This window comes from Oncorhynchus gorbuscha, linkage group LG01 (assembly GCF_021184085.1).
Source record: "Oncorhynchus gorbuscha isolate QuinsamMale2020 ecotype Even-year linkage group LG01, OgorEven_v1.0, whole genome shotgun sequence".
Classification (NCBI taxonomy): domain Eukaryota; kingdom Metazoa; phylum Chordata; class Actinopteri; order Salmoniformes; family Salmonidae; genus Oncorhynchus; species Oncorhynchus gorbuscha.
The window spans coordinates 37036043-37324400 of record NC_060173.1 but is presented as its reverse complement, the minus strand read 5'-3'; the positions used below and the strand labels follow the sequence as shown (position 1 = coordinate 37324400).

The window sequence follows — 288358 nt, the reverse complement described above, 5'->3', positions numbered from 1 at the left end:
GCTTTGACTATGCAAAGTTGAATGTACTACCTAGATAGCAGTTTTGCATGAAAAAAAATGCATCATGTAATGACACTGTATGCCTAGCCTATGTTATTAAAACGAGGCAAGTTAATTGTTCTGTAGGCCTATGTGTAACAGGTTGAAGTGTCAAGGAAGCAAATAGTGGACAGTCTTTTGTTTGTCTTTGAAGGAATATGTTCTTTCAGCTTAGGATAAGAGTATTTGAAGAGTATTATGAAGATGATTTATTTGTGTCTTTAGAAATATAGTAACATACAGTATCCTGGAAAATAACATTTATCCTCTGTTATTTCCCCAATGATGCATAGTAGGAGTTTGTCTGATGTTAGCTGAAATAAAAGTTATGCACACAAGTGTTGAGAAATGAGGAACAAGGAAGTGGGTGGATATTTTAAAAACCTTGTCTTCTAAATGTTAGGAATACTTTTGCTTTGCTCTAGTTATCTCAGAGAGCTGCATGTCTCTGCACAAAACAAACACTATTAAGACATTTTCAATTCAGAAGTCAATTGTATATGATCACTTAAACATCCAAATACTACTAGATGACTGCTGAAACAATTCAACCCAGTTTTATGTGCATACTATCTTATTCATCTGGTGGCTATTTGGGTACTACATGTGATAAACCTCACCTAGCAGTTGCTTTGCAAATCGTGCTGGTGGAACAACGAGCCAGAGAAGAATAGCTTCAAATGTCAAGGCTGCTTTTGGAGTAAATGAATAAGACAAGCCAGTCTTGGACTGTCATTAGAAACTAATCAGACCTGTTTAAACTAGGTGGTAGATAGTCAGGTGCTGTAATGATCAGTGAGTCAGTCCGCCAGAGAACGAATGTATGGTAATGTAAACACACAAATGACAGTGAATGGAGGAGAGGGACAGACAGACTGTGTCATAAGGTATTCATTATTATTTCACAAATATCACATTTTGTTTAGTCTTTTATAATTGTAAATCTCACAGATTGTGTTTGCCAGAGTGTGTCACTGTATTTCTATCTGGCAATTGTAACGAATGGACAGAATACAGTGAATAAGGAATAAGGATATGGGTGACTTCATTGTTATACACTTGTAAATAATGTGTAATAACATGGTATTGGGGAGCCACTTGCTTTGAAATATATCTTTAGCTTATTTCTCTAATATATACTGAACAAAAATATAAATACAACATGCAGCAATTTCAAAGAAGTTACTGAGTTACAGTTCATATAAAGCAGTCAATTGAGATACATTCATTAGGCCCTAATCTATGCCGTTCACACGATTGGGCAGGAGTGCAGCCATGGGCCCACCCACTCGGCAGCCTGGCCCAGCAAATTTTTCCCCACAAAAGGGCTTTATTACAGACAGAAAGATTCTCAGCACCCCCCCCCCCTCCCCCAGATGATTCCTGCCGGTGAGGAAGCCTGATAATATAATAATATAATATAATAATAATATATAATAATATGATGGGGAGGTCCTGGACTGGCGTGGTTACACGTGGTCTGCAATTGTGAAGCCGGTTGGACATAATGCCACATTTTCTAAAACAACGTTGGAGGCAGCTTATGGCAGAGAAATGGACATTAAATTCTCTGGCAACAGCTTTGGTGGACATTCCTACAGTCAGCATGCGCTCCCTCAAAATTTGAGGCATCTGTGGCATTGTGTTGTGTGACTAAACTGCACAATTTAAAGTGGCTTTTTATTGTCCCCGGCACAAGGTGGGGGATATTCCACACCTGTCAGGTGGATGGATTATCTTGACAAAGGAGAATTGCTCACTAACAGGGATGTGAACAAATTTGTGCAGCAAATTTAAGATAAATAAGCTTTTTGTGCTGTATGGAAAATGTAGGCGATTTTTCTTTTCAGCTCATGAATTATGGGACCAACACGCGTTTATATTTTTGTTCAGTGTAATTTCCTTGGTTATGAAGGAGTTGTTATACAGCAACACTAACTAAATCATGTTGTCTCGCTATAGCAGGGAGGGCCAAATTTTCTGAGCAAAATAAATAAATAAATTGTATTTTTTTTAAATGTTCATTGCTGGCCATAAAAGACTGAAAACACTAGGGAATCAGCTCCAAGTGATTCTAATTTTGGAAGTCTGTGCCCAAGTATTCCCACGCATAATAGAGAGATACATGTGATCGTATACAAATGTAAGCAAGGTTTGAAATTAGAATGTTTTAGTCAAGTATTATATCTGTTTGTGCTTCTTGCCGTCAATTTACAGTCTACAAATTAGATGTAATTATGTTCCGGCCCCCTGACCACTCAATAAAAAATCGGCCTGCAGCTGAATCTAATTGATGATCCCTGCTCTATAAGGTTAAATGTCCATTAATAATATGAACGACATATGGGAGACAAGGACGATGTTCAAGTAGCAATGTTTTCCATAGGTGAGATTTTAGTTTCATTTCCAGAAGGAGACTAGCCGAAAGGTTGATACTGGTTCCTACCGAAGTCGTTTAACCATTGAGAATTGCACTCATTTTGCATATAGGATACGAGAGTGAATATGTGATTTGAATAGAGCATTAGAAGTGTTGAAATTATATGGAGTCCTGCTATACAGGACTTCACATGGCTGAGAGACATGAATTTCCTTTCCACCACAGACCTGTCCATTGGGGATCTACGTATGCCCCTCACTGAAGAGGTCAAGTACTGTATCCTGGGAATCTCTGCAGCCCTCTTCCTGATTGCTCTGAGCATTCTGGTGTGGCAATTATACCGATACCGCTCATATGCTCCAAGGAAACCTCGTAAAGACAGTACCCTACACAGGGAAGTGGGATATTTCTTTAGACCAGAGGAAAGAGTGCCTCCTACTGCCCCTCCAACACCACTTCCAGCAGCATCTGGTCTCCCATCCAGGAACTGACCAGGACCAACCCTGCTTAGCTTCAGAAGCAAACCAGCAGTGGTATGCAGGGTGGTATGCTGCTGGCACAGTGTTCTCTCAATGTTGCCTACCATAGTCAGTTTTCACACATTGTAATATACAGTGAGAGTTAGAGTTCACAAACTAGGGTTAGTCATTGTGAATTAGATTGGGACTGTAGCGTTTTTGTCAAATAACCCTACAGCCTACAACAACAAATGAATTCAATGCATTTACATCTCAAAAACTCACTCTTAAACACACTGAAACAGATATTAGGACCATATCTGTTCCCCAGGTGGAGAAGCTCCATGAAGAGGCGCGGAGGTTGAGCAATTGCCTGTCCATGGGCATCCATGTGGAGTTGCTCAGCCTGGAGGACCAGCAGGAAGAGGTGGTGGTGCAGGGCTCCCTGCTTTTGTCCCTCTACTATGACCAGCTGCAGTCCAGACTGGTGGTCACCCTTCTGGAAGCCTGGGGTCTGCCGGTGAAGGACTTAAGTCGCAGTGTGGACCCCTTTGTGAGGGTCCGGCTGCTATGGGCCGGGCAGGAGAAGGAGAAAGAGGAGCAGTCCTCCGCTGCAGTGTGTGCTCCATGAGTGGAAATCCCATATGGTGAAGGACAGCAGCAGCCCAACATTTGGGGACCAGTTCTCCTGCTCTCTGGAGGAGGAGGATGTCCCTCACATCATCATCAGGTTTGAGGTACAGAACTGAGAGAATTATTTTTATGACATTGACAAGCTAATTAGATCAGATTACAACATATTTTTCTCTTTTCCACAGGTTAAAGAATTTTATAAATTATCCAGGCATAGGATCCTGGGAGAGGTCAGAGTTCATCTGTGCGATATGGAAATCTCATACCCTCTTGAAGTCATCAAGGACCTACAGGCACCACAGAAGGTGGGTGATACAGTCTATCTGGATTTATGTGTAAAAAATTATATCAATCCTGTCTGTGAACTGTCTTGACTTCAGTAATGCATTATTATAATTTCCAGGACCTGGTTGGAGAGGTGCTTCTCTTTATGAAGTATCTCCAGAGGCTAGAGGTTGGTCTGCTGAAAATCAGGGCACCACCTCAGCCAAGTAAAAAAAATCAAGGTAAATGCCACTTTTCTTGTGTGATAAACTCATTATTGAGCTGAAGTTGCATACTGTTGCATTGTAGATGAAGGTTCTGTTGACTGTTCACAGCACTGTATGGCAAGATCAGTGTCCTCTGCAACCAGTTCAAGCTGCGGCACCAGAAGTCCACTGTGAAGACCTGGAGGGAAGTGACCGTCTTCAACGAAGTCATGATGTTCACATTGCCAGACCTACAGATCAGGGAGTGCTGCATTGTGGTCTCTGTGTACGAGATCCCTGCAGCCAAGAAGTCATCCAAACGCCTGGTTGGCCAGGTCACCTTTGGAAAGGGAAAGAGCTCAGAGGATGAACACTGGAGTTTGATGATGCGATCAATTCGTCAGCCAATAGCAAAGTGGCATCAGCTCTTAATCTGAGGCTAGCCAGGCCAGACTACCTACTTTGACTATGTTCTTGTGATGCACAGCATATTGGAACTGTGTGAAGGATCAGCATTACAGGGGATTTACACTGACATTTAGTTTTTCAAGCTATTTCTCACAACTGATATCACCTATCTATGAAATATAGACTACTATATTGAAACTGTGTGGATAAATAATACACCTGATCACCTGTGAATAATAGAAGTATTACCAGTAGGCTAAGTATTTAACGTTGCGCTGCACCCCCCCTCCTCTTTTTTATGAACACTAGAGGGCACACTTTCTTACTCAGTAGTTCATTTCTTGAAGAAATCTATAGGCAAAGAGGTTGAGTAAAAACATTCACATATTTATACAATCTCGGCTCTGAAGTCGGACTCCCACGAGCAGTTTAGGCACTTTCAAGGTACTTCAATTTCTTCTAGAAAATTGGTGCAGACAGTGGCGTCATGCCCATAGGGGGCATTTTGTTTTTTTAAGATGTTAAATTCATTTCTAAACTAAATTTCAAGCCCACATTTTATCATAATTATTTATAAAAAGATCTGTCAGCTGTATTTTGTGGAGGGAACATACTGACTGGACCAGGCAAAGAATAGCCCCCATCCCCATTCTCCCTGGTAAGTGGTTCCTTCCAAGGTGCACGGAGCAAAAAGATGCCTAGGCAGGATGCTAGATAATGCTAGATAGACGTCAATTCAACGTCTATTCCACGTTGATTCAATGTTATTTCATTGAAATGACGTTGAAACAACGTTGATTCCCCCAGTGTGTGCCCAGTGGAGAGAGTAGTGACACACGTTTGATTTGATTTTATCTGCCAGTGATGGGCAGGAAGTATGTTTGTAAATTAATTTGTTCAAGCTATGAAACCTATGCTTCTTACGGAGCCTTCATGATGAATAAATAAAACAAAACTGTTTTGTTTCTCTGTAATACTAGCCACCTAACAATTTGATGAAGTTGGCTTTAGATATCCAGCTAGATAGGTTCCCAATCTCCCAACGTCATAACTAGCTACCAAGCAATTTCAAGCTATCAGTCAAGTTAGAGTAGCTTGTCTAACTATCTTAGTTCAGATAAACAATGCAGAAAAAAATATAAAAAAATTACATTAGAATTAGGCATGTTTGACGTGTTAGAAAAATGCAAAATTCTCAGGTGTTTGAAAAATGCAAGAACAGAAGGATTGTCTGAGTTCAGACCGCAACGCCAAAACATGTGCTTCCCCAATCACAAAATGAAACTACCAAATTCTCTCCCAACACTGTGAGCTGTTGATGTGAGATTCGTGGTCAACTTGCATCTCACCCTCTCAAGGCCATTCCCAGGCGGTGCCCACCCATTTTCCAGGCCAATGTGCTGTTAGTTCTTGCTAGCTGCCACCCCCCTACCTACTACCTCCTAATGTGAACAAGCAGAGGCCTGAGAAAATAAACTTAGAGACCTTGAGATGGAAGGGACCTTCTGCCGTGCCTTTAGAGGGGCTGCAGTCTACAGGCAATTACTGTCCAGTGTCCACACTCGTAATGATGTACAGCTCTCAGGGGTAATGCAGGTGGGTGACCTGCCACAGTGGGAGGATTCTGTCCATTCTACTAAGGGTTTTGCACAGCACAATATACACACAGCCATAAGGCTTTTTAAAACCTCTTAAATGTAACTAAATGTAATTGTAAGTGTAATCTACGTAATCCCCAAAATTAATTATTTATCATGAGAGGGACATAAACAATAACTAAACAACTAGTAAGCTGCATACTCCAAGAAAGGTTAAAATTATTATTTATAAATTGCTGAGATTTAGTCACTTTTGAGGACACAAGCTCAAGTACATAGTACAAATATGAGGAAAATATGAAAAGGAGGGCCGAACATGCCCATTCACATTGACGGGGCTGTAGTGGAGCGGGTCAAGAGTTTCAAGATCCTTGGTGTCCACATCATCTACAAACTATCATGGTCCAAACATACCAAGACAGTCGTGGAGAGGGCACAACAACACATTCTCCCCCTCAGGAGACTGAAAAGATTTGGCATGGGTCCCCAGATCCTCAAAAAGTTCCACAGCTTCACCATCGAGAGCATCCTGACCGGCTGTATCACCGCCTGGTATGGCAACTGCTCGGCATCCCCCCTTTAATTTTACACTGCAGCTACTTGTGTTTATTATGCATAGTCACTTTACACCTACCTACATTGGGGAGAACACTTCAACTGTGATACGGAATCTAAAACAAAAATACAGAAAATCACGTTTAGATTTTTTTGTAATTAATTTGCATTTTATTGCAGGACATAAGTATTTGATACATCAGAAAAACAGAACTTAATATTTGGTACAGAAACCTTTGTTTGCAATTACAGAGATCATACGTTTCCTGTAGTTCTTGACCAGGTTTGCACACACACTACAGCAGGGATTTTGGCCCACTCCTCCATACAGACCTTCTCCAGATCCTTCAGATTTCAGGGCTGTCGCTGGGCAATATGGACTTTCAGCTCTCTACAAAGATTTTCTATTGGGTTCAGGTCTGGAGACTGGCTAGGCCACTCCAGGACCTTGAGATGCTTCTTACGGAGCCACTCCTTAGTTGCCCTGGCTGTGTGTTTTGGGTCATTGTCATGCTGGAAGACCCAGCCACGACCCATCTTCAATGCTCTTACTGAGGGAAGGAGGTTGTTGGCCAAGATCTCGCGATACATGGCCCCATCCATCCTCCCCTCAATACGGTGCAGTTGTCCTGTCCCCTTTGCAGAAAAGCATCCCCAAATAATGATGTTTCCACCTCCATGCTTCACAGTTGGGATGGGGTTGTACTCATCCTTCTACTTCCTCCAAACACGGCGAGTGGAGTTTAGACCAAAAAGCTCTATTTTTGTCTCATCAGACCACATGACCTTCTCCCATTCCTCCTCTGGATCATCCAGATGGTAATTGGCAAACTTCAGATGGGCCTGGACATGCGCTGGCTTCAGCAGGGGGACCTTGCGTACGCTGCAGGATTTTAATCCATGACGGCGTAGTGTGTTACTAATGGTTTTCTTTGAGACTGGGTTCCCAGCTCTCTTCAGGTCATTCACCAGGTCCTGCTGTGTAGTTCACGAGGTGAGATCTTGCATGGAGCCCCAGACCGAGGGTGATTGACCGTCGTCATCTTGAACTTCTTCCATTTTCTAATAATTGCAGCAACAGTTGTTGCCTTCTCACCAAGCTGCTTGCCTATTGTCCTGTAGCCCATCCCAGCCTTGTGCAGGTCTACAATTTAACCCTGATGTCCTTACACAGCTCTCTGGTCTTGGCCATTGTGGAGAGTCTGTTTGATTGAGTGTTTGGACAGGTGTCTTTTATACAGGTAACGAGTTCAAACAGGTGTAGTTGATACAGGTAATGAGTGGAGAACAGGATGGCTTCTTAAAGAAAAACGAACAGGTATGTGAGAGCCAAAATTCTTACTAGTTGGCAGGTCATCAATCATGCAAGAAAATGCAAATGAATTACTTAAAAATCATACAATGTGATTTTCTGGATTTTTGTTTTAGATTCCGTCTCTCACAGTTGAAGTGTACCTATGATAAAAATGACAGACCTCTACATGCTTTGTAAGTTGGAAAACCTGCAAAATCGGCAGCGTATCAAATACTTGTTCTCCCCACTGTACATGTACAAATGACCTTGACTAAATTGTACCCCCGCACATTGACTCGGTACTGGTACCCCGTATATATAGCCTCTGTATTGTTAATTTAGTGTGTTACTTTTTATTTAATTTTTTACTTTAGTTTGTTTAGTAAATATTTTCTTAACTCTATTTCTTGAACTGCATTGTTGGTTAAGCGCTTGTAAGTAAGCATTTCACCGTAAGGTCTACACTACACCTGTTGTATTCGGCACATGTGACAAATACAATTGGATTTGACTTGATTTGTATATATAATGTTTTATATGATGTATTTCCTATTCAACAAAACTGCATGAATAGGAGCAGCAGGGTATGCAGGGTAGCCTAGTGGTTAGAGCGTTGGACTAGTAACTGGAAGGTTGCAAGTTCAAACCCCCGAGCTGACAAAGTACAAATCTGTCAAGGCAGTTAACCCACTGTTCCTAGGCTGTCATTGAAAATAAGAATTTGTTCTTAACTGACTTGCCTAGTTAAATAAAGGTCAAATGAGTAAGGCTTGAAAGGACTTACATTTTTTATAATACAACTATAAGATTTCACCTTCCTTGTAACTGTAGAACACATATTTGCATATTTAGTGTTAGAGAAAATGTGCATATTTTCTTAAGGTCTCTCTTGATCAAAACGTCTGCCCCCATCTCTGTGATTGTCTCACAGAGCTCTAGCTTAGCTTCCTGAACTCATTTCTCTATGACAAACAGAAAGTGTTATTTGCTTTAAATCTATGAATGAGGTTATTCTATAAATCAATCTCTGAATGTGCTTCACCAACAAAACCACTCTCTCCTACTGCTGATTCCAAACATATGTGTTATTCATCCCATCTTCCAGTGGTGTCAGATTTCACATCCTGCTTCATTCAGTCAGTAGCGACACTCCTGTGTCCATTAGAATAAGGGCTACTGCTCTATGCAAGCCATTTCAATCAACGGTGTCCACAGATCGGTCGGAACTGTTACCAGAACCATGCAGGTCCCCTAAACAGGGGACTTTAAATCAAATAGGTTTTATGTGGACCTGCAGCTCTACATTTCATAGTTCCCTTCTCTAGGAACAATGAAAAGTTACTCTCATTATAATGTTGATTGATTCAGACTGTGCAGCGATACAGAATATCTGTCTCAAAATAGTAAACATAATAGTATAAACATAATTATGTTATGTCATTGTCATCAGCTGCTCTGACATTTTGTTAATTGCTCCGCGTGAAATTAGAAGTAAATATTTAGTCACTGCTGTTAACCGCTTTCCTTGTTGGATTGCCAACACTGTGAATACAGTTGAGGACTTCGCTTCACCTGTGGCCTCCTCTTTCATGTTCAATAGAAATGTATTTTTTCTTTATACTGAACAAAAATATAAACTCTCATGTTTCATGAGCTGAAATAAAATATCCCAGCAATGTCCCATACACACAAAAAATATATTTCTCACAAATTCTGTGCACAAATTTGTTTACATCCCCTAAAAATACTATTTATTTATTTATTTTGCTCAGAAAATGTGGCCCTCCCTCCTATAGCGAGACAACATTCTTTAGTTAGTGTTGCTGTATAACAACTCCGTCATAACCAAGAAAATTACACTGAACAAAAATATAAACCCATGTTGGTCCCATAATTCATGAGCTGAAAAGAAAAATACCCTACATTTTCCATATGCACTTATTTATCTTAAATTTGCTGCACAAGTTTCTTCACATCCCTGTTAGTGAGCGTTTTTCCTTTGCCAAGATAATCCATCCACCTGACAGGTGTGGCATATCAGGAAGCTGATTAAACAGCATGATCATTACACATGTTGTACTGTTACACACCTTGTACTGGGGACAATAAAAGGTCACTCTATAATGTGTAGTTTTGTCACACAACACAATGCCACAAATGTCTCAAGTTTTGAGGGAGCATGCATTTGGCATGATGACTGCAGGAATGTCCACCAGAGATGTTGCCAGAGAATTTAATGCTAATTTCTCTACCATAAGCTTCCTCCAATGTCGTTTTAGAGAATTTGGCATTATGTCCAACCAAATTTGGCAATACCTCCAACCGGCCTCACAACCGCCCAAGACCTCAACATCCAGCTTCTTCACCTGCGGGATCATCTGAGACCAGTCACCCAGACAGTTGATCAAATCAAATCAAATGTTATTTGTAACATGTGCCAAATACAATAGGTATTTTACTGTAAAAAATAACAATAACGAGGCTATATACAGGGGGTACATGTACAGAGTCAATGTGCGGAGTAAAGGTTAGTTGGGGTAATTAATTAAGGGAATATGTACGTGATTGACCTGATTGTTGCATGTTACATTTATATTTTTGGTCAGTGTAGAATAACAAAAAAAAACAATAAAAACAATGATAAATAAATGTCATGACGGGATGTAATTTAAAGTTGAAGAATGTACTTTTCCTCCAGTGCACAGGCTAATAGTCAGAGATGGTATATTTTATTTTAAAGCTTGGCTTTGAAACGTGAGTGTGGAGTGTCGTGGTTGGAAACAAAAACAATGCAGTGTTATTTCTGAGCTACTGCAAGCTACAGCAGAACATGATATACGGGACTTTACAGGACTCCGGATTTACAGGACTCTTGAGGATATCTGTCAGGCACCACTGAGGATTTCATAACATAACCATATGTCTGAGAGAAGCATGTACATTCCATATGGTTTACACTTGATGTACAGACAGTACAGACAGTGCATGTTCTTACTGTATGTCAATTGTCTCTTATATCCCCCCTCTGGAGGGGCCTTGTTGTTGAGTTACATCAGGGATACACAGAAAAAGGCTGGGTGGAACTACATTTTCTTCCTGAGTTTTAGAGTTAAACTGCTTGATTTTAGCATGTAGTATCATCCATTCTTAGTTTTCGGACAATGTTTCAATTGAAGATAAAATAACAAACATAAGATTCAACAGAGGTAGGGTATGAGCTTTACTATGTTGAGAGACAACAAAAATATACTCAAATATCTACTTTTAGTGTGGCATTATTGGAGTTGTGTGAAGTTGGTGTTGTGGCCTTCTGCCTGTCAGCCCTCCCTGCTGAAAAATGGACTCATTCCATTCTGCTTCTCCCACATTGTCCCTTGGGGAGAGGTTCTCCCTGGCAGAAAGGAGAAACTTCTAGACTATACCAAACCCTAATCAATGCTTTGTAGACAACAGATGGAACTACATTTGAAATTGTTCCTTACAGGTCATTTTCAACAATGCAGAGTTAAAGAGAAGATCATAAAATATATAAAAGAAATAGAAATAGTGACACAAGGAATAAATACACAGTGAATAACTAATACAAATAATCAGTAAAAGATAACATGGCTGTTTACAGGTAGTACCAGTACAGAGTCGATGTGCAGGGGTATGAGGTAGCTATGTACAGTACATATAGGTACGAGTAAAGTGACTTGGCAACAGGATCGTTAATAGACAGTAGCATATTGTGACGGCCCTGAATTTTTCTGAACGTCTCAGTGCAGCTCCTTCCAATCGGGCGCTTTCCCTTTAATTCCCAATTAAATAGCCAGCATCAGCTGTGCAAAAGTAGGGTTGTGATGGAGACGTGAATGAGGATGTGTTCAACCCTCAGTTCCGAAGCTTCTCTATTCCGTTCGTTTTGTAGCCTAAGAGAGTTTACCCAGGATCGGATCCACTCTTTGCGTCCGTGGACTACACCTCTCCGTTCTTCGTGGCCTTTCTCCGCTGGAGATCTATTGGCGGATTGGATTGTCTGACTGACCGACTGACTACAACCTTTTTGTATACGGTGTTTAATTTGTTTTGATGTGAGGTATACTGTGATGATTTATGTAGTTAGTTGTAGTTGAGGACGTAGTAAGAGTATATACGCTTTAAGTTCTGTGGTAAAATAATTGTTATATTGATGGTATGTTTAATAATGTGTTTACGCTACACTGAATGAACGGACAAACATTGCGTGACAAAAGTCACTTGAGTTCACTGAACTCCTTTACCGGGCAGGACTCTTTTTAGGCCTGAGGTACAGGACATTTCTGGAGGAACCAGAACTCATTGTGTTATATTATATGTGTGTGTAATCATTGATGTTGTTAATACAACCCACGCAAAATAATATAGTTGTTTTTGAAGTTCTTTCTAATGTTTTAAGGGTTTATGAAAAGTTTATTTCCATCCTGACTTTTACATAAGACCTTTGTATTGGTGTAGACTTGACGGACCAGATGAGACTCATTCCCACCCAAACTAAAAGGAGAAACCAATGTTTTCTCTGGTAGGCACAACCTACCTGGCACCCCTATAAATAATAACCTCAAGTCAAAACCGTTACAATATGTGGTGTCAGCATGCATGTGTGTGCTTGTAAAGGGAGGTACCTAGTCAATTGCTCAAATGAATTCAACCGAAACCTGTCTTCTGCATTTAACTCAACCGCTCTGAATCAGAGCATTGCAGAGGGCTACCTTAAATGACATCCACGTCATCAGCACCCAGGGAGCAGTTGTTGTTGGGAGTTAACTGCCTTGCTCAAGAGCAGAACAGCATCATTTTTTTTGGGGGGGGGGGCTTCCTCTGATACTGTTTGGTATAGAGGTCCTGGATGGCAGGGAGCTCGGCCCCATTGTACTGAGCAGTATTCACTACCCTCTGTAGCGCCTTATGGTCGGATGCCAAGCAGTTGCCATACCAAGCAGTGATGCAGCCAGTCAAGATGCTCTCAATGGTGCAGCTGTGTGTAGAGGGTCAGCGTGGCGGATGAGTTGTTGCCTACCCTCAACACCTGGGGCCGGTCCATCAGGAAGCACCTGGCAGACATACCTCAGACAGACCAGTTATTCTAAGGGCTACACATCACACACCAGTCCCTTATTCTCACTGCGTTGTTCTGTCTTATCTCTTGTTTATCCTCCCTGTTGAACACTTTCCAAATCCCACACATTACCCTCTTTGAGGCAGAGTTAGATACGAGCCATAGAACCATCTCCACCACAATAAAAGCTGTCTTTGTCAAGGACAGGTCTCTGGCTCACTTCTGTGCCTTGTATTCTCCCTGATGAGTATTTTCTGATACTGCAGCACAGCACTTGCCCTTAAGACGTCCCTCCAACTGTATAGAAGAACTTACAATTGGCCAGAGATACATGTCTAATTAGCCTGGCAGAAAAGACAGAGAAAAAGGCATTTGAAGAGCACCAGATGTAACACAAAGAAACTCATTGGTAACATACTCTGTAAAGTACATCAGATAAACTTGATGAAATATAGATTGGAGCAAAAATGTATTCATAAATACACTGCAATTCCTCAGGCCAGGAGTATGAACCTTCATCTGTTTACACTTAAAGTAATAGGCTCTGCCTTTCTTTGAAGTTTCTAGAGACCCTGTGTCTATCGTGAAACTACACCCATTTAAATGATAACACAAACATGTTTTTAGCTGAGGAATGTGATTCTGTGCTCATCCCTGCATGTGGCCAGTAGTCACACCATGATGGGGTCAACAAGAAAAGACAAGGCCAGATCAGATGTGGTGCTGGCATGTTAGCGAAGGTCAACAGGCAGGGGTTGTATTTTAAAACAACAAGGACCACCTGGAGCAAATGTTTTTTTTATTCTGCTCCCAGCTGAAGATTAGAGCCATTCTCCCACCGATATTCTGGCAGCTCTGTGAAATGTTTCCTTTGTAACGTTAGTTTGAACTGGTTGAACGTAAGATCAAGGTCTTTATCAGTGTCATTAATCAAACCTCTGTGTCCTGGAGAATATAATACCTTTAACCCCATTTGTCACCTCAGAGAGATCAATGTGCAAAAAAAGCCAAAGAAGGGGAGAGGAGATGGTGACATGACCACAACAAACCACAGTTACATAATCGCCGAGGACAACGTGGCATATGCCATAAACTGATGAACGCAACAAGATGAAAGATGTGTCATTGGAAGTGAATGTACAACTGCTTTTGTAGAAGGAAGGCAAGGTTTCGAGGAATTACATAACATGTGACTGTCAGCCCATTCTGAGTCATCTTAGCCAGTCATCCAATGGAACTCTAATTGTTCATACACTTATCATTGATCCAGCACTTTGTCTACTTATTATCATACATCATTGACCATGATGGTGCTGGCCACACACAACGCAGAACAACTGTTATGATAGGAACTACAGTATTTCTTATGTTATCTCTCCTTCTTTGTCTTTTTTTTGACAGAGATGAAACAATGTGATTGGCGCAAATCTATGGTACAATGTCACAGTGAATCATATTTCCCCCTCAGTTATACAGACTGATTTGCAAGAATACACGTTTTATTTCTTTATCTTTATTGTAGTACTTGTGCAAAGCAGTAGAAGGTACAGTAAATGTATATAATGAACTTGCCATAGTGGTACATCTTCAAATTACTTGACCCTTGCTATTTACAAGGGAAGAATTTATAAGGTACATATTTTCTTATTTTAGTGTATATCTGCATAGCTATCTTTATAGGTAAGCCAGGCTAAACGTTTGCACTCACAAAATAGAGTAGTTGGGAACCTTTCACAGCATATACAAATTGGACATTCAGTTCAATTATCCATAAGATTACAATATTCATAATCAACAATATTCAGTGTAATGTAGAGGAGCTCCTTCTTCCCTCATGTTTGGATAATCAATCACATGTTATTTGATCTCTGTATTGAATGGCAAAACATGAAATACAGCAAGGATATACTCAGAAAACTGTATGTGACACTGTCAATTACAATTCCATTTGAATACATTTGGATCAATTCTTATTTTATTATCTCAAACTAATAATATAATGAAAGAGAGGTGTAATGTACATACAAATATACACAACATATACCGAAAATGGAATGTAGTTGATCACACAATAATGATATAGCAGGTGTTGAGAAAACAGGAGTGAGATGTGTTTCAACAAGGAAAGAGACAACTTTCTTATTAAGAAAAATACATATTCCATTTAAGGAAAACAATTAAAACGTTATCTTTAAAAATGCAACTGGTCAGGAAAGTGCCACTCATCTCGCTCCCAGGCTAATAGCGTATGAGCATTGGGAAGAAGTGTCTGGTGAATGAGATTGAAGTGCCACTGACATTGTAGCCTACGCAACAATGTAATTTCAAAGTGAAGGCTCATATTTGTTTCAATATTATATTAACCAGATTAAATAAACATGTTTACATAAAACAAATAGAATGATGAAATACAGAATATAAATTCATATTAAAACAGCACTAATTGTCACAGTTTGGTTATGACTTTTTCACCAAAAAAAAGTAAAGTAAATATTTCCAGTCCCCAAACACATTCTAAATATATCATTATACATATTAAAGACCTCTACATGAGGATTTTTTTACAACTTATTTACAGTTCTTCTCACAACTTCATCTGCAACTGTTTACTCCAGCTGAATAGCACAGTAAGCATCTCTATTGTTGGTCTGTTTGAGTTAAAGCTGAGAGCGTTCCTGTTTGCCATTTCCTTACTTATCCAATGTACTATCTGTGATTATATTCAATCAATCAATCAAATGTATTTATAAAGCCCTTCTTACATCAGCTAATGTCACCAGGTGCTGTACAGAAACCCAGCCTAAAACCCCAAACAGCAAGCAATGCAGGTTTAGAAGGACCTGCATTTTCATAATGAATATATCTGTTTGAATACCAATACCATTTCAATGACCTATTCAGAGCTGATATTCTTACTCTACACAATCCCCAGCTATTGTAAGTACAGAGTAGGGTAGTGAGGTAGTGTAGGGTAGTGATTACTACACTCTTAGAACAAAAGGTGCTATCTAGAACCTTAAAAGGGGTTTTCAGCTGTCCGCATAGGAGAACTCTTTGAAGAACCGTTTTTTCGAAGAGTACACTGTGTTTTCAGGTCACATTTATCAGATTATATTTACAGTACTGCAGGTGGGGAATGAATGCTGTTAGCCAGAGACTCACCCATCTAATTGGTGGCTCCAAATATTTCCATATGCAAGTCATCTTAGAGGAAATATTTTTGATAACGAATGAAGGAAAACTGACATGTATAGCATGGATGCAAAAAAAACTAACAATCAATTGAAACTGAGAGTTTCGTTATTTGACGTATGTTTTGAACCTTGCTCTTATGTCACAGAAAATGTACTATTGCCGTTGGGTCACAGATAAGAGATTACTGGGTTTTCAATAAGCAAGGAGTTTTAAGGCTCATTGAGACTTCTGTTCTTTTGAGCTACGCCATAACATTTCCAAACAGGAATGGACTTCCTGCAGATGTAACTTACACCTCCGTTCAGAATGAAGATTTGTATCCCTGACTTAATCTTCCTGATGTTCTTTGAAGAAAAGACAGGCCAAGAACAATCTTGACCCTGTGAGCGTGTGTTATAAAGGAGCGTAGTATTGTGCAAACACTGAGCAGCGATGCATGGGGCACCAAACCAGATATTCATGGTTTCACTTTGGTCCATGCGATACCAACTATAGCGAGCGTTTCATTCCCAAAGCACAGGTTCGCCATTAAAGCATGGTCCTATACCCTGATTGCCTGTCTGCATTATTTTCAATTAAGCGCTGTTAATCCATTCATCCTCCACCTCCTTGTTACAGTATGTGGTCCCTCGCTTAGACCCCCAAGCTCCGTTTCTGCTCAAAGTATGCATCAAACCTGGCCATGGCATACTCCTGTGGACAGACAAAGGAAAGAAAAATATTGGAACATTTGCACAGAATGGATTTCAGACAATGGATAAAGAGAGAGAGAAAAGGAATCCAACTGAAAATCCGCCTCGCACAGTACGTGTGTCAGTTATATATATTTCAGCAAAGAAAGGAAATATAACAGAGATAATCTTTACCAGGTTGACCATGGAAAATATTTGTGTATAGTTCAGAGTAGTCTTTGACACCAAACATAGCAAGGAACACACTGACAGTGCTTTCTGATTGTCTGGGTATACATTGTATGCTTCCATGTGCTGTCTTATGCAACATGCACTTCTCATTTATTTTGTTTGAGGGAGAATGGCTGTGTTTTTGTATATCACACATATAAATGTGTAAAACAAAGGCATGGCAACCAGATAATGGACACTCACCATGTACCCAAACTCAATGGTGGAGATTCTCGCCTGGATCATCGACCACAGACCCCAGAAGAAGTGCGAAGCCAGAGCAAACCTGTGTAATTACCAACAGACAAATGTTTCAATAAAACTGTGGACGAGCACAATGGCAGTATGGTCCATTAAACATACATATGGGTGAACTGAGAAAACCTTTGGTCCATAGCAACTGCCACATGGAAATGTGCTATTTCATCACTACTGGACTGATTGCAGAGTTTTATTTCCCAGGGAGCATTTTACAGTAACCAAGAGGCCCAGTCTGAGGGGTTTATTATTATTATGATTTACTGCTGCTCTCTCAACAGGAGGCCATTCTAAGTACTAAACCACAGGTGTCCTCAGAGTTGTAAAAAAAAACAGTAAGTCAACTTGTCCTCATGTGTCATGATGACTCATATGGTGTGTCAGAGACACGTGAGCAATTTCAACCCTCATTCACATTCCAGCAAAAAGCCTTGGCCACTTCAACGTGGTGCTCACCTGTTGGCTTCCACAAACAGCTCCTCTTTGAGTTTCATCTGGTCTTCAGCGCTCTGATTCACAAATCCCTGCTCAGTCTCTGACAGGTAGCTTCCAATGAAATGTAGCTGAAAAGAGGAACATCAATGTTATTGGCTGTCTTTTGCCTAGAGAGCCACTCATTCAGATTCAGAGGACAAAAAGTCTTCATACGGTCATCCTTACTCACCTGTTGGGCTTTAGTGGGATAATTATTTGAGTTGACATGGAAAAATGGGAACTTGTCATTTGTATAGTCATACATCCATTCACAGAAGTGGTTTCCTATGTCAAATCCCCTGAAAACACAATATGGAGAGAAAAAACATTAACAATGATATCACATTTGCCAGGTCTGCAGTCCTGTCAGTTACACCTGATATTTGATAAGCGTATTTTCAATGTTGCAGAACTGAACATTCTTGCAATGTACATTGCATTGCCACATGGATTGAGGATTATGATTGTTTGGGCTCTTTTCCTTGTATGCCCAAATGAAAACTAGGGCTGCAGTAAAATGTTACCATAGCAAAAGGAAGAGAAATATGAGATTTCTCACAAAGGGAACGAAAATGGGTTGTTCTTTGTGAAGGAAATCACAGCTGCTGCTGTGGAAACCAGACAAGAGGAACAACTTGGAGGATAAACTCTTTCCTAACATTTCTCTACCCCTGGCTGCGGCATTATGGGTTAGTGCTGAAAACCTGTACAGTTCAAACCCTTTCAAGCGAGCCACACCTGCTGCTAAGGAAACCAACTGGGAAGAAAACAGTGGGAAAACAAACAAGATGTGAGTTTGACATGGGCCTCCTAGGACTGTTCTCATTGTGTACAGAAGTCCATGTGACAACCATTTTTTTTGGTATGAATTTTTCTGAACCGTCTCAGTGCTTCTCCTTCCAATAGGGCGATTTCCCTTTAATTCCCAATTAAATAGTTATTATCCTTCCAATAGGGCGCTTTCCCTTTAATTCCCAATTAAATAGCCAGCATCAACTGCGCAAAGGTGGGGTTGTGATGGAGACGACGTAAATGAAGATGTGGTCAACCCTAAGTTCCGAAGCGTCTCTATTCCGTGTGTTTTGTAGCCTAATGGAGTTTTACCCAGGATCGGATCCACTCTTTGCGTCCGTGGACTACACCGCTCAGCGGATTGGATTGTCTGACTGACCGACTACAACCTTTTTGTACACGGTATTTCATTTGTTTTGATGTGATGTATACTGTGATTTATATAGTTCGTTGTAGTTGAGGACTTAGTAAGAGTTGATACGCTTTAAAGATCTGTGGTAAAATAATTGTTATGTTGATTGTATGGTTAATACTGGGTTTACGCTACACTTGAATGAACTGACAAACATTACGTGACAAAGGTCACTTGAGTTCCCTGAACTCCTTTACCGGGCTGGACTCTTTTTAGGCCCGAGGTACAGGACATTTCTGGAGGAACCAGAACTCATTGTGTTATTTTTTTAAATCTCTGAAACTGGAAACACTTATCTCCCTCACTAGCTTTAAGCACCAACTGTCAGAGCAGATTACTGCACCTGTACATAGCCCACCTATAATTTAGCCCAAACAACTACCTCTTTCCCTACTGTATTTATTTTATTTATTTTGCTCCTTTGCACCCCATTATTTTTTGTCTCTACTTTGCACATTCTTCCACTGCAAATCTACCATTCCAGTGTTTTACTTGCTATATTGTATTTACTTTGCCAACATGGCCTTTTTTATCTCACCTCATTTGCTCACATCGTATATAGACTTGTTTATACTGTATTATTGACTGTATCTTTGTTTTACTCCATGTGTAACTCTGTCGTTTTATGTGTCGAACTGCTTTGCTTTATCTTGGCCATGTCGCAATTGTATTAGAACTTGTTCTCAACTTGCCTACCTGGTTAAATAAAGGTGAAATATTATTATGTGTGTAATCATTTGTTGGTAATACAACCCACACAAAATACAGTTGTTTTTGAAGTTCTTTCTAATGTTTTAAGGGTTTATGAAAAGTTTATTTCCATCCTGACTTTTACATAAGTCCGTTTGTATTGGTGTAGACTTGACGGACCAGATGGGACTCATTCCCTTCCAAACCAAAAGGAGAAACCAATGTTTTCTCTGGTAGGCACAACCTACCTGGCACCCCTATAAATAATAACCTCAAGTCAAAACTGTTACAAGCTTCCTAATGGTGCCCTGTTCTACCCTACCATAGAGAACATTGGTTTCTCCTTTTGGTTTGGGAGGGAATGAGTCCCATCTGGTCCGTCAAGAAGGTGAAACCTGATCCGTCTTGAGAGTGACGAGCACATGTGGTGACGTACAATGACTACGAGGGAGCCTGAGGGTCAGGACAGTGGGGGTGGGATGTTTTGACAGAACTAACTAGGCCAATAACAGTGAAGGTCCTTTCTGAGAAATAGGGCACTCAAGCATTCCATGTTTTGCAAAAAAGGCTGTGGTACAGGAAAACCTACAGTAAGAGATTGTGTGGAAGTTCTGGATGGCTTAGTTAGATTCTGAAATAAAACTCAGTAACCCAGATGAAGACAGCTTGCTGCTGAAAAATTGGAGATTTTAAATGAATCTGTGGCTACATTCTTGTCTTTAAACCATGACAAATACAAAATACCAGGGTAAATTCCTTCCATCAATAGCTGTGTTGCAGCAGACATTACATTAGAGTTCCTATGAATATTTCATGAGGCAGAAGCTGTGAATGATAAATGTGAAGGAATATGGTTGGAGAACAGTCAGGGGAGCTTTGGGAATCCACTGTTAGATTCTGTGCATAAAGCTAGCTGGATGATTAGATTGAACAGGTTGTCTGGCTCTGCTCCACCAGCCCAGTCTGCTTGATTCCAGAGATTCAGACACACTCAGAAGGGTGAAAGAATGTCACAATGGATCGGCCATGATTTACCATCTGCCGAGACAGTGTCACCTTGGATAGACACAGCCCTCCCACATCGTACAGTGTGGTCAATGTTTCCTGGCTCTTAGACACCCAAAATGTTGTACATTCACTACAATTTGTGACCAAAGTAGTTGAATCGGTTGAAAAGGAGATGATTACAGTATACACTGACTAGTGCCCTGAGCATGAACACACCTGTAGTTGTAGCTGCTGTATTCAAAGTCAATCAGCATGAGCTTCTGTCTGTCAGTGCCTTCACAACCACTGAGGAGAAGGATATTTCCTAAAGGATGAGTGAATAATTATTACACCACCCACACATACACACAGTAAAACACATTAGCAAGGGATTTCAACGATTTTCTTCACTAGCTTTATACAAACTGCAATACTATGCCTAACAGTGGCCTAGCACAGTTTAACGGGATCTCCGTAAGTTTGGAGCAAGGGCAAAACCCCTCAAAAACATGGGGCATAGAGAAAAATGTGCAGTTTTATAGCTAATTTCATGCTATTCTACACATTTTGCCATGAGGCTGAGAGAAAATTCAGAAGCTTTAAAGCTCATTTCCTGTCATAGGATTGGCCCCCCTGTGGGTGTGTGTGCTATGCCAGTGTACACACTCCTGTGTACACACTTCCCATCCGAAACAGATCAGAACAGTTAGTGCATATATTATGACAAAATTTAGTTGGTTTTGGTCTTTGGCCAGGTTTTTTTAGGCTGTTTGTCCACACAACATTTTATCTCGAGGCAAGCCGAAAATCTACACCCCTTCGTCAGTCATTGGTCAACAGTAGGGATTCTTCAATAAGGTGTTTGTTGCCATTCAACGATAGACAACTTGTTTTCATATACATTTTTTTCACCTGAGAAATACTTCACCAAACATCTTATTTAAATGTAAAATTCTGTGACTAAGATCTCCTCTGCAAAAATGTACAAATGTATGACAGATTTCTTGAGTTATCTTTGATTCCTTCTGACTATTTTCAGGAAGTGTATACTGGCTACAGAGTCACAATATGGACAAACAGTACTATTGTCGCGTTTTCCTTGTTTTTTTAAGCGACAGTCTTTTAAGGGAGTATGCAAGCACACTCGTTCGGTTCGCCTAGCCGGGTTCGGCAAGGTGCCAGCCAAACCGAAGCATGCAGAATCCTTCAGACCCCTTACCTTCTTGACAGTCATTGTGGCAGAAAACCACAGGGGAATGACTGGAGTCCAGCAAAGACCTACAGAGACAAACAAGCCATATTTAAGCAGGTAAAAAGCAGGAGATATAAGTCTCCTAATTCACTGTTTACCCCCAAAAACAGGATGCAAAATGCCAGAACATATTTCAACCATATTTTAATATAATTATTGGTTTATTGTTGTTGACTGGATTCCACACCAATTTAGTGGAAAACACCATATGACTAGTACATAACTGAATTACTGCATATACATGTAATAATGTCCGTTCATGTGTGCTTAGTGTAAATACTGTTGTGTACGTTATGCAGGGACCAGGGTGGATGTGATGTGGGCCTTACTTGAGATTCTCCATCTCCTGGGGCAGGTTACAGCTCATCAGACGGGCAAACTTGAGCAAGTGGGACTCCCTGGTGAAGGTGAGTCTCATCACCTGGTTCAGGTACCTGTGGATGGGGGAAAACATCAGGACAGTCAGGGTACTGTATGTATGGGAACACTGGGATACAAGCTGTTGTAGAGTTTATAGATAAGACGGATATCACTATTTTATCACAGCGATGCACTTCGATGCACAGCACTCGTACAAATCACACATTATTTTGCTGACAAGCAACCTTTCGCTTGTGATTTACCTGAAACTATCCTCAGACCACGACGAAGGTCACTCTGATAAGTGAATCCCTTTAACAACTTAAATGCCTTAAGTGTAAGCAAAGAAGACATTCATAGAACACAGAGGGGGCAATTATTTTTGACCAAGACTGTTATTGCTGTGTAGTTTTACTCTACAAAGACCATAGGAAAACATAATTTGTCTCTCTGTTATCCTCAAACCAGGTGACTAGAGAATCAACCAACAAAAGCAAACTAGCTAACCATTTTGTAAGAGGAGATATTTGTGACAGCTAATGTTTGTTTGGAGTGTGAGGTCAAGTTAGGCAACGAGGGTTTACAGTTTCTAATAAGAGACCAACTCACTTGTCAATAGTTCCAAACAGCCATTTGGGCTCCTTGTTGAAAGGCATCCTCATACCATGGAACTTGGCCATCTTCTCAGCTATTTCAGCAGATATGCTAGGCATGCTCAGCTCATCCGTGTCCAGTTTACGACTCTATTAACACAAAGAGGTCAAGGAAGTAAGGTCTACAAGTCTTAGCTGAATACAGGTTATCTTCATTCCCCTCACGCTGACAGCTTTATGTGCTACAATAAGCAGAAACACCATTACCAATAGACTGCTGACAGTGTTGTCATAAAGAATGGTGGGTATAACCAGTTCCAATGCCCTTAGGCCCTCTAATTTGCTCACTGTCAACCTGACAGTTTAAGATCTTATCAAAGAGGAAGATGTTTAAAGGCCACACGCTTGACCTCTGTGGATTCTTGGTCTCTGAGTACTAGTGAATAACTCAAATGTTTCATTTTTACTGCTATTCTCAAAAATGATTAATAATATACCGGCCATTTCAATAACCCTGTGTGGATCTTCATGCACCATTGACCTGAGAAGAGGAAGAAGGTAGGTCACAGGCTATACATTACCAGTCAAAAGTTTGGACACACCTACTCATTCAAGGGTTTTTCTTTATTTTTACTATTTTCTAAGTTGTAGAATAATAGTGAAGACATGAACACTATGAAATAACACAGATGGAATCATGTAGTAACCAAAAAAGTGTTAAACAAATCAAAACGAATCAAAACTTCTTCCCAAGTAGCCAACCTTTGCCTTGATGACAGCTTTGCACACTCTTGGCATTATCTCAACCAGCTTCACCTAGAATGCTTTTCCAAGAGTCTTGAAGGAATTCCCACATATGCAGAGCACTTGTTGGCTGCTTTTCCTTCACTTTGCGGTCCAACTCATCCCAAACCATCTCAATTGGGTTGAGGTCGGGGGGATTGTGGAGGCCAGGTCATCTGATGCAGCACTCCATCAGTCTCCTTGGTCAAATAGCCCTTACACAGCCTGAAGGTGTGTTTTGGGTCATTGTCCTGTTGAAATTATCCAATTATAGTCCCACTAAGCGCAAACCAGATGGGATGGCGCATGGCTACAGAATATGGTGGTAGCCATGCTGGTAAAGTGTGCCTTGAATTCTAAATAAATCACAGATAGTGTCACCATCAAAGCACCCCCACACCATCACACCTCTTCCTCCATGCTTCACAGTAGGAACCACACATGCGGAGATCATCCTTTCACATACTCTGTGTCTCACAAAGACACAGCGGTTGGTCACTGAGTTAATGAAACAATTTGTCATGTTTTGTCTTAGATTGTCTTGTCATTATGCTTTCCCTTCTGTTCGTTTCCCCCTGCTGGTCTTATTAGGTTCGTTCCCTTTTTTTTATCCCTCTCTCTCCCCCTCCCTCTCTCTCCTCTCTCTATCGTTCCGTTCCTGCTCCCAGCTGTTCCTATTCCCCTAATCATCATTTAGTCTTCCCACACCTGTTCCTTATCTTTTCCCCTGATTAGAGTCCCTATTTCTTCCCTTGTTTTCCGTTCCTGTCCTGTCGGATCCTTATCTATTGTTCACCGTGCTGTGTCTATGTATTGCCCTGTCGTGTCGTGTTTCCCTCAGATGCTGCGTGGTGAGCAGGTGTCTGAGTCTGCTACGTTCAAGTGCCTTCCCGAGGCAACCTGCAGTTCTTGATCAAGTCTCCTGTTTGTTCTCGTCATTACGAGTAGTATTATGCCTTTTGTTTGTAAAGTAACTTTACTGGATTAAATACTCTGTTTTCGCCAAGTCGCTTTTGGGTCCTCATTCACCTGCATAACAGAAGGATCCGACCAAGGAATGGACCCAGCGACTACAGATGCTCGTAACACTGCCGTCGAGATCCAAGGAGCCATGCTCGGCAGACACGAGCAGGAATTGTCTGCTGCTCGCCATGCCGTGGAGAACCTGGCCGCTCAGGTTTCCGACCTCTCTGGACAGTTCCAGAGTCTTCGTCTCGTGCCACCTGTTACTTCCTGGCCTGCCGAGCCTCCGGAACCTAGGGTTAATAACCCACCTTGCTACTCCGGGCAGCCCACGGAGTGCCGCTCCTTTCTCACCCAGTGTGATATTGTGTTCTCTCTCCAACCCAACACATACTCTAGCGAGAGAGCTCGGGTTGCTTACGTCATTTCACTCCTTACTGGCCGGGCTCGAGAGTGGGGCACAGCTATCTGGGAGGCAAGGGCTGATTGTTCTAACAATTACCAGAACTTTAAAGAGGAGATGATTCGGGTTTTTGACCGTTCAGTTTTTGGTAGGGAGGCTTCTAGGGCCCTGGCTTCCCTATGCCAAGGTGATCGATCCATAACGGATTACTCTATAGAGTTTCGCACTCTTGCTGCCTCTAGTGACTGGAACGAGCCGGCGCTGCTCGCTCGTTTTCTGGAGGGACTCCACGCAGTGGTCAAAGATGAGATTCTCTCTCGGGAGGTTCCTTCCAGTGTGGACTCTTTGATTGCTCTCGCCATCCGCATAGAATGACGGGTAGATCTTCGTCACCAAGCTCGTGGAAGAGAGCTCGCGTCAACGGTGTTTCCCTGCTCCGCATCGCAACCATCTCCCTCCTCTGGCTCAGAGACTGAGCCCATGCAGCTGGGAGGTATTCGCATCTCGACCAAGGAGAGGGAACGGAGGATCACCAACCGCCTGTGCCTCTATTGCGGATTTGATGGACATTTTGTCAATTCATGTCCAGTAAAAGGCCAGAGCTCATCAGTAAGCGGAGGGCTACTGGTGAGCGCTACTACTCAGGTCTCTTCATCTAGATCCTGTACTACTATGTCGGTCCATCTACGCTGGACCGGTTCGGGTGCTACATGCAGTGCCTTGATTGACTCTGGGGCTGAGGGTTGTTTCATGGACGAAGCATGGGCTCGGAAACATGACATTCCTTTCAGACAGTTAGACAAGCCTACGCCCATGTTTGCCTTACATTTACATTTACATTTAAGTCATTTAGCAGACGCTCTTAGTCATCTTCCCAGTATCAGATTTGAGACACTACCTTTAACTCTCACAGTATCTGGTAACCACAGTGAGACTATTTCTTTTTTGATTTTTCGTTCACCTTTTACACCTGTTGTTTTGGGTCATCCCTGGCTAGTATGTCATAATCCCTCTATTAATTGGTCTAGTAATTCTATCCTATCCTGGAACGTTTCTTGTCATGTGAAGTGTTTAATGTCTGCCATCCCTCCCATTTCTTCTGTCCCCACTTCTCAGGAGGAACCTGGCGATTTGACAGGAGTGCCGGAGGAATATCATGATCTGCGCACGGTCTTCAGTCGGTCCCGAGCCAACTCCCTTCCTCCTCACCGGTCGTATGATTGTAGTATTGATCTCCTTCCGGGGACCACTCCTCCTCGGGGTAGACTATACTCTCTGTCGGCTCCCGAACGTAAGGCTCTCGAGGATTATTTATCTGTGTCTCTTGACGCCGGTACCATAGTGCCTTCTTCCTCTCCGGCCGGGCGGGGTTCTTTTTGTTAAGAAGAAGGACGGTACTCTGCGCCCCTGCGTGGATTATCGAGGGCTGAATGACATAACGGTTAAGAATCGTTATCCGCTTCCCCTTATGTCATCAGCCTTCGAGATTCTGCAGGGAGCCAGGTGCTTTACTAAGTTGGACCTTCGTAACGCTTACCATCTCGTGCGCATCAGAGAGGGGGGACGAGTGGAAAACGGCGTTTAACACTCCGTTAGGGCATTTTGAGTACCGGGTTCTGCCGTTTGGTCTCGCCAATGCGCCAGCTGTTTTTCAGGCATTAGTTAATGATGTTCTGAGAGACATGCTGAACATCTTTGTTTTTGTCTATCTTGACGATATCCTGATTTTTTCACCGTCACTCGAGATTCATGTTCAGCACGTTCGACGTGTTCTACAGCGCCTTTTAGAGAATTGTCTCTACGTAAAGGCTGAGAAGTGCTCTTTTCATGTCTCCTCCGTTACTTTTCTCGGTTCCGTTATTTCCGCTGAAGGCATTCAGATGGATTCCGCTAAGGTCCAAGCTGTCAGTGATTGGCCCGTTCCAAGGTCACGTGTCGAGTTGCAGCGCTTTTTAGGTTTCGCTAATTTCTATCGGCGTTTCATTCGTAATTTCGGTCAATTTGCTGCCCCTCTCACAGCTCTTACTTCTGTCAAGACGTGTTTTAAGTGGTCCGGTTCCGCCCAGGAGCTTTTGATCTTCTAAAAGAACGTTTTACGTCCGCTCCTATCCTCGTTACTCCTGACGTCACTAGACAATTCATTGTCGAGGTTGACGCTTCAGAGGTAGGCGTGGGAGCCATTCTATCCCAGCGCTTCCAGTCTGACGATAAGGTTCATCCTTGCGCTTATTTTTCTCATCGCCTGTCGCCATCTGAGCGCAACTATGATGTGGGTAACCGTGAACTGCTCGCCATCCGCTTAGCCCTAGGCGAATGGCGACAGTGGTTGGAGGGGGCGACCGTTCCTTTGTCGTTTGGACAGACCATAAGAACCTTGAGTACATCCGTTCTGCCAAACGACTTAATGCCCGTCAAGCTCGTTGGGCGTTGTTTTTCGCTCGTTTCGAGTTTGTGATTTCTTACCGTCCGGGTAGCAAAAACACCAAGCCTGATGCCTTATCCCGTCTGTTTAGTTCTTCTGTGGCTTCTACTGATCCCGAGGGGATTCTTCCTTATGGGCGTGTTGTCGGGTTGACAGTCTGGGGAATTGAAAGACAGGTTAAGCAAGCACTCACGCACACTGCGTCGCCGCGCGCTTGTCCTAGTAACCTCCTTTTCGTTCCTGTTTCCACTCGTCTGGCTGTTCTTCAGTGGGCTCACTCTGCCAAGTTAGCTGGTCATCCCGGTGTTCGAGGCACTCTTGCGTCTATTCGCCAGCGCTTTTGGTGGCCGACTCAGGAGCGTGACACGCGCCGTTTCGTGGCTGCTTGTTCGGACTGCGCGCAGACTAAGTCGGGTAACTCTCCTCCTGCCGGTCGTCTCAGACCGCTCCCCATTCCTTCTCGACCATGGTCTCACATCGCCCTAGACTTCATTACCGGTCTGCCTTTGTCTGCGGGGAAGACTGTGATTCTTACGGTTGTCGATAGGTTCTCTAAGGCGGCACATTTCATTCCCCTCGCTAAACTTCCTTCCCCTAAGGAGACGGCACAAATCATTATCGAGAATGTGTTCAGAATTCATGGCCTCCCGTTAGACGCCGTTTCAGACAGAGGCCCGCAATTCACGTCACAGTTTTGGAGGGAGTTCTGTCGTTTGATTGGTGCGTCCGTCAGTCTCTCTTCCGGGTTTCATCCCCAGTCTAACGGTCAAGCAGAGAGGGCCAATCAGACGATTGGTCGCATACTACGCAGCCTTTCTTTCAGAAACCCTGCGTCTTGGACAGAACAGCTCCCTGGGCAGAATACGCTCACAACTCGCTTCCTTCGTCTGCTACCGGGTTATCTCCGTTTCAGAGTAGTCTGGGTTACCAGCCTCCTCTGTTCTCATCCCAGCTTGCCGAGTCCAGCGTTCCCTCCGCTCAAGCGTTTGTCCAACGTTGTGAGCGCACCTGGAGGAGGGTGAGGTCTGCACTTTGCCGTTACAGGGCACAGACTGTGAGAGCCGCCAATAAACGCAGGATTAAGAGTCCAAGGTATTGTTGCGGCCAGAGAGTGTGGCTTTCCACTCGCAACCTTCCTCTTACGACAGCTTCTCGTAAGTTGACTCCGCGGTTCATTGGTCCGTTCCGTGTCTCCCAGGTCGTCAATCCTGTCGCTGTGCGACTGCTTCTTCCGCGACATCTTCGTCGCGTCCATCCTGTCTTCCATGTCTCCTGTGTCAAGCCCTTTCTTCGCACCCCCGTTCGTCTTCCCTCCCCCTCCCGTCCTTGTCGAGAGCGCACCTATTTACAAGGTACGTAAGATCATGGACATGCGTTCTCGGGGACGGGGTCACCAATACTTAGTGGATTGGGAGGGTTACGGTCCTGAGGAGAGGAGTTGGGTTCCGTCTCGGGACGTGCTGGACCGTTCACTTATTGATGATTTCCTCCGTTGCCGCCAGGATTCCTCCTCGAGTGCGCCAGGAGGCGCTCGGTGAGTGGGGGTACTGTCATGTTTTGTCTTAGATTGTCTTGTCATTATGCTTTCCCTTCTGTTCGTTTCCCCTGCTGGTCTTATTAGGTTCGTTCCCTTTTTCTATCCCTCTCTCTCCCCCTCCCTCTCTCTCCTCTCTCTATCGTTCCGTTCCTGCTCCCAGCTGTTCCTATTCCCCTAATCATCATTTAGTCTTCCCACACCTGTTCTTATCTTTTCCCTGATTAGAGTCCCTATTTCTTCCCTTGTTTTCCGTTCCTGTCCTGTCGGATCCTTATCTATTGTTCACCGTGCTGTGTCTATGTATTGCCCTGTCGTGTCGTGTTTCCCTCAGATGCTGCGTGGTGAGCAGGTGTCTGATCTGCTACGTTCAAGTGCCTTCCCGAGGCAACCTGCAGTTCTTGATCAAGTCTCCTGTTTGTTCTTTACGAGTAGTATTATGCCTTTTGTTTGTAAAGTAACTTTACTGTAACTTTTTCTCCTTTCCTGTCGGATCCATCTATTGTTCCTCGTTCCCTATGTATAAGATTATGGACATGCGTTCTGGGGGCGGGGTCACCAATACCTAGTGGATTGGGAGGGTTACGGTCCTGAGGAGAGGAGTTGGGTTCCGTCTCGGGACGTGCTGGACCGTTCGCTCATCGATGATTTCCTCCGTTGCTTCCTCCTCGAGTGCGCCAGGAGGCCTGAGTGGGGGGTACTGTCATGTTTGTCATTTATTGTCATGTCTTGTCCCTGTGCTCCCCATGCTATTCGTTTCCCTCTGCTGGTCTTGTTTGGTTCTATCCCTCTCTCTCCCCTCCCTCTCTCACTCTCTCGCTCTTCTTCTCTCTGTCGTCCCGTTCCTGCTCCCAGCTGTTCCTATTCCCTAATCATCATTTAGTCTTCCCACACCTGTTCCCGATCCTTTCCCTGATTAGAGTCCCTATTTATTCCTTTATGATCCGTTCCTGTCCCGTCGGTTCCTTGTATTGTATTCACCATGCTGTGATTGCGTTTCGCCCTGTCCTGTCGTGTTTTTGCCGTGATTGTGTATCACCCTGTCCTGTCGTGTTTTGTGCCTTCATCAGATGCTGCGTGTGAGCAGGTGTCTCAGTCGACTTGCGCCTTGCAGTCTGTGGCCGCTTCTCCAGTTGTTTTCCCCTCTACAAATCTAGAGGATTTCTGTTATTCCGTTTTGGACTTTAATAAACTCTGTTTCTGTTAAGTCGCGTTTGGGTCCTCTTTCACCTGCATGACAGAACCACACATTCGGATATCATCCTTTCACATACTCTGTGTCTCACAAAGACACAGCGGTTGGTCACTGAGTTAATGAAACAATTAACATCCCATCATGCTTAGGGTCATGTATAAAATGCCCAGTTGCCCATTATTTACGGTACCATGGCTAGAAGAAGAAATCTCAGTGACTCTCAAATGAGCATAGGGAATTTACAGGGTGTGAGTGTGCTCGCGGGTTTGTGTTTATTTTATTTAGGCAGTTACCTGTACATCATACAAGCAAAACCCGTGATTCAGATAGAACATGACTATTCTGATGGTCTATACCGATTTAAATTCAAACTGTCTAGCCTAGGCGTGGGTTGAATTTAGCAAGAGAACTCTCGCTATGGGAGAATGCCTGGGCAACGTGGGCGTGTATTAAATTGACCAATAATTAAATTCAACGTCAAGCTATTTTTGCCACTTTAAGTAGGGAATATATTTAGCATGGTTCATGTATTCCCTTTTCTATCAATTAAACACACATCATTGAACAAAACACACACAGACACATGCAAAGATCCAGACACCTATACGCACGCATGCACACAAGCAAGCATGCAATCACATAGTCATTAATGATTTTTTCAATGATTATCACTCCACATAGAGTAACTTACTGGGACAAACTGCTCCAGTCTGCCCTGAGGGAAGATGCCAAAGAGTTTGGGCCCAAGCTCCCGCTCAGCCAGAATGGCAAACATCACACTCTCCAGCACCATGGCCTCAGCACCCTGCAGACACAGAGAACAGGAATTAGCATGCACACAAACAGATAGCTGAATGAGAGAAGGTTGTGGTTGTTGACTTCTCCTATTAAACCTTGTGATTGTCAATCACTGCTGCCTTGCACAATCAACCCCGTCCTTAGAAATTATGAGGTTAAATGACTTAGTCATTGGTTAATGCTTTCATGGCAACCGGACGTGAGGACAATTAATAGGATGAGCTGGATGACTGCAGCCAAACTGTGGTCCATTGTTAGCTGAAACTGTCCGCAACTACCACCATCAGGTGGGGGTCAGTTGGACAGACACTCATTCAATTCCATAGGATTAAATGAGGAACATCTTAGACAGAGGAAGCTGATGATGAGCACATGACCTTGCGGCTGTCTGGAAGAGATGGGAGTATTTCTTTTCCAGGGATCTAGCATTCACAATTGATAAATCAACTATACACAGATCCAGATCTTTGAGGCATGTTAACTGTAAAATGTAAAATGGCTACCTCAATTAAACAAATTACAATCCCAACTCTGTCAGTGAATTGGCAGGTATTTTAATCCGTCATGGTGGTAGGTTTAAAAGCAGATTTGGACCAGACGGGAGAATTGAGTTGCGTTCCACATGATGAGAATGATAAAACAAGGGGCCAATTGTACTGACAGAGGCAGAGCCTGCCAACAGCATCAATCGGTAATTGTGGCTGCTTAACCGAAGAAGACACCTGGGCTTTTCTACTGGGGAGGAAAAATGGTGTCAGGAGCAATTATCTGAGGCCAGAGCTCGGATATAGCTAGCATTCAAAAGATAGGCCCACAAAAAAATATGTTAACTTACAAATACATCTATGTTAGCACTTCTAAATACAGGGTCCTTGTTACGGGGTAGTTATTAATGAAAGTACATAAAAAAAATATTACTAATAACTATTTCCAATGTTACACTGTACAGTAGCAACTCTAATAATAACCCATAGCACTGGGTGCAATCCAAATGGTGCCCTTATCTAGGTCTAGTGTAACCTGCTATGAGCTGGCAGTGACCTGTGGACTCTGACAGTTGGCCAAGGAATGTGCTAAGTGGTGCACTTCAAAGTGGCTTGGCGCTTCCTGTCGGAAACCAGATAGGAGGAAAACAGATCATAGTAGTGCATTGCTTATGACCTGTTGTATGTACTGTGGACCGACCTCATATGACTATAGACATGGGAAAAACATTATTAGTCAATAATCAATGACAGCATGGGGGTATTCTATAGTCCTCATCTAAGATAGCTTTCCCTCTAGTCAAAAGAGAGATATTGTGATCATCTGTAGGGACAGTATATCCACTGTGTGGATGTCTTGCCTTAAAAGGGGTGAGACCCATCAACCATAGACAATATACGTATATGAAACCATAATGGCCCTTGGTTTGGCAGACCTAAAAAAAAAACTAAGCCAAACTCTGCAAGTATTCGTATACATTGGCACATTTACAGATGGGCTCTGTAGTGCGGATAAATGACAAATGCAAATCTGCTCAACGTATTATCTCTGTTATAATGATCATCCTGACACACATCGTGGCCTTGCAGCCTGTATGTAGGTCTATGTGTTCAGTGCATTTCTATGTCCAGAAAGTCCCTCTAAAAGTGGGTCAGCAGCCAGCCTCAGTTTTCCAATTACTTTTATTTAACCTATTTCTATGACCTACTGGTCAACGGCAACCTAACAGGTTGTCAAATTAAACTGGCTAAGTAGCCTACTTTTCAGGTTAATAATCAGCAATGCTATCTACTGGTCTGTTGACATTGTTGTGAAATTGTTCATCATTCCATTCCGCCAACCTTCCTCATAATTGAAAAAAATTAAAAGTGAATTTTTGAATGGCTATCACTTCCTTTGTTGCAACTCAATATATGATTTGTAAATTGAAAAACTTGATTACATTTATTCTGTGAAACAGGAAGGAAAACAATGAAGTGTTCCTTTTAGCAGGATGCCATAGTCCACTGTGGCCTGTCCTATTGTTAACACTACTATCCTGAGAAATGGAAGGAAATCACACTTCCTCAAAAACACTACTGAGGTCCATGTTTCATAATGTTGACAAAATAATGTATTTGGAAAATCATGTCACTTTTCTAGCCTTAGATTTGTTTCCCTGTAGCTCTGACCTGGATATCTGTGCATGTGGATAACAAGACAGATAGCAATAATGAACTCAATCAGTAGTAACCATAGCCATGGGTAATGATACCTCTATTGACTGAAAATAAGATTGATCATATTCCACCACCTTAACAAAAATCATTGTTGACAAATGTGTGAATGAACTCCTTAGTTTCACAACGCTCTCACCTTCTGTAATATAAATGAAGCATGAATAGTTTCAATGCTAATTTGAAAATTCAGCTAAAAACACATTAACAGTAGGTTCAATGTCACAGTACCATCCCCTGAATATCACTTCCCCTCCTTCTACCCCCTGTGTACCATGGCTGCGGTCACATGACCAAGGCACAGCAGCTGTGGGGATTTTCCAGTTGAAGCTCCAGTTATGAGCAATGTTCCCTCATTCCTGTGCTCAAGCAGAATAAATATCAAACCACCAAGAGAAGCACAAGATTGAACCTCACTCAACTTTCTAGAGTTTTCCCCGTTAGTTAACACTATCAACGTTTCCCTTTATTGTGGAAATTGTGATCGAATCAACGCAATATTCGCCACTTTCAATGTAACATACCGAAACTAAACTAACTATGCAAGACTTAGTATGCAAGACTTAGTATGCAAAACTAACTATGCAAGAATTTTGTAGAATTCTGTTACTACCCATACTATCTACACAGACCGGTGCGACATAACCAATCAGAGCTGCAGTAGGTCTATATGCAAATAGACCATTGCCATATATGGTCCTATGACATTTACTTTGAACTGGACTATTTACAGCATGAGCGGTCCTGAGTAGATAAACTTGTTTTGGGATTAAAGAGAGGTGCATGTACCCACTTGTGCACATTTTGTTAATATCCTTTGGTAGTTAGTGAGTTATTAGTCCAGTTATAGATCATTTGTAGTCAGCTATAGGGGAGTGATTGCTACATGTCTAGCCATCTTTGAAAAGCAAGTCAGTTAAAGAGCTTTTATTGTCTTAAAGGGGCAGTGTTGTATGTTCACACAGGCTTGAATATGCTAAGTAGCCAATAGGCAGAGGGTAGCATCATTTGTCTGACTCTCTGTAATAATGGTTTGGGCCTACAATATGATCAAATAGCCACAGTAGCCTGCTTGGCCACTGTTAAAACTGTGACTTAAAGTGGGTACAGCCTCTGTGTTCACAGTAAACGCGCACTGGAGGTTGCACAGAATTTTCACAACGTTCAAATTTGCCCTCAGCAGATCTCAAATTTGCTCAGTGCTGAAAAAATGTTGAGGGAACATTGGTTATGTGTGGTGTGTTCACTATTACTGGAATTAGTCATCATATAAAGGTGAGAGTCTATGGTAGAGCATGGCGCTTGTAACGCCAGGGTAGTGGGTTCGATCCCCGGGACCACCCATACGTAGAATGTATGCACACATGACTGTAAGTCGCTTTGGATAAAAGCGTCTGCTAAATGGCATATATTATTATTATTATTATTAAGTATGCCACGTTGTTCTCAAACTGTATTTTGAAAACCTAATTGCCAATCTTGTTGTCAATTTGAACTTATTTCAAGACAATATAGGGCAAAGGCCATAAACATGCAAATGAAGGCTAAGGAGCGGTGAGGTTTACGAGGGGACAGACTGGCTAGCCAAGCTAGGATTAGCCTCTATAGGATCAAACTCTATGTGACTCTCATGCAAAAGATAGTAATTGCAGATTTACGCAATGACATCATGAATATTAATGTTTACCCTCTTTTTATCTTGCTATCATCAACTGACTAACAGGGTCACCTCAATCCAAAGAGATGACTCAACAGTGCTATTCTTTTACACCATTTTACACCATCCAGTTGGGAGAAAGGACTGGGATTGACATTTTTCAAAGTGATCACTAAGTCCATTGGCAATTACTAAAACCTTTGATGCTAAACTATACAGACTAATTTGATCACAAACTCCAGAAAATGTATACAAAAACATAGTATCGAGGCCAGAACAATGACACATGCTGTGGGGTTATTTTCACAATCAGATAGCAAATCTAACTAATAGTCTGGTTAAATCACCTTTGCCATTAGTTACTTACTTGAAAGAGATTTTCTTTGTTTGACTGTCTGGGCTCCCCCTTATTACAGGACATCTATCAATGAAAGAAAAAGCAAGAAACTAACCATGAGTACATGTATTTTCTCAAAAGACACATCATGCTACATAGCATTCTCACAGAGTACAGTATAGTCCCCAAGTCTGATGGCCAAAGAGGCAATAGGAAAGCTCTCAGTGCCTTTAACAACCTCCTTGTTGAGAAAGTAAAGTTGTAGAAACAGAAACAAGCTCTCGCTCTCTCTCTCTCTGAAAGGCATCTATTATCTTCTGATCAAGGCAGCTGGCACTGACTGTATGCTTTGGTTTAAAATGCAGATATTGACATTGTTGTCCTATCTATGAACTAGCACTTTTAATATTTTCTCCTCTGAGGACACTCGGTTACTCCACGAATTTCTGAGTAATTAATTAAATGAGGTATTTGATAAGACAGCAGTGTATTTTATCTGTGCATGTGCTAGCTCCAGCTTAGCGAGCCTCCCTCTGTAGTTCAGAACAACTGAATGTATACGTGCGTCGTAGAAATCATTTTCACATATAAACTTTACATGTCCGAACTCAGAATCAAATATTCTTCCCCAAAATAACTGTCGCTGTGGAAGAAGGTTGATTTTGATTGCCAATGTTCTGTATTTATCCGAGTGCCACCAGGTTGCCTGATTTCACGTGTCCATGTAAACAGGATTATTAGGGAAATCGTTCTTTTGCACAGCATGTAAACGGTTTAATCGAACTATGATATTAATCTGACTATCCACAATAATCACATTATTGTGTGCATGTAACCATGTAACCACTCATACGCCGGATTGGCGCGCATTCAACAAATCTGATCTAACAAAGTGGATATTTGTCAAATCTGTCATGATTGATGTGTAACAGGCCCACGATGTGGGAACTAAAGTCTGATTTGGATATTTGTCTCGTTTTGCTGCATAACATTTAGAAGTGGTCTCTTTACAGGTTTAGAAGAAGTGACTGCTAAATGCTAACTCTCTTTCGTATAAGCTGGTATCATAGCTAGCATACATAATTTGGTGGTGGTAGTCAGTCATTTTTAACTGTAATGAAGTTGACATTAACATGTATTGGGGTTGAAATCCATACAAGCATTATACTATTCAACATAGTGTGAAATAGACATATAAACAATAGCCTAAATGTAGGCTAATTTTGCTGGATGAGGAGATTCGGGGCTCTTTCCCCCATGCATTTCCATGGCATTTTCATTGTTTTGGTAAAGTTCAATTGATCTCTTTACCACATGTATTATCAATTAAAAAAACTCAAACTACTTGAGTCTATAATGAATAGATATTAATATTCCATTCTATTCGATTCTTACAATAGTCGTGGATGCTTTACATCTCCTGGCTTATTGTAAATGTTTAATTAATGGGCCCTCCAGTTCCAAATCGTGTATTACTTCTTACTAGAAATGTGGCATGTCTCTTTTATTTTCTATTTCATAGTGTTACTTCAATCATTTATCACTGAACTGTTTTAGAGCAGAGTAGTTGCTTTTGTCATCCCCATCCAACTACATGAACATCCAGTTCTTTGTCAGCTTGACTGAATCTTGACCTGGATTTTCTGGTCATCTAAATTTAGTCAGGAGGTTAACTTGGGGTTGCCCTAACTAGCCTACCATCATGTGACCTATGAGTAATGTAGTGTGGACCAACTGACACATCATCAGGAACTATATCATCCTGTGTCCTTTGGCTGTAGCTCATGATGCACACACTAAACTAAAATATATCACTGGTTGTTATCATTATCATTATCATCACGAGTTGGTAGAGTAGCCTAGTGGTTAGAGTGTTGGACTAGTAACCAAAAGGTTGCAAGTTCAAATCCCCGAGCTGACAAGACACAAATCTGTTGTTCTGCCCCAGAACAGGCAGTTACTGTTCCTAGGCCGTCATTGAAAATAAGAATTTGTTCTTAACTGACTTGCCTAGTTGAATAAAGTTTTATTTTATTTTATTTTAAATACAGCGCAACACCTTACATATTAATTGCTATCAGGTGAGCTCCTATTGATTTACACCTGGAGTTCTCCTTTGTATCACTATGGTATTTAACAACTTACTTCCAATATGAAAATAAAAGGATAGGAGAGGTAAAAAAAAACATTCCCCCCATATCTTCACAAGTGCATCACTTCACAAGCTGACTTCCATAACAATGTGGGTGAACATTGTTGAGGACAATACTGAGACTTCAGGGATCGCATACTGTACCGTGTATGGTATGGTGGAATCACCTGGAAACAAGTGTGCTCAAGGCACGCTCCTTTTGGAAGGCCTACGGCAAAAAACATACGCATGTACAGCCATGGTGGTACATCACACCACAACAACAGAAACACACACACACACACACACACAGACACAGCTTGAGCCACCATAGACCATGCCATCATGTGGGTATTTACCCCAAAGGACCTTTCAAAGATGTTTGAGGAAGAAGATACATCTCCTTTCCCTTCTGTCCAACCCCAAATTCCAGCAGCAAAGCAAAGACCCCTTCAGCCTGTTCAGAACCTCTCAGGGAATACATGTAAGCTATGTATTTTCCTAAACTTTTATATTATCACATTCTATTATATTCTAAAGCATGACCAGAAAATCTGAGTAAATCAAATTGTACTTTCAAGGGTCCAAGAGTGGACCTTTTCGGTAGGCTACGCATTTAGCCTAAAGAACATTGATTACATTTTCAGATTGAGAACCAGGACGTTTTTAATTAAACTGAAGAGAAAAAAAGGTAAGATGTGACTGACTCACTCAACATTGAATTGTCTGTTGTCATACACACCTGTAGAATAGCTCCATACAGGCGCAAGAGGACGTTGCGGGGTTCATCACCTACACTGGTTTGGATGTCGGGTAGGGCGCAGAGGAAGAGCTTGTTGCTGAGGCCACCCCTGTCACAACGTCACAAAAAAACTAATGAAGCTCATAAAAGCCTCACATTTCCCTATCTCCAGCGTGTACACATTAGACCAATGGCTGTGGCGACTTAAATTACGGTTTTATTCTAGGATAGAAAGCCCATAAATAAGAAGTGATGCTTTGAAAACAAACACACACAATACAATCCCATATAGGCAAAGCTACCATTTTAATTTGAAATAACATTAGGTGTAACCCAGTATCGAATTCTCTGCTTACTAACCCCATCATGACCATTAATTTAAATTACAGGGCGAGAAAATGTGGCCTATATGCAGTTGCAAACGCAGCAACTGTTTATCTGTGTAGTAGAGGCTGTATGACAAATAAATAGCGATAAATAATGGTGAATGTCCTCAAAGAACACATCTACCTTATTATGCTGATTTGAAAATCCTCTTCTGCCACCGTTTTCCACGCACCGTGGAGAAAATCTTTGCACCATAAATACGCCTTGCGCTTCGTGTCCTGGTCGGGCTCATCCGGCCGGATGATTTCCTTGCATTCATCCTCAGTGTCTGGCTGGACCTCAAGTGCGTTTTCAGTGACCAACAAACCCAAGGCCATAGAAGGGGAGGATGACACCCCGTTGATAAATTTAGTCTTCATTTGGTCTTAAAATGAATACTAAATAGCGAACAGTTATGAATTAATTAGATTAAAGTAAATTTATAATTACGCAGTCTTGCGTTGAGGAAGAAAAATATACGATTTGCTTTCAAGCAATGTATCTTTAATCCCCAGCAAAACAATAACACGCGTCCGTTTTATTCAGACAGCAGAATAAACAGGTTCGTTCCGTGGCAAGAAATGAAGACTGAAGAGAGACTTGCTGGTTGAGTCAGGCAATAGGTTGAAATCGAGGGGATTTGCATCTACACGTCATACTACCGCACTCATTCTCTCCTCTCATTGGTTGGCACGGGCACGTCCTTTCACGAGCAAACAAAGCCAACCCAGCACCATTTCCCATGCACAATGAAAGCCTCCTTGTAGTTATTTCGCAAATGATAGATAGCAAACCATTGTCCTCTTGCTATTGCTTTTATCCGTGAAAAACAATTATTCTGTTTGCCAGAGTGGTGGGCAGACAACTGACTTTATGCCATGCCATGAATTATGCTTTTGTTATTCAAGATCGAATTCAACAAGACTTTCTAAAAAACAGTTTACACCTCAACGGGAGACTTCTGGGAATTTCATATTTTCACAATGCATTTCCTACAAATGTTGTGACTATGTAATGTTTGTGCTGATCTGTGTGCACAAAAGGGTCAATTAATATGGCAAAAGCTGAGGTCAAGTCTGTGTACCCAAGTAGTGTAGACTTCAAATGCTATTTGTCCCATTACCCATTCTCAAGTATCAACTCTCACTAAAAAACACTACATATTATTTGAAGACACCCCCTACAGTTTACAAATAATGTAGGGCAGCCAAATCTGTTTGGCCTTCTTGCCAGGTCATCCTCGCAAAATAGGTTTTTAATCTCAATGGGTCTTACCTGGCTAAATAAAGGTTAAATTTAAAAAACATATCCTATATTTCAGGGAATTCACATGATCTTCATGGGGGCAGCAATTAAGAATGGAAACTAAGGTTCCAGAAAGTTCCTCGATTTGACCACGTCTCCTTAAAGAGCAGCGAAGTGCATCAGGTCAGGAAGACATTACATTTGGAAGTAAACTTTAATTTGAGTACTCAAACTGTAAAATAAAAACAAGATTTTGTGATTTGCATAATAAACTACATTCACCAGAAATAAGCACAAGTTTACTATTGTTTTTCTTTTCCAAAGTAGATGAATGTTAAGAAAAACAAAGTTATAGAAAACACAGCCATGTTTTATCAAACTCAGCTGTAATTCTCAACATTAAGCAAGCAACTCAAAAAGGTAGCTTAATCAAGACTACAGGCAGTAGCCTACATATGACAGAACACAGTATTAGTGACAGGTCCAAAGTTGTACAACATACTTTAAATCAACCTAGTATAAAAATATACAGTACCAGTCAAAAGTTTGGAAAAGTTTTCTACATTGTAGAATAATAGTGAAGACATCAAAACTAGGAAATAACACACATGGAACTATGTAGTAACAACAAAAAGTGTTCATTCAAAATTAGATTCTACAAAGTAGCCACCCTTTGCCTTGATGACAGCTTTGCACATGATTGGCATTCTCTCAACCAGCTTCACATAGAATGATTTTCCAAAAGTCTTGGAGTTCCCACATATGCTGACACAGCCTGGAGTTTTGTTGGGTCATTGTCCTGTTGAAAATCAAATTATAGTCCTACTAAGCGCAAACCAGATGGGATGGCGTATCATTGCAGAATGCTGTAGTAGCCATGCTGATTAAGTGTGCCTTGAACTCTAAATAAATCACTGACAGTGTCCCCAGCAAAGAACCCCCACGCCATCACACCTCCTCCATGCTTCACGGTGGGAACCACACATGCAGAGATCATCCCTTCACAAACTCTGCGTCTCACAAAGACACAGCGGTTGGAATTCAAATTTCAAATTTGGACACATCAGACCAAAGGAAAGATTTCCACCGGTTTAATGTCCATTGCTCATGTTTCTTGGTCCAAGCAAGTCCCTTCTTATTATTGGTGTTCTTTAGTAATGGTTTCTTTGCAGCAATTTGACCATGAAAGCCTGATTCATGCAGTCTCCTCTGAACAGTTGATGTTGAGATGTGTCTGTTACTTGAACTCTGTGAAGCATTTATTTGAGCCGCTAAAAATAAAATAAAGAAAAACCCTGGAATGAGTAGGTGTGTCCAAACTTGACTGGTCCAGTATATAAAGAGCAATTTAAAAAGTTGAGACATACACCACACCATTCAGACACAGCAGACAAAGTAATTCAGGTGAACTGATGATCAAATGGTGAACAAAATAACAGAGTGAGAAAAGTGTTTGAATATCTACACCACCAAAGCCAGACCAAGTAAGTTCTGAGTTTGTGATTGCTAAATAAAGACAGAGAAATTATACAGTTCGAGAATTGAGTGAAATGAATAGAAAAATAAAAATGTGATCAAAAAATAAAATAACATCCAAAACAACCACATCTGCACAAACTAAAAAGTTAACAAAGAGAATCATTATGCAAGCACCAACACATTTTGATTAAGGAATGAGTGATTACAACGGGACTAAAACATCAGAGACCAGCTCCCAGGAATCACTGGAAGTCAAACATTTTCACATACCTCCAGCAAGAAACAAGAATTCTGTTCCTTTTAAAGGCTCTCAAAACAATATATACAATGCATATTATTTTATATGCATGTATACACTGCCATGTTGACAAAAGCACATTTTGTTTGCGGTGTGTTCCCTAAAGGTTCCATTCTTGCGATGTCAGTGGAGCAACATTTAGCATGTTTACCAACACAAACTAGAAAATGCTTTAAATATAATTAACAATTGTACAAAATAAAGCTGAAGATAGAAAAATAATTGCCTACACATTGTATGCCATGTAAAATGTACACATTCTACAATATGAATAACGAACCAAGTTCCACCATGTACAAAAATAGTTAACATTTTACAACAGCATGTGATTGTACTTTTATTGACTTAACAAATGAAGACCCATAGAGCTCATTGATTGACTGTTCGTGACTGATTTTCACGTCTCCTTGATGCGATATCAATATCTATAGAGTCTTTACCAACAATGAGCCGGAGGCGTTTTGTTGGTGGAAGTGGAATAAAATCATCGTCAAACTCTTCATGGTCAGATGCATCTTCATCCTCTTCTTCTGAAGAGGACGAGTCTTCCTCTGTGTCATCGTGCATTCCAAATGTTGCTACTGTGGGCCCAAAGACCTCCCCTGCCTCTCTCTCTACTATACCTGTGAAGGGCCCACGACCATGGCAATACTGGCTGAGCCTCCTGCTGTCCCACTCATGCTGCAGGTGAATCTTCAGTTTGGAAGAATGAATGTGTTCCACAGGACTGAAGCCATGTTTGGAGGAATGGATGTGTTCCACAGGACTGAAGTCATGTCTGGAGGAGCGAATGTGTTCCACAGGACTGAGGCCATGTTTGGAGGAATGGATGTGTTCCACAGGACTGAAGCCATGTTTGGAGGAATGGATGTGTTCCACAGGACTGAAGCCATGTTTGGAGGAGCAGATGTGTTCCACAGGACTGAGGCCATGTTTGGAGGAATGGATGTGTTCCACAGGACTGAAGCCATGTTTGGAGGAATGGATGTGTTCCACAGGACCGAGGCCATGTTTGGAGGAATGGATGTGTTCCACAGGACCGAGGCCATGTTTGGAGGAATGGATGTGGTCCACAGGACTGAAAGTCCCATTACTCCATCTGGCTGCATAAGAGCTCCTCTTGGTCTTTGCATGGTGATGGCTCTTCCCAAATTTCATGCTGGCCTTTGTGGAGCCGGAGGACTTGACAGGGTCAGGCTCACCAGGCTCAATCCTACTGCTGCCGCTGTCCCTTCGTCTCCGTAGGGTTAATTTGGGAATGCCTGAGCTGTTGTTGGCTAGGATCAGCTGGGAATCATAGCGCGTAATCTGCTGTTTCTTCTTCCCCTTGCCAAGGTGGAGAAGCTTGTCTCCCTTAGACAGATTGTTGTAGTACTCACGACCATCAGGCAGGCATTGCAACTCTTTCCTGCATTCAGCTATGTCTGGGGTACGGGCTGCATGGTGCAGGCCTGGAACCTCCTTCTGGAGAAGGGATGCTGGTCTGAAAGAGTGCTGCTCCTCCTGATTTATCATTTGCCTCTGTCTGGGACAGGTCTCACTTGGACACTTGATATCCAGGCTTGGGCTGATTATCCAGTGACCATCTGTGACATACTCTCTGAGGTCTGTAGGCTTGGTCTTACTAACCACACCACAGTTTGGTTCAAGTTTAATGTTGTCAGGCCCCTGTGTGCCAACTGATGCTCTGGTTGAACTGCGAGTTCTGTGAGTGCAAGCTAAACCATCAGGGCACCTACTACCATCTTTCATTGGGTTCTGAATGTGTTCCTTCACAGTGTAGTGCACAAGACAACCCCTTGTTCCCACCACTTGCATGGGTCCTTGCTTATCCATCGCACTCTTTCGCGAGACCCTGTTACTGACTAATTCTGTGGTGTCCTTAAGGCACAAACCCATAGCTTCCACCTCAATGGGGAACCTGTGAGCAGTTACCTGACACCTTCTTCCTAGCTTGTGCAAAGGCTTTCCGGACTTTGAGTTTCGTTTCTCTTGCACGTTGGAGTTCTTTGAGTGTCTTTGATTGAATGATGAGGTAGGCATAGGCATTTTGGACAGAGTTTGCCTGCTTAGGGCTTGTGCTTCACTGAGCCTGGTCACACTGGAGCAGGCTGTCCTCCCTACTGCTAAGATGTGGACCGGAAAAATAAGAAATAAAAGCAGAACAGTCATCAGAAAGTTGGACAAACATTACTAAACCTAATGACAATCATTGCAAAATTGCAATGTATTAGAATATTATTATGTAGCATGTTATAGTTCTTAATGCAAGTATGTGTGTCCGGTAAATCTTATAATTGACCAATAGCAGCTATACATCCTCAACCCAGGGATTGACCCTAAGGTCTGAAAATCACTTGCCCATCGGGGAAATCAGGACTCTGGAATATTTTTTAGTTGCCCGAAGATTATGATCACTTGCCTGAAAATGTAAATGAGCTTTTTACATGCAGAAATATCATATATACCCTGCCTTTCTCCTACACATAGCGGAGGAACCAGAAAGATCACCATTAGAAATCATCGTATTTTGTTTATCAGTAACCAGGTCCTGAATTTCCTGGGGCAACCACAGAGTAAACACAACTTGCCTAACAGCCATAAAAGCCAAAAATGGTCCATCTTCCACTTAAACAATGGGGAGAAACCAAAAGCTCAGTTTAAGGCCACTGGAATTCTTTGCATTTTGGTTGTTTTCAGTTTTATTGTTGAAATCACCTGCTCAATGGGGCGACCACAGAGCAGGCTCAACTTGCATGACTGGTTCAGTTCACTCGCCCTAGCCTAGACAATATGCCACCCTTAATGCCAATCCCTGCTCAACCTCAAAAGGTGCACTTACATGAATGTGTGTCATGATTTTCCTGAGAGTCTGGATCCATATTAGAGCCGTCCAACTGACTGTCAGAGCACTTGCTGTCTTCTAATTTCTTAAGTCGATGGAGCCGTTTGTCTGTCTCTCTCAGGCCATACATGCTGTTGATAATAGGAGTGGCCGTAGACTGCCCAGTCTTCGGTTTGAAAGCACCAGCACTGCGCCTGAAGGGACCAGAAGATGTGAAATAGCAAAATCCTAGCCAATGTAGGACTCATTATTATACATATACAGTTACTACAAGTTTGATATTAAATCAATAAATTGTACCTTTCACATGTGTAACATTCACAGAGTTCATTATTTTCCCCAAAGAAGCCATCTCCATAGTAACAGGAGATTTCTTCCCCAGGTTCAATATCCCTCAGAACCTTGACACATGCTGTATCTCGCCCAGTGGAAACAAACTGTAATAACACATACATAAACATTTGTTAGCCATTTGTACAATTCACTTCATTTCACACAATACTTTTGATTTGCAGGCATTGGTATTACTTGCCTTGCAATTTGGCCTGCAATCTGGAAAACAAACATATGTTTAGTCTCTTAATATAGGTATTTGAATTCTATCATAAGTGTGTTGAATGAGGCAGACAGTTATTGTCAAGTGCATGGGGATGTATACCATGGTTGATGAAGGCTGCAGGTCCCAGCCACAGTTGAGCGCAGTTCTTGCGGGTGGAGTACATCACACTGAAGTCATTTTCACCATGTCGCAGTAAAATGCTTTCCTCATGCTGTGATAGCTCAGCAATGCAGCCCACCAGGTATTCCATCTTATCATTAGTTTTCCTTGGGAAAATATGAATGAGGGATATTTGAGATTGTAAAATGACTATATACACAGTGCAACATTTTCTTTAAACAAAATGTATCCTACTAAAATTATTATATCCTTACCACTCTTTTGTTGCTACAATTTTGGCTCCATTCTGCTCAGAGGAATAACGATTGCAGGGAAGTATTTCAAACCCACTGTTAGTTGCAAACATTCGTAGGTAAACAAAAACCTGCCAAAACACACAAAATAATAGTTTCCACATATTTTTGTTTCGATGATGGTTCATGCTTTTTGCGCAACAACAGATATTTCTAGATAACTTACATGCTCTTTGAAGAGTTTGCCCTGAGCCTTAGTCTTGTGGTGAAAGTGGGGTCTTGACCAGTCCCCAGCAGTCAAGGCATGGAAGGCCTTCTCGAGGTTATCATGTTTTTTAAAGCACTCTAGCACCTCCTTCAAATGTCCTTGTCGGTCCTTGATGGGTCGAAACCTAAGCACACCATCAGTCCATTTTTTAACCACTTTCCAAACCATTCTCAATACAAATGTACAAATATGCAGCTGGTGCATCGAGTCATAGCCTATCGTGATAGGCAAGTTTGTCTGAGGCATACGAGTAAACCGCCTCCCCAGATGTTGTGAAACTTTGGCTGCTGACTTATGCACAAGCTATTATGACAAATGTGGACAATTGTGAGCCAGAAAGAGACAAACCTGCTATTCATCTTATGGGTCTGGAAGCCGAGGTAGGGGTCCAGAATAAGACTTGTAGTCAAGTCATCATTCTCACAGAGTTCCTTTGGAGTCATACCTGACGACGGGGTATGACGTCTCTCTGCCTCAAGGGTAGAACTGATGACACCTGAGGTGAAAAATAAATGATTGAGCCACCCCCCCCCCAAAAAAATGTACAATTCAAAAAATCTGCCAATAGTCCAGTGTAATTTATTAATGAAGCTGAAAGGGGTAATTTATGGTGAGCATTGCCAGAGAACAGCACTTACGTTGACTACATCTCCTACTTCTTAAGGAGCCCTTGCTCTGTCGCAGGGACCTGGCCGAGGTTATGGATCGATCACTGGAGAATCTGCTGCAATGCCGCCTGCCATTCAACACCATGTTCTTGGATTCCCCCATCTACCTCATTACGCCAGATCCAGCAGCATTACCCTAGTCTGTGCTTGAAGATCTGCAGTAAGGATGAGGGGAGGTTAGGAGGCCAGGGTGGTTGAATCTTATCTTGATACTGACAGGGATCGAGTACTATGCATTCTGGACCTAGACAAAGAAACAACATGGTTTGAGAGTAAAGACTTGAAGGCAATGAACTTCAAAGATCAAATAGGGGCTGCTTATGTTACTGTCAAGTTAGAAATAGCTCTAAGATATGCAATGACTGACATGACAAGCGGAAAACTGATGATGCACTTCCAAATTTCAACGTTTCGTACGTGTGTGTTTTTAGTCCATATATTTTGTTGTAATGTTGGAGTCACTCAAATATCTCATAAATACACATTACACATGGAGAAAGAAAATGTGCTTTAAGACGGCAAAAAATTACCTGCACTACATGACATGTGTAGAATTGCAGGGAATAAGCTTTAAACCTGCAACATTTGCTCTCCGCCAACAAGAGGGGTGTGAACAATCAGTCATGAACAGTGTTTATGCCCATAGAAATAGACGTGATGCGCACAAGGGGGGTGCGGGATGTTCCCCAATTCAGGAAGGGAGGCCTGAGTGAAAACGTATGGGAACACCTGCTCCATACCATCAGTTGAAAACCTAAGACAAGTTTCACATGTTATGGTCACATACGCAGGATACAGCAGCTGTAAACAGTACAGTGAAATGCTTAACTGTAAGCCCCTTGAGTTATCGATAGTTACTCCTGAAGGGGAAACTGCAAGCGCATCAACTAAGCAGAAAGTGGGGCCTAACAAAGACAATGAAAACAGATGGTAGCTAATGGTTTATCAAAGGCTGACACCTTGTGGTTGCATGTCAACTTTCACGAGTTTCCATATCATATTATTTCATCTGGTCTATTTATTAATTTCGTCTTTCTCGACAGGCAACTTTACACCTGCACACATCGGGTCATCATCGCCAGTGTAACGTGGCACAACAATCAACTCAACTAGCTAATGCAAGATCCCAGTCGAATTAAAAATCTAGGCTAACGTTAGCATGCTAACACCACATGCCTCAGGACTGATGCAGATGCTATGCGCGTCCTAGTTACCAAGTTAGCTGGGGCTTCATGCTGGCTACATGTACTTATTAGTACATACTCTGCTTTTGAAAATATATGCTTCCCACTTCGCTAACGTTAGCTATATACATGAAAGCTAGCGAATGCTAAAGCTTGGGGCAAGACATCACAACGAACAATGCCACAACTAGCTAGCTAACGTTATTCCATCGAAACAAAGGCCATGAAATCTCCGTAAAAAAAGTGTCGCTGATGAGACACACTGTCCAAAATACTCACTTTGTTATTCCTGCGTTTGTACTACTATGTGATCCATCATGCACGACGAGATCTGAACAAATATAAATTGCTACCTTTAGTTAAAACGTCAATCAGAGGAAACAAACATTTACATTTCAAGATGGCGGTCAGGGGAAGATGGGAATAAAGATGTCTGGACATACAATTGGCAGTGTTTGATGTTACGGCAGTTTCATAGATTAATCCATGAGTACATGAAGTTTAATAACTGTTGTATTAGCTAACTAAATTGTAAAAATAATAATAACACCACATTAGCCGACGCTTTATAAATTGAAGTAGCCTGCGCACTGCTTACTCAAACTTGAAACACATGAACATTTGAGAAAACCTTGGTGCGCGATTTGATGACGTTGTCAACAATAACGCCGTATCACCGGTCACTGCTAGAATGGATACGATTTTGTAAACGTGACGTAACAGTCCCGTTTGTGCCAATCGAGTTGCATCAGGTATAGTATTTTACTTGTCTACAAGAAGACAGTCTGAACCATTATAAACAGGAGACAAGGACCACATTTGTTGTAAAAAAAAATATATAAAAATGATAAACCGTCTGCACAGAAGGGTGAGCGATATGAATCTAGGTCGTTAGTAAACTAGATAGCAAGCTAGCAAACTCAGTTGACTAGTAACGTTAGTTAGATTTATTTTATTTATTTATTTCACCTTTATTTAACCAGGTAGGCAAGTTGAGAACAAGTTCTCATTTACAATTGCGACCTGGCCAAGATAAAGCAAAGCAGTTCGACACATACAATAACACAGAGTTACACATGGAGTAAAACAAACAGTCAATAATAATACTGTAGAAACAAGTCTATATACGATGTGAGCAAATGAGATAAGGAGGTAAAGGCAAAAAAAGGCCATGGTGGCAAAGTAAATACAATATAGCAAGTAAAACGCTGGAATGGTAGATTTGCAGTGGAAGAATGTGCTAAGTAGAAATAAAAATAATGGGGTGCAAAGGAGCAAAATAAATACATAAAATCAAATAAATACAGTAGGGAAAGAGGTAGTTGTTTGGGCTAAATAATAGATGGGCTATGTACAGGTGCAGTAATCTGTGAGCTGCTCTGATAGCTGGTGCTTAAAGCTAGTGAGGGAGATAAGTGTTTCCAGTTTCAGATATTTTTGTAGTTCGTTCCAGTCATTGGCAGCAGAGAACTGGAAGGAGAGGTGGCTAAAGAAATAATTGGTTTTAGGGGTGACCAGAGAGATATACCTGCTGGAGCGTGTGCTACAGGTGGGAGATGGTATGGTGACCAGCGAGCTGAGATAAGGGGGGACTTTACCCAGCAGGGTCTTGTAGATGAGAGTAGAGAGACGTGTGTTTATTAACATTAATTGATGTTAGATTATCCATCAAACTGACTATAGAGATTAACTGCCATTCTAACTTGTGTCATTTGTTTAACTTCTCAGATCTCACATCATGAAAAAACTTGCATTGGGAACTAAAATATGTTCCCCATGACGGAACCCCCTTCCTGGTGGTCGGGAGGAAAACCTACGCCTGCCACCAGGGCGAGGATAGACATGCAAGTGATAAGAAGAGGGAAGCAGAAATGGTAAATTGGCTAATGTTTATAAAGATGCACAATAAATGTGATTATGATTGACTGATATTGGGAGGAGGCGATGTCGGTTAGGAAGGTAGAGTTTGAGAAGGGTATGTGTTAGAAAGGGAAAACAGAAGATAACCACAAGATGCAGGACTCCTTGTTCCCCCAATATCTAAGAAAACAGATGGATACAGAGCTCCTCTTTTATGTTGAGAGAATCATACTTGGTTTCAGTCGTGTAAGTTAAAGTAAGTAACTTGTAGCTAAGCCTTGGTCAAATAATCCTTGTCTGAGCATGAATGACCCATATGGGCAGAAGCCTATTTCCTGTTTCTGACATGTAAGGCAGCTTTAGGTACAAGTAGCCTATACCCCCTGGACAGGACGCTAGTTCCCTAATTCATTAATGCTGAGAACCAAACAGAGAGGCATCAGGTCCGAAGGTACTGGACTGATGAACCATCCTTGCTGTCTCTACTTGAATGACTCTCAACTGGGATTCCATACCACTGACTCTATTACATGCGCTGAGTCCCTGGCTTTTTGTACTCAGTTTTTATTTGCCATTTGGCCATGGTCAGCTTGTGTCATCTGGTGTACTGTACTGTCTTTATCGGATGTATCTAAGCATGCTCCCACTAACCCCCTTCTTTTGTCCTTTTCTACATCTAATAACTCCCGGAAGTGTCTGGACTGTGCCTACCTGAAGCCTACCTGGACTGTGGCTGAGGACCCTGGGCATGCCTACCCATAGCCCCTCCCCACACTCCCTAGCATGCTTGTACCTAAGCTAAATACTGAGTATTCCATCTCACCCTCTTCCTCTCCTCTTCTGTCCTCTCCTCCCCTAAGCCCAGTCCTGGGCACAAACTATTTTATATTGAATTTATATTGAGCATGCTTTTTTTGTCCAGGACTAGGTGTAATCTGAGTCTGGGAAACCAGCCCATAGTCTAGACAATGAGATTATTCCAGAATACTATCAAAATAAAGATTGTTTTCTATGGTACATTTAACATTTCCATTCTACAATATGGCCTTTTACAAATAAAACTCTCTCAAAATCCTATTGTATTTTTTTAACCTTTATTTAACTAGGCAAGTCAGTTAAGAACAAATTCTTATTTTTAATGACAGCCTAGGAACAGTGGGTTAACTGCCTTTTCAGGGGCAGAACTACAGATTTGTACCTTGTCAGCTTGGGGGTTTGAACTCGCAACCTTCCTGTTACTAGTCCAACACTCTCACCACTAGGCTACGCTGCCGCCCTGGTATGGTTTGTCTCAGAACAGGAGGCCGGGTAGAAAAGCACAAAACCAAGAGGCTGAGAACAAGGTAAAACAAGGTAAGGATAATATATAAAAAATGAACTTCAGTGGGAGTTAACACACACATCTAAATATACATAACACATACAAACATACAAAACACCACTCTACATATAGCAGATAAAACACATCTAGGACTACACACTAACCAATCAAACAAGGGTTAGGGTTGTATCAACCATTATCATAATACTTACACCTATGCAAAAATCTCCATAAGTGCATAGGGGGTAGTTCTAACATATCCATCCTCACACAATTTGTTACTTTTCAGGAGAGAGAAAGGCGAGAACATTTAGGGGAGAGGAGTGGTGAGTCAAAAGAGGGGAGGGAAGAGAATAGGGGTGGATAGGGTAGGACTTTATATTAGGAGAGTGAGGGTTCCACTCTTTTAAAGACTTCCAGTTATTTGTCGTTTTTAAAGGGGGGGAAATAAAAATGAAACTAAGCAGCCAATGACTTTACTAGCTTTTTTTCTATCTCGTGGAAGCAGGTAGCCTAGTGGTTAGAGTGTTGGGCCAGTAACCGAAAGGTTGTTAGATTGAATCCCTGAAATGACAAGGTAAAAATCTGTTGTTCCGCTATAATGCAGTTAACCTACTCTTCCCCGCTAGGTCAATCATTGTAATAATCATTTGTTCTTAACTGACTTGCCTAATTAAATTTAAAAGTCACATTGATAACATTATACTTATTGCTATTCCATTACTTCAGTTCCATTGCTATAGTTTCTGTAGTCTGGTGGCCAGTTAGTATATGAAAATAAATAACTCGTAGAGCTGGGACACCACGTGGGTGCAATAATTGTGAACAAAAACAGCACTACTCAGAACCTCCATACACGGATCTCTAGCAGTTGTCCTCTTAAGTTCTATGAGGGCAACATTACTAGCTGATAGCAAAATTCATGTTTGTATTTACATCATGTAATGCTCAGTAGAATGATATTTATTGCCGAATTGTAGCTAGCTTTTCCCCAGTGGTTCCGCTAGCCAGCAAGTGCGGATGGAAATCAAGTCCAGTCTGCTGTAGAACTCGACGCTGTGTGAGACGCAGTCTCGTAGTGAACGGGACTATGACATAACTTTTACAAAATTGGTATCCCTTTTAACCCTGACCCAACTCATCCACAGTTTTCTATCAGCTAACTACTGTGTTTGACTGTTATCCAATTGGTCTTATAATTAGACATTTGATATCAGCACCCTATGTCATTTAATATAATTAACTAGCTACCGAGAACAACTACCAAGGTTGCTCTTTAACGTTAGCTAAGTCTCTTTTTGCATTCCATTTCAAGCTGGCTAGCTAAGTTACATGATTAAATGACGCTAGTAAACATGCGGTACAAAACACCAGTTGTTAGCTAGCTATATAACGTTAGATTTCGAGGAGGTAAAAACTTATTTGTTCCATTCTTTCATTGCCACATTGATGACAACCTCAGGCATTTATGTTGGTATTTTTCTCAAGCTAGCTAGCTAACTTACTACCTTTATACAAAATCTCGTGCTGCCGGTTAGCTAGGTTGTACTATTTCACAAACGCTGGAATAGGACTTTTATTTCATGAACACAGTAACCAGACACTTCTACAGATCATCAAGGACATCAACCACCCGAGCCACTGCCTGTTCACACCGCTACCATCCAGAAGGCGAGGTCAGTACAGGTGCATCAAAGCTGGGACCTAGAGATTGAAAAACAGCTTCTATCTCAAGGCCATCAGACTGATAAACATCAATCACTAACTCAGAGAGGCTGCTGCCTACATTGAGACCCAATCACTGGACACTTTAATAAATGGTTCACTCGTCACTCTACACAATGCCACTCTAAATAATGCCACTTTAATAATGTTTACATATCTTACATTACTCATATCACATGTATATACTGTATTTTATACCATCTATTGCACCTTGCCTATGCCGCTCGGCCATCGCTCTTCAATATACTTACATATACATATTCTCATTCACCCCTTTTAGATTTGTATGTATTAGGTAGTTGTTGGGGAATTGTTAGATATTACTGCACTGTCGGAACTAGAAGCACAAGCATTTCACTACACTTGCTACACTTGACAAGTGCAATTCTGTGCTTGTATGCTTCAGTTGGAGTTGCCTTGTGCGATCAGGGAAGTTTTGGAGGGTGGCAGACTTTTCTCACCATGGAGTGCTCAACCTTGGACAGGAAGGACTGCTGGTGTCCAACAGAGAGTTTTGAGCTTTGGAAGGCATGGTTTCACCACTACACCCACCACCTCATATCCTGTGGTGCAAGCCTACTCACCCTAAAAGCCAGCTTTGACCTGGGGGACCAGTGCAACAAGTGGGGGGAGCTTCTCTCTGACCTTCTAAAAAATGTCCACTGCAGGGATCTCCGCCAACTGGAATTGAACTAGGCATTCACACTACTGGAGCCACTGGACCTGCGGGTTGGCTCCATTTCCCACCACAACAACATTACCAAGATCACGATGGACCAGTTCACTAACTTTCAGGTACTACTGGGCAAACTGTCCCACAGCTGCCCTCGGATCACCTAGATGCGCCTGCATTTTGACTGGTCTGAGACATCAGTGTCACTCCTCACTCAGTTCCAGCACCTCCGTGTCCTTGAACTCAAGTACTTTTGGGTCTTCAAAGGGCACTTTGCAGATCCTGACCAAGTCACTGCCCAACCTTAAGTCCCTGACATTGCATATCGTACATGCTGGAGTCCATATCTCTAGAGTTCCTGGATGTATCACCTAGTCATGGTCTAGTCTTCTCAAGTCTTAATCTGCCAGCATTACGGGAGCTAAGGGCCAAAAATATTGCCCGTGGCATTACTTTACGTCAAACCAGGCTTAGGATACAGAGCAGGTGGCGTATGTACCAGGTACTAAGAGAGGGGACCACCAAGCTACAGGCCCTCAACAATGAGTGACTGCTTCCTGATTGGAGAGAGCAGAGTTCCAGAGAACTATCATCTATCCTCCAGCAGTCCTGTTATTGCCTCCAACACCTGGACAGTTGGCTCTGGTAAACGAAATGCTCAGGCTCCAATCCAATGTTAGCTGGAACATTTTAGCTCATTCCCTCACCATTCCATTGCACAAAATTATTGTGCATTTGATTTTTGATACTTATTTAAAATCCTTATTTAACCTGTCTCCTCCCCTTCCATCTACATTGATTGAAGTGCATTTAACAAGTGACCTCAATAAGGGATCATGGCTTTCACCTGGATTCACCTGCTCATTCTATGTCAAGGAAGGAACAGGTGTCCTTAATGTTTTGTATACTCTGTGTATTTTATTTCACCTTTATTTAACCAGGTAGGCTAGTTGACAACAAGTTCTCATTTGCAACTGCGACCTGGCCAAGATAAAGCAAAGCAGTGTGACACAGACAACAACACAGAGTTACACATGGAGTAAAAGATAAACAAGCAAATAACATAAACAAGTCAATGACACAGTAGAGAAAATAACGTCTATATACAGTGTGTGCAAAAGGCATGAGGAGGTAGGCAATAAATAGGCCATAGGAGCGAATAATTACAATTTAGCAGTTTAACACTGGAGTGATAAATGAGCAGATGATGATGTGCAAGTAGAGATACTGTGTGCAAAAGAGCAGAAAAGTAAATGAAATAAAAACAGTATGGGGATGAGGTAGGTAGATTGGGTGGGCTATTTACAGATGGACTATGTACAACTGCAGTGATCAGTTAGCTGCTCAGATAGTTGATGTTTAAAGTTGGTGAGGGAAATAAAAGTCTCCAACTTCAGCGGTTTTAGCAATTCGTTCCAGTCATTGGCAGCAGAGAACTGGAAGGAAAGGTGGCCAAATTAGGTGTTGGCATTGGGGATGATCAGTGAGATATACCTGCTGGAACGTGTGCTAAGGGTGGGTGTTGTTATCGTGACCAGTGAACTGGGATAAGGTGGAGCTTTACTTAGCATAGACTTATAGATGACCTGGAGCCAGTGGGTCTGACGACTAGAGCATACAGGTCGCAGTGGTGGGTGGTATAAGGTGATTTGGTAACAAAACGGATGGCACCGTGATAGACTGCATCCAGTTTGCTGAGTAGAGTGTTGGAAGCTATTTTGTAAATGACATCGCCGAAGTTGAGGATTGGTAGGATAGTCAGTTTTACGAGGGTAAGTTTGGCTGTGTGAGTGAAGGAGGCTTTGTTGCGAAATAGAAAGCCAATTGACTTTGGATTGGAGATGTTTAATATGAGTCTGGAAGGAGAGATTACAGTCTAGCCAGACACCTAGGTATTTATAGTAGTCCACATATTCTAGGTCGGAACCGTCCAGGGTGGTGATGCTAGTCGGGCGGGCAGGTGCGGGCATCGAACGGTTGAAAAGCATGCATTTGGTTTTACTAGCGTTTAAGAGCAGTTGGAGGCCACGGAAGGAGTGTTGTATGGCATTGAAGCTTGTTTGGAGGTTAATGAGCACAGTGTCCAACATTTACATTTACATTTAAGTCATTTAGCAGACGCTCTTATCCAGAGCGACTTACAAATTGGTGCATTCACCTTATGACATCCAGTGGAACAGCCACTTTACAATAGTGCATCTAAATCTTTTAAGGGGGGGGGTGAGAAGGATTACTTTATCCTATCCTAGGTATTCCTTAAAGAGGTGGGGTTTCAGGTGTCTCCGGAAGGTGGTGATTGACTCCAACGAAGGGCCAGAAGTATACAGAATGGTCTGTGTAGAGGTGGATCAGGGAATCGCCCGCAGCAAGAGCGACATCATTGATATATACAGAGAAAAGAGTCGGCCCGAGAATTGAACCCTGTGGTACCCCCATAGAGACTGCCAGAGGTCCGGACAACATGCTCTCCGATTTGACACACTGAACTCTGTCTGCAAAGTAGTTGGTGAACCAGGTGAGGCAGTCGCCAGAAAAACCAAGGCTATTGAGTCTGCCGATAAGAATACCGTGATTGACAGTCGAAAGCCTTGGCCAGGTCGGTTGGTTAGTTGAAAGTGAGCCTTTCCTGTCATGGGAAATAAAATACCTAATGGCAACATTTCTCACAGCTTAACATAAGACACCTTGTTCACAGTAAGACAACACTGAATAAGGGGGTGTACAAATACAGTATTTGAACTTTTAAAATGCAGAATGCAAAGAATATATTATCTATCTATTTTTGTAGAATCTTGGTTTACCACTCAAATAGATTTCCTACAGTGTAATTCTATTTGTCACAGACCTAATTTCCCATAATGTTTTGTTTTCTTCAATTTTTTTCTCTTGAGGTAAAAAAATTTGTGGTGAAGGGGAGGGGTATTCCAAATAATAATATGCTAAAATCCCTTCCCCCATAACTCACCCTCCTTGCGCAAACGCATGCTCCTAATTTTCCCTGAATACATAGTAATCCAGTGCTGGTGGGACACTCCGACGTTGTTTGGAAGACTGGTAGGGAACTCTTGAGGACTTAGAGGGCTGCAGCTCTTGCTGCTGTCCCACACAGCTGGTTCTATCATTACTTATAACCGTGAGGATCAACATGCTTTTTTTCTTGCTCTTAAATGCCATTTTTCTTTTGAGAGGAGCTTACACGTTATAAAGTATCACTTTTTGTACCCAGCACTTATTGAGAGGCTTGGGATGGTTGGGTGACAAAGCGGTCCCTTTTGAGGTTCACCTAACACAGGATTGGTGGTATGAGAGGATAACCAATGCCAGATGTGTGGAAGAACAATCTGACTGATTTTATTTAAATGAACATCGACCTCCTTCAGTATTACTCTTTGCTTGCAATGGCAAGTTAATGCTTAATCTATGAGCAATAACTGGTTAGAACATGCCCATAGCCGTGTGCATGTTTATGGGAGGTCAGATGGAGACAGAGCCAATTAAAAGCAGCTCAGTTCTGTTTCAAGTTCAGTTCTGAGTTTCAAGCTTTACCAACACAACAGGAGGCGGGAGGCTCTTCCAGAAGGACTGGACATGGCCATAGGAATATATATCTCAAAGGTTCTGGCCATAGCCACAGTGGTAATGACCGTCTCATCTATAGGAGGAATAATTACAATGATGATTGTGTATGAGACCGAAAGAATCAAGATAAATCCTACACCACCACCAACACCTAATGCCACTATTCTGTATCCAACTGGACCACCACCCAACCTGAGACTCCCTGGAAACCTCATTCCAGAGAGATATGAACTCGTCCTACAGCCTCGCCTCTACACCTTTATAAACAACGCTACCAACCAATCTCTCATCTTCACTGGAAACTCCACTGTGTATTTTAGATGTGTGGAGAAAACCAAAACTATCTTCCTTCACAGTAAACAGAATGTGACTGATGTAACAGTGAAAGATCTTGACAATAAAAAGACCATCAACGTTAAGAACACCATACTGTATAATAATGAAAGCAACTTCTTAGAGATTCGACTGGAAGGTGTTTTGGAGGAAGATGGGAACTACAGTCTCTTTACTGCATTTGAGGGAGAGCTCCTTGATGATCTGGCTGGTTTTTACATGAGTTCATACAAAAAAGAACCAAGCACAAAGGATGACACTAAAACGTAAGTGTTTTTTTTTGATAACTGCTGAAAAATGAAAAATATCAATTATTTGTCAGACAAATATGAAAAGAATGCTGTGAGATGGAAAATAAATTAGACTTTTATATGAAAACCCATTTACAGGTTGGTCGGGAATGAAACTATTGTCGACCTTGACGAAAGGTAAGACTTGTACAAATCTGATTAATATATGTTTACATCAATTATATTACATAACTGGATTGATCACCAACCGCCACCCTAAACAGTGCTCTGGTTGGATAGAACTTTCAGTATGATAAAGGCATGATCATATGGGCAATTTACAGGTATTAGTTGTCCAGCGACTCTGATTATAAGAGAAGCACACTTAACTCCTGAACCTGTAAAATGTCCAGACCTTTTGACCCACTGTGTCATTAGATCCAGACCTCTTTTGGCGAAGGCTGTTCTATGGTTACATCTAGGAGTCTATAGTATGAAAGATTATTCTGTTTCTGTCTCTTAAGTCCTGACAGGTTAGGTAAGGCAGCTTACTCTTTTAATATGCAGTGCTTCCTCAATGAATTAATGGTTCTGAAACCACTTGGTCTTTACACCTTGACACACATTAATATGTGATCATTACCATGATGTAAATCAGCGACCTGCTAGTTTACAGATCACAGTGCTTGAACAGAGAGCGGACACAAAGTTTCTCATGATTTGTATTCTATTGTACTCTCGTTTCTCTAAAAAACATGGCTAGTCTATAAACTAGCAGGTCACTGATTTACAGCATGGTAACGATCAAATATTATTGTGTGTGAAGGTGTCATGTTTTCTAAGGTAATACAAAATGTCCCTAGAAATGGGAATATATTTCCTTATTTCTTGACATATCAAATCACCCAGCAGTTGTTAGTCCTGTCTCGTATTTACAGTATATGCTCCGTAAAAAGAACCCCTGAGAGAATGTTGCACATTTTTCCTCTGTTCACTTCAGCAACAGCTTTGCTTCTCATTCCTTGAATAGATCAGGACAGTCATTTGACACAAATTGTTACTTCCTCATGGCTTTACAATTACAGTACTGTATCACGATAAATGTCATGTATCACAGTTCATACTGTAGACAGTTTGTACTGTAGACATTGGAAGCTTGTATACTTTAATAACTGAAAAGCTAATCGAATCAAAATGAACTAACAAGCAACTATTTTCTGTTTTGTATTGCTGTTGTTCAATTCTAGTTGTAATATTGATCCTATTTTTCAACAAATACTTTCCACACAGATTCATTGCTACTAGCCAAATGCAGCCAACAGATGCCAGGAAAGTATTTCCTTGTTTCGATGAGCCAGCCATGAAGGCTGAATTTAAAGTCACTATCATTCATAGGTTTGGTACGCACGCACTAGCAAATGAGAAAGCCACAGGTGAGAAGCACATTTCATTCTATTGTCATACAAGGCCAAAAGGTGTAGGCTATACTGTATATTCAATAATATAGACACAAACACTTATGACTTGTCAATAAATTAATAATTTTATATGCATGACTTTGTAAACTATAACAAGGTTTCCATCCAACCTTATGAACCTTATTATGAAAAATCCCACGACAGGCCTGATGGAAACAGCACAGTTTTCTGTACACTTTACAAACGTTGACAAAACTAAATACGTTAGACAAGATGGGATCTTTTTGTGCCGTTAAAATGTATTATGCGAGAAATAGTGGTGGAAAGCTATTATCCGCAAATGTTGATATAATAACCATCCTATCGAAGTAAACTTGGGAGTCATGCCTTGTGTGGTCCTCCCACTACGACTCCACAGTTTATTACGCTACAGATGAAATAACTTATGAACTTCACAGGGTGGTGAAAGTGCACAGTGATATTGATGCTCCTTTCTAATTCTGGTAACATATTGATCGACTACCATTTGACAAATAAAAACGTTTTGCTCTTGTCCATAATAATCCCATCGTGTAGACTAGCCTACCAGCACAGCCTACCCGCACTGCTCGAGCGCATGTTCCAGAGTAGGCACATTTGCTATTTAACACAACAGTTTTTGTGACATAAATAACGCTATCGTTAGACTTTTTAAAATGCGTTGGAGACACATTGAACTTTAGATTTTTCTTCGGCACATGAAAACTAAAGCGGAAAAGTACAGTTTGTGTGTGCTATGTCATCACTGAGTATCTTTTATCCGCAACAAGTCCATTTGGTGGAAACTCCACTGGTGGGAAATGTGCGTTTTGGAACGCTGATTGATATTCCCATGAAAATGTGTCACCTACTGTAGCTATAAATTCACAAATTATGAGGCTAATGCATGCATATACTGTTCCTATTCTTTTTGCTTACATTGAGTAAGCTATTTGCTGTAGATTGTGTCAAAAAAAGTTTTTTTCTTTCTTACTTTCACAGTAATCAATACATATTTTTAAAATTACTTTTAGGTACAACCCTTGTGGATATTGATGGAGAGAACTGGGAAGTCACTCGCTTTCAAACAACTAAGAAAATGTCAACATACCTCTTAGCTTTCACAGTATCTGATTTTGATTCCATAGTTTCTAAACATGAAAGAGTTGACATTAAGGTATGTATAGTTGCTGAATCATAGCTGTAATAGTGTATTATATGATATCAACAAAATGACTTGTATTTTGTAACATAGGTATAACAAGGACCATGTGAAAAGGTTTGTATATTTCAATGGCCATGTCAAAGAAAGTTGATACTGTAGTAAATGAAAAATGAATGGCAATTCCAGCTAGATTTCAGGCAAACCCCCATACTATTTGTACGTATTCAGTTTAGACTACACTGTTGATTTTCATGGTAGAAATGTGTTTACTCTCCATATCATATTGATATGATACTAAAACTCACTTTTTTATTCTCTGTTCGGTTTGTTAAAGACATATGCTAGACCGGAGGCCATAAAAGCTGGACATGCAAAATATGCTGCAGATATCACTGGAAATATACTGGCGTTCTATGAGAGTAAAGAAGTATTTGGCATGATTTATCCTTTGAGCAAGCTAGGTATGTGCACTATTGCACCATAACAATCTAAGATAAGCACTATTCAACAATTCATTTTGATCAAATCCATCTAATCAATTGAATTCTTTACTCCATAAATTACCTGTCTAAAACATTGTAAGAAGAACACTGATCATTTTGTGAAATTCAATTAAATCATCAGCTGAAATGTATTCAAACAGCATACGGTTATGTACAACTAATGCAATATAAAATAACCTCTTTCATATCTACTTTAGATCAGATTGCTCTACCAGACTTCAGTGCAGGTGCCATGGAGAATTGGGGCTTGGTAACATATCGTGAGACAGCTCTGCTATATGAGGAAGGGGTGTCTTCCACATCAGACAAAGAGTGGATTGCTACAGTTATTGCACATGAGCTTGCCCATCAGGTATGAAAACTCATAATTACTGTATGTCAAAATGTTGTAAAAGATGTATAATGTAAAGTTAACTACAATTCATTAAAACATGATATTGTAATGTAGTGGCATTTACTGTAACACCACTTATATATTTTTGTTCAGTGGTTTGGAAACCTGGTGACAATGAAATGGTGGAATGACCTGTGGCTGAATGAGGGATTTGCAACATATATATCCTATATGGGAGTGGATCACATTGAGCCAAAATGGAACATAGTATGTCCCCATCAACATTTAATAATATGACTTCCCATTCTCAGTATATTTGTTCTGCATCTATTGCATAAGATTGCAAATTGTGGTCACACTGAAGATGTTTCAAATGTTTTGTTTTTCCAGAAAGATCTGATTGTTCTAAATGACATCCAGACTGTATTTCAAGTGGATTCGTTGGCCTCATCCCATCCTCTAAGCTCTAATGAGGACGATGTTCAAACTCCTAGTGACATCACCGAGCTTTTTGATTCCATCACCTACAGGAAGGTCTGGATGCGACCAAGCCCAATGGGGGAAGAGAGACAATATCAAAAAAATATTTTTTAACATTGTACAGGAATGTTCTATATAGTGACGCAATGAGTTCATGTACTCTATGAATATGAATATATCTTTCCACTCTTCAGGGGGCAGCTGTGCTGAGAATGCTTTCAAATTATCTGAAGGATAAGGTGTTTATGGATGGTCTAAAAGTAAGTCAAAATATGTCTCTGTCCATTAAAGATGTAGAATGACTTATTGTCAGTGTGTGGAACATCTATGTGGTATATTTGTTTTTTTGCAATTATGCATATGGATGTATCAAAACTAATGGGAACCTTTTGTGGCTCAATAATCAATTACATTTTTGTATCCAATTCTTAAGAGTGTGTGTAAATAATATTGCTTCAAATTGTTTCAGAAATACCTTCAGGCTTTCCAGTATAGTAATGCTGTACACAAGGACCTGTGGGAATATTTACAGAAGGTAAAATATGATACAGTAGTTTTACCAGGGCTATTAACACAAAACTCATATGTATTTCTGTGCTTTCAAGCATGTAAAAAGTATAGAATACTTTAGCGGTATGAATACATGGTCTAAAATGCTAATGACATGAACGTTCTAGGCAGTGGACAACGACGGCAGCCACATTAAAGTTGCTGAAGTCATGGCAACTTGGACAATGCAGATGGGCTACCCAGTCATCACCATCAACACCACCACTGGGGACGTTTCTCAAGAACATTTCCTCCTAATTCAACCATCGGACTACAAGTAAGGCCAAGAAACACCACAGAGAGAGTGAAAACAAATGGAAGAGGTTTCCTGAATCAACGACCATCTCCTCCATGTAGAATTAGATGCTTAGTTTATGTTGCGTAAAGTTTATGTTGCGTAACTTGAAAAATGGTATCTTAAATTGTATTTTTTTTTAAATCAACATATGTCAAACACCTGTTTCTAATACATGCAAAATGACACTGCCTTAACATTCAGTTATGACATGTTTATGACAATATTATGACGCTGTTCTCATGTATATTTCAAATAAGACGTTACTATATTATAATCCTTTAAATTGGATTACATTGTAATGAATTAGGCCTACATTGAAGCATTTTATTCGCATATGTAAATATTAATGGCTGTAGGTCATAATATTATGCCATTGATTTTTTATGAATTTATCTCTTTCATTAGTTATACATGGCATGTCCCAATCAAAGTGATGAAGGAAGGTTTAGCTCCCACAGCATTACCTACACAAGTACTGACTGTTCCTAAAGGTAAGGAATATTACATTGAATTAACTTAGGTACACTATGTACAATTGTTTATGTATGTCTTAGTATCACCTAATTGAATAACATTTTCCCCAGGGTAATTGAGAGATCTGATCGGATGAGCTATGTTATGTGCAGTAATTCTCCATTATTATAGATAGACTGAACATGGAAAATATCCTTCTGTATACCAGGGTTGTGGGTCTCGAGACCACATATTGAGTGTATCGGTCTTGTCTTGGTTTTTAACTCGGTCTTGACTCGGTCTCGAACAGCGAGGACTCGTTATTTCTTCCCGAGACCAGCAGAGTAGAAATCGCATAATTTTCAGCTCCCATTCAGTCAACGGATTAAAACGCTTCCACAGGTCAAATATCCACACTCCTGTCATGATACATTAATATCTTGTCGCCTATTGGAACCTGGTTGGTGGGACATCCCAAGGATTCTGTTATAACACGGACCGAATTTCTTTGCTGCGCTAATACAGGTTGGCATTTGTTGGGATGACTCATGTACTGGAGGAAGGTCTGCAGGGTAGTCAATAGCTGGCACAGTCATACAATCTGATTTGAAACCTAACCACACTGATAACATTATGCCTAACACTGATCTTGAATAAAGACCAAAAATCACATTTTTGTTTTCATTAATTTTTAGTATATAAAGACAATTTTTTACTTTGCCACTGGCCAATCTAGTGGAAATCGTTTAGCTCTGCCTTCAGGACAAGATTCATCCCAATAAACGTCGCCTGCGCAGCTAGTAGGGAAGTATGGGATAACTATTAGTAAGGGCCAGTAGCGATTTTAGCATGTACAGTCTTGGCCAAAAGTTTTGAGAATGACACATATATTAATTTTCACAAAGTTTGTTGCTTCAGTTTCTTTAGATATTTTTGTCAGATGTTACTATGGAATACTGAAGTACAATTTCAAGCATTTCATAAGTGTCAAAGGCTTTTATTGACAATTACATGAAGTTGATGCAAAGAGTCAATACTTGCAGTGTTGATCCTTCTTTTTCAAGACCTCTGCAACCCGCCCTGGCATGCTGTCAATTAACTTCTGGGCTACATCCTGACTGATGGCAGCCCATTCTTGCATAATCAATGCTTGGAGTTTGTCAGAATTTGTGGGTTTTTGTTTGTCCACCTGCCTCTTGAGGATTGAACACAAGTTCTCAATAGGATTAAGGTCTGGGGAGTTTCCTAGCCATGGACCCAAAATATCAATGTTTTGTTCTCCGAGTCACTTAGTTATCACTTTTGCCTTATGGCAAGGAGCTCCATCATGCTGAAAAATGCATTGTTAGTCACCAAACTTTTCCTGGATGGTTGAGAGAAGTTGCTCTCGGAGGATGTGTTGGTACCATTCTTTATTCATGGCTGTGTTCTTAGGCAAAATTGTGAGTGAGCCCACTCCCTTGACGGAGAAGCAACCCCACACATGAATGTTCTCAGGATGCTTTACTGTTGGCATGACACAGGACTGATGGTAGCGCTCACAACAAGCTTTTTTTCCGGATGCCCCCAACAACCGGAAAGGGGATTCATCAGAGAAAATAACTTTACCCCAGTCCTCAGCAGTCCCTGTACCTTTTGCAGAATATCAGTCTGTCCCTGATGTTTTTCCTGGAGAGAAGTGGTTTCTTTGCTGCCCTTCTTGACACCAGGCCATCCTCCAAAAGTCTTCACCTCACTGTGCATGCAGATGCACTCACACCTGTCCGCTGCCATTACTGAACAAGCTCTGTACTGGTGATGCCCCGATCCTGCAGCTGAATCAACTTTCGGAGACGGTCCTGGCGCTTGCTGGACTTTCTTGGGCGCCCTGAAGCCTTCTTCACAACAATTGAACCACTCTCCTTGAAGTTCTTGATGATCCGATAAATGGTTGATTTAGGTGCAATCGTACTGGCAGCAATATCCTTGCCTGTGAAGCCCTTTTTGTGCAAAGCAATGATGACGGCATGTGTATCCTTACAGGTAACCATGGTTGACAGAGGAAGAACAATTTTTCCAAGCACCACCATCCTTTTGAAGCTTCCAGTCTATTATTCAAACTCAATCAGCATGACAGAGTGATCTCCAGCCTTATCCTCGTCAACACTCACACCTGTGTTAACGAGAGAATCACTGACAAGATGTCAGCTGGTCCTTTTGTGGCAGAGCTGAAATGCAGTGGAAATGTTTTTTGGGGATTCAGTTCATTTGCAATGCAAAGAGGGACTTTGCAATTAATTGCAATTCATCTGATCACTCTTCATAACATTCTGGAGTATATGCAAATTGCCATTTATACAAACTGAGGCAGCAGACTTTGTGAAAATTAATATTTGTGTCATTGTCACAACATTTGGCCACGAATGTACATCTTGGTGGGGCAAAAAAGAAATGTTGATGCATGCCAGAAAAGCCCTAAACAATACATTAATTGCACTATAATGGTGACAAACGGTGCTCACAGACTGATAGGGCCTACATAAAGCTGTCCCAACAGCAGTCCCAACATCTTACCACTGCTACACCTGGCTATCAGCAGAGCCTTGTCTGGCAGCGAAACAGTTAATTCAGCCTCATTTACTGCCTTTAAAAAAACAGCTGATATGGCTGACTTGGTTAAACAAATGTGGTTTCTAATGACAATTGAGCTGTACAAACTATGGCGCAAGGGGATGAGAAGCGGATAAGAGGGCAATCCGTATTTTAGATTAAAATATTAATGAGTGAGCTAGGACTGACGTAGTTAATATAACGATTTGTTTAGCACTTTTGAAATGTACAGAGACAGAATTCAGAACATGAGCCGTTCTTATTATATATATTATTATTATTATTATTATTCTTACAGTGCTCTCCCTGTACACCAAGTCAGAACCGTTGGATAAATAAAGGGGACATATAAGCAGACAATGAAAGCTCTTACAATATTCGATGATTGCATTTCTCTAAACAGGTTATAGGCTGGCTACATGTGCACTACCAAGTCAGAACAGTAGGTGAAATTAAGAGGGGTAAATAGACCAAATTATTAGGGTGAGGCACATGGGCTACTGACATCCTACTACACAGCATACACGTAGTATTGCTTTTTTAGTTACCGTATACATATCTCCCTGGCATATTACATAATTTATGTCGCAGCATACAATACATTTTTGTACTCGCGTTGTAGTACTATGCTCACTTGAAGGTAGGTGGTCTGGCAGTCCTTCATGGCCAATTCTTGTCATCAAAGTCTGGCATTCTCTAGATTTATGGGGCTTTCAAAACAACTGGGAACTCTGAAAAAAACATGGTCAAATCATGATGACGTCATTGATCTTCAGGTCGTAGCTATAGAAAAAGGCCGGATTTACAATTCAGAGTTGGATGACTGTGTAACGTCGTTCGTCTGTTGTTTGAAGAGAGTCAGACCGAAATGCAGCGTGTAGGTTATTCATGACTTTAATGAAGAATGTCGCGGTACATGAAGTAACTGATAATACGAAAACAACAAACGAGTGAAACTAATTACAGCCTATCTGGTGACTACTACACAGAGACAGGTACAAACACCCACAAAATACAACGCGAACTCAGGCTGCCTAAATACGGTTCCCAATCAGAGACAACGATAAGCAGCTGACTCCAATTGAGAATCGCCTCAGGCAGCCAAGCCTAACTAGACACACCCCTAATTACATTTACATTTAAGTCATTTAGCAGACGCTCTTATCCAGAGCCCTAATCATACACAATCCCAATTACTACAAACCCCAATACGAAAACACAACATATAAACCCATGTCACACCCTGGCTTACCCAAACATATACCAAAAACACAAAATATAATGACTAGGGCATGACAGAACCCCCCCCTCCTAAGGTGCGGACTCTGGGACGCACCTCAAGAGCATAGGGAGGGTCCGGGTGGGCATCTGTCCATGGTGGCGGTTCTGGCTCGGGACGTGGACCCCACTCCATCAATGTCCTATTTCCTCTCCTTCGCGTCCTGGGATAATCCACTTTCTCCGCCGACCATGGCCTAATAGTCCTCACCCTGATCCCCACATAACTGAGGGGCAGCTCGGGACCGAGGGGCAGCTCGGGACCGAGGGGCAGCTCGGGACCGAGGGGCAGCTCGGGACAGAGGGGCAGCTCGGGACAGAGGGGCAGCCCGGGACAGAGGGGCAGCTCGGGACAGAAGCAGCCTGGTACTGAGAAGAAGACTAGTACTGAGAGGAAGCTCAGTACTGAGAGGAAGCTCAGTACTGAGAGGAAGCTCAGTACTGAGAGGAAGCTCAGTACTGAGAGGAAGCTCAGTACTGAGAGGAAGCTCAGTACTGAGAGGAAGCTCAGTACTGAGAGGAAGCTCAGGCAGGTAGTAGGCTCCGGTAAATCCTGGCTGGCTGGTGGAACTGGAAGATTCAGGTTGTCTGGCCGATCTAGAAGATCTTGGCAGACTGGCACTTCTGGCGGATCCTGGCAGACTGGCACTTCTGGCGGATCCTGGCAGACTGGGAGCACTGGGCAGACTGGGAGCACTGGGCAGACTGGGAGCACTGGGCAGACTGGGAGTACTGGCGGCACTGGGCAGACTGGAGACTCCGGCAGCGCAGGAGAGGAGAAAGGCTCTGGCTGCGCTAAACAGGCGGGAGACTCCAACAGCGCAGGAGAGGAGAAAAGCGCTGGCTGCGCTGAACAGGCGAGGCGCACTGGAGGCCTGGTGCGTGGTGCTGGAACTGGTGGTACTGGCGCGAGGACACGCACAGGAAGCCTGGTGCGGGGAGCTGCTACCGGAGGACTGGTGTGTAGAGGTGGCTCTGGATAGACCGGACCGTGCAGGCGCACTGGAGCTCTTGAGCACCGAGCCTGCCCAAGCTTACCTGGCTCGATGCCCACTCTAGCCCGGCCAATAGGAAGGGCTGGTATGTGTCGCAGCTGGCTCTGCACCCGCACTGGAAACACCGTGCGCTCCATAGCATAACACGGTGCCTGCCCGGTCTCTCTAGCCCAACGGTGAGCACAGGGAGTATGCGCAGGTCTCCTACCTGGCATAACTATTCTCCCCTCTAGCCCCCCCCCAATAAAGTTTTTGGGGTGACTTTCCGGTTTCCAACTGCGTCGCCGTGCTGCTTCCTCATACCTGCGCCTCTCCGCTTTAGCTGCTTCTATTTCCTCCTTGGGACGGCGATATTCTCCCGGCTGCGCCCAGGGTCCTTTACCGTCTAATTCCTCCTCCCATGTCCAAATCTCCAAATGGTGCAGTCTCTCCCACTGCAACTGTTCTTCACGATTAACAGGGAGAGTAGGCTCAGGTCTGACTCCTGACTCAGCCACTCTCTCTCTGCGCTTTCCCCCGTTACTTTCCGTTTTCGCTCTGTATAGCCGTGCTTTCCTTTTCGAATCCATACGTCTATAGCCCTCCTCGCATTGCTGTAGGGAATCCAAGGCGGGCTCCTGCACTCGCTCTGGGTCGGCCGCCCACCTGTCGATTTCTTCCCACGTAGTATACTCCATGCTTCTGCTGTCCATAACGTCCTCCTTCAGATCCTGCCAGTTCACACGCTGCTCGGTCTGTGAGTGGTGGTGGGTGTTTCTGTAACGTTGTTTGTCTGTTGTTTGAAGAGAGTCAGACCGAAATGCAGCGTGTAGGTTATTCATGACTTTAATGAAGAATGTCGCGGTACATGAAGTAACTGATAATACGAAAACAACAAACGAGTGAAACTAATTACAGCCTATCTGGTGACTACTACACAGAGACAGGTACAAACACCCACAAAATACAACGCGAACTCAGGCTGCCTAAATACGGTTCCCAATCAGAGACAACGATAAGCAGCTGACTCCAATTGAGAATCGCCTCAGGCAGCCAAGCCTAACTAGACACACCCCTAATCATACACAATCCCAATTACTACAAACCCCAATACGAAAACACAACATATAAACCCATGTCACACCCTGGCTTACCTAAACATATACCAAAAACACAAAATATAATGACCAGGGCGTGACGGACTGTTCAAAATGTATTTTCCCTGTCGTTTATTCCTGACTTCCCAGTTGTCTTGAACTCACTGAAGTCAAGTTTCCGCAGTTCTGAGTTAACAGTTGTTTTGAGCGTGGCACAAATCATGCTTCATTGACAGCATGGCCAATGTTGAATGTTTACCATTTTAAACTTGGAAAAGAGACCCAGATTTGGGACCACACAGCCACTGTCACTGATTCCTTCCAAACAACTCATTGTTGAATTTGCAATTTCCAACTTGTTGTGTAATATTTATGTGCAATGGCTGATGAGCACCGATACGTTTTATCTATCATTTCTCTTAATTATTTATCTTCATATGACAAGGATTGAAAGGATTTGCCAGTAGATTGTCGACTTGATTCACGATGATGACTGCTAGCTAAGATTTTGAAAGTATGATTTTGACATGATCAGTCCAATCAAAGGTACTGTAGACATAATGTGATTTGACATAATTTTATCTGTGTCCAATGACCTCAAGCCATCTTGGATGGGCACTAGCTATACCCTTAGACTTGGTGGTGACGTAGTGTTCCAATGAGTGACAGAACACTGAGCCAATCACGGCGCAATGCTCCATATTTTCTGTTGGCTTGCTCCACCATCACAGAAAGCACTGAAAGAGGCTGAAACACCTGCATTTTGGAGCTGCCTTACTCAAGAAAGCAAAAAAGAAACCATGTTTGTATGCAGCTTTATTAACTCAATTATATATATTTTACATTGTTTGCAAACTGATATGTGACACATATTAATGCCAAAACAACACGCAAAACAGGCAAGCCCCCTCAAAAAAAATATATATATATTTTATATATACATATTTTTTTGTGCTAAAAATCTGGGTCTGATTGACAGGTAAGGGCAGAACGAAGAAGTTGTTACATATTTAGTATTTTTATCTATTATTTAGAGACCTGTTTGGGTTAGTGATCATTTGTAGAGTGGCTCTCTATTTTCCCTCTGCTTGCACTTTTTCACCATTCTAAATGTCAAAATTATCCATATGTTCTTCTGAAATATGAACACAGAAACACTAGGAATTCGGACTCTTATTATGGAGGTGATTTGAAACAATTGCAATCATGTCCTTAAATTGGACTCTCATTCATTTGGTCTCGGTCTTGTCTCGGCCCCCTCGCATCGGTCTTGACTCTGTCTCAGGCACCACGCCTCGGTCTTGACTCGGTCTCGGCCCCCACGCCTTGGTCTTGACTCAGTCTCGGCCACCTTGCCTCGGTCTTGATTCGGTCTCCACCCCCTCGCCTCAGTCTTGAATTGGTCTCCCTTTAGGTGGCCTCAAACACAACACTGCTGTATACTGTATGATAACAGCAAACCCAACTAATTAAATGGTGCTAGTCAGTAGTTCTGTCAATAAAAACCTAATTGAGGCAAAATGTAACTTTCATGTTCTGTATTTGCTCAACAGAGCGGAAGTCAGCATTCAAGTCTGAAGATGGCAAGTGGGTGCTTGCCAACATAAACTGTATGGGATATTTCAGAGTCAACTATGATCCAGCAAATTGGGATAGACTGCTCTCTCAGCTGGAAACTAATATTCATGTAAGTCTTCCTCATTTGTGTGGAACAGTATTGTTCATACAGTCCTAGTCAGACACAAAACAGCACATTATTGCAGGTGCTTAGAAGGCTACACTTGTGTACAATCATGAACTGTCCTTGACAGAATAAACAATGTAGCATTTTCTAAGGAGACTAGGTGATATTTTGTTATGGTAAGAAATATTTGGAGAGAATGTGCTGGACAAGGTTTTTGTATGTACATTCTTGTGAGTACATTGAAGAATGCCGGACACCTGGCATGCATCTGCTATTTGAAACCCCTTGTCACAGAACATGGAGCATGACCCTTAATAAGTCAAATAAGATGATATGCTAGCTCCCTTGTGTAGTTTACTTTAATAATTATAATTTATTTGATTTATTCACAGGAAATTCCACTCATCAACCGGGGACAGCTTATTGATGATGCATTCAACCTGGCAAGGTAGTCTCATCTAAGACTGATAAGTTCATGGTTTTCCTTCAAAATGTATATTCTGGTACACATGTCTTACACATTATAGGGATTGCATTTTAATGGTTTGAAATCTTATGGAAATCCTGCTTTCATGATGCAATTAATATCCTCTTTTGACTGCTAAGGTCTTCTTACAGTTGAAGTCAGAAGCTTTTCACAATTCCTGACATTTAATCATAGTAAAAATTCCCTGTTTTAGGTCAGTTAGGATCACCACTTTATTTTAAGAATGTGAAATGTCAGAATAATAGTAAAGAGAATGATTTATTTCAGCTTTTATTTCTTTCATCACATTCCCAGTGGGTCAGAAGTTTATATACACTCAATTATCCTTCCACAAGCTTCCCACAATAAGTTGGGTGAATTCTGGCCCATTCCTAGTGACAGAGCTGGTTTAACTGAGTCAGATTTGTAGGCCTCCTTGCTCGCACACACTTTTTCAGTCCTGCCCACACATTTTCTATGGGATTTAGGTCAAGGCTTTGTGATGGCCACTCCAATACCTTGACTTTGTTGTCCTTAAGCCATTTTGCCACAACTTTGGAAGTATGCTTGGGGTCATTGTCCATTTGGAAGACCCATTTGCGACCAAGCTTTAACTTCCTGACTGATGTCTTGAGATTTTGCTACAATATATCCACATAATTTTCCTCCCTCCTCATGATGCCATCTATTTTGTGAAGTGCACCAGTCCTTCCTGCAGCAAAGCACCCCCACAACATCATGCGTGCTTCACGGTTGGGATTATGTTCTTTGGCTTGCAAGCCTTCCCCTTTATCCTCCAAACATAATGATGGTCATTATAGCCAAACAGTTCTACTTTTGTTTCATCAGACCAGAGGACATTTCTCCAAAAAGCACTATCTTTGTCCCCATGTGCAGTTGCAAACCGTAGTCTGTATTTTTTATGGTGGTTTTTGAGCAGTGGCTTCTTCCTTGCTGAGCGGCTTTTCAGGTTATGTCGATATCGGACTCGATTTACTGTGGATAAAGATACTTTTGTACCTGGTTCCTCCAGCATCTTCACAAGGTCCTTAACTGTTGTTGTGGGATTGATTTGCACTTTTCGCACCAAAGTACGTTCATCTCTAGGAGACAGAATGCGTCTCCTTCCTGAGCGGTATGACGGCTGCGTGGTCCCATGGTGTTTATACTTGGGTACTATTGTTTGTACAGATGAACGTGGTACCTTAAGGCGTTTGGAAATTTCTCCCAAGGATGAACCAGACTTGTGGAGGTCTACAATATTTTGGGATGATTTCTTTTGATTTTTCCATAATGTCAAGCAAAGAGGCACTGACTTTGAAGGTAGGCCTTGAAATTCATCCCCAGGTGCACCTCCAATTGACTCAAATGATGTCAATTAGCCTGTCAGAAGTTTCTAAAGCCATAACATAATTTTCTGGAATTTTCCAAGCTGTTTAAATGCACGGTCAACTTAGTGTATGTAAACTTCTGACCCACTGGAATTGTGATACAGTGAATTATAAGTGAAATAATCTGTCTGTTAACAATTTTTGGAAAATTACTTGTGTCGTGCACAAAGTAGATGTCCTAACCGACTTGCCAAAACTATAGTTTGTTAACAAAAAATGTGTGGAGTGGTTGAAAAATGAGTTTTAATGACTCCAACCTAAGTGTATGTAAACTTCCGACTTCAACTGTAATGATATATTAAATGTTTATCTAGGGCCAAACATATTAATGTGACACTGGCTCTGAGAATTACCAAGTACCTCCGGAATGACACAGAGTACATACCATGGGAATCAGCACTGAGAAACCTGGACTATTTCATTCTCATGTTTGATCGCTCTGAGGTCTATGGCCCAATGCAGGTCAGTACTCAAATACAGATACTGTACATTAAAGCGCCCTGTTATCATAGGAAACTGTATTACTACACAGTTGAGTGACAAATAAGAGTGTAATAATATTTTTTCTATGCTATTCCCAGGCATACATGCGAAAGCAAGTTGGTGGCCTTTATCAACATTTTGAAAATGTCACTATAGTCCCCGAGGATCCTTCTGAACAGTGAGATTGTTTCGTCTCCCATAATCATCTGATATTTCCTCTCTGTAAGTATGTTATTAACATGTTATTATTTGTTCGCAGGTACAACCAGATTAACGCCATCTCAGTCGCATGCAGCAATGACATTGAAGACTGCCAAAAAATGGCAAAAAAGCTCTTTGACAACTGGATGACAAACAAAACCAGCAATCCGTAAGGAATTGAGTTTCATCAAACCAACATAGCCAGATGCACTTAGCTCTGTATTCCACAGTTGAATGGGGTAGTAATATCATTCATAAAACATAACACATTTATAACCTGTAATATGCGTGATATTGATTCAATAACAGAATACCAGAATGTTATATGCAATATTTTCCTTTTAACTTTAATGAACAGATATAGTTTCTCTACGATTATCCCCTCTGTCACAGCATACAACCCAACCTGAAGGCCACCATCTACTGCCAAGCTATAGCTGCTGGGGGAGAGAAGGAATGGGAATTTGCTTGGGGCAAGTTCCAGAATGCCACCATAGCATCGGAGAAAGACAAATTAAGATTTGCCCTCTCGTGCACCAGGAAGATCTGGCTCCTGAACAGGTTAGATTGTTTCCCTCTGTACCACCCTCTTCTGGGACATTAACTTTAGTTACTGTGCAACCATTTAACAGACATTTCCTTCTTATCTTGCAGATACCTTGAGTACACTTTGAACCCTGACAAGATAAGAAAAATGGATGCCATTTCTACCATCAACTACATAGCCAGGAATGTGGCAGGGCAAGCAATAGCCTGGAATTTTGTCCGCGCCCACTGGAACTACATCAGCTTGGAGTATGTTTGTTTCTGTTAAGTACTGTACATAGGGTTAATGTTACGACAAACAAGCCAGAGAACCAAGTTCCTTTCCAACTGAAATAATGGACTCATGATCTACTAGCAATTATACAGCTTAGATTTTTTTGTATGGTGTCTCATAAAAATCACCTAAATAAACCTCAAGCAATATACCAATAAGGAAGGCGTAGACCGATCAACCATGTCTGGTACTAAGGTCTCCTTGCTCAATCAGAGGAAATCACCTAAGCTACAATTTATCATCCATTTGTTTGGAGTTGCCAGGCAGTTATCTAAATTGGCTTCTATCAAACTGCTTGCTGAGCAAACATGCTCATCTTACCTCTGCCCTCCGCCCTCTTCCTCAGGTACGGAGGAGGGATCATGTCATTTGGCCGCCTGATTGAGGGAGTGACGCAGAGATTTTCCACGGACTTTGAGCTCCAAGAGGTGAGCTTCTCCCTATTGGTAACAGGCAGGCCTACAACAATATCTGAGTCACAAACCTCTCCTCCTTTGCCTCGATGACTAAATAGAATGTGGTGATTCAGCTGCAATGTCTGGGGATGAGAGACTAGGTTCAGCTGGTGGGAGTTGAATTTTGAGTAATCACTCTAATTACTGGTTTCCGCCCTAATTCTAACTTTTTCCTTATTGTTATTGTGCAGCTGAGGCAGTTCCAGAGCGACTATAATGAAGAGGAATTGGGTTCTGCGAGCAGGGCCCTAGAGCAAGCCATTGAGAGAACCCAGGCCAACATTAAATGGGTGAAGGAAAACAAGCAGACTGTTCTGGAGTGGTTTAGAAAAGAATCAAGTGAGAGCAGCTGAACTGAGCTGATGGGATGAATAACAGATTTTATTTCATTCTAATTACATACGAAAACAGGTTCCATATAATCAACATGCAATAATATTCTAAAATAAATATGTATATTTCAATGTTTGAAAGGAATTACGTCACTTTTAATTCAACAGGAAATTCTGTTTTATTTCAACAAGTAACAAATCCACCATGTATTTTTGAGACTTTCCAATATTGTTTACACTGACAAAGTACTTTCTCAGGTTCATTGAGAACTACAATTATTCTGTTAAGACTATCAAACAACACGCAACTATAGCAATAATATATTTGTAAAAGTATTATGTACCAAAGTATTGCATATTGCATCTTGCCATTTTCCTTTTTTAAATGTAAATGTTTGGGCTATCATGTTTGGAGGCGTGAGGAATATTCAACAATAAATATATACATAATTGTATCTAAGTGCATTATTTGTTAGTAAAGGGCTCAGAAAAACAGAGACATTTAGTTTATTTGTTACATGTTGTAAGGGTTTTCTTCTGGTGAAAGAGAGGCGGACCAAAATGCAGCGTGGTGGTTATTCATGTTTTTAATAAAGACGACTATACATGAACAGACTATATAAAACAAGAAAAGTGAAAACCTAAACAGACCTATCTGGTGCAAACACAGAGACAGGAACAATCACCCACAAAACCCAATACAAAACAGGCTACCTAAATACGGTTCCCAATCAGAGACAATGACTAACACCTGCCTCTGAGAACCATATCAGGCCAAACAGAAAGAGACAAACCAGACACAAAACATAGAATGCCCACCCAGCTCACGTCCTGACCAACACTAAGTCGCTCTGGATAAGAGCGTCTGCTAAATGACTTAAATGTAAATGTAAAACAAGGAAAACACATACGAACGATGGACAGAACGTGACAGAACCCCCCAACCCCCCCCAAGGTGCGGACTCCGAACGCACGACCTAGCGACCCTCGCCGCTAACCTTGGCCTAGGAAACCTAACAACGGGCCCCACTGGACTGAGGTAGCTCGGGACCGAGGGGAAGCTCGGGACCGAGGGGAAGCTCGGGACCGAGGGGAAGCTCGGGACCGAGGGGAAGCTCAGGAGTGAGAGGAAGCTCAGGCAGGTTGATGGATCTACCAGATCCTGGCTGGCTGGTGGATCCGGCAGATCCTGGCTGACTGGCGGATCCTGGCTGACTAGCGGATCTGGCAGATCCTGGCTGACTGGCACTTCTGGCGGATCCTGGCACACTGGCGGATCCTGGCACACTGCCGGATCCTGGCTGAATGGCGGATCTAACTGATCCTGGCCGACAGGTAGCTCAGACGGCGCTGGGCAGACGGGTAGCTCAGACGGCGCTGGGCAGACGGGTAGCTCAGACGGCGCTGGGCAGACGGGTAGCTCAGACGGCGCTGGGCAGACGGGTAGCTCAGACGGCGCTGGGCAGACGGGTAGCTCAGACGGCGCTGGGCAGACGGGTAGCTCAGACGGCGCTGGGCAGACGGGTAGCACTGGCGGCGCTGGGCAGACGGGTAGCTCAGGCGGCGCTGGGCAGACTGGAGAAAAAGGCTCTGGCGGCGCTGGGCAGCCTGGCGGCACTGGCAGCGCTGGGCAGACGGGTAGCTCAGACAGCGCTGGAGAGGAAGGCTCTGGCAGTGCTGGACTGAGGGGCTCTGGCGCCTCAGACTCCGGCAGCAGCGCCGGACAGGCGGGAGACTCCGGCAGCAGCGCCGGACAGGCGGGAGACTCCGGCAGCAGCGCCGGACAGGCGGGAGACTCCGGCAGCAGCGCCGGACAGGCGGGAGACTCCGGCAGCAGCGCCGGACAGGCGGGAGACTCCGGCAGCAGCGCCGGACAGGCGGGAGACTCCGGCAGCAGCGCCGGACAGGCGGGAGACTCCGGCAGCAGCGCCGGACAGGCGGGAGACTCCGGCAGCACTGGACAGGCGAGGCGCACTGTAGGCCTGATGCGTGGTACTGGCACTGGTGGTACTGGGCCGAGGACACGCACAGGAAGCCTGCTGCGGGGAGCTGCCACCGGAGGACTGGTTTGTGGAGGTGGCACTGGATGGACCGGACCATGAAGGCGTACTGGAGATCTTGAGAGCAGTCTTCACCAGACCCCTAGCACGCACCTCAGGATGAGTATGGAGAGCTGACCCAGGTGCCATTAAATCCCTGACACGCTCCATCGGGCGAATGTCATGCCTCATGCACCAAACCAGCAACTCCCTCATATCTCTCTCCTCCAATTTCCCCATTAACTCCTTCACAGTCTCTGCTTCGCTCACCTCCAACACCAGCTCTGGTTCTGAGCTCCTCCTTGGCTCCTCACGATAAACGGGGGGAGTTGGCTCAGGTCTGACTCCTGACTCTGCCACACTCACCCTGTGCCCCCCCCAATAAATTTTTGGGGCTGATTCTCGGGCTTCCGTCCGCGCCGCCGTGCTTGCTTCGCCAACCTCATTCTCCTGTAACCTTCCGCACACTGCTCCATCGAATCCCAGGCGGGCTCCGGCACTCTCCCTGGGTCGACCGCCCACCTTTCTATTTCCTCCCAAGTAGTATAGTCAATATTCTCCAAGTAGTGCAGCCCCTCTCACTGCTGCTGCTGCTGCTCGTTACCACGCCGCTTGGTCCGGTTGTGGTGGGTGATTCTGTAAGGGTTTTCTTCTGGTGAAAGAGAGGCGGACCAAAATGCAGCGTGGTGGTTATTCATGTTTTTAATAAAGACGACTATACATGAACAGACTATATAAAACAAGAAAAGTGAAAACCTAAACAGTCCTATCTGGTGCAAACACAGAGACAGGAACAATCACCCATAAAACCCAACACAAAACAGGCTACTTAAATATGGTTCCCAATCAGAGACAATGACTAACACCTGCCTCTGATTGAGAACCATATCAGGCCAAACATAGAAATAGACAAACCAAACACACAACATAGAATGCCCACCCAGCTCACGTCCTGACCAACACTAAAACAAGGAAAACACACACGAACGATGGACAGAACGTGACACATGTACACAAGTAATGTATTCATTCATGCTGGTAACCCAAACAGTTTTTGAATATTTTATTTTGAGAATGCATGATTTAAAATCACCTACTGTAGCCTACATCTATTTGGCAACTCCATACATTTGCACACACTAATAATCTGATTAGCAGACAATTACAATTCTACTAATAAAAGTTATAACTCTGCTCTTGCATGACCAATCTTACCCAATTGATGGTTTACATTTTGGATGACACACATGAGTAGAACAACCCCATCATATAAATTGACATATTTGTTTTATTACAAGGTTAATATGTGCAGTACATATCATTTGTACCCTTCTACAAACAAGGATACATTTTCAGTAGAGAGAAAGTAGAGAAGTAAAGCATGTATGATGTTTACTAAAGACAGGTTCAAAGCAATACATGTACACCCCTGTACCGAAGATACACTGCAATAGCCAGATTTGTCAACTTCTTCTAGAGAACTCTATATTACAAAAGGAGTTCTGAATAAAACATGAAATGACCCTCTTCCTCTTTAGTGTGCATATCCTGCACAAGCAATGTTAAGAGGGTGGAACCGTGGAGTACAAACCATCACAGGAATAAGGAGGTTTTACTGTGCAATTCCATTCATCTCCTCATTCATCCTAAAAATTGAAACACAGTGATAGAGGTTTTAAAATTGAAATGGGGGTGTCATATAATATATACAGTACAGAGAAAATGCTATAATGTATGTAGATAATTTAATTAGACTGTAGATCATTTTTGACATGTTCTTCAAAAATGAGCAAGGGGAAAAAAATCGTGCCTCAGGAATCTCCCACTCCTCTTACCCATTCCTCCTCATCTGCTCCTTCGCCATGGCCTTCAGACTTCGTTGCACTGCTGGAATCGGATTTGTTGGACATTATTTTGTCTGTCCACGATGCTCCTGCCTCTTTGTCTCCGGCAAAATTGCATTTGGTCACTGTGCCTCCATCGACTTTGGCCAAGGAAACTGAAAGAGCAGACCAAAACTAAGTACATAATGCTCACCCTGTCTAGAGCTACAATCAAACTGGGAGTGGAACTCCGGTTTAGGCAAATTTTCAAGGGATTGCTGAACATCAAACTTACAAATAAATGGGCCATCGCCTTTGGTTTTCAGTCTAATGTCCTGGCCTGTTTCTAGTTCAGTCTTGCTCATCTCTCCCTCTGGGTACCAGAACGCATAGGTCCCACTTAGACAGTGTTTCCCTGTCACTTTCACCAGATCCTCCTTGGTCACTAGGTTTTCCAGCTGGACCTCAGTGAGACAATCAGTCTCTCCTTTAGCCTCCACCTCTGCACGGTAGAAACAAACAAACACACCAGTTCAGATAGCACCACTAGAGTTGTTTTTACAAAGAATATAGTATGGTGGTAAATGAATGTTTTTACATAATTTTGAGAGTCCTTGAACAAGCTTTGACAAGTAAATGTAAAGTGTTACCAATAAGGTATCATCTGTGAATCATCTGACCTTAGACTGTAGACCTATTCACAATATTGTATGAAGTGGATAAGAATACTCACTGAATGATGACATGAGATAACCAGTGTTGACCTTTTTGGTATCACTGAAGTTTGGTTCAATTTCCATTCCTTTAGCATCAAATTTCCTTTGGTGGATTCGACTAGGTTTGATGTATAGGACATAGAAACGGTCCTGCCAATACAGCACAACATATGGCAATCTAGATAGTTTAAATTAGGAGTCCTAGAAAACCAAGTAGGCCTAGTTCCTCATGGGGTCATCACTGATATGATATAATATAAATAAAATAAATACAATATAAATCAAATGTAAATAAAATAGCCTAATAACAATCAAATAGCCTAATCATATTTTATTGAAGAGGTTATTCTATGATGTCAGTTTACCTTCTGATTGTTGACGTCAGTGATAACATGGCGTGAGACATCAACCAACTTTCCCTCTAATATGACACCTAGACCACTGTGGGAGAAAAGGATTGTAGGCTCCAGTATACCATTTTTCAGGACTGTAGTTTAGCCTATATGCACGAGTTCTTCATTCCCTCTCTATATCTCTCACTCACTCACTCACTCACTCACTCACTCACTCACTCACTCACTCACTCACTCACTCACACACACACACACACACACACACACACACACACACACACACACACACACTCTCACAGAGCCATCTACTAATAAAACATTAGGCATATTTAAGTATTATAGTGTAGCTCTATGCAGTATTATAGTTTATCTTTATGCAGAATTACAGATTCTCTGCAGGCAGCGTAATAGCTTTGATCTGCATCACGGCATCATACCTCTGATATGAGGAGGGGGCCCACGCGTGCTCAATCTTTTCATTGTGAACAGGTTTATTCTGCAAGGACGTATTGTTATAAATTCGGCTCATTTTTTACTCTAGAGAAAGCAACAACCACACCGTTTTGATACTCGAAAAACCGAAGCAAAACTATCCCGTGACTTCCTGATTCTACGTCAAATGAGGAAAAAGTGTCGTTGTGCTCGTTTTGAAAGTCGGTGTGTCCCGAAATTATGTAAACGTCATACCACTGGAATTGACGACCAACAGCACGGAGTAAAACAGGTGAGTAAAACATCAATCAGATCAGAAAAAACAGGAATATACATGTTTGATACTGAAATTAAATGATACTGTTTGGTATTGGAACATTGGCTCTGATTCCAATAGGCTGACCCATAACAGTCTACGGTGATGTGAATGGGCAGGAGAGGAGGCTGGTTGGATGAGCTATAGGAGGAAGGGCTTATTGTAATGGCTGGAATGGAATTAATGAAACGGAGTCAAACGTGGTTTCCATATGTTTGATACCTTTCCATTTACAATGAGTCCGTCCTCCCATAGCTCATCTGATGGGCAGCAGCCTACTCCCTCTCCTAGGTCCAGGACTCTTCACCACTAATGCTTTCTTACGCAGTAGGTATAGAGTTGTTCTGCTAAGCATTCTGCATGTGCCCCCTGTGTATTTTTATTTATTTATCATGTATCCTATTTTTGAAAATGTTTACCAGTGTGTGTATTAATGTTGCCCTGCCATACCCCATATGTTTAAAGTAACTGCCCAGTGTTTCCAGATTTCTAATAAATATGACTTAAATACAACATGAGTGAAATATTTTTTCTTCCAAAAACATATTTATTAAGTATGTTAAAAAACAGATTTTTTTGTGTTGGAACCCCAGCAACAGAATAGGGTGGGGGCGTATACCAGTCATTAAAAATATGAATGCAAGTAGTCCGCTGATTGGCTAGCTCACTCTCCTCTAGGCCGCTGATTTGCCAGCTCCTCCTCCCTCCTCAGGGAGATGACATATTTTTCTATGAGGAAATAGCAACCATTTTTGAAATGGTCTGTTTGAGGTTGGGGTTTTAAAGTGGTTTTCCTCCTATTTATGCTTTGGCCACCAATACGAATATAGGATGAGTCAACAACATTATTTGGATAGTAGTTAACAGAATATGAACTTTTAAAAGTGAGATTTTCACTGGGCAGTTACTTTAACACCCAATTATAGTCTAAGATGGAAGGAGAGAATGATTACAAAGCAGTAAACACATTGCAACAGACACCCATGTAACCACAGTGATGATGTTACCACTTTATTAAGCAGAATATGAAACTGATTTGTAATTATTTGCACTTTAGGTCCCAAATTTTTTAACATTTTTAACATTTTGAACATCCATTATTTCTAGCCTTAGTCAGCACCTTATAGTTGCTCAAAATAACAACTGACACAAATGCCCTTCTATGTTCTGCGACAAATGACATAAAAAAACATAACTTGAAGTCTTCTGAGGACCATGATCCATCTGTGGTCTGAGGTTTAATTTCATGTCCCCGTCTGTTTGGAATTAGCACTCCCCTCAGCCCCGTCTAGCTTCTCTCTTTTACTTCTGTGATGATCACAGCCAAACCATCAGAAAACCAATAATCAAGAGACATCTTGAGGGAAGGGTTAGGAAAGAGGCAGATAGTACAGTTATAAATATACATTCCTCAGACAATGTGAGTAGGCTAAATCAGATGTAATATATTTGATTACACATTGATTTCCCTAACAAAAGGATACGTTCGCTTATTTTCCTCCTACATATTATAAATTGTCTTAGTTACAATATCCAATGGTTGCTAAATTTGTTGTGATGGATTCTAAAAGTCACTTGAGGTTGAGACCAAAGCTAAAACAAGGTCATAAACAGTCCCTCCTAACTACTACTCTGTAACCATAATGAAATAGAAAATAAAATGACCTCACCTGATGATATGATTATTTATAGTTTCTCTTCTCCTTGTTCAATGTTGTTGGACATTGCTCCTCACTTGAGCCTACAAAAACAATCCCACTTTACAAAGATGTACTCACATGTAAAATGTATGAAAATAGCATTAAAATAAAACAGCTCTAAAATCCTGACATCGTATAATCAAACGTAAACCCTATTTACAAGTGAAGTGCTTTCAAAATGTGCTTTCTTGTCTTACAATTCAGACCATGTTATGATGTTTACAGTGATATGACTGTCTCTCATTATCACACAACTTTTGCATTGGTACACCCTGATCCAAACCTAAGGAGGGCCTCACTGTTTGTGCTTCGGTTGAGCTGTATGTTGAGCCATATGTTCCGTCTCTGGCCCCAGCCCCCAGGGCCTTCCACCTCATAGAGCCGGTCCCTTTGGTCCTGGTGCATCTGCAGATACTTGCTGCACACTGGAGAGAGAGGTGGAGACATACCATGTACATTTCAGTAAATGACTGGAGGGGATGTTGGAGATCTACAATGGATGGTCACTGGAATAGAGACTTGACTTAAATGGGGCAACTTTGATGTTGTCCTGAATTGTCCATAAGGCATAATTACTTTAGTAACATTCCTTTGTATCGCTGTAAATTGTGCTCATAAACATGACATTATAATGTTTAAAAGGTACATTTCTTGAACATTCCTGCTGCAAATTTCTAATTTTAAAAACCTAATTACCTTATTAACATTTTGGAGTCCAGACATACAGTATAGTATGGGTATCGCGGTTACATTTCATCTGAAAGTGTTGCCCAATTATTTTTTAAGAAGACAAGGTGGCTAGCATTATTTCAAATGTAGTGTCATCTAAAAGTGTTGGTCTATGTCTAAAGATTAGGTTACATACATTATGATTCAGTAAATCATATCCTGGAAGATAAAGTACAGCTAGTGTGAAGCCCCACCCCACCCCACCCTCTCCTGGCTCATAGATCTCTGACTAGGTAAACAGTCCTTCATAACACACCATAAATTGTTGTGCGTCCAACCAAGTGATAGCGTGTGCCATCTCCAAATTGACTGGAAGCACCTCATATTATCTGACTTTGTCCTTATATAAATTCAGCAATCTTTACATGGATGACTACAACAGTTACAACCAGCATTGACGTAATTAACCTTTGAATTTCTAATACTGACTGACCCACCTTTAATCATGCTTGGGGATATGGGACAGCTGATTCCAATCACTTCCTCGTTGGGGAGGGATTTACAGAAGTCTGCCAGGATTTGCAGTGCCAGACCACTCCTCCTCCACTGAGTCCTCACAAACACAGTGTCTAGTACAGAAAGCTGATAGCTTCGACGAGTGAATCCATCACACAGACTTCCTGAAAGAGCCAATAATACATGATGTTGCTTTGACCAAATGATCAAAAACATATGCAACCCCCAAAAGAAAATAAATTCCTCCCTGCACTGTTTAGCTTTTATAAATTATTTACTTGAAAACAGGAATGGGATGATTGAATGTGACACTCCTTTAATTCTGACTCACCCAAATTGAACATGTACACATACAAATACAGAGCCTATTGTCTAAACCGAGCGCATACATATTTTTTATTTTGGGGGGTTGATTTTCTGCCTGTGCAGCCTTACTATTTTGTTGCAATGCACTGTGTTGACCTAGCAACCCTCCCTGTTCTAAATATAAATTGAGTGCAGATGAGAATATTTTTGTAAGACACTATTTTTGTCAACTGGCAGAAAATAAGAAACTAATACAATGCCTTACCTTTCTTTTTGATGGTGTAGAATCCAACTGCCTCCCCATTATGCCATAGAATTTTGCCAAATTCCCTCATTGGGTGAGGTGAGAAGTACATCTCTTCCCCTGAAGGCCTCTCCAAAACTCCAAAAATGATTTGACTAAGCAGGAAAAGTATCACTCTCTCCATAACAGACTGCACCTGTGAATGACCTACACATCTAAGCCTTATCCTAAATACATTGACAAAAGCCACATTCACTGGTTTAAAACCTAATTGGATGTTTTTGTGGGACTTGTAATTTAAATCAAATTATATCAAAAGGTATGGAAGGACCTTTGCATGTTATTACATGTAATAATAGACACTTTAGATGTAATAACCATGTACAAAATATTTAATTTAGTGCATATTTAATTTATATGTGCCTACTCCAGCGTCTGCTAAATGGCATATATTATTATTTATTATTATTACTCCCACTCAAAATGAAGGTAATGGGAAGTCATGGTCTAGGCCTATATTTAGAGGGATGCCCTTTACTCTCTTACCATGGAGGACACACGTGCAAATGTAAAGAACGTACCATCACAAGACCAGATCTGGATTTGGTAGATGTCTTCAAAACATCATTTAAAGACCACCACTTTCCATGCAGGTTCAGGGCCACCACTGTGAAAACATAATATTCTTTGTAACATTATACGGTAGCCTATATAACATCAACCAAACACAGCGGATCTAAAAGGCAACCTTTCTCTGTAGGGTATCAACCTTGAGTTCCATCTGCAGGCATGTGCAGAGTCAGCAGAGTGCAAGGTGGATCGCCATCACCGAACAGCTGGAGTCTGCCCACGTTGTCATGTGTCACCTCCACCCGAGGAAGGGGTTCAGTTTGGCAGGTGACAGATTTGTCACCAACATTGGATGTTTTTGTAAGACCCTTACAAAAAAGATTGCAGTTTAAAAAGTGCAGTCCACTGTTATTTTGGATGCAGTATTTGCAGTGTACTGCAGTTATACTGCACTCTGGCTGTAATCTTTTTTTAAAAATTATTATTATGGGGAGATGCTCATCTGTAGCCTACAGAAGCATTATGTTTTATTTGGAGTGAGTGTAACCAGAAACTCGTCATTAAAAAAACATACCTTTGAGCCATTTGAGGGTAGAAACCAACGCTCTCCTTCATAGGTGTTTGACGCCAGGGAGGTCAATATGTTTTCAGAGGTTGAACTCAGTGCCCTGTAATCTAGATCTGGGAGGTCAATTGGATATATTTCCTTGATTTCCCCTTGGGCAAAAGTAAAACATAAAATTAAACTTTAATTCTAGAAAGGTCTAAACGTAACTTGAAACATTGTCTAGCGTCTATGACTGCTTGCAAATGAACTCTGAATTTTACAACGCTTGGAATACGACCGTGTAACGTGTTTGACTGTCAGCAACATCTTAAGAGTATAAAAAAACGTATAAATCGTCTACTGAACATTCTATCCATTTGTGCCACATAATGGTCTTACGTTACTCTTTTACCTGTCGTTTGTGTTTGCGAGGTCCGATTGGATTCCATCTTGAAAATTATGTCAACTGGACGACGACGAATGTTATGCAACACTACCACCTTGTGACGACAGGGAAAACTTACATCAAAACATTGTGTTTTAGAGGCACTTCAAGTTAGTCATAGGAAGCTGCATCGCTGGAGTGACTTAAGAGAAGTGTGAGAGAAGTGTGGGGGTGGGGAGCAATGGGTTTACGAAATGGGAGGATCAAGAGCAATTCCAATTGGCAAACCGGAAGGAGGGGAGAAGATGGCGGAAGTGGATGCTGAGTTCGAATCAAGCACCACGTTGAACAGAGTTGGTGAAGACGAATGTTTTGAATGGACAACAGTAGTATCGAAAACTGGAACAAAAAGGAAATTGTCTAACATTGGAATGGAGAATATGTGTATGAATCTTGTTGGGATGCATTTGTTGAGTAAGGATGCATGTGTGGGAAATCCGTTTGAGGTGTTGAAAATGGTGATGTTTGCGCAGAGTGACCAAAAGTCTGTCAGAGTGACCAAGAGTGGTCTTATTTGATTACAGTTTTTTGCGATTGCTTACACACTTGTTGCAGAATTTGGCTCATTGTGTCAAAAACTCTACACACAAGCCAAATAAGACACAACACTTGGATATAAACCTCTCACTTCTATGTCAAAATGAAACTCTGCAATTAAAACCTAAATCCTTTCAAAATGGCATTTTTTGCCACAAAATGATACACACATGCACCATTTAAATAACTCTTTCAAAGCAGCAACACACTGATGCACTTTACACAAACACTGTTGTCTTTAGTACTTTGTACACCTTTTTAATGTTCTCATATAGGCTTATGTGAAAGATTGTTCCAGTGCAGCACATCTACTCACATTTCAATGAACACAAAATAGAAAGTCTTCAGAAAAAAAATGTAGACAGCTTATTTTTTTGCCATTGCAGGTTTTTACAACAACAAATAAACAAAGTAGAATTACAGTACAGTAATCAATACAATATGTTACTGTAAACTCACAGGAAAAAAAATAATTACAGTACAATTAGTGCAATGGTAAACAAAAAATAGTATTGTAAGGGATGGGATGGATGGTTTATTTACATTTTTACATTTAAGTCATTTAGCAGACGCTCTTATCCAGAGCGACTTACAAATTGGTGCATTCACCTTATGACATCAGTGGAACAGTCACTTTACAATAGTGCATCTAAATCTTAAGGGGGGGGGGGGGGTGAGAGGGATTACTTATCCTATCCTAGGTATTCCTTAATGAGGTGGGGTTTCAGGTGTCTCCGGAAGGTGGTGATTGACTCCGCTGTCTTGGCGTTGTGAGGGAGTTTGTTCCACCATTGGGGGGGCCAGAGCAGCGAACAGTTTTGACTGGGCTGAACGGGAGCTGTACTTCCTCAGTGGTAGGGAGGCGAGCAGGCCAGAGGTGGATGAACGCAGTGCCCTTGTTTGGGTGTAGGGCCTGATCAGAGCCTGGAGGTACTGAGGTGCCGTTCCCCTCACAGCTCCGTAGGCAAGCACCATGGTCTTGTAGCGGATGCAAGCTTCAACTGGAAGCCAGTGGAGAGAACGGAGGAGCGGGGTGACGTGAGAGAACTTGGGAAGGTTGAACACCAGACGGGCTGCGGCGTTCTGGATGAGTTGAAGGGTTTAATGGCACAGGCAGGGAGCCCAGCCAACAGCGAGTTGCAGTAATCCAGACGGGAGATGACAAGTGCCTGGATTAGGACCTGCGCCGCTTCCTGTGTGAGGCAGGGTCGTACTCTGCGGATGTTGTAGAGCATGAACCTACAGGAACGGGCCACCGCCTTGATGTTGGTTGAGAACGACAGGGTGTTGTCCAGGATCACGCCAAGGTTCTTGGCGCTCTGGGAGGAGGACACAATGGAGTTGTCAACCGTGATGGCGAGATCATGGAACGGGCAGTCCTTCCCCGGGAGGAAGAGCAGCTCCGTCTTGCCGAGGTTCAGCTTGAGGTGGTGATCCGTCATCCACACTGATATGTCTGCCAGACATGCAGAGATGCGATTCGCCACCTGGTCATCAGAAGGGGGAAAGGAGAAGATTAATTGTGTGTCGTCTGCATAGCAATGATAGGAGAGACCATGTGAGGTTATGACAGAGCCAAGTGACTTGGTGTATAGCGAGAATAGGAGAGGGCCAAGAACAGAGCCCTGGGGGACACCAGTGGTGAGAGCGCGTGGTGAGGAGACAGATTCTCGCCACGCCACCTGGTAGGAGCGACCTGTCAGGTAGGACGCAATCCAAGCGTGGGCCGCGCCGGAGATGCCCAACTCGGAGAGGGTGGAGAGGAGGATCTGATGGTTCACAGTATCGAAGGCAGCCGATAGATCTAGAAGGATGAGAGCAGAGGAGAGAGAGTTAGCTTTAGCAGTGCAGAGCGCATCCGTGATACAGAGGAGAGCAGTCTCAGTTGAATGACTAGTCTTGAAACCTGACTGATTTGGATCAAGAAGGTCATTCAGAGAGAGATAGCGGGAGAGCTGGCCAAGGACGGCACGTTCAAGAGTTTTGGAGAGAAAAGAAAGAAGGGATACTGGTCTGTAATTGTTGACATCGGAGGGATCGAGTGTAGGTTTTTTCAGAAGGGGTGCAACTCTCGCTCTCTTGAAGACGGAAGGGACGTAGCCAGCGGTCAGGGATGAGTTGATGAGCGAGGTGAGGTAAGGGAGAAGGTCTCCGGAAATGGTCTGGAGAAGAGAGGAGGGGATAGGGTCAAGCGGGCAGGTTGTTGGGCGGCTGGCCGTCACAAGACGCGAGATTTCATCTGGAGAGAGAGGGGAGAAAGAGGTCAGAGCACAGGGTAGGGCAGTGTGAGCAGAACCAGCGGTGTCGTTTGACTTAGCAAACGAGGATCGGATGTCGTCGACCTTCTTTTCAAAATGGTTGACGAAGTCATCTGCAGAGAGGGAGGAGGGGGAGGGGGAGGAGGATTCAGGAGGGAGGAGAAGGTGGCAAAGAGCTTCCTAGGGTTAGAGGCAGATGCTTGGAATTTAGCGTGGTAGAAAGTGGCTTTAGCAGCAGAGACAGAGGAGGGAAATGTAGAGAGGAGGGAGTGAAAGGATGCCAGGTCCGCAGGGAGGCGAGTTTTCCTCCATTTCCGCTCGGCTGCCCGGAGCCCTGTTCTGTGAGCTCGCAATGAGTCATCGAGCCACGGAGCGGGAGGGGAGGACCGAGCCGGCCTGGAGGATAGGGGACATAGAGAGTCTAAGGATGCAGAGAGGGAGGAGAGGAGGGTTGAGGAGGCAGAATCAGGAGATAGGTTGGAGAAGGTTTGAGCGGAGGGAAGAGATGATAGGATGGAAGAGGAGAGAGTAGCGGGGGAGAGAGAGCGAAGGTTGGGACGGCGCGATACCATCCGAGTAGGGGCAGTGTGGGAGGTGTTGGATGAGAGCGAGAGGGAAAAGGATACAAGGTAGTGGTCGGAGACTTGGAGGGGAGTTGCAATGAGATTAGTGGAAGAACAGCATCTAGTAAAGATGAGGTCGAGCGTATTGCCTGCCTTGTGAGTAGGGGGGGAAGGTGAGAGGGTGAGGTCAAAAGAGGAGAGGAGTGGAAAGAAGGAGGCAGAGAGGAAAGAGTCAAAGGTAGACGTGGGGAGGTTAAAGTCGCCCAGAACTGTGAGAGGTGAGCCGTCCTCAGGAAAGGAGCTTATCAAGGCATCAAGCTCATTGATGAACTCTCCGAGGGAACCTGGAGGGCGATAAATGGTAAGGATGTTAAGCTTGAAAGGGCTGGTAACTGTGACAGCATGGAATTCAAAGGAGGCGATAGACAGATGGGTAAGGGGAGAAAGAGAGAATGACCACTTGGGAGAGATGGATCCCACCTTCTGTTAGGGTCTGGCCACATCACCTCATCGAAATCACAAGCAATGTCCCCCCTGGCTAGGCAACGGGGAAAATATCGCCTTGCGTGCCATATCCAACACTGGACTGACCCCACCTCAATGTCTCCACATGCCTATTCAATTGCTTGCAGGCGGGCATGTGGTTGGCGGTCATACACTTTCTAACGCCAAGCCGAAAATAATTCCTCAAACAGATTGAGAAATGGGGAGTAAGGAGGCAAGTATACAACTGTGAAGTTATTGTGGTTGGTGAACCAGTCCCTGACCAGAGCAGCCCAGTGGAAATTAACATTATCCCAGATGACAACAAACCTGGGCTGCTCTGGTCTGTGCTGTACAACTGTGAAGTTATTGTGGTTAGTGAACCAGTCCCTGACCAGAGCATCCCGGTGGAAATTAACATTATCCCAGATGACAACAAACCTGGGCTGCTCTGGTCCGTCCTGTACAACTGCATTATGTAGTGCATCCAGAAATATGATTATGTGTGCAGTATTGTATGGACCGAGGGTGGCATGGTGATGGAGAACTCCTTGCAGACTAATTTCCCCCGCGCTCCCCAGGGATATTCATAACAGCTCTTTGTTCTATAACGTTTCGGCCCCAATGCCTGGTTTTTAGCTAGATTGAATCCAGCTTCATCAATGAAATAAACTAATGAGGCTGTGCAGCTGCATCAAAGTCCAGGACTCTCTGCAACAGGAAATGCATACACTGTACAGTGAATATGGTGTAACTCAAAACACAGGACTACAATGTCTACATTTTCACACAAGGATGGGGGTAGGGGTGGGGGGTTGGGTCAGGCACATTCAGTCAAAACTACAAGCTACAGGCAAGGCAGGTGCCTCCACAGACAACACACCCTCCACTGCCTAGGTCAGATACTGCTTTGTCTGAATGTATCTATGCAGTGCCAATAGGACAAAATCTACTGCCATTACTGTATTACAGTATAGTACAATGACACTTACATGCACATAGTCATAGTGAGGGTCTTTGACTCTAATACTGTTCCTCACAAATGGAACCCTGGACAGCTGCTCCATCGTAAATTGGTGTTGACGCAAGATGCGGCAGATCGTCGACATACTGACACGGTTGATATTATTGAATGTTGTGTGATCTGCGATAATTTGCTCTCATAGTTGATGTAGGCGGATGGTGTTGTTTGCAAACACTAGATTGACAATGGCCAGTTCCTGTTCATGGTGAACAGACATTGCCTTCCACCCTCAGGAGGTTGTCTGGCAGTTCTGTAGAAAATGAAAGAACATGTCATTGGTTAGGTTCTTTTTTAACATACTGCACTGTCATACTGTACACAGTAACATCAAACAGTATTACATGTACTTCATAGCACTATACCTATTTTTTTTTGTTCACTGAGGAGCATAGACCTAATATTGTAGGACTACATTGTATTGTACTGTGATGCAGAATGATGTGCAACAATTCCATAGGTACAGTCTAGTGTAGAAAGTTGAAGACATACCTGTTTTCCAGTCTAAATGTCCGTATTATGGATGCTACCGTGGTTGGGCTGGACTCTCTGCCCAACCTCCCTCATTGTCAGGCCATGATTTATGACATGGTCCACCAAATTGGCCCTAATGTCTTCAGAAATATGTCTCTGTCTATTGCTTGGTCCCCTTCTTTGTTCTTGTCCTGCTCCTCTCTCTCTTCATCTATCTCTTCCTCTTGCTCTCGCTCTCATTGCCTCCTTGTTTGCAAAGTTCTCACAAAAGAGGTGATCTTACCTGAGGTCTACTTGTAGTGGTAAGGCTCAGAGTAATTTGTGTTCAATTACTGTAGAAGTGTTTTCATGTGTGTGTGTGTGTGTGTGTGTGTGTGTGTGTGTGTGTGTGTGTGTGTGTGTGTGTGTGTGTGTGTGTGTGTGTGTGTGTGTGTGTGTGTGTGTGTGTGTGTGTGTGTGTGTGTGTGTGTGTGTGTGTGTGTGTGTGTGTGTGTGTGTGTGTGTGTGTGTTGCCAATTTCAGGTATGTTTTGCATTTTGAAAAGAAGTGTTTTCTCAATGATTGCAAGAGATTTCGTTCTTGAACGATGTGTCCAATGTAAGAAACAGTGTGTAGTGTTTTGCAGAAGTGTGTGTAGTGTTTTGCAGAAGTGTGTGTAGAATTGCAAACGAAGTGCAAAACAGAAAATGTGTTTGTACTTTAGGTGCCTTTGATTACGAAATAGTTACAAAAGTTAAGGTTTTGATGCTTTTGTTTAAGCATTCACTTTCAGTGTGTAAGAAATCGGCCAAAACTGTCATTGTATTTCTGTTTTGTGTTTTGAACTTTGGGGTAGAGCACCCTTCAAAGGAGTCATCTCAGGGGTGACAACATTTGTTCAAGTTGAATACCTGAAGAGAATTCCTGGTGTGGTTGGTGCCCAGCGTCTGAACACTGCAGTGGTTTGGGGACAAAAGCTCTTACAACGTAGCCTACCTTACATAACTAAGCTTCACATGAGTATGCAGTCGCTCTTTATAAAAATATAACAGCACAGACATACTTTCTTAATTTTTTTTCCATTCATCCAGAGTGAAGTATTGTAAAGGATTTGGCCTTGTTTCAAGTGTGTGCAGAAGGACAGACGGAAGGAAGGACAGTCTCCAACGTCAACGATTTTTGCAATTCGTTCCAGTCACAGGCAGCAGAGAACTGGAAGGAAAGGCGGCCAAATGAGGTGTGGCTTTAGGGATGATCAGTGAGATACACCTGCTGGAGCACGTGCTACGGGTGGGAGTTGCCCTCGTGACCAGGGAACTGAGATAAGGCGGAGCTTTACCTAGCATGGACTTGTAGATGACCTGGAGCCAGTGGGTCTGGCGACGAATATGTAGCGAGGGCCAGCCGACTAGAGCATACAGGTCGCAGTGGTGGGTGGTATAAGGTGCTTTAGTAACAAAACGGATGGCACTGTGATAAACTGCATCCAGTTTGCTGAGTAGAGTATTGGAAGCTATTTTGTAGATGACATCGCCGAAGTCGAGGATCGGTAAGATAGTCAGTTTTACTAGGGTAAGTTTGGCGGCGTGAGTGAAGGAGGCTTTGTTGTGAAATAGAAAGCTGACTCTAGATTTGATTTTAGATTGGAGATGTTTGATATGAGTCTGGAAGGAGAGTTTACAGTCTAGCCAGACACCTAGGTACTTATAGATGTCCACATATTCTAGGTTGGAACCATCCAGGGTGGTGATGCTAGTCGGGCGTGCGGGTGCAGGCAGCGAACAGTTGAAAAGCATGCATTTGGTTGTACTAGCGTTTAAGAGCAGTTGGAGGCCACGGAAGGAGTGTTGTATGGCATTGAAGCTCGATTGGAGGTTAATGATCACAGTGTCCAAGGAAGGGCCAGAAGTACACAGAATGGTGTCGTCTGCATAGAGGTGGATCAGGGAATCGCCCGCAGCAAGAGCAACATCATTGATATATACAGAGAAAAGAGTCGGCTCGAGAATTGAACCCTGTGGCACCCCCATAGAGACTGCCAGAGGACCGGACAACATGCCCTCCGATTTGACACACTGAACTCTGTCTGCAAAGTAGTTGGTGAACCAGGCAAGGCAGTCATTCGAAAAACCGAGGCTACTGAGTCTGCCGATAAGAATATGGTGATTGACAGAGTCGAAAGCCTTGGCCAGGTCGATGAAGATGGCTACACAGTACTGTCTTTTATCGATGGCGGTTATGATATCGTTTAGTACCTTGAGCGTGGCTGAGGTGCACCCGTGACTGGCTCGGAAACCAGATTGCACAGCGGAGAAGGTACGGTGGGATTCGAGATGGTCAGTGATCTGTTTGTTGACTTGGCTTTCGAAGACCTTAGATAGGCAGGGCAGGATGGATATAGGTCTGTAACAGTTTGGGTCCAGGGTGTCTCCCCCCTTTGAAGAGGGGGATGACCGCGGCAGCTTTCCAATCCTTGGGGATCTCAGACGATATGGAAGAGAGGTTGAACAGGCTGGTAATAGGGGTTGCGATAATGGCGGCGGATAGTTTCAGAAATAGAGGATCCAGATTGTCTAGCCCAAATGATTTGTACGGGTCCAGGTTTTGCAGCTCTTTCAGAACATCTGCTATCTGGATTTGGGTAAAGGAGAAGCTGGGGCGGCTTGGGCGAGTAGCTGCGGGGGGGGGGGGTGGAGCTGTTGGCCGAGGTTGGAGTAGCCAGGAGGAAGGCATAGCCAGACGTTTGTTTTGTCTTTGTTTTTTTTCACACCTGGTTTCATTTGCGTTCATTTCTGTGTGTATAATTGTAACCTGTTGCCTGCCTAATTTTGTGTGGGATTAGTCGTTTATTGTGAGGTGCTCGGTTAAGTATAACCGTTATTTGTTTTCCCGGGTTTTGAAGTATATGAGTCTCGGAACTTTGTTTGTTCCTCCATGCGTTTGTACGGGTTTTCTGTTGTCGAGGGCGTTCTACCTTTTGATTGTGTTGGTGTACTTTCTTATTAAAACACGCTTCTCAGACATCCCTGCTCTCCTGCGCCTGACTCCCACACCTACATTACATTACATTTAAGTCATTTAGCAGACGCTCTTATCCAGAGCGACTTACAAATTGGTGCATTCACCTTATGACATCCAGTGGAACAGCCACTTTACAATAGTGCATCTAAATATTTTAAGGGGGGGGAGGGGGGGGTGAGAAGGATCACTTTATCCTATCCTAAGTATTCCTTAAAGAGGTGGGGTTTCAGGTGTCTCCGGAAGGTGGTGATTGACTCCGCTGTCCTGGCGTCGTGAGGGAGTTTGTTCCACCATTGAGGAGCTAGAGCAGCGAACAGTTTTGACTGGGCTGAGCGGGAACTGTACTTCCTCAGTGGTAGGGAGGCGAGCAGGCCAGAGGTGGATGAACGCAGTGCCCTTATTTGGGTGTAGGGCCTGATCAGAGCCTGGTGGTACTGAGGTGCCGTTCCCCTCACAGCTCCGTAGGCAAGCACCATGGTCTTGTAGCGGATGCGAGCTTCAACTGGAAGCCAGTGGAGAGAGCGGAGGAGCGGGGTGACGTGAGAGAACTTGGGAAGGTTGAACACTAGATGGGCTGCGGCGTTCTGGATGAGTTGTAGGGGTTTAATGGCACAGGCAGGGAGCCCAGCCAACAGCGAGTTGCAGTAATCCAGACGGGAGATGACAAGTGCCTGGATTAGGACCTGCGTCGCTTCCTGTGTGAGGCAGGGTCGTACTCTGCGGATGTTGTAGAGCATGAACCTACAGGAACGGGCCACCACCTTGATGTTAGTTGAGAACGACAGGGTGTTGTCCAGGATCACGCCAAGGTTCTTAGCGCTCTGGGAGGAGGACACAATGGAGTTGTCAACCGTGATGGCGAGATCATGGAACGGGCAGTCCTTCCCCGGGAGGAAGAGCAGCTCCGTCTTGCCGAAGTTCAGCTTGAGGTGGTGATCCGTCATCCACACTGATATGTCTGCCAGACATGCAGAGATGCGATTCGCCACCTGGTCATCAGAAGGGGGAAAGGAGAAGATTAATTGTGTGTCGTCTGCATAGCAATGATAGGACAGACCATGTGAGGTTATGACAGAGCCAAGTGACTTGGTGTATAGCGAGAATAGGAGAGGGCCTAGAACAGAGCCCTGGGGGACACCAGTGGTGAGAGCGCGTGGTGAGGAGACAGATTCTCGCCACGCCACCTGGTAGGAGCGACCTGTCAGGTAGGACGCAATCCAAGCGTGGGCCGCGCCGGAGATGCCCAACTCGGAGAGGGTGGAGAGGAGGATCTGATGGTTCACAGTATCGAAGGCAGCCGATAGGTCTAGAAGGATGAGAGCAGAGGAGAGCGAGTTAGCTTTAGCGGTGCAGAGCGCCTCCTTGATATAGAGGAGAGCAGTCTCAGTTGAATGACTAGTCTTGAAACCTGACTGATTTGGATCAAGAAGGTCATTCTGAGAGAGATAGCGGGAGAGCTGACCAAGGACGGCACGTTCAAGAGTTTTGGAGAGAAAAGAAAGAAGGGATACTGGTCTGTAGTTGTTGACATCGGAGGGATCGAGTGTAGGTTTTTTCAGAAGGGGTGCAACTCTCGCTCTCTTGAAGACGGAAGGGACGTAGCCAGCGGTCAGGGATAAGTTGATGAGCGAGGTGAGGTAAGGGAGAAGGTCTCCGGAAATGGTCTGGAGAAGAGAGGAGGGGATAGGGTCGAGCGGGCAGGTTGTTGGGCGGCCGGCCGTCACAAGACGCGAGATTTCATCTGGAGAGAGAGGGGAGAAAGAGGTCAGAGCACAGGGTAGGGCAGTGTGAGCAGAACCAGCGGTGTCGTTTGACTTAGCAAACGAGGATCGGATGTCGTCGACCTTCTTTTCAAAATGGTTGACGAAGTCATCTGCAGAGAGGGAGGAGGGGGGGGAGGGGAGGAGGATTCAGGAGGGAGGAGAAGGTGGCAAAGAGATTCCTACCTACCACCTAGACGCACGCTGTCACAAGACCTGTATGCTCTGGTCGGCTGGCCCTCGCTACAATTTCATCGTCAGGTCATCTATAAGTCTATGCTAGGTAAAGCTCCGCCTTATCTCAGCTCACTGGTCACGATAACAACACCCACCCGTAACACGCTCTCCAGCAGGAATATCTCACTGGTCATCCCCAAAGCCAACACCTCCTTTGGCCGCCTTTCCTTCCAGTTCTCTGCTGCCAGTGACTGGAACGAATTGCAAAAATCGCTGAAGCTGGAGACTTATATTCCCCTCACGAACTGCAAATATCAGCTATCTGAGCAGCTAACCGATCACTGCAGCTGTACATAGTCCATCTGTAAATAGCCCACCCAATCTACCTACCTCATCCCCATATTGTTTTTATTTACATTTCTGCTCTTTTGCACACCAGTATCTCTACTTGCACATCATCATCTGCTCATTTATCACTTCAGTGTTAATCTGCTAAATTGTAATTACTTCGCTACTATGGCGTATTTATTGCCTACCTCCTCACACCATTTGCACACACTGTATATAGACTTTCTTTTTTTATATTGTGTTATTAACTGTACGCTTGTTTATTCCATGTGTAACTGTGTTGTTGTTTGTGTCGCACTGCTATCCTTTATCTTGGCCAGGTCATATAAAGGTGAAAATAAGTTAATATATAATTATATTTATATATATATATAATTTTATATATATATATAATAAAAAATACATGCTAGAACACGTCAATAGGCTTTCACTAGCTCGTGCTTGGCTCTGCCCACTTCTTTGCTTGTTCTGCCCACTAGGACTAATATGCTCCCATTGGAAACGACAGGCTGTGGTCTATCTTGGGTTTGTTATAAAAATCTTTAATACCACTGGGAGAAAAGACCTTGATGGCTGTATAGATTGTAAGTCGCTCTGGATAAGAGCGTCTGCTAAATAGAGCATGGCGCTTGTAACGCCAGGGTAGTGGGTTCGATCCCCGGGACCACCCATACGTAGAATGTATGCACACATGACTGTAAGTCGCTTTGGATAAAAGCGTCTGCTAAATGGCATATATTATTATTATATTAAATGACTTAAATGTAAATGTAAATGAAGTGCAAGTTATACTGAAAAAATATATAAATGCAACATGCAACAATTTCAAAGACTTACTGAGTTACAGTTCATATAAGGAAATCAGTAAATTTAAATGAATTCTTTAGAGTTTTTCCAGACAGTTTTTTCCAGACAGAAATACTCCTCAGCCCCCCCCCCCCCCCCCCCCACACACACACACACAAACACTCTCCCTCAAAACTAAAGACATCTAAAGGATTTGTGTTCTGTAACAAAAGAGCACATTTTAAAGTGGCCTTTTATTGTCCTCAGCACAAAGTACACCTGTGTAAAGATCAGGCTGTTTAAGAGAAATAAGTTTTTAGTGTATATGGAACATTCCTGAGATCTTATATTTCAGCCAACACAGAAAGGAAACCGCTGCACACTGCTGCTCTTGCTCCCAGGTGATTTTATTTAGAACCAGGTTTTGACTCTTAGGTCTTCATCAGGCACACAATGGTCGAAATGTTGTTATAAATAAAATCACCTGGGATCATGAGCAGCAGTGTGCAGCGTTTTCCTTTTTGTTTTCCATGAGTTTGCCTACGACTCCAGGATCTGCGGAAAATACCTGGATATGTTCTTCAGCTTTTATCTTTTGTTTCAGCTCATGAAACAAGGGACCAAACACTTTACATGTTGTGTTTATATTTTTGTTTTGTATATATCACGACCCCTTCTGCAAGCCTTCTAGCTACAAAACCAAGAGACTATGTGTGTGTGTGGGCACACATGGAGTCACACAGATTGAATGCTGTGCAGCATAGAGGTAAAAGGCACATACCTACATTCATCACACCAGATCATATAATAACATATGAACATTAGCTATGATTTCCAGCAAGGGGGTGGGGGATTATTGTTTTAAGCAGCGACTGTGTGTTTAGAAAGACAATTGTTGCTAATTTGGTTCAGTTCAATGTTGACTAATGTCTAGGCTGCTTATTTTAAATGTAAGTAATTTAGCAGACACACTTATCCGGAGTGACTTACAGTAGGGAGTGCATACATTTTTCTGCTGGTCCCCATTGGAATTAAACCCACAATCCTTGTGTTACAAGCACAACACTCTATCAACTGAGCTACATGGTATGCCATGAGGATGGCACCATCAAGTCTGGGGGTGTCTCAGTTCACACACTTGTACACTCTACTGGACGTCCCATTCAGGTAACATACACATAAAACACATTTCAAATATTGTAAATGGACCTCTCTCTCTCTCTCTCTCTCTCTTCTCTCTCTCACACACACACACAAACACACATTTCAAATATTGTATATGGATCTCTCCCACACACACACACACACACACACACACACACACACACACACACACACACACACACACACACACACACACACACACACACACACACACACACACACACACACACACACACACACACACACACACACACACACACACACACACACACACACACACACACACACAGCAACAGAGGACCGTAGAGGAGAATACTGTGAGGATTTAGTGTAAGATGTCACATTAAGATGATATTCAAACCCTAAAGAGAAATGGTGTTTTGATCATTGTTCCACTTCACCTTTCACAAATGTTTAGAATGATAAAGAACAGAGAATAAAACCGGATTATTTTCAACTGCTTCGGGACTCCTGGTTATACAACACATGACCACACCATCAGACCAGGCTAAACATTGATGTGATTTTGACTTCCTGTATCATTACTTGTACTCCATGTCAAATCTGTGTTTCAGGATTGTTTAGCTTAACTGAATAGGCGATATTAAGTTTATTTCGCAGGGACAATCTAAAACAAGTCTCAGAATGTGAGTAGTAACGCTTTGAACCGGATATGTCCTTGACATACAGCTCACCAAATCATGATTTATATAATACTTATACACTACTGTTCAAAAGTTTGTGGTCACTTAGAAATATCCTTGTTTTTGAAAGAAAATCATTTTTCTGTCCATTGAAATGACATCAAATTGATCAGAAATATAGTGTAGACATTGTTAATGTTGTAAATGACTATTGTAGCTAGTTTTTAAACCACTCCACAAATGTCCTGTTAACAAACTATAGTTTTGGCAAGTCGGTTAGGACATCTACTTTGTGCATGACACAGGTAATTTTTCCAACAATTGTTAACAGACAGATTATTTCACTTATAATTCACTGTATCACAATTCCAGTGGGTCAGAAGTTTACATACACTAAGTTGCCTGTCCCTTTAAACAGCGTGGAAAATTCCAGAAATTATGTCATGGCTTTTGAAGCTTCAGATAGGCTAATTGACATTGTTTGAGTCAATTGGAGGTGCAACTGTGGATATATTTCAAGGCCTACCTTCAAACTCAGGAAGGAGACGTGTTCTGTCTACTAGAGATAAAAGTACTTTGGTGCGAAAAGTGCAAATCAATCCCAGAACAACAGCTAAGGACCATGTGAAGATACTGGAGGAAACAGGTACAAAAGTATCTACATCCAGTGTAAAACGAGTCGATATCGACATAACCTGAAAGGCCACTCAGCAAGGAAGAAGCCACTGCTCCAAAACCACCATAAAAGAAGCCAGACAACGGTTTGCCACTGGACATGGGAAAAAATATCGTATTTTTTGGAGAAATGTCCTCTGGTCTGATGAAACAAAAATAGAACTGTTTGGCCTTAATGACCATTGTTATGTTTGGAGGAAAAATGGGAGGCTTGCAAGCCGAAGAACACTATCCTAACTGTGAAGCACAGGGGTGGCAGCATCATGTTGTGGGTGTGCTTTGCTGCAGGAGGGACTGGTGCACTTTACAAAATAAATGGCATCATGAGGAGGGGAAATTATGTGGATATATTGAAGCAACATCACAAGACATCAGTCAGGAAGTTAAAGCTTGGTCGCAAAGGGGCCTTCCAAATGGACAATGACCCCAAGCATACTTCCAAAGTTGTGGCAAAATGGCTTAAGGACATCAAAGTCAAGGTGTTGGAGTGGCCATCACAAAGCCCTGACCTCATTTACATTTACAAACATTTCTAAAAAGGCTGTAACGTAACAAAATGTGGAAAAAGTCAAAGGGTCTGAATACTTTCCGAATGCACTGTATTTCTATTTCTGAAATATGAACTGTTTGTTTTAATGCAGAGCCTGACTTGTTTTCTCTTTCTTTCATGCTGTAGTTTTATTTGTCACTGTTTTTGGTCAGTCAATATTGTGTAACTTGCTCATTAACAATTATTGTCCTGTGAATGCACTGAACTGAGGAGTGTCAGTTCTATTCAGTGTAAGCGAAAGATCTAAGAAGCTATCTGTGTTGATGAGTTGTACTCTAACCTGTTTAAAACTAGCAAACCTTTATCCTTCAATATCCTTGTTTTTTATATCTGCCTCCCGACAGTTTCCCTTAAATGGGCATACAAGCATTTCGCTACACGCTCAATAACATCTGCCAAATATGTGTATGTGACCAATACAATTTGATTTGATTTAGAACCCATGACTGAATAGATGTTACAACCAGGTCTTCAGAGCATCACCCTAAGTGTAGTGGAGGTGGTTTAGTGAACCATGCACTAACCTTGTCTAAGACCTGAAGCTAATTTGTAGGCTTTATCTCAGGGGGCTTACAGTCTTGTGGCAATATACCTGGCACTAGTTCCTAAGCACAAATCAGACACAGTGGTATATTGAGGAATGGGCAACTCCAAACCAACCCAACTGATCTCTAAAGTCACAAATCACAAGGGCACATTATGCAGCTCATCATCAAACTGTGAGGAGACCGCAATGAAGGTCACTGTAGCTTTAATGCTCTTGCTGTGCGGTCTTGTCACCATAATTGATGGGGACACATCCTGTGCTGGGTGTCCTATTTTATAAAGAGCCATTGTTCATTATTTCTTGCAGTGTTTAAAAAGGCATAAGACCCCCCAGGTCTTAAACACCATGAGGAACAAGCAGCACTACAACAGGCCAGCCAAGCATCCTCATTGATAGGTAAAATGTGTCCCACTGGCATTTCATGTGTACATTTGATTCTAGTCAGGTTTTGGTCCCCATTTGGAAGCCATTGGAACTGAGCCAGATTGTAAATATCACCACCGGAGTTGAATGTACTTTTGCATTCTCTTTATGTAGTTTTGCATGTCATAGCTTAGCTAAAGGTTGGTTATAAGTTTGAATAGTTCAGTCCATTTCTAAAAACATTGCATACATGTAAATTGTGTCTTTGATGGCCATTTCTCCAGTAAGTGTTATGATAAGGTATTCTTTTCCCATGCCTTTGACTGTGGTCCCATGACACAGAATGGAATTTAAGTCATGTCTGGTTCACCAGTCATGTCTGTCCTTTTCTTTATTCTGTCTCTTTCACCATTACACAAAACCGCAAGCTTCCCACAGAGAAATAGAATACATTTCTGGAATTCCACTTGCAGGGAAAAGCCGCAGTCTAGTGAGTAAATCTGTTTTTCCACTGCTATGGGTTTCTCATTATCGTGGACTCAATGAAGGTGTTTTGGCAGCAGAGCTATTATACTGGAGGGTGGCAGAGACATAACCTATACCTAGTCTTTGCTTTCCCTGTGACACACATACAAACGCACACACGCACACACACAATTGTGTATGTTACAAATCCAATAAATAACTCAGACATACTGTATGTCAATAGGATTAGAATATCATATTGCAAATGACCATCTCCGCATCCCTGTGAGGGAAGTCTGCCTCTGTTGTGTTGTTCAGGTTATTCCAATTCTGTAAACATTTCCCCTTGATGAAGTTTGTTTAACATTATATTCAATAAATGACTTGAAATATGCACCTATACTTCTAAATGTACATAGTTAGGCATAGTGTTTAAGCATCACAAATACATTATGATTTTAGGAATATCACTTTTTGTCTCACACACAATCATCACTTTCTAAAATTCATTTTCTCCTGCGTGAGTGCTGTGAAGAACAAACAGCCACTCATTAGCATGTGTGATCCTCTGGTGGTAAACACACTTATTTCCACTTGAGTGCTAGGGCAGAAGGAAAGCAAACGAGTGGCGATCAAGGTAGGTGGGCCCTGCCGCCACTCTTTATGAGTAACTGTTTATGATGATTTAACAAATGCAAGTGGACAGGCAGGCCATTCACTGGAGACCAGGGACATTGTGTTGGTAGTACAGTGTGCAATTATGCAAGGATGACTCAGCATATCTGCAGTCTGGGTGGCCAGAAATTCTCTGCTTGTTTTTTTGTCATATTCATTTAAATCAGTGAAAGGATTTACCTCTTTGAGACAATTTTATTTTCTGATAGAATGGTTCTGCTGACCATTAAACATGCTGCAGATAAAGTATTTTTGTTGGCAGCCATTACAACAAGAACTATTGCATTTGACCTTTAATTAATGACCTTGGATTCATTTCTACCTGATTTTAGAATATTATTGCTGCCTTCTCTAAATCAAGTGATAGGGCCACACTACAAAGCTTCCATGCACCTTTTCCCAGGTATCAGTTAGGATTAAAAGAACAAGGCGAGAGTAGCCTACACTTGTGAATGACTGACCATTTGGTCTATTGGCTTGCAGTAAGATTTGAAATACAACAGGGTGTCAGACAAAGCACACTCTGAAGAAGCTGTAACAGAGCAACACACTCAAGAGTTTCATGCCCTTGTATAAAGGTGCATTGTCCAATGCTCCATGATGCGTCAATACTATCTTTGAAGCAACAGAGGGCGCCAGTTACAAAATTGTGCTTGTATATGTTCTTGATAGTGTTGTATAGAAGACGTCTGGACAGATGGCAAAACAATATCGAAAGGAATGGTTTGCAAATGTTTATATGAGCAATAGTTGATAGAAAAATCAGTGGTGCTGGTATAGGGGTACAGGAGTGCCAGTAAAAATGTATTTTATTCTCTATCTCGTGTCTTGCCTTATTCTTTTCCCTTAGGTTTAGAGGCATCATTAATTCTATCCATTTAAATATAAACACAGTGATCATCAGTGCCCTCAAAAAATAGTTGGTGCATGATGCCACTGATTAGGTCTAGTTGTTTATAAAATATAAGTTTGAAATTGAGGTAAACATAAATAAAATGCACACTGTCGGTCAAAGTTATTATGACAGACACTTTCTCATAAGAATTCCTTGATTAAAGAAAAAAATAGCAGGCCACACATCAAAGCGTTTTTGGCATTCCTATGTCATGTTTCACATACGATGCTGTAAACGAGGCAAACAAGCCATAATGCCATCTTCTGTAGATTTAGATTATTTTGTCAGAAGTTTGTTTTGTTTTTCATTTTACTGTAAGATTAACATAAATAGGCCTACCTACTTTTCTCAGTTTTAACAATTTCAGACTTAGACTGTTTTCACATTCACGACAGCAAAGGGACATTTTCGAGAGGTTCTCGAGAGAAATCGATTCTCGAGAGAATAAATATTGTTGTCTAAACTTGCGAAATTATCACATCTCTAGCGCTACCTCCGGAGGTCTCGCACAAAACTCGCTCGACAGTTGCCCCCTCGGAGCAGGGCAGTGTAAACAGAATTTTCTTGTTGAGCTCAACACTCCTACAGTATAAACTGTAATAGTAGAGCTATTCTTGACTGAAATCTAAAGCAGTCACAACTATTTACACAAATTACACTAAGTATCAATAATTGATTCTTCATTTTGGCAACATGAAATTGATTTTGGCTATACTTACAAACATTTGTAAGTAACAAAATATGGAACATAATTCTCCACATAATTTATTTTGTCATGGTTGAACAAATATGCTTATATAATTTTTTTTACAAATGATTTGTAAGTAACAAAATATGCAGCAAAATTCAATATGTTAAGATGCAAAATTCAGATTTAACTTATTTTATTATTTGAGGCCCGCCCATTGAGCGCTATCTATGTAAAACAAGCCAGAGACAGGCTACGGACGAATGAAGGCTAATATTGAGTCCAATCCGTGCATTTCAATAAAATTCTGTGGCGGATTTTACTATTTTCTTTGGGCAATGGTGTGTCACAGGCAAAGTAGCCTATGTGCGCATAAAAAAATTCGGAACTAGGTATGGTTTGAGATAAACCATTTGGAAAATACGTTCCCATCCATTTAGCCTACAACCAAAATATTCCGACAAAAAAATAAATCAAACAGGAACTGCGGAAATATACTAATATATAGGCTAGGGCGCTAAACTATTTATATTCTCTGTGTAAATCTATACCAGTAGGCCTAATCTAATATAACAAATTGTGTTGCATTCTAAGAAAGAACAATTCATCAGACAATACAATGTTGCACTGTGATTGTGAAACAGCAACAAAAATATTTTGTGCTTGCTAAATGTTCATCCCGGAAAGAGGGATTAGGCCTGCCTGTTTTGATACAGCCAAACATCAAGAGGGGCTGGATTCTAACATTTCTAGATTTCATATGACGTTTAGGCTACTTATATAATATTCTATTCCCAGGAAACAACAAATAAACGATATTTCCTTCCAGATATTGTGCTTCTTACTACTACACAAAATAATATATGGAATATATAGATAAACCTATGTGCAGAATAATGCCTTTTTCTTTTTACATTTGCTTCCACTAATGAGACCAAATAGCTTAATTTACATTACTTTACATTAAGGTTGGCTATGGTTATAAATGGTTTACATGTAGATTATAAGCTCTTAATTATTTGTTTAGATAGTTTATAAATGTAATAAACAGTTATAACACATTAGTTGAAACTGTGTGTTTGTTTTGGCACTTGCCCATGATTGCACTGGTAATAACAGATGCAGTAATAATTAATAATAGTGTAGTCTGGTCATATGCCTATATAAACACATGTAACCAATGCGTTACTGTTTATTACAGATGTAGGCTATTAACTGTAGCCTATATAAAGGGAGCTATACATAACAGTGTACAAATCTACTGGAAACCTTTGTCATTTTTACATTTTTACATTTTTTTGAATGAATTAAGTGGAAAGTGATCTCAACATTGCTTATCCATGTCAGAGGCTAGGCCTACTCCATTCCAGCTTTTCTCCATTACTTGCCTTATGCTTAGCGCTGTGTTTCTATGTGAGCTGACCTGACTCTTGTTTACAGCAGTGATTCTACGGACTAGACCGAGAACGAGGGCAAGTGATAGGATAGCTGCTTACTGGAGCTGTAGGAGAAAACGAAAAAATACACATCATCAACCATACACGGCTCACAGGACATAACGGAAGCTTGAGTTTGGTGCAAGTATACCATACTCCACTCCAACGGAAGCCCGATAGTCTACTCTCGCGTGGCATAACTATTTTTTTTCAGCTGCAAAGGAGCCGACTGACTGCGTTAACCTTGAAGACAGAAAGCGCAGGAGGGAGAAAAAGGGGGTGCGATTGGTGAAACCATTTATGTTCTGGCGGATATTTTGGATTGCGTCTTGTTGGGAGGGTTTATTGACCCGAGTTACGTTTTCATTCATTTCCCATCTCAGCCTCCACCCTAGACTCTATTGTTAATGTCCATCACTCAGACGGAAATTAATGACAGAAGATCGGAAGACTCTTCCGTCTACAAGTGAATCTCGTTCGATTGCCAGTCATAAAAGCTCGTGCACACCATTACTGATGTTTCAAGAGATGGAGACTGAGGATGCGGATTACTGTCATATGTCGAGTAAAATCAGTGGCACGGATGTCTGTTTTGCCAGCCACCCTTGAATCATTCTGTCTTTGGCAAGAATAACGAATTGTTTTAATTTATTTCATCTTATATATATATTTTTTTAAAATAATATCCCTATACACAAAACCCTGAGACTTGGAACAAGAGTAGCCTATCCTCTAAACACGAATTTGTATCGACCTGTCAAACAGTGCATTTTACTTTTTGTGATCTTGGTGGCATCATCTCGATTTTCCACTTTTTTGGAATTAAGTTATTTGCTTTTTAGTGAGGTTAATAATTGATCAGGAATGAGATCTGGGACAGAGAGGAATAATTCGACCTTGTTTTGGGGTCTGATGCTGTCTGTCTCCGCTATCTGCCTGTTGTCCGCAAATGGAAAAAGTAAGTGTCATTGTGATGTCCTAATCAACATAATACTGTAGCTATTCTTTGGCGTGTTTCTTTGGTTTTATCCTCATTCATGCGAGCTGTTACAATGCTTCAACATTTGGCCGTCAATGGCATCTGCTGTTACAATGTTTATCGTTTGAGATTGTAGCTATTTGATCTGTTATTATTAACGTTACTTAGTTACAGCTGTATTGTTGGTCTGACTACAGTCAGTATCAGTAGGCTATCATTTTTGGTCCATATCATAGGCCTATATGCTACATGTTATTGTAGGCTTCATAGCCAGGCTCACATGAGTTCAGAGATTAAGCACATTTGGAGTAAATAGCCAAAGCAAATGGATGATTAAAACAAATCTTAGCTATTGAAAATTGCTGAACATATGGTACATCGCATAATGTAAACATATCACCTTAGTCATTGGAATTGTTAGATTTCCACAGTAGCTTACAAACAAATTATGTTTTTAATTTAGGATAAATCTTAGGCTCATATAGCATATTGTAGGCTATGAGTGAATTACACCCGTAACAATGAGTCTTTACAACTATGCTTTTCCGCAAACGAACGAGGATGAATTCATGGATGAAGGTTACTACTTCAACCATGTGGCCATTTTGCATTCGTAGTGGTGGTGGCAAAGCACGGTTTCGAGTCGAACCAATTTCATGCTGCGCATGCACATCCACAAGCATAGTAGCCTAGAGGAAAATACTGTCATATATAGGCCTAATTTTCGCTTTTGGTCTTTGATGTACTGACAACAAATACAGAAAACTATTGTTATTATTGTCTTATAATAGTATATAGGACTTGGTGTCACATTCAGGAGGAAACCTAGTATTTTATTAATTTTTCATTTCACCGTTATTTAACCAGGTAGGCTAGTTGAGAACAAGTTCTCATTTGCAATCAAAGTAGTAGGCTATTTCACCAGAATTAGTTTAAAATATATAATGGTAAAGTTTAGTCTCTTACCCACTTCTATGTATTTAAATAAAGGTATAGGCCTCAATCTCTTTACCACAGGTCTGTGCGACCTGTTAAAAGTGGTGTGATATTCAGAAACAGCGCCAAGGTCGTTGGATACCCGCGTAGGCTAAACAATTGTTTATGCCATGAGTAAGCAAGGAATTGGTGGAATACACACGAAATGCAGATAACCTGTTCAGGACAATCACATTTACAACGGAGCTGCTATTCAGTCCTCTCTCTATTTACAATACTTCTCATCCACATACAAATTCTATGTTAAAGAAATTAATAATTATATTTAAATAACATGTAAGTAGTTCCCACAAGTGCAGCACAATGACTTTGAAGGATTGAGCAGCTTGTAAAGAAATAGGTTATTTTCCATGACATAAAACAGTGCACTGGAAGTGAGCTCAGATCTCCCAATGTTTTGGTCATCCTCTGCTTTGAGGACTGTTTATCTACATTCCCCATCCATCTTGCAATCCTTTCTCACAACAGTTCCTGTAGCCTGTCATAGAATCTCCTAATTGTGCTGATTGGTGTAAATAGTGTGCTTCATCATGTTTTGAGTAGTCTCTATGAAGAGGAAATGGCTTGTTAGTTGGTGGAGAAGACAACTGTGGCAGGACAAGAAGGGGCAGGTCTTTTTGAATAGTGAATAAAGTGGTCATGATGTTTCGAAGCAAGCTCCTTTGTCAATATGTCTCTTGAAGTTGGACCTATGTTAAGGTTTGCACAGTATACAATTCTCCAGTCTTATTCATGTACACCTGTAAAGACAGTTGAAGGTATATGACCTAAATAGAACAAAAATGTTTTATCCAGTCATGTGTTATCTGAATGGGAAAACTTGAATGAGCCTCAGTGAGTTTAGGAATACTTTTCCCCCTCTGAATAGAGTATGGCCAGTTTGTTACCATTAAATACAATTTCATTTGTCACGTCCTTCATAAACAACAGGGGTAGACTAACAGTGAAACCCTTACTTACTGGCCCTTCCCAACAATGCAGAGAGAAGAATAGAAACATAATATAAAGATAATAACTTGAGGAATAAATATATTAGGAATATTTACTGTAACGTCTCACTTTGATGTTGTTTAAGTTTGACTGCTGTTAAGCTGCTTAGTGGAATCTCTAAGGCTAAACACCATGTGGTGGAGCAAAGGGACCCAACAGTGACGAAACCATGTCTCCTACAAAATCGATAGATTAATAAGACGCTTCACAAACAAACCTTCTGAATTGCTCAATAAAGGGGTGTCGTTTGTTTATTGGTGAAACAATTACTTAGACAGAGATTGTACTTAAACACAGTCTTTATTATGAGCTACTGTCAGCCAGTTGTTATTTATTTGTTTGTCAGGTGCTGATTGTTTTTGATTGAGGCCTATATCTATAGCACTTTGGTGGTTGCATTTACATTATAAGTGGTTATGGGTATTCATCAGATATTACATTTGCACTTGGAGACTTTATGAGGGGTTTTTATCTATGTGATTGATTTCTGGTTGATTTCGTATACTTACTAGCTAATGTGTTTGTGTAGCCCTGTGGATGTCATTGATACGAATGGCTGTGTGCTGTGCTAGGACTGAGGAGAGGAAGGGAAGGGGATATGGAATAATGGAGATGATTTTCACATGGAAAGACAACAGGGAATGACCTCAATTAGCATGAAAAAATGAGGAGAACTCAATTGAGTGCTATTGACCAGTGTCGTCAGGCCAGCGTCCTTACCACTGTGAATCACAGAGTGGGGCATTTCTCAACACCCTGCTGAGCCCGGCAAGGTCCCACCGCCTCAGTAGGGAAGCCCATGAAAATATTTTATTCTTGAACTGTGTCTTGACACACAGCATGCTAATGACACCTCTCGGTCCACTGACACTGACCTCCAAGCCATGTGGTGAGTTTCTCAACATATAACTCACTATCATGTGTAGGGACTGGAAACAAGCCCAGAACTTTCAGGTCAGACCAATACAGCCCAGACAACAGTAAACAAGTGATAATAATCATGTTTGTTTACCATTTCACTTCAGCAACAAATCCTGTTTATATTAATTTAATGGTTAAACGTTTTTTTGTACTCTGAATTATTGTTGATGCCAGCCCATCTGTTTTCCCAATAAACAGTGTACAGAATATACACTATATATATACAAAAGTATGTGGACACCACTTCAAATGAGTGGATTCAGCTATTTCAGCCACACCCGTTGCTGACAGGTGTATAAAATCGAGCACACAGCTATGCAATCTACATAGACAAACATTGGCAGTAGAATGGTGTTACTGAAGAGCTCAGTGACTTTCAACGTGGCACCGTCATAGGATGCCACCTTTCCAACAAGTCAGTTCATCAAATTTCTGCTCTGCTAGAGCTGCTCCGGTCAACTTTAAGTGCTGCTATTGTGAAGTGGAAATGTATAGGAGCAACAACGGTTCAGCCGCGAAGTGGTAGCAAACACAAGCTCAAAAACAAGACCGCAGAGTGTTGAAGTGCATAGAGGATAAAAATAATCTGTCCTCGGTTGCAACACTCACCACTAAGTTCCAAACTGCCTCTGGAAGCAACTTCAGCACAAGAACTGTTCATCAGGGAGATTCATGAAATGTGTTTCCATGGCCAAGCAGCCGCACACAAGCCTAAGATCACCATGTGCAATGCCGAGGGTCGGCTGGAGTGGTGTAAAGCTCGCCGCCATAGGACTCTGGAGCAATGGAAACGCGTTGTCTGGAGTCAAGAATCACGCTTCACCAGCTGGCAGTCCAATGGACAAATCTGGGTTTGGTGGATGCAAGGAGAACGCTACATGCCCCAATGCATAGTGCTAACTGTAAAACTTGGTGGAGGAGGAATAATGGTCTGGGGTTGTCTTTCATGGTTCGTGCTAGTCTCCTTAGTTCCAGTGAAGGGAAATCTTAACACCACAGCATACAATGACACTCTAGACTATTCTGTGCTTCCAACTTTGTGGCAACAGTTTGGGGAAGGTCCTTTCCTGTTTCAGCATAACAATTCCCCCTTACACAAAGCGAGGTTCATACAGAAATGGTTTGTTATGTTTGGTGTAGAAGAACTTGACTGGCCGGTGCAGAGCCCTGACCTCAACCTCATCGAACACCTTTGAGATGAATAGGAAAGCTAACTGCGAGCCAGGCCTAATCACCCAACATCAGTGCCCAACTTCACTAATGCTCTTGTGCCTGAATGGAAGCAAGTCCCCGTAGAAATATTCCAACATCTAATGGAAAGCGTTTCCAGAAGAGTGGAGGCTGTTATAGCAGCAAAGGGGGGGGGCATCTCTTTATTCATGCCCATGAATGAGATGTTCGATGAGCAGGTGTTCACATACTTTTGGCCATGTAGTGTACATGAGAATGATATTGCTCAGAAGTTTTAAAAGTTCTGCTAAATTTAATCAAGGACTATATTTTATGTATAGAATTTACAATTATTCTGGGCATTGCAAATGAATGGTCATGCTCCATTAGGGCTTGTATACTTTTTACCCTGTGCATTTTAATAATCTGTCCCTGCTAATAAAATGTAATTAAGCGCCCTTTTAACTCCCACCACAGTAAACTTTCCATGCCATTGCTTCCAAGTATACAGCAAACAAGGCTCAATGATACATCGAGAGAGAGAGGGAGAGAGAGAGAGAGGGGGAGGGAGAGAGAGAGAGAGAGAGAGAGAGAGAGAGAGAGAGAGAGAGAGAGAGAGAGAGAGAGAGAGAGAGAGAGAGAGAGAGAGAGAGAGAGAGAGAGAGAGAGAGAGAGAGAGAGAGAGAGAGAGAGAGAGAGAGAGAGAGAGAGAGAGGGTGAGAGAGAGAGAGAGAGAAGAGAGAGAGGAGAAAGTTGGTGTTTGGAAATAGAATGTGCAAAAATACACCCGCTAGGGTAACAGACATGGTTTTGTTGATTGGAAGAGTGGAGAGTTTGTGAACTGTTTTATTGGTCTTTGCTGTTCACACGGGCGGTCTCTGGACAGCCTGGCCTGGCAGCAGACACATGCTCCTATCGAACCCCAGCCCCAGCCACACTTTGACACACACTATTTGAGGTACTCCTTTTGGCGAGCATGACTCATAACTTTACTCCACTAACCGCTTGTTGGAGCTCAAGTAAAGGTTTGTGTGGGATTCAGGGCTAAAATTACAATTCAGAATAATGATGCTATTCTCACCTGTAGGGACTATTGGACTTAAACGAAGACAGATCTCACTGTGTGTGTATTGTTAGACTCAGCATCCACTGTTTGTTCATGTCCTGTGACTCCTGCCCCTTGTTTAACGCAGACTCCCTGGCATTGCTAATGCATAGTTACGACTGGATCCATTCTTCCTGGAAAGCAGAATGGCAGTAGCTGTCACCAAGGTTACACAGAAAGGGGGGGATGTGTAGATGTTTCTCTGCATTTAACATCCACGTTCCCTCTCTGTCTTAGGTTGAGGGGTACAGAGGACTGCGGTGCTGTGGCCTTTGTGACTGCGACTGGGACTAGTGACTCAGACATTAATTAGATTTATGTGTATATTGATGTGTATTGATGTGTATACAGGGCTCATCTGTAAAAAAGAGACTGGTCTCAGCATGACTCCTGGTCAAAATAAAGGTTAAATAAAAAATGAAATGCACCCTCTCTCTCTCATGGGTGAGGCAGTAAGACTCCTCGGTCTCTCGCTCTGTGCCTCTGCCCACCCCCTAGCTCTGGATCCGCTAAGGGGGCAGTGATGCCGGCATATCGTTACTCAACCCCATGAGGGAGTCAGTGCAGTGGGCATGCCTGTGTGTGTGTGTGCCTTGTGCGCTGTTCTGCTCTCGCACTGCAGTACAGCGCAGCGTGGCAGGCAGCCTGTCTCACTGGCATGCCCCTGTGCAGGCAGGGATGGGAAAGTGTGTCACTGTGCTAGTTTGTGAGAGTGCAGTCAAATGCTGTCCTATGGCTTCTCCAGGCCGCAAGCTGAGGTTTACAATGCTTAATTAAACACTTATTTCAAATTTGCGCATATGCAATCTCTGGCCAGCCGCATACAACATCATGTGCTGTGGCCCGTGGCTTTAATAGCCCGTGGAGTATTGTACAATTTGCAAGATGATTGCAAATATTATCTCTTCTAATAGATTGCACAGACTATATCAGTGACAGGCTGCAGATCAAGAGACTGGGCAGATGCATATTGAAATGGGGACTTTCATCATTTGCATTATTGTTCTGGGGGGAACCTCCTCTCTTTGGTAATATGCAGATCTTTGATGTGTAATACTTGATATGATGAAACCATATAAATACGCTGTAGATGCTGTAAAAGGGGTGGGGATCTAATGTTTAAGCTGTACCTCAATAGCTCAACTGTTAATCTAAACTAAACGTGGTATTGGAACTGATTGTGCAAACCTATTAAATGTCACTCTAAACTATATTTAAAAGACTGCAGGTATGTGTGTGTTTACCCGTTCTCTGCCATGCTGCGATGGAACCGGGGGAGAGGGTTTGGAGTGCATGTGTAGGGGGTGACAGTGTTGTGTTACCAGTTTGGGTCTGATGTCTGAGCCTTTTGAAGTGAAGTCCATGCAGGGGAAGTGGCCCACCAGACCACTAGTCAGATGACTTCCAGCATGTGGGGGATTAAGTGAAGTTGAGGTGGCAGATGTGAGGTACTGGGATGGAGGGAGGGACCAGGTCCACTGCCTTTGCACTGCCCATCAGATGCTCACATTTGTCTGCATATCTGAGCACATTTTCTTGGGAAAGTGTAATGTGTTCTGATGGACATGAATTTGTGGGCGATTCAATTCAATAAAGTCCAGCCCCAGAGCTTGTCTCCATCAGATTACTCCCCATAACAACCTTGCTGGGGATTACAGTGGGAAGACCTGAAAAATATACAGTTGTTCGCTTTCCGAGAATGGTCTCATACTAGACTGTTAAATGGTTTCAGTAACCTTTGATAAAGAATTCAACATACTGATCTGTCCCATAGGGACTGACATCCTCTCCTGTTATGCGGCACAGCTTAACCTGTCAGTCAAAGTTCAATTAAAGCAAAATGTGCATTTTTAGTCTGTTAAAAGATCACGGCTGATATATTGTAATAGTCAAGTTGTTTACTTCCCTTGGATTTTTACAGACTAAAAATGCACTGGCTCTTTTACGGAGTCACGTGTTTGTGTGTGTGGGCATGCTTGTGCGTGTGTGTATGACTGTGTGTGGGATGACATTTATATGGAAGGTCAGGGCAAGGTTATCAGTCATGAACATGAGCCGCTGGATCCCATTACGCGCTGGAGATATGTGTGTTTACTCAGCAGTGTGAACAGGGACAGGGAGAAGCACATTATTCTATGTGTGCTTATCCCATTGTGAGGACAGTGGTTACTGCTAGATACAGCCGTTACACAACAATAGGAAATGACTGCTGTCAGGGCTGGAATTGTATTAATTCCCCCATAATGTCTGTTTAAATGAATTCTTATGCAAGTATGAAGACAAATCATATTTTGTGCAAATGGACCAGGCTTGTCAGGATGCACAGATCTGAAAGTCTTACGCCCCTTCGTTGGTGATTGGTCAACTGTAGGGATTATTCAGTGAAGTCTTAGTTGTCATTCAGCTCATTTTCATGCACATTTTCTAAAATGAGAAATACTGTAAAATTGCGCGACGAATATGTACTCAGCAAAAACGTCTATATTAATGACAGAGTTATCTTAGATTCTGACTTTTTGAGGAAGTGTATACTGGCTATGGCGTCTCAAAATGGACAAACAGTACTATTGCTGCTTTTCTCTTGTTCTTCAAGTGAAGGTCTTTTAAGGGAGTATGCAAGCACACTAATTCGGTTCACCTAGCTGAGTTCGGCTAGGCGCCAGCCGAACTGAAGCATGCTGACGTCTTTAACAAGGTAGTGATAAAGCAGTGAGTTGGGATTCGTTATTTCTTTCTTACCTTCTTAATTTCCATCTTTTCTCTCTCCCTCTCTCTCTCTCTCTCTCTCTGTTGGTTTCAGAACAGAGATGTTGCGACATGTTCAGGTGTAGGAGTGTCACAGGTTTAGTTGTAGTATTAGACAATCTGTTCATCATTTCAGGGAGTGTGGTCTCTTTGGTAATTGTCTCTATAGCTTCCAAAAATACTTGTAATTAATTTCATCTTCTCCTTTTATCGCTGACGGGTTCACACGGCCTCAGATAGACTTGTCTGGCAGAATCCCTATCTCCTCCATTGCCACAATATCCCCCACTGCCCCTCCTCTTGTCTCTTCCCCACCAGACTCCCACTGATTGTATTAATGCCTCCAACAGGAAGTGAGGCCTAGAGTTTCTCTTTACTAACAAACAAATTAGTCTTTGTGTTTGAGTTGCTGTACCCTTCCCCCCCTCTGGCTGTTCAAGGAGCAGAGGAAAAATTCTCAATGAAACAAAGAGGACATGCAGCTGAATGGCTCACAAGTGGAGCCCCAGGGCATTTGTGTCGATAGGAGAAAGCAAATGCTATTTTCTACCCAAGTAATCATTTGCGTTCTAAATTTAGAAAAGTGCATCACACTGACAGGAGCAAATAAAGGCAATTCATCCCGATAAACAATGTGCTCACTATTTTTGGCAGAATAGATTGAAGATTTTTTTATTTTATTACTGAAGTGGAATCTCATTTAGGATACTTCTAGATTTAAAAAAAAGTAAATGTTTGGCCTATGGTGCAGGATGGGTTTTATGGATGTCATTCATATGAATGTATAGATGCTATATTTATTCTTCCATTTAATTCAAATCTAAGTATCAGTAGATTAAATGATAAGTGGGAGCTTTTCTTATGGTCATTGTTGTGAGGTTAGATACAGCTTTGTGGAAATTAGCAGAAACCTATAGAGGTCGACCGATTAATCAGAATGGCCGATTAATTAGGGCCGTTTCCATAACAATCGGTAATCGGCATTTTTGGACACCGATCATGGCCGATTACATTGCACTCCCCGAGGAGACTGTGTGGCAGGCTGACTACTTGTTATGCGAGTGCAGCAAGGAGCCAAGGTAAGGTGCTAGCTAGCATTAAACATATCTTGTAAAAAACAATCAATCTTGACATAATCACTAGTTAACTACACATGGTTGATGATATTACTAGTTTATGTAGCTTGTCCTGCGTTGCATATAATCGATGTGATGCCTGTTAATTTATCATTGAATCACAGCCTACTTTGCCAAACGGGTGATTTAACAAGCGCATTCGTGAAAAAAGCACTGTCGTTGCACCAATGTGTACCTAACCATAAATATCCACGCCTTTATTAAAATTAATACACAAGCATATATTTTTTTACCTGCATATTTAGTTCATATTGCCTGCTAACAGGAATTTCTTTCAACTAGGGAAACTGTGTCACTTCTCTTGCGTTCTGTGCAACAGAGTCAGGGTATATGTAGCAGTTTGGGCCGCCTGGCTCGTTCCGAACTGTGTGAAGACTATTTCTTCCTAACAAAGACAGCCAACTTTGCCAAACGGGGGATGATTTAACAAAAGCGCATTTGCGAAAAAAGCACAATCGTTGCACAAATGTACCTAACCATAAACATCAATGCCTTTCTTAAAATCAATACACAGAAGTATATATTTTTAAACCTGCATATTTAATTCAATAAATTCATGTTAGCAGGCAATATTAAACTAGGGAAATTGTGTCACTTCTCTTGCGTTCATTGCACGCAGAGTCAGGGTATATGCAACAGTTTGGGCCGCCTGGCTCATTGCAAACTAATTTGCCAGTATTTTACGTAATTATGACATAACATTGAAGCTTGTGCAATGTAACAGCAATATTTAGACTTATGGATGCCACCCATTAGATAAAATATGGAATGTTTCCGTATTTAACTGATAGAATAAACATTTTGTTTTTAAAATGATAGTTTCCGAATTTGACCATATTAATGACCTACGGCTCGTATTTCTGTGTGTTATTATATTATAACTAAGTCTATGATTTGATAGAGCAGTCTGAGTGAGCGGTGGTAGGCAGCAGCAGGCTCGTAAGCATTCATTCAAACAGCACTTTACTGCATTTGCCAGCAGCTCTTCGCAATGCTTCAAGCATTGTTTATGACTTCCAGCCTATCAACTCCTGAGATTAGGCTGGCAATACTAAAGTATTTATTAGAACATCCAATAGTCAAAGGTATATGAAATACAAATGGCATAGAGAGAAATAGTCCTATAATAACTACCACCTAAAACATCTTACCTGGGAGTATTGAAGACTCATGTTAAAAGGAACCACCAGCTTTCATGTTCTGAGCAAGGAACTTAAATGTTAGCTCTCTTACATGGCACATAGTGCACTTTTACTTTCTCCAACACTTTGTTTTTGCATTATTTAAACCAAATTGAACAAATGTGTTCATTGTTCATTCAGTATTGTTATAATTGTCATTATTACAAATATATATATAAAAATATGGCGAATTAATCGGTATTGGCTTTTTTTGGTCCTCCAATAATGGATATCAGTATCGGCGTTGAAAAATCATAATCGGTCGACCTCTAGAAATCTTAGCATCAGGTAAATGGTGTGTTGACATGGATCAGGGCCGGGCGGTTTGATGCACGACAGTTGGTCTCGCTGCACAGGCCCCGTGACGCTCATTGAGAGGGTGTCCTAAGCCTCTGGTAGAACGGAACAGGTTCAGCCAAAGGAGCTCATATGACAAGACATTTCTTCAACGGATCGTTTCACCTTCCAAGTAGCATTTGAAACCTCTTGGCTACCTGTCGGGTTTTCTATGTTTATTTGGTGTGGTGTTTTCTCTATGTTTGTTTTGCCTTTATCACACTGTACTGTCTTGACCAGTACCTGCCTTGACATATAGACAGGGACACGGAGTTGGTAAGGAGCGTAACAGGTCTCCCTCCCACTGGGAGATTGCGTATGGTGATACTGTTTGTTTGGGTTTGTCTTTGAACTACAGTCCTGAGAATCTCATACATTTTATATGTTTTGTCATGGCTACAATTGCAGCTCTGCTCCCCTGGTGTAAAATGGACTGTTAGAATCATTATTGTCATCATTATATATCAATAGACCCAGAGGAGATGGTTTACTCCAAGTGTTACAGTGAAAGGATTGTCTTGGATTTATAGGGTGACAGGCGACAGGCATTACAGGTGTGATGTTTTGTTTACATTTGGGCAGTATATTTAGAGTCCTACATGAAGCACTTATATAAACAACGGCTGGGTTTTACATGGTCTGTTATCGTAGCTGTCTTTCAGTGATGATATCCTATTAGCTATACTTGTATCCATTCCTGATTGGTGTAATTGACAGACACAATTGAAAGCAGAGATGATTGATAATAGGTGTTTGTGTGTGTGTAACAGAGAGAGAGACAGAGGAGGCTTCAGGGACTGTGGCTTTGTGTGTTGTTTTCTGTGTGTTGAGCTGAGAGGGATGGGATGTTTTTTAAACCGAGGTGTTATCCAGGTAAAGGAGCGGAACATTAGGATTCCAGGTCATAATAAGATATATGTCAAGAGAGTGTCTCAAAATATTGACCCTTGTCTTTGAGAGAGAACTTCCTAAGTCTGCTCAGTATGAGGAGCACACTCACCTCAGATGACCCTGACTGTTTGTCTCTCATTTGTCTCAAAAAGAATGCCTCTGCCACAGACCTTGTTGTCACGTTGGACCATCATTACAGACCAATAGTTACAACCATGAAACAAAAGCAACAATAAGCTTTTGTACATGAACAGAACAAAGCATGGCCTAAATAGTATAACATAACACAAGAAGTCCTGTTCTAAGTCCTGTTGTACTATCAAGTCCATATATTTTCAGAAATGATCTCAAGAAGATTAGATTCAGCCCTTTTAATGGGTGTTGTGCTTGTTATTGTGGTGCCCCTCATTTGTTTCTTACCATTTCTGGGACTGGCTGACAGTACGTACGCCTTTAAGCCAGGTCAGCCCCTGAAAAGAAACATTGACTTGAAATGAGATTTGCATGGTAGACATGGTAAACAGATGAATACAATGAATAGGTATGCAGACAAATAAATGCATATATAATATTATTAAAGGTTACATTTTATTTAGGCACATTGAATAAGGGACACAAATACTGTGTTTTAAAATGATTAACTATGATGTGTAATAATGTGTGATTTTTCTTTCCCTTTCTCTCTCCTCCAGTCTGTGGTCTAAGTATCGACATCCGTAATGACATCAGTGAGTTCAAGAGTCTGGAGAACTGCACGGTGGTGGAGGGCTACCTGCAGATCCTCCTCATCGGAGAAAAGACCAACAACCTCAACCAGGAGCTCTTCCGCTCCCTCAGCTTCCCCAAGCTGACCGTCATCACCGACTACCTGCTGCTGTTCCGCGTGTCCGGCCTGGACAGCCTCAGCACGCTCTTCCCCAATCTCAACGTCATCCGCGGACGCAACCTCTTCTACAACTACGCCCTGGTGATCTTCGAGATGACCAGTCTGAAGGACATTGGCCTGTACAACCTGAGGAACATCACACGAGGGGCCATCCGGATCGAGAAGAACCCGGAGCTCTGCTACCTGGACTCTGTGGACTGGTCTCTCATCATGGACGCAGAGTTCAACAACTTCATCGCGGGGAACAAGCAGTCCAAGGAGTGTGGTGACGTGTGTCCAGGCATCATGGAGGACAACGCTCAGTGCATCAAGACCAGCTTTAACGGCAACTTTAACTCTCGCTGCTGGACATCCAACCACTGCCAGAAAGGTAAGGAGCTCTGAACTTTTCTCTTCACAGTCTGGGCAGCAGAGACCCAGTCACATCAGCACAGAGGACAGCCTGTCCACAGAGCTCCCGTTTACTTGTTTTTTTGTTGTTTACTCCTGCAGAATTCTGTATTTGTTTGTGTTGGTTTTTTAAGGTTTTAAGCAGAGTTGGGACCAAGTCACTATTATTCAAGTCACAAGCAAGTCTCAATTCACACGGTCTGAGTATCAAGTTGAGTCTCAAGAAAAACAGTCAACAAAGTCAATAAAAATTTAATCTATACATGCAATGACAAATCTTTGTCTATTTGAGGCTACCAGACACACATTTTCATTATTGTGTCTACAACACATTTTGATTATGTAATAATTCATTTGAACAAAAATTCCAAATGCAATCTTCATAAGTAAATTATACATTTCAAGCGATTTTGATGTACCAAAAGACCATTAGGCCTATGCTAGTCGTTGTTGCATGATGCCCCATAGCTGGTGAACTTGCAAAGTAAACGGTTATTAACAACCAATTCTTGGACCTGCATATTTATTTATGGCAATCCTTTTTCCTACAATTTGAGTTTTGCACTGCAGTCGATCGGAAATCAACAATCTGTTCGCTAGCACCTGACCTGTGTTGATTGACAGTTTGCTGGTCCAATCAGAGGGCCGAGTGTGCTTTTCACTAGCCATTCTATTGCACGTTTCTTTTACAAGTACGATGCTGCGTCTACTGTCTAAGGCTGCATAGAGAGTCATCCACAGAAACTCTGTGCCACATAATTGGTGACAATATGTTACAAAACCTGTCGTGTGACTTGAGTCCCCACCTCTGGTTTTAAGGTAGATTGTTTCTCAAATAACTGGGGTATTTGGCAGTGTTTGTCTATCCAACTTGTGATGCAACCATTTGCAGAGGTGTTTTTGATCTAGGTAGCTAGGTGGGTTCCAGTCTCGCAGACATTCTCAAAATGTGAATTCCCCAGTGAACAAATCCCACGAATCAATGTTGTTTTTCTTTCATATTCGTCAGGGAGCAGGATTGTCCCCCCGCCCAGTAAAAACATTTCCTGTCTGTTTGTTATGGAGGTCTTTTCTTTAGATCAACCTATTTGCTGACAGAACTAAGGATGTGTGCATAATACATTTTCTGCTATTAAATACATTCTCAGTTGAGGTTACTGTTGCTCTGCCAAAAAGCGAGGCAGTGAGTCTTCATGTCTGGACCATATCAGGTCAATATTTACGAAATCTTATCTGGTGTGATTCATGAGTTATGACACAATACACTACAGCATAAGTATTTAAAGTCTATGAAGAAGGAAGGATATGGTTTTATTGTAGCCTCTTTATAGTTAAATTTTTAAAGGACCAATGCAGCCATTTTTTACTTCAATATCAAGTCATTTCTGGGTAACAATGAAGTACCATACTGTGACTGTTTTCAGTCAAAATGGTAAAAAAGAAACAAAAATATATTATTCGCAAGAACAATTCCTCAAGCAATAATTTTGCTGGGACTGTCTGGTAGTGGTCTGAGTGGGGAGGGAAAAACAGAGAACTAGCTGTTATTGGCAGAGAGGTTTGGAACTCTCTTTCTTATCAGTCTATTAACTCATTTACTGCCCGATGACATACTCCATCCCACAAAATCTGGCTGGAAATTCAAAGGTATTTTCATACAGCTCTATAATGGGCATTATCATATTTTTTTCACAATTTCACAGTATTATTCCAACCTCATAGTGTGGAAATATATATTTAAAAAGCAAGAAATCATGTTTTTGTCTACACTGGGACTTTAATTGTATACATGTCTATTACTCACAGATATAGAGTGCGAATTAAACTGTCAATCAGCAGTAGAAACAATAACAAAGTGAGCTCCCCACCCCTGTTTCTGTAAAAAGCTGAGGGATGGGGCTGGAGAAATGGAACCCCTCTGAAATTCATAATATCAAAATGATAGTTTAAACCATGTTTTAAGGCAATATAGTGTTTGTTTACATTTACTTTGTTTACAAACATTGGAATGAAAGCTGAACTAAGCTCATGAGCATTTCCATGTAATATTTTTCAAGAATCAATTGGTACATTTAATTAATTAAAGTCAAAAAATGGATGACGCAACCTCAGATTGCCCCTTTAAGTTAATAAATAAAATTCATGTCAACAATTGACTTATTTAGGACTGGAAGTTAAGGGCAAGGGATAGTGGGAAAAGTTGTTTTGGTCTTGTTGTTTAGTTGTCTTCCTTAGGCATTGTGGTTGGCGTTGTTGTTGTGGATGTGTGGCTGACAGAGTGACATCAGTGCCACGGTATTGGCCAACCAGGCTCCCACCGTAGTGTATTTGTCTGTTTTGTCTAGACGATTACACACTGCAGAGCTTGAGTTGGAATGGCCGCCTGTTTAAAACCTCAAGTGTCTCACTGTGTGGACAGTTTTTCACTGGCCCAAATCAAAGGAATTCAGATGCATATTTACCCTGCAAAGGAGATTACTGTAGGTCGACCTTGACTTCAAGGAGCTTTGGGGGAAAACACTTCTCCTAGCCTTCTACTTGCCTGTCTGCTCCCCTTTCCTCTCAACATGAAATAATAATGGGAAAATGTCCTCCCAGCCATGGCCTTTTGAAGACCTGTTTACAGCTCCCATGGATAACTGGTACTTCTAAACATCTTCCCTTCAGACCCAGAAAACAAATAGAGGAAATCAACCTCTAAATAGTGACTTCATTAGTGGCCATTTATGTTTCAAGGAATGGACTTTATTGTTGCGATATTTGTTATTTGGATGCAGTATTAAATGAATGAGGCTGTTTATAGTATTTGTTGTAAGGGTCTCTGGTGTATCTAACTGTATGTTGCAGTATAGACAGTCTGGACTGGCTTAAGTGACCTGTGTGGAATTAACTTCATTGATGTACAAATATTTGCTTGTCTGATGTTTATCTGTTTATCTGATTAATCTGATGTTGTTTGGAACCAATGTTAAGGGTCAACATTTTTGTTTTTCCTAAGATTTGTTATGGTAAGGAGACAAAGAGCATTTTTGATTTGCTCCCGCAGATCCATTCTCCCACCTTAAAGCCGAGCAGATGTCAGGGTAAATACTCTGACTTGAGGTCTCAACTCTGCAAATAAAGTCAAACAGAGATTGTGATATCAGGATAAAATGGCTCATTTAGAGGGTGTGTGATTGTGGCTTAGTGGTAGTACAGCTAGATTTGTAGGCTCAGTTCTCACCCATACAATGTTCAAGGCTCTGAGTCTAGCAGAGATGAGACTTTCTCTGGCCCTCACTGAAGGGCAGATACTCCACTTGTCTCCACCCCTCTGCATAATTGCCTTGTTTTTCTCCAGTACAGATGTTTCTTCAAGGGCATGCTGTGCAGCGGTTTCCTACTCAATCCGGACCAATCCTCTACTCTGAATGCATCTCTTTAATTACAGTACATCACTAGGAGATGCTGTTTGCTAGTAGGACTACTTTAGCCTCTGGGGAAGTTTCTTTGGAGAGCTATTGTTTGTTAGGTCAAACAGGCATTACTCTATACTTGCCTTGCCTGCTTGTATGAACTCGCTGTGTACAGTTTTAAGCAACACCAATCTACTAAATGTTTAATTAGAAAGGAACAGATTGCCTCAGAAATGGATATGAAAATGGCAAGGTATGACTTTCGAGGTTAATTCCTGGCTCTATGTTCCTGTCTGGCTGGGCGTGGGTAGGGTAGGATAGTGTTACCTGGCTGATATTAGGCTCTTTGTCTGGAAAGAGGCAGACCCAGGCCATGGAGATTTAAGGGGGTAGTGGGTTCTCTTTAGTAGCGGGCCATGGCATGTGGAGAGGCGCTAACGGATGGCTTATGTGAGAAGGGGGTCTGAGGGGAAAATGTCACAGAAATGTCAAGTGTACAAGCACAACGGCAGGCTCTCACTAACACCCCAGAGGAGGCACAGCCCAGCTCCCTCCTCCTCATCTGTTACTCCTTTCCCGCTTTCCTTCCCTCCCTCAAGTTTGGTCGTTTTTTTATTGCACTTCTTCATAGTTTGACTAGTTTTTCCCCCTCTCTCTTCTGCCAGCTTTATCAGAGACTGTTAAAAGCTTTAGCTGTGAGATATCTCCTGACTGTTTACACACTGTGCTCATTCTCTCAACACTCCAGCCACCATTTGAGTTGTTTGGCTGGCCGTGGCCCCTGTGACATTGCGTGTTGTTGGCGTGTGATTTTGGGTCTTGTGACCTGCTCTCTGGCCTGCTTCGAATGTGGCCCTCTGGTCACTCTGTTCCAGGCGGTTATGTCTTCCTCCCCCAGAGGAGAAGTGAGCAAAGCCAGCCAACGGGAGAGAGAGAGGCTGGTTGATAAGCAGCACCCAGGCTGTCCTGACCAACCCTGTTCTGTTAGTGCAGATCACACCACCATACAGCTCGTCTGACCTCATATAGCTAACATTTCCCATTAATGTGTTTAAATATTTACTTACAATATGCTCAGCTTGAATGACACTCTGGAGTCTGGTTTCTTAACCACACTGCCCTTTACTTACATTCCCCAGATAACACCGTGTTGGCTTGTATCTTTTACTTTGCTTCAAGTGTTACTTTGCACTGCTCTGGGGGCTCTGCCCTGAACTATGTTCATGGTTTAGAGCAGGGGGAGCAGATTTGGAGGAAGCCATTGTGATGAAAGCTTTTAAATTAAATGTTTAGTTTGTGAGATTCGATACATTAAATCTACAGCAGAGCTAGAGTGCGTATTGGACAGGAATGGGGAAAAGGGGCTGGTGACTGTCTCTTTAAGGGAGTATATAAGGTAGAAATTCCTGCTGGCTTAGTCATTGCAGCTTTGAGAGGATAAAGATGGGAAACACACAGAACTCCCTGTATGTACAGAGGCCATGTGGTATGGTAGAGAAAGAATGTTTGTGAAAAACCAAGAGATCACTGAATGGAAGATGATGATGTGGGTGGTAGAGACAGGCCCTGGGAATGTGTGTGTGTGCGTTAGGTGGGCTATGTCATATGATCGGTTGTCTTGTTTTTGTTTAACCAACGTAATCCCAGACACTTGCCTCGACATGCAGGGAAGGCTTTACATTTTTAAAGGCTTCTCTCAGGCTTATCAAAGGGCCGTGGTGAGGGACAGGAAGGGCTCCCGTTCCAACAGTCTGGCCTTTTCTCCAAGAGCCCTGTACTTTCCTGGGGGTATGGTAGTGCTGCTGGTGACTCACTTCCTGGATCCATCTCCCTGTGCCAGGCATGCCTGCCCAGCTCTGCCCAGGCAGTGTTCCACTGTGAAGACAGAGCCACGCCACTCTGTTTATCAGCCTCACATATCGTACCATCCCCCCCTTTCGCTACTCCCTCCTCCCCCACAGTAAAGATGGCATAATCAGATCCCTCATCTTCTCCTCCACTCTCCTCAGCCCTGCGGCGCTCTCAATGGGTCACTACAACTCCCCTTGAGAGGGAAAAAGCCATGGGAAACTGGACTTGCACAACACTAGCTAGCTAGCATAACCACAGTGTTTATTTATTATTTATTTTTTTATGATTATTTAGGGAATATTGATTCCTTGTGTTGCTACTCTATGGTGCCATTGATTGAAACGACATTAGAGATGGATGACAAGCCCTTTCATGGTAGGCCTGGGTGCAACCCCATCCCTATCTTTGTGCTTTCAGACTGTGATGTATTTTAAAGAGTGGTCGGTGGACAGAGGCCTTCCATGAACATACGTTTTGTATAGTGCTTAATAAGCTTTAATACCTATGCAGGTACAAGAACAAATCATTGTTGTCCTATAGTTTTTGTGTGTCTGTGTGTGTCTGTGTGTGTCTGTGTGTGTCTGTGAGTACATTCCATGCAGTTCTTCTCCCCTCTCTCTCCTCTCCTGGCCTCTGACACATTTACTCCCATTAGGTGACATTCATAAATGTCATTCTTGAGAAATGTGAGCAGGAGATTTTAATATGTTTAGCTGTTATAGAGATGCTCTTCATTCGGCCCCAATAATCAGTGCCCTTGCAACGCAAGGGGATAAAACGGTTTGGTTACAAATAGTTTTTCTGTTCAATTGGTTTTGTAAGTTTCCTTTGGACAGTATGATTGATCAGACAGTTTGTTTTTAGTTTTCCCCTAAAGCAAATGTTTAATGTATTATCTGCTTCAGTGCGTTGCTAGTTTGTAGTGCAATGCATGGCAAGCCACTTACATGCTTGCTTGTGTCAACAACACATATACTACTATGCAAAGCATTTGAAATAGTAGTGTCTTTCAAATAGTAAATTTGTTTTGGTTATCTGTTGTGTATTTGTAAAATTTGAATACCCGTTATGAAAATACTGTCTTCAATGCCTCTCTATAATGATTTATAAGGCCGGACTGTGTAGCAATGCTGCCACCAAAGATACTTCTATAATGATTTATAAGGCTGGACTGTGTAGCAATATAGCCACCACAGATACTTCTATAATGATTTATAAGGCTGGACTGTGTAGCAATATAGCCACCACAGATACTTCTATAATGATTTATAAGGCTGGACTGTGTAGCAATGCTGCCACCACAGATACTTCTATAATGATTTAAAAGGCTGGACTGTGTAGCAATGCTGCCACCAAAGATACTTCTATAATGATTTATAAGGCTGGACTGTGTAGCAATATAGCCACCAAAGATACTTCTATAATGATTTATAAGGCTGGACTGTGTAGCAATATAGCCACCACAGATACTTCTATAATGATTTATAAGGCTGGACTGTGTAGCAATGCTGCCACCACAGATAGATTTAAAAGGCTGGACTGTGTACCACAGATACTTCTATAATGATTTATAAGGCTGGACTGTGTAGCAATGCTGCCACCACAGATACTTCTATAATGATTTAAAAGGCTGGACTGTGTAGCAATGCTGCCACCACAGATACTTCTATAATGATTTAAAAGGCTGGACTGTGTAGCAATGCTGCCACCACAGATACTTCTATAATGATTTAAAAGGCTGGACTGTGTAGCAATGCTGCCACTCCACAGAGACGGATAGAGACACACGCAAATGTGAGCGATCGCACACACACACATACACACACACACACACACACACACACACACACACACACACACACACACACACACACACACACACACACACACACACACACACACACACACACACACACATAGGCATTCCATGCCCTCACATTTGCCTTTATCCGTGCCCAGTGTGCCTGTTGTGTGTGTGCGTGTGTGTGTGTGTGTGTGTGTGTGTGTGTGTGTGTGTGTGTGTGTGTGTGTGTGTGTGTGTGTGTGTGTGTGTGTGTGTGTGTGTGTGTGTGTGTGTGTGTGTGTGTGTGCATGCACGTGGTGACTGGTGCCGGTGTGTGCGAGCCACTCATTGCCTGTGCTGATGGGCTGCTTGCTGCCTTCTGGCCACTCTGTGCGGAAGCTGTGACTCATCCGGCACTCTTAACACTCATTCATAAATCTGTGTGAATACTATAACTTCCTCTCTCAGCGCCGTGGGGCCTCCGCTCTGTGATAGATTCCACTCAGTCCCAGTGTAATGGCAGGAAGGACGAGGCCTATCTCCTCTCCGCCTGTTAGCACTGCTACTCGCTAGCTGCTCCCCACTGAGGTGAGAGGAGTAGCCACTCTGCTCTGCTCCACGCTGCTTGGGCTGCCTGCCTGAGCTCTGTGCCCGCTGCAGCCACTGCTCACTACTGGGCAGGCTTGGCATTGCCAGGGGGGATAATGCGCCATGCCCGCAAGTAAGCTCTCAGAGCACAAGTTAATTCCACAACGGGGGAAAAAAAATCTCCTGCCGACAAATCTCTCCTGCAGAAGTGAGGATGTGTGCGGTATTGGTGGATATATTTGACACACCACAGAGGAAGAATATTGTTCTGCCATGGGTGAACAGCTAGTTTCAGGGGCAACGGGATCAGATCCGCTTCTCTGCTGGCTTCTTCTCCTTCTCCCTGTATGGCGTGTGTTTATTTCTATATTTTCTGTTCATGTGTGATGCCCCCTCACATTGAATAAATGTGTACCGCTGAAGGCAGAAGCTTATGACATACACACTGAGGGGAAAGTGTGTGGATGTGGCACGTGTGATGACTGAGGTGAGGAGGGTGGGTCTTGAGATGCTCAGTGGAGCTACGCGGAGATGCTCAGTTGAGCTACCCAAGTCCCCTTGGGTAGTGAGGAGAGACCAGCTGACCGGTCGAAGAAGGATGCCCCCAGAGATGTCTCAGTTTCGGAACATTGTTTGATCACTGTCTGTCCTTTCTAATGTCTTTTCTACTTTCACATATTATTTTAGCTCGTGTTTTTGTTACTCTTTACAGCTGATATGCGATATGAAAAGGTAATACAAATCACTGCTGCTGATAACAAAGTGTGTCCAATGTCACCATGAGTTCCTATCATGAGGAAATATGGTAAAGGGAATTAGCTAAACAGTGTAAACATGATGTACATGTTAGGAGTGTGGAGCAATGGAAATCAGATGTCAAGGCTAATGCTCTTTATAGCTTTAGCTGGTCTTTGTCTAGAGAAAAAAAGACTTACATTTATGACTGTTCTCTTTTGGAATGAAGTGGGTAGGAACTTCTTTGAAATGACAGAGGTTAGCATAACAACACGCTTTGTGTTACTTCTTAAGAGCTAAAGAAAAGCCACATGTAGGATTTTGTGTGTGTGTGTGTGTGTGTGTGTGTGTGTGTGTGTGTGTGTGTGTGTGTGTGTGTGTGTGTGTGTGTGTGTGTGTGTGTGTGTGTGTGTGTGTGTGTGTGTGTGTGTGTGTGTGTGTGTGTGTGTGTGTGTGTGTGTGTGTACAGGCTGCAACATGCCAGTCTGTTCTTATGCACTGAGGAGATAAAAGGGTGTCATAAAATTACAAAGGAAATCTTATGGACTTACTCAGCTAATTGAAATGCCTCTGACAACCCCACTTCCCCTTTAACCCTTTACTGAGCTTATTCAGTCAATGTGAAGAGAGAACAGAGTGCCTTATTGATATAGACCTGTGAGGTCTAGCTGCTGTCTATCCTAGCGTTGTAAGTCATGTCTGCATTTGTCTGTGATTGAAGAGTGACCTTGACCTCATCCGGGAGGACAAGGAGGATGCTTCCCATTCCTCTGTCTCCTGGTCTGTTTGGGTTTCATACCCAAGCCCTAGAGCAGTTGTCAGGACGCTGGGTAATGTGAACAGGTGTATGGGGCTCCTCTGGTCTGCTGTTGCTGCTGGCCTTCTCCTCTCCTCTCAGCCTGTCCATCTCTCCTGCTCCTGGCAGGACTGCTGCTCCTTGGCCACACCAACTGGCCTTTCACCAGTTGGCGCTCTGTTAGCATCAGGGTGGCCAAGGATGAAATATGGGGTCTTATGGCGCATTTCCACTGAGGATTTACCCCAGTGTTTCACCCAAAAGGCTCAGACTTTTGTCTTTGCTGCTATGTGGGCCAGCACCCGTGTCTCATTGTGCCATGGCTCCGGCAGACCTGTTCCAACTTGGAGCCAAGGCAAGGCCCTGGGTACTTTTCAGCTGGCATTAACATAACAATGGCTAACTGTGAACGTTAAAACCATCTCACAAAGCAACAGTCTTGAATGATGCAAAGCATGTTGATTCTGCTCGCAACAAGTATTTCGTGTCACTCTCCTGTGTTAACATAATAACACCAGAGCCGACATGACACAAAACACTGGTGTGGGGGTCAGTCTACGCTGCTCCAGTTCAGAGAACTACGGAGGTGTCCAAGTCCTCACATTGACTAAAGAAGAGTTAGACAATGCTGCAGCCTGTTTCAATATCGTTTCAGTCTGATCTTGTGTGAGAAATGCACTTTAATCTTGGAGGATCTTATGTTATTTGATATGTCTTCATATCAGTGGTGGATTTAGGTGCCATGCCCTCATTCCTATCCTTATCCCTGTCCTTATCTGTGCACTGACCTCACCCCTGTTCTGTCCTCATCCCTGTCCTGTCCTGTCCTCATCCCTACCCTGTCCTATTCCGTGTCCTTATCCCTGTCCTGTCCTTATCCCTACCCTGCCCTCATCCCTGCCCCGTTCTAATCCCTGTCCTGTCCTAATCCCTGTCCTGTCCTTATCCCTGTCTGCAGTACTATAGTAAGGTCTGGGAGCTGAGGAGGTTCAGCACAGCTGCTCTCTTGTTTCATCAGCGGACGGACAGCGGGCCGCTACTGTGTTAAATATAGACAGAGTCTCCAGAGCAGCACCAACAGCAGCTCTATCTCAGTCTGTTAGGCGGGGAGTGGAGGGAGAAGAGGCCACGTCACCTGGGAGACCTCACTATCCGCATTCATCCAGCCGGCTAATCTGACTCAGGACCCACAGGGCACTCATTTAGTGTTCCTTACTATCATTTTACAGTTGGAGATTTTTTTCATGTTACATTTTCTATATCCTACAAAACTTCTCCCAAGGTAACCCCTGGCATCATTACAAGTATATTGTGGGAAAACAGTCCTTAAATTACATGATATATATATTTTCTGTACCTTTATTTCACCAAGCAAGTTAGTTCAAAACAAATTCTTATTTACAATGACGGCCTACCCCTGCCAAACCCGGACGACGCTGGGCCAATTGTGCACCACCCTATGGGACTCCCAATCACGGTCGGATGTGATGCCGCCTGGATTCAAACCAGGGACTGCAGTGACACCTCTTGCACTGAGATGCAGTGCCTTAGGCCGCTGCACCATTATGGAGACAGACACTGTTCATGCCACGTGTGCCCATCTTTTCCCCAATCCTAGAGGAAGTTGCTTATTGGGTATCTGTGCAGATGTCTTACTGAACTGCCCAAACACTGTCTGGCTGGTCTCCCTATCTCATATGTTTGGGTTCTGGCTGATTCCATGTCCCACTCCTCTGTCCTCCCCCTTTCCCCCAGTCCGCTCCTCTGGTGTGGTCGTCTGGCTCCCATAACCAGGCCCAGTGCTGATAGAGCAGAGTAGAGTGGAGCGGTGGGGTGAGGTGCATTAGTCTTCCTTTCATCTGCCCATCCTCTTGTGTCTGATGAGAGCACGTTTGTTGATAAGTGTCTAGCAAGCCTTTGAAGTCCCAGCCTCCGTTACTCTCTCCCCAACCCCCCACCCTCTCCCATTAGTACATCAATTACTGAGACATGACCAGCCGAGCCAGGCTTGTTTGCACTTGAGTGTGCTTTAAGGTCCACCTCTCTCTGGTCTTCTGAAAAACATGACAGGCGCTAGTCCACAGCGCTCATGTAAACACCTCCGATTCTTATGAATGTTTTATTAGTCCACATTACTTACACTCATTTACTCAAAGCTGCCTCTTGTTGCTAAACAATTTCTTTTTAATTCTGATTATTTTTAGGTTTTATTTTGATACACTTGCCTGGGTCCTTTTGATATAATGGTAACATTGAGTGGACAAACATATCAATTATTGTTGATACATGAGTTACAGATGTAGGATCATAATTTTACCTGTATTGTCGCAGCAAAATAATCCTGCAGCAACAGGATCTGAACGTTTATTCCATAATTTTGCTTGATCAGTGGCAAGGCCATTAGCTGGCCAATATTATGCGACATGAAAAGTGTAATACTGTCAATATAACTGTGTGCTAGTGTGGGTTTTCAGTGAATTTATGTAGATTCTCAGCAACAAAAGAGTGATCAAATGAAGATCCTACATCTGTACAATGGTATTTTCTATCATGATATGAGGCATCATATCTCTGCTGTGTGGTCCATCTCCCACCTCTTCACTGCAGCCAGGAGTTGTTTTCATGTACTGCAGTATGCATTGTTCCTTGGCCAGGCATGTACTAACTTGTTAAAAAGCTTGTTTTTTTTACATTCCACCCCCTTAACTGTGTGATATATGGGTTGTCTTGCCGTTTTGCCGTCCAACTGTGTGTGGTAATGATACTGATGTTCCTGTTGAGGAAAGTCCCCGGAAACACAGGCTGGTAGTTTTAGCTGGTACAGTTGTTTAACTGACCTGTCTGTCTTCCAAGCCAAACTACTGCTCTATCTGTCTACCCAACCAAACTACTGCTCTATCTATCTATCTATCTATCTATCTATCTATCTATCTATCTATCTATCTATCTATCTATCTATCTATCTATCTATCTATCTATCTATCTATCTATCTAACCAAACTACTGCTCTATCTGTCTACCCAACCAAACTACTGCTCTATCTGTCTACCCAACCAAACTACTGCTCTATCTGTCTACCCAACCAAACTACTGCTCTATCTGTCTACCCAACCAAACTACTGCTCTATCTATCTATCTATCTATCTATCTATCTATCTATCTATCTATCTATCTATCTATCTATCTATCTATCTATCTATCTATCTATCTATCTATCTATCTATCTATCTATCTATCTATCTATCTATCTATCTATCTATCTATCTATCTAACCAAACTACTGCTCTATCTGTCTATCTAACCAAACTACTGCTCTATCTGTCTACCCAACCAAACTACTGCTCTATCTGTCTACCCAACCAAACTACTGCTCTATCTGTCTACCCAACCAAACTACTGCTCTATCTATCTACCCAACCAAACTAGTGCTCTATCTATCTACCCAACCAAACTACTGCTCTATCTGTCTACCCAACCAAACTACATTTTGGTAATTTAGCAGACACTCTTATCCAGAGTGATTTACCAAGTGCCTTGCTCAATGGAACATGACAGATTTTTCACCTAGTCTGCTCAGGGATTCGAACCAGCGACCTTTCAGATACTTGCTCAACACTCTTATGCGCTAGGCTACCTGCCACCCAAACTACTGCTCTATCTGTCCATGTATCTGCTGTTGATACTGGCACTGAGGATAGTTTAAATGTTTCTGAAGAATTTCCAAAAATGGGGAAAAGATGTGTTACGTAAGGTTGCTTTATACAATTATTTTTTCTGGAACAACATTGTGTTCTCTTTTGCCTGGTTCAGTTCAGAGCTCACAGAAAGTTTGTCTGTTACCAGCTTGAGAGTGGCTGTCTGTGATTAACTTTAGGCCTACATGCTAGATGCGTGTGTTTAGACAAATGCCATTAAATGTCAAAGCCCAACTCCAGATGTGTGTCCTCTAGACATAGAGCTAGTTGGGGTTGGGGGGCGTGGTGTGATAGGAAGTGTGTGGGTTGTGTGTGTGTGTGGGTGTGTGTGTGTGCAACACAAAGTGGCATTTGTTCAAGGGGATTGCAACGTTGAGTCTCTGATGTTTCTCACTCAGCGTACCCAAGTCAGTCATTCGTCTGCACTGTGGAATGCCGTTTCCTTTGGGTCATATTTATACGTGTGGAGTTTTCTTCTCTTTCCCTCCATGGCATTTTTCAAATGACTGGCTAATTTTGTTTACATCAGAGTCATCAAGGGAACGTGATTAGTGCCCCCAGCACCGAAGAGCGTCTGCGTTGTGCCACACAAATGGCCAATTGTAGTGGATGTTGATTGTATTAGATTAAGCACTTAGTTGACCCCCCTCTCCCATGTGCTGTCATCTGTTCTCCTTCACTGCGGATTCATTCACTGTGCTGCCATTGCTCTGCTCAGTGTCTAATACATGGGCAGAACATTTAATCCAATATGTGCTTAACTGTGGTCTGTCCCACAGGGACTGTGAACATCACTGGGCAGTGTGAAATAAAGAGACCATGCAGTATAGATGGGCCACACACACTCAGGTTGATCTGAAGTAAACCAGAAACCAGGCCGTCTGTCAGTCTACTTGCTTTTGTTTGCTAACCACTGGCTGACAAGACGCCTGATTAAATAAGACTGATATGAGAGGACAGTGTGTTTTATTGGCTGGCAGTGAGAGGATTATATGACATATCTTCTAGGGTTGGGAATTGCCAACGACCTCACGATACGATATCATCACTATACTTTGGTGCCTATACGATATGTATTGCAATTCTCACAACTAGCGCTAGCTAATGCTACCTGACAAAAACACACATATTTTTATTGATATAATATCGTAAAGAAATGATATTGCGATATATAACTGTATTGATTTTTTCCGCCATCAGTTGTATCTGTATTGTTGACCTTGTATAGCATTGTGTGCTGGAGATCCTGGTGGTCCTTTACTTCATCTGGTGTGCAGCACAGGGAATGTTGATGTAACGTGATCTTGTGACAGCCAGGCAGACAGGGGCTGGCTGGAGCCTGGCTAGGGGCTTAACAGTGGAGAGACGATGTCTCCCTGCCTGACATTTTCCCTCCACTTTGCTGTCACAGCGGGAGACAGTGGTGACCTTAGCACAGTGTCACGGGGTTCCTCAGCACAGCACTGGCTGAGCGGGCAGAGGAGAGGCAGGTGCAACAGGTGCTAAGGTTCACATGTTTCCCAGCCTGGACTGAGGACTGTGGCCCTATAGCTGCTGATGTAATGCTTGCTGAATCTCATTTCCTGTCTCTCTCCTCCCACTCCTCTGACCAACAGAGAAGCTAGGAATGAGTCTGGAAGGATTTTTCTGTGTGTTTTTGACGTTGTGCTCAGATGGCTGAGTTGGTGTTGGTTATCCTCAGTACAGAGTAGCATGGAGAGTTCAGGCCTGAACCCAAGCAGTGATGTGTGAGTGTCTGAGTGTCTTTGTCTGTGTGTGAGAGTTCATCTACACTCTAGAGAGCACAGCTAAGATGGAAAGATACTAAGACATCATTTCCCCCCCCTGCATTTTTTTAATCCCTTTCTTGGACTATCTTGGATTGTAGAAACATTGTAATCCATGTTGGATTCCTAGTGTGTCAGATGTGAGGTAGGCTACTGTAGGAAGGAGAAGGTTCAGTCAGCCAGGATGAGTCAGATGGTGAGGCATTATGTTGGCATGACTGTCTGGTACATAGTCAGACATGCTGGACTCTGTCCCGCTCCCTTAGTTAGTCAGTGTTGCCATTGGTATTATTTTAGCCTGCTATCCCTCAGGAGACCTCATGATCATAAAAAGACTGAGCCGCCCTCTTGCCTAACTGAGTGGTTATGCTATCGGAGAGACATGGAATGCTTTTGAACTTTTTACACTGTTGGATACACTGGCCATGCTTTAATTAACTGAGAGCATTAAGTGTTGGTGTAATTGTGTAAGTATACAGGGCTAAGTAAAGGAAGTATTTCAGACCACCAAGGATGCTTTTGCCACCAACTTTTTGCTGTCTTCTTATTATATCTGAAAAGTATCGCCGGTAACAAATCCTGTGCTTTTATTTCCCCCAACCAACCTATTCGTGACTGCGGTAATTTACTGAGGGGTTGGCGACCCGCTTTTCATCTTACCGGTCTTTGGCACGCATTAAATCATGAACATTATATTGTTGTCCGACATCAAACCTGTCCTTGTCAATCACAAAGCTTCACGGAAATGCTTTTAAGGCATTTATTCTCTCCATTGAAACATATGTAGTTCTGTCCTTGAGTATTTCTTGTCTAATGTCACAGAAATGCTTTGGCATTTAGCTTGGGGGAATGTACACTGCCATTTCAACTTTTCTGAACTTTATATTTAGCAAATAAATGATGGTAAATAAATGATGGTAAATAAATGATGGTAAATAAATGATGGTAAATAAATGATGGTAAATAAATGATGGTAAATAAATGATGGTAAATAAATGATGGTAAATAAATGATGGTAAATAAATGATGGTAAATAAATGATGGTATATAAATGATGGTAAATAAATGATGGTAAATAAATGATGGTAAATAAATGATGGTAAATAAATGATGGTAAATAAATGATGGTAAATAAATGATGGTAAATAAGTGCTTAAGTTTGTAACTTAAACTACAAATTGCTAGGAGGCTACCTGTCTTCAGCCAAAGTAACCGTTGGGGAGTTTGAAAGGAGAGAAAGCACGCGGTGTGATCGCATCCAACATGGATGACAACTTTTTGAAATCATCCTTGAGAGGTTCATCTAGGTCAGTTTTTTACATTTCCTTACATGATCGCAAAGAGCAGTTTCTATAGTAAAACAGTTTTATATTCTGTTATTCCAAGATATGAATTCTTACTATATAATACACTACTGTTGAAAAGTTTGGGGTCAGTTAGAAATTTATTTGTTTTTGAAAGAGAAGCACATTTTTTTTGTACATTAAAAAATAACATCAAATTGATCATAAATATAGTGTAGACATCAACTATTCAGAGGAGACTGCGTGAATCAGGCCTTCATGGTCGAATTGCTGCAAAGAAACTACAACTAAAGGACACCAATAAGAAGAAGAGACTTACTTGGGCCAAGAAACACGAGCAATGGACATTAGACCGGTGGAAATGTGTCAATATTTGAGATTTTTGCTTCCAACCAAAGTCTTTGTGAGACGCAGAGTAGGTGAAGGGATGATCTCCACATGTGTGGTTCCCACTGTGAAGCATGGAGGAGGAGGTGTGATGGTGATTTGATGGTGGCACTGTCTGTGATTTATTTTGAATTCAAGGCACACTTAACCAGCATGGCTGCCACAGCGTTCTGCAGCGATACGCCATCCCATCTGGTTAGCGCTTACTGGGACTATCATTTGTTTTTCAACAGGGCAATGACCCAACGCACCTGCAGGATGTGTAAAGACTATTTGACAAAGAAGGAGAGTGATGGAATGCTGCATCAGATTACCTGGCCACCACAATCACCTGACCTCAACCCAATTGAGATGGTTTGGGTTGAGTTGGACTGCAGAGTGAAGGAAAAGCAGCCAACAAGTGCTCAGCATATTTGGGAACTCTTTCAAGACTTTTGGAAAAGCATTCCAGGTGAAGCTGGTTGAGAGAATTCCAAGAGAGTGCAAAGGTGTCATCAAGGCAAAGGGTGGCTTTTAAGAATCTAAAATCCAAAATATATTTTGATTTGTTTAACATTTTTTGGTAACTACATTATTCCATGTGTTATTTCATCGTTTTGATGTCTTCACTATTATTGTACAATGTAGAAAATATCCCTTGAATGAGTAGGTGTGTCAACTTTTGACTGGCACTGTAGAAGGCATGACACCGCAGCAGCTTGGGTCAAATAGCAAAGTTACATGCATCAACAAACAAAAAAATATACACTAAACCCATCTGTTAAATCATTTTTGCGGGGATATGTCAATTTAACAAGCCAGGCAAGTAAAAGGGACTTTCTAGACAATGTTTTAATTAGTTGTTAGCTTGTTAGTTAGCTTGTTAGTTAGCTATCTAGCTGGCTATCCAGCTCATATATTACCAGAAAATATCTGTGTTTAACTGTAGCAAACTTTTTATTCACCGTAACAGGAAAATTAACACATTACAAGGTAATTATTTACAAATGCTTTACAAGTATGGCAAGCTGCTAGCTTACTATTGTGACTGTGAAAAAATAAAAGCATTGGAAAGTAGTGGTGGAGAGTCGACTCCAAAATAATAGATTCCTCAACTCTTTGCCTGTCGACTCATGATGTCGCCTTTCTGACTGTCAATCGTCGGTTCGACTCCTAAGATTCAGTATTTTGCAACAGAGGAGACTGAGTAGTTGCTGTAAGCTACTTTCGAGAAAACATTTTCTCACATCTTTCACACCAAAGAAAGAGCGAGCTAGCGAGGGAAAGAGGGGATGGGCACAGCATCTTGCAATGCTGTACATATCTCACAATTTCTGGGCTTGCAATGTCTCAAAAGTTCACTAAAGTAGAGGCTATCAATGAGTAGGCTAATGTAAACTATTCTACACGCAACAGACCGAAGACGGAACACACTCTCACTTAATCTTTCATAGCAAAGTGAAAGAGCAGGCGAGCCAGCAAGGTAGAGAGAAAGGGCAGGCAGACAGATAGACGGTCAGAACTGTACGCATAGGCTATGTCTTGTATACATTGCCAATAGCTTATTTAATGAAGCAATGGCTGTTGATGTCCTAGGCAATAGATCACAAAGCATGGCATTCCTACAGTGCCTTGCGAAAGTATTCGGCCCCCTTGAACTTTGCGACCTTTTGCCACATTTCAGGCTTCAAACATAAAGATATAAAACTGTATTTTTTTGTGAAGAATCAACAACAAGTGGGACACAATCATGAAGTGGAATGACATTTATTGGCTATTTCAAACTTTTTTAACAAATCAAAAACTGAAAAATTGGGCGTGCAAAATTATTCAGCCCCTTTACTTTCAGTGCCGCAAACTCTCTCCAGAAGTTCAGTGAGGATCTCTGAATGATCCAATGTTGACCTAAATGACTAATGATGATAAATACAATCCACCTGTGTGTAATCAAGTCTCCGTATAAATGCACCTGCACTGTGATAGTCTCAGAGGTCCGTTAAAAGCGCAGAGAGCATCATGAAGAACAAGGAACACACCAGGCAGGTACGATCTATATCCTGGTTGCAGTTGCAAATGAGAACTTGTTCTCAACTAGCCTACCTGGTTAAATAAAGGTGTTCTCAACTAGCCTACCTGGTTAAATAAAGGTGTTCCCAACTAGCCTACCTGGTTAAATAAAGGCGAAATAAAAATAAACACATCTCAAGTGCAAATGCTGTTCAGGGCTTTTTTAGTAGGAGGGATGTCTACCATGGATCTCTAAAGTAATGATTATGATCACAATTCCTCAATTGAAATATTATGGGAACACCTATAGATTTTGCAGCCAAGCAAGCATGAGTTATCAGTGTTGTATCCTATTATTGTCTAGACATGACGCTGAACTATCTTCACCCCTAGAATAGAAACCTCCACTCCAGGCTTCAATCATAAGAATCAATTGAATGAAAAAATATTAAGAATTACAGGGGGCAGTTTGGAAAAATGAATCCTGTGTGAATCGTCCTCTGGAATAACGCATATGCTTGGATAATAATTACATGACTAACGTCTCTATCAATACTAGTCCCGTCCGAATAGGGGCATACAACACATCAAAGAATAGGCTTATCAGCGTGGAGAGTGCCCCATATCATCCCATGGGAATCTGTCAAGGCTGCACACAGCTGAATTATCTCTGGAATAATCTACTTCCTACACATCTTCTATATTCAAACTAAATAGGCCTTTTATAAGTTGATAAGCAAATGGGCAGCATCATGCTCATGCCAATCCTATCCTAGTAGGACTGTGATAATGGAGTGGTGTTTCAGCGTGTTTTAGGAGTCGAGCAGGAGTCGGTGTCTACTCCCAAAATCCTGGAGTTGTTTACCCCTAGTGGAAAGTCTGAATTTAAACAGAGGAATATAGAACAAGCTGCTGTCACATCAGGTTACCGTGACAACGGTCACAACAACCGGGTCAAAGTTTAATGTCTCTTGCTCCTTGACGGATAAAGCAATGGCTATATAAAAGGTGAATGCCGGTAATAAATAGGTTAAAATTGGGCTGTTTGAAAGGGGGCCATATAAACATTGCCAAATTGTTTTTATAGGCAACATACCAAGAATCCTTTTGTGAAAGGAGTACAAGACTTGATTTTGAGCTCTCTTAGAATTCAGTATTTCCTAGTTGGTTTTACTTCAAGCTAGGCAATTGTCATGTAATGTTCTCCCCTTAAATGTGTGGTAGTTTTAAGATTTGTATTAGGATCTTTTCTTTGTTTTGGAGTAGATTTGTATTGGTAGTGTAAAGAGTCATGCTCCATACAGAGTGAGTGAACTGCTCTGAATCCAATGCTGTGGGGGAGCACAACCTCTCTCTGTCTCCGTTCTTTACCAAGCTTGATACTTTAAAAGTATTTTAAGTGATCTCCGCTTCCTTGTTTCTCTTCAAGCTGCGCAACAGCACACTAGCCCATTGTGATTTTGCATTGAAGTGTATGTAAATATCGAAGGGGGTTGCCATTTCTTAGCGTGTAAGTACGTGCTCTGGAGAACGCACTCTCCATGCTGCCATGGAGACAGACACCTCTGTGCACTGCGCGTCACTTTGTGCCTGCGGGTGTTAGAAAGTGCTGCACACAAGCATATGTTTAAACTCTTGGCTCAAAACAGGCCAGCGCAGTGGGAGGAAGCAGCCTCTTGGAGCACACCAAAGAAAGGCAGCGCAGCGGCCTCTTTTCAAGTGGACGGCGGAGACGCGGCCTGTGATTTATGGAGTGAGTGTGAGCTGGGCGGGTCACGTCCTGCCGGAGAGCTTGGCTACTGGGGAGGTGGACGGACGGGAAAAACTCTGAATGGAGGGAGGGAACGAGGACGGGAGAGAAAGAGAAAGAAGGAGAGGGGGGATAGAGAGAGGAGAGAGAGAGAGAGAGAGAGAGAGAAGGAGGAAGTCCATCTCCCCACTGCACTCATAGGTCTGTGGGCTGGATCACACACAACACTGACATCTCTGTAAGGCGAGGTCTAGATCAAACAAGTCTGTCACCCCCTGGTCCCACTGCTGATTCTCAGGGTTGATATATGGGCAGCTGAAATGGCAAAGTAAGCTTTCCTCTTACTAATCACCAACTAAGGCAGCTGAGAAACTCACAGGAGATAGAAATGAACATCAGAAAGAACATAACACTTTTGATAAAATAACTTTGATTGATAAAATAACTTTCTTTAAAAGTACATCAAGTGTTTATTTCCAAAATGCTATATCCACCAAGTTTTTTTTTCTCCATCAGAAATGATGGCACACCATGTGAGTGTGTGAAGTATTTTTTAACCTTTATTTAACTAAGCAAGTCAGTTAGGAACAAATTCTTATTTTCAATGACGGCCTAGGAACAGTGGGTTAACTGCCTGTTCAGGGGCAGAATAACAGATTTGTACCTTGTCGGCTCAGGGGTTTGAACTTGCAACATTCTGGTTCCTAGTCCAACGAGCTAACCACTAGGCTACCCTGCCGCTCCAAATTACTGTTCTCAGATTTTTTATTCTTAGATTTTAGACCTGCAATACACCCGTTTCAATGTCAACAGTGCAGAGGTGACTCCGGAATGCTAGCGTTCTAGACAGAGTTGCAAAGAAAAATTAATATCTCAGACTGGCCAATAAAAAGAAAAAATTAAGATGGTCAAAAGAACTCAAACACTGGACAGAGGAACTCTGCCTAGAAGTCGCCTCTTCACTGTTGACGTTGAGACTGGTGTTTTGCGGGTACTAGTTGAGGACTTGTGAGGCGTCTGTTTCTCAAACTAGACACTCTAATGTGCGTGTCTTCTTGCTCAGTTGTGCACCGGGGCCTCCCACTTCTCTTTCTATTCTGGATAGAGCCAGTTTGCACTGTTCTGTGAAGAGAGTAGTACAAAGCGTTGTACAAGATCTTTAGTTTCTTGTCAATTTCTCACATGGAATAGCCTTAATTTCTCAGAGAAATAATAGGCTGACGAGTTTCAGAAGAAAGTTATTTGTTTCTGGCCATTTTGAGCCTGTAATCGAACCCACAAATGCTGATGCTCCAGATACTCAACTAGTCTAAAGAAGGCCAGTTTTATTGCTTCTTTAATTAGAACAACATTTTTCAGTTGTGATAACATAATTGCAAAGGGGTTTTCTAATGATCAATTAGCCTTTTAAAATTTGGATTAGCTAACACAACGTGCCATTGGAACACAGGAGTGATGATTGCTAATAATGGGCCTCTATGTAGATATTCCTTTAAAAAATCTACTGTTTCCAGCAGATAACAACGTCTACATTGTATTTCTGATCAATTTGATGTTATTTTAATAGACAAAAAACATTGCTTTTCTTTCAAAACCAAGGACATTTCTAAGTGACCTCAAACTTTTGAACGGTAGTGTAGATTTTAAACAAGTAAATGACTGTCATTAAACAACGCCATGCCATGATTAGATAGTAACAAAACACACCAATCTCTTTCATAATTTCTTTAAAGAATAAAAGCATTGGCTATTTTTGTGGATTACAGCTGTGAGCCATAGCTTGGAAACTGGGTGTAAGTGTAAAAGAAAAGCAGCTCTGTCTCCTCACTGTTTGCTGTCTGTAATTGTAACGATTGCATTGTGCTGAGAAGAAGTGCATCTGTCTGTGACATTTTCTCTTAGTATTTTTTTGTGTGTAAACTGACACACCCATTCCAGAAATGTTTTGTGGTTTTACTGAGTTTAACTTCTCCAAGTAATTACATCCCCTTTGACTGGGGGAAGATTAGGGTTATCATAGATTGATTCAGATATTGGCAATAGGCCACGGTGGGGATGGTTATAGTGTGGCATTCTCTAGCAGCACTCAATGGAGGAGGTCTCGTCTGTCTCCTTTTGTGGTGGTGGGGGTAGGGGGTATGAAAAAACAACAGATGACAGCTCTTGGGTCTGTCGCTTGTTCCTTGCCTCTTGGCAGTGAACTTGATCAGTGAAGAAAAATACACGCTCTCCCTTTACAATGAGGCCCTTTGTCTCTGGTCGCCATCAGAACCGTCAACCATTTTGGAAATAGTTTCCAGCTTATTAAAACGGTTCCAGACCGTGACTGTTGAACCAGTGAGTTTCCATTTAATTGCTTGGCATCCATCTCTCTCTTGGGCTGCGGGAATCCATCTCCCTCTTGTGCTGCGGGCATCCATGTCCCTCTTGGGCTGCAGGCATCCATCTCCCTCTTGGGCTGCGGGCATCCATATCCCTCTTGGGCTGCGGGCATCCATCTCCCTCTTGGGCTGCGGGCATCCATCTCCCTCTTGGGCTGCGGGCATCCATCTCCCTCTTGGGCTGCGGGCATCCATCTCCCTCTTGGGCTGCGGGCATCCATCTCCCTCTTGGGCTGCGGGCATCCATCTCCCTCTCGGGCTGCGGGCATCCATCTCCCTCTTGGGCTGCTGGCATCCATCTCCCTCTTGGGCTGCTGGCATCCATCTCCCTCTTGGGCTGCGGGCATCCATCTCCCTCTTGGGCTGCGGGCATCCATCTCCCTCTTGGGCTGCGGGCATCCTTTGAGATTAACCTCTTGCTCCTACCTGGCACGCAGGCGTCCCATCTAGAGCTCTGGAAATGCAAATGCGCTACGCTAAATGCTAATAGTATTAGTTAAAACTCAAACGTTCATTAAAATACACATGCAGGGTATTGAATTAAAGCTACACTCGTTGTGAATCCAGGCAACAAGTCAGATTTTTAAAATGCTTTTCGGGCGAAAGCATGAGAAGCTATTATCTGATAGCATATAACACTCCAAAAGACCCGCAGGGGACGTAAACAAAATAATTAGCATAGTCGTCGCTACACAAACCGCACAAATAAAATATAAAACATTCATTACCTTTGACCATCTTCTTTGTTGGCACTCCTAGATGTCCCATAATCACTATTGGGTCTTTTTTCCGATTAAATCGGTCCATATATAGCCTAGATATCGATCTATGAAGACTGTGTGATAAACGGAAAAAAATTGCGTTTCATAACGTAACGTCATTTTTAAAAATTCAAAAAGTCGACGATAAACTTTCACAAAACACTTTGAAATACTTTTGTAATGCAACTTTTGGTATTATTAAACGTTAATAAGTGATCAAATTGATCACGAGGCGAAGTATACTCTTTAGCTGTCCGTCTGGAAAAAATGTCCGTGTAACTCTCAACCAAAATATCCGGTCGGAGACCGGAGGGAATCGATTCCCTTGATTCGGTTTGACCAAGAATCAAAGCTGAATCAAATGACACGACTCTAGACATCGTGTGGAAGCTGTAGGCACTGAAACCTCGGCCTCATGTAATTCGGTTCACTTTGAACAATTCCTGGAAGTGGCGCAAGGATATTTATTTCCATTTTCAGTGATCAGATTTTCTTGCACTTTTCGATGAAACGCACGTTCTGTTATAGTCACAGCCATGATTTAACCAGTTTTATAAACGTCTGAGTGTTTTCTATCCACACATACTAATCATATGCATATACTATATTCCTGGCCTGAGTAGCAGGGCACTGAAATGTTGCGCGATTTTTAACAGAATGTTCGAAAAAGTAGAGGGTCGACTGAAGAGGTTAAAGGCATTCTCATTCGGATTAAGTTCCTGAGAATGGTGGTGTCACCTCACTGCTATGAGCAGGAGGAAGGAGAGATGGATGGATGGGTGACTGGACTACCCCATCAGAGGGAAGACAAATCCTCACTTCAATCCCGTCTGCATGACCCTTTCTTTCGGTTGCCATTTGTCCAGTTTGTCATCAGTCTTCATGAGTCATCAAAGGCCTCAGCCTAACTTTGAGTGTTGTAAGCTAAAGCTAGGCTATGTTCCTCAGCAGACTGAAGCCCCTCTTTTTACTAATGGCCTCGTACAACTGAGGATTAATGGGCTGTTTGCTTAGTTTGGAGTCTGTCTAAGAATCATCAACACTGGGAGAATGCACTTATTCTGGACTTATTCTGCTCCACGCAGTTTTACACTTTGCTCTCCCATTGGAGGAGAAGAGACACAAGGCGCCAGATGACCTCACATTGGCTTCTTAAAATGGACAATGGAATAGAGAAGTCATTCTATTGTAGTCTTGTTACGTTGGTTGGCATTTGGCAAAGTAGCACCATGGCCTTTTTATTTGATCTGAATATTGCATTTTACTGCTTCTATCATTATTGAATTGGTTCCAAGATGTAAATGAGCCTATTGTTGTGTAATCCAAGGCTAGTCCGTGTTCATCTGGGCAGCCCGGTTGCTCTTTGCTCTCCCTCCGCTCTTTCTCTCCCAGCCAGTGTGTGACTTGAGGCTGAAGGGCTATAAATCTGCTAATTGAGTTTTCGAGAGTATGCCGCTCTGTTAAACCCATGGAAGCAAATGTCTCAACCAGGAATAAACAAGCGAGCACACAGACATTATTGAAAAGAAAAGCCTCTCCGGGATTTCATTTTGTCCTGGCTCTCCTGGCATTTTGTCCATGGGGAGGGAAGTACACAGTGCCTTGTAGGGACACTGGGTAATAATGTCCTGTCAACCACACTGTGAGGTGCTGTTATGACATGTACAGTGCATTCAGAAAGTATTTAGACCCCTTCACTTTTTCCACATTTTGTTACTTTACAGTTTTATTCTATAATGGATTAAATTAAAGATTTCCCTCATCAATCTACACACCCCATAATGACAAAGCCAAAACTGAGTTTTAGAAAACAGAAATACCTTATTTACATTTGTTATGAGACTCAGTGCATCCTGTTTCCATTGGTCATCTTTGAGGTGTTTCTACAACTTGATTTGAATCCACCTGTGGTAAATTCAATTGATTAGACATGATTTGGAAAGGCTCACACCTGTCTATATAAAGGTCCCACGGTTGACGGTGCATGTCAGAGCAAAAACCAAGCCATGAGGTTGAAAGAATTGTCCGCAGAGCTCCGAGACAGGATTGTGTCGAGGCACAGATCTGCAGCATATAAGATCCCCAAGAACACAGTGACCTCCATCATTATTAAATGGAAGAAGTTTGGAACTACCAAGACTCTTCCTAGAGCTGACCGCCTGTTCAAACTGAGCAATCGGGGGAAAAGGGCCTTTGTCAGGGAGGTGACCAAGAACCCAATGGTCACTCTGACAGAGCTCCAGAGTTCCTCAGTGGAGATGGGAGAACTTTCCAGAAGGACAGCCATCTCTGAAGCACTCCACTAATCAGGCCTTCATGGTAGAGTGGCCAAGGCACATGACAGCCCACTTGGAGTTTGCCAAAAGGCACCTAAAGACTCTCAGACCATGAGAAACAAGATTCTCTGGTCTGATGAAACCAAAATTTAACTCTTTGGTTTGAATGTCAAGCTTCACATCTGGAGGAAAACTGGCACCATCCCTACGGTGAAGCATGGTGGTGGCAGCATAGGGTGAAGGTTCACCTTCCAAAAGGACAACAACCCTAAGTACAGAGCCAAGACAACGCAGGAGTGGCTTTGGGACATGTCTCTGAATCTCTTTGAGTGGCCCAGCCAGAACCTGCACTTGAACCTGATCGAACTTCTCTGGAGAGACCTAAAAATAGCTATGCAGCGACACTCCCCATCCAACCTGACAGAGCTTGAGAGGATCTGCAGAGAAGAATGGGAGAATCTCCCCAAATACATGTGTGCCAAGCTTGTAGCGTCATACCCAAGAAGACTCAAAGCTGTAATCGCTGTCAAAGGTGTTTCAACAAAGTACTGAGTAAAAGGTCTGAATACTTTTGTAAATGTGATATTTCAGATTATTATTTTTAATACATTTGCAAATATTTCTTAACCTGTTTTTGCTTATGGCTTATTGTGTGTAGATGATGAGGGAGAAAAACAATTTAATCAATTTTAGAATAAGGCTGGAACGTAACACAATTTGGATAAAGTCAAGGGGTCTGAATACTTTCCGAAGGCACTGCATGGTGACTGAAAATCAAACAGCTACTCATAAAGGTTACTGTGAAACCAAACGGTCTATGTTTCTTGGAACGAACACTGGCCTGGAGAATGTGATACGAGCCACGGTGGGGCATTCTTACCTAACCCAGCACCCTGTTGGTGGAGCCTTGATCCCCTCAGAGAGACTCACCTCAGGACTCAGGTGACCCATGGCTGGCCTCCCTGGTGGGCATTCTTACCTAACCCAGCACCCTGTTGGTGGAGCCTTGATCCCCTCAGAGAGACTCACCTCAGGACTCAGGTGACCCATGGCTGGCCTCCCTGGTGGGCATTCCTGCTACATTTGAGGGATTCCTCGTGCTGGGCTGTAGATAAGGAGAGGAGACAGACAGTGGCCTCTGGGCCGGAGAGAGATAGCAATGAGAGATGAGGCTCTTCAAACCAAAGTCAAGCAACAGTCAGATTCTTGGTTAAGATAAGTGTGTGGTGTTAGCTGGTATGGACTCGGGCTCTCAGAGTGCCCCTACTTGATTGGCATGGCTTTGTTATTATTCATCGCCGGGTGATGTCATGTCTAGCTTATGAGAGTTTGTCTCTCTTGTTATTTTAAGTTGCAGCTTTACATAACAGCACAATAGGAGGACGGAGACCGCTAGCTCCTCACTGTTATTGCTTTTGTAGGCCACTGCTAGGGGTGCTCATTACATTGTCTTACCCTCGCAAAGAAAATAATTGACGAAATGTTTATTGTTTTCTCATTACTTGTCTTGTCTGATGACCTCTGGGGCTGCTCTATCTGGACCAAAAGCTGTTAGCCTCTCTCTTCACCTAGTCCACCTCTCCTCCTCTTCATCTCCTCTTTGTCCTCGATTTATTCTTTATCTACTCTTCCCATCCCCTCATCCTCCTCATCTTCCAACTGCTCTCCCTGGCCTGCTCATCTTTAGTAGAACAGCTGCTGAGCAGGGTAGAGCTGGGAGACCTCTCCTCACCCCGTGGGCACTGCTGGCCTGCTTACCCAGGATAAAAAGCCCTGATCTGGACAGGATTACGTAAAGGCTACTTTTACTCTCTCATGTCGTGGCTGATGCAGTTGTTGTTACTTTTCTATTGTTACAGAGGACACAGTGTGTGTGTGACTCTTTATGTAGTTACCAAGGCAAAAATAGGACACAACCTCTGTCCTCCCAAGACCCCGTTCCTCAATTCACCCTCAGTCCAGACAGACAGTTCTGTCACAGCTGGCACTTTTGTGTTCATCGTTTCCTACCCTTCTTTCAGTGAATCATTACAATTAAACAATGTAAGCCGGCACAAAACATCTTAAGGATTGGCGTTCCGTCAACGGGACAGTTGTAAAAAAAATGTTTTATTTATTTTTTATTTAACCTTTATTTAACTAGGCAAGTCAGTTAAGAACAAATTCTTATTTTCAATGACGGCCTAGGAACAGTGGGTTAACTGCCTGTTCAGGGGCAGAACGACAGATTTGTACCTTGTCAGCTCGGGGGTTTGAACTTGCAACCTTCCGGTCCAATGCTCTAACCACTAGGCTACGCTGCCGCCCCAGCGCAAGATATCAAGATTGAAGATTTTAGAGGAACAACAAATGTCGGTACATAGAAATGTCTTCTATCGGCCGAAAGCTTAAATTCTTGTTAATATAACTGCACTGTCCAATTTACAGTAGCTATTGGTTGAGGAGAACTCCTAACAACAAAACACTTTTTTTTCAGGCCGATAGGTTTGATAAATTCACCTCTGAAGGTGAAATGTGTACTTACATTCTGAAATCTTGCTCTGATTTATCATCTAAAGGGTCCCAGAGATAAAATGAAGTGTCGTTTTGTTAGATAACATCTCTTTTCGTATCATAAAAAGGTCCATATAGCACGCACGATCGATTTTGTATTTCCACTCATTCAATTTGCAAACAAAGGAATATGTAAAAATATCAACCTAAACGTTGTTTGAACGAGTCAAATCACGTTCGTATCTATTCCTCAGATATCCTAGAACGTAACAAGACTTCACTATTTCACTAGGGGTGTAGTATATCCTACAGAACACCATATTTGGTCAGAGAGCGACGCCTTCATGGCACGCCGATGACGCGGGCGGCCATCACTTGAACGACTGTATCTTTGTCAAATAAGCACCAATCAGGGTCAAACAAAGCTAGCTAGATAGCCTATGAGCTGTGCTTTACGTGAGTATCTGAAAACCATATATATGTCGTGAAATGTAGCTTCGAACCTTGTATGACAGCATGCCTTTTCATTTTGGACAAAAATTATAAGGATATTCAGAATTATGAAGTTATGAAAACTGGTTGTTTTGCAAATGTTGAACTTATAATATACTTGGAAAGCTAAATCAAAGTCCAAGTATACAGATTTGACGATATTCTTGCAGAATTTTTTTCTTTAAATGTGAATGTCTGCTTCACAATTTTCCCAAATGTACCTGGGGACTTCACACTATAAGTCGTGTTGTCCACAAATTTCTCAAGTTATCCATCCAAAACTTTGCACACCCACTGCTGCCATCTTGTGGACACTATCGGAATTACAACCATAGTGATGGCTACAACTGATGCCTTTCTCTTGCATTTCAAAGATGGTGGTAGAAAAGGACCAGTTGTTTTTTTCTCTGTATTTTCTTCTACCATCTTCTTCTACTATCTATTGTGTTATATTCTCCTACATTCAATTCACATTTCCACAATCTTCAAAGTGTTTCCTTTCAAATGGTACCAAGAATATGCATATCCTTGCTTCAGGGCCTGAGCTACAGGCAGTTAGATTTGGGTATGTCATTTAGGTGAAAAATTGAAAAAAAATTCGATAAGAAGTTTTTTCTATTGTTACAGAGGGCACAGTTTGTGTGGCGCTTTATGTAATTACAAGGGCAAAAATAGGACACAACCTCTGTCCTCCCAAGACCCCGTTCCTCAATTCACCCTCAGTCCAGACAGACAGTTCTGTCACAGCTGGCACTTCTGTGCTCATCGTTTCCTACCGTCCTTTCAGTGGATCAGTACAATTAAACAATGTAAGCCAGCGCATTTAACCGATGACTCATTGTTTTTCCCTGTGTCATTTGGTCCAGAGCAAGCAAGTGGAAAATATGGAGGAGTTCTGAGAGGGTATCATCTTAAATTGTCGCTAAATTAAAGAGCGCATTGGGGGATCTGGAGTTCCTCATTGGCTAGCAGTGTGTTGTTGAAGAACCAGAGGGCCTAGTTCTGTCCTGTCACCATGACGATGCCTGCTCTACGTATAATAACCCTTTGTGCTCCGTAGCATGACGGGCATTAGAGGAGTTTAAACAGTCACAGGAACACGGCTCAAATAAAGAATGTATGACGGGAAATTAGTCTCCCAAAACATCACTCCCTATTCAGCCCACCCCAGTGCGTCAGAGCACATCTACTCCAGCATTCCGCATTTAGCCTCTTAGACCCCAACAAATCAGGGTATTTATAGAAAATTCCGCCCTTCTTATTCTTTTTAAAACAGTTAATCACGATTAGCCGATACCGAATGGTATTTGAGATTTCCATTGTTTCTCCATGCATTGGGGGAATGGGGAATCAGGGTGAAGAGTTAAAGGGCAGTTTCTCGACATTTCAACCTCATATACACTATCTCGAGCAACATACCAGTGTCTATATATGTGAAAACAGCATGCTTCTATGATTTAAAAAGATAAGAAAGGTCCCAAAAAAGCTCAGTTCAAATCACATTTTATTGGTCACATACACATGTTTAGCAGATGTTAATGCGAGTGTGGCGAAATGCTTGTGCTTCTAGTTCCAACAGTGCAGTAATATCTATCAAGTAATCTATCAATTCCCCAACAAATACCTAATACACACATACACACAAATCTAAAAGGGGTGAATGAGAATATGTACATGTAAGTATATGGATGAGCGATGGCTGAGCGACATAGGCAAGGTGCACTAGATGATATATAATACAGTATATACATGTGATATGAGTAATGTAAGATATGCAAACATTATTAAAGTGGCATTATTTAGAGTGGCATTGTGTAGAGTGAGTAGTGATCCATTTATTAAAGTGTCCAGTGATTGGGTCTCAATGTAGGCAGCAGCCTCTCTGAGTTAGTGGTTGCTGTTTAGCAGTCTGATGGCCTTTAGATAGAAGCTGTTTTTCAGTCTCATGGTCCCAGCTTTGATGCACCTGTACTGACCTCGCTTTCTGGATGATAGCGGGGTGAACAGGCAGTGGCTCGGGTGGTTGATGTCCTTGGTGATCTTTTCTAGTCAGAGGGTATTTTCTTACTCCCCAAGTCACCTCAAATCTCATAGTGTTTGGAAAAGTGTTTTTAAAATGTTTTAATTTATGATGTTGACATTCAGTAAAATGTTTTAACTGTATATTTTGTCTATAAAACGTAGAAATGCACAGTTTGGAGTTTCCCTTTAAGGGCCATGTTAGGCTGTCATGCAGGTGGTGCCATGAGTTGGCAAGTTTATGCTGTTTTGTGGTAACTGGTCTGATGTGGAGGTGTCATTGATGTGTTGGTGCTGGTCAATTCCACGGTAATGGAAATGCGCTGATATTTCCAATTAAACTGTATGCCAAACAAAAACCATTGTTTTCAAAGGACTACTTTGAACAATTTACACAGAAAATAATGGGGTGTCAGCTATGCCATGACACATTGACTTTAAAAAAATATCTATTTTGGTTATTGAACTACAGTAAGTGAAGTGGATTTACACCCGGTAACAGAATTGCGGTCCCTGATCTGTACTACACAGAAATGCATAATTATGTAAATAATTGTCATTTTCTTCATGGGGATGTATCCTAAATAAGTATACAAAGGTATAAATATACAATATCCTCCTTGGCATATTTAGGTATTATTCTTCTCACTTGATATTATTTTAATGAGCTCTGCCCAAAACAAGACCAAACTTGGTTGGTACCGGACCAGATCAAATCTGAACCAATCATAGACGTCTATGGTTCACAAGTTTGGACATCAAAGTACAGCACAGTAGAGAACAGTATAGCACAGCACATTAGAGAACAGCATAGCACAGAACAATGTAGTAGAGTAGAGTTCAGTACAGTAGAGTATAGTTCAGTAAAGCAAAGTACAGTTCAGTACAGTACATTATAGTGTGCTCTACTCTGTACTGTACTCTACTGTGCTGTACTATACGGTACTGTGCTGTTATATAGACTTTTGCTTTCATTTGACATGCTCCTATGAACTTCACGTGTTGGTTCTCATGGGTCCTTTTACATGGAAATGTCCTGCTCTTACTCTTAGCTTGCTCTCCTGTGTGCTGTTCTAACCCTGGAGAAAGAAGAGCTGATTAGTCTACTACTCCTCACTCTTCCATTGGCTCCGGTGGAACCTTTTAAAGTCCCTGTGGAGTCAACAGTACCCTTTTTTCTGTTATCCATTTGATTGGAACCAATACCTTTGTTTAATTCACTAAATGGATTAGAGGTACCCTCTGGAGAAAGGTGCCATGATGATACAGTACAACAGAACACGGAGGTATTCCCCCAACTGCCCCAGTCTCAGCTCTCACATGACTATTAATCACATGTTAGAGAATATGACACCTGCCTGTTGGCAGATGTATGGGTTTGAGGCCATGAAGTACTGGACACCTGTCTAGAGGGCCAGCCAAGCAAACAGGTTTGTCGTAACAACACCAGTTCAGTTCTTCTCATAGCCATTCCTTAACCTGCTTGCTGTGGAGGCGGCCTGGCAGGCAGGCTGGCAGATGAGGGTAGCCCTTTGCTCTGCCACCTCAGTGAGCTAGGTAAACAAGACACTCACTCCGCTGGGCCTCCCTGACAGCTGCAGCAATCTGAGAACACCAGTAGTCAGTCAACCGACATGGGGGGGGGGGTGTACGGATGTGGGGACGCACCTTACGGGAACAGCTCTGAGTTGAGGAGGAACAGAGAATGAGACTGAGAAAGAGAGAGTGCCATGGGTCCCTCTAACAAAGTGGGGTTAAGTGCCCCGCTGTCCCTCTTATGAGTTGCATTTTAAGGAGGAGACAGAGGGAGCACAGGGACATTTTACCCATCAGGACTGGTTGTAAGTGAACGGTTTGGCACACACACAGATCTCCTAGCCATCCCAAGCAATTAATGTAGTCAATCATCTCAAGCTGATGAGAGAGAGAGAGAGAGAGAGAGAGAGAGAGAGAGAGAGAGAGAGAGAGAGAGAGAGAGAGAGAGAGAGAGAGAGAGAGAGAGAGAGAGAGAGAGAGAGAGAGAGAGAGAGAGAGAGAGAGAGAGAGAGAGAGAGAGAGAGAGAGAGAGAGAGAGAGAGAGAGAGAGAGAGAGAGAGAGAGAGAGAGAGAGAGAGCTCACAGACAGACTCCATCACACTGTACTGTGGTGGTTGTTTTCCTCTTCCCCTCAACTTGATTGGACCTGCTCTCCTCTCCACTACTGTAGCTGTAATGAGATGAGTGTGGAGGGAAATGGCTGCTGAGGCGCACACACTCGGGGGACACACTCTCTTTCCTCTGATGGATCCTTTCTTACACCACAGCAGTGCCATGAATGGCCATTTGAACAGCAGCAGACTAGAGACACGGCTACTGCTGCGGAGCAGCAGAGTACATGTTTGTGTAATACACACAGAGAGAGAGAGAGAGAGAGAGAGAGAGAGAGAGAGAGAGAGAGACAGACGTGTGTGTGTGTAGCTGCAGCCTTATCTGTAGAGAAGCCCACTGCCATGGCACACGGAACGGGGTAGGGTCAACCCCGCCTACCACACATTTTCATTTGCGGTGGCTTTCCAGACAGACAAGCGATGTGCAGAGCGGAATTCGTATCCTGTAGCTCAGTAGGTTCAGTACAAAATCTTCTTGGAACGTTGCAGATAGAAAGGCCGTGAATAGAACTGACATGATTCCTTATAATCCGAAAGACATGTTTGTTCTACATAATACATTTCTATCTGAACGTTGGCCAACGTTGTGTTTGACCTCCTGCTGAACAATAGTGGAATTTGCGGTTCACCTTCAAAATACAAGTCCCTCAATGAAAGTGATGCTTACGGAAAAATAGTGGATATGCCATATGTGGACTAGATAATGCTAAACAAGGTTAGAATATTGTTACATAATTTAAAAATGACAAATTAAATACAATAATGAATTATTCTGACAATAAACTGGATTTTGGGGGGGAAATTCCACTGTGGATGTATTAGACTGCTTAATTGCATTGGGGGCATACTTACAGTATATACACTGTATTGCAGAGTTTACACAAATATTAGCATCTTCGCTCTTATTGCAGGACTTTGACTGTGGGAAAGCACCTTTCTAGTCAGTCTATTGTGTGTATTAGACATTCATATTGCCATGTACAGCCTTACCAATGGATTGTGCACCCATCAAATGGGTCATCAGCCTACTCAGTGACACCCACAGAACACAACTATGTAGAGTTTACACAAATATTAGTGTCCTAGCTCTATTGTACAGTGCATATAAGTATGCCCCAATGCAATTATGCAGTCTAATATATCAGCAGTTATTTTTGTTGTCAAAATAAAAAAATATTGTATACATTTTTTATGATGTAACAACATTCCAACCTTGTTTAGCATTATCTAGTCCAAATATGCCATGATTCCGCTATCCGTTTACATCACTTTTAATGAGGAACTTTAATTTTGAAAGTGAACCATAAATTGCGCACACACACACACACACGCACACACACTGTATGTAGCACATGGGGATGTGTGAAACATACTCCTCAGCCTTAAGTGTCCTTGCGTTGCCTCATTAGCTAGCTATTGAGGTGGCATGATCGGCTAAGATGCTGGAGGAGAACGTGTGTTTGTGAGAGGTCCTGAATTCGTGCCAGGTATGGGCTGAATTGGGAGGAAGTGGCACTCGTTAAGCAAGCAGCATGTTGTCCTTTACACACACACACACACACACACACGCGCAGAGGAAGACAGCCACTGGTGACCATAGCAACAGAGTAAAAAATGTTCAACGTGTGAAAAGCGAATTGTTATAACACCATAAGAATGCATATCAAGTATTTACAGTCAACAGAAATGATTAGCGAACCAAAAAATTTATTACAAAACAAAGATTTGTGTTGTGAGATGTGACTCTGTAAACCAATGTTAGCCAGCTAACAAGCTAGCTAGCTGATCTGATCTGTTAACTACAGTTGAAGTCAAAAGTTTACATACACGTAGGTTAAAATTTGTTTTTCAACTACTCCACAAATGTATTGTTAACAAACTATAGTTTTGGCAAGTCGGTTAGGACATCTACTTTGTGCATGACAGAAGTAGGTCACTTATAATTCACTGTATCACAATTTCAGTGGGTCAGAAGTATACATACACTAAGTTGACTGTGCCTTTAAACAGCTTGGAAAATTCCATAAAATGATAACATGGCTTTAAAAGCTTCTGATGGGCTAATTGACATCTTTGAGTAAATTGGAGGTGTACCTGTGGATGAATTTCAAGGCCTACCTTCACACTCAGTGGCTCTTTGCTTGACATCATGGGAAAATCACAACAAATAAGCCAAGACCTCAGACGAAAAATTGTAAACCTCCACAAGTCTGGTTCATCCTTGGGAGCAATTTCCAAACGCCTGAAGGTACCACATTCATCTGTACAAACAATTGTATGCAAGTATAAACATCATGCAGCCGTCATACCGCTCAGGAAGGAGACGTGTTCTGTCTCCTAGAGAAGAACACCATCTCAACCATGAAGCATGCGGGTGGCAGCATCACTTCACAAAATAGGAAGAGGGGAAATTGTGTGGATATATTGAAGCAACATCTCAAGACATCAGTCAGGAAGTTAAAGATTGGTCGCAAATGGTTCTTCCAAATCGACAATGACCTCAAGCATACTTCCAAAGTTGTGGCAAAATCACTTAAGGACGAATGAAATGAAAATACTGTCAGGAGGAATGAGCCAAAATCCACCCAACTTATTGTGGGAAGCTTGTGGAAGGCTACCTGAAACGTTTGACCCAAGTTAAACATTTTAAAGGCAAATCTACCAAATACTAATTGAGTGTATGTAAACTTCTGACCCACTGGGAATGTGATGAAAGAAATAAAAGCTGAAATAAATCATTCTCTCTACAATTTTTCTGACATTTCACATTCTTAAAATAAAGTGGTGATCCTAACTGATCTAATACAGTGAATTTGTACTAGGATTAAATTTCAGGAATTGTGAAAAACTGAGTTTAAATTTACTTGGCTAAGTTGTATGAAAACTTCTGACTTCAGCTGTACATGTATGTGCTGACTGCTGACATATCACCATGCATGCTACGTTGTGTCGAGCATAGTAGAATGTGAATGCTCCTCAACCCAGTGGTGCCAACAATGTTTCAGTGAGAACCGCTACGGGCTCATTGATTTGTCACTAGCAGTCGCTAGATTATGTTTTGATGTTGCCACGACGACGTCACAGCACCAATTTGCTTGCTGTGATACAGCTGCGGTCCCCAAAGTAGCGTTTTGTTTTTGCCCCCTCTCCTGCCGCACGCCCCCTTATCTTGTTCTTCTCTGCCTGTGTGTGCACCATTGCTTTAACTTCTGTTGCACAGTCAGCTTCTCCCAATCTCGTTTGCGGCAGAATTGAGTGGAACAACTCGGTTAATGCTATCAAAACCATAGAATCTCTCTATCAAAACCATAGATACTCTCATTGGCAAAACACCCCGAAGGCAGCCTGAAAAGTAGCTTTTTCGCTTGCCTCTTTTACTAATAAAAGTCGCTGGAGGAGTCTGAACTCCCTAAATTTAGCGACAAAGGCCCTAAATTGGCAACACTGCCTCAACAAATGATACGCGTGGTGGGCGGTGCCACCTTCTATGTGCTGTGGCGATGGGTACTTGGATCTCTCCATCATTCACCCTCTGCTCCACGCCCACCCTCCATAGGGGGATGTGGGTGATAATGTTGGCGGCTAACACAGGTTCATATCCCAACTGTCCAGTGGCAGAAACTAAAGATCACGTCCTCCTTCACTGTCAAACCTATGAACATCAAAGGCAAACGCTCAGAAGAACGAGCACATCTCTGGGATTAAGCTTTACCCTCCCCAATTTACTCAAAATCCATTCAGAACAAACTAATTCACTCCGCAATAATGTCCCTCTTCCATTCATGTAGACTAGTGTAGAATCTAGAACACCTCCATAGTGTCCATCACACTCCAGCCCGGTAGGTGGCGGTAATGCACCTAATATTGGTATGCACATCGGTTTAAAACCCCAACGAAGGAGAAGAAGATGGTGGCGAGGAAAATGGCAGAAGCGGAGGCCGAATTTGCGCACGTTGGACCTCACCAGAGTGGGGGCACCAAGAGTGATTTTTGGGGTCTCTCGAGAAGTTGATTATGAAGAGGAAAACTCCAGGAGCAGTTGGTGTTCGTCGGTTGTCTCGTATGGTCAATGGAAGAAATGAGAAGTGTGTCAGTGCTACTCTTTAAAAAAAAGGGGTCTCTCCCTATTCACAAAGATGGGTTATGTGAATTATCTTGTGAGTCCATTTGTTCCCAGGGTATTGCAATGTACAAACTGCAAAGCGCTTTGGACATGTGTCATGTGTTTGTAGGAAACTGGATATGAGTGATCATTTTGCTAAGATAGAAGAAGACTATGAATGTTGGAATTGTGGTGGAGAACATTCACATGAGTCCCCTGAGTGCCCTCTTAGGATGAAGAAGGCAGAGATCGCCAGCCTAACAGCTGTGTGTCTCTTATGCAGTGCTGGGAAAAGTAGCCATACTTGAGTAAAAGTAAAGAATACTTAATAGAAAATGACTAATGTAAAAGTGAAAGTCACCCAATAAAATACTACTTGAGTAAAAGTCTAAAAGTATTTGGTTTTAAATATACTTAAGTATCAAAAGTGCATGTAATTGCTAAAATATACTTAAGTATCAAAGGTAAAAGTAGAAGTACAAATAATTTTAAATTTCTTATATTATGCAAACCAGATGGTGCCATTTTCAACCGCCAGAGCAGAGGCGGTTGGGATGACCAGGGATGTTCTCTTGATAATTGTGTGAATTGGACCCTTTTCCTGTCCTGCTAAGCATTCAAAATGTAACGAGTACTTCTGGGTGCCATGGAAAATATATGGAGTAAAAAGTACATTATTTTCTTTCGGAATGTAGTGAAGTAAAAGTAAAAATTATAAATAGTCCAGTACAAATACCCCCCAAAACTACTTAATTAGTACTTCATAGTATTTGTACTTTTAAGTACTTTATACCACTGCGCTTACGCCAAGGCAGCGAAAAAGAGTGAAAGACAGTGGGAGTGTGACGGTCACTATGGTGGAGGCACCGCAGTCTAATGCTGTGGACTTTTTGGCATTTATTGCTATAGTGATAGACTGCAGTGCCGGACTGGATAAGAATTCTAGAAAGATTGATATCATAATATCTACAGCTAAACGCTTCTTGGGATTGAAGGATGTCACAGGCGAGGAGCTACACGGAATACTGTCTGGAGCAGTTCCGTCCTCTCAGGACCCCGGTTCTGTGTAGGGCTCTGAGTGAATTTGAATTACTGAGGGTTACTTTTTTTGGTTTGTATTATGTTTTTTGGACGTTTTTGAGGGAGTTCAAAGTATTAGCTTTTCCTTTTTGGATTCGCCCCTTGTTGTTTTCTGCATCCAGTCAATATTGCCTTTTGTTGTGTCGGAGGAGAGGCTGGCGGTTGGTGGAACAGATGGGAGGGGCGGCCGCTACGCAGGAGTGTGTTTAGCCTCTCAGAGCACTCCCTTAAGTTAGTGCGTGAGTGAGGCGCTCTCTAGCCATCTTTAGACAGACAGACAGCTGGTCAAACAGGCTTAGGAGAGCAGTGGGTAGTCTGGACACTCACTTAAGCCCATTAGCCCTCCTCCGGTCCCCATTGGTCACTGGACTCGGTTCAAACGCAGCTCCCGTGTTTTGATGGTAACGTGGTCTGGGTGATGGGAGGGGAGGTCTGTAACCTTGACCATATGTACAGTAGCCTCAACAGCTGACCAGCACAGGAACATAACAGATATCACAAATCAAAAAATTTGTCAAGGCCTTTAAAAATCAAGTACTATGGGCCTCCCGGGTGGCGCAGCGGTCTAAGGCACTACATCAGCGTTACTACAAACCCGGGTTCGATCCCAGACTGTGTGTCACAGCCGGCTGTGACGGGGAGATCCATGAGGTGGCGCACAATTTACCCAGGTTAGGGGAGGGTTATGGCCGGCCGGGATTTCCTTGTCCCATCACCCTCCAATGGCTCCATGTAGCGGGCCAGACACCCTCAAACTGACTTCGGTTGTCAGCTGGACTTAGTTACCTCCGACACATTGGTGTGGCTGGCATCTGGGTTAAGCGAGCAGTGTGTCAAGAAGCAGTGTGGCTTGGCAGGGTCATGTTTCAGAGAACACGTGGCTCTCGACCTTTGCCTCTCCTTAGCCCTTAGGGGAGTTGTAGCGATGGGACAAGACTGTAACTACCAAATGGGGTAAAAGATGTAAATAAAAACATTCTACTAATATGTGACATGATGTGGTTGGTGAGAAGGTTGTTGTATTGAGGCCATGCATCCTTATGTGATTGGTTGTGTTGGGACTGGCAGGGTAGGCCTCCCCTCCCTGTGCCTAAGCTATTGTGTGGCTTCACACGTAGCCCTGTGGAATGTCAGATTCTGCTCCCTCCTCGTGGCCGGGTGGCCCTGGGGGAGGAGCCTCAGAGTGCAGCAGAGGAAGGCATGGAATGCACTCCGAGGTTTATGTATGTGCTCTTTTTTTATAACCCTCTTCACCAAACCCAGAGCTACTCCCATTGGTTACTTTCACCCAGTCATATCTGCACAACTCAGTTAGTTCAGCAGCAACATGATGTCATTTATTAGCTAACTGAATACAATATCAACGCTGTCATTCTGTGTTACCCATCACTAGACATGGCTACTGTGTTAATAATTAAGACATGATTTATGCTGACTCATTTGGAGAGACCTGAAATCCAATTTGACGTTAATCTATCTCCCCCTGGTTAAAATGTGTTTTATGAGTATACACTCTGCCATCCTTATCACTTCTCTGGAAGTGTAAGTTAGCCCCCACAGGTCAACAAGACGCGAGTGTTTCTATGAACACTGGATGTGTTGTGGGCACCAGGAATACCTCAGCGTTATTGGAGAGGAGAGCAGACAGATAATTGTACCATTGCACTGACAGTGATGCTTGCACTGAAATACTGCAGTTTTATTTTGCTCCTCTGTTCAAAGCTGATCTCACTCTCTGTTATGGTGGGCCACAATTTCAACATGACGTCCAGACAGTTCAGGCTTCTGGTCAAAGCACATATCTGTTGACGTCATGCAGGCTGCTTGCGGGCTGACGTCGTTGTTCATCTCTGGGTATATCAGAGGAGAGCGTGGGCTGCAGTGTGCCTGGGATCTCAGTCCACAATGGCTCCTGTTCAGACCTCATACTGACTGATGTCCCACAACCACACATGTCTGTGTGTGTGTCTGCTTTCACAGCGCAGGCTGGTGCAAATCAGATGCAACACTGGATCAAAAGTTCAGTGTGTTATATCCGAGAATACTGATACTAAATACTTATCCATCCACGTCTGAAAATACATGTGAATACTGATCTGAGTATACTTATACTGAATACTTGTCCATGTGAATACTGTACTATGATTATAGAGCCAGAGGTGACTGGATTAGTGGTTGACCAGATTCTCCATTGTCTATGGCCTGGAATCCGCTCTCTTGACTGGACATCACTTGTCCTCTAAGTATATGACTGTGGAGGTTGAGAGAGAGAGCGAGAGAGATAGAGAGAGAGAGAGAGCGAGTGAGAGAGAGAGAGAGATCCTATCTTATCATAGACCACTGCAGGAGGAGTGAGGGTCAGAGTGAAGACCGCCTGGCCTTTGTAGCCCCTCCAATCCCCCTGTGAGCTGTTGACTAGGGATTGATGATGTGTCATTGGGATCTGCAGATCAATGGGCTAAAGGCCCACAGTAAGGCTGGCCTCTGGCAATTCATCATCAGGGGTCACAACACATTTATTCCTATCCCACAAGCACTCATTGTCATTCAAGTGCTATGGACCTACATGGGCGGGGAGAGCTGCGCTGGGCTAAACTATAGGATATAGGCTCTTCAGAATAGCACTTACTTTATGCTGACTATTTCATAAAATCACCAATGCAGCTTGACCAGGGCCGATTAAATATTAAAGTACATGGAAAGATCCGGAAATGGATTCACCATGGGCCTTTTAGGTGACCTATATTCACTGCGCCTCTCTCTTTGTGTGTGTGTGTGTGTGTGTGTGTGTGTGTGTGTGTGTGTGTGTGTGTGTGTGTGTGTGTGTGTGTGTGTGTGTGTGTGTGTGTGTGTGTGTGTGTGTGTGTGTGTGTGTGTGTGTGTGTGTGTGCGTGCGTCTGTGTGACTGACGATGGTTGAATTGTTTTGGTACAAATATGCAAGGGCTGTTGGTATTTGCACTGTCCCGCCCTGCACATCACACAGTACTGTCCAGTCTCTCGTTGTCTCTACATGTCTGTAGCGTTACAGAAATGTATGTGCGTGTAACTTTGTTTTCATCTGTACTTGTCCCATATACAGTATGGATGTAATGACCATCTTCTCCTTGTGAACCCATGTTGAGTGACATTAATCAGAGGCCTATCATATCCTACCTGTGTTTGTGTGACAGTGTTCTCTGTTCAGACACAGTAGGCTGCCACTCTGGCCCTGTCTCTTCGGGCTCTGGTTCTGTCTTGTGCTGTCTCTCTGTCCTCTCACATCTGGATTCAATAGGTCCAGCTTCCTCCTCTGAAGGAGGGACACATATAAATAGCCTGGCTGCATAAACCACACTATGCAGCAAGGCCTGTGTGTTAGACCGGCCTCTCTCCCGTGTCGGCCCCTCAGATATGGTGAGTGACGTCGCCATGCCGATGCCTTAGCTCTGCCCCCGTCAGGCTGTTGTCCCTTGGCTCCGCCCCTGTGGTGACAGCCTCTGGTCCCCAGGCTGTGGTGTGGTTGACACAGGCTGCATGCTAAACACACCGACCGCCACAGAGCCCATGCCCATCTGTGGAAAGTTTGAGTGGAACTGGGCCAGGGCTGAGAGACAGGCAGGCGGTGGGTGGGTGGGTGGGCTAGAGGTAGCCTGCGTGGGTAGTGGGTGGGTGGGCTAGAGGTAGCCTGCGGGCTGGAGGCTTTGTTACTTTGGTCCCAGCTCTCTGCAGGTCATTCACTAGGTCCCCCCCGTGTGGTTCTGGGATTTTTGTGATCATTTTGACCCCACGGGGTGAGATCTTGCGTGGAGCCCCAGATCGAGGGAGATTATCAGTGGTCTTGTATGTCTTCCATTTCCTAATAATTGCTCCCACAGTTGATTTCTTCAAACCAAGCTGCTTACCTATTGCAGATTCAGTCTTCCCAGCCTGGTGCAGGTCTACAATTTTGTTTTTGGTGTCCTTTGACAGCTCTTTGGTCTTGGCCATAGTGGAGTTTGGAATGTGACTGTGAGGTTGTGGACAGGTGTCTTTTATACTGATAACAAGTCCAAACAGGTGACATTAATACAGGTAACGAGTGGAGGACAGAGGAGCCTCTTAAAGACGAAGTTACAGGTCTGTGAGAGCCAGAAATCTTGCTTGTTTGTGGGTGACCAAATACTTATTCTCCACCATAATTTGCAAATAAATTCATTAAAAATCCTACAATGTGATTTTCTGGATTTTTCCCCTCATTTTTTTCTGTCATAGTTGAAGTGTACCTATGATGAAAATTACAGGCCTCTCATCTTTTTAAGTGGGAGAACTTGCACAATTGGTGGCTGACTAAATACTTTTTTGCCCCACTGTATTTATTTTGTTCAAAAGGAGACTCAGAATTTCATTGTGAAAAAATGGGTCATACAGGGGTTGGTATCCATGTTGGTTCATTAGAGAATAGTGATGATATGAGGGGTGACAGCAGGCGGCAGCAGGGGTTGTTTTTGTCCTCAGACTGGCCCCTGTCAGTCACTCTGTGTGTGTCCCCTCATGTTCAATAAACACATGCCCCTTTGTGTGGCACACGTGCGTGTCCTGTCCTGCCACAGAGGCCAAGCCCCACCCCTCCCAAATTAAAATGAACTCATGCAAGAGGTGTGTCCGCTTGGCTTGGCTGTGACCCCCCCCCCTCCCCCCATCCTCCCTGCACCCCGGGGCCCCTGTCTGGCTAGGGGCTGCAGCAGCAGGAGGGAGGAGAGGAGTGGGAGGGGATAGCAGAGAGGGAGTAGGATGGTGGTGGAGAGGGGTATAGCCAAGCCTTTTGCTTGAGTGAGTTTTAATTTGTCTGCTCACAGCAGAAGACGCTGCAGTGTGGCGGAAAGGAGGATCAGATGCAGTACCGCTCATGCACTCATTCACCTCAGATCCACGTGCACGCAGGCAGTCACGCGCATACACATACACACTGGCGGATGCAGGATGCCTGCCTGCTCCCTGTGGCTTTGTCTGAACGGTTTTGACGCTGTTGTCTCAGTCATTTCTCCAGGAACTCAACCCTGGTGCCTTCTCTCTCCCTCTGATTGATCATTTTATAAGACTGTGGCAGTCTGGAATGAGCTGCTCAGGAATACAGTCCATTGGTACTCCTTTCCTTGTCTGTTTTCTCTTTTTAGACACAATCTCTTACTGGATCTAGATCATTTTACAGCATCCTATAAAAGAAAAAGACAAAAACAAAGTGTTTCTGTAAAGAGAAACAGCAGGGCATCATAGAGTAACAGTAGGTTCTATGTTGCCTTGCCTCAAGGCTCAGCGTTTGATGTGGTAAAATAGCAGACACATGGAAGTTGTGTTCCTGGACTGGAACGTGAGAATGTCCCTGCTCCCTCTCGCTGGCCTCTGAGGAGGATTCACCCACTCCCGCTCCTGCCCTCTCTCTCCCTGCTGGAGACAGAGCTTTGGTTTCCCTCCCAGGCCATGGGGGTATCAGGTTTGTTTTGGGGGGGTGTTCAATTCATAATTTTGGAATTGACTCCCATTCAACTCAAGAGTTGCAATTCGAATGAATTGGCCACACCCCACGTGATGTAGAATTTGAAGTGACAGGAAGTAACATTTTATTCAGTACAATTCAAAGAAATTTCACTCAGTCATAGAACATGAGTTTCATTGAATCTGACAGGTCACACTTCCAGATACCAAATAATATATCACTTCTCTTTGGAAACAATGTTCATATACTCAATTAACCTTAGTACTTAGAATAGCCAATTATATTTCAGCCAACTAATTCATTTGTTTGGCTTCTTTTTGAAGGCTTTAGGGTCAACTTCAGGGTTAAAGTAATGCATTCTGGGAAACGTAATAAGTGTTTAATTATTTTCCTTGATCATTCATTTTAAGTTTGTCCTGAAAATCAATTGTTTCATCAATATTTTATATGCATGTATGTTTTATGTACAAGATGTACAGTATATTTGTACAGACTACACCTAATATAGAAATCATTTAATTGAATTTAACTGAATTCAATGCAATTCTGTATCTTGTCAAGAATTGAAATGGAATTTGAGGCATTCACATTTAAATTCAGAACTGAGCAGAACCCTGGAGGACAACTGAAAGGGGCTAAGGCTGGCATACGCAGTGAGGACAACTCTGGAGGGCAAGGGAAAGGGGCTAAGGATGGCATACGCAGTGAGGACAACCCTGGAGGGCAAGGGAAAGGGGCTAAGGCTGGCATACGCAGTGAGGACACCTCTGGAGGGCAAGGGAAAGGGGCTAAGGCTGGCATACGCAGTGAGGACACCTCTGGAGGGCAAGGGAAAGGGGCTAAGGCTGGCATACACAGTGAGGACAACCCTGGAGGGCAAGGGAAAGGGGCTAAGGCTGGCATACGCAGTGAGCACAACCCTAGAGGGCAAGGGAAAGGGGCTAAGGCTGGCATACGCAGTGAGCACAACTGAAAGGGGCTAAGGCTGACATACACAGTGAGGGCAATGGAAAGGGGCTAAGGCTGGCATACGCAGTGAGGACAACTCTGGAGGGCAAGGGAAAGGGGCTAAGGCTGGCATACGCAGTGAGGACAACTCTGGAGGGCAAGGGAAAGGGGCCAAGGCTGGCATACGCAGTGAGGACAACCCTGGAGGGCAAGGGAAAGGGGCTAAGGCTGGCATACGCAGTGAGGGGGCAACCCAGGAGGGCAACGGAAAGGGGCTAAGGCTGGAATATGCAGTGAGGACAACCCCGGAGGGCAAGGGAAAGGGGCTAAGGCTGGCATACGCAGTGAGGACAACCCTGGAGGGCAAGGGAAAGGGGCTAAGGCTGGCATACGCAGTGAGGACAACCCTGGAGGGCAAGGGAAAGGGGCTAAGGCTGGCATACGCAGTGAGCACAACCCTGGAGGACAACTGAAAGGGGTTAAGGCTGGCATACGCAGTGAGCACAACTGAAAGGGGCTAAGGCTGGCATACGCAGTGAAGACAACCCTGGAGGGAAAGGGGCTAAGGCTGGCATACTCAGTGAGGACAACCCCGGAGGGCAAGGGAAAGGGGCTAAGGCTGGCATACGCAGTGAGCACAACCCTGGAGGGCAAGGGAAAGGGGCTAAGGCTGGCATACGCAGTGAGGACAACCCTGGAGGGCAAGGGAAAGGGGCTAAGGCTGGCATACGCAGCGAGGACAACTCTGGAGGGCAAGGGAAAGGGGCTAAGGCTGGCATACGCAGCGAGGACAACTCTGGAGGGCAAGAGAAAGGGGCTACGGCTGGCATACGCAGTGAGCACAACCCTGGAGGGCAAGGGAAAGGGGCTAAGGCTGGCATACGCAGCGAGGACAACTCTGGAGGGCAAGAGAAAGGGGCTAAGGCTGGCATACGCAGCGAGGACAACTCTGGAGGGCAAGGGAAAGGGGCTAAGGCTGGCATACGCAGTGAGGACAACCCTGGAGGGCAAGAGAAAGGGGCTACGGCTGGCATACGCAGTGAGGAAAACCCTGGAGGGCAAGGGAAAGGGGCTAAGGCTGGCATACGCAGTGAGCACAACCCCGGAGGGCAAGGGAAAGGGGCTAAGGCTGGCATACGCAGTGAGGACAACCCCAGAGGTCAAGGGAAAGGGGCTAAGGCTGGCATACGCAGTGAGGACAACCCCGGAGGGCAAGGGAAAGGGGCTAAGGCTGGCATACGCAGTGAGCACAACCCTGGAGGGCAAGGGAAAGGGGCTAAGGCTTTCATACGCAGTGAGGACAACCCTGGAGGGCAAGGGAAAGGGGCTAAGGCTGGCATACGCAGTGAGCACAACCCTGGAGGGCAAGGGAAAGGGGCTAAGGCTGGCATACGCAGTGAGCACAACCCTGGAGGGCAAGGGAAAGGGGCTAAGGCTGGCATACGCAGTGAGGACAACCCTGGAGGGCAAGGGAAAGGGGCTAAGGCTGGCATACGCAGTGAGCACAACCCTGGAGGACAACTGAAAGGGGCTAAGGCTGGCATACGCAGTGAGGACAACCCCGGACGGCAAGGGAAAGGGGCTAAGGCTGGCATACGCAGTGAGGACAACTCTGGAGGGCAAGGGAAAGCGGCTAAGGCTGGCATACGCAGTGAGGACAACTCTGGAGGGCAAGGGAAAGGGGCTAAGGCTGGCATACGCAGTGAGGACAACCCTGGAGGGCAATGGAAAGGGGCTAAGGCTGGCATGCGCAGTGAGCACAACCCTGGAGGGCAAGGGAAAGGGGCTAAGGCTGGCATACGCAGTGAGCACAACCCTGGAGGGCAAGGGGGAAAGGGGCGAAGGCTGGCATACGCAGTGAGGACAACTCTGGAGGGCAAGGGAAAGGGGCTAAGGCTGGCATACGCAGTGAGGACAACCCTGGAGGGCAAGGGGGAAAGGGGCGAAGGCTGGCATACGCAGTGAGGACAACTCTGGAGGGCAAGGGAAAGGGGCTAAGGCTGGCATACGCAGTGAGGACAACCCTGGAGGGCAAGGGAAAGGGGCTAAGGCTGGCATACGCAGTGAGCACAACCCTGGAGGGCAAGGAGGAAAGGGGCTAAGGCTGACATACACAGTGAGGACAACCCTGGAAGGCAAGGGGGAAAGGGGCTAAGGCTGGCATACGCAGTGAGCAGAACCCTGGAGGGAAAGGGGCTAAGGCTGGCATACGCAGTGAGCACAAACCTGGAGGGCAAGGTAAAGGGGCTAAGGCTGGCATATGCAGTGAGCAGAACCCTGGAGGGCAAGGGAAGGTGGCTAAGGCTGGCATACGCAGTGAGGACAACCCTGGAGGGCAAGGGAAAGGGGCTAAGGCTGGCATACGCAGTGAGGACAACCCTGGAGGGCAAGGGAAAGGGGCTAAGGCTGGCATGCGCAGTGAGCACAACCCTGGAGGACAACTGAAAGGGGCTAAGGCTGGCATACGCAGTGAGGACAACCCCGGACGGCAAGGGAAAGGGGCTAAGGCTGGCATACGCAGTGAGGACAACTCTGGAGGGCAAGGGAAAGCGGCTAAGGCTGGCATACGCAGTGAGGACAACCCTGGAGGGCAATGGAAAGGGGCTAAGGCTGGCATGCGCAGTGAGCACAACCCTGGAGGGCAAGGGAAAGGGGCTAAGGCTGGCATACGCAGTGAGCACAACCCTGGAGGGCAAGGGGGAAAGGGGCGAAGGCTGGCATACGCAGTGAGGACAACTCTGGAGGGCAAGGGAAAGGGGCTAAGGCTCTGCATACGCAGTGAGGACAACCCTGGAGGGCAAGGGAAAGGGGCTAAGGCTGGCATACGCAGTGAGCACAACCCTGGAGGGCAAGGAGGAAAGGGGCTAAGGCTGACATACACAGTGAGGACAACCCTGGAAGGCAAGGGGGAAAGGGGCTAAGGCTGGCATACGCAGTGAGCAGAACCCTGGAGGGAAAGGGGCTAAGGCTGGCATACGCAGTGAGCACAAACCTGGAGGGCAAGGTAAAGGGGCTAAGGCTGGCATATGCAGTGAGCAGAACCCTGGAGGGCAAGGGAAGGTGGCTAAGGCTGGCATACGCAGTGAGGACAACCCTGGAGGGCAAGGGAAAGGGGCTAAGGCTGGCATACGCAGTGAGGACAACCCTGGAGGGCAAGGGAAAGGGGCTAAGGCTGGCATACGCAGTGAGGACAAACAGAGGGAGAGTTCTTACATCAGGCGTAATGAAAGAAGCGGGTGTGGAATCAGATGCACAGACAGATAGAGAGACAGAGCGAAGAAAAATTGAAAAACACAAACATCCCCTCCTCCCTCTCATCCCGCCACTGGCTGTGACTCTTCATCTATAAATCCCATGCCAGCAGCTGGAGTTGTGAAGCGGCCATTTTATGAATGAGGGTGGGAAGGAGGGAGGGAGAGAGAGAGAGAGAGGGAGCGGGAGGGGGAGTTGGTCAGGTGGTGTGTGCGTGACGCAGCTCAGCGAGGCGATCGTGGCGAAGTGTGTGTGTATGTGTTCGCTGGATAAGGAGGAGCTAGGGGTGGGCCTAGTGTGGGTCTAGTGTTTTGTTCCTGCCTTCTCCAAAGCAAAGAGCAGTGTGGAAAGAAAGACCTAGTTTGGGCTGAGCTTCCTTTCCGCCCCAAACGGCTCACTCTGCAGCCTGACCAGATCAGCCTCCGTCTGGGGCGTTGAAGGAAGAATGCCCCACTCCAGCGCTTTCTGTTTTCCATTCTCTATTTCACATTGTGAACACCTCAATGACTTGCAGGAATGGTTTTATGCATCTGTTTGTACATGTTTGTGTGTGAGGTGTTGACTGTCTCGTATCGCATCTAAAGATATATTTCTCTTTTCTCATATGCATCTTCAGTATCTTCAGTTCTCCCACCAGTAGAGTCAAAATCAGCATGTATTATTACAATTGATTAGTGTCTGCTTCTTCTCAGTAGAATGAAACACATCAATATTAGTGTGTCTAGCCGAAGGCATAGAGGGAGCGATGGAACTGTGAACACTGGGAGTGCTCTCTTTGTCCCGACCTGAGGGAACATTGTTTGTCACATTTTTCTTATACATGGTCAGTGTGAGGTTACAGTGAGTTGAAACCTCTGTTCTTTGTAGATGCAGTATATTACATGGATGTCCCTGACATGTGGTGTTCAGACCGCCAAGACGTATTGATCCATGCTCTCATTGCTAGAATCCATCCTTAAACCGCCAACAATGCTAGCATGGTTGCCCCTCCATCCCTGAACTCTATTTGATGCATGATACGACCAGGGGCCCACGTCAGGGGAAATGGGTCAAATGTGTGCCACCCCCACCAGCCCTCCCCCATTTTTATTTTCCAAAGCTCTTTGAAAGAGCCCAGATAACTCAGGCCTGCTGTTGAATAAGCATACAGGGGCTTTTATGGAGGCAGAAGGCCATTTTGTTTAGGCAAAGATACAACGACTGGGCACGGGGGAGTCTTTTTCATTTAGGCTGTCCCCTCCTGACGCAAATGTAGATGTATCTCCCCTTTGTTCCACCTCTGAACTTTTTAGCATTTCGTTTTCTTCTTATTTTAAATGGCAGCCCATAAAAAGGCAACTAGCAGGCTCGTTGAGAAATGAGAAGGCATTGTGTAAACATGGAAAGGTAGCCTAATGCTTGAGACATTGTGGATTAACTGGAGGATATACAGTATGAGAGCCTCAACAGAGGCTCTTCATTCTCCGCATTATATATACCTGACAATTGGCCAGATTTCCAAGAAAGCTGGCAACTCAGAGTTTGTTGTTTTCTAGCCCCCCCGAGGAGAATGGCCCCAGTGTTGTTTTCTACTCACCGCCTGCACTTACTCAACTGAGACTGCCCTTCCCTTCTCTTGTCTGACCTTACTCTGAGGCCATGGAGACAAACAAACGGCTCTGGCGCTGTTCCTGCACTCTGTTCACTGTTCTAGAGATTTTCTCATTCAAAGTTAAGGCCACCTTGATCAAAACAACAACAACTGAGCTGTGTGAGCTCACAGGTCTCAAGGTTTTATTTGGCCTGTCTGTGTTCCCTCCAGAGAAGGAAGGGGGGCGGGTAATAAAAGGCTTCAGGTGTGCCTTGTGTTGCATGTAGTTAGTAAGAATGTCCTCCTGCAGGCAGAATAGGGCCAGGCTGGGACTGGGGAGGAGGGTTGGAATGTGCCTTTGATCTGCAGGCTTTCTGGTGCTAACCTAACCTCCAGCTGGGTTGTGTTCCTGTTCCCCTCTCTCTCCCACACTGTGTAAAATACACAGACAATCAATCCCAATCCCACCCCTCCCCTTACCAACCTTTCCCAAACCCATACTTTCCTGAAAACAAAGTGCTTTAAACCCCTACTTGTCTGAAAGCCCAGTACAGTGTTGTAAGGCCTAAGGCCTTGGAGTGGTGGGCTTGGCAGTATCTGGATATAGCCTAGTAGCAGGTACCACATCAGGCTGCAGGACAGAACATAGGGACTCTCAGACAGTCACAGCACCAGTGGATCTAATCAAATCATCACAAGTGAAACCAATGCTTGGAAAGTCCTAGCCAGCTCCTTGTTTCATTTCTTTTGAGTGCTAGTTAAAGGATATGGTCTCCAGTTTCCTGTTTTTGCTCCCTCTCTCCTCTCCCTCTCTCTCTGTGTGATTGATGGGTCACTGATTGAGCAGCGTGCTCCCGCTTCCTTGCTGAGCGAGGCAGCTATCTGCTCCCTGTCTGCAGCCCGGTCAGGCAACAACACACACAGGTTAGGAGGAGACATGTTAGTTAGAGAAACTAACTCGTTGCTCTAGCAAGTGGGATTCCTTGTCTCACCCTGCCACTACGCTGTGATACCATTGTTACACAGTAATAGCTTGATGATATGTGACTAGCAGCAATGTAAAACCAGGGCAAGGTTTAACACATTGAGGAAATATCATTTTGGAGAGAAATCTGTCTCAACAGACATTCATTTGGGAGAAAATAACTTTTGATTAATCAACATGCCCTTACTTTTAGTTCTCTTTAGTGCTAGATAAACTCCTTATTTTCTTGTTATCTTCAGCCATAGTCATGTTTTTGAACCGATTCCAGAGCGGTACTTCACCACCATGTAACAGTAAATATTTCCCTAGGACTGTGTAATTTGGCATCTTCCGTACTAGTGACAGTTAACTAAACATTCATGAAAAACCCTCAACAAATTATTACATCAAACATCAGAGATAACTCACAATGTAAAAAATAAGTCAAATCAGGAGACATACTACACTTGGGGTGATGCAGGCACGTAGTGGAGAACATTCCATTCCAGCTGGTTCATTTAATGCACATATGTTCAACATTAAACTAAACTGAAACTTTTATTATCTCTCTTCCTCCTACCCGGACAGGATGGTTTGTTGGTCTGGTCTGTTCATTGGTTGTTTGTAGTAGGATATGGTCTGGGAGTTTTGCTGAATGGGCAGGTTAGCTGTGTTAAATGGGAAGGTCAGATGCAGGAGCCTCCTCAGGTTTACACTGCACATGGAACAAAATATCCTATTTTTGAATGAAGGGAAAATAGAATTATAGTAGTTTGTTAGGGGAAAGCCCCCAGGCAGAATGAGCTACGCCATGGACTGTACTGCTCGCATGCCTGAAGTGGCTAACAATTGTTCAGTTTCATACAAGCCCATTGAGTAGACTCAATGAGGAATCATTTGTTTGTTATTGTGTCTGATTATGTAACATGATTGGCTGGTAGTTACCCACTATGTGCTTGAGTGTGACTGGAGAACTTAGTATTTTTCACTTTGGGATCATGTCTGAAAAACATTTTGTTTTTGTCAACATATTAAGATGAAGTACTCTAGGGACCATATACAAATATGCTGTAGCTAAAAACATCATAAATCTTTATTATAGTGAGGCCATATAGTGTTAGGGGTGGAAAATGGGTCTGGTATAGGTAATGTTTCCCATGATTAGAAAAGTTGCTTCCTACATTTTTGTTTTGGTTGTTCTCTGTGTAATTATGTGGGCGACATTACTCTGTACCTCGTTCCCCAGTCTTAAAACAGTACAAAGTGGCAGCAGCCTGTTTTTCTCCTCTAATCTAGCCTGGTGTAGTCTAGTCCCCTGCTGGCTGGCAGCGGTAGTGCTTCTGAACCTGGATCTGCATGGCTGTTTAGCTCTGTGAGGTCTCTGGCTACATATTTTTCAGAACAGGGGCCGCTAAGTGGGCTGTGGCATTGCCTGGCCTTGTCAATGTCCTATCTGAGAGGGAGGGGGTTTGGAGAGGGGAGAGGCTCTTTCAAACCGTGTCTTCATGTCTCCCCTGGCTGTGAGTGCCACAACATTCTACAATGGGATTCATTGTTTGTTTGGGGGAAAGAACTAGGGTATTCCTTTTCAATCATTTCTGGAAGTCTTATGTTTGACGTGGTGGGGTTTTAGCACTTCCTGTGGCTCGGACTCATGTTCTTGCTCCCTGCTTCTTTCAGCAGGACAATAACCTAAAACATGAGGCCAAATACACATTGAAGTTGCTTACCAAGAGGACATTGAATGTTCCTGAGTGGCCTAGTTACAGTTTTGACTTCAATCGGATTGAAAATCTATGGCAAGACTTGAAAATGGCTGTCTAGCAATGATCCACAACCAACTTGAGAAAGCTTGAAGAATTTTACAAAGAATAATGTGCAAATATTGTACAATCCAGGTGTGCAAAGCTCTTAGAGACTTACCTAGAAAGACTCATAACTGTAATCGCTGCCAAAGGTGATTCTAACATGTATTGACTCAGGGGTGTGAATACTTATGTAAATGAGATTTCTGTTTCGTGAATGTAATTGTCCTTCTCAGCAGTCCTGCCCACTGTCGTTCAAGTGAGGTCTCTCAATTCACATGCACACGCTCACAAACATTCACAGGCACCATTTCACCCACGGCTCTGTTGTGATTTGTGCCTTAAATGCACTGCAGCGGGGGCTGTGGAGGGGGGGACTGACTGACTAACTGACTGTTTCCTGTGTCGTGCTGTGGTGTGTCGTGCTGTGGCGTGTCGTGCCTGTGGAGTGGAGCAGAGCCTTGGCCATCTGCCCCTGGCCCACTGTTCTGCTCCCTGGGCCCCAGCTGTCTTGTGTTGCGCTCTCCACTGCAGCGCAGCCCCCTTGATTCCTCCTGCAGTGCTCTGACGACATTTCACCTCTCCTACGTGGAGCTAGCGCTGACTCCTCCTTAATCCGACTAAGGGCTAATCTGTTACCGGGGGGATGTGGGTTGTTGGGTCAGGCCTCAGATCAGAACAGAGCTGCTAGGCAGGCTGGCTGACCCCCCCCTCCATCTCTCAGTCTCTTCCTCCCTGCCTCGCCAGATAAGTGACACCTGTCTGGTACAGAGATCAATCTATTTCTCTGTCTGTCTCTGTATCTATTTTTCCCTGTCTTTCCCTGTCTCTGTCTGTCCCTGTCTGTCCCTGTCCGGGTCTCTGTCCATCCCTGTCTGTCTCTATCTGTCCCTGTCTCTGTTTGTACCTGTGTCTGTCTGTTTCTGTCCCTGACTTTGTCTGTCCCTGTCCCTGTCTGTCCCTGTTTCTGTCCCTGTCTGTCTCTGTCCCTGTCTGTATCTGTCTAACCCTGCTCTGTCCCTGTCTCTGTATCTCATTTTCTCTGTCTCCCTCGTTCTTGGGTTTCAAATATGTTTGTGAAGTTCAGCTGGTGATGAAGGAAGTTTTGCAACAATACAACTTAAGCTCTATTCACAATAACACACCATAACACATGGTTTTAGCCAGGGAGTACTGGTCAGTTGTTAGATTGAGGAGCGCTTGTGTGCAGCTGTGTTTGCGTTTGTGTTTGTGTGTGTGTGTGTTCCTGCCCTGTCTCAGCGGACCTCACACTGGCCCATGGGAGCCCACACTGACGGTGGACATTAATGGTAACTGAGTGTGATGTGTCAGAGGGGGTTCACTGGGGGTGGGCTCTGCAGCCTTGCGCACATGCCACGTCCTGTGAATGTCACAGACACAGTGTGCACTTTCCACACCAGCACACGAACACTAGCCTCACGCAGCCCAACCTCCAGCCAGCTCCAACAAGAGATACAGTATCAAAACGAGGGGAAGCATGGAGAGAGAACTGCTTGGTTAAGCCTATCTGCATTATGGGCTTATATACTTCTGATGCTCATAATGACTGTACCAGTGACTAAAACGTTTGTCCCTCTCCTTTTTCTTCCTCATTCTTTCCCCCTGTTTCTTGTCATCTTGTACTGGGGTGGCCATATGAGCTGCACGGGGTCCCTAAAAAGGGGAAGAGAGACAAAAAAATAGTGGTGGGGAGAGAGAGAGAGAGAGGAAGGGCCAAACTCTCCTCTCACTGAAAAGAGGTGAAAAGGGGGAAGAAAATGATGATGTCACCGGCAGCCAGTAGGAAGTATGTTCTGTTGGATCGCTGACCAGGGCTAACCAGGCCAGGCTTGCTCTGTCCCCTGGCCCCTGGCCTCTGGCCCCTATCCTCAATCCCGTGATCCCTGCGTCTGACTCTACGCGTGCCAGCCAGGCGACCTCACAGTTTGCCCCTCTCCCTAACCAACAACAACACTTGGGGATTTCCAAGCAACCCTCTCCATGAACTACTTGTTGTTGTGTACCTTTTTTTCTTATAAGATATTAATATTGTTCTGTCAAACTTAATTATTTGAAGTCAGTAGTGTAAAAGGTATGCTACAATACTCCAGATTAACTTCAGTTATCCTGCAAAGCTCGGACTGTGTTCGCTCAGTCTGAGGGAGAAACTTAGGTGACGTAACCCCTAATTTGTTCAAAGACCGTAAACAGTGACGTTTTTTGTACCACAGCATGTGTAACTGCAGAGCCTTATTTGGTGCTGTTGTTACCCAATGCTTAATGAGGACAAGCTATTCTGAGTTCATTGTTTACGGCAATATAATAGCGTCTTAGTGTAATCAAAGCCGTCTAATCCTCACCATAACACATACCGGCAGTTTTTATTGTCCTCTTTAACAGAGGAGCATAAAGAAGATTGCTAATATCTTGTCTCCACTATTTGCATTCTGAATTGGCCTTTTGATAAAACAGAATGAAATTGGAAACAAGGGAGGGTGTGTAACACTCTTAAATATGTATTGTGTCAACAATACAAAAGGAGTGTATCCTCTAATATGACCACACCTCTATAATCTTATCAGTGTGTAAACATGGCAGTAATTCAGTATGAGTGGCCTTTTTTTCTCCTCTGTATTTTTGTTCAAGTGTCCGTGAACGTCCAGAGAGTCCTGGGCTTTACAATAGATAGGCAGGTAGGAAATGAGCAGAACAAGCATTGAACCCTTGATATGCATGTGATGTGAAAGATCCGAGGCTACGTCTCTTTCATGTGAAATGAAGCTTATGGTACTTTGTGTTGGGTACTTGGTCATCATGTTATCATGGCCTACCTATTGGTACAGTCAGGCGAACGTTATCAGACCATTACACTTGAAAGGCCGAACATCCAAAATCCAAAACAAAGCCCTTAGTGAAGTTGGGCAGACTATCTTTCTGCCCTATTTCAACAGATGTCAAGACCAGGCACAACTGCACTTGTTGAACCCTTGGCTGGTCCTTTTTAAAGTAGAAACAGAATATGAAAATGAAATGACACTGGGAAACGGGGCTCCCTGCCAGATGTCAGATCCTAAGTGGCCACCAATGTTTTATTGAAGATCGGGATGCCAGCAGGAGAAGTGGAAGACGCTTCCTGGCATCCCCATAACAAAACGAGACAGAGAAAGCCAGTGAAATAGGCAGCAAAACAAAATGTCTCTCGCCAAAGGCTGGTCCGGGTGTGCCAGCTGCCTGGCCGTGGTCGCACGAGAGAGAGAGAGAGAGAGAGAGAGAGAGAGAGAGAGAGAGAGAGAGAGAGAGAGAGAGAGAGAGAGAGAGAGAGAGAGAGAGAGAGAGAGAGAGAGAGAGAGAGAGAGAGAGAGAGAGAGAGAGAGAGAGAGAGAGAGAGAGAGAGAGAGAGAGAGAGAGAGAGAGAGAGAGAGAGAGAGAGAGAGAGAGAGAGAGAGAGAGAGAGAGAGAGAGAGAGAGAGAGAGAGACTGCGGAGTCAGACGTATAGCCCCTGACAACCTCTGTTAAAGAGTGGCTAAAGACAACAGAACCGTCATCTGGGTTAGAACACACACACACACACACACACTGCAACTACACATTTAAGTATCATTTGAGGATTTTATATCCACCAGCTGTCAGATTAGCAATTCATTAATGGCATTATCTGTTTTGGTAAAGCACTCCCAATTTATCCAAATGAGGAGGCCTAGAGTGAATATGAATACAGCTTCATCCGCTTTTTAAGTGAGAGTAAATGTTTGTCTGCTTAATCAGGATTAGGACTTCCTTGAAGTAAATGTAAAATACAGATGTCATTTTAAATCCAGATGTTGTGCCAGCAGTGTGTGCAAGCCGCAGTGCCAGGATGAAGTGTGTGTGCTGTGTGCCAATCGTACTGAAGCCTGCCGCAAAGCTGCAGATGGCTATCCACAAAAATAGGGCTTGGCAGCATCAGAACCGCCACAATCCAGAGGCTCTGATTGGCTCTGTGCTTGTGGACTCTCAGTCTCTGTTCTGTGCAGACAGCGTACTTACAGGCAGAGTAATAATCCAGTTCATGAAAAAGGACCGGTTTGCAGCCAAGGTGTTGGCCAGTTTTAGTATTAGCTTGTGTTGTGATGTAATGTTCCCCTATAATGCTCCTAGTCTCTGACTCCTGCAGCCTGGGGACAGGGAGGTGCAGAGCCACAGTGAAGTGCGTCACTCACCAAAACAAGTCATGGAGAAGGGGACAAAGGCCATGTGTAGTTATATTGTTGTGATTGGAGTCATGTGTAGTTATATTGTTGTGATTGGAGTCATATGTAGTTATATTGTTGTGATTGGAGTCAGGTGTAGTTATATTGTTGTGATTGGAGTCATATGTAGGTATATTGTTGTGATTGGAGTCAGGTGTAGTTATATTGTTGTGATTGGAGTCAGGTGTAGTTATATTGTTGTGATTGGAGTCATGTGTTGTTATATTGTTGTGATTGGAGTCAGGTGTAGTTATATTGTTGTGATTGGAGTCATATGTAGTTATATTGTTGTGATTGGAGTCAGGTGTAGTTATATTGTTGTGATTGGAGTCATGTGTAGTTATATTGTTGTGATTGGAGTCAGGTGTAGTTATATTGTTGTGATTGGAGTCATGTGTAGTTATATTGTTGTGATTGGAGTCAGGTGTAGTTATATTGTTGTGATTGGAGTCAGGTGTAGTTATATTGTTGTGATTGGAGTCGAGCACAACTTAATAAAATATGGTATATGCTATGGGATGTGCTAAGTGGGAGTATGGGGCATAAGTTATGCAGACAAGTGGCAAGAAATCATGTGCTAAGTTGTTTTTGTTCCTTTGGATATAGGGAAATAGTACTGGTGTATATGTCTGTAGTGCTGGGAGGAGGGAATATATGGTCATGTGTTGGGTGGGGGTGTGAGGGACAGACTAGCCAGCAAGCCAGCGAGCCAGCCAGTCAGCCAGCCAGCCAGCCAGCCAGCCAGCCAGCCAAATAGGCAGCCAGCCAAACAGCCAGCCAACTAGCCAGCCAGCCAAACAGCCAGCCAACTAGCCAGCCAGCCAGCTCAGGGCTGCCAGGAAACACAGTGCATTTAATGAAGCAGATCTGGTAACTCAGGTATTTTTAGAAGCCACTTACAGTGAGAGGAAACACCTCCAAATCGGTGAAAAAAAGCCTAGCCTGGTTTCTCACAGAGTTTGCCCTTTCCCATACCAATGTGTGATTGAGCCAGTGAGAAGACATGGCTGCTTTGGCCCTGCCAAATAGAACCTTGTGTGCCGGAATGCTTCCATGTTTGTGTTCTACCATGAATGTCATCATCTTCATGCCTGACCAGAACAAAACTGACAGTAATTTGATTTGCTCTTGCTGACAGTCATTAACATGGCTATACATTCTTGTGTGAATGGGTTTTCCAGAAAAATGCAGTATGCACTATATTCCCAATGTTTATTTCATGATACATTTAGTTGGCTGTCACAAAATAGGCATCTCAATAACTCCTTGATTTGAAAGCGCTCTACATTGGAGGAGAGTGGAGATCAAATGACACGCTGTCGTTAATTTGAGCAATGTCTTAGTAGGCAGGTTAGTCACACCGGGAGATGACAAGATGAAAAACAAGAGTGAGAAGAGAGAGAGAGTTCCGTTCCAACCTGTTTTTCATTCATGACAGCTTGAACTCAGCCGCCGTGAAGAGTCCTCAGATGAACTTGGAGAGTTTCCTGAATTAATAAGGGAGAATGCTGAGGGCACTGTTTGGACTAAAAATAAGATCTAGATGCATCCTCTGTCTATCTGTGTCTGTCTGGGCATGAGCTGAGAGATTGGGCTGGGAGTCTGGGATGAGAGACTGGGCTGGGAGACTGGGATGAGTGACTGGGCTGGGAGACTGGGCTGAGAGACTGGGCTGGGAGACTGGGATGAGAGATTGGGCTGGGAGACTGGGATGAGAGACTGGGCTGGGAGACTGGGCTGAGAGACTGGTATGAGAGACTGGGCTGGGAGACTGGGATGAGAGACTGGGATGAGAGATTGGGCTGGGAGACTGGGATGGGAGACTGGGATGAGGGACTGGGATGAGAGACTGGGCTGGGAGACTGGGCTGGGAGACTGGGATGGGAGATTGGGCTGGGAGACTGGGATGAGAGACTGGGATGAGAGACTGGGATGAGAGACTGGGCTGGGAGACTGGGATGAGAGACTGGGCTGGGAGACTGGGATGAGGGGCTGGGAGACTGGGATGAGAGACTGGGCTGGGAGACTGGGATGAGAGACTGGGCAGGGAGACTGGGATGAGAGACTGGGATGAGAGACTGGACTGGGAGACCGGTTCCGGTTTGGAGCGAGTGGTCGCATCGGCGCTTCGCTCCCGCAGGTAGTATAACTTTTTTACATTTTACATTTCATTATATTTCATTATAGCACAACGGTTTGATTTGTCTAATCTTAGCAATTTCTTCTCAGCCAGCTACATAGCCGTCTTTGTATCAAAGATAATTGCGTAATTATCGTATTTCGCTGTCCTAACGTAGTCTTCACTAGCCAGCTAGCTAACGTCCACTGATTAGCTGCACTGGGAAAACTATTACACTCAACTGAACGACTTGATCAGTGTAGTGTTAGCTAGCTACATAGCTGTCTTTGCTGTCTTCGTATCTTCGTTCCAAGATAATTGTGTTGTTTAGGTCTAGAGTGTGTAGTCTTAGAGTGATTATCTTAATTTACCGAGGTTAGCTAGCCAGCTATTTGTCGTCCTTAACGTAGCCAACGTCTTCTGAATAGAACTCAACAACCCGGTCGCATTCACAGGTAGTATCACATTTTCATTTCATTACAGTACAACGGTTTGATTTGTTTGATCGTAGCTAGCTACATAGCTAGCTACATAGCCGTCTTTGTATCAAAGATAATTGTGTAGTCTAGAGCGATTTTCTAGGTTAGCTAGCCAGCTATTGTCGTTCTTTTAACGCAACCTAACGTAAACAACACTACTAGCTAGCCAGCTAGCCCCCGAATAGCAGCACTGTAGAAACTATTACACTCAACGGAACGACTTGATTAGTGTAGTGTCAACAACGCACCCACTGCCAGCTAGCCTACTTCAGCAGTACTGTATCATTTTAATCATTTTAGTCAATAAGATTCTTGCTACGTAGCTTAACTTTCTGAACATTCGAGACGTGTAGTCCACTTGTCATTCCAATCTCCTTTGCATTAGCGTAGCCTCTTCTGTAGCCTGTTAACTATGTGTCTGTTTATCCCTGTTCTCTCCTCTCTGCACAGACCATACAAACGCTCCACACCGCGTGAACGCGGCCACCCTAATCTGGTGGTCCCAGCGCGCACGACCCACGTGGAGTTCCAGGTCTCCGGTAGCCTCTGGAATTGCAGATCTGCGGTCAACAAGGCAGAGTTCATCTCAGCCTATGCCTCCCTCCAGTCCCTCGACTTCTTGGCACTAACGGAAACATGGATCACCACAGACAACACTGCTACTCCTACTGCTCTCTCTTCGTCCTCCCACGTGTTCTCGCACACCCCGAGAGCTTCTGGTCAGCGGGGTGGTGGCACCGGGATCCTCATCTCTCCCAAGTGGTCATTCTCTCTTTCTCCCCTTACCCATCTGTCTATCGCCTCCTTTGAATCCCATGCTGTCACAGTTACCAGCCCTTTCAAGCTTAACATCCTTATCATTTATCGCCCTCCAGGTTCCCTCGGAGAGTTCATCAATGAGCTTGATGCCTTGATAAGCTCCTTTCCTGAGGACGGCTCACCTCTCACAGTTCTGGGCGACTTTGACCTCCCCACGTCTACCTTTGACTCATTCCTCTCTGCCTCCTTCTTTCCACTCCTCTCCTCTTTTGACCTCACCCTCTCACCTTCCCCCCCTACTCACAAGGCAGGCAATACGCTCGACCTCATCTTTACTAGATGCTGTTCTTCCACTAACCTCATTGCAACTCCCCTCCAAGTCTCCGACCACAACCTTGTATCCTTTTCCCTCTCGCTCTCATCCAACACCTCCCACACTGCCCCTACTCGGATGGTATCGCGCCGTCCCAACCTTCCCTCTCTCTCCCCCGCTACTCTCTCCTCTTCCATCCTATCATCTCTTCCCTCCGCTCAAACCTTCTCCAACCTATCTCCTGATTCTGCCTCCTCAACCCTCCTCTCCTCCCTCTCTGCATCCTTTGACTCTCTATGTCCCCTATCCTCCAGGCCGGCTCGGTCCTCCCCTCCTGCTCCGTGGCTCGATGACTCATTGCGAGCTCACAGAACAGGGCTCCGGGCAGCCGAGCGGAAATGGAGGAAAACTCGCCTCCCTGCGGACCTGGCATCCTTTCACTCCCTCCTCTCTACATTTTCCTCCTCTGTCTCTGCTGCTAAAGCCACTTTCTACCACGCTAAATTCCAAGCATCTGCCTCTAACCCTAGGAAGCTCTTTGCCACCTTCTCCTCCCTCTTGAATCCTCCCCCCCCTCCCTCTCTGCAGACGACTTCGTCAACCATTTTGAAAAGAAGGTCGACGACATCCGATCCTCGTTTGCTAAGTCAAACGACACCGCTGGTTCTGCTCACACTGCCCTACCCTGTGCTCTGACCTCTTTCTCCCCTCTCTCTCCAGATGAAATCTCGCGTCTTGTGACGGCCGGCCGCCCAACAACCTGCCCGCTTGACCCTATCCCCTCCCCTCTTCTCCAGACCATTTCCGGAGACCTTCTCCCTTACCTCACCTCGCTCATCAACTCATCACTGACCGCTGGCTACGTCCCTTCCGTCTTCAAGAGAGCGAGAGTTGCACCCCTTCTGAAAAAACCTACACTCGATCCCTCCGATGTCAACAATTACAGACCAGTATCCCTTCTTTCTTTTCTCTCCAAAACTCTTGAACGTGCCGTCCTTGGCCAGCTCTCCCGCTATCTCTCTCTGAATGACCTTCTTGATCCAAATCAGTCAGGTTTCAAGACTAGTCATTCAACTGAGACTGCTCTCCTCTGTATCACGGAGGCGCTCCGCACTGCTAAAGCTAACTCTCTCTCCTCTGCTCTCATCCTTCTAGATCTATCGGCTGCCTTCGATACTGTGAACCATCAGATCCTCCTCTCCACCCTCTCCGAGTTGGGCATCTCCGGCGCGGCCCACGCTTGGATTGCGTCCTACCTGACAGGTCGCTCCTACCAGGTGGCGTGGCGAGAATCTGTCTCCTCACCACGCGCTCTCACCACTGGTGTCCCCCAGGGCTCTGTTCTAGGCCCTCTCCTATTCTCGCTATACACCAAGTCACTTGGCTCTGTCATAACCTCACATGGTCTCTCCTATCATTGCTATGCAGACGACACACAACTAATCTTCTCCTTTCCCCCTTCTGATGACCAGGTGACGAATCGCATTTCTGCATGTCTGGCAGACATATCAGTGTGGATGACGGATCACCACCTCAAGCTGAACCTCGGCAAGACGGAGCTGCTCTTCCTCCCGGGGAAGGACTGCCCGTTCCATGATCTCGCCATCACGGTTGACAACTCCATTGTGTCCTCCTCCCAGAGCGCTAAGAACCTTGGTGTGATCCTGGACAACACCCTGTCGTTCTCAACCAACATCAAGGCGGTGGCCCGTTCCTGTAGGTTCATGCTCTACAACATCCGCAGAGTACGACCCTGCCTCACACAGGAAGCGGCGCAGGTCCTAATCCAGGCACTTGTCATCTCCCGTCTGGATTACTGCAACTCGCTGTTGGCTGGGCTCCCTGCCTGTGCAATTAAACCCCTTCAACTCATCCAGAACGCCGCAGCCCGTCTGGTGTTCAACCTTCCCAAGTTCTCTCACGTCACCCCGCTCCTCCGTTCTCTCCACTGGCTTCCAGTTGAAGCTCGCATCCGCTACAAGACCATGGTGCTTGCCTACGGAGCTGTGAGGGGAACGGCACCTCAGTACCTCCAGGCTCTGATCAGGCCCTACACCCAAACAAGGGCACTGCGTTCATCCACCTCTGGCCTGCTCGCCTCCCTACCACTGAGGAAGTACAGCTCCCGCTCAGCCCAGTCAAAACTGTTCGCTGCTCTGGCCCCCCCAATGGTGGAACAAACTCCCTCACGACGCCAGGACAGCGGAGTCAATCACCACCTTCCGGAGACACCTGAAACCCCACCACCTCTTTAAGGAATACCTAGGATAGGATAAGTATCCCCCCCCCCCTCCCCCTTTAAGATTTAGATGCACTATTGTAAAGTGACTGTTCCACTGGATGTCATAAGGTGAATGCACCAATTTGTAAGTCGCTCTGGATAAGAGCGTCTGCTAAATGACTAAAATGTAAATGTAAATGTAATGAGAGCCTGGGATGAGAGCCTGGGATGAGAGACTGGGATGAGAGACTGGGATGAGAGACTGGGCTGCGTCATCTCTGAAGCCCAGGACCTCACACAACCACCATATTTAGACAACACATTTAGGATCCAGGAAGGGTCCCCGTCAAATATGAGGCTCCAAACATTCCCCATCTCTCTATGACCAGAATCCCTTTCTGCATATAATTGTGTAAGACTCACTGCTGTTAGCTGATAAAGGTTAAATATGTTTCCATTCCCTGACTCCTAAAAGAATGTTTGATATTTAAGCCATTTTGACAAAAAAGTATAACAACAATATTTACAGATGTTTGACACAAGACATTCTATGTGGCACTAAAGCTGCTTAAAAGTAAGCCTATACTCAAAATGCTCTCCACTAAATGGTCTCTCATGCATATACGATAGGAAAACACAGTTCTATATAATAATGTATTGCATATGTGTAAGACAACATTAGCAGGCAGCAGCTCCCTGAGGCCTGAGGGTGGAAGGAAGGGGTGTGTGTTGTTGTGACTGAAAATGGGTGATGTGAAATGCCATGCATGCCTGAACACACAGACCAGCACATACCTTAGTGAAAAACACAGTGCTGGTCTTTAGTGGGCATGGGATTGGAAGAGACTCAAAAAATGCTGGGCTGAGAGGAATGAGTTCACGTACACCTGCAAAACACTGAAGATACTTTTTTCAAGCTTTCCTGAGCCAGCTGTCTGCATGAGAAAACTAGATCAGGTATGATTGTAGACGCTATAGAGGTTTGACCATAAAAATACAGTTTAAAGCAAAACATGTAGGTCTACAGTAACTCCATGAACAAACAAGCGGATGTTGTGTCTGTAAATGTGCAAAACATCTGATTAAAATCGGCCAATTTGAGCTAGTCCTTGAAACGCTTCGCTGTAACAGCAACAGTAGTTTTGGATTTGTTGGTGCTGTTTGCCTTTGGCTGTTCGAGGCTGAGTGTAGGAAGGAAGCATCCTCTCTCCATCTGGCTCGCTGTGCTGATGTGCTTTAAACAAGTGTCTAGAGTGATCCGCTGGGGGCTCCAGGGGAGGATCGGGTTGCTGGATGAGGATGTGGCCCGATGGAGGCCAGGGAGCTGGGGGTGGGGGAGGACTCAGGCTGCAGGAGCTACACAGGCCTGTGGAGGCGGTTGGTCCAGACGGCTGCAGACTGCTGCTACTGCTCTTGGCTCTCTCTGTAATCTTGAGACGGAGAGCTTTGACACTGTTTACAAAATGCGTGGCTACTTTACCTGACTGCTGGGGTCAGCACTGAGCTCACTAGTTTCAATCTCCATCGATGGTCTTCGTGTATAGGCTGGAAATTGCAATGAATGGATGCATGCAGATTACTCGAACTGTTAATGGGACCATGTTAATAGAGCAAGGAAGGAGATAACAATCTAATCGAACATATGGTACATTGATTTGCCACAGATGTTGGCTTGTTTCCAGGTCAGATGACATACGAGATGGCATTTAACTACCATTCAAAGATCATGGTTGTGATTAAATAATGAGTATATATTCCTTTGATACTCTTTTCTCTGCGTTTTTAGCCCCTAAAACACGCAGGTTTTGTTCCAGCAAAGGCAAAATAACATACTCTACAACAAAGGGGACTTTTTAGTTTTGAGAGTGAAATTGTATTGTATTTCAAGTTTTTCCTGAAGGTATAGTCACTGTATGCTGTATGCTGAAAAAGGCATGTTTAATCACCATGGTTACAGCTCCCCCTCCCACTCCCCTCACCAGAGAAGAATTGTTTACCATCTCTACTCCAGACTCAATAACATGCCAATCATCCAGAACCGCCCCTGCACGTCTGTTATTAGTCCACAAGAAATCTCTCCCAGTTACACCCCCTCAAACTCCTCCCCAGTAAATCATGAATCATTTCCCAACTCTGTTGCACACGTCGCACATCCTATTCATGACACTGGCAAATTGGATATCTAGGATTATAAGAATGCATTTAATAATAATAATAATAATAATCCAATGTGTATAATATTAGGTGTTATTTTTATTTAATAACTGCTATTTTTGTTATTACTATAGGATTATATGTATTGTTTTTATTTCTGGCCTTGAAAAGCATAGATATTGCAAAATTGAAAATCAAATCAAAGTGTATTGGTTGTGTACACAGATTTTCAGATGTTATCGCAGGTTCAGTAAAATGCTTGTGTTTCTAGCTCCAACAGTGCAGTAATACCTAGCAATACACACATAATCCAAATAATTTAAATAAAACATGTATAAATATCAGATTGAGCAATGTCAGAGTCCGGAATGATATATATATACATCAGGCCAGATGGAGGGTCACATCAAGTTCCCATAGGCTACTAAACCCAGGATCGCAACAGCTCCCCATGATCACATGCCCATCGCCAGTGAGCCTTCTCGATGCAAGGATCTGACGCTCTCTCTCTGATGCAGATGCTGCTTGTCAGCCAAACCTCTCAGACCACTTATCTGCATCCTGGCCCTGCAGTAGCATTCCTGCAGCAAGATGAGCATTCTCATCCCTCTACTACAGAACTCGAGGATATCCGGGGTTTATTATAGCCTGTATTTGAGTCTAGTCTCTTGAAGTGTGTTATTGTGCTGGTTCAGAGGATAAAGGGGTTAACATTCTACTCCTTGATTACTGAGCTGCCCAGAACACTCTGGGGATACTTTACATAGGCTCCTCCAGTGACTTCAGACCACAGGCAGCAACATATGACAGGAAAAACATCCAAGTGGGTCAATGGGCTTTTATACAGCATCTATGTTTTCCAGTCTGTTACAGCACTGATTTTACTGTAGCTCTTCGTTCATTCTCCTTTTATTACTTGGAGGGTACAGGAATGTGTGGATGTCTCTGCGGTGAGCCCATTCTCTGTCTCTCTCTCTGTGTTCATTGTGTTGTTTACTACAGAGGAGATGGACCGTGCTGCTCCTCACGTTGCAGTGATTTTGCAGCATGCAGCGGGGGCAGGCTGGGCAGCTGCAGTGTCTATGGCGTCTGACCTGACAGTTTTCACTGGGAGAGGGGAGGGAGAGATTGTGCAGGGATAAGAGTATGGTACAAAACCCCTACACCCACTCCCCAACCCTCTGGTTCACTGCAGCAGGAGTGTGTTGTCAGCTCTCTACTGACGGTCACACATGACTGGGCACAACAACAATTCACAGCTAATATTATCTAAGCCCAGTGTTCCAGTATCATAATGAACTCTTTAATTTTTAATGAAGGATAACTGAAATTGCACTTTTTTATACTGTATCTATTTACATTTGAGCCTTAATTCAGTGATATACATGTCAATTGTGATTCATCTCCTTTAGATCAATACTGTGCAATATAAAGCACTCCTTCCTGATAAGGACTATTGGGCCTAACTAACTCCTAAATTGATGAGACATACTCTCTCACCAGTCCTGCGTGGAGCCCCTTCCTTGTTAGGTAGTGTGGTGGTCTCTTCCCTTTCCTCTGAAGCAGTGGGAACCCACAATGCCATGCATAGCTGTGTGCAGAGCAGAGCAGCGTGGAAATAGGCTGGCTGCACTTGGAGCATCTATAAATACAGGATTGTATCCTTGATACCACGGGTTGTTTGGTCATACAGGGAAATGGGCTTGACTTATACGGATTGTTAGGCAGCAGCTCCACCCTCTTCCTCCCAGCGGAAGGTATGCATGTTTGGAATTTCTCTTCATTGAGGAATCTGTTTAGATTATGCGGAACCTCTCCCAGCGAGGCCCCTTTTAGTTTGCCTGGGCTGCCCCCTTTTGGCAGAGTTCCAAGAAATGAATGGCTTCCTGTTTTTTTTCCTCCTCTCTGCATTTCTTTCTCTCTCTGTTTCACCTCCATCGTGAAAATATGGGAATCAACTCTGAGATCAATGACTAATATGTGTTGGCATTGGATAGGCTAGTTAAAGGAAAAGCATTTCTCTTCATGGAGTACGTCCAGAATGGCTGGGTATTTATGGAGCATTGAGCCAGAGCCTGGCTAGAGAGTTGGAATTGGAACGAGGAATGGTGTATCTATATATAGCTCATAAAAGGACCATTTGGCTATTTAAGGAAGTGTAGTTCTCATTTGCCACCCATACTCATTCCACTGTGATAGGGTTTAGAAAAGGTTTTCCCGCATTCACTCCTGTGTGCTAAAGGTGAGGAGCTGATCAGTAATAAACAAATTATCACATTCTGGAGGGCAATAATGGAGTGATTAGCCGAAGTGTTGGCTAAAGGTATCAGAAGAATTACAAAGGATAATGCCTGTGTTGTTTTAACTAAATAGCTGAAAATGTTAGCATTTTTTGTTTGTTCATGACATTTTTTCAGTTTTTCTGTTGATTACAAAACTCTGATGGAATGTTTGAGGAACCTCTTGTATGTTCAGCTTGTGATTTGACCAATGTGAGAAAGAATCTCAACTATTTGAGAAATGGTTAGGAGTGGGAATGATCAAAGAGTGTCCTCCCTTGTTAGGAAGATAAGTGCTAGGCTAGTTTCTACTGTGGGAGTATGATGTGTTTGCACTGCAGAATTGCTGTAGTGCATTGTCGCGTTCTCCTTAACTTACACAGATGTTTGGTAAAACAGCATGAAATATTCATGTTGAGATTAGTTTAGCCCCACTCCTTCTCTCCCCTGATTCACAAGCACCGCTGATCTTCTGACACCAGACACATCTTACACAAGCAAACAAACTTGTCTCTCGAAAAAACACCCCTACTATACTCTCTCTCTCTCTCTCTCTCTCTCTCTCTCTCTCTCTCTCTCTCTCTCTCTCTCTCTCTCTCTCTCTCTCTCTCTCTCTCTCTCTCTCTCTCTCTCTCTCTCTCTCTCTCTCTCTCTCTCTCTCTCTCTCTCTCTCTCTCTCTCTCTCAATTCAATTCAATTCAATTCAAGGGCTTTATTGGCATGGGAAACATGTGTTAACATTGCCAAAGCAAGTGAGGTAGACAACATACAAAGTGAATATATAAAGTGAAAAACAACAAAAATTAACAGTAAACATTACACATACAGAAGTTTAAAAACAGTAAAGACATTACAAATGTCATATTATATATATATATATATACAATGTACAAATAGTTAAATGACACAAGATAGATCTCTCTCTCTCTCTCACTCTCTCACTCTCTCGCTCTCTTTCTTTTTCTCATACTCTTTCTCTCTCTACATCACACTCAGTGATTGAGTATCATTCTATTTGTCAGTATGCAGATTAATTACCCCAATAAACACACAATGAGTGGATTTCTTCATTCGTGCTGTGGCATGTATAGGCCTGAACAGACCAGAATGATGGAGACATGTGTATGTGTGTTTGCTAAGGGACCAGGAGTGTCGTCGTGTTGCTCGCCGTTGGCCTTCTCAGTTGGAGTTGGTATTTTACTAGCTAGATCCTCTTCACACAGGGGACAATCCTTTGCAAAAAAGCACTGGGTCACCAAGGGCACCTGCACGTCAATTCACTTGGGCCCACACCCAGGCCTGTCTCTGTGTAGTAGACTTCCCTTGGCCTCCAGATTAGAGCTCCTATCATTGTGCATGAGTTACCATGGGGATATGCTGCCTCACTTTCCCTCATGCATCCCTGGGGCCCCTGAAAAAGTAATTTTCCCTTTCCTGACCAAACTCAGGTGACCTTTAACACATTAGAACTAGTGAGTCTCCTCTCCTCCTCTTCTCCTGCCGGAGACATCAGCAAATAGCACATAAGGATTATAATAAGCAGTACTAACTATGGGTTAATACCACTTAGGTCTAAACATCTTACAGCATAGGCCTAATACCTGGTCGGATATTCAGAGCTGATTACAGGCGGATTTAAAGTCTTGTAGTTGTAGAGTTGATAGGGCAGCAAATCCAATGGACTGTTTGGAGCCTGTCTTTCCTACTCTTGTAATCAAAGTCAGTGTCTGTCTCAACCAGAGGGAATGCTTTGTTATTCATACCACATTGTTGTGCGGTTCAGTCCTTTTGCTATCCTCAGTAAACACTGACTATTCTGTTATTCATGTCGCTAAAAGCTTAATTTGAAACATGCCAGTGTTCTCCACATAATAATTTTACTGTTGATTTTCTCACGGTCGTGAAGGAAGTTCATCTGTTTTGGAAGCTGCTCTGGTAGTTTGGATAGGAGTTCTGAGCTCTGTAAGTGGTGTCATTTTTGTCCCTAGTTAAGGCACAATATTGGTAAACCAATGAAATACATCAATGTTGTTTCTCAAGCAATTGACTGAAAATCAGACCGCTCTGTCTCTGTCTAGCTGTCTGGGATTGTATAGCCTATGATGCATAAGATGAGGGTTTTCTTTGGAGTCTTTTACTCTTGACTTGGGTGGCAAGTCCCTTAATAAAAAACATATTTGAATAAAGGGATGCACTGTAATCTGGTAGGGCTGTACTGTACGTCCGTAGGTTCTTCTCAGCGGGACCTTGTTCTGGAGCCCTCCACTGCTCCTGGAGTCAATGGATCTCCAACTACTGGCGAGACAACCTCTATTGCTCTCCACTCTCTCTTTCCCCTCCCCCAAATTCCCTTAATAGTCCCAAACAGCAATAATATGTATCTGTAGTGGGTCCAGCTCTGCAGTTTACTAACAAGGCTGGCATAGAGCAGCGTGGGGCCCTGCGCAAACATTCGACGCCCTGACGGCACACCACTTCCTCTCTGACAGCGCTCTACAGCTCCCCAGCTCTGCTCAACGATTACCATTTTACAGCCCACTAATCCTAAAGCCTGCCTCTCCTCGACCTCCAACGAGCACAGAACAGGCTAGGCACGCACACATAGTGTGTAAACGGACACACACACACACACACACACACACACACACACACACACACACACACACACACACACACACACACACACACACACACACACACACACACACACACACACACACACACACACACACACACACACACACACACACACACACACACACACACACACACACACACACACACACATACACACACCGTCCAGCTTAATCCGAGCCTCATCATGTCACCTATCCTCACTCCTGTCCTCAGAACACTTGATATAAGTCTAATAATAGTTAACCCATTTAACCCTTTTTCCTCTCCAGGGGAAGAAGCTCATAAATGTATTCCAGTCTAAAAGCCTTTTCATTTTAATTTATTGTATTTCGAGACTGTATATGAGCTTAAACAGTGAGCTGTGCTTTATCTGTTAGCTGAATTAGTGTGTTTTCTCTCTGTTATCCAGACCTATAGTAAAACGATGACTGTTTACTCTGACCCTGTCATCCAGACCTATTGAAATATGGTGACTGTTTACTCTGACCATGTCATACAGACCTATTGTAATATGGTGACTGTTTACTCGTACCCTGTCATCCAGACCTATTGAAATATGGTGACTGTTTACTCTGACCCTGTCATCCAGACCTATTGTAATATGGTGACTGTTTACTCAGACCCTGTCATCCAGACCTATTGTAATGTGGTGACTGTTTACTCTGACCTTGTCATCCAGACCTATTGAAATATGGTGACTGTTTACTCTGACCCTGTCATCCAGACCTATTGAAAAATGGTGACTGTTTACTCGTACCCTGTCATCCAGACCTATAGTAAAATGGTGACTGTTTACTCGTACCCTGTCATCCAGACCTATTGAAAAATGGTGACTGTTTACTCTGACCCTGTCATCCAGACCTATTGAAAAATGTTGACTGTTTACTCGAACCCTGTCATCCAGACCTATTGTAATATGGTGACTGTTTACTCTGACCCTGTCATCCAGACCTATTGAAATATGGTGACTGTTTACTCTGACCCAGTCATGTCATCTCACTAACCTGTTTCTCTCTGTGTTTCGCCCAGTGTGCCCAGAGAAGAAGTGTGAGAGGAGGGCATGTACGGACAGTGGGGAATGTTGCCATGCCCAGTGCCTGGGAAGCTGTACGGAGCCGGACGACGACATGGCCTGCGCAGCCTGCCTGCACTACTACCACGAGGGCCGCTGCGTGCAGCACTGCCCCCTAGACACTTACAAGTTTGAGGGCTGGCGCTGCATCACCATGGACCTGTGTGCCCGGGTGCACCTGCCCAGCGACTTTGACTTTGTCATTCACGAAGGAGAGTGCATGCCTGAGTGTCCATCAGGCTTTACACGCAATGAGAGCAATAGGTAAGAGAGCAGAGAGCACACTTCACCTTAAAGGCTCTAAAGGGCTCTAAAGGGCTCTAAAGGGCTCTCCAGGATCAAGCCTGGTCCTGTTATGGGTCATCTATACTATTATATACAGCACTATTGTTACTGTATACAGTCCTCTGACATATTGGTTGTGGGTTTTCTCTGGCCCTGTGTTTGGTTTTTGAATAATTCACCTCTATGTGAAACCCTTCCCCACCTGGTCCTCTCAGAGATTCTATGTGAAACCCTTCCCCACCTGGTCCTCTCAGAGATTCTATGTGAAACCCTTCCCCACCTGGTCCTCTCAGAGATTCCATGTGAAACCCTTCCCCACCTGGTCCTCTCAGAGATTCTATGTGAAACCCTTCCCCACCTGGTCCTCTCAGAGATTCTATGAGAAACCCTTCCCCACCTGGTCCTCTCAGAGATTCCATGTGAAACCCTTCCCCACCTGGTCCTCTCAGAGATTCTATGATTCTATGAAACCCTTCCCCACCTGAAACCCTTCCCCACCTGGTCCTCTCAGAGATTCTATCCTCTCAGTTCTATGAAACCCTTCCCCACCTGGTCCTCTCGGAGATTCTATGAGAAACCCTTCCCCACCTGGTCCTCTCAGAGATTCCATGTGAAACCCTTCCCCACCTGGTCCTCTCAGAGATTCTATGTGAAACCCTTCCCCACCTGGTCCTCTCAGAGATTCTATGTGAAACCCTTCCCCACCTGGTCCTCTCAGAGATTCTATGTGAAACCCTTCCCCACCTGGTCCTCTCAGAGATTCTATGTGAAACCCTTCCCCACCTGGTCCTCTCAGAGATTCCATGTGAAACCCTTCCCCACCTGGTCCTCTCAGAGATTCCATGTGAAACCCTTCCCCACCTGGTCCTCTCAGAGATTCCATGTGAAACCCTTCCCCACCTGGTCCTCTCAGAGATTCCATTCTTAAAGAGAAGCTTCAGAGATAGAAAATGCTTCAGGCAGAAAGTCATGTTAGGTCATGAATGATTGAAGCCTGTGGACATTCCATGTAATTCAGAATCAGAGGAAGATGCTGACCTCAGTGCCCAGTATACAATACTACTCGATTGGTGCATTACCGTAAAATACAAAAAATATTTTATGAATGTTGCTTGAAGGCATTCAGGAGGGATTCCTCACAGCAGCGCTGCAACTCGGGACATTTACCCCATTTGACATTTCCTCTGTTTGAATAAGAGAATGTCTTTGTTTGTGACTCAGGGTAACTTGTCTCCATATTTAGATTTTCATCCTCCAAACATTCCATGTTGAGTCACACTGTTGCCATATATTTGTGGACATATCAGTCTTTTTTTTGTCTTTAGGGCCATTTAGTGAGTCACTCTCACGAAACCAAGGGTTCAATTAAGCACTCATAAAAGATTACACAGTTTATAAAGAAAGCGAGCTTCTATTTCAAAGCAAACATTAGACACATTTTTGTCAATTTTGGGTGAGTTAGGGGGAGGCATCTTAATCTGGTTTCTTGGAAATTGTAATTTTGTAGCTTTATTTGGTTAAGGACATTCCTTGACTGTTTTCCCTCTTCTCTCTCTTCCTCAATCACAGTATGTTCTGCAGTGCCTGTGATGGCCTGTGTGATAAGATCTGTGACTCCAAGACCATCGACTCAGTGGATGCTGCTCAGTCTCTAATGGGCTGTACAGTCATCAAAGGCAACCTGCACATCAACATCCGCCGTGGCAGTGAGTACCAGTACCAGTAACCAGGACCACTCAGTCTGTCTGTCTCCCCAGAGACTGGGAAGGGAGCACTGGGGCGCTGGGAGAGCTAGTGTGGGCTGCAGAGTCAACATTACATCAGCTGCCTGCACTGTGCCCCAAACCAATTATCACATTTTGCTATTATGCTATGTATTTGCTCAGTTTACAAGGTGACTTACAGCTTATCTTTAGACTGTACAGTTGACTGTGGGATTTGATGTGTTCAGTACAGTTGCCTGTGGGATTTGATGTGTTCAGTACAGATGCCTGTGGGATTTGATGTGTTCAGTACAGTTGCCTGTGGGATTTGATTTGATACAGTTGCCTGTGGGATTTGATGTGTTCAGTACAGTTGCCTGTGGGATTTGATGTGTTCGGTACAGTTGCCTGTGGGATTTGATGTGTTCAGTACAGTTGCCTGTGGGATTTGATGTGTTCAGTACAGTTGCCTGTGGGATTTGATGTGTTCGGTACAGTTGCCTGTGGGATTTGATGTGTTCGGTACAGTTGCCTGTGGGATTTGATGTGTTCAGTACAGTTGCCTGTGGGATTTGATGTGTTCAGTACAGTTGCCTGTGGGATTTGATGTGTTCAGTACAGTTACCGGTGGGATTTGATGTGTTCAGAGCAGGGGTTCTCACACGCTGACTGTTGTGTCTGAGTATGTGTTTGCTAAATTTCCCCTCTCCTCTCTCCAGATAACATCGCTTCAGAGCTGGAAAGCTTCATGGGGCTGATCCAGACAGTGACAGGCTATGTGAGGATCCGCCACTCCCACACGCTAGGCTCGCTCTCCTTCCTCAAGAGCCTGCGCTACATCAACGGGGAGGAGCTCATGGAAGGGTACGACAGGCCGCTCTCTAAGTCCGACCCATGTCTGGGGATTAGGGGAAGTGTCAGCGTTTATCTCATGGTAGATGTATCCCAGACAGTTTTGAAAACCTTGTGAATTATTTTTATATGTGGCTAGGGTAAGTAAGCTTCCAGCCATAACATTTTCAGTGAGGAATTCCCATAAAACCACCATAAGACAACATGGCACCTCTCCTTGTTATGTAAAGAAAAGGTAGATGAGCTATCTATCTGAATAGAAACTCTCAGGTCTCCCAGCCTATTCTGGCTGTAGCATGACATCACCAGCGGCCTATCCCTTGTCAGAGATAGGGAGTGTGTTTCTGGAGATGACCAGGAGGGTCGTGGGAAAGCCTCTTAGGCCTCTTGTTGTCATCCCTCTCAGGCTAGAGTTACAGCTGGAGGAGTGCTCTAGAGCAGCGCTGACATTCTGCTAGTTTCCGAGGTGTTCCATGGAGCTGAGAGGCTCTGAGTCGCTCTGTTTCATGTCTGGCCCTCTCTGTCTGTACAGCTCAGTGTTAGACAGACACAACTGCACAATGACCCCCGATCTACTTCCCTTTACACATCCACCAGATGGAAAACTGAGCCAACCACTCCACAACATTTTGACAACTTTATCCTCAGTGCTCTATTCTGTGTTTAAAGTAAATCAATGGATTGAAAAGTGGTTTGGCCCTATTTATGCCCACAGCACAGCTACTAGGTGTATGAGGAAGTAAACACCTGTCTGTTGTCTCCTTATCAGGATGTATGCTTTCTCTGCCATCGACAACCAGCGCCTGCAGTACCTGTGGGACTGGACCCAACACAACCTGACCATCAGGGCTGGGCGGCTGTCCTTCCGCTTCAACCCCAAACTCTGCATGTCTGAGATACACAAGATGTGGGAGAAGACGGGAATCACTGAGAAGTTTGAGGAGGACGATTTCCGCAACAATGGGGACAGAGCCAGCTGTGAGTACACCACCGGACATCTGGAGTGGGATTACTTTAACTTTCTATGCTCATTCAGTATTTGAATGAATACAATGTAGTATTTTATCACATCACTATGGAGTTTCCTGTAAGGAGGATATCTAAGATGGGGTTTGTGTTTACAGGTGAGAGTCATATCCTGAAGTTCAAGTCCAACAGCACGGTGAGTAACCGGATCAAGCTGACCTGGGAGCGCTACAGACCACCAGACTACAGAGACCTCATCAGCTTCATTGTCTACTACAAGGAGGCGTGAGTGCTCGCATATAGCACACACAGATATTACACTATTTTACTATAGAGCCTTTATACTTCACATTTACCGAAGGTGGTGTTTTTCATGTATTACAGACCGCACCAGAACATCACAGAGTTTGATGGCCAGGATGGGTGTGGCTCCAACAGTTGGAACATGGTTGACGTGGACCTGCCTCAAGACAAAGAGATAGACCCTGGTGTGTTGCTGTCCCCACTGAAGCCCTGGACCCAGTACGCCATCTTTGTCAAGGCCATCACCCTGGTGGTGGAGGACAAACACATCCCGGGAGCCAAGAGTGACGTGGTCTATATACGCACCAGACCCTCAGGTAAGACAGTACTGGGCTACAGCACAGCTTCTGTAAACAACAGCAAGTCACCTCAGCCATGGACAGCTTTTCACCCAACTAAGATAAACTGAAAGACTTCTTATCAGAACTTCATCAAATGTATCCCTCTTATTTCACGCTTCATGAAAACTACACATTTTAAACTACACATTTTAAACACCACTCACAACATTTCAACATTTGTGTGTTTTTGTCACAGAGCCGTCTATGCCAATGGATGCCCGTGCGTATGCCAACTCATCCTCAAAGCTGGTAGTGAAATGGTCACCTCCCCTCAACCCTAACGGCAATCTCACTTTTTACCTGGTCCGCTGGCAGCAGCAAGCTGAAGACAGGGAGTTGTACCAACACAACTACTGCTCCAAAGGTCAGCATTCCAACCCCTCTTCTTATCCAACCTGTTCTGTATTTTTATCTGTGTACATTATGGAATCGATATAATAGATTTTTGCACTGATTCTCCAATAGAAGTATTGTATCTGTTCTAACCTTGTATTCAGATCCCCTGTACACAGGGGATTTGTGCTTTCTTCGGGAAAGTAATTCACTAACGGGTCCCGTTCCCCTCCCACTGTACAACAGAGCTGAAGATCCCCATTAGAATCTCAGCCACAGGGTTGGCAGACATGGAGGACGACACCAAGCCCACCAAGTCTGACCTGTCTGGGGGGGATAAGGGCCCTTGCTGCCCCTGCCCCAAGACCAAGGAGGACCTGAAGGCAGAGATAGACGACGCCTCCTACCGCAAAGTCTTTGAGAACTTCCTGCACAATTCTATCTTCACCCCCAGGTAGGTGCCAGACAGCAGGCATCCTCCCTCTATGGAGAGAGATCACACAACAGTAAGATAGTAAAACTCTACCTTCCCTGTTGTTAACAGCTTCTGGACCAAACCCTTCTCTGAGGCTTTGTAGATGATTATCAAAGAGCTGAGCTCACAATCTGGGTCCTGTTTTCTTTAATAGCCTAGAGAGAGATCCAGGGTCAGGACACAGTGGTGTTGTAATTACCCAACCCTGGGACTGGGACTGACAGGATCTAAACATCATCAGGGTTTAGAGGGAGGGATGGAGGGAGCAGAGGGGAGGGAGGTAGGGAGGGGAGCAGAGGAGAAGGAGGGAGGGGGAGAGGGAGTGAGCAGAGGGGAGGGAGGTAGGGAGGGGAGCAGAGGATAAGGAGGGAGGGAGGGAGTGAGCAGAGGGGAGGGAGGTAGGGAGGGGAGCAGAGGAGAAGGAGGGAGGGAGGGAGTGAGCAGAGGGGAAGGAGGTAGGGTGGGGAGCAGAGGAGAAGGAGGGATGGAGGGATGGAGGGAGTGAGCAGAGGGGAAGGAGGTAGGGAGGGGAGCAGAGGGGAGGGAGGGAGTGAGCAGAGGGGAAGGAGGTAGGGAGGGAGGGAGCAGAGGGGAGGGAGGTAGGGAGGGGAGCAGAGGAGAAGGAGGGAGGGAGGGAGTGAGCAGAGGGGAGGGAGGTAGGGAGGGGAGCAGAGGAGAAGGAGGGAGGGAGGGAGCAGAGGGGAGGGAGGTAGGTAGGGAGTGGGGGAGGGGAGGGAGGGAGCAGAGGGGAGGGAGGAAGGGAGGGAGGTAGGGAGGGAGGGAGCAGAGGGGAGGGAGCAGAGGGGAGGGAGGAAGGGAGGGAGCGGTGGGAGGAAGGGAGGGAGCAGAGGGGAGGGAGGTAGGAAGGGAGGGAGCAGAGGGGAGGGAGGTAGGGAGGGTGGGAGGGGAGCAGAAGGGAGGAGGTAGGAAGGGAGGGAGCAGAGGGGAGGGAGGGGAGCAGAAGGGAGGAGGTAGGAAGGGAGGGAGCAGAGGGGAGGGAGGTAGGGAGGGAGGGGAGCAGAAGGGAGGGAGGGAGCAGAGGGGAGGGAGGTAGGGAGGGAGGGGAGCAGAAGGGAGGAGGTAGGAAGGGATTGGGCTGGAATTGTGTCAGAGGACCCTGACAGAGAGAGACACGGGTGCTGGGATCAAAGGCCTGCTTACGGCACTTGTGGATTCCATCACCATGACGACAGCGGCGGCAGGATATTAAGGCCTAGCAGGCTGTAATTTAGGCAGCACAAACAAACCCGGGGAGAGGGATCTGATTAATGAGTCTGAAGGGCCTGCGCTCTGCTCGCTGGCCTGGCTGCACACTATAAGCCCGTTAGCCTTTTGTTTGCCAGAATGGGGACTGACATCTGTGTTGTGTTATCATTTTACCTTGCTCGTGGCTACGGATGCTTTACAGTTTAAAGACTCCAACCCATTCCCACACACACACTCACTCTTTGTCATACACACACACAGACACACAGACACACAGATGTACACACTCACACTGAGAGACTGATTGCGTTTTGAAATTGAGCCTTTTTCAGGGTAAACTCAGGCCACTTGTTTCCCCATACCAGATGGCAGATCAGACTGTGTGTGTGTGTCTGAGGTAAATGAGTGCATGAGCAGTACTGTGTTTGTGTATTCAGGGTACAGTTTTGAGTATTCACTGAATTAGTACCAGTTTCTCTCAATACAAATGGAATGGAAAACACATTCTAGTCCCCTAGTTAACCTCCAGAGTGAAGCCTCTAGTGCTTGATAAATCCCAGTGCTTATACATTGTCCTGACTAGGGCTGTTGCGGTGACCGTACTACCGCCATACCGGTGGTCACGAGGCAGTCAAATTCCATGTGACCGTTTAGTCATATTAATTAGGCTTCAATAACATAACACAATAACATAACAATAATGAGTCTATATACAGGGGGTACCAGTACCGAGTCAGTGTGTGGGGGTACAGGTTAGTTGAGGTAATTTGTACATGAAGGTAGGGGTGAAGTGACTATGCATAGATAATAGACAGCGAGTAGCAGCAGTTTACAAAACAAATGGGGGGGTCAATGTAATAGTCCGGTGGCCATTTCATTAATCGTTCAGAAGTTTTATGGCTTGGGGGTTGAAGCTGTTGAGGGGCCTTTTGGTCCTAGTTGTGGGGCTCTGGTACCGCCTGCCGTGCGGTAGCAGAGAAAACAGTCCATGACTTGGGTGACTGGAGTCTCTGACAATTTTATGGGCTTACCTCTGACACCACCTATTGTATAGGGTTTGGATTGCAGAAAGCTTGACCCCAGTGATGTACTGGGCCGTACGCACTACTCTCTGTAGCACCTTATGGTCAGATGCCGAGCAGTTGCCATACCAGGCGGTGATGCAACTGGTCAGGATGCTCTTGATGGTGCAGCTGTAGAATCTTTTGAGGATCTGGGGTCCCATGCCAAATCTTTTCAGTCTCCTGAGGGGGACAAGGTTTTGTCGTGCCCTCTTCACGACTGTCTTGGTGTGTTTGGACCATGATAGTTTGTTGGTGATGTGGACACCAAGGAACTTGAAACTCTCGACCCGCTCCACTACAACTCCGTTGATGTTAATGGGGGCCTGTTCGACCCACCCTTTCCTCTAGTCCACGATCAGCTCCTTTGTCTTGTTCACATTGAGGGAGAAGTTGTTGCCCTGGCACCACACTACCAGTTCTACATTTACATTACATTTAAGTCATTTAGCAGACGCTCTTATCCAGAGCGACTTACAAATTGGTGCATTCACCTTATGACATCCAGTGGAACAGCCACTTTACAATAGTGCATCTAAATATTTTAAGGGGGGGGGTGGGTGAGAAGGATTACTTGATCCTATCCTAGGTATTCCTTAAAGAGGTGGGGTTTCAGGTGTCTCCGGAAGGTGGTGATTGACTCCGCTGTCCTGGCGTCGTGAGGGAGTTTGTTCCACCATTGGGGGGCCAGAGCAGCGAACAGTTTTGACTGGGCTGAGCGGGAACTGTACTTCCTCAGTGGTAGGGAGGCGAGCAGGCCAGAGGTGGATGAACGCAGTGCCCTTGTTTGGGTGTAGGGCCTGATCGGAGCCTGGAGGTACTGAGGTGCCGTTCCCCTCACAGCTCCGTAGGCAAGCACCATGGTCTTGTAGCGGATGCGAGCTTCAACTGGAAGCCAGTTCTCTGACCTCCTCCCTATAGGCTGTCTTATCGTTGTCAGTGATCAGGCCTACCACTGTTGTGTCATCAGCAAACTTAATGATGGTGTTGGAGTTGTGTTTGGCCACGCAGTCATGGGTGAACAGCGAGTACAGGAGGGGACTAAGTACACACCCCTGAGGGGCCCCAGTGTTGAGGATCAGCAAGGCAGACGTGTTGTTGCCTACTCTTACCACCTGGGGGCGGCCCGTCAACAAGTCCAGGATCCAGTTGCAGAGGGTGATGTTTCGTCCCAGGGGCCTTAGCTTAGTGATGAGCTTTGAAGGCACTATGGTGTTGAACGCTGAGCAGTAGTCAATGAACAGCATTGCCATATAGGTGTTCCTTTTGTCCTGGTGGGCAAGGGCAGTGTGGAGTGCAATTGAGATTGCATCATCTGTGGATCTGTTGGGGCGGTATACGAATTGGAATTGGTCTAGGGTATATTGCTGTTGCTGATTGCTGATGCTGTTGATATAAGTCATGACCAGCCTTTCAAAGCACTTCATGGCTACCGACGTGAGTGCTACAGGGCGGTAATAATTTAGGCAGCTTACCTTCACTTCCTTGGGCACAGGGACTATGGTGGTCTGCTTGAAATGTGTAGGTATTACAGATCAGAGAGGTTGAAAATGTTAGTGAAGACACTTGCTGGTTGGTCCGCGCATGCTTTGAGTACACGTCCTGGTAATCCATTTGGCCCTGCGGCTTTGTGAATGCTGACCTGTTTAAAGTTCTTGTTCAAATCGGCTACTGAGAGTGATATCACACAGTCATCCAGAACAGCTGGTGCTCTCATGCATGCTTCAGTGTTGCTTGCTTCGCAGCGAGCATAAAAGGCATTTAGCTCATCTGGTAGGCTCGCGTCACTGGGCAGCTTGCGTCTGGGTTTCCCTTTGTAGTCCTTAATAGTTTTCAAGCCCTGCCACATCCAACGAGCGTCAGAGCCGGTGTAGTAGGATTCATTTTTAATCCTGTATTGACGCTTTGCTTGTTTGATAGTTTGTCTGACGGCACAGCGGGATTTTTTACAAGTGTCCGGATTAGCGTCCCGCTCCTTGAAAGCGGCAGCTATAGCCTTTAGCTCGATGCAGATGCAGATGTTGATGTTGCCTGTAATCCATGGCTTCTGGTTGGAATTTGTACTTACGGTCACTGTGGGGACGACGTCATCGATGCACTTATTGATGAAGCCGATAACTGACTGAGGTGGTATACTCCTCAATGCTATTGGATGTATCCCGGAACATATTCCAGTCTGTGCTAGCAAAACAGTCCTGTAGTGTAGCATCCGCGTCATCTGACCACTTCCTTATTGAGCGAGTCACTGGTACCTCCTGCTTTAGTTTTTGCTTATAAGCAGCAATCAGGAGGATAGAATTATGGTCAGATTTACCAAATGGAGGGTTGGGGAGAGCTTTGTATGCATCGCTGTGTGTTGAGTTAAGGTGGTCTAGAGTTTTTTCCCCTCTGGTTGAACATGTGACATGCTGGTAAAAGTTTTAACTGATTTAAGTTTGCCTGCATTAAAGTCCCCGGCCACTAGGAGCGCTGCTTCTGGGTTAGCATTTTCTTGTTTGCTTATGGCCTTATAGAGTTGGTTGATAGGCGGTCTTAGTGCCAGCATCGTTTTGTGGTGGTAAATAGATGGCTATGAATAATATATAGCTATCTTGGTAGATAATGTGGTCTACAGCCTATCATAAGGTACTCTACCTCAGGCGAGCAATACCTTGAGACTTCTTTAATATTAGACATCTCGCACCGGCTGTTATTGACAAAGACACACACCCCCACCCCTCGTCTTACCAGATGTAGCTTCTCTGTTCTGCCGGTGCATGGAAAATCCCACCAGCTCTATATTATCCATTTCGTCGTTCAGCCGCGACTCGGTGAAACATAAAATATTACAGTTTTTAATGTCCCATTGGTAGGATAATTGTAATCGTAGGTCATACATTTGATTTTCCAATGATTGCATATTAGCAAGTAGAATGGATGGCAGTGGGAGTTTACTCGCTCGCCTACGAATTCTCAGAAGCCCGATCTGCGTCCTCTTTACCACCGTCTTTTCTTCACACAAATGATGGGGATTTGGGCCTGTTCCCGGGAGAGCAGTATATCCTTCTCGTCAGACTCGTTAAAGGAAAAATCTTCTTCCAGTTCGTGGTGAGCAATCGCTGTTCTGATGTCCAGAAGTTATTTTCGGTCATAAGAGACGATAGCAGCAATATTATGTACAAAATAAGTTACAAACAATGCAAAAAAAATACAAAATAGCACAATTAGTTAGGAGCATGTAAGATGTCAGCCATCCTCTTCAGCGCCATTAAAAAAACCTCTATTGTCCCTCTAGTCCCTCTGACATCAATGCAAATGTAATCGAAAATCTAATAAAACACTTCATGATAGGTCATGAAGTCCTGTTGCGCAACATGTCTACAGGTAATGTAATTACGTGAGAAATGGTGGCCACTATTAAAAAGAGGAGGATCCCATCAGCTTTCTATAGGCTAGACCAGGGCTGCCCAACTCTCTTCCTGGAGATCTACTGTCCTGTAGGTTTTCAGTGCAACCCTAATTTAGGGTATCTGATTCAGCTAGTGAAGGTCTTGTTGAGCAGCTAATTAGTAGAATCAGGTGTGTTAAATTAGGGTTGAACTGAAAACCCACAGGACGGTAGATCTTCAGGAAGAGTGTTGGACAGCCCTGGCTAGACCTACTATATTTATTTATCCTAATATTAAGCAAATATTAAGCACATTGTTTATCTTTACAACAGGAATATAGCCTACCTGGCTGGCATGAAAATAAACCACAGGAAAAGCGTCCCCCATTTGCTATTAAAGTGCAGAGATGGCATGCATTTTCCCCCCTGCCTCCGTTTCGAGACAGGTGCATGATAATGGTCAATTCTAATTCAAAACATATTTCACACATATATTATTTAGTATATGTAAAGACAAGATTAAATCAAGAATATGGGTCAATATTAGCCTATCACTTGTGAATTATATATTAACACTTGTGAATGATGCCCAGTTTAAGGCAAGAAACAGTGACTTTTTCTAATCATAGTCCCACACCTCATGTAGCCTAGCCCATAGGCCTATATGTTTTGATAAGGTTTGTATCACAACTAAAGTGGCCAAATAACGTCTTAAAATTAAGCACATTAATCTGCTTTACAAGGGGTGTAGAACCTGACTGGCATATACCTGTATAAGCAGCGCCCGAGTTTCAAGTTGGGGAAGATAATTTTCACCATAAACATGCACCTTTATAATAAAAGCATTACATGCATGCATAATTATGTTTTCTGCTAATTGAAAATGTGTGCTTATAGCCTACTGCCATGTGCACATTGCTGCGCTTATAATGTGAAGAAATAGCCCAATAGTTTATCAACATTTTAAGCTAAACGTTCTGATTTGTTGCATCAGCCTCATTTTTTAAATGCTAGTGGTTGTATTAATTTGGAATCTATCGCATCCCACAAATGTCCCGGACTACGTTTGTAATATTTATTTCTCACACAGAATAGAATACTTTTGTACTATGGGGGATAGTAGATTGGCATAGGCTCGTGCTTTTGCTGTTCGTTAGGCCGACTCATCTTGTTGGCTGATGAAAAGTAAATGTGGACAGTTCTTCCAATATCTTTAATATGCACCTGGGAATTGGATAAGGATATGCGCAGTTGTGTCCCCGATGTGTCGGTCTTCACTTGTTGCCTGTGAAAAAGACCTGATCACGTGATGGAGAACCATGTGAGTGAGATGAGGGGTGTTTTGGAGCAGGCAGCATTTAGGGAGAAGGGCTGCAAAAGGCATTTTTCAGGGTGCATTATGGCCACACAAGGGGGATGCCGCCTGGAAATTCGAGGCATTATCGAGTACTTCTCAAATTGTGAATGAGAGACTGACGAAGTGTGTACAGCCTGCGAAAATAACAAAGCAGAGCTCATGCCTTTCAAGCAATGAAAAAAAAATCATCATTAGAGTCTCATCATGCAGCCTTACAATGTATTAATCAGAAGATATAGGCCAACATTTGTAGAACAACTGAAGTTACATTAATAAATGAAGCATATAGGAGGACCTATTTCTATGTTAACAGCTCAACACAGAATAGTCGCATGTGCACACTCCCTTAAATCATTTGGAGAAAATGTCCTTTCTATTTTATTCAGCTTTGTTTAATTATATTCTTCATACTATAAAATAATGCCACGGAATTCTAAGCAAATCTTGTCTGCTAAATTAACTAGTGTAGCCCACAGCCATATGGCATAGTCACATCAGGACTTAACATAAGGACAACTATTCTGTTCTTCTGAAATAGACTACATTTTATTCATATAATGTTTCTTTAGACCTGTCTAAAATGATAAATGGATTTGTTGTGAAGGTGTAGGCTACATTACATGGATTTATTCGACTTTTTAAAATATAGATGTTCCAAAGGTCTGCATGTGTGGAAGCCAGGAGATGCTAAATGTGTTTATGTTAATTAACGGTCAATTATTGTGAGACTGACAGTTATTTGCTTGACAATCATCGGCTGATGAAATTTCGTGACCGCCACAGACCTAGTCCTGACTCCAGCCTGCTTGGTACAGATTGCTCTTTATCACCTGCTGGGCCAAGCTCATGAATTCATGTATTGTTATGATGCCCTTTCCTTCTCCTCTGTGATGCGATCTTTCACAGTATTAAAACAATATGTCCAACTCAGAAAATAAACTATAAAACAAGACCACTATTGTTACTAATTGTTTTCATTCTCTCTCTTCCCTGCATTTGACTGTGTTGATTTGTTATAGTATAGCTGTCTAGGAAACCGAGGAGTACCAGGTCTCTGGCCTGCCTGCCTGCCTGCCTCCCGCTAAAGGCTATTATTGTGTATGCACAGGCCCTCCACCACAACAGAGACAGCATTATCACAGAACACTCGAGGGAAGTGCCTCTGAATTAGTGTGAGTTTATTGCAAAGTTCAAGATTTACGGAGAAGGGGAGAGGGAGCGTAGGGAGGGGAAAACAGAAACAGAGGGAAGAGGAAATGTTTTCCATTCTGTCGCCCTCCTCGCTGCTCTCCCTCCTCCTCCACTCACACACTCTCTTTGTCCGCGGCGCAGTTCGGAGTGACCGGCTGCCAGGAAATGTACAGCGAAGCCATCTGGAATTCCAATAAATGAGAGAAGGGAAGGGAAGATCCCCTTAGAGCTGGCCAGACCAGTGAACACCATTCAGTGGGATAGACTGACTGGCTCGAGTAGTAGAGGAGAATAGTCAGGGGACAGGGATGGGTGATGACCGATTAGATTCACTGACTGGACATCAGCTGATTGGGTTGTTGCAAACATGACCTCATGTAGAAGGAAGTACAGTAAAGCTTTCTGTGTGTTTTGTCCTGTTGTTGGCACTGCCCTTAGCCTCTGGTTATCTCTCTATGTATCCTTCAGACACCACTAGCTTTGATACTGTATATGAGCATGAAGTAAAAAAGTATTGGGTCCCCTTTCTCTGGCCTCACTTTTCACTGGCATGAGAGACTGCTGTGTTCAGCTGCTGTGGTAAAAGAGTAGCGTTAAATCACGCTGTTCTGGCTCCAGACAGAGTGTGCAGTCATGTCCCACTCAGGATCTCTCGCACAGCAGAAAAGGTGAGAAAGTAGAAGTGGAGCTGGGGAGGGAGGACACCAGCTGTAGTTAGCACCTGGTTAGATGGTCACGCTTCAGCTTAAGTCCTCTGTCTGGAGTTCATCTGAGGACAGGTCTGCCCTTGCTCTGCTCTGCCTGGCCCTAGCAGCTCTCTGGCATTCCTGCTGTTTGTCCCCTCTCCTGGGCACACAGGCACACGGGGGGGGTCTACCCATCACCCCTCTCATTCATCTCGGGGGTGACCCAGTCTTCAATGGCAGGCTGTCTTGTGCTATCTTCCATGCACTTGTCTTTTATACAAGATGTTCATTAAAGCTATGCCAGTCCTCAGTGCTGTTGTGTGTATTGTTAATAGTAACTAATACTTTTGGAGAGAGCTGGACCGTGGACTTTGCTGGAGCAGTTAAAATGGTCAGAATGGAATGTTGACAGTGGTGTGCGATGGCTACTGTTTTCTTCCCACAGATCTGTCTGTCAGCTGTGTTTTTCCACTCACAGTAAATAGTATTTTCCCGTGGGTGCCCGGTCAGTCTCAAGGTCTTTTGTCACCCGCTCATAATATTGTCATACTCACAGGGAATAGTTCTGAGAGGCCATTGTCATTGGCTTTCTACGGTTGCTAAAGTTCTAGATGCTGGAATGTAAAATAAAGCAGAAACAACATTCTCTTGGATTCTTGTGTAAACCCTGCTGGCCGGTACTGTTAGGTGAAGTTAGAAAAGGATCCTTCGGAGGTCACAGTCATTTCAGATAAACTCATCAGTCATTCACTAATTTACCTCTCCTTAAAGACTCAGCTAAGTAAAGATTAACCAACATTACATATTGACTTTATCTTTTCCAAGTGTACTGCAAACACCGCATGAATCTAAATATATTCTGGATTCCCTGTCATTTGGTTCAACATATACAGCACATCCCACCACTGTCAGGCAGTCCTGTATTCTCCTTAGCCCACTTAACTGCACTGTGGGCTGACTGTTGAATTCTTTCAGAGACTCAGAGAGAGCCAGTCGTTACACGTCTCCTAAAATGTGCCTCTAGGTAAGGTCTGCTCCTCTCTGTACCGCCACAGCGTTCCCCCGTGTGTTGTGGATTCCCAGTGGCCTCGCCTCGTAGCATCTGGTGAGCTGCTGCTGCCGCTGCCTACATGTCGTTAGTGGCTCCAGCTAGGGTCCACCTGCAGTCGGCCTGGCTCTCCATCATCACACCATCATCCTCCTCATCATCCTCATGACTGTGTATACATCCATCTCCATCGTTCCATGAAAGAGGGCTGCAGTCCTGTTGCAGGCTCTCGTGTTTTCTCTTTTTGGGTGAAATGTACCATTTCGATTTGGTGTTTATTGCTTTATTTACCTTATTCTTTATCATATGAAAACGACCACTATGCATCAAACAGGTGGTTATTATTCTCCCATGACTTTTCCCTGAGCAGTGAATTTGTCCTGTGGATGAGGACATGTAGGATAACACAGTCAGTAGGCGTCTGTATGGACAGGCAGGCTGCTGACAGTGTGTGGATGTGTGCTCTCTCTGCACCTCTCTCCCATCCCTCTGACCTCATCACACCACACAGCTCCACAGGGAGCAGACCACTGCAGCTGGACAGACACACTGCAACAACAAATAACACCAGGCCACTTCAACATACTGTACTCTACTCTCAGTTGAGTTGTATCACACTGGAAACTGTCATTTCACTACATGATATGTACTTATGACTACTTCTTATTCCCATTATGGATTCTTGTAGAGGACCCCACCCTGTCCCGTGAGGTTGAAGGGGATGTTTTTGCTCAGTGTGACTTGGTGTCGATGACGTCATGTGGGCGGTGTATGTAGGCTACAGTATACTGTATGTACAAAATTGTGTGATGTAGTGATGGGGGAGGAATTAAGATACAGTCGTGTTTTTGACGATATTATATCGATTCTATGACTATTGTATTGATTCTCTAAAAATATTGTCTGTACTAGCACCAAAACTCAGGTATTTCTCCTTCTCTAGCTTTTTTTCCTATCTTTTTATACTGAACAAAAATATAAATGCAACATACAACAATTTAAACAACAATTTACTGAGTTACAGTTCAAAAAGGAAATCAGTCAATTGAAATAAATAAATTAGGCCTTAATCTATGGAATTCACGACTGCGCAGGGGCACAGCCATAGGTGGACCTGGGCATAGGCCCACTTGGGAGCCAGGCCCGCCCACTGGGGAGCCAGGCCCAGCCAATCAGAATACATTTTTCCCCCACAAAAGGGCTTTATTACAGACAGAATTACGTCAGCCGTCCAGGTGGCTGGTCTCAGACGATCTCGCAGGTGAAGAAGCCAGATGTGGAGGTCCTGGGCTGCGGTTGTGAGGCAGCTTGGACGTACTGCCAAGTTCTCTAAGATGGCATTGGAGGCGGCTTATGGTAGAGAAATTAACATTAAATTCTCTGGCAACAGCTCTGGTGGACATTCCTGCTGTTAGATTGCCAATTGCACAATTGAGACATCGGTGGCATTCAAATGTATTTTAATTGTATTTATATAGCCCTTCTTACATCAGCTGATATATCAAAGTGCTGTACAGAAACCCAGCCTAAAACCCCAAACAGCAAGCAATGCAGCTGTAGAAGCACAGTGGCTAGGAAAAACTCCCTAGAAAGGCCAAAACCTAGGAAGAAACCTAGAGAGGTTCATTTAACTAGGCAAGTCAGTTAAGAACAAATTCTTATTTTCAATGACAGCCTAGGAACAGTGGGTTAACTGCCTGTTCAGGGGCAGAACAACAGATTTGTACCTTGTCAGCTCAGGGGTTTGAACTTGCAACCTTCCAATTACTAGTCCAATGCTCTAACCACTAGGCTACGCTGCCGCTATGAGGGAGTGGCCAGTCCTCTTCTGGCTGTGCCAGGTAGAGATTATAACAGAACATGGCCAAGATGTTCAAATGTTCATAAATAACCAGCATGGTCAAATAATAATAATCACAGTAGTTGCCGAGGGTGCAACAAGTCCGCACCTCAGGAGTAAATGTCAGTTGGCTTTTCATTGCCGATCATTGAGAGTATCTCTACCGCTCCTGTTGTCTCCAGAGAGTTGAAGACAGCAGGTCTGAGATAGGTAGTACATCCGGTAAACAGGTCAGGGTTCCATAGCCGCAGGCAGAACAGTTGAAACTGGAGCAACAGCACGGCCAGGTGGATTGGGGACAGCAAGGAGTCATCATGCCAGGTAGTCCTGGGGCATGGTCCTAGGGTTCAGGTCCTCCGAGAGAGAGAAAAAGAGAAAGAGAGAATTAGAGAGAGCATACTTAAATTCACACAGGACACCGGATAAGACAGGTGAAATACTCCAGATATAACAGACTGACCCTAGCCCCCGACACATAAACTACTGCAGCATAAATACTGGAGGCTGAGACAGGAGGGGTCAGGAGACACACTGTGGCCCCATCCGATGATACCCCCGGACAGGGCCAAACAGGCAGGATATAACCCCACCCACTTTGCCAAAGCACAGTCCCCACACCACTAGAGGGATATCACATTTCATTACATTACATTTAAGTCATTTAGCAGACGCTCTTATCCAGAGCGACTTACAAATTGGTGCATTCACCTTATGAGATCCAGTGGAACAGTCACTTTACAATAGTGCATCTAAATCTTAAGGGGGGGAGAGGGAATACTTATCCTATCCTAGGTATTCCTTAAAGAGGTGGGGTTTCAGGTGTCTCCGGAAGGTGGTGATTGACTCCGCTGTCCTGGCGTCGTGAGGGAGTTTGTTCCACCATTGGGGGGCCAGAGCAGCGAACAGCTTTGACTGGGCTGAGCGGGAGCTGTACTTCCTCAGTGGTAGGGAGGCGAGCAGGCCAGAGGTGGATGAACGCAGTGCCCTTGTTTGGGTGTAGGGCCTGATCAGAGCCTGGAGGTACTGAGGTGCCGTTCCCCTCACAGCTCCGTAGGCAAGCACCATGGTCTTGTAGCGGATGCGAGCTTCAACTGGAAGCCAGTGGAGAGAACGGAGGAGCGGGGTGACGTGAGAGAACTTGGGAAGGTTGAACACCAGACGGGCTGCGGCGTTCTGGATGAGTTGAAGGGGTTTAATGGCACAGGCAGGGAGCCCAGCCAACAGCGAGTTGCAGTAATCCAGACGGGAGATGACAAGTGCCTGGATTAGGACCTGCGCCGCTTCCTGTGTGAGGCAGGGTCGTACTCTGCGGATGTTGTAGAGCATGAACCTACAGGAACGGGCCACCGCCTTGATGTTGGTTGAGAACGACAGGGTGTTGTCCAGGATCACACCAAGGTTCTTAGCGCTCTGGGAGGAGGACACAATGGAGTTGTCAACCGTGATGGCGAGATCATGGAACGGGCAGTCCTTCCCCGGGAGGAAGAGCAGCTCCGTCTTGCCGAGGTTCAGCTTGAGGTGGTGATCCGTCATCCACACTGATATGTCTGCCAGACATGCAGAGATGCGATTCGCCACCTGGATATCTTCAACCACCAACTTACCATCCTGAGACAAGTCCAAGTATAGCCCACAAAGATCTCCGCCACGGCACAACCCAAGGGGGGGGGGGGGGGGGCCAACCCAGACAGGAAGATCACGTCAGTGAGTCAACCCACTCAAGTGACACACCCCTCCTAGGGACAGCATGGAAGAGCACCAGTAAGTGACTCAGCCCCTGTAAGAGGGTTAGAGGCAGAGAATCCCAGTGGAGAGAGGGGAACCGGCCAGGCAGAGACAGCAGGGGCGATTCAATGCTCCAGAGCCTTTCCGTTCACCTTCACACTTCTGGGCCAGACTCCACTCAATCATATGACCTACTGAAGAGATGAGTCTTCAGTAAAGACTTAAAGGTTGAGACCGAGTCTGCGTCTCTCACATGGGTAGGCAGACCATTCCATAAAAATTGAGCTCTATAGGAGAAAGCCCTGCCTCCAGCTGTTTACTGAGAAATTCTAGGGACAATTAGGAGGCCTGCATCTTGTGACTGTTGCATACGTATAGGTATGTACAGCAGGACCAAATCGGAAAGATAGGTAGGAGCAAGCCCATGTAATGCTTTGTAGTAAAACCTTGAAATCAGCCCTTGCCTTAACAGGAAAACAGTGTAAGGAGGCTAGCACTGGAGTAATATGATAACATCGTTTGGTTCTAGTCAGGATTCTAGCAGCCGTATTTAGCATGAACGGAAGTTTATTTAGTGCTTTATCCGGGTAGCCGGGAAAGTAGAGGATTGCAGTAGTCTAATCTAGAAGTAACAAAAACATGGATTCATTTTTCTGCATCATTTTTGGACAAAATGTTTCTGATTAGTGCAATGTTACGTAGATGGAAAAAGTTGTCCTTGAAACAGTCTTGATATGTTCGTCAAAAGAGAGATCAGGGTCCAGAGTAACGCCGATGTCCTTTAATTTGAGACGACTGTACAACCATCAAGATTAATTGTCAGATTCAACAGAAGATCTCTTTGTTTCTTGGGACCTAGAACAAGCATCTCTGTTTTGTCCGAGTTTTAAAAGTAGAGTTTGCAGCCATCCACTTCCTTATGTCTGAAACACAGGCTTCTAGCGAGGGCAATTTTGGGGCTTCACCAAGTTTCATTGAAATGTACAGCAGTGAAAGTTAACATTATGTTTTCGAATGACATCCCCAAGAGGTAAAATAAATAGTGAAAACAATAGTGGTCCTAAAACGGAACCTTGAGGATTGTGTTGTGTGACAAAACTGTAAATTTTAGAGTGGCCTGTTATTGTCCCCAGCACAAGGTGCACCTGTTTACTGATCATGCTGTTTAATCAGCTTCTAGATACGCCACACCTGCCAGCTGGATAGATTATCTTGGCAAAGGGGAAATGATCACTAACAGGGATGTACAAAGAATTCTGGCCAAAATTTGAGATAAATAAGCTTTTTGTGTGTATGGAAAATGTCTGAAAATGTCTGTTGCATTTATATTTTTGTTCAGTATATAAATGGTGAGCCAATATGTTTACAGCACTTTTATTTCCATGACTGATAAACACGTGTTTGCTCATGGCTCTTGTCCCTCTGCAACAGACATGGTGAGCAATATGTTTGGAACATCGAACTGCAATATAACCACAGTATCGAATCACAATACATATAGAATCCTGAGAATTATAACAATTGCAATACAATCGCATCGGTACCTAAGTATCGTGATAATATCATATCGTGATAATATCATATCGTGAGGTCCCTGGCAATTCCCAGCCCTAGTGTGCTGTCTGTAACCGATGTTCCAGAGTATATTACTGTATGGTTGGCTGACTTCGTATTCCCCTTTCTCCTCTTTAACTTCGCCTCTGCTCCCTTCCAGAGAAGCTGAAAGCCCACACATCTGCTCTCCTCCTCCTCCTTATCCTTTGTCTTTCTTTGCCACGTTTGTGCCTTTTGTGCTGCAGTCAGTCAATGGGTCTCTCTCACATTTTTTTGGACCCCCTTTGTCCCTCAGACCCCCAGACCGGCGACGTAGGGATCTATTTGGTGTCGCTAACAGCACTCTGGCACGGGGTGGCAACACCACAGGCCTGGAGGGTAATAGGACAGAAGGAGAGCCCCTTGAGAGGGAGTTCCCCTTCATGGAGGACCGGAGCAAGACAGAGTTTATCGAGATCCCCAACCTGCAGCCCTTCACTGTGTACCGCATCGACATCCACGCCTGCAACCAGGAGGTCCGTCGCTGCAGCGCTGGAGCCTTTGTCTTCTCCAGGACCAAACCTGCAGGTGAGGCAGTCACACACAGTCGCTAGAAAAAGGCTTTAGCAACAGCAGCCATCTGTATAGATTATCGTTCTAGACTCGCTATGCCTTTTTGGACATGGCTAATGAGTAGGAAGCCATCTGATATCCAGTGTGTCTCTGTCCATCAGACAAAGCGGATGACATGCCAGGCAGCGTGATCCAGGAGAGGGATGAGAAGGTGGAGGGGTCGGTGCTGCTGAGGTGGCCAGAGCCTGTCAACCCCAATGGCCTCATCCTGATGTATGAGATCAAGTTCCGCCAGGGCACCGAGGTGAGTCTGCATGGACCAGGACTCCTGAGGCCTATGGGAGCTCTGCAGGGCCTCAACCATCAGGTTGACACTGTCTGTGTGTGTCTTTTCTCCCAGCCTGAGAAACACGAGTGTGTGTCACGCCAGCACTACCGTGTTCACAAAGGAACTCGTCTGACCAACCTGGGCTATGGGAACTACTCTGCCCGCGTGCGTGCCACCTCCCTGGCAGGAAATGGGTCCTGGACTGAGCCAGTGTCCTTCTACGTGCCCCCACCCAAACGTATGGAGAACACATGCATTTCCACATAAATTACCCTCTTCAAAGGACTTTTTATATAGATTATTTTCATGCCCAGAAATGATTTAAATGTGAACATGTTCCTTTTCTCACTGGTCAGATTTGAATAGTTGTTCTGTTTTCATCTGGTTGCAGGGGACTATGACAACGCATTCTATCTGGTCATCATCATCCCCATCATCGTGATAATTCTCATCGCCAGCCTCATCACTGTACTTTTCTTTATCAACAAAAAGAGGTAAGAGAAGCTGAATGATCACAGAACAAATAACAAAACATTTGACTAATGCAATCTTAATCAGTTTAATGATATAATAGTGCTATTGTGATCATTTTCCTGCCATAGTCAGTTCATAAGATCGTAGGCTTTTCTGCTGAATGAACAATCCCATTTATCTGTTGCCAAATCTGCCTCCCATGGCTCACACAGATGTGTTTGTGTCCACAGGAACAGTGACAGGCTGGGGAATGGTGTCCTCTATGCTTCTGTCAACCCTGAGTACTTCAGTGCTGCCGAGAGTAAGAACCCTCTGAAGACCTACTGTCATTTTAATGATGAGATTTTGTCAATGTCTCCTTAGATGATGGCTGTCTCTGACTGTCCTCTCCTCCTGTGTTCAGTGTATGTTCCAGACGAGTGGGAGGTGGCCAGGGAGAAAATCACCATGCACAAGGAGTTGGGCCAGGGTTCCTTCGGCATGGTGTATGAGGGCCTGGCTAAGGGCGTGGTTAAGGACGAGCCTGAGACCCGCGTGGCCATCAAGACAGTCAACGAGTCAGCCAGCATGAGGGAGAGGATCGAGTTCCTCAATGAGGCCTCTGTCATGAAGGAGTTCAACTGTCACCACGTGGTGAGAGAGTCCAAAACACCAGTTAACATCAGTGATATTGGCTCAGAAACATTTGCTTTTAAATTACAAGGTATTGCCTCAATTTCAAAGGTTAAAAGTTAGAAACAAAGGAAAGAGATCCATCAGCTTAGGAGTTGTAAGTCACCCCTCCTGATGCATAGGGTCAGAGACACCTAGCTGGCTGTTGAGGTCAGAGGTCAAATCCAGGGTTCACTACCCAAGGAGATGCAGTATAATTCCAGTATAACCTGAGGCCAGCTATAACTGTGTGACCTGAGACCGTTAAGCTCTATCACAGCCAAATCCTCATTAATTCAGCTAAACGGAAGTGTTAAGGATTTCCCCCTTGGAAAGACTATGTTACAATCTTTTAGCATGTCTGGATGTTTAAAAGTCAAACATTTAATTATTAAGCTCAATTTGAATAATTTAGAGGCAAAGAGGAGATTTTTTTTTTCTTGCTTTCTTCAAAGCTCCTCAGTAGTTTTAGTTAAGAGGAGCCAGAGTAGTTTCAAAAGCCAGAACATTCCACATCACTTCAGTCAGTTCAATTAATAACACTTAGAAATAATGTTTCTTGCCCAATAATAGCCCAGAGATAATGTTTATTGCCCAAAAGCTTCATAAGAAATACTACATCAATGAGAATTGTTTGTACTCATTTCTCTGATGCCATATCTGTTCTGTGTTCTAATTGGTGTAGGTGCGTCTGCTGGGCGTGGTCTCTCAGGGCCAGCCCACCTTGGTGATAATGGAGCTGATGACCCGTGGAGACCTGAAGAGCCACCTGCGATCACTCCGGAAAGAAGTATGTACATTACCCCTTCTGCTCTTTCTCACATAGTCTCTCACAGAACTCAAGTCTATGGCCTTGTGCTGAATCTGTCTTGCCTACTACTTCCAGAAACTGCATACTGTGTGTACTAATCATACTACATTCTATTTAGAACATACTGTTGTGTAAAAATGTAAACAACAAATATCAGCATACTAGACTCACTCATACTGAGAATGCGTTATCTAATGCTCAATTGCGTTGTTTCGCGCCATTCGTCCATTTTGGTAGAGAGTCTGACCTTATGTCACTATTAGCTGATTATCAGCTGATTATCAGCTGCTGTCAAACACACGTGGATTTGAAAATGTGACTCTCTACCTGTATAATGTGAAGCGAATTATACTAAATGAAAAGCCCAAATGTGTTTGACATCCTGGCATTTAAAGCATACTTGTTGTTTTTAATTCCACATACTATAAAACATATTTTCGCATTCCCAGAATGCCTACAATTTACAATGTAAGTACAGGGTTTTGGACACGGCCATTGTGTCAGTGCATTAATATGACACACGCACTCACACACACACAGTCTTGTATACCTAACCTTGTGGGGACACACAATTCAGTTCCATTCAAAATCTTATTTTCCCTAACCCCAACCCTAACCTGTACTCTTACCCTAACCCTAACCTTAACCCAAAAACCTAACTTTAACCCTCGCTCCTAACTCTAGCCCTTCACGTAATTCTAACTCTAACCTTAACCCTAAGCCCCTAGAAATACCATTTGACCTTGTGGGGACTAACAAAATGTCCCCAGTTGTCAAATTTGTGTTTGTTTACTATCGTTGTGGGGACTACTGGTCCCCACAAAAATAGTTACACACACACACACGAAAGACATGGAGGGGGAGATATATCCACACCTCTTTCAGTTGGTCTCTCCCATTGTGTGGTGTGCCCTGGACTCCAGGCCAGGCCATGGTTCAGTGCTGCAGACAGGGAGAGGGAGGTTGGAGGGAGAGACTGAATGGCCTGCTTGTGCTCAGGTCTCTGCCTCTCTGCCACAGAACACGTCCAGCCAGGTTCTGCCCCCGTTGAAGAAGATGATCCAGATGGCAGGAGAGATTGCGGACGGCATGGCATACCTCAACGCCAACAAGTTTGTCCACAGAGACCTGGCTGCCAGGAACTGCATGGTGGCGGAGGACTTCACCGTCAAGATCGGAGGTGAGTGCCTCAAAATACAGTAGTACTCATAATCCCCGCTGTAAGTTTAACACTCAACTCCCTCTGCTGTACTCCAAAGTAAGTATTTTGAGATCACTGAGTGCTTGAGTGGGAGGAATAGCTCGTAAATCTAAATGGACAGGAGGAGAGGTGATGGATAAGGCCTCATGTGCCTCCTCTTCTCACATTTGTGGGATATTTAGTGGCCATTTAAACCTCTCTTCTCCTCTTCTTCTCAGACTTTGGCATGACGCGAGACATCTACGAGACGGATTACTATCGGAAAGGAGGAAAAGGCCTTCTGCCGGTCCGCTGGATGTCTCCAGAGTCGCTGAAAGATGGCGTGTTCACCACAAATTCTGATGTCTGGTACGAGCTCCCCGCTGTCCTCCCTGACTCATACACACGCAGAGTTAGCAGGCCTGCGCAGAACAACAAGTGTACTCTGTATGTGTTCTAGAACATTGCATGCCCTAGCTTGGGAAAAAACGGCAGATCACTTCACACACACACAGCCCATGTCCTAACCCACTGGGAACAGTCTATTCTGTGTTGGTTCAACGTAATTCCATTCCACGATGTGGAAACAACATTGATTCAACCAGGGTGTGCCCAGTGGGAAGGAAGATTGGAGGTTATCTGGATGCCATTATAGTTAGTAGATACAGTAAGTCTTGGCAGTGAAAAATAGTTCTTGTTTAGTCATGTACCTTTGTGCTCTCAGGACCATGGAGTGAGTTTAGAACAGCAGATCAAGGCTCCGCCCAGTTTTCTCTCTGGAATGGGCTGCATTAGAGAAATATAGCTGTTTACTAGCTCCTTAGTTTTTGTTTCTCAATCGAAAGTGTCCCACGGGTCTGTCCCTACAAGCACACTTAAACTCCTCCAGATGTTTTCAAATGATGGGTTAGAGTGCCAACAGAAACCCACCTCCACATCCCACTCCCTATCTTCCTCTTTGAAGTCAGGCAGATGAAAAGGAGCATTGTGGGAACCCATTCTGGGCTCTTATAAGATTTACCAGTAGGTGTCTTTATCTAAAAAAGTCTCTTAATGTGGTTTTGTCTTTCAACACTCTCCTGTTTCAGCCAATTAGATACAAGTCAGTGTTGTAATAGGCTTTTTTAAAGAGTGTTGAGAGCCGTCTTAGATCCCTAGCCAGTGGCCTTGGAGAGCTAACAAATAATAATTGGCAACGATGCACTCTTTGTTTTCTTGTGTCAAGCTTAGGTTTTGGTTTTCTGTTGCAGTTCCTTAGTGGTCTCTGGGTAGTATACAGTCTCATGTTATTAATGAACAACACATGGATAAGGCAAGATGACACAAACATTTACATATGGCAGACATAATGCAGTCTATGTCCTTTTTTGATTAATATATGGAACATGAATTTATGAATACACTTTTCTTCTGTTCTTTGCACCATCTGCTTTATACTGTGAGGGATCATTCTTACCCAACCTTGTACTATGCAGCGCCATCATTGTAAAGAGCTTCCAGGGACTAGTTACATGCCCTGCTGGGCCCTGTGTGTGGATGTTTTAGCCTGTATTACCCTGCCTGGTTCTGCCACAGTTATGCAGCAGCTAATGTGTTATCTAATAGGCCTGTATCCTCTCGGTTGTCCCCTGCAGGTCGTTTGGGGTGGTGTTGTGGGAGATTGCCACCTTGTCTGAGCAGCCGTACCAGGGCATGTCCAACGAGCAGGTGCTGCGTTTCGTCATGGAGGGAGGACTCCTGGACAAGCCTGACAACTGCCCTGACATGCTGTGAGTCCCATTCTCTTTCTCTCAATGTCAATCTCACTCTTGGGCTGGGTCAGGGGTAGGATCATTTCTCAATGACACTATTAGCCACTCCTTCAAGATGCTATGTCTTTCCTGTTTTCTGTTCCACTGTTATGCTTATTCTTTAGGTGCATTTTCAGATATTATTGTCCTTTAGTACCAGCTCACTGTCTGGTATTGTTTCCTAGCTGAATCTAAAGATTTACCTCTTGCGAATATTGCCTCTGCTGCTTCTATTTAGAGTTGAGGGGCCAAATGTGCATACTATATCATGGGATCTGTATGCCAGGGGGGAGCGAAGCGAAGGCCTGACTGGTGACATTTACGTCACGGTTTAAATGAAGCTCAGTGACATCATGGCCCCCATGCTCAGCTGGCGGGACAGGAGCTCCCGCCTCAGCAGTAAGCCGAGGACCATAGAAGGGATGCCACGGCCCGTGTGTGAAATATTTCCCTCATTCCCCATTAGTGAGGGTACGAGGCAACAGATCAGTGTCTGCTCATCAGCCCTATCCTGTAATAGAGATTTTTAAAATATATATATATTTTTTAATTTGACCTTTATTTAACTAGGCAAGTCTGTTAAGAACAAATTCTTATTTTCAGTGACAGCCTAGAAACAGTGGGTTTGTACCTTGTCAGCTCGGGGACTGGAACTTGCAACCTTCCGGTTACTAGTCCAACGCTCTAACCACTAGGCTACCCTGCCACCCCGGTGTTGTGCATTAATAACATGAGACTGTATACTACCCAGAGACCACTAAGGAACTGCAACAGAAAACCAAGATATACAGACAGAGCCTGAATTTCTAGGCTCATTAAGAAATGTCTGTCTGGAAAGTGGGAGAGAACAGCCTCCTTAGCTGTCAGGTGGCTCTTCTGCGTATATGCATTTCTCCTCTGCATCTGATCTCAATGTGAAGGCATTCCCTTTTTTCCTCCACTCTCCATGGCTGACCTCACCTTACAGAGAGGTGAGAGAGGGGCAAGTGTTATGCAGACACAAACCTCAGGTTTGTATGGCAGCCTCACAGTGGTGTCCTGATTGCAGGAGCTTGTGGGTTGTGTTACGCAGGGGCGGGAGGGTGAGGGGGATGGTTTATATGGGAAAAGCTGCTGGTCACTTCTACTGTAGTGAGTTAGTGAAGAGTTACATTATAGAGGCCTGTAGAGCCAGTAGGGTTGCAGAGGTGAACACTGCTGTAATCAGAGTCTGGGGAGAGAGGGGTATTTGGTATTTTATTAGGATCCCCATTAGCTGTTGAAAAAGCAGCAGTTACTCTTCCTGGGGTCCAACACAAAACATGAAACATGACATAATACAGAACATTAATAGACAAGAACAGCTCAAGGACAGAACCACATTAATACCTGTTTTTTGTTAATAAAATAGAAAAGGCACACGTAGCCTACATATCAATACACACACACAAACTATCTAGGTCAAATAGGGGAGAGGCGTTGTGCCGTGAGGTGTTGCTTTATCTGTTTTTTAAAACCAGGTTTGCTGTTCACTTCCATGAGATAGTTCCATGCAGTAATGTCTCGATATATAATAGTGTACGCTTTCATGAATTTGTTCTGGATTTGGGGACTGTGAAAAGACCCCTGGTGGCATGTCTGGTGGGGTACGTGTGTGTGTGTCAGAGCTGTGTGTAAGTTGACCATGCAAACAATCGGGGAGTTTCAACACATTGTTTTCTATAAAAAGAAGTGATGCAGTCAGTCTTGTTTCTTTTAAAAAGAAGTGATGCAGTCAGTCTATCCTCAACTCTTTACCAAGAGAGACTGGCATGCATAGTATTTATATCGGCCCTCTAATTACAATGAAGAGAAAGACGTACTGCTCTGTTCTGGGCCAGGTGCAGCTTAAATAGGTCTTTCCTTGCAGCACTCAACCAAATGAATGGACAATAATCAAGATAAGACAAAACTAGAACCTGCAGGACTTGCTTTTTGGAGTGTGGTGTAAAAAAAAGTAGAGCATCTCTTTATTACGGACAGACCTCTCCCCATCTTTACAACCAATGAATCTATATGTTTTGACCATGACATTTTACAATGCAAGTCAACGCCAAGTAAGTTAGTCTCCTCAACTTGTTCAACAGCCACAGCATTCATTAGCAGATTCAGCTGAGGTCTAGAACTTAGGGAATGATTTGTACCAAATACAATGCTCTTAGTTTTAGAGATGTTCAGGACAAGTTTATTACTGGCCACCTATTCCAAAACCCTCTTTAAGTGTTACAGTAACTTCATTAGCTGTGGTTGCTGATGTGTATATAGTTGAAATCATGCCAGTGGCAGGTCATTGGTAAAAAATAGGAAAGAGTAGAGGGCCTAGAGAGGTGCCCAGCGGTACATCACACTTTACATGTTTGACATTAGAGAAGCTTCCATTAAAGAACACCCTTTGAGTTATATTTGATAGATGGCTCTGAATCCATGATATGCAGAGGTTGAAAAGCCATACCTCATACGTTTTTTCAACAACAGGTTATGGTCAATAATATCAAAGGCTGCACTGAAATCTAACAGTACAGCTCCCACAATCTTCTTCTTATCAATTAATTTAAACTAAATCAGTCATTTGTGTTAGTGCAGCACATGTTGAGTGCCCTTCTCTATAAGCATGCTGAAAGTCTGTTGTTAATTTGTTTACAGAGGAAAGCATTGAATTTGGTCAAATACATTTTTCCAACAGTTTGCTAAGAGCTGGCAGCAAGCTGATAGGTCTGCTGTTAGAACCAGTAAAGGCCGCTTTACCACTCTTGGGTAGCGGAATTACTTTGGCTTCCCTCCAGGCCTGAGGACAAATACTTTCCTCTAGGCTCAGATTAAAGATATGACAGATAGGAGTGGCTATAGAGTCAGCTACCATCCTCAGTAGCTTTCCATCTAAGTTGTCGCTTCCACAAGGTTTGTCATCATTGATCGATAACAATAATTGTTCTACCTCACCCAGACTAACTTTACAAAATTCTCATTTGCAATGCTATTCTTTAATTATGTTTTTTTTAATGCATAAATATGATGACTCACTTTTCGTTGTTGGCATTTCCTGCCTAAGTTTGCCACTTTGCCAATAAAGTAATCATAAAAATGATTGGCAACATCAATGACAGAGAAGACAAGGAGAACATAATAGAGAAAGGGATGAGTCCTATTTGAAAGGTTTTACCGCGTGTATCATATCTTTAATTAGTTAGGAAATTCTGATTTTCAAAGGGCTACTTTCCCTCAAAGCTAAATTATGGGCATGAGTGACAAATGAAATATTTATACTAGATAGACATTTTTGATATATCTGAACTATTGTTCTATGGTAAAGGATGACTACACATTCGGTCCAATGTTAGGGAGCTGCATGAAAAGATATGGTTTTCTGAGTGGTGATATTGGGGAACATGTTAATGGTCTACAGCTAAAGATTCCTGTTTACGTTAATGGTCTGGCATAGCATCGGTTGCTCTCTCTAGCTCTACTCTGGCCAGCTTTGGTTTGGTTATTTATAATGTTGTGAACGATGCAACGTTTACATATCATGATGTGAGTGAAATCTGCTAAAAGGTCCTGGAATGTGTTTGTGTGTGATGAGGAGCTGAGTGCTGACAAGCAGAGAGGATATACTGCAGCGTATTCACATCAACGAGTGTTACACACAGCGACAGATGGCTCAGGAAGAATTTGCAGCAGGCCAACGCCAAGCAGACAGGTTACTCTGGAGCGTGGGCTCAGCTCCAAGCATTACAGACATTTTCATGGGAGGTCTTGGAGTCGGGGTTTAGTTTAGCCATCTGAAAGACAACTTTAAGAGACTAACTGAGAGGGTGAAAAACAACCCATGGCTGGTTAAAACATAGTTTGAAGTTAAGTGTCTGCTTAACTACCCAGAATGCTTTGGTGCAGAGAGGCTAGAATACCCAGCTGTACAGGCTGTTGTGAGATCAGACAGAGAGAGGTGGCTGCTGGGAGATAGAGGGAGATGACTGAGGTGTTTATGAAGGTATTCTGAGGCTTTAGAAGGTATTCTTAGCTTGTTTGTGTATAATTTAAGATGTGGTGTGTGGGGGAGCACCGCACCCAACTGTAATGATTCTCCTTTTATTATGTTGTTTTGACGTTTTCTGTGTTCTGTCGCTGGCCTTTCACAGTATGTTCATTTATGATTTACTGTCTACACTATATATACAAAAGTATGTGGACATGCCTTCAAATTAGTGGATTCGGCTATTTCAGTCACACCCATTGCTGACAGGTGTATAAAATTGAGTACACAGCCATGCAATCTCCATCGACAAACATTGGCAGTAGAATGGCCTTACTGAAGAGCTCAGTGACTTTCATCGTGGCACCGTCATAGGATGCCACCTTTCCAACAAGTCAGTTCATCAAATTTCTGCCCTGCTAGAGCTGCCCCGGTCAACTGTAAGTGCTGTTATTGTGAAGTGGAAGCATCTAGGAGCAACAACGGCTCAGCTGCGAAGTGGTAGGCAACAAGCTCAAAGAACGGTACCGTTGAGTCCTGAAGCACATATAGTGTAAAAATCATGTACACAGTTCCAACACTCACTACCAAGTTCCAAACTGCCACTGGAAGCACAATAACTGTTTGTCGGGAGCTTCATGAAATGGGTTACCATGGTCGAGCAGCCACACACAAGCCTAAGATCATAATTCGCAATGCCAAGCGTCTGCTGGAGTGGTGTAAAGTTTGCCACCACTGGTCTCTGAAGCAGTGGAAGTGCCTTCTCTGCAGTGATGAATTACTCTTCACAATCTGGCAGTCCGACGGACAGTCTTTGTTTGGCGGATGCCAGTGTAACGAATGTGAAATAGCTAGCTAGTTAGCAGTGGTGCGCGCTAAATAGCGCTTCAATCGGTGACGTCACTTGCTCTGAGACCTTGAAGTAGTGGTTCCCCTTGCTCTGCAAGGGCTGTGGCTTTTGTGGAGCGATGGGTAACGATGCTTCGTGGGTGACTGTTGTTGATGTGTGCAGAGGGTCCCTGGTTCGCGCCCGGGTATGGGCGAGGGGACGGTCTAAAGTTATACTGTTACACCAGGAGAATGTTACCTGCCCGAATGCATAGTGCCAACAGTAAGGTTTGGTGGAAGAGGAATAATGGTGTGGGGCTGTATTTCATGGTTTGGGCTAGGCCCCTTAGTTCCAGTGAAGGGAAATCTTAACGCTACAGCATACAATGACATTCTAGACAATTTTGTGCTTCCAACTGTGTGTCCACAGTTTGGGGAAGTCCCTTTCTTATTCCAGCATGACAATGTCCTCATGCACAAAGCGAGGTCCATACAGAAATGGTTTGTTGAGATCGGTGTGGAAGAACTTGACTGTCATGCACAGAGCCTTGACCTAAACTCCATCAAATACCTTTGGGATGCAGGTGTCCACATACTTTTGGACATATAGTGTAGTTGTACACATTCTACGGTATATTATGATGGTACATTCAAACTGAGATACTATGTATAGTTTCCAGTGGTTGTTTGTATAGAAAGTTCTGGAAGTTCTTTGGTTCAGTGAGTATCAGAAACATTTTCATGGGCTCTATGATATTGGTGTACTCTGCCATCTTCTGGTGAGAAGATGTAATGATATATGTATTATTGAGATTGTCTGTGTGTTGCCCTTAGGTTTGAACTGATGCGGATGTGCTGGCAGTACAACCCCAAGATGCGGCCCTCCTTCCTGGAGATCATCAACAGCCTCAAGGAGGAGCTGGAGCCTCCGTTCAGTGAGATGAGTTTCTTCTTCAGCAAGGAGAACAAGCCCCCGGACACTGAGGAGCTGGACATGGAGGTGGAGAACATGGAGAATGTGCCACTGGACCCTGCACCCAGCAGACCCCCCACTGCCGTCCCTCAGCCCTCCCAGGGACCTATGGGGGCCACACGGGGCTCAGCGCCCCCTCCTCCCCAGCAGTTATCTCCAATACAAGGCCCTTCTAGTACCCTGATGGGACCTGGCTCCCCCTCCACCTCAGCCCCTGCTGCCTCTGCCTCAGCCTCCCCAAGCCTGGCTTTGGACAAGCATTCAGCACAGGTATCGGCCAACGGGCCAGTGGTAGTGCTACGGCCCAACTTTGAGGACACGCAGAACTACGCTCACATGAATGGGGGGCGCAAGAACGAGCGGGCGCTGCCACTGCCCCAGTCTTCAGCCTGCTGATCTCTAGCCCCCCTCCTCTCCCCTCAGCCAGATCACCCCTCTCCGCCTCCTCTTCTCAGACAGGGTAACATAAACTTCCCCTCCGCTTTAGTTCTAATGGGGGGGATGGATGAGTGAATAACTGACAGACATTACACTACTCTACTGCAGTAGGAGTCTTTTCTTTAAAAAATTAAATATTAACAAGATGTATGATTGAATCCCGAGACTGAGAAACAGTACAGAAACCTGTTAAAGCATTTGGAGCATGGTGGCTCAAACAGAACTACAACACTGGGGAGCTCTGGTGTTTCCTTCTTGTAGAGTATTTGTTACTTTTTTTTAAAAATCCTTAAAGAAAGACAAAAATACAGACTTATTAATATTCCCTGACTGACAGGTATTGTAAGTGAGAGACAATAACTTATTTTAAGCATATCTGCCAGCAGATCCGACAGAAGAGCACTTTTTGATGATCTCAGAGAGAAGGTTGTATATATCTGATTGTGTATTTCTATACAAACACATGATTCTCTTGACAGTAAGATAGAGCTCCTCTTCCACACTTCTTTCCATCAATATACTTCTCCTCCCATATTTCAGACATTGATGTGTTCTGGACTGGGCTCATTGGTTTTCCTGTCAATATTCCGGGGTAGGAGGGAATGTTTTCAGGAGTGGGTAGATCGAGGAGGGGCAATTGTAAATCTGCCATATGTTTTGCCAAATCAAAGTGAGCCATTTTCTCCCTCCTGCTCTTCATTTCTCTCTGTGATTGGACATGGAGAGAAACACAATCAAGCATCATAAAACTCCCACATTGCTGTTTTCTTTTCTTTTTCTACTTCACAAGTACAATCCAATTGTAAAAGGAATTTGCCTGTTTTCTTTTCTGAGGTTTTTCAGGTTCACATCAGAGCCCTTATTTGGAGTCCGATTTAATTGTATGTGTCATCTGAGAGATGAAAACACCAACATCACCAACAGAGACATTGAACAAAAAGGACTTGGCGCCAAAAAAACAACACATACAGAGACAAACCTGAAGTAGAAGGTATTGGATCAGTTCTGATACAAGGAGAACTAAAGGACTTACCAGAACTCCATGTTGTGAGCATACATACGTCTGCTAAAGGCATTGTACACAACAGGTCTTTTTTAGACTAGTCATTAGTCTCTCTGTACAATTCAAACATTTATATAAAGGTCTTACAGTTGTATGTTAGACCTTAGGATCATTGTCACACACACATCATTGGTTTGTCACTTTTATAACTTTTATACGGTTCAGATGTTCTCTTCTATGTCTGTACAGAATAAAGCTGCTATTTTTTTCTTTTTCTTTTTTGGATGTTATATATATATATAAAGAAATCCTTCAGGTTGACTATTTTATGATCTCCACTACAGTCCATTTCTTATGCTTCATACTTCTAGCAAAAAAAAATATTTAAAAAAAATGACCTTTCTCTCTTCTTTACCCCAGAACAGGTTGTCTGTATCACAACATATTGTCCATTGCCTTTTATTTTTTTATGAACATGTTTTTCTTTGCATTATTTTTTGTAGATTTCTATATAATTATCATTATTATTATTATTATTATTAGTTCGAATGGACACCGTAGCTCCGTTTGCGAGTGTGTACGTTTGGCACCCTTTTTGTACCAGTTGTCTAGTACCTAGTTATTGCCCCCTAGGTGCAACTTAATCTCAGGTCGAAGTACATGTTTTGCTTTCTCCATACATTCTCATTACTGTCCTCTGCTTGTTTCACCTCTCTGTTGAGTCCAATAGTGCCCTCTCCCCTCCCCTCCAGCCCCACACTGAAATGTGCAGTACACCTGCCTCCCCCAGTGCCTCCTTTTGAAGTCAGGATTAGTTGCACAGGATCTTCTTTTTTCTACTGGATCTGGTGTTTTAACCCATTCATTTTCCTGCCTCTCAATTGATAGGGCTAATTGGGTTGTCTTGTTTGCCTTAATGATCCCAACCACTCGCCATCCTCTCAAATAATGCTCATCCATAATCAAAGTTCTGTTTTTGTGTCTTAGATTTCAAGTGCAGCATTACTGCTTATTCTCCTTTATCATTCATTTAATTTGTGTTGTCATACTCATTCTCTTACAATCAAAGTGAAAACAGTTTCTATTGTTTGTCTCCTTAAACATGGCACCTGTACACCAAATAAGGATGGGTTAAAGTCCAGGGAAGTGGTCACATTTCAATGTCATGCATTTAATAGGTCTTACTGGGGGTGTCAGTATGAAAAGTGTTTTTGAAGGATTTCTCCTCATCTTTTGAAAAAGTTTCCAGCGTTGAAGTTATTCTCTGTAGGATTGTTATTTATTTTTTTATTTTCCTTTTGTGATATCAGTTTAAATCACTGTATAAATGCCCCTTCATTCATTATAAAGTTGGATTTTTGATATGTACTTTCTTTGGTGTCATGGCTGGGGGACTTTTTTCCCCTTCCCTTCAAGTATATATCTACCTCACTCTTTTTAAGTGTGTATGAAAAGAAAAGTACGTCTCACCTTTTCTCATTACTCTGTATAAGGTTATAACATTATTAACAAAACACACCACACCCAAACCCGGTTGGTGTGGAGATGGGATGGCGCTAGGGTGGCTCTAATTATATCTGGTCCCATGCTTAAAAAGTTCTGTATCAACTACATGTCAAATCAAATTTGATTTGTCCAGAATACAACCTTAACGTGAAAATGCTTACTTACAAGCCCTTAACCAACAATGCAGTTCAAGAAATATAGTTAAGAAAATAATTGCTAAATAAACTAAAGTTTAAAAAAATTGAATCAAAAAGTAATACAAGAAAATGACATAACAATAAGGAGGATATATACAGGAGGTACCGAGTCAATGTGAGGGGGTACAGGTTAGTCGAGGTCATTTGTAAAGTGACTATGCATAGATAATAAACAGCGAGTAGCAACAGTGTAAAAACCAACGGGGGGGTCAATATAAATAGTCTGGGTGGCCATTTGATTAATTGTTCAGGAGTCTTATGGCTTGGGGGTAGAAGCCTTTCGGTCCTAGACTTGGCGCTCTGGTACCGCTTGCCATGTCTGACTTGGGTGACTGAAGTCTCTGACAGTTGTTTTGGGCCTTCCTCTGGCACCGCCTAGTATATAGGTCCTGGATGTCAGGAAGCTTGGCCCCGGTAATGTACTGAGCCGTGCGCACTACCCTCTGTAGCGCCTTATGGTCAGATGCCGAGCAGTTGCCATACCAGGCGGTGATGCTCTCGATGGTGCAGCTGTAGAACTTTTTGAGGATCTGGGGACCCATGCCAAATCTTTTCAGTCTCCTGAGGGGGAAATGGTGTTGTCGTGCCCTCTTAAAATGTTATGCTGGTCCAAAGATTTTAAATGGAAAACAGTATGTTTGTAGTTAAGCTGAAAGTATGAGGAATATAATGTATGTGGTACAGGTTATATTATGGCTTTGATTTAATAAAAGAGGTTGACTGGCATGTACTGTATTGCACAGGAAATGGCTCTATTCCCACCCTCATGGTTCGAGCACTAACATGCTAATAACCGGGTTACCTAATAATGCTAACTTAGAACAACATTAAATTACTATTGTAATGGGAAGTATTTATCGAAAGCTACACGAGGTACACTATGTATTGGTAGAGAGCATGACACAGCCACCTCAGACATCCCATCTCCACTCCTCTGCAAATGATTTCACAACTAGAAATCCTCTGATCATACAGCTGGTAAGAAGGGTGAAGCTGAATGGTATCTTCTTCTTTTTCTATTGTATCATGTATTTAGGTCAATTTTAAGCAAATCAATACATTGCAGTTAAGCAACATGTGGGTAAATAAAAATGGGAACATTGCATTTATCATCTTTGATCGTTTAAGACATTTTGCAATGTAATATATATTGGGAAACCAGGTAGATCAGAGGATGTTTGGCTTTAGCCTGAATTCTGGACATCTAAACCACTACTGACATTGAAACAACTCCAATAGAATGTTTGCCAACACTGGCTTCTGGTTTCAGCTTAAACATTTCTTCATGTAAAAATGTTAATTGATAATATCCTATGTGCGGTGATGTAAAGTATGGATTTCCCCTGAAGTATAAATGACGGCACTTATTTCTTTGAAACCCTCCTAGTGAAGACAACATACTCATATACTCCTAGACTCAACTGCCCCACAAGTCCTCAAAGTTAGTGCTTACAACAACAAACAGAGCTTTGTCGTTTATGTTGCTGGGAGCAGTTGAGTGTAGAAATCACCAGCATTAGAGAAATACTAGGTCAATATGGAGTAATTGTGTTATATGAAGGCATATGGTTAGGACACCACACACTCTGTCCTGGGAGGAATGTCTCAAAGCAGACTAACTGTATAAAAAACATCTACAGCCATCTGCTGCTGCTCCACCTCCTCGTGCATCTGTCAGACAGGACACTGGTGTTTCCTCTGTATTCCTTCATCATCTAATCTCTCCATCCTATCCACCTGCCCCCAATGACTAACTTTTCTAAATAACACCTACAAAGCTCCCACATTCAAATAATGCAGTTCTCTTTTTTTTTGTATCTTGTTAAGATTTTTGAAACCATTCCAATTGGCTTGGAATAGATTTATCAGATTTTTCTACTGTCCCTTCATCGTAATCTTCTTCATCGTCATCCTCATTGTGATTATTCATAAGACTGCACCCTCTTTCTCTATTCTACTGCTGCTGATAATAACACTGCTTCAAAGACTGTCTCAATCCGTGGGTGTAAATCCTCTAAGACTATGCCAATATCAATGGAAGTGTGGTTGAGATGGCGGCGTTGGATTTAGACCTCAAATTCTCATCAGATGTTTTTTTCAATAGATTAAGGGTCATTGAAAGGGGAAGATCCAATTTTGTCAAGCAAAAGACAAGTGGAGCTGAGGGCATATTATAGTTTATACTAGTTGAGGAACAATATTTCATTTTTTCGGTCGTGGGATGGAGAAAGGGTTTTGGTTCACAGTTCAACATAGCCTGGAAGGCTAAAGTGTTCTACAGTATATTCTGAAGTTATTATTTTTGAGAAATCAATTGGGGGGGGATGAGTGCAGCAAAAAATACTTGGTTGGATGAATGACACATTTCCAGGAACAAATGGCTTTATACTGTATATATGCTACCAGATTTTAAAGAAAGAATCTAGGTCACCTTTTTAATGCTAGAATCCTTAGTTGAAACAAAAACAAAATAGTCAACCCAACTCTTTTTTTGGTAAAAGCTGAGGGATGGGCCTGGAGAAATGTTACCACTCTCAAATATATAGACAGAGCTATGGATGCAAGAACTGACCATCCATGATGTCAAAATGTACATTTTAACCATATTTTGAAGCTACAGTATACAGTGTTTGTTTACATTGATGTTGTTTACAAACATTGGAGAAAAAAAAAAGTTATATTTGGGGTTCTGATCGGGTATGACAGTGGAATTAAGACCTGAGGTATTTAAAAGTTCTATTCTTCAAGAATCAATGGGTATATATCAATAATTCATAAGTCCAAAAATGTATGTAGCAACTAATGATTCTAGCTTTAACAAGAGCCTTGCAATTCTGTTGTTGAGTACAGTATAATGGATGGGAGTGTTTCACAATTAGATTTAGTGTTTCAAGTGTTGGTGTCTGTAATGATAAAAGGTACAGATAAGTGACATTTATTTCTTCTTATTTTCAGTTATCGAAATGGGTTAAAGGGTTGTCCTGTTGTGAAGTGAATATCTGTTTTTATGGAACGCTGCCAGAGTTGTTTAGTTACCAGAAGGTTACAGACCTATTATACCCATAACTCAACCAAACACATGGACATAAATAGTACAGACATGTCCAGTAGATTACGGGTAGTCATGGCAGAGAGTAAATAACATGACTAGAGTTTTAAGAAGAGTTGTTTACAGTAGATAAATAGTTGCTTTTTGCATTGCCAGTTTGCATGGAGATAAATGGAGATCAAATTGACTGAAAAGGTTGCATTTCAATTCTCATTCATATTCATGTAATTGTATTTTCTTCCGAATGTTTTATATGTAAACTTCAGGTTTATATGAGATGCATCAGTGCAATCAAATCGCAATAATGAGCTTGAGGTTTATCAGTATAATTTTTCAGGCACTGTTGTTCTGCTTAGCATTCTGACAACTTCAAAATGGGCCTTGATCTACTGAGAATATTTGACTTGTTTTTTTATTTTCTTTACTTTCACAAAATCTGAATCGCTGTGTCATTTCATTGATTGGCAATTAGATTAGGTTAAACAGCTTGGCTAGACTGTCTTCTTGCAAGTTCTGTATCTGAGGCCTCCTGTTTTTTTTCATGAGTAGAGTTGAGCTGGTGTATTTTTGACATGCCATTCATTCTCTTAACGTGTATCTATGAGAATTTCTTGTATTTTCTTTTTTTCTTAAATTTTGAATAAAAAAGTGAATGAGAAAGATGACTTTTTGTGATGACTTATTACTTATGAATGATAAATTATCCACATCTCAACATACCTGACTGTATAATTGTATATTTAGCAGAATGACTTTCTGTTGATCAAATCAAAAATCAAATAAAATTGTATTTGTCACATGCGCCAAATACAACAGGTGTAGTAGACCTTACAGTGAAATGATGAATACAACAGGTGTAGTAGACCTTACAGTGAAATGATGAATACAACAGGTGTAGTAGACCTTACAGTGAAATGATGAATACAACAGGTGTAGTAGACCTTACAGTGAAATGATGAATACAACAGGTGTAGTAGACCTTACAGTGAAATGCTGACTTACAAGTCCTTAACCAACAATTGTTTAAGTTAAGAAAAAAAGTGTTAAGTAAGAATAAAAGTAACAAAAAATTAAACACCAGCAGTAAAATAGCAAGTGAGACTATATACTGATACAGTATGAATAGTAACACAAAACGTGGCCATCATCTAACACACCTGAGTAGATGACATCCAGACCCATCCTTGGAGAGGGACTTCATGTCTATGATGGAGTTCAGTCTATCTCGTCTTCCTTCAATGCAGCAATGGTTGACAGGACAGAAGCCACACACATCTCTGTAGCCATTGTTCTTCCCTGTCTGCTCTAGAGAGATACCCCTAGAACCCAGGGCTATACCAAGATGTATGGCAAACTTTGAAGCAAGCCAAAAAAATGTGACTGTTCAGGTTTGGGTATTAAAATCTCCTTTTTGAGGTTACAAGTGTTGTGCGTGTTCTTTCTGAGTGTTGATTCTAGTGGGGTTAACACCAATAGGATTGAAATTGAAGCTACTGCCTCCCGGGTGGCGCAGTGGTTGCGCCAGCTGTGCCACCAGAGACTCTGGGTTCGCGCCCAGGCTCTGTCGTAACCGGCCGCAACCGGGAGGTCCGTGGGGCGACGCACAATTGGCCTCGCGTCGTCCGGTTTAGGGAGGGTTTAGCCGGTAGGGAAATCCTTGTCTCATCACGCATCAGTGACTCCTGTGGCGGGCCGGGCGCAGTGCGCGCTAACCAAGGTTGCCAGGGGCACGATGTTTCCTCTGACATATTGGTGCGGCTGGCTTCCGGGTTGGATGGCGCTGTGTTAAGAAGGCGTGCGGCTTGGTTGGGTTGTGTATCGGAGGACGCATGACTTTCAACCTTCGTCTCTCCTGAGCCCGTACGGGAGTTGTAGCGATGAGACAATATAGTAGCTACTAAAACAATTGGATACCACGAAATTGGGGAGAAAAAGGGGTAAAATTCACAAAAAAAGAAATTGAAGTGAATAAATGTGAATAAATTAAGTGTTATTTGAATCACAATTAAAAACAATTAATCACATTTGAATCAACATTGCTTGGTGTTGTTGTCACTTGACTATGTTTAGTTAATTTATATATGGGAGTGGCTTCATCATATTTCCCAGCATGCTTTGTTGCAGGTTGATTTTTAGAAAAGTATGCTTTAATATCTATGGTTCTGCATGCACATTGATTGATTAATTGATCTAAGAGAAATAACTTACATTTTTCTAAACTAATCCAATATGTAAGTGGGGACGTATTGCACATGTTACTGAGATGATTGTTCTAGTTTAGATGGTTTAGGTAGTCGTTTTTGGCAAATTGCATTCTGAATGCAGATTATGGGTGATGAAAGGTTCAAATGGTTGACTATATGGCTGGATTCCAATAGGAATGACAAATTACTTCACATCCAGCATATTGTGACTCGCGGGCCTGATATGGCCCATGAGCCAGAATATTCAGACCACAATGTTGGGGGAACACTTGGCGACAATTAAATGCCTTATATAATGTATGATAATGAAGGGTTTACTTTTAATTCAAACACATTTACTTAAGCAGTCACTTAGTGAAGGCTAGAGGCCTGAAAATTAATTCATGAAACATTCATGTGTCTGTCACTAACAAACGCAGTCATAGGTAGGCAGCTCTAACGTTCATTAGAAAGGCACCCTGGCAAATATGTAAATAAGGCTTTACACCCTGTAACACTACATATGTTATTCCCTAACACAGAAAATGTTACAACATCAGCTCTAATAAAGTGTTAATTTAAGTCGGAATTTGTAACACACACTGTGTTGGGGACTCAACACTCTGGGGGTGTTCTTTATCACCACTTTGAAAAGTGTTAGTTTTACGCTATTTCAGTGGGTCACATATCATTTCTAAGAAAGATTTAACACAGTGGGAGCTACCTACCAACAAGGACTTACTAAATATTACCAAAAAGCTCCCAAACCTGGATCAAAATAAAACAAAACTGTCGTCCAAAGGTTGAACACCAGAGAGCTCCGTTCCAGTAGCGAAACAATAGCATACAAAGCAGACGCCTAAACTTGTTCAGCTGTCAATTAAACATACAATAGACTAATATAACTTCCAAATAAAACTTGTAAAAGTAACCAATACACCATCCAGTTATTACCAAGGCGACTTCGTCCATTTTGCGCAACTGATCCCATCCATTTTACCCACGCGCATTCTGTACATTCAGGAAATAGAATCTCTACCTATGGATTACATGTATGTCTATAAAGAGATTAATCAATAATAGTTTAATGAAAGCCTAATTAAAAACAATTATTTGCGTGATATAGGCTATTATCTATGTTAGAACCGCGCCCCGTTGCATTGTCAATGTCTCTCCACTTGGGAGCGCTGTAGCCCACCATTGTGAAAGCTAAGGAGATTTCTAACCAACTAACATCTACCAGGATAACGGGACGTTAGAACACATAATCAAGCCCCCGCCCACCTTCTGCACTTGACAAGTCAAGCCCTCATCACATAGTTGCATCACAGCTCTGCTCACAAACGCACTTGCAAATAAGACCAGTACAACATTTCCCCTGTATAGAAATATAAAGAAGCAAAGGTGTACAATTTGTAAATGACAAAATGTTACAATTCAGGAGCTTCGATGCCGAAAAACATCAATTACAGGAGCTCAACAACAGACTGGGCCAGTATCTGTCAAGAACGAAGCAGTTGGAGCATGAAAATGCAATCCTGATAACTGAAATAAACAAGAGAAGACAAGATAAAACGGTGGAATGGGACAACAAATGTATGGCCGAAATGCGGGACCTGAGGAGAACGGTGGGGCAACTATCCTTCGATAAGTCCCGAGCCGAGATGGAACGAGAGAAGTTATGGCAAGAGTTTCAGATGTTACAGTCTATGTGTGGTGAGGAGCAGGTGGTATGCAAAGACATTGATGGAGAGATGAAAGGTTGCGAAAAGCAGCTTCAAAAAGCTCAACAGACTAATGGTGCACTTGAGGAACGTCTGTTCCAGCTTGAGAACGAGTGCAGATTTATTGAGGATGCGCACAGAGAAGAAATGACCAAGCTTCAGAACCAGGTCCATTCACGACCTAATGTTACCAAAATATATCATGGCCCTCCGGGAGTCTCGATGGAAGATATGCAACAGTACGCCCTCAGCCTGGCCGATGGATGGATGGACACTTTCGAAATGTATCGAAGGAAGGTCGAAGAAATGGAGGACTCGATCAAAGCCGACCAGATGAGGCTGCATGATCTCCAAAGGGAAAAGATACATTATGCCGCAGAGTTTGACAAATTACGCAAAGAGGCTGACACGCACGGTCAGATTCAAATACACCTGGAGGAACAGCTCATAGACATGCAGGAGAACTTCCATGGGGACATCACCAAGTATCAGGTGAGAAAATTGGGTTTGCAACCCATGTTACTTTAGACATCACTCTCTGTCGGTCATGCTGTTTTTTTAGAAGAGTTAAAAAAAAATGCAATACGTGTGTTATTTTTGGATCTGTTTATGGATCATAAAATGTATTTCTTCAACGTGATGGGTGCTGCGCACAGATTGCCCAGCCTTTCCATGAGAGCTGACCACCTCCTCCTCTCGGTGCCACACCCACGATCTGACGAGAGAGAGCAGCTACCCCAACATCCACAATGTGTTTTTTAATAGCTCATTATCATATTTTATATCATTATGCATAATTATTATGATGACAGATGGGTCTTTATATAAATTATAGTGTTTGGTAATGTCAAAATTAAAATTAAAAAATCTAAATGAAAATGACTGAACTAATTGATCAGCTATGTCTTCACGGATAATGTTCACAGTATGCTGTATGCTTTCAAAGTTATGTTTAAACTACACAAAATCTGCATACTTGATTAATTTAGTGAAACAGCAGGGGCCACTCTTGCTCAGCTCGTGCACATCAATCACCAATCATATTGGCCCACATGAATTAAAAAGAGGGGCAAAGGTTACTGCAGGAGCTGTGGAATTGATACATGAGCCACACCTCCTTGTGGTTCAGAAGTATCACTATCCAACTTGAAGGGTCATGGTACTACTTTGTGATTCTAAATGTGCACAACTACTGCATATAAACTATCATTCAGTGCATGTTCCCTGACAGGCCTGTTTGGACCACAGTGGGGAGTGCCATTCTGTTGTTTCACACCCACTGCCTTCATTCATCCACTGGGATCACGCTTTTATAGATGATATCAACACACAGTCGCTGGTTTTGAAGCAAATACATCTAGAAAATAATCTCAGGAGCTTTGATTTATAGCCCATGCCGTTAAAAGGACTGCCCAAAACTCCATAACCACAGAGAAAAATGCATTCTGCACCAGTGCAGTGTTTCAGGACAGACTAAAAGGATTGCATCAGCCACTTAAACCAATTAGCTGATGCAGAGACTAATCCTTAGTGACCTACTAATGATAGAGCTATACCAAGCAGGTCAATCATTTTTCTCCCATGCACATTTGCAAGTCAACTGCATTGAATTTAAATGTATGTTATGCATGATATTGTTGTAAAACTCTCAAGTTATGTCTAATTGTTAAAAATTATGTTGCAATCCCAATAAATTAATTGTAAATTGACCCTGACACTCATCCAATGGGATGCCATATTTCACTCTAGGAAAGTGAGTGTCAGACTAGACTTAAAGGGACAGTTGTTGAGCTGACTAATTCGTCTGATCTGTTAGAGGGATCACCCATGATTAATCCAGTCCATCCTCCTTCTCCTTTAAATGAGAGGTAACAGTGAACTAGAGTTCACCAGCTTGTAGTCCTAAAAAACATAAATTAGTTATATCTTGTTCATTCAGCCATTCCTATGGGGGAAATTAATGGGAAAATAATGAAGTTTTGGGATAAAAGCCAAAAATAAGGTTTGAGGTTAACACAGGCTTACATGCTGACCACACCACTTGTGCTCGTTCGTGTTGATTTTGTCCACCCACACCAGACGCGATCAGGACACGCAGGTTGAAATATCAAAACAAACTCTAAACCAACTATATTAATTTTGGGACAAAAAGCCAACATTTATGGCAATTTAGCAATTTAGCTAGTTAGCTTGCTGTTGCTAGCTAATTCGTCCTGGAATATAAACATTTGGTTGTTATTTTACCTGAAATACACAAGGTCCTCTACTCCAACAATTAATCAACGGATAAAAGTGTAAACCGAGTTAGTTTCTAGTAGTCTCTCCTCCTTCAGGCTTCTTCTTCTTCTTTGGACTTTATATGGCGGTCGGCAACCATTTTTAAGGTGCATTACCACCATCAATTGGACTGGAGTGTGGACCTCAGTTCGTCTTTCAATCACCCACGTGGGTAAATGCTCCTAAAAACCAATGGGGAGATGGGAGAGGAAGGACTTGTAGCGTGTTAAGCATCACAAATAGAACCAAGTTCTATTTTAGCACCTTGCGACACAGACACTCGTTGGCACGTGTGAGCAGTGTGGGTGCAATGATTGAGTAACATGAATGTGTACATTTATTTTGCAAACCTCGCTCGCGCGTGTCAGTTAACATGACATTTAGGAATTATGAATCATTTATGTGCTAGTTGTGATTACATAAATGCTTCAAAATTCACAAAAAGTGACATTAGCTGATGAAGATGATCTACTAGAACAAAACATATAAGGCTCAGATACACCAACACCATTTGCTGGCCAAGAGTACTTAGCACCCCTGAACCTAATTTGCGAACCGTGTGCACACCAATTTTACATGTAGAATTGTGTGACAAAATGGCGTCAGTCAGATGTCTACAGCGGGTGGTCCCTAAAACACAGCACGCTGAACAAACACTAGATCCACATTTGGTGCAATGTGTTTTAGATCTCTTAAGCCTGTGTTTACCACAGACCTTATTTTTCATCATTTATCCAAAAAAACTACAAAAAATCCATTCATTTCCCCATAGGCTTCGGCCGACAAGCCATGGCGAAGTTAGCCCCCGTCAGTGCATACAAAAAGAAGGCATTACTATTGCTCTCTCTAGGGAAGGTGTCTCAAGGGCCTTGAAACAGGTGCACAACACAACAGCACTGCTAAAGTTCACCCTAACACGCTCAATACAATTGAATCGGTTACCTACTTAGAAATAAACAAGGAGGGTCAGATGGTGAACCAAGTACTATTGAAACTGACAAGTAGTTCAATGCATGACCATATAGGTACTGTAGAGGGACAAACCTGGACAGTCATTTGTGACCTGAAAGATGTCTTTATATTCATACTCAGGGCACCATCTCTTATCTTAATTCCCTCTACCTGATATTGCAATGAACAAAGAAATGTAGACCATCCCTATAATAGTCTCATAGAAGTATGTTAGAACAGGATTGAAGGGAATGTACAGGTTCACAATTCTGTTCCATGGTCTCTTTGCAGGTGATTATTGATGAATTGGAGAGGGAGCGGGAAATGTTGGCCAACACCATGGCAGAAAGGGTCAGAGACCACCAGGATCTCCTGCAGGTCAAGATGGATCTGGGCATGGAGGTGGCTTACTACAGGTAGGTCTTCTTATGTTCAGGTTAGGCCTTTCTGAGTTCAATAGAGACTACTATGGAGACTTGTAGTATAAATGACTGTAATGCAACCCATAGTAGCCTTACTTCTCATGTGATCCAAGCATGGTTAAATATTTACTGTGACATTTATTCTGCATCATGGGTTAGGACCTGTGGAGAGACCCTTTTTACGATCTTGGGAAATCAGAGGAGCTGGCTGACAATGCTGATTCTGAGGAATACAACGTTGTGCTTTTTAATCAACTGTCAGATGACAGTGCGTGTGTAAAAACAATATGTTTAATATCGTAATTTGATAGTACCATGGAATTACAAAGCAGCGTTATGTATAATAATACAACTGTTTTGCCTGTTGATGCTAGTTCTGTCATGTTAGGCCCAACACAGATCCTTCAATGCTGCAGTGTTGTTGGTCTTGGAATGTATTTATAGTGATTTCACCCTTCACTGTAGCTGCAAAGCAAATGCTCTGTTGCCCTCCCATGTGGCAGGGGCTCTTAGCATTCCTGCACACAGCCTTTACTTATATTAACTCCTGATGCTATCCACATTGGGGCAGCAGGGTAGCCTAGTGGTTAGAGTAGTAACCGGAAGGTTGCAAGTTCAAACCCCCGAGCTGACAAGGCAGTTAACCCACTGTACCTAGGCTGTCATTGAAAATAAGAATTTGTTCTTATTTTTTCTTTATTTAACTAGGCAAGTCAGTTAAGAATCTTGTCAGCTCGGGGATATGAACTTGCAACCATTCGGTTACTGGTCCAACACTCTAACCACTAGGCTACCCTTAACTGACTTGCCTAGTTAAATAAAGGTACAATAAAGCAAAAACTTTGTGATATCTGTAGGGATATTTTGGCTTATTTGTTATAGTTTGGTTTTCGGTGAACAGGAAATATATGCTTTTCATATCTCTGTTAGAAAAAAGTGTTCAAAAGTGGTTATTACTTGTGAGATGCCAACCTGTTGAGCCCTGTAATGACAATGCCAGACTATTACTATGTCACTACAATTCCCATTGGTCACAGTGGATCACTTCAAGAACACTTCAACATTATCATAACAGAGACTACTTTAGTCCGACAGAATAACTCTGATCGATGCACATGGTTATTTATATAAAGCAATGACATTTAATGATATTGTTTTTTACCCATTGTCCAGAGTTCTTTCAGAAATGTATTACGGACACTGGTCTCTTTTCGGGTATGTTCCAGAGTCTCTTTTCATTTCTCCTGGTCTGGGGCCTATTTCAAAGCTATTTTTACAGACAATTCCCTGGTCTCCAGAGACTCTGAATTGAGCTCTCTTGTAGTAGGCCTACTTAAGGTGACACATCTGCACTTTGTTTACAATATTTGCAAGAAATGAAATGTCTTCCTTGGAGAGGTAGTGGGAAAGCTGGTATGTATGTTAGTGTACGTGCCGATTAACACATTAGGATCTATTAGTAGAGAGTAGACAGCGGTGCATTGTAGCTGTTATTTTTACGGTAGCCTTTTGTGAGGCACACCATGGACTTTCAGAGGGGTTATAGCTTCAGAAAAGTATCCTATGGTAGATTTTGTTTTCCAAAACTTGTTTTGTGGAGCCAATGCTTTGCCGAGGCGTGTGAGCTGGTCAACGTTACTGGTATAGTGTCTTTGTTGTTAATGTCTTTTGGTCTGTTGTAGTAAAGTGTTGTTGTTGACCTGCTCTTTTCTGTATTTGGCCAGGTCCATAGGTTGTGTTCATCGTCTGGTAGCTTACCTCTGTGTTTGATTTGAGGATTGAGATGGCAGAGCAGGGTGATCAGCATTCTCCTGTGAGGCGATTGTAATTGTATGAAAACAAATCGGTGCTTCATTTTGAAGAAGCAATATTGCTCTAAGAATGCAAATCCAATCATATCATTACCATGTATTTATCCTTGGTTTTAATGCCCTTTTGTTTTTCTATAGGGCACTTATTGAAGGAGAGCATCAGCAACATCTGCAGTCAAGAGAAAGAGTCCTAGGTATTGTACATTACTTTCAAATATGTCACGCTTTTGGCTGGGAAATTTGTGTTACTATACACTTGAGAGTAAATTGACATGTTTCAAATGTTTCAGTAGGTGACATCTTATTGGTAGCAATATTTTATTTTACTCAATTACCCTAACTATATATACAGTGCATTTGGAAAGTATTCAGACCCCTTGACTTTTTCCACATTTTGTTTTGTTACAGCGTTATTCTAAAATGGATTAAATAAAACATTTTCCTCATAATTTGCCCATAATGACAAAGCGAAAAATAGGTTTTTAGAAAGGTTTCCTAATCAGAACCTTTGATATGAGACTCGAAATTGAGCTCAGGTGCATCCTGTTTCCATTGATCATGTTTCTATAACTTAATTGGTGTCCATCTGTGTTAAATTCAATTGATTGGACATTATTTGGAAAGGCACACACCTGTCTGTATAAGGTCCCACAGTTGACAGTACATGTCCGAGCAAAAACAAAGCCAGGTTGAAGGAATTGTCCTTCGTGCTCAGAGACAGGATTGTGTCCAAGCACAGATCTGGGAAAGGGTACCCAAACATTTCTGCAGCATTGAAGGTCCCAAGAACACAGTGGCCTCTATCATTCTTAAATGGAAGAAGTTTGGAACCACCAAGGCTCTTCCTACAGCTTGGCCGCTCGGCCAAACTAACCAATCGGGGGGAGAAGGACCTTGGTCAGGGAGGTGACCAAGAACCTGATGGTCACTCTGACAGAGCTCTAGAGTTCCTCTGTGGAAATGGGAGAACCTTCCAGAAGGACAACCCTCTCTGCAGCACTTCACCAATCAGACCTTTATGGTAGAGTGGCCAGACGGAAGCCACTCCTCAGTAAAAAGCACATGACAGCCCGCTTCCAAAAGATACCTAAAGGACTCTCAGACCATGAGAAACAACATTCTCTTCAACATTCTCTTCTCTGAACTTTTTGGTGTGAATGCCAAGCATCATGTCTGGAGGAAACCTCAAACCTGGCACAATCCCTACAGTAAAGCATGGTGGTGGCAGCATCATGCTATGGGGATGTTTTTCAGCGGCAGGGACTGGGAGACTAGTCAGAATCGAGGGAAAGATGAACGGAGTAAAGTACAGAGAGATCCTGCTCCAAAGTGCTCAGGACCTCAGACAGGGGCGAAGGTTCACCTTCCAACTAGACAACGACCCGAAGCACACAGCCATTACAAAGCAGGTGTGGCGTTGGGACAAGTCTCTGGATGTCCTGGAGTGGCCCAGCCAAAGTCCAGAGGCCTCATTTATAAAAATGTTCTTAGATTTATACTTGAACTTAGTCATAAGATAATTTCCGACGGTGTGCTTACGTTTGATTCATAAAAGATACTGAGCATAAAAAACCTTGCTTACACAGGTTCTAAGAAGCCCATTTGTAACTTACTGTGATCTATGAATCTCAAATTAACTTAAAATTGACAGCACATGAAAATGCCTTACAATCAGCGATTTCCCCTCATAGAATGCTAGCACAAATTAGGGTTTAGTCAGGAATAGCCATGGACCAAAAGAGAAAAGCAAACTTTTTGGAAGTCGAGATCACGGCGATGGTAGAGGAGATTGAAGACAGGCAACACGTATTATTCGGTGTACTAAATAGTGGGTTGACAAACAAAACCAAGCAGGTAGCTTGGGAGTGTGTCGCCACTGCCGTGAACGAGGTGGGACAGTAAGACAGAACTGTGGCTGATGTGAAAAAGAAATGGTCTGACCTTAAACTGCAAGGGGAAATAATAATAGCCGTGCATAAGTAGTAGGAAAATCACTTACGTCAAGTCTAGACTTTGCATAGAGATAACATAATTTCCAGGTCAAATTAAGGTTTTATAAATAACTACTTATACTACTTATCGTTTTCTGCGAAAGTCATACTTAAGATCAAAATTGATCGTAAGTCTGTTTTATAAATGAGGCCCCAGACTTGAACCCGATGGAACATCCCTGGAGAGACTTAAAAATAGCTGTGTAAAATAGCTACACTCCCCATCCAACCTGACAGAACTTGAGAGGATCTGCAGAGAAGAATGGGAGAATCTCCCCAAATACAGGTGTGCCAAGCTTGTAGTGTCATACCAAAGAAGACTCAAGGCTGTAATCACTGCCAAAGGTGCTTCAACAAAGTCTGAATACTGATGTTAATGTGATATTTCAGTTTGTTATTTTTTATAAATCAAATCAAATCAAATGTATTTATATAGCCCTTCGTACATCAGCTGATATCTCAAAGTGCGGTACAGAAACCCAGCCTAAAACCCCAAACAGCAAGCAATGCAGGTGTAGAAGCTAAATTTGAAAAAAAAACAGTTTTTGATTTGTCATTATGGGGTATTGTGTGTAGACAGATGAGGGGGAAAATAACAATTGAATCTATTTTAGAATAAGGCTGTTACGTAAAAAATTCAAGGGGTCTGAATACTTTCCACATACCCTGTGGGTGGGCCTATGCCCTCCCAGGCCCACCCATGGCTGTGCCCCTGCCCAGTCCTGTGATATCCATAGATTAGGGCCTAATTTATTATTTTCAATTGACTGATTTCTTTATGTGAACTATAACTCAGTAAAGTCAGTAAAATTATTGCATGTTGCGTTTATATTTTTGTTCAGTATATATATATATATATATACACACACACACAGTACCAGTTAAGAGTTTGGACACACACACACACACACACACACACACACACACACACACACACACACACACACACACACACACACACACACACACACACACACACACACACACACACACACACACACACACACACACACACACACACACACACACACACAGTACCAGTTAAAAGTTTGGACACACCTACTCATTCAAGGGTTTTTCTTTATTTTACTATCTTCTACATTGTAGAATAATAGTGAAGATATCAAACTATGAAATAATTCATATGGAATTATGTAGTAACAAAAAAAGTGTTAAACAAATCAAATTATATTTGATTTTAGATTCTTCAAAGTAGCCACCCTTTGCCTTGATGATGCCTTGAACACTCTTGGCATTCTCTCAACTAGCTTCATGAGGTAGTCACCTGATATGCATTTCAATTAACAAGTATGCCTAGTAAATGTGTGGTATTTCTTTCCTTCTTAATGCGTTTGATCCAATCAGTTGGGTTGTGACAAGGCAGGGTTGGTATACAGAAGATATCCCTATTTGGTAAACGATCAAGTCCATATTATGGCAAGAACAGGTTGGAACCAAAAATCAAACATTTGGACTCATCAGACCAAAGGTCAGATTTTCACAAGTCTAATGTCCATTCCTCGTGTTTCTTGGCCCAAGCAAGTCTCTTCTTCCTATTGGTGTCCTTTAGTAGTGGTTTCTTTGCAGCAATTTGACTATGAAGGTCTGATTCACGTAGTCTCCTCTGAACAGTTGATGTTGAGATGTCTGTTACTTGAACTCTGTGAAGCATTTATTTGGGCTGCAATTTCTGAGGCTGGTAGCTCTAATGTACTTATCCTCTGCAGCAGAGGTGACTCTGGGTCTTCCTTTCCTGTGGCAGTCCTCATGTGAGCCAGTTTCATCATAGCGCTTGATGGTTTTTGCGACTGCAATTGAAGAAACTTTCAAAGTTTTAGAAATGTTCCGTATTGACTGACTGATGTTTTATTGTAATGATGGACTGTCATTTCTCTTTGCTTATTTGAGCTGTTATTTCCATAATATGGACTTGGTCATTTACCAAGTAGGGCTGTCTTCTGTATACCAACCCTACCTTGTCACAACACAACTGATTTGCTGAAACGCATTAAAAACGAAAGAAATACCACAAATGAACTTTTAACAAGGCATACTTGTTAATTGAAATGCATTCCAGATGACTACCTCATGAAGCTGGTTGAGAGAAAGCCAAGAGTGTATAAAGAAAGCTGTCATCAAGGCAAAGGGTGACTACTTTGAAGAATCTCAAATATAAAATATATTTTGATTTGTTTAACACGTTTTTGGTTACTGCATGATCCCATATGAGCTATTTCATAGGTTTGATGTCTTCACTATTATTCTACAATATAGAAAATAGTAAAAATAAAGAAAACCCTTGAAATAGTAGGTGTGTCCAAACTTTTGACAGGTACTGTAAATATACTATATAGTATGAGGACATCAATTCAATTTAGTGGATTTGGCTATTTCAGCCACACCCGTTGCTGACCTCTATAAGGTTTCGAAAGCATTCCACAGGAATGCTGGCCCATGTTGACTACAATGCATCCCAAGGTTGTACCAAGTTGGCTGGAGGTCCTTTGGGTGGTGAACCATTCTTGATACACACAGGAAGCTGTTGAGTGTGAAAAACCCAGCAGCCTTGCAGTTCTTACCATAACCCATTCAAAAGGAACTAAAATATTTTGTTTCGCCCATTAACTCTCTGAATGTTACACATACACAATCCATGTCTCAAATGTTCAAGGCTTAAAAATCCTTCTTTAACCTGTCTCTTCCCCTTCATCTACACTGATTGAAGTGGATTTAACAGGTGACATCAATAAGGGATCATAGATTTAATCTGGATTCACCTGATCATTATATGTCATGGAAAGAGCAGGTGTTAATGTTTTGTATACTCAGTGTATATATATGCAGTGATAAACATTTCCCAATGTATTTATATAAAGGATTTATAATCATATTAATTTGGTCCTTAACTCTCTACCTCAGATATTAAGATGAGGCCTCCACAACCCTACAAACCAAGAGTTTCCACCTCAGCCAGACAGGATGTAAGGAAGCATCTGGATGTGAGATACATGGAACCAACCTCAAGCTTGAGAAAATCACCTGTTCCATCTCAGTATGGTCGCACCAGTCCTTCCAGGGTCATACCTATCTCAGTCACAGGCAGCAGCTACAATAGGAATCAGAGTCCTGCAGCCAGAAGGGACATGGTCTCGTTCACTAAATCCCAGTCTGCATCCTCCAGCTCTTCATCCTCTACTATTAAACCTGTGGCCCAGAGTACCGACAAGAAGAATGTGGATGCTCAGAAAAAAGTTGTGGAGGAGAGGAGTGTGAGAATCAAAGAGGTGTCACAACACTCAGCTAAGGATTCTCGAGGCCATTCTGGAGGCACAGCAAACAAGTCCAGTCCCATTGCCTCACCCACTGCTGACATCAAATCAGTGAGAATAGTGTCACCACCAATGATGAGTCTGAGCAGAAACACGGAGGAGAACAGCAAAAAGAAAGGAGAGAGGCAAGTTGAAAGAGAGGTGAGAGGCGATGTATTTCATCTTCAGAATGTCGAGATGCATGCCAAAGAGGGCAACGTTGCAGGCACCACAACAAGTGATGAGATGGTCTTAGACTCTGTGTCTATGGAAGAACTTATTGATAAGGTCATGAAACCTGCTGGTTTCGATCGAATGGTCTGCAGCTCATCTCCAGACTCCAAGATCACTTACCATGTGGAGAAAACGGAGCAGGAGGACGGGTCAACAAAGACACAGATTATCCTGGAGTCCAAGGTCCAGGAGGAGCTGGATATGTCAGAGGACTCTGCACTGGAACAACTGCTCAGCAAGGGAGTGAAACACGTGTCACTGGAGGATATCAAGGGCAGTGAAACAGGAAACATGATTCAGAACCTTCTCAGCCTTGGGCTGCATGGAGGAGAGGACATGGAAAACAAGTCTGTCAATGTGGAGATCATTGAGGAACCAGTGGAGGGATACAGTGACGAGGAGTACAAGTTTGAGGAGAAGTCCACACCCAAGTTCTCCCAGCCCTCTTCAATGTTCTTCCAGATTGAAGAGCTAGAGAATGACCCTCACGGCACCATATACCATGAGAGTGGTGCTGAAGTAATGAAAACCTCCATGACAGATGAAAACTATGGCAGGAATGGTGGATCTGTGAAGGTCCAGGAAGACTCCAGAGATAGTGGATCTCCATACTACAGCCACGACCAAGAGTCTCAAGAGTATTTTGTCTCTACACCTGAAGAGCCTGAGGAGGGTGGTGGTATTGCATCATATGGACATTACGGAGTGGTGGACGACCTTTCAGATGAAAGGTACTACCAGGATGGGGGACTCTCAAGGAACAGAATGTTTGTTGAGGAAAGCGATAGTTGCAGACCTGCATCAGACAGTCTGTACATAAAGGGTGACCACTCCTTGGCGCGAGAGAGTTTCCCTGAGTGCATTATTGAAGAGGAGACCATCCATGTCTCCCCCACAGTACAGGAGTCAATGCTTGGATACCTGAGAGAGGAAACTCTGGACCCCAAAGAGCAGCTGAGGGGAGCCTTAGAGCAGCTCCAAGGAACAGTGTCAGGGAGCCTGAAAGAAGAGTTGGCGCTCTTCACAAGAGGCGGCAGTGATGGTCCTCAGAACATATCTGTGGACATCAAGAAAGTACACCAGTCCTCCGATAACGGAACCACGACTATCGTGGCAGAGCTCAAGAGCTCAACAACCCTGGAGGACTCTGGGCTGCTGGAGGAGCAGGGGGATGATGTATCTGAGGAGCAGATCATGGCGGCTCTACGCTCCTCCAACTCCGGCCTTGGAGCAGAGGGAGGATTCACCCTGGTCACAAATGAGATGGGCTGGGTGACTAGCAGTGAGGGACAGGGAGGAGAGTCCACAACTGAAGTCACTGAGAAGCACATCAAGCTGGGTCCATCAGAGAAGTCCTTTTCCTTCCAGATGGATGTGAATAACGGCCAAGGACAGGATCCCCCACTGAAGGTCACCCATGAGAAAAGAGTTTCCACAGTCTATCTTGAATCTAATGAAGATGATTAAAATTAGATCATTTTATTACATTACTCCCCATATTAAGCCACACACCAGTCAATCAGTTGCAACGAACAGTGAGGTGACGTCATTAGTTGCGATTCATAAATTGCGATGCCTACAATCATGGTAAGAATACAAATTATAGCCCTGCCTGTATATCAAAAAGTGAAATAGCATTGGTTACCCATTTTCACACTGCTCTCTGCTTCCCTTTGAGAATAGGTTATATTCATTTCCTGCTAGATACACTCCTCTATTTATTTATTCATACAGTGAAGCTAAAACATTAATGTGGCTCTATACTCCAGCATTTTGGATTTGAGATGAAATGTTTTATATGAGGCGACAGTACAGAATGTCACCGTTAATTGAGGGTATTTTCATACATTGTAAGTAAGCATTTCACTGCAAGGTCAACACCTGTTGTATTTTATTATTATTTTATTTGACCTGTATAACATTTGATTTGACATATCTGTTTTACCATTTATAAATGAATGCACTTCATTTATATAGTCCCCCCGTTTGAAGGTGTCATAAGTAATTGGACAAATGCACTTATAGTGTATTAAATGAAGTCAAAGGTTTAGTACTTGGTCCCATTTTCCTAGCACACAATGACTACATCAAGCTTGTGACTCATTTACAGTTTGCATTTACAGTTTGTTTTTCGGATTATATGTTGTGCCCAATAGAAATTGATGGTGAATAATGTTTTGTCACTTTTATTGTAAATAAGAATCCAATATGTTTCTGAACACTTCTACATGAATGTGGATGCTCCCAGGATGTTGGATAATCATGAATGAATCGTGAATTGTGAAACATGCTTTTTTTGTTGGGGGTATGATGTTTATGCCTCTAACTTTCTCACTCATCATTATTGAAGATGCATTCATGATTATCCAACATCCTGGTAGCATCCAAATGAATGTAGAGGTGTTCAGAAACATTATATTATTTTTTACCGCAAAAGTGGCTCCAAGATGACTCAATACATTTATGTACCAATAATTACAATTAGGCACAACATAATCCAAAATAAGACCAAAACAAACGTGTAGTCACAAGCTTGATGGGACCAAATACTAAACTTACCTGAATTTAATACACTATTAATGACATTTTCCAAATACTTATCACAACTTCAAATGGGGGGGGACTAGATACATAAACTGCATTCATTTCTAAATGGCAAAACAAATATGTATGAAAATACCCACAAATAAAATGTCACATTCTTTACTGTCGCCTCCTATAAAACATTTGATCTCAAATCCAAAATGCTGAAGTTTAGAGCCAAAAAAAAGTAGCTTCACCTTTCAAATAAATATGTAGGGAGTGTATATATGTGTACTAACTTGTACTACACTGCTTAGGCCTCTCTCTCTTTTGCCTGAGATACTTTAACCAAATATGGAATGATGCTAATATACATGTATATCCTTCATTGTTATGGTTAAGATTGCAGTGTTAAAACAGGTTCAACATGTATGTAGCTAGAAGAAAACGTATTCATATTGTTTCCTGTAATGCCATGATATTTGGAACCACATTTAAAGCTAGTGGTTTGTTGCTGAGGGACTTCCTGTGGTTAATAAGTGGAATCATCCAATACAGTGCTTATGATGGATATATTGGAATGTGTTTATGATAGGGCATAAAAGTAAGTGTATCATGTCTTGTCAAATGAAATCTACCCTCTATGAATCATTTGAATTGGAAATAGACTTTTTTAACTGCAATTTGTCAAATCAAATGGGGTGTTACAAATCAAATGGGGTGATATCGAGTGATTCTGATCACCACTTTGCATGTTTGACATTACTTATACGTTTAAAATAATTGTCCCTCAAAATAATTTGATAGTTTATCCTTCCGGTTCCCTCACCATGATCTTTTAATCTGTAAATGGCTTTAGATCGGCGAGAAGTAATCCGGCCATCTTGAATTCCAAAGAGAGGTGTTTTTCTCTGCTTGTAGAGGCAGTGGTAGCAAGACAGACAGAGGCTTTAAACTAGGTGGAAATAACTTGAGGAATGAAGAGACAGAGAGCTAGAGAGAATGAGGAGGTAAGCAGATGGTTAGTGTCTGAGAAGACACCTGTATATCTAATTTCAGTAAACCACAGTACATATGAATTGCCTCGGCATGAGCCATGTTGTGTTGGTGACCAGTGTCAGAATTCACCTTGGCTCAGAGGTGAGTTAGTGTGTGTACCACCGTGGCTATTTTAGGACCAGCGCACCAGCTTAGTAGCACTGCCTGTGTGTGTGTGGTGTGTGTCTGCGTACGTGTGGAAAAACTAAAGCACCTCCAATATGACTTCATCCCACAACCCCCGTCTTCTTCCTCAATAAGCTGCTTTAGAGTTCTTCTCTGCACTAGAGCAGAAACACTGAACACAGATCTTTCACATTATGCTTACTTGGCACGGTCTTGTTATAACAGAGCATAAAGAGTGTGAAAATACAATATAATTGCTTTACAAATTGTTTTGTGACAAAGCTGAACGCAATTGACCTAAAGTAGAGCACTTTAGAGTTGAAAGATGTTAGCTATAAACAATGGTTTGTTGTTGTACTTAAGTGCCCAGATACATTAGAAAAAAGGTTTTGCCTTTCACAGTACAAGTCCTTAAACATCTCTTTAGTGTGTGAATATAGCGTGAAAGACTTTTATAAAACACCCCGTTTGGCCAAAACACTTACATACTGTAGGTTCATTTTGTGTTTAAGAACATTATCAAAAAGGCAGTCCTTTTTGATACGCAACATTGTAGGTGAAATGAAACCTCCAAACTACCCAATGTGCCATGTTTAAACACAAAAATGGTGCAGTACACATTGCAGTGCAAAAGAGCGTTTCATGCCTCAATTTTGAATGTGGGATGTGCTACCCTCATGATTCATTGGTGTTATTTGCATATTGAAAGTAAGTGCTTAAATGCATTAGCCTACTTTATTCTTCTTTTAATAAAGATGGGTGAATTTAGTGAGAATGAGTTTTCAACCATTGTTTGGACACCTCTTCATATTGCAAAAACAATTAAATTACTACTTGAGTGTGTTTCCTGAGTTTGAGTCTTTATTAATACATCATAAACATAACATTGAACGTCTTCGTTGTATACACAGAGAGACAGGGAAGGGACAGAGTCCTCCGCTGCAGCTCTTCTCCTGAGCTGTAGAACCTTCCCTTCATTCTGAGGAGTTCTGTCTGTGTTGTCCTGCCAACAGCCTGACACTAATTTCTCAGAGAATGCACAATGAAAACAGAAAGGATTGCCAGGGGTCTTCTTGGTTCATTTCCAATTCATAGAATTTCTCCTTGCGACAAAGGGAGAGGCTTTACTTTCGTAGAGGGCCAAGGCTCATTCATCCAGCTCAGCTCTGATGGCATGTTAGGAGTCTGACATGTTGGCGTTTCCTCCTGCCTTGCTATAAGAAGGTAGGACTGCACAGAAAGGAGGCCTTGTTTTCAGGCTACCCTCCCTCCTCTGTCTCCCAGCAACCTCGGGCGCCCTGGAAAAACATACACTACTGTAAATGACAATGTGGGTTTAATATATTTAACAGGGCAGACAGTGTAGGGAATGTCCTTTATCATTTTGCCAACACATTAATGTCACCATTTTACTTTCTCTCACAACAATGTTCCTATTGATAAATGCATTGGATGTATAATGTGTTGGTATCGATGGTCATTACTGAGGTTGCAGACTTACTGGGCCAGCATGTCCACTGTCTTCTGCGTGGCTCTTGTCTTCTTATGCTGAGAGCCATACAGGATACTCTGAATGTCCAGACACTGAAACAGAAACAACAAGGTTCACTGTGGGGTAAGATATGATTTGAAATAGGAAAGGATATGACATACTTCTGAATTATTTAGCACAAAATCTGAGGTTAAAGTTCATTCAAATTCAAAGCACTTAGTGACTACAGTGCTAATTGTGTGAACGTATGACAAATAGTAGGGAGGCTGATGGATTGTTTTTGTCTACAAACAATATGAAAAGGTAGAGCTACACTTAGACAGCTGAGGGGTATCAAAACACTTCCTGTCCAATTCTATAGAGAGCTCTTCCCATCCAGAAATAACCCCTCTAGTAACCAGGGTTCAGATAACACCAGTCTATCTGACTCACCCCGGGGAGTAGACACTGACCAGCACATCTCAGGGTATTTCTATGACCAAACAATAACAAACCTGGCATCTGATCTGGTTTAATAGGTTTATAAGGTCAACTCTAGTAGCAGTGATGATCAAGAATGACTTTCTTTAATCAATGGAAATGAGTGGGGAACAACCACTTTGTTTATCTATGTCAGAGCAGATTTGCTGAATGCACTGTAACCATAGAAAACAGTAATGTTGTTATCACACACACGTGTGTGTGTGATAACAACAATGAGAAAGATTATCAAACATTTCCACAATCAACATAAATCACAGGATGTCAACAGAACTTTGTGGAACCAAGGGAAGTGAGTGCTCAATGTTTCCTGCCTGGCGATGGAAACGGCAGAGTAGAGAGCTCGGGGAAACTTTGGCAGATAGCCATCTGGCCTTGGATGTTTTCGTCAGTTCTCCCTGCTGCACTATGTAATGGAAGGACTTCTATTGCAACAGGAAGATGGAGAAAAACTACAAATGTTTGTGTGAGCCATTGTTTTCCCCTTTCATAAACTCTGAGTGTCATGTCAGAGTCAGGCTTCCTTTATAGTCCCCAAAGAGGAAAAAGTTTAGGATAAGTGCAACTCTCTCACTGTCAAGTTTCATGTATTTTTTCCTTTGAGAAATCCTCTTGGATTCTGTCCAGATTTCTAAATCTAACATCATGGCTCCAGAGAGCAGTGGTTGTCATGGTAACGGGGGAAAGAACATGATAACACTGCACGTTATCTGTCAGGGGTACTTCAGAAAGGTTACCCATCCCGTCCGGATAAGAAGCAGAGTGTGGGAGCTCTGATTCACTCTGGGATACTTGGACCCACTTTGCACTTAGATACAATAACAAAGCAACATAGCAACAAGGCTCCTTAACTTACAGGCTTGTTATTACTAGTACTCTGAAATCTCCCTGAACTGGACTATTTTAATGTGTTTCTGGGGATGGAGAGAACGAGCTCAGAAGGCAAGGACGGAGAAAGTGTGTCAATGTATATGTGTGTCATACTTAGTATATAGCTATTGATGACAGGTATTTGTTATAAGCATTAACTGTGTCTTTTATAAATCAAACATAATTGGCACAAACACAGTTTAAAAAATAAATTATTATTTATCCGTTATTTTACCAGGTAAGTTGACTGAGAACACATTCTCATTTGCAGCAACGACCTGGGGAATAGTTACAGGGGAGAGGAGGGGGATGAATGAGCCAATTGTAAACTGGGGATTATTAGGTGACCGTGATGGTTTGAGGGCCAGATTGGGACTTTAGCCAGGACACCGGGGTTAATACCCCTACTCTTACGATAAGTGCCATGGGATCTTTAATGACCTCAGAGAGTCAGGACACCCGTTTAACATCCCATCCGAAAGATGGCACCCTACACAGGGCAGTGTCCCCAATCATTGCCCTGGGCCATTGGGATATTTTTTTAGACCAGAGGAAAGAGTGCCTCCTACTGGCCCTCCAACACCACTTCCAGCAGCATCTGGTCTCCCATCCAGGAACTGATCAGGACCAACACCGCTTAGCTTCAGAAGCAAGCCAGCAGTGGTATGCAGGGTGGTATGCTGTGGTGTTGACAAGGAACTTGTAAGGCAACTTTTTGTTACCTGTTTTCTGAGTGGTAGTCATCATATAAGTTTCATATTCCATCTGTATACAGGGACAGATTCAGGAATTTTAGATTTAGAAGGACGTAATGGCCTGACAGTCTAATTGGAGTCAGTGGCCCCTTTAATTTGACAGTGGTGAGCAAAGTTCCCCTTTCCGTCCACACTCCCCAGACCTATCTGGCTGTGTTCAAAAAGAGAAAGCAGGACAATTTAATTCTGTGTGACTTTTACACCAGAGAGTGGCTGGCTGAGCACACTGCACAGAGCCTAGATTAGCATGTTATTCTCAAGGCACTGAGCCTGAGAAACCATGGCAGAAATAGCTGCTCTCACAATGACAGGGTCTCTCTCTCTGTGTGTGTGTGTGTGTGTGTGTGTGTGTGTGTGTGTGTGTGTGTGTGTGTGTGTGTGTGTGTGTGTGTGTGTGTGTGTGTGTGTGTGTGTGTGTGTGTATGTGTGTGTGTGTGTATATGTTACATTACATAAGTCATTTAGCAGACGCTCTTATCCAGAGCGACTTACAAATTGGTGCATTCACCTATATATATATATATATATATATATATATATGAGAGACCTTCATAAACATACTCTCAGTGGTGTATTAATGTTAGGTTGCCCTGTGACTACTAGACTTTAGCAGAGCCCTCTCAAATAGCTTGGCAATAAGAAAGGGCAATACTCTGTACCTGAGTGTATGTGGGTGAGAGAGAGAGCAGTAACTCCACGTAAACACAACATACTCATATTTCCCTACGCTTAAAACATACAGGTAACTGCTAAAATAAAGGAAACACTCGAGTAAATGAGGGATACAAAGTATTTTGAAAGCAGGCGCTTCCACACAGATGTGGTTCCTGAGCAATTCACATCCCATCATGCTTAGGATCATGTATAAAAATGCTGGGCAGGCCCAGTTGCCCATTATTTTGTCTACCATGGCTATGCCCATGTAGGATGGCAATGCCCCCATTCACAGGGCACCAGTGGTCACTGAATGGTTTGATGAACATGAAAACGATGTGAACCATATGCCATGGCCATCTCAGTCACCAGATCTCAACGCAACTGAATACTAAAGGGAGATTCTGGAACGGCGCCTGAGACAGTGTTTTTCATCCCCACCAACAAAACACAAAATTACAACAAGATTTTCTTGTTGAAGAATGGGGTCGCATCCCTCCAATAGAGTTCCAGACACTTGTAGAATCTATGACAAGGAGCATTGAAGCTGTTCTGGCTCGTAGTGACCCAATTTCTTATTAAGACACTTTATGTTGGTGTTTCCTTTATTTTGGCACTTACCTTCAGTCTTTAAGCCATGTTTTATCAAACTGAGCAGTAGTAGGGAAGACATGGTAATGAAATATAACTGTGCTTTTTCTAATAGATGTTAAGTCCCCTATATGGAGGACTTTGAGCGGTTCTGGAATGGTTCCAACTGACATTTTGTTGTACAAAGCTCCCTGTGAATGTCGTAGGGTCCAGTGCCTTATAAAGCCAGAAAGCCTCATCTGCCTGCTCTCCACTACCACTCTGTCAGTGGAGCTGCCATGAAGTGTCAGGTTTCACACCCCACATTTGCATAGGGAGTGCCATTTTCTGGCTTATCCAGACAAATAATTGATTTGCTCTCCGTCTGAGTGATGGAGCCCAGCCCGGGAGAGGGCATAATAAAGGGGACAGTCGAGCAAATCCAACAGTTGTAGTTTCATCTCGATGTGATATTCTCATAGATTTAGAGATCTCAACAGGAAAAAATATTCAATGATTTCATAGAATTGAAACACGACCACTTTCTCTTGGTCACACGAAATCACTTGGTACAAAGCTAAAGTTGTAACGAGTCTGCAGCAATTAAAATGGTGTTTCTTCATCGCTCAGAGGAGGCTTGGCAGAAAATGCTCTGTTGTCAGTTATATGAAATGGTGCCATATTTGTACTGTCACTAAATATGATCATATTTATTTTACAGTTATAAGGTGAAATCTTATAGTAAGTTGTTTCTAATTTTATTGTTACTTTATTTAGAAAGCATATGTGACATTTCAAGCCCTATTGCCCCACTTGTATAATAGGAAGGGGAAAAAAGTATATATATAGTGTACTATGTACTTGAGATTGTGTCCTCAAAATGGGAGTACAACTCAGCAATGCATAACAATGAGTTTTTCTCCAGAAAAGGGATTTCCGATCTTTCTAGAAAGGAAAGGTCCGTTGTACATCTGAATGCTTTCAACTGAAATGTTTCTTCTGCATTTAACCCAACCTCTCTGAATCAGAGAGGGGGGCTGCCTTAATTGACATTCACGTCGTCGGCTCCCGGGGAACAGTGGGCTAACTGCCTTGGTCAGGGGCAGAACGACAGATTTTTACCTAGTCAGTTCAGGGATTCAATCCAGCAACCTTTCGGTTACTGGCCCAGCTCTCCTAACCGCCAGGCTACCTGCAGCATTACTAGCTATTGTTTATGGCCAATGCATGAAAAATAATTACTTTTGAGTATGTCTACTCAGGGTGGAAATCTACATTTTGCCATATAATTTGACTGGATTTAACATAATATTGCCCAGTGATCCTCAAGCTGCCTTAAAATGTTCAATGCAGCCGTTTTTATCTCAATATCAAATAATTTCTGTTTAACAATTAAGTACCTTACTATTGTTTTCAATAAAAATTGTCAAAAAGAAGCTTCTTAACAAAGAGCAATTTCTCAAGCAACAATTTTGCTTGGACTGTCTGGGTGGGGTCTGAGTGGGGAGGGAAAAACTGAAAACTAGTTGTTATTGGCAGAGGTTTGGAACTCTCTTTCTTATTGGTCTATTAACTCATTTACAACCAGGTGATGTCACCAGGCAGGCCAAAACTCCACCCCAATTTCAAACAACTCTTACACTAAAAAAGTATATTCATAATTTTCAAAATGTCACAGTATTATTCCAACCTCATGATGTGGAAATATATACAAATATACACATTTTTTACTGCATCGAGTCTTTAAAATCAGTCTTGGGCAACAAAAGGGAATGATGGGTATAATGCCAGTGTTTACCTTGCTCATGGTCCTATGGGCATGCTTCACCTGGCCCTGGGTCATCTGCACCCCTCCAATCAGCTGCAGAGTGTCAGCCACCTCAGGACTCAGGTCACCAAACGTCTCTCTCTTCAAGGCCAGGGACTCCCTCTGGATCTCTACACACCTCTGACATAGTACATACACAACACCATTGGTTAATGACTACTTAGTGACTGCTTAGTGCATTTTATTTGTGTCTTCCCCTCCACTGATTCCGTATGGCCAGTCTTACGGAGCTTCAGGCAATTGAAGCTCACTATGGTGGCTATTCATTTCACAGACTCTCCTGTCTCAAAAACACCTGTCACCCTCTGTTACCCTCAGCTAGCCTGATCCTGAGTAGCAGATTAAACTATCCCTGTAAACATGACATGACTGACTGCAAGGTGGATTCCCACAATGCCATGTGAGAGAGGGAAGTCCCCTTGAGAATGTCAAACCTCTCAGAGCGACAGAACAGAGATGTCTGTGATGCTGTAAACACCTGGAAGGCATGCTGTTAGTGCAATTAGACCACTGGTGTTGGTGGTCTATTGGAGTGTGTGTGAGTATGTGTGTGTATGCAGGACTGACCTCTTGCTGCCCAGTGAGGAGGAGGAAGCGACAGTAGTCATCCTGAAGGTTGAGAGTGACAGTAGCCTGTGGGCCGAGGGAGCTCCTGTATGTACTCAGACTCTCCTCATAGTAGTGTGCTGCTGAGTCTAGTCGCAGATGGAAGATCACGTAATCACTTATGATCTTCAACATATTACAGTATGTTATTTATTTGCTTATTGGTGCTGCCTGCATTGCTTTTTACGTAGTTTGTCCATTCCTCCACAGCTCATCATTCCTGGCAGTGGTTGCTCATATATTGTTGTTCATGTAATGTAACTATACCGTGAAGTTCCATACATACAGGTCAGATGGGGGTGAACATTGATATGGGGGTGAACTCACACAACATGCTATTTATGCAAAACTATAATCAGCCTGCCTTCAAATTTATGGACTCAAAGAGCTTGACATAAGACAGGCAGAAAAGGATTCATGTCCCCAACAACAACCCCCTATATAGCAGAGTTCCCCCATAGTGCACTGCAGCAGTCCTGTGTTGTATGAATAGACTCACCATTGTGGTGGGGCTCTGCTACAGTAGAGTAGGCCAAGGCCAGGCTGTGAGCGATGTGAGCCCCATCCAGACCCCCAGGGCTCTGACTCAGAGCTATGGCATGAGCCTAGCAGAAACCCAAACGAAATATGACAGATCACATATCACACTAAGGACTGAGGAGAACATTACCAAACAACAGGTCTCAGAGGCATTCTAACAGCCCTCAGCTCATCTTGAGTAATATAGTCAGTATGTGTCTAATGTTAGGTCATTCATATAGTTGCGTGTAATGTTAATATAGTAACACTGTTTTTGCTAAAGTATATTGATGCCTTCCCACCCTTCCACACTGAAGTTGTATTACCTTCACTGTTATGTGTTGCTGTTTTGTGCCTGTATTCAGGTCTAATATGTCCCTTACCTTAGAGAGGTGCTCTAAAGCTCTGTCGAGGCGGCCCTGGGCCTGTTCAATGGCAGCCATGTCCTTATAGACGGAGCAGGCCTGACCTGGCCTTTCCCAGCCCTCCAGCAGCTGCAAACTACTCTCACACTGACCCAGGGCCTCCTCTGACCTGCCTTGCCGCTGGTACACCCTGCAGGAGAGATGGATAGGGCAGAGAGAGAGAGAGAGAGAGAGAGAGAGAAAGAGGGAGGGAGGGAGAGTAAAGAAAAGCATTAGTGGCCGGGCTCTTTCTGTAGGCATGTTGCAGTGTTGAAATCTTGGCCCAGAGTGTTGGTCAGAACTGTGCCAAGAGTGGGGCCTGAGGAGGAACGTCGAACTAGGCCTGGCTGGGTCTAGCGGACTGCTGCCTCTGATGTCAGGTGCAGTGAGTGCAGACTATAATAGGAGATTCCTACACAAAGAACTGTTTACTCCGTCTCTGGCTGTGTCCTTTCAGATGGTCTCTAATGGTCTCTCCTCTGGGAAGACTGAGGAGTGTGTTGCTCTCAGAGCCACATTATAAATAAAGACTTACTGACACTGCCTAACAAGTCCAGCACCTCGCTGAGCAACCACACAAGAGCTCCACACCAGGATGTCTAAATTAGGTTTGTCCTGGTAGTCACAACACAGTGGAGATCCTCTGCACCAGTAAAGAATGCAGACAGTTCCTTAAATAGGTTGTGAACAGATATCTGATGAGACGAAAACAAAAACTGCACTAAAATGGTCAAATCACCCCTGTTGTAAGACACTGTTGTAAAAACATGTATATTTGCTGTTGATAAATCAAATCAAATCAAATTTTATTTGTCACATACACATGGTTAGCAGATGTTAATGCGAGTGTAGCGAAATGCTTGTGCTTCTAGTTCCGACAATGCAGTGATAACCGACAAGTAATCTAACTAACAATTCCAAAACTACTGTCTTATACACAGTGTAAGGGGATAAGGAACATGTACATAAGGATATATGAATGAGTGATGGTACAGAGCAGCATACAGTAGATGGTATCGAGTACAGTATATACATATGAGATGAGTGTGTAGACAAAGTAAACAAAGTGGCATAGTTAAAGTGGCTAATGATACATGTGTTACATAAGGATGCAGTCGATGATGTAGAGTACAGTATATACATATGCATATGAGATGAATAATGTAGGGTAAGTAACATTATATAAGGTAGCATTGTTTAAAGTGGCTAGTGATATATTTACATCATTTCCCATTATTAAAATGGCTGGAGTTGGGTCAGTGTCAATGACAGTGTGTTGGCAGCAGCCACTCAGTGTTAGTGGTGGCTGTTTAACAGTCTGATGGCCTTGAGATAGAAGCTGTTTTTCAGTCTCTCGGTCCCAGCTTTGATGCACCTGTACTGACCTCGCCTTCTGGATGATAGCGGGGTGAACAGGCAGTGGTTCGGGTGGTTGATGTCCTTGATGATCTTTATGGCCTTCCTGTAACAACGGGTGGTGTAGGTGTCCTGGAGGGCAGGTAGTTTGCCCCGGTGATGCGTTGTGCAGTCCTCACTACCCTCTGGAGAGCCTTACGGTTGAGGGCGGAGCAGTTGCCGTACCAGGCGGTGATACAGCCCGCCAGGATGCTCTCGATTGTGCATCTGTAGAAGTTTGTGAGTGCTTTTGGTGACAAGCCGAATTTCTTCAGCCTCCTGAGGTTGAATAGGCGCTGCTGCGCCTTCTTCACGACGCTGTCAGTGTGAGTGGACCAATTCAGTTTGTCTGTGATGTGTATGCCGAGGAACTTAAAACTAGCTACCCTCTCCACTACTGTTCCATCGATGTGGATAGGGGGTGTTCCCTCTGCTGTTTCCTGAAGTCCACAATCATCTCCTTAGTTTTGTTGACGTTGAGTGTGAGGTTATTTTCCTGACACCACACTCCGAGGGCCCTCACCTCCTCCCTGTAGGCCGTCTCGTCGTTGTTGGTAATCAAGCCTACCACTGTTGTGTCGTCCGCAAACTTGATGATTGAGTTGGAGGCGTGCGTGGCCACGCAGTCGTGGGTGAACAGGGAGTACAGGAGAGGGCTCAGAACGCACCCTTGTGGGGCCCCGTGTTGAGGATCAGCGGGGAGGAGATGTTGTTGCCTACCCTCACCACCTGGGGGCGGCCCGTCAGGAAGTCCAGTACCCAGTTGCACAGGGCGGGGTCGAGACCCAGGGTCTCGAGCTTGATGACGAGCTTGGAGGGTACTATGGTGTTGAATGCCGAGCTGTAGTCGATGAACAGCATTCTCACATAGGTATTCCTCTTGTCCAGGTGGGTTAGGGCAGTGTGCAGTATGGTTGAGATTGCATCGTCTGTGGACCTATTTGGGCGGTAAGCAAATTGGAGTGGGTCTAGGGTGTCAGGTAGGGTGGAGGTGATATGGTCCTTGACTAGTCTCTCAAAGCACTTCATGATGACGGAAGTGAGTGCTACGGGGCGGTAGTCGTTTAGCTCAGTTACCTTAGCTTTCTTGGGAACAGGAACAATGGTGGCCCTCTTGAAGCATGTGGGAACAGCAGACTGGTATAGGGATTGATTGAATATGTCCGTAAACACACCGGCCAGCTGGTCTGCGCATGCTCTGAGGGCGCGGCTGGGGATGCCGTCTGGGCCTGCAGCCTTGCGAGGGTTAACACGTTTAAATGTCTTACTCACCTCGGCTGCAGTGAAGGAGAGACCGCATGTTTCCGTTGCAGGCCGTGTCAGTGGCACTGTATTGTCCTCAAAGCGGGCAAAAAGGTTATTTAGTCTGCCTGGGAGCAAGACATCCTGGTCCGTGACTGGGCTGGATTTCATCTTGTAGTCCGTGATTGACTGTAGACCCTGCCACATGCCTCTTGTGTCTGAGCCATTGAATTGAGATTCCACTTTGTCTCTGTACTGACGCTTAGCTTGTTTGATAGCCTTACGGAGGGAATAGCTGCACTGTTTGTATTCAGTCATGTTGCCAGACACCTTGCCCTGATTAAAAGCAGTGGTTCGCGCTTTCAGTTTCACGCGAATGCTGCCATCAATCCACGGTTTCTGGTTAGGGAATGTTTTTATCGTTGCTATGGGAACGACATCTTCGACGCACGTTCTAATGAACTCGCACACCGAATCAGCGTATTCGTCAATATTCCCATCTGACGCAATACGAAACATGTCCCAGTCCACGTGATGGAAGCAGTCTTGGAGTGTAGAGTCAGCTTGGTCTGACCAGCGTTGGACAGACCTCAGCGTGGGAGCCTCTTGATATGAGGCAGCACGTAGGCAGTTAATAATGTGCCACTCCGAGGACAACACCAGCTCTGGATCTCTGGAAAATAGGCCTTCAGTCTGTGGTCTAACACCCTCAGTCACCACATAGGGGGGTGGGTGATGGGATGCTAGCAGGGGGCTGCAGCACAGCAGAGACTTGCATCATCCTCAGCAAGGACACTAGTCAGACATCAATCCATCTAGCCTGCTAATAGCCTCAACATCCCACAGGATTCTAATACCTAATACTTAAGAATTGCACTGTTGGTTAGGCCCTGTAAGTAAGCATGTCGGCACACGTGACAAATAAACTTTGATTTGATTCAGACACTAATGGAGTCTAAATTCAATTCAGCTCTGCTGTTCGTAGGTGGCCTTCCTCAGGGAATACTGTTTGCATCAATACCACAGTACAGGACTACTACTGCAGCAGGAAAACACCCCATCATTAATGAATCCCTCTACATGGACAGTAACGGTAAAGCAGGTGATTTTATGCTGACAGTCATTTTCTATTATTTACCCCATAAATAATAGTACAGTATAAATGACTACAGATCAAAACATCAGTGTGTATAGTTAGTGCAGTGAAATGTTGGTTGTGGAGGGTAGCACTAAATTAATATCTCTGAGATTTCCCATCAATCCCTGATTATCAAAGCAAGCCTTGATGGGAGCTGGCCTGCATGGGAATGGGATGGCTTCCCCCCTCAGGCATCAGAAATTCCGGAGAACAGCACAGCCTTTTAGGGCAGCTGGGATGGCTGGCTGCATTAGCAGAAACTCTGTGTGCCCATTGCCCAGGCCAGCGTACTGCCTTCTTGTCCACAGACAGACCTGTGGACAATGACACTGCATCCCCTCATTCACCAGCTGATGCCACCCTCCCAAGCTTCCTGTTCCTGGCACAGGAGGCAGTATGTCATCTGCAGCTGACATCTAATTCACTGTCCACAGAGCAGAGCAATAATGTAATTAGTGATTTTCACATGAACTGCCAAGCAGCCCACACGGCCCTCTGTTTAGTAATGCTTACCAGACCAATACTGACGCACGTAGGGGCCCTCGAAGGTTTGCTCCTTATACAGGGAAAATTATAGTGTTCACAAAGCCAGGAAAGGAACTATTGGAGGTGGAAATATACAGCAAAATGAATGTTAAACTGTGTTGTTTTGTTGGGCTTTGGGTGCCCTGTTGGAACAAAACACAATCCTTCATTATCATTTCCTTTCCTGTGCCTCAGGCAGCATCAAGTAAATCCACTGTGACAACACCTAGATTTGAGACCAGAATATGACATGTTGCCATAGGAATGCAAGTCAGTGGGGGATGAGAGCCATAACAGCCGGCTCAACTGAGAACCTCTAATGTCAACAGCAACTCGCATGCAAAGCCCAACTCAGGACTTGTCTTTTCAACCATCTATGTAAAATGTACTTGTCACTTAAATATCGCCGGATTGATTGCTTTCATTTTACTCCTGCGACTCTTCCATACTCTTACTTGTGCCAGACGTTTTTTCTGTTAACGTTACGACCAAGGAAATGTGCGTAATGACCTGTCAAACACACCCTGGTAATGGCTGAAATGAGCTCAATGGAATAAAGTACATTGTTTTACCATTGAATCTATTAGAACGCTGGCTTCATCAGGGATTTAAACACACCCAGTCGTACTGTTGAATCTATTAGAACGCTAGCTTCATCAGGGATTTAAACACACCCAGTCGTACTGTTGAATCTATTAGAACGCTGGCTTCATCAGGGATTTAAACACACCCAGTCGTACTGTTGAATCTATTAGAACGCTAGCTTCATCAGGGATTTAAACACACCCAGTCGTACTGTTGAATCTATTAGAACGCTGGCTTCATCAGGGATTTAAACACACCCAGTCGTACTGTTGAATCTATTAGAACGCTAGCTTCATCAGGGATTTAAACACACCCAGTCGTACTGTTGAATCTATTAGAACGCTAGCTTCATCAGGGATTTAAACACACCCAGTCGTACTGTTGAATCTATTAGAACGCTAGCTTCATCAGGGATTTAAACACACCCAGTCGTACTGTTGAATCTATTAGAACGCTAGCTTCATCAGGGATTTAAACACACCCAGTCGTACTGTTGAATCTATTAGAACGCTAGCTCCATCAGGGATTTAAACACACCCAGTCGTACTGTTGAATCTATTAGAACGCTGGCTTCATCAGGGATTTAAACACACCCAGTCGTACTGTTGAATCTATTAGAACGCTAGCTTCATCAGGGATTTAAACACACCCAGTCGTACTGTTGAATCTATTAGAACGCTAGCTTCATCAGGGATTTAAACACACCCAGTCGTACTGTTGAATCTATTAGAACGCTAGCTTCGTCAGGGATTTAAACACACACAGTCGTACTGTTGAATCTATTAGAACGCTAGCTTCATCAGGGATTTAAACACCCTGTCGACACTTGATGGTTGTTAATTTGTGGAATTTAAAAAAGTTATAATTTAATACAAATTAGATGTGCTGATACGAAAGCAACTTTTGAAAATTAACACTGGTTAAAGTGATATGTCTGATCTCGTAAACAATGTAAAGTATGTTTAGATAGGTGTAATCTAGAGCCAAACGTGTTGATTTGTAATCTGAAGGTATCCTGCTATTAACACACTTGTTGAATTTTGCAAGAGAGCGTGACAACAACAGTTAATAATGAGGCAGTCTAGACAGTGCAGGAGAATGCAGGTAGGGTAGACAGAGCAGGAGAATGCAAGGAGAATGCAGGTAGGGTAGACAGAGCAGGAGAATGCAAGGAGCATGCAGGTAGGGTAGACAGAGCAGGAGAATGCAAGGAGAATGCAGGTAGGGTAGACAGAGCAGGAGAATGCAAGGAGAATGCAGGTAGGGTAGACAGAGCAGGGGAATGCAGGTAGGGTAGACAGAGTTGGAGAATGCAAGGAGCATGCAGGTAGGGTAGACAGAGCAGGAGAATGCAAGGAGAATGCAGGTAGGGTAGACAGAGCAGGAGAATGCAGGTAGGGTAGACAGAGCAGGAGAATGCAAGGATAATGCAGGTAGGGTAGACAGTGCAGGAGAATGCAGGTAGGGTAAGTCGCTCTGGATAAGAGCGTCTGCTAAATGACTTAAATGTAAATGTAAATGGGTAGACAGAGCAGGGGAATGCAAGGATAATGCAGGTAGGGTAGACAGAGCAGGAGAATGCAGGTAGGGTAGACAGTGCAGGAGAATGCAGGTAGGGTAGACAGAGCAGGAGAATGCAGGTAGGGTAGACAGTGCAGGAGAATGCAGGTAGGGTAGACAGTGCTGGAGAATGCAGGTAGGGTAAACTGTGCAGGAGAATGCAGGTAGGGTAGACAGAGCAGGACAATGCAGGTAGGGTAGACAGAGCAGGAGAATGCAAGGAGAATGCAGGTAGGGTAGACAGAGCAGGTAGGGTAGACAGCGCAGGTAGGGTAGACAGAGCAGGGAGGGTAGACAGAGCAGGGAGGGTAGACAGAGCAGGGAGAGTAGACAGAGCAGGTAGGGTAGACAGAGCAGGTAGGGTAGACAGAGCAGGTCTTTGGTGGTTGCAGCCCTGTTCCACCCCTTTATGTTCATTTATATGAGTATCTTCATTCACTGTCCAACTGTTACATTTATTAGAATTGTTTTCAAAACCTTTAAACAATAACTTAGTACAGGTGGCAAAGTAAACTATAATACTGTGATCAGTATTTCATATTGTGCTCATTACACTGGCACCTTGCATATACTGTACCTCTACAATGAGATAAATGGAAAATCTCCAACTAGACCTGAAACTGTGTGAAAGCTTGTTGTATTGTTCCAGGCTTTTGTGGGGACATTCACACTGGTCACAACATTACAGTCCTGTTGACTATGGTGCTTACAGAAGCCAGCCAAGTTCAGTCATCCTCCAACAAAAGAGCTTTAGCAAGCTTACACACCAGCGAGAGTCCGCACATTTTTCCAATTTCACAAATTGCGTAAACAAACAGTCAGTCATAACTTAAAAGGATGACCTCACTCCCCAATACTTTTTTTTTACCTCAGCTCCCTTCAAGTTGAAACAACTCTAATGCTACTAATATTCCACACTGAGTATCTGGGTATATTGGTACCACATTTGCCTCAGCCATGTCTTGTAATCAATATTGACTTGTACAGCAAATATTGGTGTATTCATGAATTACTCAAATTATGTTTTGACAAATCCATAACAGTGAAGTTAATACAACTTAAGTGTGGAAGGGTGGGAAGGCATCAATATACTTTAGCAAAAACAGTGTTACCCTACAACTGAACAAAATGATCAATGCCGTTTAGTGCAAAAAGCCTCTTCAGTACACAATAATTAGCCATTACAGGCAGAGCAGTGAAGACAATCATGAAATATGAATGCAGCGCTGGGGATGTGTTATCCTCCCTGCCCCTGCTCCACTGATCCAGCAGACACTGAGCAAGTGGGAAGTGCAATAACCCCAGTCACAGTCACCCCAGTCACTGGTCTGCAGCTGCGCATGCTCACACCCCATGGGCTTGACAACAGGCCTGGGAGAACAGCTTGATGTTTACATGGAAAAAACAACAACTTTGAGGGTACTTTAGGCACTTCTACTGTGAGGACCAGGTTAAGATAATTCAAAGACTTTCCATGTCACTACTAGTCTAAACTAGAGCAGAAAAGACCACATTGTTTGAGTGAAATGAACCATTAAAATGTATCTCAATAGATGGATTTGCTCAGTGGACATGTTAGACATTGTCTCCATCTTGTGGCCAAAACCTAATGTCTTTCTCAGTGGATATACTCAGATAAACACTATTAATAACAGGCTGTTATTGTGCCTTCAAGGTAACAGGCTGTATGTTGACATCTGAACATATCGGTGTATTTGATACAACAGTCTTATCTGAATCTACAATGACACTTCACATGAACATTAACTTGTTTTTGTTGGAGAAGTGCGAAGGCATTCAGACTTCAACCTGAATATGATACTGAAGGAGGAGTCTGTGGAAATAAATAGAGTAGCATAGCGTATGATACCTAAAGAGGAATCCTGTGAATATCAAAGCGCTCTCTGCTGTCACAACGGACATTGTAGTAAAGGCCACATTGGTCAGATAGACACAATGCTCCAAATAAGTTTATTTTGAAAGTGATTTGACGCAAAATATTTCTGCAGATCAGTTTAGTTCTCTCTATAATACCTGGACAGAGACGTGGATATTTGAAACTCAGTCTCCATTTTCTCCTCCTTGCTCATGCCTCCTAGCTGATGAAGTTCGACCACAATCCTCTCTGCTTTTCGATGATTATACTCTGCTTCCTCGAGAGTTAGGATGGTTAAAGAGTATTGCATAATCAACATTAAAGCAGTACTACATTAATTTACCCTTGGACATTTAACCATGCAATTGTTTGAATTCACATTTAGACAATCATTCTCCTAATGTTTTTGGGACTTCCATTACAAATATCTAATCATTCTCTTAATGATTCTCCTAACGCTCAGGCCAATTTCCTTGAGCCAGAGCTTTTTCCAGACAGATTACCAGGATGCGTGCTCAGAGCATGAACTGACCAGCTGGCATGTGTCTTTAATAAAAAATGTAACCTTTCCTGACCTAGTCTGTAATACCTACAGTCATGGCCAAAAGTTTTGAGAATGACACAAATATTAATTTTCACAAAGTCTGCTGCCTCAGTTTGTATGATGGCAATTTGCATATACTCCAGAATGTTATGAAGAATGATCAGATGAATTGCAAAGTCCCTCTTTGCCATGCAAATGAACTGAAGAGAGAGAGGGGAGCGGTTCAATTAGTGTGAAGAAGGCTTCAGGGTGCCCAAGAAAGTCCAGCAAGCGCCAGGACCATCTCCTAAAGTTGATTCAGCTGTGGGATTGGGGCACCACCAGTACAGAGCTTGTTCAAGAATGGCAGCAGGCAGGTGTGAGTGCATCTGCACGCACAGTGAGGTGAAGACTTTTGTAGGATGGCCTGGTGTCAAGAAGGGAAGCAAAGAAGCCCCTTCTCTCCAGGAAAAACATCAGGGACAGACTGATATTCTGCAAAAGGTACAGGGATTGGACTGCTGAGGACTGGGGAAAAGTAATTTTCTCTGATGAATCCCCTTTCCGATTGTTTGAGGCACCCGGAAAAAAGCTTGTTCAGAGAAGACAAGGTGAGCACTACCATCAGTCCTGTGTCATGCCAACAGTAAAGCATTCTGAGACCATTCATGTGTGGGGTTGCTCCTCAGCCGAGGGAGTGGGCTCACTTACAATTTTGCCTAAGAACACAGCCATGAATAAAGAATGGTACCAACACATCCTCCGAGAGCAACTTCTCCCAACCATCCAGGAACAGTTTGGTGACGAACAATGCCTTTTCCAGCATGATGGAGCACCTTGCCATAAGGCAAAAGTGATAACTAAGTGGCTCGGGGAACAAAACATTTATATTTTGGGTCCAAAATCCCCAGACCTTAATCCCATTGAGAATTTGTGGTCAATCCTCAAGAGGCGGGTAGACAAACAAAACCCCACAAATTCTGACAAACTCCAAGCATTGATTATGCAAGAATGGGCTGCCATCAGTGAGAATGTGGCCCAGAAGTTCATTGACAGCATGTCAGGGCGGATTGCAGAGGTCTTGAAAAAGAAGGGTCAACAATGCAAATATTGACTCTTCGCATCAACTTCATGTAATTGTCAATAAAAGCCTTTGACACGTATGAAATGCTTATAATTACACTTTAGTATTACATAGTAACAAAACTTTTGGCCAGAACTGTACATGTTTCAACCACACCACCCAAGAATGACTACCGCCCCATAGCACTCACATCTGTAGCCATGAAATGCTTTGAAAGAATGGTTATGGCTCACATCAACACCATCATCACAGATACTCTGGACCCACTTCAACTCGCATACCGCCCCAACAGATCCGCAGATGACGCCACCACTGCCCTTTCCCACCTGGACAAAAGGAACAACTAAGTGAGAATGCTGGTCATCGACTACAGCTCAGCATTCACCACCATAGTGCTCTCCAACTTCATTACTAAGCTAAGGACCCTGGGACTGAACACCTCCCTCTGCAACTGGATCCTGGACTTCCAGATGGGCCGCCTCCAGGTAGTGAGGGTAGGTAGCAACACATCTGCCACGCTCACCCTCAACACGGGGACCCCTCAGTCCCCCCCTGTCCAACCACAACTACGTGGCAGCGCACGACTGCAACACCAACATTAAGTTTGCTGACGACACAACAGTAGTTGAACACCGACAACGATGAGACCGCCTACATGGAGGAGGTCAGAGACCTGGCAGTGTGGTGCCAGGACAACAACCTCTTCCTCAACGTGGGCAAGACAAATTAGCTTATCATGGACTACTGGAAATGGAGGGCCAAACAAGCCCCCATTCACATCGACAAGGCTGTAGTGGAGCGGGTCGAGAGCTTCAAATTCTTTGGTGTCCACATCACTAAAGACCTATCATGGTCCAAACACACTGACAAAGTCGTGAAGAGGGCACTACAACACCTCTGCCCCCTGAGTAGGCTGAAAAGATTTGGCAGATGTTCAAAACGTTCTACAGCTGCACCATTGAGAACATCTTGACTGATGGCATTACAGCTTGGTATGGCAACTGCTCGGCATCCAACCACAAGACGCAACAGAGGTTGGTGCGTATGGCCCAGTACATCACTGGGGCTGAACTCCCTACCATCCAGGACCAGGCAGTGTCATTGGAAGGTCCTAAAAATTGTCAAAGACTCCAGCCACCCAAGTCATGGGCTGCTCTCTCCGGTAACACACGGCAAGCAGTACCAGTGTGCCAAGTCTGGGACCAAAAGGCTTCTGAACAGCTTCTACCCCCAAGCCATAAGATAGCTAACTGAACAATTAATCAAATGTCTACCCGGATAATTTACATTGACCCCCTTTATTGTATCTTAATTTTTCTGCACTGGCTCTACCCACACACACACACTACACTGACACTCGTACAAAAAACACACACACGCTGCTGCTACTTTGTTTATTATATATCCTGATTGCCTAGTCACTTTTACCCTCACCCACATGTACAATTGAAGTCGGAAGTTTACATACACCTTAGCCAAAACCATTTAAAATCAGTTACACAATTCCTGACATTTAATCCTAGTAAAATTCCCTGTCTAAGGCCAGTAGGATCACCACTTTATTTTAAGAATGTGAAATGTCAGAATAATAGCACAGAGAATCATTAATTTCAGATTTTATTTCTTTCATCACATTCCCAGTGGGTCAGAAGTTTACATACCATAGACTCAATTAGTATTTGGTAGCATTGCCTTTAAATTGTTTAACTTGGGTCAAACGTTTTGGGTAGCCTTCCACAAGCTTCCCACAATAAGTTAGGTGAATTTTGGCCCATTCCTCCTGACAGAGCTGGTGTAACTGAGTCAGGTTTGTAGTCCTCCTTGCTCGCACACGATTTTTCAGTTCTGCCCACAAATGTTCTATAGGATTGAGGTCAGGCGTTTGTGATGGCCCCTCCAATACCTTGATGTTGTTGCCACAACTTTGGAAGTATGCTTGGGGTGATTGTCCATTTGGAAGACCCATTTGCAAACAAGCTTTAACTTCCTGACTGATGTCTTGAGATGTTGCCTCAATATATCCACATAATTGTCCTGCCTCATGATGCCATATATTTTGTGAAGTGCACCAGTCCCTCCTGCAGCCAAGCACCCCCACAACATGATGCTGACACCCCCGTGCTTCACAGTTGGTATGGTGTTCTTCGGCTTGCAAGCCTCCCCCTTTTTCTTCCAAACATAACGATGGTCATTATGGCAAACAAAAATAGAACGGTTTGATCAGACGAGGACATTTCTCCAAAAAGTATAATTTTGTCCCCATGTGCAGTTGCAAACCGTAGTCTGGCCTTTTTATGGTGGTTTTGGAGCAGAGGCATCTTCCTTGCTTAGCGGCCTTTCAGGTTGTCGATGTAGGACTCGTTTCACTGTGAATATAGATACTTCTGTACCTGTTTCCACCAGCATCTTAACAAGGTCCTTTGCTGTTGTTCTGGGACTGATTTGGACTTTTTGCACCAAAGTACGTTCATCTTTAGGAGACAGAACGTGTCTCCTTCCTGTGCGGTATGACGGCTACGTGGTCCCATGGTGTTCATACTTGCGTTCTATTGTTTGTACAGATAAACGTGGTACCTTCAGGCCTTTGGAATTTGCTCCCAAGGATGAACCAGATATGTGGAGGCCTACAATTTATTTTCTGAGGTCTTGGCTGATTTCTTTTGATTTTCCCATGATGTCAAGCAAAGAGGCACTGAGTTTGAAGGTAGGCCTTGAAATAAATCCACAGGTACACCTCCAATTGACTCAAAGATGTCAATTAGCCTATCAGAAGCTTCTAAAGTCATGACATCATTTTATGGAAATTTCCATGCTGTTTAGAGGCACAGTCAACTTAGTGTATGTAAACGTATGACCCATTGGAATTGTGATACAGTGAATTATAAGTGAAATAATCTGTCTGTAAACAATTGTTGGAAAAATTACTTGTGTCATGCACAAAGTAATGTCCTAACTGACTTGCCAAAACTATTGTTTGTTAACAAGACATTTGTGGAGTGGTTGAAAAACGAGTTTTAATGGCTCCAACCTAACTGTATGTAAACTTCCGACTTCAACTGTACATACTGTATTACCTCAATCCCGTACCCCTGCACATTGATTAGGTACCGGTACTCCTTGTATATACCCTCGTTATTGTTATTTTATTGTGTTTTATTGTGTTACTATTTCCTTTATTATTTAGCAAATATTTTTCATACTTTTTAACTCTGCATTGTTGAGAATGGGCTCATAAGTAGTCATTTAATGGTAAAGTCTACACTTGTTGTATTCACCGATGAAATGTAATTTATCACAGAAACAATGTGGGTAAAGGATATTTTGCCAGCAGCAGAGTGGCGCCTCCCTGTGTTAGGTATATGTTGAGGAGACAGGAGAGAATGTGGACCCTGTCCTCCGGGCTGGTGGAGTTGGGGGTGCAGAAGGGGAGCAGGTCACTGGCTCTGGCTGAGTGCTCCTGGGCCTGCACTGCCCAGCCTGTGGGAATCAGGGGCAACACATAGGTCATTCCAAGATTTGGTAAGGTATAAATATATACAATTTTAACCGTTATGAACTCTTTATAAATGGTACCTCATTCTAAAGGCTAATCACAACATAATTCACCTTTAAACTGTAGGTATGCTTTAGCCAGTCTGACATGGGCTTGGGCTAGTTTCAATTGCCCATCTCCATATACCAGTCTTGTAAGAGCCACACAACGGACAAGGTCCTGGATACAAGCATCAAACTGTCCGGACAAACATTTCATTATTGTTGACATACATGACCAACATGATGCTGTATTGACAAAAGTCTTTATGCTGAGTGGTACTGTACAACATGCATTATACCTTTGATAAGAGAATGATACAATTCCTGAACATGACAGGGTGACTATGACATCTACAGAAGGTTAAGACAACCTTCAAACTTTGCAGGTACCTCTGGTTATAGTAAATTCCACCTCACCCCATTGCATACAGGTGTCAGAATGTAAAGCAACTTAAAACATCTTGTTCTACCTGTTGAGTGTCTGCAAAGGCTTGGGCCCTGCTATCATACTGGGTAAGCTTTTCCTCAGGAGTCATCATCATCGACTCTCCCGTGTCATCCATTCCTCTCTGAGAAACACTTGCCAGTCCTTTATCACTATGAGGATAAAGGTGCTTTCAAATGATCTACCTGGGTAACACAATCATCATCAGCAGCATTTTTCTAATAATAGACATGCACAATCCACATTGACTCGAATGCGCAGAATTGATCTCTTCGAAATATTTTTTTTTTCTTCCAACATCAGTTTTACAGCAATGCATGCATGCACAAGCACAATGTATAACTTACGATTCTCCACCGTCAACTAATCCAAGTCCTGGTTTGGAGCGTGTGTTTGTCATTGGATAATTATAATTCATTTTTAGGTTAAAAAAAAGAAACCTTTTGCAGAATAATTTTATGCCATGTTTGTTTCTTTTTTACATCCGTTGTCGTGGATACGGCAGTATGCGTCATAATCAGCAAAGGTTTATCATAAATCATTGCGCGACATTTTAGTTTTATTTTGTTGGTTGTATTCATCATATAACCACAAACAGTTCGCTCGGGGTGTTCATACAAGCAAGCATCCACTAATATAAAACTTAAAAATCAAAAAGCGCTAAATGTAACTTCCTGATAAAATGTCACGTGACCGACAATGTTCTACAGCACCAGACCAACTTTATGCACGTGCAAATATTTGTGCAGACAAATTGTTTGATGTTAAATCAGGCTTAGTTTTTTAGCTCGAATTAATAAAAATATGAATATGTGAAATAAGGCCTACTTCTCAGACCCGGGTGTGTCTGACAACAGCTGATAAGGTGGCAGGATGTAGCTGAAAATAAATGATGGGGAACATGCCGTGTTGATTATTGTACGCTAGCTTTTTAGGCTATTGCTGAATTTTTACTAAATGATTGGCCTTCCCTTATTTTGTGTATTTTGTTACCGGTGGTGACAGTGATGGTTTGTCGGGACTGGGGCTTTCGAGTGACGCAGCGGTCTAAGGCACTGAAACTCAGAGTCACTACAGACCCTGACTCGATCCCCGACTGTATCACAACCGATCGGGAGTCCCATAGGGCGGCGCACAATTGACCCAGCCTCGTCCGGGATAGGGGAGGGTTTTGCCGAGGTAGGCCGTACTTGTAAATAAAACTTTGTTCTTCACTGACTTGCCTAGTTAATTAAATACAAAATAAAGCTAAAACGCTATGGTTGTCAACAACTGTTGTCCCCGACGTGATAACTGTATATAGAGCTTTACTCCATCTAGACACAACATTCTGTCCCGACATACCATCACCCTACCTCATCCCCATACTGGTATTTATGTATTTTGCTCCTTTGCACCCCAGTATCTCTACCTGCACATTCATCTTCTGCCGATCTACCATTCCAGTGTTTAATTGCTATATTGTAATTACTTCGCCACCATGGCCTATTTATTTCATTAACTTACCTCATTTGCACTCACTGTATATATACTTTTTGTTTTATTTTGTTCTACTGTATTATTGACTGTATATTTTCTTTATTCCATGTGTAACTCTGTGTTGTTGTATGTGTCGAATTGCTACGCTTTATCTTGGCCAGGTCGCAGTTGCAAATGAGAACTTGTTCTCAACTAGCCTACCTGGTTAAATAAAGGTGAAATAAATCAAATAAAAATAGTTTGCTCCTAGCATAACTCAGCTAGGCGAAGGGACCTTCGCTTGAAAAATTTGATCAAATAAGCAATAATTATTGTTGTTTTCCCCTCTTGAGACACCTTAGCAACAACATGGCCAGAAACACTTCCTCAAAATAGTCAGAATTCATCTAAAATAAATAAATGTTGACGTTTTTGCCGAGTAGTGCAATTTTACATTTAGCTAAGATGTTTGGTGCAGTATTTATCAAATAAAAAAATGTGCATGTAAACTAGTCGCACAGGTGGAACAATGAGACAGATATTTCACCGGATGTATAAATGTGAAACATCCGCTTGGCGTTTCCACTCACTACCAAAAAGTGGTAGCCCAGTGGGAGAAATTGGAAGAGATGGATGTTGGACGACATTCTGCACATTTTCTCATCGATGAAGCATTTGATCTCAATATAGTTTTCTGTTCCCAAAACTAGAATATGTTATGAACAGAGTGGATTACGTTTCGTAAACTTTAACCTTTGCCAAAGTTGTTTAGGAGAGAAAAGGGGAATTGAGCTTTTGCACACGCGCACTTCAAAGTAGGCGTTCCCTAAAGGAAATATGCAGACATTTGCTCGAACGGGCTAATAGGATCTCACTAGCTCGTGCTTGGCTCTGCCCCCTCCTTTGCTTGTTCTGCTCACTATGACTAATTTGTTCCCATTGGAAACGACAGGCTGTGGGCTATCTTGGTCTAGTTATTCAAATCTTTGCTAGTCGTCTCTCAGTTGAATGACAACAAACACTTACTGTTCCCACCCCTAAATCAAATCTAATTTTATTTGTCCCACACACATGGTTAGCAGATGTTAATCCGAGTGTAACCGATGTGAAATGGCTAGCTAGTTAGCAGGATGTGCGCTAACGGCGTTTCAATCGGATACGTCACTCGCTTTGAGACCTTGAAGTAGTTGTTCCCCTTGCTCTGTGAGGGCCGCGGCTTTTGTGGAGCGATGGGTAACATGCTTCGAGGGTGGCTGTTGTCGATGTGTCCGGAGGGTTCTTGTTTCGAGCCCAGATAGGGACGACGAGAGAGACGGGAGCTATATACTATCTTGTTACACGAGTGTAGCGAAATGCTAATGCAGTAATATCTAACAAGTAATATAACAATTTCACAACAACTACCTTATACACACAAGTGTAAGGAATTAATAAGATTATGTACATATATATGGATGAGCGATAGGCAAGATGCAGTAGATGGTATAGGGTACCGTATATAAATATGAGATGAGTAATGTAGGGTATGTACGCATGATATAAAGTGGCTAGTAATACATTTACTACATCCAATTTTTAATTATTAAAGTGGCTAGAGATATGAGTCAGTATGTTGGCAGCAGCCACTCAATGTTAGTGATGGCTGTTTAACAGTCTGATGGCCTTGAGATAGAAGCTGTTTTTCAGTCTCTTGGTCCCAGCTTTGATGCACCTGTACTGACCTCGCCTTCTGGATGATAGCAGGGTGAACAGGCTGTGGCTCAGGTGGTTGTTGTCCTTGATGATCTTTTTGGCCTTCCTGTGACATCGGGTGGTGTAGGTGTCCTGGAGGACAGGTACAGCTGTTTCAGTTAATGATTGTGTTTCAACCTAGATATTGAATTGATGATCATTAGCACCTGTTTGGCATAATGTTTAATCATACACCTGACTATATGCCTACAAAATCCCAGACTTCGTGCAAGTGTACCTACACCAAATATGGATTAGATTTTTCTTCTGATCACTCACTTTGCAATTAGTTAATTTATAAATATAATCTATTAACATGTCTATTTTTGAAATCATTCTTACTTTATAGCATTTTTTCACACCTGCCTAAAACGTTTGTGCTGTACTGTACTTTTTAAAGTTTTGCTATCATTCATACAATAAACTGTGAAGGTTATTGTATCCCCATTCATGTCAATGGTGGGATGCAGGCTTCAACATTCTAAACTGAAATGCCACAGAACATTCAGAATTTAAAACTAAAATATAAAAACACATTCTGAAGGAACGCATTCAAAGGAAATGGCGTTTTCTAATAATTTGTATTATTGTTTTGCCTCTTGTTGGAGCTTCCAAGTGTGGACAGTGTGCCGATTGTGAAATGTGTCCCTGTGTCGATTATGATATGTCGCCCATGTACCAAATGTGAAATATGGCCTGTAGCCTATGCCAATTGTCTGACAAAGAGGGACAAAATACCACAAACAATCACAAAATATTGAGTTTCAGAAAGACTAACGGTATGGGTTTCAGGCCCCAGGACTCTGAAGATATGGCGTTAACCAAAAAAATCTGCCAAAGTATAGACATGAATGCTGGTTAGCCAATGAGCGATAAAACCCCACCTTTGATTTACAGTGCAATCTGAGGCAGGCACAGTCCATTTAATGACAAATAAATAAATAAATATTCTCTGTGTGTTGCCACCTTGTCTTGGTAGAGGAGCTTGTTAGTCCCAAAGATCCCAAGAGGGGGAGGTTCCAGACTAAGAGTGATCCGAAACAAATTTCCAGAATGGAATACATTGCCATCAGTTTGTCAAAACCACTCTTACTGCAACACACAGCCCTTTAACACTTAAGTTACACCTAATGTAAGTAGGCAATGCAAAGACAAAGTACCTGGAGCTGAAGACAAATATGACTGTTTGATGTGCTATGTTGTTGCATCTTTCCCATGTTCCAATCCTTAATGTCAAGAACATGTGATTTTTGGTGCTTGCTCTAAGGACCTCACCTCATGATACAAAAGGTGGCGTAATACAGCTATATAGGATGTGTCTACTTATTGTTAAATCCAGAGCAGGCTAGTAGGAGGAGCTATAAGAGGAAATGCTCATTGTAATGGCTGGAATGGAATTAATGGAGTGGTTCCAAACACATGGAAACAACGTGTTTGACTCCATTCCAGCCATTACAATGAGCTTGTCCTCCTAAAGCTCCCCGCACCAGCCACCTGTGGTTAAATCCTTTATGAAAAAAGTAGCATTTCTAGTTTTCTTGAGAACTGACTTTACAATAGGCATATTGTCATAATTGCAGCAATAAATAATATGCTTTCTTATTGTTTGATTCAACAGCTCATAAAATTCCTTATTTTGGCGAGGATCTTTAAAGGGCACTAGGGAAGGAGGAAATTGCTCCTATTACTACTCCATTCGTTTCTAATATGGGTGATCTTTATGGGTTTATTGGTTTATAGTCAACTGTCCTGGAGTGTGAGGATATACAGACCACCTTGGTGCGGTCCCACATGGGACGGTGTAATCATTTTCCAATGGAGACATTTAATAAAAGCTTTCTCCAGCCAAGTGGAAATCCAGTTAGAGGAATCCCTATCCATCATCATTACCTAGTTTCTTTGGGTCTGTGTATTTGTCCCTTTTCAATGGGCTATGCCAAATCCCTTCTTTTGCTGAAGATGTCAATAAGGTAATATACTTAGACTGCATTAAATAACGTGTTCACTTTATTAGGTTAACTAGCAGTAAATAATCCAGGCTGTATCACAACCGGCCGTGATTGGGAGTCCCATAGGACGGCACACAATCGGCCCAGCGTCGTCTGAGTTTGGCCTGTCTAGGCCATCATTGTAAATAAGAATTTGTTCTTAACTGACTTGCCTAGATAAATACATTTTAAATTAAAATAAATAACAATATACACAAAATAGTGCCAAAATATCAGTATTTTGAGTAGACCTATTAATTAGGATTTAACACAACTAGAGCTGGGATTTCAAACTCTGTCATACAAGTGACTCCTGATAAGTGCTATAAAGTTTCATTCCGATAACATGTGTTTTAGTCACAACAGCCTCCTTTATTACATTTATTTGGAGTTGATTAAACTGTATCAAGACAGATGTGACCATGATCTCAATTGCCATGCCTGTAATTATATATACACGCAGCATGCTATAATCTAGTGGTTAGAGCGTTGGGCCAGTAATCTGTCGTTCTGCCCCTAAGCAAAGGAAGTTAACCCACTTTTCCCCGGGAGCCGAAGAAGTGGATATTGATTATGGCAGCCACCCGCACGTCTCTGATTCAGATGGGTTGGGTGAAATGGGGCAGACACATTTCTGTTGAATGCATTCAGTTGTACAACTGACCTTCCCCTTCCTGCTTTATTCTTTCCCTGATGATGGGGCTGCTGGACCATAGACTCTATTGCAGAGCTGGATAAGTAAAGTTTTCTAATGATCCAATAGATGTCAGTAAAGTACCAGACATCCACCCCTTTCACGCTCTGTGGCCTTGAATATGGTGTGTGTTGGTGATACATTGACACGTTTTGAAGGGAGACATTTGTGCTGCTGGCAATATACTGACTTTAGACACTGATATGGTAACTTTTATTTTACCTTGGGGGTTGAGTCAAAACTTTAAGAATACTTTTTATTTCTAGAAGTTATTAAAAATATGATTAAAGGTTACTAAAGAAGACAAGACAGATTTCACAAATACGCCTGGATGTTCATGAAATCTCTGTACTGGACAAGTCCCCCAAATGTAAACTGTATCAAGTTCCATCTGAGAATGTCCTGCAGGTTAGATAGGTCAGCCAACCCCCTGTTGATATTCTGTTTCAACTCTGATCTCTAGGGTGGCATTTTATCCATGTCCTAATCAGCTCTTAAAGAGCAGACATGATGCCAACTGCATGAGAAATGAGAAAATGTAAATGTACTTTTATAAATATCAATCTAAACATCCCTGTCTTAATACCATGCCGAACTAACAAGAATTGATGTACTTTTTTATAAATATCCATCTAAACATCTGTCTTAAAACCATGCTAAACTAACACGAATTGATGTCTCTGTGGCTGCTTTAAGAAATTGGTCTCTAGAGAGAGTTTGTAGGTTAATTTATTCTCTATCAGGTTGGCAGTGTGTGTGTGCTGTCACCAGTTTTAAACCTGCGGCAGTGCTCACCTTGTTTGCAGAACTGCCCAAGATAACTTATAATAGCTCCTTAGGGTGGCTGCTGCCGGTTGACTCTGGCAGTGCATAAGATAGCAGTTTATTTGTTTGTTTGTCCCGTGAGTTTTTGGCCGGGCTGTCCTGGGTCTTGTTTGGCTCGGGTCCCTGTTGGGCTTCTATTTCTGAAACCCAAGTGGCTCTTAATGAACCTGGCAGGGCTGGCACGGGCCCTCAGCAAACCCAGGCCTGAGCAGACCCTTCTTCTTCTGCCTTGGCAGACACCCTCCGTTTGCTCTCTCTGGCTTCCTAATTTAGTAACGGCGGATAAAAATATGCGCTAACGAACAAGGTCTGGTATGTCAGGCTGGCGTCCAGGGGAGAGAGCGAGGGGGAGAAAAGGGGGGTGTTGTTTTCACAGCAGGCACACAGTGACAGAGGAGTGAAGCCACGGCACAGACTTCTCCTACATCTGTGTGTGCTCTGAATTTCTTCCCCCAGCCAAACACTCTCTCCCCTTTACCTTTAAATCCCACTGTTAGTAGCTTATGTAAGAAACCTCCACAGTGAGTGCTGTTATAGTGAGTCTGCAGTGGGTTTGGGCTCCTGGCTATATTTGTAAAAATGTCTTGTGTGAAAATGCTGGACTCTCTGTGACACCCGGCTTCTCGGCATCTTTCCAGGCATCATAGGGCATTCTAAAGGGGAGCTGCTGTTTGATTTTGATTTGAAAACGTTTATATTTTCATGTATGTCAATGATCAATTAGGCTTATATGAAGAGTTGTCCAACCTTCCTAGTGTTTTTCTGCATGTAATTGCATCCTCACATTTAGACATTGTCATGACAATCTCCCCATCCTGTTCACAGTTCAAGGGGCTCATGTCAACCTTGTTGACTTCACTTGCATGTCCCGCAGCTACAAATTAAATCAACCCCCCCCCTAGCATGTGGTTAAAGGAGGCAATAGCACACAGACAGTATTTTACTATGTAGCATTTTTAGGCAGTGTGATTATAGTTTAGCACTCAGTTTTTGGAAACATAGCTAAATGAGTGACTCAATAAGATATTATTAGTGTCATAGACCAACCTGTGCGATACCTCTGTGAAAAATAGAGAGGTGAACAGGGACTACAGGTGATTTCCCCTGGGCTGCACTGTAGGTACAAGGCAGCGCCTCTGTGTTTGTGATCATGAGCTGTTTTCATGTTGACAAACCGCTCTGTCTGCTTCTCAGCACCCACCTTTCCACCCCCCACCTGGTGTGGTGCACTGTCCTCTCTGTCACACAGACACCAAGCTGCCAAGCCACAGGACCTTATTTGAGTCACGTAACGGAGACAGGTTTCACAATAACATTATCTTTATTGAGTTAGTTGTATTTTGTAATTAATACAATTGCAATGCATCATTTACAGCTTTGAACCCATTTATATCTCATCAAGGACAGTAATTTGTTTTTGATTTACCCTCAGATATCTCTAATTGTTTCAGGATTCCAGCATGGCATTCAGGCTGTACATGTTTTCTTTTTGAATTGTCACAAGCATAACCTTTTATACACACTTTTATACAACTGGAAAGGAGCATGACAAACTAATTGACATATTTCAGGAATTTGTCTAATCCTTTTCGATATCATACTCATGTTTGCTAGTGAAGTCACAGTTATTTGTCTGAGCCACAAACTAACACCTCACTTTCAGTCATACAGATGTCCCCACTTCCTGTCTTAGTTTACCAACAAACATTCATCCCTCGGCCATATGATCCCCTGCATTGTTCAACCCACGTTCTCTAAGGTGTTTCCAATCACAAAACTTCAAATGTGCTCTTTGAATATGATACATAACTTGGAGTAGTACCGTGGAAACATTAGAGACACCCTTCCAAAAAAGGCGATAGTTTAACATATCATTTAACATATGATCTAAAGTTGTATGTGTTCAGTGCTTAGTCTATGTGTTTGTACTGTTACATGATACTATGCCGTCATTTTGCTAGGATAGCCAAGGCTTTGAAATGCAGTTCACTACCAGGGAAAAACTCATCCGAGGAGCCACATCTATTCCTAACTTTGAGGTAAAACAACGTTGAAGTTAAACAACACAATGCTGTCTGCCAGAGAGGAGGAAAGATTTCCAACTTTCTCCGAATTTATCTCCATCTTATGATTATTTATAATGAACTGAAACCAAATTTTGGGAAAAAGCTGGAGCACATTCTTGGCTGTAAAATTGCATAAGTGGTTTAACACTTCAACAAAGGTGTCTTATTCTGACTCACAGCACATATGCTAATAGCTTCACAGCTGCTGCACTTCAGATAAAGACCGCTTTTCACACGCAGAGTGAGTAATGTGTCCCAGTACTTTAATCAAATCGTTTGTGCAAGTAATGCAGCAGTTAAGAAGAAGAAACAAAGCCAAACACTTAAGCCAGGCGCCCCTAGCTTTGAATCAGAGCGAGACTGTCCATGGCAGTAGCATGATACAGTTATGATAAGATAAGCTGTGTTTCCATCCAGCAGAAGTTCATTCCATGCCTGCATTTGGGTTTTAAAATAGCTTCACATTCACATTTGAATTGTTCTATACTATGGAAAGTCTTAGAATGGCTTAGACTGCTGTTTTATCCTCGCAAACCTTGGCCTAAATGTAGGCGTATGCCGAGAACAAATATCCCATTGTTTCAGAGCTAAAGCCTCCACTCACACTCCTTTTTGGTGTCAAAATCTATGATTCTGGAAAGCTTTGGAGGTGATATTGTTTGCCTTTTGTTTTAGACAATGGCACAGTAAACCAATAACCATGTTTTGTTTGCTGACAGTGTGTAAATTCCTTTGTAATTGCAGTTTTAGCAGCATTGTGACAGGGAGATACATGTGTTGGAGAGTTTTGTCAGCGAGCGAAGGCTATGTAGCACATCCAGGCTTAGCTTTGCTCAGACACAGTCTGTTTCGTAAACATACAGCAGGCTGCTCCAGGAGTGTGCTCAGGTGTTTGTCTGCTTGGTGAGGCTTCCCCTGAACGGTGTAGCAGAGGGCAGTGCTCCAGGTAAAGAGGAGGTCTAGTAGCCCTGTGTCCCTGGAACACCCTCCTGTTCATGCTAAAACCACTGCCCTCTGTCATCCTGGTGTTAACCAATGGAAAATGTGAGAGATGCTATTTCGCTCACTCAGGGAGCAGAAATTCATGGTTTATTGTGCTAATGCCATTGAGAGGTCCAGCGTCAACACACCATGAGGCGACCTCATTTCACCTATTTGTTTAGCCAGAGTTGTGCAAATGGATATTCAGGTGAAAACTAACAATCTTTGCCTCCAGCTTTTTGCAGCTTATAGGGTTTTTGTCCTTACTCAGTTTATTTAACAGCATCTGAGATGTTAGATCTCCGATGTCTCACAAGCTGCATGGCTACAGGCACTGTTGCCAAGATAAGAAGACTTTCCCCTGTGCTTAGATAGAGGCTCTTATGAGAAAACTCACAAATGTGCTTGTACATCAATAAACAGTCAGTGCACTTTGATGAAGTTACTGGACACAAAAAGCAACTGTACTTTTTACAGTTCCTGTTATTTTGAGCTTGAGTTAACTAATTACACTACTTTTGTCAGCCATAATTAGTTATGTAAAACATTTTTTGAAGTAAAATTAATGCCATGAAGTTTCCGTCAGATCCTTATATGGCCTGCTGTGTATTGAAACCATAAACAGTCCTAGTGATCTCAGAGGGAGTTATGTCACCTACTTTGTGACTGTGAGTGAGAGGCTAAATGTCTGCCCATGGTCCTCTGACCTTTGTGGCTTCTCTACTGTGTTGGTTGAGAAAAGTGGGGGTCATGTGATGCAGTGGTATCAATAATGGAGTAAAGGCACTCCCTTTGCCATTGGCTGCCATGTGGGTTAGAAGAGGCTCTCGGAGGACAGGGGAAATTGATGAAGAGCACCGAGGAGAGATTCTAAACGCCACCTCAGTGCCGAGCTACCCCAGACTCTCCCCCTGCACTCGCTCACAGCCCCCCCCCCTCCTGAGTAAACACAGCCTGACGCTCTTCAAACAACCTTTAAATTAGCCTTGTTTTTCAGAGCTCACAATCCGTTAGGCCTTTCCTGGAAAGATGCTTGTTACCTTTTTTCACTCTCTCTTTTGTTTCCCCCCCATCGTAAATGGATGCATGATACATTTATTGGGAGTCTGGAGTGTAGTGGATGGTAGGGGGCTGTGTGGCAGACTGTCGACCAGTCTCCAGAGTGACTTGAGGAGACTTGAGACTTTACATTTACATCTACTGTACGAAATGCCAAATACAGTAGATGTAGACCTTACCGTGAAATGCTTACTTACAAGCCCTTAACCAACAATGCAGTTCAAGAAGTAGAGACTAAATAAATTAAAATAAAACATTTAATAAAAGTAACACAATAAAATAACAGTACCGAGGCTATATACAGGGGGTACCGGTACCGAGTCAAAGAGCTGGGGTACAGGTTAGTCGAGGTCATGTAAATGTTGTTTGCGCTCGCAAGGCTGCCAGCGCAGATGGCATCTCCAGCCACGTCCAAGAAGGCAAAGGTAACTAAACTAAATGACTATCGCCCCGTAGCACTCACTTCTGTCATCATGAAGTGTTTTGAGAGGCTAATCAAGGATCATATCACCTCTACTTTAGCTGTCACCCTAGACCCACTTCAATTTGCTTTCCGCTCCAATAGATACACAGACAATGCAATCGCCTTAACACTCAACACTGCCCTATCCCATCTGGACAAGAGGAATACCAAAAATAATGTCTACAGCTCAGCATTCAACACCATAGTACCCTCCAAGCTCATCGTTAAGCCGGAGGCCCTGGGTCCTAACCCCGCCCTATGTAATTGGGTCCTGGACTTCCTGACGGTCCGCCCCCAGGTGGTGAAGGTAGGAAACAACATCACCACTTTGCTGATCCTCAACACTGGGGCCCCAAAAGGGTGCGTGCTTAACCCCCTCCTGTACTCCCTGTTCACCCATGACTACGTGGCCATGCACGCCTCTAACTCAATCATCAAGTTTGCAGATGACACAACAGTAGCAGGCTTGATTATCAACAACGACGAGACAGCCTACATGGAGGAGGTGAGGGCAGCAAAACATCCTCTCACTCAACGTCAACAAAACAAAGGAGATGATCGTGGACTTCAGGAAACAAAAGAAGGAGCACCCCTCCCAATGGGACAGCAGTGGAGAAGGTGGAAAGTTTGATATTCTTTGGCATACAGCAGGGTAGCCTAGTGGTCAGAGCTTTGGACTAGTAACCGGAAGGTTGCAAGTTCAAATCCCTGACCTAACAAGGTACAAAATCTGTTGTTCTACCCCTGAACAGGCAGTTAACCCACTGTTCCTAGGCTGTCATTGAAAATAAGAATTTGTTCTTAACTGACTTGCCTAGTTAAATAAAGATGAAATTAAATACACATCATAGACAAACTGAAATGGTCCACCCACACAGACAGTGTGGTGAAGAAGGTGCAACGGTGCCTCTTCAACCTCAGGAGGCTGAAGAAATTTGGCTTGTCACCTAAAACCGTCACAAAACTTTACAGATTATTTTACAGACTGTATCACAGCCTGCAACTGCACCGCCCACAACCACAAGGCTCTCCAGAGGGTGGTGCGGTCTGCACAACGCATCACCGGGGGCAAACTACCTGACCTCCAGGACACCTACAGCACCCGATGTCACAGGAAGGCAAAAAAGATAATCAAGGACAATAACCACCCGAGCCACTGCCTGTTCACCCAGATACCATCAAGAAGGCCAGGTCAGTACAGGTGCATCAAAGCTGGGACCGAGAGACTAAAAAACAGGCCATCAGACTGTTCACTGTTTAGACCATCACTAACACAGAGAGGCTGCTGCCTACATACAGACTTGAAATCATTGGCCACTTTAATAAATGGATCACTAGTCACTTTAATAATGCCACTTTAATAATGTTTACATATCTAGCATTACTCATCTCATATGTATATACTGTATTTTATTACATATATTGCATCTTGCCTATGCCGCTCTATCATTGCTCATCCATATATTTATATGTATATATCCTTTTTCCATTCCTTTACTTAGATTTCTGTGTATTAGGTAGTTGTCGTGGAATTGTTCAATTACATGTTAGATACTGCTGCATTGTCGGAACTAGAAGCACAAGCATTTCGTTACACTCGCAATAACATCTGCTAATCATGTGTATGTGACCAATCAAATTTGATTTGATTGGATGTAGGTAGGGGTAAAGTAGATAATAAACAGTGAGTAGCAGCAGTGTAAAATCAAGGGGGAGGGGCCTTTTTGGGCCTTCCTCTGATATCGCCAAGTTTATAGGTCCTGGATGGCAGGAAGCTTGGCCCCAGTGATGTACTGGGCAATACGCACTACACTCTGTGGTGCCTTACGGTCGGATGCCGAGCAGTTGCCATGTCAGGCAGTGATGCAAGCGGTCAGGACGCTCTCGATGGTGCAGCTGAAGAACCTTTTGAGGATCTGGGGACCCATACCAAATCTTGTCAGTCTCCTGAGGGGAAAAGGTGTCGTAGTGCCCTGTTCACGACTGTCTTGGTGTGTTTGGACCATGATAGTTTATTGGTGATGTGGACACCAAGGAACTTGAAACTCCCAGTTTTGTTTCCACGTAAACATAACCAAAGGTATATGAGTTACACTGCCCAGTTTTAACCAATGTAGCGCTGATGGGTTGCCAGCCTGGTCTCATAGACTAATTCTGCTAAACTCAAATTAGTATGATATGTTAGGTTTGGTATCGTTACATAAGACAGATCGTTAAAAAACTAAATTAGGTTGGTTGGCCTGGGTGGATAGATGGGCGTAACCTTAACCTTAACCCTTTTAGCTAACCCTTCCCCTAAACTTAACCCTTTAACCTAACTCATAAACTTAACCCCAACCTTAACCCTAACCCCTAACCTCTAACCTAGCTAATACTAGCTAGCTAGCTAACGTTCATAACATATCATATCATTGTGCAAATTCTGAACAAAATGTACATTTTGGACATTTGGACATTTGTATCATAGTCTACATTTTGCAAATTCATAACATATAATATGAATTTTAATTCGTAACATATCATACGAAATGGGTGATGGACACACAAATTAATAGATACCATACGAAATGCAGTGTCATGAATTTACAAACAGAAAAATACGAAATGCTATGAGACCAGGTTGGGCCTGCCAGTTGTGCAGACCGGGACAGAGGTGATATGCAGGGTATGCACATAATCTGAAGAGGGATGTGGGAGGGGGAATGTACACTGAACAAAAATAAGAACTCAGCATATGTATTTTTTACCTTTATTTAACTAGGCAAGTCAGTTAAGAACAAATTCCTATTTTCAATGATGGCCTAGGAACAGTGGGTTAACTGCCTGTTCAGGGGCAGAATGACAGATTTGTACCATGTCAGCTCAGGGGTTTGAACTTGCAACCTTCCGGTTACTAGTCCAACGCTCTAACCACTAGGCTACCTACCATGTTCCATGAGCTGAAATAAAAGATCCTAGACATTTTCCATAAGCACTAAAAGCCTATTTCTCTCAAATTCTGGACATTAGTGAGCATTTCTTCTTTGACAAGATAATCCACCCACCTTGTGCTGGGGACAATAAAAAGCCCATCTAAAATTTGCAGTTTCGTCACACAACACAATGCCACAGATGTTTTGAGGGAGCGTGCAATTGGCATGCTGACTGCAGGAATGTTCACCAGAGCAGTTGCCAGATAATTGAATGTTAATTTCTCTACCATAAGCCACCTCCAATGTCGTTTTGGCAGTATGCCCAACTGGCCTCACAACCACAGACCACGTGTAACCACACCAGCCCAGGACCTCCACATCAGGTTTCTTCACCTGCAGGATTGTCGGACAGCTGATGAAACTGTGGGTTTGCACAACCAAAGAATTTCTGCGCAAACTGTCAGAAACCGTCTCAAGGAAGCTCATCTGCTTGCTCGTCATCCTCACTAGGGTCTTGACCTGACTGCAGTTGACCTGACTGCAACTTCAGTGGGCAAATGCTCACCTTCGAAGGCCACTGGCACACTGGAAAAGTGTGCTTTTCACGGATGAAGCTGTACCTGGCAGATGGCAGACAGTGTGCATGGCGTCATGTGTGCATGGCGTCTGTTTGCTGATGTCAATATTGTGAACAGAGTGCCCCATGGTGATGGTGGAGTTATAGTATGGGCAGTCATAACCTATGGACAACGATTACAATTGCTTTTTATCAATGGCAATTAGAATGCACAGAGATACTGTGACATGCTCCTAAGGCCCATTGTTATGCATTCATACGCCGCCATCACCTCATGTTTCAGAGTGATAATGCACAGCCCCATGTTACAAGAATCTGCACACAATTCCTGGAAACGGAAAATGTTCTTCCATGGCCTGCATACTCACCAGACTTGTCACATGTTTGGGATTCTCTGGATCAATGTGTAAGACAGTGTGTTCTAGTTCCCGCCGATATCCAGCAACTTCGCACAGCCATTGAAGAGGAGTGGGACAACATTCCACCGGCCTCAATCAACAGCCTGATACACTCTATGCGAAGAGATGTCGTGCTGCAAGGGGGCACCAGATACTGATTGGTTTTCTGATTCACGCCCCTGTGACCAACAGATGCATATCTGTATTCATAGTCATGAAATCTATAGATTAGGGCCCAATGAATTTATTTAAATGGATTGATTTCCTTATATGAAATATAACTCAGTAAAATCTTTGAAATTGTTGAACGCTGCTTTTATATTTTTGTTTTATGTAATAATGTAATATTTAGTAGTTCAAATCCCAAAATGCATTCTGATTTGTCACTTAGCCATGCATTGTCATAAGGTATGACCTTCATTACCTTTTTTAGGAAGCTCATTGGATCCCAGTTGGTTGGGATCTAATTGAGAGGGGAAAAAGTTGTTCACTTTTGCAGTAGCTACTAGGTTCGTTACGTTTTGGGAGCAGCGTGCTGAATAATTATAACAAGGTGGCTAAGCTTTGATCAGCATGGATATGCGAAAATGGCTGGCTGGGCAAAAACCACCATGTCGAGGGCGAATTCAAGCTCACCGACCAGCCTGCAGGCCCAACCACTGAGGTTGAGGAGCCTAGCAGTAAATGTAATACCCACCCATCCTCCACGCCGCCTGCTGACCAACAAGATCGAGAAAAGCCACGGCCTAGCACCAACAACACAAGGTTAACATCACATCACGCACCTGCACTTCCGTTACTCCAGCCACTAGCATCTGAGGAACTGTTCAATCTAATGAAAACTGAAGCATAGTTTTTATTGTGGCTCACACATTTTTGCAAAGTGAAATCGCAACCACAGCCAGCAACAACAAATGGACTCCACTCAGCGTTCAAATGGACTCCACACTGCGGGTCTTTATCAGCAATGCCAACTGTTGGCACTGAAACACAAGAAAAGATTTTGGGGCATAAACAACAATGTGATAAAATGTGTTCTCCACACTGAAGAACGTATTCCGTGAACAGAGACCCTGAACATAGAGCATGTTACATCAGTGAAAAACCCAACTTGGTCGCTGGCATATGAGAGGGACCTGACAAGTACGTTTTTCCAGGAAGGATAATGGAATCAGAAACTTTTCACCAGGTTCAACACAACATGAATGAGGCTGCAATTCTTCTAAATGGTAAGCTACAACCTTTATGGCCCTGGCCGCCGTACCAGAATTCCTCATGTATCGGAAAACCTACTGGTTGTTTGGCTCATTTTTGGATGTAAATGTATAGTTTAGGCCTTTGCGTTTTACTGCAATGCATCTTTTAGATTTATCTATGATTCTTGATGTCATTACTTGCTTTTGCCAGTCTAATTGATAGATATACAGCTTGGTGTTATTTGATGGGTATAGGGACAATGACCAATGTAGCCTAGTTGGTTGTGCTTTGAGGTGAGCCTTGTCCTGGCGGTCCACATTGTTGGTGCTGAAATCCGCAGAGCATCTAAAGTTATCCTTTCATCATGCTGACTGGCGGTAGCCTTCTGTCCATGGTCCTGAATCAATGGTTACGGTGTGTGTTGTTTTAACGAGCGCATCACGGGCTACCAGTCTTCATGGGCCTTCTCTTCAACATCACATGCTTTCAGTTGTATGCAGTTGTGCATATGGCTGCCTTTCAGATAGGCCTACATTTTTGTACATTTTGTATGTCACAGTAGTAGAACAAATATCGTGTGTAGCCTACTTAAAGAAGTTCATTCTGTTATCATATATTTGCATTACACAGTCGTTGTGTGATAAGCTACTGTAAAACGAATGTCAATACTATGAAAACGACTCATAGCCTACTTTTTTTGTCCCTAATCTCTTGCTATAGCATGTGTGTTTGTGTGAAACTCTCCCACACAGAAAATATTGCGCACCTGGAGAAGTGGCGACTTGGTTGTGCTCATTGCATAGTGTCACAAATTCGAGAGCAATGTAGCTTATAATTGTAATTATAGAAGTTTAAGCTATGAAACCTGTAAGCATCTTTGATAGGGGTGCTCATTCTGTCGAGCTGATCTGTGCGTGTTGGTAGGCACTAATAGTGTGTAGGCGTACGGCAGCTATGGCTGCTATGGCTGCATATCTTTCTTGTGTTATTCTACAAAACAGCGGTTGTTGACATGAATGGCTACATTTCAGATACATTTTTCTATATTTGAACAGTAGTGCGACCAATCTACCCTGTTTTATTAGGGATCTAAAGCAATACTAGTTGTCCCCCCATGGATTTAAAATTCTCCCTCATGTCACACCCTAATCTGTTTCACCTGTCTTTGTGCTTGTCCCCCCACCCCTCCAGGTGTTGCCCATCTTCCCCATTATCCCCAGTGCATTTATACCTGTATTCTCTGTGTCTGTTGCCAGTTCATTTTATTTTGTGAAACCTACCAGCGGTTTTCCCCTTGCTCCCGTCTGTCCTAGTTCTTGTTTTCTCGTTTTTCCCGGTTTTGACCATTCTGCCTGCCCTGACCCTGAGACTGCCTGCCGTTCTGTACCTTGCCACAACACACTGGATTATTGACCCCTGCCTGCCCTGACCCTGAGACTGCCTGCCGTTCTGTACCTTGCCACAACACACTGGATTATTGGCCCCTGCCTGCTCTGACCCTGAGACTGCCTGCCGTTCTGTACCTTGCCACAACACAGTGGATTATTGGCCCCTGCCTGCTCTGACCCTGAGACTGCCTGCCGTTCTGTACCTTGCCACAACACAGTGGATTATTGACCCCTGCCTGACCTGACCCTGAGACTGCCTGTCGTTCTGGACCTTTTGTATCTTATCTGGATTACTGACCTATGTCTGCCTTTGACCTGTTGTTTTGCCTGCCCCTGTACTAGTAATACACTTTTGTTACTTCGACACTGTCTGCATCTGGGTCTTACCTGAAACGTGATATCTCAGACATGTCATCCTGGAGCCGGGCCTGTATCTGCGACACAATTTTTTATTGTTGTAAAGGACAAATGACAGAGAACGAACTACGGTTGGCAATTCATTCCTTTCAGACTGGGAAAACCCCTGGCCTTGGTCGCATTCCAATAGACATACACTACATGACCAATAGTATGTGGGCACCTTCTCATCGAACATCTCATTCCAAATCATAAACATTAGTATGGACTTGGTCCCCTTTTTGTTGCTATAACAGCCTCCACTCTTCTGGGAAGGCTTTCCACTAGATGTTGGAACATTGCTGCAGGGACTTGTTTAGTGAGGTTGGGCACTGATGTTGGGCAATTAGGCCTGGCCTGCGTTCTAATTCATCCCAAAGGTGTTCAATGGGGTTGAGGTCAGGGCTATGTGCAGGCCATTCAAATTATTCCACACCAATCTCGACAAACCATTTCTGTATGGACCTCGCTTTGTTCACGGGGGCTTTGTCATGCTGAAACAGGAAAGGGACTTCTCCAAACTGTTGCCACAAAGTTGGAAGCACACAATGTATTGTATGCTGTAGAGTTAAGATTTCCCTTTAGTGGAACTCTAAGGGGCCTAGCCTGAACCGTGAAAAACAGCCACACACCATTATTCCTCCTCCACCAAACTTTACAGTTGGCACTATGCATTGGGGCAGGTAGCGTTCTCCTCACATCTGCCAAACCCAGATTCCTCTGTTGGACTACCAGATGGTTAAGCATGATTCATCACTCCAGAGAAGGCATTTCCACTCCCGCAGAGTCCAGTAGCAGCTTACTTTACCCCACTCTAGCTGACGCTTGGCATTGCACATTGTTGATCTTAGGCTTGTGTGTTGCTGCTAAGCCATGGAAACCCCTTTCATTTAAGCTCCCGACAAACAGTTATTGTGCTGACGTTGCTTCCAGAGGCAGTTTGGAAGTCGGTAGTGAGTGTTGGAAACGAGGACAAACTATTTTTACGTGCTACGCATGTCAGCACTTGGCGCCACCGTTCTATGAGCTTGTGGCCATTGTTGCTCCTAGACGTTTTCCCTTCACAATATTAGCACTTACAGTTCACCGGGGCAGTTCTAGCAGGGCAGAAATTTGACAAACTGACTTGTTGGAAAGGCATCCCATAACAGTGCCACATTGAATGTCACTGAGCTCTTCAGTAAGGCAATTCTAGTTCCACTGTTTGTCTATGGAGATTGCATGGCAGTGTGCTCAATTTTATACACCTGTCAGCAACGGGTTTGGCTGAAAAGCCAAATCCACTCATTTGAAGGAGTGTCGTCATACTTTTGTGTACATACTGTATAGTGTATATCAAACATTTTATGAATTACTGAAAGATACACTACTAGCATGTTTTAAATATTCATAGACTTTATCATATGGTAAACTGTCTGACACACAAAAAGAGGCACTGATTTATCTCTTACTGAAGTAGGAGCCTGGGGACAGACCTAATCTCCCCAAAATTGGAGGCCCCTCACACTTCAATGTTGGAATTTTAAAAATATTGGCAAAATGTATAGCTCATAGAATTAAAAATGTCTTACAGGATATTATTCTTCCCCGATCAGACAGGATTTTTTAAAGTAAGATATATTGGAGACAGCATTAGACAATTTCTTTGAAATAATTGAAAACTGTGAGAATTCAGGGAAACGAGGAATAATCTTTATAGCAGATTTTTTTGAAGCCTTCGATAAAGTACAGCTAGAATTTATTTAAGTGCCTGGATTATTTCAATTTTGGAGAATCTCTCATAAAATGGATAAAAGTCATGTATAACGTCATGTATAACGTATGTAAAATGATAAATAATGGTTATTTCTCTGAGAATTCTGAATTGTCTAGAGGTGTAAAACAAGGTTTCCCTCTATCACCATGCTTGTTTGTTATGAACATTGAATGGTTATCTATCAAAATCAGATCCAATGATAAAATCAAAGGGTTAGAAATTAACGGGTTAGAAACAAAGGTATCAATGTATGCTGTAAACTTCTCTCTTAAAGCCTCTATTATACCGAAACTGTATCTAAATCCAGTTTTTCCAGTAGTCTACCTAGAGAGGCATATCTGATGTTTTAAAGGTGGCTCTTTGCTGTTTTAACAGATTAAAACAATCCGTTTCTGGTGGATTGACAATGGAATCCCGTGTCAAATATCCTCCTTTTTAAACAAAGCCATACAGAATTGGTTTCAATTCCAATTTTATCCTCCAGAAGAGGCAGAACATGTATTACAGCAAATAATGTGGTTATACTCCAATGTACTGATAGAGGATAAACCAATTTTCTTGAAGAGAATGTATAAGGAAGGTAAGTATTATGTTTATGAATGACGTTGTAAAATTATGTCACTCAAGTAATTAATCAATGTGTATGGAGATGTATGCTCAATATAAAATTATAACCAACTCATCACTGCACTGCCACAAAAATGGAAGAGGCAATTGCTTAAAAGAGAAAGGAATTAATTAGTTTGTCTGCCACCAATTAAAAATGATAAATGGCTTAAAATGACCAATATAAATCGTAAAATATATCAGTTTTACTTACGGTCAAGAGGGTTGACAACTATGCTGCACACAATTCAAGATAGCTGGGAACAGATTTTTGAAGTTACCACAGCATCGGGTTTATGAACTGATATACAAAACCCATCAATCCGTTCTTTTCAATTTAAGCTATTATGTACAATTCTCGCTTCAAAAAGAATGCTCAGTATGTGGCATTGATCAGTTAGCCCTGTGCAGGCTTTGCCACGTAGAAACAGAATCAATATAGCATCTCTGTCTATCAGTGGCTGGGTTTTGGAGTCAGATCCAGGAATGGTTATTATGTCATAGTATCAGGGCGCTGTTGGACCTGCAAACGGTATTGTTGGGGGATTTGAAGGACCACAATCTTTGAATAGGAAATACCAATGTGCTCTTGGGTAAAATGTTTCTTTTTGGGTCAATTTCAGCAGAAATGTTGCAGATGGGGAGGTTCAAGTCCCTATTGAGACACCAAGGAAGAATGGAGGGATGTATTGCAAGAGGAAATAGTAGAATGATGATTTACTGGGAAAGATGGGTGGATCTGTGGCTGTCTGAAGGTGGAATTCATGAGTTTTGGGTTAAATACATACACACATGCACAGTATAAAGGTTTGAGGTCCTCCAATTAGGAGTTGGGAAATGATTACTGTATGTTTTGCGATAAGTTATTTATGTTTTCTGTTTTGGTTTCATGTTGTGAGCGGTGGGTGTGCTCGCTTCCATGCCCTCCCGGGCGTCGGGCGGTGCTTGGTCCTTCCCTCCCTTGGAAAATCCCTTTGGGCTGGGGGAGGGGGCAACACCCTGCCGGGGTCTCTGGGCAGCTGTGGGCGAGGGCATCCACTGATGGAGGCAGCCATTCCTATTGTCTCGGTATTGTGTTGTGTATATATGCAGTATAATAATCTATGCGTTGTTCAGTGATATTCAAGACATGTCCTGTAATACAAGCCCACACAACAATGTTAGAAACACGTAGAAACAGCTTGTTTTTT

General features: G+C 43.2%; 11 protein-coding genes and 1 long non-coding RNA gene across 21 annotated transcripts in view; 7 read left to right on the top strand and 5 right to left on the bottom strand.

Moving 5' to 3' along the window:
* si:dkey-12e7.4 (uncharacterized protein LOC558132 homolog) overlaps positions 1 to 391 on the top strand; it is a 3878-nt gene extending 3487 nt beyond the window's left edge. The window contains exon 6 of the mRNA XM_046351595.1: positions 1 to 391. This exon is cut by the window's left edge and continues 166 nt beyond it. The gene's annotated coding sequence lies outside the window, so the exon portion shown is untranslated.
* A 3086-nt stretch (positions 392 to 3477) lies between these two features.
* On the top strand, positions 3478 to 5362 carry syt19 (synaptotagmin XIX). The gene is made up of 4 exons (XM_046351583.1): positions 3478 to 3614; positions 3696 to 3815; positions 3914 to 4016; positions 4110 to 5362. The coding sequence occupies exons 1-4, from the start codon at positions 3522 to 3524 to the stop codon at positions 4415 to 4417; spliced, it is 624 nt and encodes a 207-aa protein (XP_046207539.1). The 5' UTR covers positions 3478 to 3521; the 3' UTR covers positions 4418 to 5362.
* Positions 5363 to 14869: 9507 nt separating this feature from the next.
* On the bottom strand, positions 14870 to 39077 carry chka (choline kinase alpha). 2 transcript variants are annotated; one of them, XM_046351572.1, is made up of 12 exons: positions 38504 to 39077; positions 37994 to 38102; positions 35151 to 35204; positions 30819 to 30932; positions 22844 to 22977; positions 22204 to 22308; positions 21842 to 21900; positions 20860 to 20947; positions 17932 to 18040; positions 17724 to 17830; positions 17214 to 17295; positions 14870 to 16800 (listed from the first exon to the last, which is right to left on the bottom strand). In XM_046351572.1, the coding sequence occupies exons 1-12, from the start codon at positions 38737 to 38739 to the stop codon at positions 16741 to 16743; spliced, it is 1257 nt and encodes a 418-aa protein (XP_046207528.1). In that variant the 5' UTR covers positions 38740 to 39077; the 3' UTR covers positions 14870 to 16740. The 2 variants fall into 2 exon arrangements, with proteins under 2 accessions (XP_046207528.1, XP_046207531.1); XM_046351575.1 differs by lacking the exon at positions 35151 to 35204.
* A 1731-nt stretch (positions 39078 to 40808) lies between these two features.
* kmt5b (lysine methyltransferase 5B) lies at positions 40809 to 47845 on the bottom strand. Of its 6 annotated transcripts, XM_046351569.1 has the most exons (12): positions 47702 to 47845; positions 47538 to 47589; positions 46605 to 46828; positions 46045 to 46318; positions 45755 to 45902; positions 45365 to 45530; positions 45160 to 45269; positions 44885 to 45051; positions 44759 to 44778; positions 44527 to 44663; positions 44224 to 44420; positions 40809 to 43507 (listed from the first exon to the last, which is right to left on the bottom strand). In XM_046351569.1, exons 4-12 carry the CDS (start codon positions 46175 to 46177, stop codon positions 41751 to 41753), a joined length of 2835 nt encoding a protein of 944 aa, XP_046207525.1. In that variant the 5' UTR covers positions 46178 to 46318; positions 46605 to 46828; positions 47538 to 47589; positions 47702 to 47845; the 3' UTR covers positions 40809 to 41750. The 6 variants fall into 6 exon arrangements, with proteins under 6 accessions (XP_046207525.1, XP_046207526.1, XP_046207521.1 ...); XM_046351570.1 differs by lacking the exon at positions 46605 to 46828 and having other exon boundaries at positions 46045 to 46229; XM_046351565.1 differs by lacking the exon at positions 47702 to 47845 and having other exon boundaries at positions 47538 to 47673.
* Positions 47846 to 48031: 186 nt separating this feature from the next.
* Positions 48032 to 50193, top strand: LOC124036938. The gene is made up of 3 exons (XR_006839089.1): positions 48032 to 48126; positions 48987 to 49132; positions 49812 to 50193. It is a non-coding gene; the product is annotated as an uncharacterized LOC124036938 (long non-coding RNA).
* Positions 50194 to 51779: 1586 nt separating this feature from the next.
* On the top strand, positions 51780 to 53759 carry si:dkey-12e7.1 (uncharacterized protein LOC557553 homolog). The gene is given in 5 exon segments (XM_046361351.1): positions 51780 to 51788; positions 52509 to 52676; positions 52678 to 53105; positions 53107 to 53160; positions 53162 to 53759. Coding segments are annotated over 5 exon segments (984 nt in total). The 3' UTR covers positions 53487 to 53759.
* A 2591-nt stretch (positions 53760 to 56350) lies between these two features.
* anpepa (alanyl (membrane) aminopeptidase a) lies at positions 56351 to 74422 on the top strand. Its single transcript, XM_046351564.1, has 21 exons — positions 56351 to 57015; positions 57139 to 57177; positions 58270 to 58412; positions 59450 to 59592; positions 59915 to 60041; positions 60281 to 60435; positions 60571 to 60684; positions 60808 to 60951; positions 61092 to 61157; positions 61367 to 61432; positions 61575 to 61723; positions 62150 to 62235; positions 69689 to 69822; positions 70212 to 70267; positions 71991 to 72138; positions 72258 to 72337; positions 72419 to 72529; positions 72754 to 72921; positions 73015 to 73155; positions 73527 to 73608; positions 73827 to 74422. The coding sequence occupies exons 1-21, from the start codon at positions 56426 to 56428 to the stop codon at positions 73986 to 73988; spliced, it is 2904 nt and encodes a 967-aa protein (XP_046207520.1). The 5' UTR covers positions 56351 to 56425; the 3' UTR covers positions 73989 to 74422.
* Positions 74423 to 77054: 2632 nt separating this feature from the next.
* arpin (actin related protein 2/3 complex inhibitor) lies at positions 77055 to 79700 on the bottom strand. Its single transcript, XM_046351563.1, has 6 exons — positions 79336 to 79700; positions 78911 to 78986; positions 78563 to 78695; positions 78125 to 78331; positions 77842 to 78005; positions 77055 to 77652 (listed from the first exon to the last, which is right to left on the bottom strand). Exons 1-6 carry the CDS (start codon positions 79425 to 79427, stop codon positions 77644 to 77646), a joined length of 681 nt encoding a protein of 226 aa, XP_046207519.1. The 5' UTR covers positions 79428 to 79700; the 3' UTR covers positions 77055 to 77643.
* Positions 79701 to 80636: 936 nt separating this feature from the next.
* fam169b (family with sequence similarity 169 member B) lies at positions 80637 to 84821 on the bottom strand. 2 transcript variants are annotated; one of them, XM_046316000.1, is made up of 9 exons: positions 84611 to 84821; positions 84226 to 84368; positions 83851 to 84019; positions 83663 to 83748; positions 83103 to 83277; positions 82513 to 82695; positions 81630 to 81771; positions 81317 to 81387; positions 80637 to 81003 (listed from the first exon to the last, which is right to left on the bottom strand). In XM_046316000.1, exons 1-8 carry the CDS (start codon positions 84645 to 84647, stop codon positions 81378 to 81380), a joined length of 945 nt encoding a protein of 314 aa, XP_046171956.1. In that variant the 5' UTR covers positions 84648 to 84821; the 3' UTR covers positions 80637 to 81003; positions 81317 to 81377. The 2 variants fall into 2 exon arrangements, with proteins under 2 accessions (XP_046171956.1, XP_046171871.1); XM_046315915.1 differs by having other exon boundaries at positions 81646 to 81771.
* A 19323-nt stretch (positions 84822 to 104144) lies between these two features.
* Positions 104145 to 222612, top strand: igf1ra (insulin-like growth factor 1a receptor). Of its 2 annotated transcripts, none has more exons than XM_046351562.1 (21): positions 104145 to 105110; positions 117295 to 117858; positions 187900 to 188206; positions 189797 to 189933; positions 190650 to 190794; positions 191552 to 191760; positions 191907 to 192033; positions 192133 to 192368; positions 192589 to 192756; positions 192972 to 193179; positions 208531 to 208802; positions 208949 to 209091; positions 209188 to 209353; positions 209507 to 209609; positions 209820 to 209890; positions 209993 to 210222; positions 210926 to 211030; positions 212072 to 212231; positions 212471 to 212600; positions 213866 to 214000; positions 219669 to 222612. In XM_046351562.1, exons 1-21 carry the CDS (start codon positions 105017 to 105019, stop codon positions 220201 to 220203), a joined length of 4245 nt encoding a protein of 1414 aa, XP_046207518.1. In that variant the 5' UTR covers positions 104145 to 105016; the 3' UTR covers positions 220204 to 222612. The 2 variants fall into 2 exon arrangements, with proteins under 2 accessions (XP_046207518.1, XP_046207517.1); XM_046351561.1 differs by having other exon boundaries at positions 212051 to 212231.
* Positions 222613 to 229493: 6881 nt separating this feature from the next.
* On the top strand, positions 229494 to 245431 carry synm (synemin, intermediate filament protein). The gene is made up of 4 exons (XM_046351558.1): positions 229494 to 230399; positions 233427 to 233551; positions 235507 to 235562; positions 240279 to 245431. The coding sequence occupies exons 1-4, from the start codon at positions 229611 to 229613 to the stop codon at positions 242366 to 242368; spliced, it is 3060 nt and encodes a 1019-aa protein (XP_046207514.1). The 5' UTR covers positions 229494 to 229610; the 3' UTR covers positions 242369 to 245431.
* ttc23 (tetratricopeptide repeat domain 23) lies at positions 245428 to 267322 on the bottom strand. 2 transcript variants are annotated; one of them, XM_046351559.1, is made up of 11 exons: positions 267021 to 267322; positions 266699 to 266825; positions 266301 to 266424; positions 266015 to 266171; positions 261246 to 261371; positions 252746 to 252917; positions 252343 to 252448; positions 251805 to 251932; positions 251208 to 251357; positions 246090 to 246172; positions 245428 to 245886 (listed from the first exon to the last, which is right to left on the bottom strand). In XM_046351559.1, exons 1-11 carry the CDS (start codon positions 267089 to 267091, stop codon positions 245766 to 245768), a joined length of 1365 nt encoding a protein of 454 aa, XP_046207515.1. In that variant the 5' UTR covers positions 267092 to 267322; the 3' UTR covers positions 245428 to 245765. The 2 variants fall into 2 exon arrangements, with proteins under 2 accessions (XP_046207515.1, XP_046207516.1); XM_046351560.1 differs by having other exon boundaries at positions 266699 to 266858; positions 267021 to 267321.
* Between the last annotated feature and the right edge of the window lie 21036 nt (positions 267323 to 288358).

What these genes read in the sequence shown, in the direction of transcription:
- syt19 (XM_046351583.1), top strand. Translation starts at nt 3,522, where the DNA reads ATGGTGAAGGACAGCAGCAGCCCAACATTTGGGGACCAGTTCTCCTGC. An exon ending in ACATCATCATCAGGTTTGAG is followed by an intron (nt 3,615 to 3,695) that starts GTACAGAACTGA and finishes TCTTTTCCACAG; the next exon opens with GTTAAAGAATTTTATAAATT. An exon ending in GCCAAGTAAAAAAAATCAAG is followed by an intron (nt 4,017 to 4,109) that starts GTAAATGCCACT and finishes GACTGTTCACAG; the next exon opens with CACTGTATGGCAAGATCAGT.
- chka (XM_046351572.1), bottom strand. Translation starts at nt 38,739, where the DNA reads ATGAAGACTAAATTTATCAACGGGGTGTCATCCTCCCCTTCTATGGCC. An exon ending in CCACAATGACTGTCAAGAAG is followed by an intron (nt 20,948 to 21,841) that starts GTAAGGGGTCTG and finishes CTCATCCTTTAG; the next exon opens with GAAATATCCTTCTCCTCAGT. An exon ending in CTGTTTGTGGAAGCCAACAG is followed by an intron (nt 17,296 to 17,723) that starts GTGAGCACCACG and finishes GTAATTACACAG; the next exon opens with GTTTGCTCTGGCTTCGCACT.
- kmt5b (XM_046351569.1), bottom strand. Translation starts at nt 46,177, where the DNA reads ATGGGGGAATCCAAGAACATGGTGTTGAATGGCAGGCGGCATTGCAGC. An exon ending in ATTGCAGGCCAAATTGCAAG is followed by an intron (nt 44,664 to 44,758) that starts GCAAGTAATACC and finishes GTGTTATTACAG; the next exon opens with TTTGTTTCCACTGGGCGAGA. An exon ending in AAATCATGACACACATTCAT is followed by an intron (nt 43,508 to 44,223) that starts GTAAGTGCACCT and finishes TCCACATCTTAG; the next exon opens with CAGTAGGGAGGACAGCCTGC.
- anpepa (XM_046351564.1), top strand. Translation starts at nt 56,426, where the DNA reads ATGGCCATAGGAATATATATCTCAAAGGTTCTGGCCATAGCCACAGTG. An exon ending in AGCAAATGAGAAAGCCACAG is followed by an intron (nt 58,413 to 59,449) that starts GTGAGAAGCACA and finishes AATTACTTTTAG; the next exon opens with GTACAACCCTTGTGGATATT. An exon ending in AGGTCTATGGCCCAATGCAG is followed by an intron (nt 72,139 to 72,257) that starts GTCAGTACTCAA and finishes TGCTATTCCCAG; the next exon opens with GCATACATGCGAAAGCAAGT.
- arpin (XM_046351563.1), bottom strand. Translation starts at nt 79,427, where the DNA reads ATGAGCCGAATTTATAACAATACGTCCTTGCAGAATAAACCTGTTCAC. An exon ending in CTGACGTCAACAATCAGAAG is followed by an intron (nt 78,696 to 78,910) that starts GTAAACTGACAT and finishes CTGTATTGGCAG; the next exon opens with GACCGTTTCTATGTCCTATA. An exon ending in AGGCGATGGCCCATTTATTT is followed by an intron (nt 78,006 to 78,124) that starts GTAAGTTTGATG and finishes CTGCTCTTTCAG; the next exon opens with TTTCCTTGGCCAAAGTCGAT.
- fam169b (XM_046315915.1), bottom strand. Translation starts at nt 84,647, where the DNA reads ATGGAATCCAATCGGACCTCGCAAACACAAACGACAG. An exon ending in TACCCTCAAATGGCTCAAAG is followed by an intron (nt 84,020 to 84,225) that starts GTATGTTTTTTT and finishes CTTTTTTGTAAG; the next exon opens with GGTCTTACAAAAACATCCAA. An exon ending in CTACACCATCAAAAAGAAAG is followed by an intron (nt 82,696 to 83,102) that starts GTAAGGCATTGT and finishes TGGCTCTTTCAG; the next exon opens with GAAGTCTGTGTGATGGATTC.
- igf1ra (XM_046351561.1), top strand. Translation starts at nt 105,017, where the DNA reads ATGAGATCTGGGACAGAGAGGAATAATTCGACCTTGTTTTGGGGTCTG. An exon ending in AATTCTATCTTCACCCCCAG is followed by an intron (nt 193,180 to 208,530) that starts GTAGGTGCCAGA and finishes TTTGTCCCTCAG; the next exon opens with ACCCCCAGACCGGCGACGTA. An exon ending in TTCTTTATCAACAAAAAGAG is followed by an intron (nt 209,610 to 209,819) that starts GTAAGAGAAGCT and finishes TTGTGTCCACAG; the next exon opens with GAACAGTGACAGGCTGGGGA.
- synm (XM_046351558.1), top strand. Translation starts at nt 229,611, where the DNA reads ATGTTACAATTCAGGAGCTTCGATGCCGAAAAACATCAATTACAGGAG. An exon ending in GGGACATCACCAAGTATCAG is followed by an intron (nt 230,400 to 233,426) that starts GTGAGAAAATTG and finishes GTCTCTTTGCAG; the next exon opens with GTGATTATTGATGAATTGGA. An exon ending in GTCAAGAGAAAGAGTCCTAG is followed by an intron (nt 235,563 to 240,278) that starts GTATTGTACATT and finishes TCTCTACCTCAG; the next exon opens with ATATTAAGATGAGGCCTCCA.
- ttc23 (XM_046351559.1), bottom strand. Translation starts at nt 267,091, where the DNA reads ATGAATTATAATTATCCAATGACAAACACACGCTCCAAACCAGGACTT. An exon ending in TCCTCACTGGGCAGCAAGAG is followed by an intron (nt 251,358 to 251,804) that starts GTCAGTCCTGCA and finishes GTACTATGTCAG; the next exon opens with AGGTGTGTAGAGATCCAGAG. An exon ending in ACAGTGGACATGCTGGCCCA is followed by an intron (nt 245,887 to 246,089) that starts GTAAGTCTGCAA and finishes ATGTTTTTCCAG; the next exon opens with GGCGCCCGAGGTTGCTGGGA.